Source organism: Onychomys torridus, chromosome 14 (genome assembly GCF_903995425.1).
Source record: "Onychomys torridus chromosome 14, mOncTor1.1, whole genome shotgun sequence".
NCBI lineage: Eukaryota > Metazoa > Chordata > Mammalia > Rodentia > Cricetidae > Onychomys > Onychomys torridus.
The window spans coordinates 15,639,846-15,928,203 of record NC_050456.1 but is presented as its reverse complement, the minus strand read 5'-3'; the positions used below and the strand labels follow the sequence as shown (position 1 = coordinate 15,928,203).

General features: G+C 37.3%; 1 protein-coding gene and 1 pseudogene across 9 annotated transcripts; both read left to right on the top strand.

Annotated features, from left to right (window-relative positions):
• The first annotated feature begins 21,820 nt into the window (after positions 1-21,820).
• Positions 21,821-21,920, top strand: LOC118595870 (annotated as a pseudogene).
• A 31,123-nt stretch (positions 21,921-53,043) lies between these two features.
• Nova1 (NOVA alternative splicing regulator 1) lies at positions 53,044-180,156 on the top strand. Of its 9 annotated transcripts, none has more exons than XM_036205375.1 (6): positions 53,044-53,785; positions 55,366-55,509; positions 110,885-110,985; positions 155,194-155,360; positions 162,544-162,615; positions 173,733-180,156. In XM_036205375.1, the coding sequence occupies exons 4-6, from the start codon at positions 155,280-155,282 to the stop codon at positions 174,735-174,737; spliced, it is 1,158 nt and encodes a 385-aa protein (XP_036061268.1). In that variant the 5' UTR covers positions 53,044-53,785; positions 55,366-55,509; positions 110,885-110,985; positions 155,194-155,279; the 3' UTR covers positions 174,738-180,156. The 9 variants fall into 9 exon arrangements, with proteins under 9 accessions (XP_036061268.1, XP_036061263.1, XP_036061271.1 ...); XM_036205376.1 differs by lacking the exon at positions 53,044-53,785 and adding an exon at positions 53,936-54,364; XM_036205370.1 differs by lacking the exon at positions 110,885-110,985.
• Positions 180,157-288,358: the final 108,202 nt, after the last annotated feature.

Here is a 288,358-nt window from a genome sequence, read left to right as displayed (position 1 = left end):
ACTTTATTGCTGCTATGCTAAAACACTCTGATAAAAGCAGCTTCAGGGACCACAGGCTTGTTTTGCCTTACAAACCTAGGGGGTTGTTTAGTCCATTATGATGGTAAAGACATAGCAGCAGGCAGAAGGCATGGTGACAGAAACCACGTCAAGGAAGCAGAGGTGAACAAAAGTTGAGTCAGTCTATAAACCCTCAGCACCTGCCTGCAGTGGTCCTCTGCCTCAATGGAATCTCCATATCCTAAGGGTCTACAACCTTCCAAAGAGTTAAAAAGCAAATGCTAAAAAAAGACATGAGTCTGGTGGAGGCATTTCACATTCAAAGAATAGCACTGTTGTTCATCTTGATTATCAAATCACCTTGAAAAGGGAGCATATGCTTTAAGTCATATTCTCCATAGCACTCATACACTCAAATATTTAATAATTGAGTTACTCTTAAAGATTGATATAATGGGTTAGGCAGTGGTGGCGTATGCCCTTAATCCCAGCCCTCATGAGGCAGAGGCAGGGGATTTCTGTGAGTGTGAGGCCAGCCTGGTCTGCAGAGTGAGTTCCAAGACAGGCTCCAAAGCTACAGAGAAGCCCTGTCTTGAAAAACAAAAACAAAAAATTGATATAATGGGTAAATAGTAAGGCAGAATGGTAGCACTTAGGATTTTTATTTGGCAATAGTAAATATTAATCTCAGACTACTCCAATAATTCATTCAATTAAAGCATTGTTGCTCCAGCATGGGGATTTTGTGGTGAGACCAATAGTAATTTTCTACACTCACAGTGATGAATTCTTCAAGGAACTAGATGACAAAGAAGTAAAATGAGCAAACAAAGGGAAAAATTATTGCATGGAGTGATAAGAGAAGTACAGAAGAAGGTAGAGTTTATTTTCATGTAGACGAGTCTCAGAAAACCTGAAGGACAAGCCATATTTACAGGAAAACCTGAAGGAATTAAGGAAGTACATTCTATAAACATAGGAGACAGAAGCTCTGGGCAATGGACAGCAAGTTTCTCAACAAGTGTTAAGAATTGGATTAGCTGGATTATTCTTGGACTACTTCTGAATTAGTCCTTCTCTAGCAGGTATCATTAGATAACAATTGTTTAGACTATTATAACTGTTGGAAAGGAGTAGGAAAGGTTAAGGTCAGGACAACTCAATGATTTTTCTTTTTTTATTTCATAATCAGGGAAATGTGGAAGAATGTAGCAAAGATAATGCACTCTTTAATATAAACATACAGAAGGGTGAGAGGATTAAAATGACACACTGAATGTAACTATTTTTATGATTTCTTTGGCAGTTCCTATGCTGTGGAAATCTCATTGGTTGAATTTTCTATAAAATTTCTCCAGCAAAGGAGCTGTGTGTGGCTTGCCATTCTCTGCCTTGATATCTTTCTAAAATTTCTTACTCATCCTTAGTCACAGGGTTCCTAATTCCCTATCTCCAGCATTTGCAGAGAATTAAAAATTCCTATAACTTTTCACTGTTTTGTAAGCAGAAGTTAGCTTTGAGTTAGTTTGCATATATATAAACTCATCATGGTAATTTGTTGAGGGAAGAAGTTTTCATCCTATTATAAACCCCTACCACAATATTAGCTGCAAAGCAAAGGACAACCAGGCTACAATCCACAGCCCCTAGAGGCTAGGTAACAAGGAGGGCCCAAAGAGGGACACATGGATTTCCCTGGGAAGGGGGAATTAGAAAAGATCTCCTGGGTAAACTGGGGTTAGGAAAAGGGGATACTGGGGATGAGAACATGAAGGATCCAGTTATGTGGCCTGGGGGCAGAATGGAGTGGAAGAGTCTTGATGTCTTGATGGGGGATAGGGTGGGCATTTGGAGGTTAGGGAGAAACCTAGTGCCAAGGAAAGTCCTAGGAATCCACAAGGATGACTCCAGCTAAGACTCCTAGCAATAGTGGCAAGTGTGCCTCAACTGGCCATCTTCTGTAATCAGATTGGTGACTACTCTAATTGTCATCAGAGAGCCTTCATCTAATAACTGATGGAAGCAGATGCAGAAATCCACAGCTAAGCCCTGGGCTGAGCTCCAGGAGCCCTGGTGAAGAGAGGGAGGAAAGATTGTGTGAACCAGGGGGATCAAGGTCATGACAGAAGAACCCACAGAGACAGCTGACCTAAGCTTGTGGGAGTTCACAACCCACAGCTAGAGAGCCTGCATGAGACAACCTAGGCCTCTGTACGTGTGTGACAATGTGTAGCTTGGTCTGTTTGTGGGGTCAAGACCTGCTCCTGGTGCTTGACCTAGCTTTTGGGAACCTATCCCCCATGCTGAATTACTTTGCCCAACCTTGATATAGGGGGAGGAGTTTGGTCCTGCTTCAACTTAATGTGCCATGCTTTGTTGACTCCCATGGGAGTCCTGCCCCTTTTGGAACAAACAGAAGAAGTGGATGGGGGCATGTAGATGGGGGGAGGGCAGGAAGAAGGGAGGGATGGAAAGCTCTGATCAGTATGTAAAATAAATGGAAAATTTTTAATTTAAAAAAACAACACAGGAGAAGAACTCACTGAGTTTGAAAATTTTGGATTTTTTCCACTTAATGGTGATACTTTTTATTGTTCTCCTTTATCATGCTGAATGAGAGGAAATATGAAGATTTTTTTATTAGAAATGTGCTGTAGACAACAGAAGTTGAACAACTAGAATTATGCACTTATCTGAGCATTTTTGTTTTAAATATTTTCCTTTCTACAATAGTATTAATTGAATCAAGAACTCCAAATAAATTTTGAATGAAGTGCTATATGTAGAATGGGTATTTATTTCTTCTTAGAATGGTAATGGGGTATTATATATCTGAAGAGAATGCTCTATACCATTACCACTACAACACTGAAGCAACCAGACATTTCAAAGGTACAATATTCTAATTTAATATTCTATTCTAAAATGCCCTGACAGAAGAAACTTACAATAAAAAAGGGGTTGGCTGGGTGGTGGTGGCTCATCCTTTAATCCCAGAACTTGGGTGGCAGAGGCAGGTAGATCTCTGTGAGTTCGAGGCCAGCCTGAGCTACCAAGTGAGTTCCAGGAAAGGCGCAAAGCAACACAGAGAAACCCTGTCTCGAGAAGAAAAAAAAAAAAAAAAAGGTTTATTTTGCTCACAGTTCCAGGTTATACTTCATCAAGACAATGAAGCCATGGGAGCAGGAGCTTGAAGCAGCTGGTCACCTCTTATACCTAGAGGGAAACAGAACAATGAATACCTGTGATCAGCTCATTGTCTCCTTTCTATAGAGCTCAGAATCCTAGCCTAAGCAAGGGTGGCACCCACAGTGTACAGGCCTTGCCACTTCACTTATCTTGATAAAGATAATCCCTGCATATACCTAGAGGCAAATTTCTTAGGTGATTTTGATCTCAAACTACCACTTTCGATGAACTTCCATCACAGGAAGTTACAGTAACAGTTTTGGAAGAGATCCTAGTATGATTCAGTTATAAAGTTGAGTCTTTATGATTCCTGAGTTTTTATATGAAATTCACTGTGGCAATATGAGGTATTCTCTTTGTGAGCTTGAAGACAGAGTATGCAGATTGTTATTCTTGTCACACTTCTTTGCATTTTGTTATGTTGACGTCTTGATATCTTATTCCTACCCCACCTCCTTCTAGTCCTCTTCTTGAATTAACAGTACCTGAATTTTGCTATCACCTAAATGATAAGTTTTCAAATCAAGCCAGTCTGATGCAGAGGCCATTAACAGTGATAGCTTCCCCAACAGGTCTTCTATTTAGATTAATAAGATAAATCTTTTTAGGAATTTGTGAGTATGTATGGAGAACAAATAAATAAAACTGCATGAGTTAGGACTCCCACCATCTTTCTCTCATCTCTCCCTCACACACACACCACACACTGTCGGAGGCCAGCTCCAACCTGTCATAGGGTTCTTAGAGGGAGGAGAGAGGAATGAGGAAGTATTAGATAGAAATATAGACATAGACAGAGATGACGAGAAAGACAGAGACACAGGATAGCTTCAGGACGACCCTGGATCAATACCCAGCCACCCCACGTTTATTTCTAATGGGCTTTTTATACACTTGCAAGGGGAGAGGCAAAAGACCTCCCCCTTTCAAGATCAAAGCACACATACAAACAAGTGTAGACCCTTCAAGACACAAAACACATGGTAACCAAGCCTTTGGCCAAATCATCTTATTGTGCAGCCCTTATTGGGTAAAGCAAGCTCAGACTTTCTGACCTTGAGTAAGGCCTTGCTAGGGAGCTTCTGTGGGCCCCCACAACACATACACACACACACACACACACACACACACACATACACTTCTCAGCAGCACCCAATGAGATATTTGTTTGTTTCTATCATGATTAGTAAATCTTTCCTCATTCTTATTGTTTTGATTTTATAGGTTTCCTTTCAATAAAATTACTTTACATCTTAAATTCTTCAAGAATTGCTGTCTGCAAGCCATGCCTGCTAGAAGTTATGTATGCTCCCTACAGACCTACCCCACTGCTATTCCAGAGCCAATTCTCAGGATGCCCCTACCTCTGCAATAGAACACAGGCTATAGATTACCCTGACCCCTTTGCACACTTCCTGTGAAAGTCTCACAGACTGCCACCCTCATGCCACTCTTCCCTACCTCCTTTATCCCTGTGTTCCCAATCACAGCTTGGGCAAACACACCCATTGCTCAACCACAGTAGGTTGCCCTCTGGCCTCCCCTACTCTCTGTTACCACAGACGCTATTCTCAGAGTTTCAGGGGCAGCTTCCTCTAAGCCCTATATACACTTCCTGTAGATCGCTCAGACTATCTCTCCTTGGCCTCCCTTTTCCCCAGCCTTCAACACCAGCAAGCATTCCCCATGAATACACCAGCCAAGCAGACAAGTAAACTAGGCAATACACAGCCAACACACTCTCTAAGAAATGCAGTGAGGAAACCGAAATCAAGGAACAAAACTCCCACCCAACCAAAACAAATCCAGAAATCAGCACCTAGACCTATAAACACCCCAAACCCAGATGCCTAGATTCCAAAGTAAGAACACAATCAATAGCAGCCAGGGCATTATGACTCTACCATAGCCAGCTATTTTACCACAGCAGGTCCTGAATATTCCACCATAGCTGAAGCAAGAGAAAAAGACCTTAAAACCACCTATGTAAAGATTATAGAGGTCCTTAAAGTGTAAATGAACAATCTCTTAATAAAATCAAAACAGGAAAACCAAACAATCAGAGAAAATTAATAAATCCTTCAAAGAAAACTAGGAAAAACAAACAATTGAAAAAAATGAATAAATCCCTTAAAGAAATCCAAGGGGAAAAAAAGAGATGAAGGAAACTGTTCAAGACCCAACAATGGAAATAGAAGCCATAAAGAAAACACAAATTGAAGGATTCTGGAAATGAAAAATTTAGGAACGCACACAGGAATTACAGGGGCAGGCTTCACCAAGTGAATACAATAGACGGAAGCAAGCAAGAAACTCAGGCATTGATGATATAATAGAAGAAATACTCTGTCAAATAAAATGTTAAAAAAAAATCATGACACAAAACATCCAGGAAATCTAGGACACTGTGAAATAACCAAAACTAAGAACAATAGGAATAGAAGGAGAAGAATCACAGCTCAAAGGCCCAGCAAATATTTTCAACAAAATTATAGAAGAAAAAGTTCCTGACCTAAAGGAGAATGGTTACAAAGGTACAAGAAGTACACAGAACACCAAATAGATTGAACTAGAAAAGAAAGTCCCCTCCACAAAATAATCAAAACACTAAATACATTGAACAAAGAGAGAACATAAAAAGCTGCAAAGAAAAAGACCAAGTAACATATAAAGGTAGACATTAGAATTACATCTAACTTCTCAATGCCAGAAGGGTTTGGACAGAAGCACTGCCAGCTCCAAGAAACCACAGATGCCAGTCCAGTTACTAAACCCAGCAAAACTTTCAATCACCTTAAATGGAGAAAATATCAAATTCTATGATAAAGTCAAATTTAAATAATATCTATCTACAAATCCAGTCCTACAGAAGGTGCTAGAGGAAAAATCCAAAACAAGGTTGACCACACACACGTAAAAAATAATCTCACATCAGCCAAACCGAAAAAAGGAAGCACACACACATACTCATACCACTACCACCACCATAACAATAATAACAACAACAAAATAAGAGGAATTACCAAGCAATGTTTGTTGATATCTTTCAATATCAATGGCCTAAGTTCTCCAATAAAAAGACAAGCTTAACAGAATGTATAAGGAAGCACAAACCATCCTTCTGCTGCATACAAGAAACATACCTCAAAATAAAGGATAGACATTATCTCGGGGGAAAGGGTTGGAAAAAGACATTCCAAGCAAATGTGCTTAGAAACAACTGGTGTAGCCATTTTAAGATATAACAAAATGGACTTTAAACCAAATTAATCAAAAGAGATGGGGAAGGGCATTACATATTCAAAAAGGGGGAAATCCACTAATAAAAACCTAACAGATATTTACAGAACATAACACCAAAACACAAAAGGATAAAAAAAATCTCTTCTCAGCACCTCATAGAACTTTCTCCAAAATTGCCCACCTAAATGGACACAAGGCAAACTCAATAGATACAAGAAAATTGGTATAACCCCTGAATCCTATCAGATAACCATGGATTAAAGCTGGATATCAACAACAACAGAAAGTTTACAAACTCCTAGAAAATGAACAACTCTCTACTGAATGAAAAATGTGTCCAAACAAAAATCAAGACTGAATTTAAAGGCTTTCTAGAAGTCAATGAAAGTAAATACACAACATACTCAAACTTATGAGACACAATGAAAGCTGTTCTAAAAGGGCAGTTTGTAGCATTATGTGACTATATTCAAAAACTGGAAAGATCTCACACTAGCAACTTAACAATACACCTGAAAGCTCTAGAGCAAAATGAAGTAAGCACGTCCAAGAGGAGTAGATGGCAAAAAATTTATGAAATTGAGAACTGAAATGAATAAAATAGAAACAAAGGAAACAGTATAATGAATCAGTGAAATAAAAAGGTGTCTCTTTGAGAAAATCAACAATATAGACAAACCCTTATCCAAACTGAAAAACACAGAGACAATATCTAAACTAATAAAATCAAAAATGAAAAGAGGGACATAACAACAGACACCAAGGAAATTCAGATCCTAAGGAAAAATTAAAAACCTACACTCCACCAATTTGTAAAATATAGAAAAAAAATGGAGTTTTTTCCCAATAGATAGCATGTACCAAAGTTAAATGAAGACCAGATAAACAATTCAAACAGACCTATAACACCTATTGAAATAGAAGAAGTCATTAAAAGTCTCCTAATCAAAGAAGCCCAGGGTCAGCTGGTTTTAGCACAGAATTCTATCAGACTTTCAAAGAAGAGTTAACGCCAGTACTCCTCAAATTCTTCTATAAAGTAGAACAGAAGAAACATATCACAATTAATTTCATGAGACCACAGTCATTCTGACACCCAAATCACATATAGACTCAAAAGAAAGATCCTGCATGGGGCTGCACCAGGTCCTCTGCGTATATGTTATAGCTGTTAGCTTGGTAATTTTGTGAGACTCCTAACAGTGAGCCTAGGTGTGTCTCTGGCCTTGTCCATCCTTGATATGGGGGATTTTGCCTTGCCTTATTGTGTCTAGTTTTGTCCTGCTTTGTTGTCCTCTTTTGAAGGTCTGCTGTTTTCTGAAGAGGAAACTGAGTGTTAGTGGTTCTGGGGAGGTGGGGAAGAACTAGGGGGAGTGGAGAGAGGGCAAATGGTGGTTGGGATGTATTGAATGAGGGAAGAATCTATTTTTAATTAAAAAAAAATAAATGTTAAGGTTAGCTACATCTGTTACAGTGAATTAAAACAGAGACCAGACCTGGAGAATGCTGAAGCAGAGAGATAGATGTAGAGGAAACTTAACTTTGATTTGCAAATGTGAGTGAGGCTTGATATGTTCATTTTTCTAAGTGTCTGTATTTAGGGAAATTCAAGCCTAAGGCAAACCTGTGAAAAGACTGAAAACAACTCAAAGAACTAGGGCTTCTCACAAGGATGAACAAATAAGATGGTTATGTGGCTATAATCAATAGCATGTACTCTTTGCTTTACTTCTGCATCCATACTGTAACAGACTCATTCCTGTATTCCAACAGTGGAACCACAAGCAATATTTGAGTTGAAACTGCCTGATTATCAGTTGCCATTTTCTCAAATAAACTATGTATATATATATATATATATATATATATATATAGAGAGAGAGAGAGAGAGAGAGAGACAGAGACAGAGACAGAGACAGAGACAGAGAGAGACAGAGACAGAGACAGAGACAGAGAGAATTGTATATTTAAAGGGGCCATTATTAATAATAAAATAATAATAATAAAAACAACCTAAGTAATCCAAATATATCAACAATAGGCAAGACATAAGTATGTGAACCCCAGTTTCTTAACAGTAAGCATAGTGGCTTTTCTATCATATTATGCTCCCTTGAAAAATACTGAGTACAGCAAATCTTTTTCAAGTGAAAGAGACAGCAACTCATAGAACTGTGTTCTTTGCTACCAGAATAAAATAAGGAAAGATATAGTAATCAGTTTAGAGCTCGTGAAACAACAGTCAACAAACTAAGTTTTATACCTGTTACAATTTTTTGTCAGTATGCCATGCTTTGGTACAGTATATTATATGAAAATATTGAGCAAATCTAATGAAGTCCCAGGGCCTGGCAGTAATGGACCACAGGCCATGTTCTTGAACCTCATTGTCAAAATAGTTTGGGAGTGTTTTGTGCCTGATATTGCTGAAAACTCAATTGTTTGTTTTAGGGGCAGGTTAAATAATCCTTAAGCATGACAAATTGAAGCTTTTGCAAATAATAAAAACCCTAGTTGATTAAAATTTAAAATCTTCTTCTGAATTCACTGAGTATGAACCAAATATAGTTTAATGGAACTGGGAAGTTTCTTTCTGCTCCATTTGTTTGCCCCAAGTTTAAGTGATCGGCCAACCCCCCACAAATCATACAGTGATCTTACTGGTTTTAGAGAGGGAAGAAACATTCCATTCTATTTCTCCTAAGTAGGGAATATGACTCCCTCCTCAATAAAAATCAAGCTGTAATTTCTAATACAAAAACTACTGCAGAGGGAGGAAGATGAACATAAAGACACACAAAGCAACAGTCTGAAGGGAGCTGACATGTAGCTGTACCAAAAACATTGGCCGATTGCCAGAAAGGATTTTGGCAAGAAGATATTCAAGTTGAGAAGAGCTAACTTTAGAATGAGGAAAGGAAAAGTTAACTGAAAAAGAGAAAGAGGGAGAACCCAAGAGTGAATTTAAAAGGGGGAGATAAACTGCTTCTCCTCACAATGCAGCATGGTAGGATAGGAGACCAATATGTCTAAATGTGCTCTTTAAGTGTGTGATGACTTATTTGAGAACTTTTTATTAGTTGAGTTACAGAATAAATAGTATTTGGTAGGCAATTTGGAATTAATTTGAAATCCACTTGACAGGCATTCATGTTTAAAAGTGGTGGAATATTCTCACGGTACATAAGACCTCTGTTCTACTGAAGAAGAACCTGCTTTATGGATATGGGGCAAACATTTGGATCTGCTATTTAAGCCTTTTAAAATTACATTCATGTATTTGTATAGGCTCCTATGTGCTTTTGACACATGTGCTCCAGTATGCTCTGCAGAGAAGACAACAGCTAGAAGGAGGGCCATTTCTCTCCTTTCATTCCACTGTGTGGCCTCAAGAATTGAAGTCAGGTGGCCAGGATTATCTGAAGGTAAACTCATCTGCTGATCCAACTTGTCAATCCTTCCTTTTGTAAAAACATAATCATTTTTACTCTCTATGAAAAGGTACTTTAATAAACAATGTAAGTATGACATGTATAATATATTCTATAAATTATAGGAACATTAAACATACAAATTAAAGTTTGAATAGCTAAAAGTATAAATTTTACACAATAGAAGATTTAAAATTTGTTAGCTGGAAAATCCTTAAAATGATACTTATCTTTTTAAAACAATTCTCTCATCCATAACATTCTCTAGTATTATTCTATTGTGTGTGTATACATATATATGTATATATATATATATACATATATATATATACATATATATATATATATATATATATATGTATATATATATATAAATTCAGCATTTAATAACTTTCCTCATTCAATTAAGCTGAAGAAGCTGCTTCTAATACTTCTGATGGTAGCAAATATGGAGGAAGGAACAACAATGGGGTAGATGTTCTTACTAGCCAAAAGCAAAGGCTGGCAAGTAAAAAGCACTGCTTTCTCCTTGGCTTTCTTTATCTCTTAGACACTTTTGGAAGGTGCTATTCACTCTTGGGGAGTGGCTTTTCTTCTCAGTTAATACTTCCTCAAGATACTCTCATTGTGCTACCCAGAATTATATCTGTTAGTGTATTCCAGATTCAGCCCATTGGTCTGTCATGGTTAAAAGGTATTGCTCAGCTAAAGATGGTCATGTATTTGTGGATCCTGCTCTGCTCTGACCCAAGTAAACCTACTGGCCACTCATCATTTTATTTATTAACCAATCAGAGTGACACATTCACAGCATATAGAGCAATATCCACAGAATCTCTCTCTCTCTCTCTCTCTCTCTCTCTCTCTCTCTCTCTCTCTCTCTCTCACACACACACACACACACACACACACACACACACACACACACACTTCTTTTTTAAAATGCAGCAGCACAGTTGATGATTTATTTCTGGGGGAAAGGCAAGCACAGGAAAAAATACGCATTTGTCACATTTTCACATTTTACTTAGACTTGAGAAAACTGCTGTTAAACTCAGTCATTTTGGGGCTCATTAGGAGAATTAAAGAAAAAACAGTATTTTTTTTCCTAATAGAGGTTTATATTTATAGAAGAGGTTTCCTTTACAAATTCAGTTGAGAATGACTAGAGATCAGGATTGCTTCCTAACATAAGACTGTCCTCTCCTGTAGAATCAGCCTTGAAATTGAAGTTCTCAATTCTCATATGTCAATAGATGAAGGCCTCTGTGCTTTTTGCTAGTAAAAATATCTACCTCTTTGTTGTTCCTTCCTGCATATTTGCTGACATCAGAAGTAGCAGAAGCAGCTTCTTCAGCTTTCCATAGTGAGCTGAAGAACACTGGCTCTCCAAGAATCTCCAGGCCTTCAAAGTCAGATTGGGATTGCTGAGGCACCCAGTCTCTTGAACTGATCAACTACTGGAGCTCATAATACTCAACTGGATGACATAAATTCAGTGGGGTTCATTGAATCCTGGAATATCCAGATTCAAATGGCAGTACTGAATCACCAAAGGCAAGGTAAGCATGTATAACAGTCTTGCAGTGTACCGAATAGGCAAAGCAATGTCTACAATGATCTGACATGGGTAGAGCAGACTTTTGGCATTGGCTAATTAATACTATTATTCCCAGGAGTGAGATAGAATGAAGCTTACCAAGTTCTTGTTCAATGTCAATGAGCAGAAAAATTCCAAAGTAAATGAATGAAAACCTATCTTGAATCATGAAAACAGAGAATGATGATCCCTCAAGCCAATAACCAATACATAATCCCTTGGATGAATGGAAGATTAGGTCCTCTTGAGAATGAGCCTTGCTACAATACTGAAAATGTTTACTGCTAACATTTATCACACCCCTCCACAAAAGGAGTTTTGGCTTTTTACAAGGAAACTGTATACTTAGGAAAAGGAAATAATCAGTCCTTTCAGAGCCTACTAGATACCATCTCTGAATTGATGTTTATTCCAAAGTATCTCCAAATGTACTTTGTAAAAAGTGGGGCATTCTAAAAGACAGGTGATAAATTGAGTTTTAGCCAAAGACAGACTCCTAGTGTGTCCAATGAATCCTTAAACTCACCCTGTGGCTACTTCCTCATTTCCACAAAGTGAATTGGAATAGATATACCTAGAAGATGGTACAATTCTCTCAGTGATTCACTAACATGTGGAATGAGGGCTAGTATGCTGAGGAGGAACAAATGGAAGACAGTAGAGCTACCTTTACTAGGAAAAATATTGAGCCAAAAAAGACATTGGGTTGATGGTTCTCACATCTCTCTTTTACTCTTTAATTTGGGCTACAAAAAGATGGATGGATCACTGAGAACATGTCATGATCATGGCAGTTGATTATTTTAAACTTAAGTAGTGGCTTTAGCTTCAGCTGCTGTACCAGACTTGGTTTCCTTATTTGACTAGAATAACGCATCTCTTGATACTGAATATGTAGCTATTGATCATAAAAAATATTTTTTATATCTATCCACAAGTAGCACTTTTATGGGATTATCTTTTTGTACACTGTAAAGATGTGTCTCTGCTTAAGGTGCCTTTTGATTGGTTTAATAAAGAGTTGAATGGCCAATAGCCAGACAGGAAAAAAATAGATGGGATTTCCAGTGAGAGAGAGTAATTCTGAGAAAAAGAGAGTCTGAGAGACATCATTGAGACATGTAACAAGTCAGATGTATAGAATGGGAGAAAGGTAAAAGCCACATGGCAAAACATAGATTAATAGAAACAGGTTAATTAAGTTATAAGAGCTAGTTGGGAACAAGCCTAACCCAAAGACCAAGCTTTCATAATTAATATTAAGTCTCTGTGTCTTTATGTGGGGGTTGTCAGTCCAAAGAAAGTTTGACAAGAAAGCTTGCTACATACCACCAGAAGTAATTTTCTTTCAGCTGTCAAAGCCAGCCTTGCAGTTTTATTATTCTACATCAAGAGTAATGATTCTCCAGCTCTATGCCATAGTGTAGTTTGCAGAAACTTTGATTGCTTACCTCTTCTATGAGGTATCATAATAGTCAATTATATATGATGTGGATTGGACAAATTGAATAGAATATTTTGTTGGTAAAGCATATGTGCATCAGAGGATGAGAAATAAGTACAACGGAGATTCAATGGAAATTTCCCAAATCCCTGTGCTAAAAGGTAAGTTGTTGTACCTCAACATTCCTACCACCCAATAAAGACATATATTGCTTAATAGGCCTATTTGGGTTTTAGAGACAGCACATCCTTTATGTGTATTACTCTGATGCATGCAGCAAGTGATTTGGAAAGCTACTAGTTTTGAGTGGAATCTGAAACAAGAGAAGACTCTTCCAGAAGTTCAGGTAGTTCTGCATGCTACTCTGATATTTGGGCCATGTGGTCCATTAGACCTGATGGTATTTGATGCATGAATGTTTAGCAAAGATGATATTTGGATCCTTTGGCAGAACCTTATAGATGACTCACAGCAGAGGCCCTTAAAACTATACACCAAGGCCATAATGACATCTGCAGACAACTATTCTAACATTGAGAGACAGCTGTTTGTCTGCTATTGAGCTTTAGTAGTAAACTAATGATTGATAACAGGCCATCAACCTGCAATTTAACCTGAGTTGCTTATCTTGATCTGGTGGTATTTGATCCACATGACCACAAAGTTGCACATGCACAACCATCAAATGGAACAGAGATCTACCATCAAATCATAAGGGATCAGGCCTCACTTGGTCCTGAAGCAAAGTGAGTTATATTAAGAAGTTGTCAACTGCCTATGAGTCATATGACTGATACAATGCCTTCTGTCCATTAAAATGTAACAATGGCCACATGAGGTTTGTCCTACAATGACTAAGGACTAAAAGACATAAAGAGGTCTGAGGAAAAAAAACTAATGCTGCTTTCTTGACTTCACTTTTTACTGTTGAGTGCATCTATTCCATTGTTTTTTCTACTATTCTTAGTGCTATCACAACCCAAAATTAACTGAAAAACAGGTATTCTTCTGGACTCTTCCAGGCTTTTTATGACAATCTGAGACAAATGACATATCCAGCCTTGTGAACTTAACTCTACTAGGTTTTTAGCCTCTCTAGCATACAGACAGCCACTGTGGGCTTCATCACCCAGTATCCAGTGCACCAAGGTAATAAATATCATTTTAAAATATATCCTCATTTTGTCAATTCTTTTTCCTTACCATGTCCTGACCAAGAACAGAAATACCTACATGTTATGGAACTACCTAATTTTTCTTAGCATGCCTTAGCTTTACATATTAATGTATTTCAACATGATAATTCCTCACATGCATATAGTATATACTAATAAAATGAAACCTCTCTTTGGTCACCTCATATACACTCTCTCTACATTGAATAATCTCTATTGTAGATTTGTAAACTTTTTTGTGTATTTGTGGTACTTTTCTTTCTACATGTCTTATTTCATTCAATATTGTGTCCACAATTTCCAAAAAATGGCTAAAATTTACATGTCACTCTAAAAAATATTCCATTGAATATATTTACCACATTTTCTTAAATCATTGACCAACTGATCAGCATCTAGTTGATGAAAACACGTACATTTCCAAAGCTCTCTGAAATCATACCAGCAAGCTGATGAACATCTTTGGATTCTTTTCCTCATTTATTCAGAAATCAACCAATATGTTCCTGTGGGTTATTTAGAGCCATGGTATTTACTGTGTTTAAAGAAATACAGTTTTTCAATGAATGATTTGTGTACCTTTTCCTAACTTGTAATGGCTGTAACTACTATATCCCAATATCTGTAAGAAATTTTCTAAGTAGAAGTCCACAGGACACTTTTAAACATACACCCAAACTGAGAAAAAATGGTTTCTATATACCTTGGATGGAGTTTCCATTATTATTAAAAATATATGAATATATTTCTGTTACAAATGATGAGCCAAACTAATTAGCAAAATTTCCTTCTCCAACTTATCTCTTTAATTATTTATAGCATTCTTTTTCTGTTCTAGAATTATATGAAGGATAGCATATTTTCTCATATCTCCAAAGGCTATTCTTAGATGTGACAGGTTTTAGGCCTTTCCCTATTTTCGATGAGCTTGACAGTGTGATGAGTTCTTGTCAGGTCATTTTGTTGAATGTACTGTTGCTGGGATTTGCTTTTCCAGTGAGAATTATTCCTTCCCAAAGTTCTTTCTATCAATATTCTTTTTCCTCCATCATACCTCCTTTAAAAAATATTTTGTAGAATTTCATGCATAGAATGCATTCTGATTCCTCTCACTTCCTGATTCTCTCTTATCTCCTTCCCACCCCTGTCAACTTCTCCTTACAAACCACTCCCTTACTCACCCCCACTTCCTCAAAAGTCCCCTTTCTGAATTTATGTTTCTTTGTTTCTTGCTTTTTCTTTTGCTTTGTTTTGTTTTTTTTAATGACCCACTGGGTTCAAAAAGGATTTCTGTGTGACCACGCAGTTGGACCCACCAACTAGAGCTCAGTGGGCATATCAGTAAGTACACAGCTGAAGACAATAATTGTGACTTCTTCAGAGTTCACCAGTAATCAATAGACTATCAGAGTGGAGTAGGACATCATGAATCTCTCTTCAATCTTTGATTGGCTCTTTATTGACTGTCTTAGTTACTTGTCTATATCTGTGAAGAAACACCATGAACAAGGCAACTTATAAAAGAAAGCATTTAATGGGAGCTTGCAGCTTCAGAGGGTGAGTCCATGATCATTTCAGGAAGAGGGCAGCAGGATGGCAGGCATGGCTCTAGGTAATAGGTGGAAGCTTGTATCTGATCTACAAGCAATAGGTACAGGGAGAGACAGCTAACATACCAGAACATGAGCTTTTGAAACCTCAAACTGACTCCCGATGCTATATCTTCTTCAATAAAGCTGCAGAGCAACACACCTCCTAATCCTTCCCAAACAGTTCCACCAAGTAGGGAGCCAAAATTTTCAAACATGATCCTAATGGGAGCCATTCTCATTCAGACTACCACAAAGGCCCAGTCGTTTTCAGTCTCATTGATGGTGTCCATAGCTTCTGTGAGATCATGACTGTAGTGATATGTCAAACCCAAAGGATAGCATTTCACAACCCTATTTCCTTGTCTTTAGGCTTTTACCCTCATCTACACCCTCTTCAATGATGTTTTTTGAATCTTGGAGGTGGTGGTATAAATGTCTGATTGAGTGCTGGATTGTCACTAATTCTCAGCACATTAGCCACCCATGATTGTCTGCTTTTATGAGCACTTATTGCAAATAGAAGCTTCTCTGATTAAGGCTGAGAGCAGCATTTGTCTAAGGGCGTAAACATAAATATTTAGAAGGCAGTTTGGCATCATGTCAATTTATCTAAACAACACTAGCACAGTCTTGACTACAGCCTAAATTGTTTAGTTAAATTGACATGATGCCAAACTGTCTTAAGCCTGGGGCTTTGAAGTGAATTTATAACTTATAACATGAAGCATGAATTCCCTCTGGTGGAGAACGACTCAAACCCAAGCAGAGGGTAGGTTACTCCAGTAACACTCATGCTACTATTGTAACAATGGGCATGTTGTATAGAGTTTTCCTCCCATGATGAAAACTGTCCATCTAAGAAGGATGCTTGTTAAGATACAGGATGTTAGAAAGGAGGTGAAAGAGAAAGATGTTCTAAGGGAACATCTAAGGTGAAATTTTTCATCCTAAAGAGACAAATCAAATTTAGAAAGTCAACTCACAGTCTTCGTCAATTCTCTGAAACTGATTCACCATGGTCATACCTCTCCAAGCAGCAAAGCCTGCTGAGAGATAGTCTCAAACAGTGTGAGATAACTGGCAGAGGTTCAGACCAGTCAAGGAGCCTTGAAGAAGCAGAGACTAGCTGAGCTACCTGGAAGAGACAGAAACAAGATAAGCTCCCAGAAGGGGCTCAGTCTACCTGAACTGACTGCAAGAGCCAGTTCTTAACAAATTGAGCTGCCTTAAACTTGTTTGATGTCCTCCAGATTTCCAGCTTTCACAACTGTCACCCACAATAAGGGTGGATGTTTACAGCTGTCCTTGAATCATTCCAACTCCTCTAAGTAACCTATAACCCATATTTCTGCAAGCAATTTCAACAAAATTCATTGGTTCACCAAATTGGACTTTGGTGGTATACTTGGTGGTCTGTCATGGTTCTCTATCTGGGATGAGTAGACATTGGTTGCCTAGATATAGTGTCATACTACAGGACATATCTGGCCCAGCAGGTGTGTAGGTAGTTGTATATAGGGTTCAAAACTGAGTAAGACCATTGATGCCTTTTATCCTCAGCAGCCTAGAAAGTACCTTTCAGTTTTAGGAAAACTAGCCTGCAAGGAAGAAGTTTCCAGTTCAATTCCATAATGATTTGTGTGTGGTGTATTATAGAATACTACTTTAACTAGGCAAAAATGATGCATTGCATTTGTTTATGCAGCATTTGTTCAGTGATGTAAAGATAGGCACCTGATTGGTCTAATAAAAAACTGAGTCTATCGAGCTAGACTGTAGAGGGACAGGCGGAGCTGGCAGACAGAGAGAATAAGTGGGGGGGAGGAATGTAGTCTCAAGAGGAAAGAACAAGAGAAAAAGAGAGGGAAATCCCAGAGACCTGCCAGCCAGGCAGCTGCCAGACAGACAGACACGGAGCAAACAGGAAAGCAGGACTTACAGAACGAAAGAAAGGTAAAAGGGCCCAAGACAAAATGTAGATGAAGCAAAATAGGTTAAAATAAGTTGTAAGAGCTAGTGGAACAAGCTTAAACTAAGGCTGAGCATTCATAATTAATAATAAGCCTCCATGTCTTAATTTGGGGGCTGGTGGTCTGAGAAAGCCTGCTACAAGTGTCTTCAGCTATAGCATCTGATCACATATATAATGAAGAGGAATGTGAAGAGCCTGCACCATTTGGGGGTCTTTGGGGTCACCTTGACCAAAAACTCTTGAGGTGGTATCTCACATCAGGCAATATAGTTTTATTTAATAATCCATGGCAATAAGAAGAACATATTTTTAATTGACTTACAAATTAGTCAGTTTCTACATGGCTTCATTATATATCCTACCATATGGGCTTACTTCCCTTTTTTGTCTGCCCCATGCCTTACTTAGGCCCAAATATTCTTCTCATCTTTCTTTTTTTTTTCTTTATTAAGAAATTTTTTATTCATTTTACATACCAACCACAGATCCTCCTCTCTTCCCTCTTCCCCTGCTCTGTCCAGCATTTTCCCCCAACCCATCCCCATTATCTCCTCTGAAGAGGTAAGGTCTCCTATGGGGAGTCAGCAAAGCCTGGTACGTTCAGTTGAGGCAGGTTCAAGCCCCTCCCCCTGCATCAAGGCTAGACAAGGTGTCCCACCATAGGTAATGGGTTCCAAAAATCCAGTTCATGCACCAGGGACAGATCCTGATCCTACTGTCAGGAGGCCCCTTAAGCTGATCAAATTACACAACAATCTTGCTTATGCAGAGGACCTAGTCTAGGCCCATGGAGGCTCCACAGCTGTTGGTCTAAAGTTGATGAATTCCCAGCTTGGTTTGGTTGTCTCTGTAGGTTTCCCCATCATGATCTTGACGCCCCTTGCTCAAGGAATCCCTCTTCCTTTTCTTTGAGTGGACTCCTGGAGCTTATCCAGGGGCTTGGCTGTGGATCTCTGCATTTACTTCTATCAGTTACTGGATGATGGCTCTATGGTGACAGATAGGGTATTCACCAATCTAATTACCAGGGTAAACCAGCTCAGGCACCTTCTTGACTATTTATTGCTAGTAGTCTAAGCTGGGGTCATCCTTGTGGATCCCTGGGAACTTCCCTCGCACCAGGTTTCTCTCTATCCCCAGGATGTCTCCCTCTATCAAGATAGTCCTTTCCTTGCTCTCCACTCTGTCCCTGTTCTAGTGCAACCATCCTGTCCCTTATGTTCTCATCCCTTATCCCCTACCCTACATTGCACCCTTCACCACCAGTTTACTCAGGAGATCTCATCTATTTCTCCTTCCTAGGGCAATCCATGTGTCCCTCTTATGGTCCTCCTTGTTAGCTAGCTTCTCTGAAGCTGTGGGTTGTAGTCTGATTATCCTTTGCTTTACCTCTAGTATCCACTTATGAGTGAGTACATACCGTGTTTGTCCTTCTGAGTCTGGGTTACCTCACTCAGGATGATATTTTCTAGTTCCATCCATTTGCCTGCAAATTTCATGACAATCATAACTCTTGAAAATAACTGAATGCAGAGCTGTGGTGATGGCTCAGTTGACAAAGTGCTGGCCTTGCAAGATTGAAGAACCGTGTTCAATCCCTAGAGCCCACATACAAAACTTCAGGTATAGTGGAACACTGGTGTAATTTCAGGGCTGAGAAAGCAGAGACAAGCAGACCCCTGGTGCTTGCTGATTGATCAGCCTAGCAAAATGTTAGGTCTCAAACCAAGGACAAATAGCTAACTAAGGTGTTTAGAAGCATATCAAAGCAGACACAGGAAGCCAGGTTTCCCAGCATCACTCAGTTTCTCCTAGCTAGCATACTCCAGCCTCTACCCTAAACCTCTCCATCCCAGGGACTGCACTGGATTGGCTCTTCCCTTGCTGTTCTTCCTATATAGCCCAGCTATTTTGCTACAACACCTCTTACACCATTTTTACCCTTTACTCTCCTAGCTTCTTAGTCTTCTGATCTCTTGGATTGATCTCCTCTTTCCCATCTCCCCTCTTCTCACATGGCCCAGCTCAGGACTCAGGGTCCTATTCACTCTGCACTTTCCCAGCTGTCTCTGCCACTGGCTATGCTGTCCCTCACATCTACAATAAATTTACAATATTGTAGATAAACTTTATTGTAGATGAAACAATAAGGTTTATCTACAAAAAAACAAAAACAAAAACAGACAAACAAACAAACAAAAAACTTTTCCACCATACCTAGGAGCAGTCATGGCCTTTCTTGTTTCTTTTCTTAGTCACATACTTAGTGAGTTTCAAGCTAGTGATAGACATGTAAGAAAGAAAGAAAGAAAGAAAGAAAGAAAGAAAGAAAGAAAGAAAGAAAGAAAGAAAGAAGAAAGAAAGGGAAAGAAAGAAAGAAGAAAGAAAGGGAAAGAAAGAAAGAAGAAAGAAAGGGAAAGAAAGAAAGAAAATGCTTAAAGTGCAGAGCTGCACCTGAGGAACTGAGGAAGGACACCCATGTTGTCCTGTGACTCCACATGCATGTTCACATGAGTATCCATATGAACAAGTACACATATAGACAGAACAGATACACACATAATGGAATGAGAAAATTAAAACAATTGCACACAATTGATATCTATGCTTAAATTCTATAGTTGTTGTTGTTGTCTTTTAATAACAAATACGTGTTATATATCCACCACAATAACATTCAGGATAATTTCTTTCTTTAACAGATCCTATTTTCATCTATTTGACCTCTGTCTTAACCCTAGGTTAACCACTAAACTTTTTTACTGTCTTTATAGATTTGCCCTTTTCCAGAATGTCATATACTTGGAATCATAAAGTATGTAACCTTTTCAGATTGTCTTTTTACACTTGGCAGTATGCATTTCAGAATGCTCCATGTCTTTTTATTGCTTGATAGTTCATTTGTTTTAACACTGAACAATATTCCATTGTGTGGTTATAATGTTCCCTAGTCTACCAGATGAAGGTTATCTCTGTTGCTTCCAATTCAGGGAAATTATGAATAAAGTTACTATAAACACACATATGAAGATTTTTTGTGTGGGCATAAATTTTCAAAACATTTGGGTGAATGCCCAAGAGTGTTGTATATGGTAAAACTGTATTTAGCCTTGTAAAATGCACAACACTACCAAATTATCTTTCAATCTTCTTGGTTTCTCATTAACAATGGATGCTACATCTTACTGCTCATCCTTGTCAGAACTTCCACTGCCGGCTTGAAGGCCTTTAGTTATTCCAGGAGGGAAACAGTGGCTCCACACTGCTGTTTTCATCTGAACTTTGTTGGTGGGAAATGGTACTGAAACCTCTTTCACACACTTATATTCCATTTGTAGTGATTAGTGAAATACCCAGATGGTTTGCACTGCACTTATTTTTTTTTTTTATATGCCCCTGGTCAGATGTACAAGGTAAGGGAATTACTAAAGGATGAAGCTCACAATGGGGAGGCTCAGGTGGAAAACACATCCAAGGCTTGAGCCAGAGAGCAGGTTAGAAAGCAGAGCTTGAAAGAAAGGCCAGTCAGCACAGCTTTATCTTTCCTGTCAGTAGATAAGATTTCCTTTGTTTTTAAATTTAAAAAGAATGAAGCTAAAGGGGAAAGTGATGAATGTTTAATTCTGAAAACTTCTTAAGCCCTAATTCTACTATTCTGCTATTTTTATCTGCACCTAAACTTATTTAGGGGCTGTCACAGGAGTGCCAAAATTTATGTGGCATATGTAAACTTTGGCATTGACATAATGTAAACATCATCCAAATCTAAAAACCTTATTTCAAAATCAATTTACATAATATGTAAACAAACAGGCTTTCAATCATAGTTTAATCAAGTTATTATTAAATATTAATATAAAACTGACATCGCCTCTAATTTATGTAACTACTGATCAAGCAAACCTTTAATTTAGTTATGGTTTTAAACCTCATTTATCTTCTTCAAGTAATTGGAAAATTCTTTGTAGACAAAAATAGTAAAAGTCCATTTATGGGATATAATTTATTTTAACTTGAGAAAGTGTATTTGAACCAATTAAGCCTAAAACTATGTAAATTCTTTTCAAAATTTATGTTAGCCTTTTTGGTTAAATATACCTACAGACTATAATTCAGTTTTTAAAATACCCTAGCCTTTAAAATATTTAAATAATGTGCTCACTTCGGCAACACATATACTAAAAAAAAAAAAAAAAATTGGAATGATACAGACAAGATTAGCATGGCCCCTGCGCAAGGATGACACACAAATTCGTGAAGTGTTCTATAAAGATAAATATATATATATATATATATATATATATATAATTTATTTTCAAATATAAGTATGTACAGTTTACAGTTTATGTTTCAGGTCTTACTGACACTTGAGGAAAGAGAATTATATAATCCAGAGTAGTTCTTCAATTTATGAAAGGACTATAATTATAAAAATAGTAATGATAAAATGAGCTAACTGGATCCTGAATGGCAGTTAAACCAAATTTGTTTCTAAAAATCCAAATTAAGCATTGCCAGGAATTACCGAACACTTGTAAAACACTTAGCACTCCCCGCTGCTAGTGTCATCCTTCTAACATTTGAGTCAATGCTAGGGAACTTATCTCCAAGCTACCAGTATTTACTCAGTTTAAAGTCACAAAAAAGACACTTTATCTTAGCTTGTTTTCATAGTGCAGAATTGTGATTTTGATCGTAAATGCCTGTCAAAGGCTGTGTACTAGAGGCTGGCTTGATACCCTGTGACACTATCTGGAAGTGGGTCAACAATCAGGAAGTAGTAGCTGCTAGCAGGAAATGAGGTCACTGAGGGTATGCCATTGAATCGGATATTGGGACTGCCCTGCTTTCGCTTCCTAGCTGCCTTGCTGAAGGTTTAACCACAAGCTTAGACCAATGGGGGCCAGCAACCACGGACTGAAGTCATAAACAAAAATAATCTTTGCATTTATAAACTGACTATCTTGAATATGTTGCCATACTAGCTATCCTGAATAACAGAGGTGAGAATGAAGAGCAGGCAAATTTTAAACAATTTAAAAATATATTGAAAATATCTAAAAGATTATCCTGCTTTAAATGCACCCCTCTAACAAGTTTCCTTGAAAACTACTGTTAACACTTTTTTCTTCTGTTTCTGGACACATGTCTCAATCTATTTAAGGGGTATCAGATCACCTCCACTTCCCCACCCACATAAATCCACACCCTTTCTTGCTCTCTCATTAGAAAACAAAGAAGCATCTAAAAAAGTAATTAATAAAAGAAGATAAGAAAAAAACACATTTGAGGGAAAGCCCCATGCCCAGCAGTGGTTGGCTAACATAAACCAAGTTCAATATACTTTTGGAGGGTTCTGTGGTCGCAGTAGGTCTTGTCTGAGCTTTGCTTTGTTTTGTATCAGATTATTAAGTAAACTAGTGTCATCAGAAGCTGGAGAAATATCTCATTTCAGGGATATGTACTTCTCATACAGGAGTCACTTTTTTAGTTCATGCAATTAAATAAGACTTTTATGCCTGAACTTTTTTTGTTGTTGTTTTAAAGAAGATAAGCCAGAGCTCTTCTTTTCAGACAGATATATCTTCCAGAATATAAAAAGGTATATTTCTAAAAGTTTTTTCTTGAACCTGTTTTGTATAGCCATGATATCCACCTATTTTTATATGAATGCACAATACACAGGAGTTACATGCTCCAGCAGATGGCCACACACCTATGTTATTATGAGCAACCTTATTTAAACTCAGAGGGATACTAACAGCAATAACAAAAGTAAACAGAGGACATAAGGAGGCCAGGAGGGAGATGGAGAGGGGATACAAGGAGGGGTTGGAGGGGAATAGTGGCAGATATGTAAGACTGATACACATTGTATAAATGTTTGAAACTTTCAAATTAAAAAGAAGAAGGAGGAGGAGGAGGAGAAGAAGAAGAAGAAGAAGAAGAAGAAGGAGGAGGAGGAGGAGGAGGAGGAGGAGGAGGAGGAGGAGGAGGAGGAGAAGAAGAAGAAGAAGAAGAAGAAGAAGAAGAAGAAGAAGAAGAAGAAGAAGAAGAAGAAGAAGAAGAAGAAGAAACAATTAAATTATCTGGAGCTAGCAGGAGTTAGTAATTACCAGCATTCAGAGGAAAAGGCTGCAGGGCATTGGTTTCCAGGAGTATATGACCCTTGACAGGGAAGCACAGCTTTCACTTAACATGAAGACTGTTAGGGAAATATTTCAGTTATTTGTGGCTGCATAGCTTGGTGGTTTAAATCATTGTCAATGACTGTCCATATGCTCAACAATGTATTTCTTCTGATCCTTGTGAAGAGAGGAGGAACCACAGTCGTCTAGGGGTTTTAACTAGTTCAAAGATTTGAAAGGGCTCATCATCTGGTTTCCAGGTCATACTGTCTGTTTATGAGACACTTAGTTTGGTTGATCAGCCATGTGGCTTTGTCATACTGAATTGGATATTCATACCATGACTACAGGAGTTTTAAGGGTCAAGGCATGATAACTGTTTGATTGGGTTGGATTCACAAAGAGAAAACTTCAAGAAGTTTATAGTACAAGATGTTTGTTAGAGATAGAAATCTGAAAAAACAAAATGATGCAGGAATATAAGAAGGAAGGACAAACTAATGCCATTGGTCAATTTGTAGTTTTGTGTTGTTGGAGCAATATGTCTAGACTGCTCTTGAGACCTAATTGTTCTCAGAAGGTGTCTGATCTCAGGTGACCCAATACTTTTCATCTGCAGTGGATGCTGACAGCCTGACACTTGAATGTTGCCTGTTTACTGCATTGATCACTGTACAGGAAGTTCTTCCCCAGGGGTGACTCTAGACACCTCCTCTCATATCTGCCACATTAGTAATCCTCCTGATAGCTTGATTATTGGTCTCAAGACAGTAATTTTCTTCTGATTCAGAGAAGTTTGATTTATAGATCTCAAGAAGAGCCCACTTTTGTGGCAGTGGTGGAAACTGAACCTACCACTTGGTACAGAAGTAAACTGAGTACATGGGAAGAGGAAGGATTTGGTGATGAGTTCAGAGATTCCCCTCTGTTAATCCACCTACAAGCCAAACTCACAACCACACAGCACCCTACAACATCCTCTTTATGGCTTCAATCCCAACTCAAGGCTCTGGTCCTCTTCTATCAGAGTTGGATACAGAGGAAAGGGATTCTGTGTAGTTTCTCAAAACCAATCTTGACTGTGAAAAAGGAAGTAGACATGTGTGGGAGCCCACAGTGACTCCCGTTTGTGGATTGATTCCATCTTGATTCAAGGTCAGAGAGTTCGAGCTTGTCTTTGCCATGAAGGCTGGATAACAGGATGATTGGCCAAAGGCTGACTACTAGACATTTTGCTCTTCAAGGCCAAATAACAGGATGTTTGGCCAAAGGTGTGCTTACCAGGTTCCTTGAGAATTAAAGAGGTGTTTATAATTGTTTGTACCTTGAACCATGGTTTTCTAGAGATGGGGAGGTCTTTTGCCCCCTTTGCTTTGTGTATAAAAAGGCTATGAAAAATAAACCGGGACTGCTACAGTATTTACTGAGAGCCCTCCCAACTATTTTTCTGTTTCTGTCTATTCTTCTGTAGCTGTAATTTCTCAGTCCTCACTTTCCTACTCATGACTGTTCAACAAGTCAGGCAGGACTAGTAGATACAAAGACAACCACATCTCCTTTTTACATACTCAGCATACAGCCATGGAAAAGGACATGTCAGCCACTGCAAATCCTTCTACCCAAAGACTGAAGGAAGTCACACAGCAGTGACTAGCCCAAGGCAACACAGAGATCTGTGAAGATACATCAGCACTTCCTCTATCTCAAGTGCAAAGGGTTTTCTCAGGCTTCCTTTTATGCCCTGAGAGTGGTTCTGTGTAGTCTTTCACATCATTTTTTTTTCAATAAAGGACAATATAAGTTTACAGCAGGCTTTCCCAGCTTATGTCCTCCTCATAGGTTAATCAATCGGGTATCCTAGTTATTTTGAACTACTTTCCTTTACACTAAACTATCAAAATTTCTTTTTCAAATGTTGGATTTACTGTCTACTAACTTATAATCTATGGCATTATTTTAAGACATACTCATTAAGTCACTCTCTTGAAGGCCACACACATTCATTAAGTCCCATCTGTCTAACTAAATAAGAGGGCATTCCCGTAGAATCATAGAAAGTCTATTATCTAACTGAAATGATCAGTAACACAAGACCTTACATTCTTAAAAAATTCTCTGCCGCCTAGCTAAAAGGATCCCAGTAATGGACCCATAGATTTTCTCCACACTGAGAAGCTTCAACATCAGTTACAAATTGCTCCTTAACTTTCACACCCAGGCTGTCTTTCTGGCAGTATCTTGCATTTGATTTTTGCTTCAGGGTATTAATTCACTTTAAAAGATTTTTGTGGGCAAAGAGGCTGTATATAGTAATATTTTATGTAATTACTCAGTAAATCATGATTTCAAAATGTTCCTTGCAGGCTCTCAAGTAAAATGCAGACTCTCACGAGCATTTGTCAATAAAGTTCTACTATATCATACTAGTGCTCTTCTTCATTTATATACCATCTATGTCAACTTTTATATTTCAAATATAGAGTTGTAGAGTTGCTGGAGATGACACATGCTTGGAAAAATCTAAAATACTGATTGCCTGGTTCATTACTGAGAACATTTGCTGACCTTTCCTCTAGAGGATGGTTTTCAACCCTCCTAATGTTATGAATCTTTAGTACAGTTCCTCATGTTGTGGTGACCCCAACCACAAAATTATTTTTGTTGCTATTTGATAACTATAATTTTGCTACTGTTATGAATAGTATTGTAAATATCTGATATTCAGGATATCTGATATTCGCCCCCTGTGAATGGGTCATTCGACCGCCCCCCCACACCCCCACACCCCCCACAAAGGGGCTATGACCCACAGGTTGAGAACAACTGCTTTAGGTACTACTCTCATTGAGTCTGCTCAACTTGATATTTAATATTTCACACTATCAGTTATTATACATACCTAAGAGAAATGGCCAACAAGTTCAGACTTCTGTCTAGAGACCTCCTTACTCTAACACATGAGTTTATTAGCTATTATTTCCCAGCTTTTATATTGCTACAACATATATAATTAACAAGCACAAGGTCACTTTTTCTGAAGGTTCTAATAACAATTCCTTGATTGTCCAGGCTGCCTCGAAGGCTTTTCTAGTTCACACCTACTGCATTGTTATAGTCAGTATCGTATATGTTCTATTCTTGTTACAGTATCATCCCATCTCTCCACATCAATTCTGTTATATCTATTGCTGCAAAACAAACTATGCTTAAACTAGTGACTTTATATGCCATTAAAATATCTCAAATGATTCTGTAGGTTTACTTAGTTCAGATGGCTTCTCCTAAGCATTTCAGACAGCTCTAGTCATGAGAGTGGGCTCAGTAGAAGATAATTTCCCCCAATGGTTGCATTTATTGTTAAGTGTTTGAGAATATATTACTCCAAAATATAGGAGCTTAGGAGCTCCAATGGCACAATCAGTTAACAACAACATATAATTATAAAAATGATTAGTTCAAAGCAGCACAAAAGTTATTCTCTCTCAGATTTCAAATGTCAGGAACTCAAAATCAGCTTAACTGGGTAAGTTTCACTCAGGATCTCTCCCAAGGTTGCTTGATGATGGTGTCTGAATCTGATGACAAGGTTGGTAGATCTACTTAACGAATTTGTTTTTGGTTGTTTTTTTTTTAATTTTTTTAAAAGATTTATTTATTTATTATGTATACAGCATGTATGACCAGAAGAGGGCACCAGACCTTATTACAGATGGTTGTAAGCCACTATGTGGTTGCTGAGAATTGAACTCAGGACCTCTGGAAGAGCAGTCAGTGCTGTTAACCACTAAGCCAATTTGTAAAGAAGATTCCATTCTCACTAAAGAAGATTCCATAGGTTCCTGGGTGACCTCATGACACATCAGCTGGTTACGCCTAGCCAGAGTGTTCTGAAAAAATAGCACTAAGACAAGTCGTGAGGGCACTATACATCAAACTCTTGAAACTGATAGTCACCACATCACTGATAATCATCTGCTCATACAAATGACACTGAAGCAGATGCCCCTTGCCTAATGAGACCTGAAGGTGCCCTTGGAGTCCAGACTCTAGTAAGGACAAACTTCTTCAGCTTCATTAAAGATCAGCAACACAGTGAAATATGTTCATCTTTGACATTACATGACTTACTAGGATCTAAATCTCAATACATATCCCAGAGCTGAGAACTAACATATGAAAAGTCAGTGTTCAGAAAAGAAGAAGGGATATATACTATTATAGCGAATTTTGGAAAACATTAAGAAGTGGTCCCATTTTAAACGAATGTTTTTAAACAACAGGGAAAGAGATTACAACCTTCCCCACGACACCTCATTCTCCACCCCCCACCCCAGTGCTCTCAAATAGTTTCCAAGCCAAGTAAGATTTCAGTGCCATCACAGAGCAAGATAGCACAAGGAAAGAAAAGCTCATGCTAGCCTAGCCCTGAAAAAATGCCCTGAACAAAACCTAGAAAACTGAATACTGGTTGAAAAAATAAAAAAAGAATTGTGATCAGATGGTATGTATTCTAAGAATACAATGTAAAAAGAACATGAAAAATAAAATGTAACTCAAAAAAAAAAAAGAAAAAAGACAATGTTCAGAATGGGTTTTCTCTTGACCTCGTAGTGCCTTTGCACCATCACAGGTTGAAACTTTAAGTTATGCCATTGTATATTTGGGACTATTTGCAGAATAAATCGAGAGTTTTGCAAAGAAATAAACACCAGAAAACAGCCCCTCTTCAGAGCATTTGCACCCTGGATACCACAATGACAGTTCATAGTTGTGAGTTAGTGTTACATACTGCTGGAGTGCCATGGTCCCAGCCTTTATGGTTGCTTTCTCTGCCTTGCACATCTCACCATATAGACCGAGTTGCAGAAAGCTGAATATAATGTTTTGAATATCTTTAAAAGTGATTTACTTAACACAATAGTTTTTTAAAACTTCTTTTAAAATTATAACCAAAGCCTTTCTTTTTAGTCTGGTGAGTTTTATACAGACTATATACATATAACTCTGTTCAGTACAAAAGTTGGAGATCACATGCCTAGCTAGAAGAACATTTGATCCGTAACACCTAGATATGTCAGTTAACACACCAGGATAAAGAGTACAATAATGAGCATTTTACTAATGAATAGTAGCTTATGTTGGGTTTAGATATATATTCCAGCTTTCTACTCAACCTGAAATTCAGCCTATTCCTAATCTACAGGTCCTTGTGCACAGACATAAGCCTATATCAGAATGTGTGGCTTTATCTGAACATAAATGGATTTCCTTGATATTAACTGTGATCATTTTCTAGATACTGCTCTTAGCGTTCTTCCATCCATCAGATCACACCCCATGGATATCACTGTAACTTAGTTCCCACCTGCTATTGTCCTGTTGCCTCAGATACTGCGCCCTCTTTCATTCAAGCCAAAGGTTAGCTGCTCTCTTTCATGACCTGACTTTGAAGAAAGCACTGTACTGTGCCGTGCTCACTTTAAAAAATGGAAACCTGATAATTTAGGTGTGCTGCTGGCAGTGACAATAGCCCTTTGAAGCACTAATGCTGTGTGGCAGGTCACCTGTCATCTTCGGAAGTTAACACTGAAAGCCAACAGCCTGGTACTGTGACTACTGCTAACATTGTAAGTAAGAGAGATGAATTTTTGGACTCTGTTCAAAACACATTTCCTATGGGTCTGTAAGCTCTGGAAAGACTTTGTTATCTTATACAAAGACTTGAGTAAATATTTTCATGGTTTGCTATGTGTTTCAACTTTCAAAAACCTAACAGCTATTCATTCTTATCTCTTTCATTAAGCTAAATGAACTGTATGTCATCATACAAAATCAGTTCAGTGATACTCTAGATTGCTAATAGTCCATTAAATATTCAATAACCTGATTGGTCAAGAGCTAAGGTACACTTTTAGTATAGAATTTTCGATGTAAATATCCTATTTTAATGAACAAGACAGTGTTATTCCAGATGCAATGTGATTTATAAACACCAGTGTCCAGTAGTATAAACCAATAGTATCATAGCTACTTCATAAATCTAAACCTGGAACTGTGGTTAATACAGGATTACTCAACTTCCCATAGAAGTTATTCAAAGCACAAACTCATCATCTGTTTTTGTGGTCAAGAAAAATAAGACTTCTCTTATGGAGTTGTGGAATATACTTATCAAAATATAGTTCAAATTACTAATTGGATTACAGTGTGTCAGGATTACTATGGATTAGTTTAAATCAGTGCTTTCTATGAAATATGTAATATTTGGAAAAGAGTTCATATATACGTATGAACCTTTGAGTATAATAGAATAATAATGAGCAACATGTAGAGCCCTCAGACATAACTGAAATGGAGCATCTCCTATCAAAACCTTCCATTGCTCCTAGTGAGAACATTTCCCAGTGTTTGACCAAAAATTCTATATTATTAATGATTTCCTAGTACTTTTACAAACAATGATCAGATGGTTATACATTGTATAAACTCCGTAGTCTTCACTTTGGATTTGACACAAATTTTATATATCCTTACTTGACCCTCATATTCATCATATATTTCATCTTTGTTTGTGTTGCATTAATTTTCTGTTTTCCTGGCTCCTGCTGTAGAGATATAACAATATCGTTTTTAAATCTTAAAGGTTTTATTTTTTTCTTTGAGAATTTCATATACAACTAGGGTATTACTGCATCCTGCATGACTTGGTCCTGGAAATCTGATGAAGATGATGATGGAATGAAGACAGACAGACAAACAGACAGACAGATACACAGACAAAGAAGCTAGGGTCAAGTTGTTCATTCCTTCTCTGATAGAGCAACACCTACGGTAAGAGCAATAGTCCTGAAATTCAGAAAGATTATTTCATACATCTCAATCCAGGAGGGCGGTGATTATATACAGGTGAATAAAAAGATGGGTTTATGGCATACAGCTGAACAGGGAGGCAGGTTTAGCCAGGGAGGCCTCTGCAGGGGAGCAGTCTTCAATTGCAGTCATCCTAGAGGAGAAAGTTGTAGTTGATACTTTTGCAAACACTGGTCAATTGTTCATAAACACTGGAGTTTCAACAGGGGAGGGCATTTCATTTCCCGAGTCTGACTTGGAAAAGGCTTTGCCATTACTGTGGCTCTGAAACATTGAGGTCTTCAATCTGGTTGTGCCCAGGTCAACAACACAAATTCACTCAGAATTTCTTCTGTTCCCTACAGTGCAATTACATCATTTCCACGATACCTTCTCCTCAAACTTCTCCCACTCCCTTCCCCCAATTCCCTGTCAAATTCATGACCTTTTCTTCTTTAATTACTATTGTTACATATAACACACACACACACACACACACACACACACACACACACACACACACTTTAGTGAATCTCTCATGTTTGTCTTTAAGGATGATACTTGGGTTTATCAGGGAGCCTACCCATGAAAACAGCTCTTCCTCTCAACATCCATCATGTACCTACACCTCTTTATGTCCGCATGGGACACAGTGAAATTTCCCCCATCCAATTTTACATATTAACAGGTGTTGTCAATGACCAGATCTTGTTTATTCAACCATATTGTTGAGATGTCATGGGTGCAGCATCCTTGTTATGTCTAGAAGGCATTATTTGGCAGCAGGTGATCTCCCCACACTGTGGTTCTGTCTTGGTCCCTGGTACTCAGGTGTAGAGTTTGTGTTCTAGATGTATCAGTTGGGGCTGGATATCTGCATTGCAATGTCCTTTGTCTTTTGACCAGTTATGGATTTCTGTAATCATCTCTGCTGCAAAAAGAAGCTCCTTTGGTGAGAGATGAGAGATACACTTACTCCTTTATAATTCATGGATATTCTCTTTTACATTTGGGCAATTACCACAATATCTTGTAAACATTATCCTAAAATATCTTTTTATTCATACAGCAAACAAAATGGTATCACCTAATGGGATTTCTAGGCAAGACATATGCCCTTGTGCAACCTTACTTATTAATGCTAAAGTAATAGAAACAAGCCAGAACTGTCTCTGCAATCTTAGTGTTAACACCACAAAGGTTTATTTCTAGCTCATGGCTATGGTCTGTATATGGTATGAGCCTGTTCTCAAAGGGTTTGTGTGTCAAAATTTAGTCTTCATTGTGAAATACTAAGATGGTAGAAACATGATTTGACTATGGTGGAGCCATAGAAATGACTAGAATTGGATAAGTCATCTGATTAAAGTCCCAGTGGCTAAACACTTGTGCTGTTATAAGAAGTGAGATAAAAAATAAACAGCAAGCCAGGTGGTGGTGGTGCACGCCTTTAATCCTAGCACTTGGGGGGCAGAGTCAAGTGGATCTCTGTGAGTTCGAGGCCAGCCTGGGCTACAGAGTGAATTCCAGGAAAGGCGCTAAGCTACACAGAGAAACCCTGTCTCAAAAAACCAAAATAAAATAAAATAAAATAAAATAAAATAAAATAAAATAAAATTTAAAAAAAGATAGCTATGTTCTGCCTTCACTTTAGATGGAGGGCTGGCTGAGAAGACTGTCCCCTTCACATCCTTCTTCTACTGGGCATGCTGATGCTTATCACTGAAAACTATAAAACCTGATCAGTCATTTCTCCCAATGGGAAGCAGCACAAGTTGCTTAGCTTGAAATGGGGGCATGCCCAGAAAAGAAGAAAGAGAAATATCCTTTGAAGACATTTCCAAAATGATATCTCAATTTACACATTCAGCAGACCAGATAAGAGCTACACAGTGGGTTTGGGGTGTGCTTGGCTCATAGTCATGAGGCCCTGCGTGCAATACCCAGAAACACACACTCACAGGGGTGTGGAGGGTTTAGGATTCTGTCAAATCTTTTACTGTCAGAGATTTAGAAATTTTTTTACACTGAAGGATATGAACTCTACTATTATTGTTTTCTTCTTTTTCTTACAGTTAAAAATTGTTCAGTATATCAGAGTAATGTGTTTCATTCTGGAAATTTACAAGCATGTCATTTTTCTTTCCTCTTATGTGTCCTCCTGTCAAGCTTGCTAGGTCCACACTTCCTCATTCTGTATTTGTGTCATATTTATTCCATTTCTCTCTCTTATTTTCTTCCATACATCTTCCCTTAATATCTCTTCTGGTCAGCCCCCTCTCTGATTGTAGAACTTTCATGTACAAAGTAATCATACAGAATCAGTATCTAAGAAACATGTAGTATCGCAAAAAACATGCAGTATTTGTCTTCCTGAGTCTGGCTTATCTCTCTTAGCCTGATGGTCTCCAGTTATATTGTCTTTCCTGCAGATCTGTTTTCTTTATAGATCACTAATTTTTCATATCATATGTACACCATTAATTTTGTTACTCCAATGTTATTTTAATTTAATCTTTCTGTTAAACAAGTTTTAGCATCATTAAAACTATTTCAATTCTCTATAATGTTTTATTAACAGAGTGGTAGCATATATTTGAATACAGATACTCATTCTTTAGAGACATCAGAACAAGGTGGTAAGTAACTCTCTATAAATTCAGCAAATGTGGGAGTTTGGGGGCAATTTGACTTCAATATATTGGTTCAAGGTAGTGATAGAAAGCTTTAGTATTTTAGTAGCTAACTTAAGGATCAGATAAACCTTGTGTATTTCCCTCCGGAATACTTCATAACTGTATCCTAAGTACTTCATCTCTATCTTTATCACACTGACTTTATGCACAACAATTTCTGGACTCCCACATATTAGAGTTTGGAAATCAAAAGGTCATAAAGTAGTATAATGATTCATTTCACAAATTTGTATCAGATTATTTGATTCTTAGACAATGCTAAGAATCAAAAATGGAAATTATGATCCAGGCATATACATGTGTTAGTACTTTGAATTTTATAATTTAATTGTGAAATCAAATTTGTGAATAACCAACATGTGGAAGCACTCTGAAACAACCTGACTAAATCCATTCATCAGAGCAGAGTCAATTTTGAATGGAATTGTTATCTGAAGTAAGCTGAAAACTAGAAGCAGCCTTAAAAGATAACATTGAACTATTTGCACATCTGGCTAAGAACATCTTAAGAATGTTCATTATCTCCAGCATCTCCATCAAATTCTTACAGTGAAATAGCACAAATAATGAGACCCGGAAAACTAAACATGTGTGCCTACTGGCCTGCCACAAAAGCTTGATAAAATGTGCTACTATTTTAAATAAAACATTTTGCAAACTCTAGAAACCTTTGGATAACTACCATAAGGCCCCATCTTTATTTTCCCTACATTAATTAACATAGGCAAAACATGACTTTTCCTATCCCACCATTCATCTGGACTTCCTACTAAGGAGAGCAAATGTGTGGCTGAGGCATCAAGATCCTGCTTCAACTGACTCCTCACATGCCTTTCAGAATTCACTGTATGTTAAGATGGGAAGGGAAGAGGATGGCAAATTCTTTAGTTTTGTTTGGTTGGTGTTTTTTGTTTGGTTTGCTTGTTTTTTGTTGGGGGGGATTGGGGTTTTTTTTTTGTTTTGTTTTGTTTTCTGGACAAGGTTTCTCTGTGTAACAATTCTGGCTGTTCTGGAACTCACTTTGTAGACCAGGCTGGCCTGTAACTTATAGAGATCCTCCAGCCTCTCTGCCTCTGACTCCCTGAGTATTGGGATTAAATGCCTATGCCACCATTGCCCTGTTGATAATCCTTAGTTATAAAATAAAATGTTTACTAATCCTCTAAGTATTTTTTTCTTGCACTAATTGCTTAATGAAGAATGTTATGCATATAATTATATGGCCTCCTGCTATTTCATGGAAGAGCTTGAGATCTTGTGTATAGGATTTGAATTTCCAATCTTTAAATATACTTCTATCATTTCAAAGCCAATGTAAGAAAATGTGTCATATACACAATCTTACTGCATTAGAGAAAGGAATATTTAAGGATATTTTTCAAGTTACATTTGCTGCTGTTGGTGGTGGTACTCGCGCCCACGTGTGTGTGTGTGTGTGTGTGTGTGTGTGTGTGTGTGTGTGTGTGTGTGTGTTTAAGTCAGAGGACAATTGAGGATTTTCTCATTCCACCATCTGAATCCTGGAAATTGAACTGAGTTCCTCAGGCTTGGCAGCTCAGGTGACTTATTATCCTACTGAGCCATCTCACTAGCATCAATACTTAGCATTTTAGTTTCTGAAGTAGCTCGTGTGTGTGTGTGTGTGTGTGTGTGTGTGTGTGTGTGTGTGTGTGTGTGTTTTCTTTAGTTTCTTTAGTGTTTACTTTAACTATTCCTGGTATTCTGACTTATAAGTTCTTTTAGAAATATAATGAATTACACATTTATGAACAGATCTACAAAGTTGGCAGAAAATGTGTTCTTTAAAAAACGTCTACTATAGCGGAGCAGTGGAGCATACCTTTAATCCCAGCACTCAGGCAGGACAATCTCTGTGAGTTTGAGGCCGGTCTGGTCTACAAAGGGAGTTCTAGGACAGCTAAGGCTGTTACACAGAGAAACTCTGTCTCAAAAAACAAAATAAGTGGGGGATATCTACTGCTGAGCACAAGCTACAGTGAGTATCTGGAAGAGCTTATGGGAGGCTGGGCAAGTCCTTGAGGAGTGTACAACTTAAAGGAGCAGCTGTTGTAGAGCTTGGGCCAAGTCCTACCTCACGTGAATGTGGCACTGTGAATCCAGAGTATGTGACTCATTTTTTTTACAAGAATACTGAAAACTAAAATATTAATTGATTAATGTATAAAATATTAATGTTAGTTTCTTTCCGAAATGTAAAGTCAGTGCTTTCATTTTTCAAGGTAGTTGCTTTTTAACCTCTAAAAGTTCCTAGTCAAGCTTCTATCAGTCCATTCTTCTCTCAAAATGGCATCTGCAGTAGAGTGGCGGTGACTGAACCATACATTTGGATTCTGTGATTATCAGTTCTGTCTTTAGTTATCTAAATTATTTTATATTATATGAATCACACAGATATAAAAGTGTCTTCAATACAGAAAATATATATGCTATTAAATTTACATAAATCTCTATATAAGTTCATATTCACACATAATGTATAAAGATACTTAGGCATAGATATATATGAAATACCTAATTCAGTACATTGTGCTATTATTCCATTGAGCAATATTTACTTATTTACTTGAGTCTTTTATTTTTGTTTTTCTAGACAGGATTTATCTGTATAATAGACCTGGCTTTCCTGGAACTTGCTTTGTAGACCAGGCTGGCCTTGAACTCACAGAGATTCACCTACCTCTGCCTCCTGAGAGCTGGGATTAAATGTGTGCACCACCACTGCCTGACTTACTTGAGTTTTTTAAGATAGTTTTACCATATAGAATTGGCTGGCCTGGCACTTGTTATATAGACTAGGCTGCCCTCAAATTTGTAGCAATCTCCTGCCTCTGCCTCCAGACTTTTAGGTTTAGCAGTGCATGCTACCACATCTCTCTTATATGTTATTAAAAATATGAAAGTGAATATTATTTTAAAAAACAACAAATTTCAACTTAATTTAATTATTCATCCCCTCAGAAAAGAATTTCCTTCACTTCTTATGTATATTTCATAATATTTTCGAACTATTTTGTAGCAGGTCAGAATTAAAAAAAATCCTGAAAAAGTTTAATAATTCCATAATTTTTAGATTTATAAGGTCAAGGAAGCTAAAGCAATTGTGCAGTGTCATGGAGATAAACAAGAGGACTGTGACTCGACAAAGCACATGGGCAAGAAGCAGTATTGAATATTTCTAGCTGAGATTGTATATTGAGAAAGCAAGTTAATACATAAATATATGGCTGCTACCTCCAGACAGCCTTGAGTGAGTCTTATGGGATGCCTAGTTAAATAACTTCACTCTTATTCTCAGTAGACGTTTGTTACTATTTAGCTATAATTAAAGAACTGGAAAAAGTACCTCTAAAATTTCTAACTGAACAGGGAAATGTTTTGGATGAGCACCATTTGTGAGCATTTGAGGAATATCACCGAGTCTCATGGTGGTGGACAGAGCTGTAGTCTCAAGACTCAGTAACAATTAAACCTGGAAATCTGTCATTCATCTCTACTTTGCAAATACGTTGAGAATTCAAAGTTTTCTCCTTGACAGAAAAAGAGAGACTTAGTGGGCAGTTCAATGTAAGACACTGTGAAGATGAATACTGTGCTTCTGGCTGCAGTAGAGCTGACAGGATTCTGACAGGCTGCATCAGGGAACCTGGGCGCTTTCTATCCGATCATGCAGCTGCGTTAGTGCCAGGACTGGATGGTAATGTTGCCTGTGCAGATTACTCCACATGCCAAGTTCCATGCTTTCCGTTGACAAACAAATCAAGTTACATTTTGCATCCACTCAAGAATTTTAAAAATGTCAAGGTTGGGGTTGTTTTCTTTCTCAAAGACAATCAAGGAATTAGAGCACATGTCATAGTGCTCATCCAAAATTGAGGATGAAGTGGGGATGGGATGAAGTGTCTACTCCCTCTTACTTAGTGGCACTTGTCCCTTCCTCATTTCCCAGGCTTCCTGTGAGTCACAATGATGCTGCTGGGGCTAGTCTTTCATTGTATATTGAGCACTAATCCTCCAGCAGGTGCACAAAGCCCTTCACAATGACATCACTCATTACTCACTAAGGATCAGCTCAGTTACAAACATACAGGCACCATTCCCTAGTTCCCATTTTAGAGATTGGTTTTAATCACTCACTCATCCCTAGGAGAGAAGCTTCATCAAATGGTGTTCTATTACTCTCCCGCTCCCTCAGGCAGGATCATTTCTCTATTTCAGTTCTGGCTACCCACACCTTTGTCCCCTGGAGTAGTCTTCCTCTTCAAAAATTTTGAGGGAATTTTATCTATAGGTTCTTAGCAATGTTTCTACCAAAACATGAAAATCATTGGTGTGTCCTTAAGCCATTCAGATTCTGAGTATGAAGGCTGGGCCTGTCTTATAGGGAAGTTCTTTAATCTTTACATGTACTAAACAGATACAATGCAGAAAATGTCTTCATGAACTCCTAAAACCTAAGTTAAAAAAAAAAAGTCAGTTTCACTCAAGGTAGGGCTAAGTTCACAACATCATAGGAAACTAATTCAGACAAACGATGAACCAAATAGAAATAGTTGGGTCACACACATTTAGCCCCAGCTCTGAGGAGGCAAAGGCAGACAGATCTCTGTGAGTTTGAGGCAAACTTGGGCTACACAGCTAGTTCCAGGACAGTCAGGGCTACACAAAGAAGCTCTGTCTCGAAAAATAAAACAAACAAACAACAAAAAAGAAAATTGTTACTAAAGCATGTATTCTTTATATTAGTTAAGATTCTATATTCTGTGTTTCTGAATGACAAAATTTAAATAAGGCATAAATGTGTTTGTATGTGTATGTATGTATGTGTGCATATGTATGTCTGTATGTGTGAGAGGGTGTATATGCATGTGAACACACATGTGTGTGATGTGTGTATGTATGTGTATGTGAAGAGGAATCTACTAGGAACTGAAAATAAACTTAGGAAGGAATCTGAGAGTTTACCAAATGTTGACAGCTGAATTTCCAGATAACAACACATGAATAGCAGTTGTCACCATGGTATTTTTGAAATAAGAAAGGATGCAAGGAATTAACCAATTTTGGATACAGGGAACAGACTAAATTATAGTGTGTGTGTGTGTGTGTGTGTGTGTGTGTGTGTGTGTGTGTGTGTGTGTGTGTGTGTGTGTGTGTGTGTGTGTGTGTGTGTGTGTTGTCTTAGCTTCCAAATAAGTTCTAAATGAAAATTTTCAGATATATTTCCTATTTAAGATATAAAGCAAGGAAGGACTGGAAGTGTGTGCAATTGGTTCAGGATTTGGCTAGCATGCAAGAGACCTTGGGTTTGGCCTGAATAAACTAGGCTTGTTCACTCACAAGGTGGAATCAGAAGATCAGTTCAAGGTAATTCTTAGCTCCAGAGAGTTTGAGGCCAGCCTGGGCTATAGGAGACCCTATCTCAAAACAAAGAAAGAAACAAACAAAAACACAAAGTGTTTTCAGACTGAAATCAAGAAGACAAGATGTAAGAAAAACTTGAACATAACAAGGCCTAGCATCATGTTCCTTCTGGCTTGCTATTGCAGGAGGAACTAACAGCCCAGGGGAAAAATAGGGACCCTTGGGCATCCCTCAGCACATTGGGCATCCCTCAGGCAAGGCAGGAGAGCTTCTAGGACATGTGAGATTCTAAGAGAGCAGAAAAGTATATCACACTCCTGGTATGTGAGGACACAGGCGTTTTTTAAGGTTTTTGAAGAATCTTCATTGCCGTGGATATATGCAACTTAGTTCAAGGTCAAAGTTAATGTTATCTTTTCTTGTCTTTATCTTCCTTTGCTGTTTTTGACATGCTCTAGTATCAATAAGAAAACTTCTAATCCTTTATTTATTTAATTATTTGAGATAAAGCTTTACTGAGTAGCACTGGCTATCTTGGCACTCAGTAGGTTAAATTGACTGTCCTGGAATTCACAGAGATTTACATGCCTCTGCTTCCCAGCCTTGTATAACCTCACTTGACAAATTAAAGTTTAATTTAGAAAGTGTATCTACTACACCAGGCATTAAGAAAGTTACAGACATTATACTCTAGCATCATTTATATCATGTGATAAGAACAGTTAACATTGTAGTAGAACTGAATTTCTACATGAAGCTGTGTAATGCATACAGTATACAAAAATTATCCGCAAAGAGTTAGTTATCTAATTGTAAGATCTAAAACATTCAAAGTATAAGTAGAATGCATGTGAGTAAATAAATGATTTACAAATAAGAGGAACTAAATGTAAATTCTAATCTAGTATGGGACTCAATTCTAGAATATACAAAGAAAACCTACAACTCAATAATAAAAGGACAAAACTCAATTTAAAAGGGGCAAGGAATTTTAATCAAACATTTTTTCAAAGAAAATATAAATTGCCAATATATCCATTAAAAGATACTTTATTTCGGTATGTGAGGGCCATCTGAGTGCCTTCTGTTACTGATGGCTAGGGTTGATCAAGGTTGTATGGCTAGACAATTGGGCATCCTCTTCCTCACTCACTGTTCCAGCTACATCCCTCACAAAGCTTTCCACAGAAGTCTACCTTCCCAAGCACAGGAAGACTTGCCTTTGCTAAGGGTACAGGAGTACCTGTGCTCTCCTGCTAGGATCTCCAAATGAGCTCTCAAGATACTTGATTTTATTTCAGACTAAAGAAGGGCAAATCAAAACCACAATGGGGTATAATTCTTTCCTCTACTAAAATAGCTTAAAAAACAAAACAAAACAAAACAAAATTTGAAAGTGAATGTGGATGTGTAGAGCACTGAAAAATCTTTAATACAAATTTGGGGAATGCAGAACAATGCTGTTTCTATGGGAATTTGTTGGATCTTCCAAAGTTAAACACAAAGCTGTCTCATTACCCAGCAGTCCCGTCCCTAAACATATATCCAAAAAGAATTTAAAAAGATGCTTATATCACTTGGTTTCTTGTAACATTCATAATGGCCCCCCAAAAGATTCAATCCACATATATAAAGATATGAGCAAAAATGTGATAATACATACAATGGAATTTTATTCAGTTGTAGAGAAAATAAAGTTGTAATGCACACTAAACCCTAGATGGTCCTTTCCAACACTATTCTAACAGAAGTAGATAAGACACAAGATTGTGAGTATCATATCATTCAATTCTAAGTACTATCTAGAAGAAGCAAATTGATTTCAACAAGAATAAGTTGCCCAGGGGCTGATGGAGGAAGAATAAATGCCCTTTATTAATGGATATAATGCTTTTGTTTAAAACTCTAAGGCTTTGGAAGTAGAAAGTGCAAGTTTCTTCAAGATGTGTGCATACATTGTTGCCACTGAGCTGTATACTTACAGCAGCTATAACAGCAAATTGTATGCTACATGTACTATTACTGTGACAAAATCAACTCAAGGAAGAAAAGGTTTAGTTGGCTCATAGTTGTAAGTTAGAGTCCCTCAGGGCAAAGAAGTCACAGCTGCAGGAGCTTGAGGGAGCAGGTCACATTACATATACATAGTCTAGAGCAGAGAGCAGAGACTCGGGGAATAGCTCTGGCATTTGAAGCACTTTCCACTCTTTGAGAAGACCTGGATTCAGTTCCTAGTACTCAAGCCAGGATGGTGCCAACTGCTTGCAAGTCTAGTTCCAGGAACTAGAACACCACTATCTTGCTTTAAAAGGAATCCTCACAAACGCACTGCACACACATACAAATAATAAAAAGTAAAGAGAGCAGAGCTCAGTGTACTTCAAGCATGCTAGTGTTGTACTCACTTTCTCCATCTTACAAAGTACAGCATCTCTTGCCCAGAGAACAGTCCTGCCTAAAATTAAAATGGGACATCCAGTATCAACTATTGTAAATCAAGATAATCCCATACAGGCATGCTCAGAGGCTCATCTCCTAGGTAGCTCTAGATTCTCTCCAGTGAACAATGAAAACAAACACATTTGTTTTGTTGATTATATTAAAAAGTATGCTCAATTATATGTAAAATTAATTGATAAAAATGTATTAGACAGTCTAAATTGACCAAATTCACATGCATCTACCCATGTATATTGGTTACTTTTCTTTTGAGTAAAAAAAAAAAAAAAAAAAAAAAAAATCATGACCTAAAGGAACTTAGGAGGAGTCTGGCTTATCATTTCACAGATAAAATCCATAATGATGGGAAAGGTATAGCAGCAGGTGGCCAGAGCAGGAAGCCCAGAGATCACATCTCCAGCCTCATACAGAATAGCAGAGAGAGTGAGCAAGGAGTGGGGTGAGGTTAATGCTCAATGTTCACTGCCAATGACTTATTTCTTCTGGTAAGGCTCCACCTCCTAAAGCATCTGTAACCTTCCCACAGTACCACTGTTAAGTGTTGCAGCTTGGATGGAAATTTATTCTGGCAATCTGGAGCCAAGAGGAATACCACCAGGTCACTGCTCTAGGGAAAGATTTCCCAATGTAATACTCTGCCCTGGCAGGGGAGGGTTTCCTCAGCTAAGTTGTAACAGTTCTTTTCAGGTCCCCTGGAGTGTAACAACTCTGCTCTAGCTGAAGATTTTCTCAAGACTCCTCACCCAAAACTCATTCATGAGATTTACTAGATTCCTCCCAGGAGAGTAGCTACCTCTGCCACGGTGAAAAATGGCAAGAGTTTTTCCAGGGTGAAGATTTTCAGGGTGGGAACTGGTTGGATTTCAATCCCTAGCCTTGGACAAACTCAAGATTGGCTGGAGTTCATGGTCAGGGAGTGGTTGGTTTTTTTGCTCAGGGACTAGTTGGTTTCTGTGCTGAGTTGGTTAGGGGCAGAGTATGTTTCTTTGGCTCTGGTTTCAGGACCAAAGTGTGTTTCTTTCACTGGCCTTTTTTAACCTTTTGACTCTGATTTCAGGACCAGGGTATGTTTCTTTCACTGGCTCTGGTTTCAGGGCCAGGGTGTATTTCTTTGACTGGCCCTTTTTCCACATAGCCACTACTTGGGTTCAGAGTGTTCAAATACCTGAGCCTATGGGGAGAAGTGAGAGTGATTTTGTAAGCATTACAGCTCAGATGAAAAGGTATCCTGGCAGTCAGGAGCTTGGGAATACCACAAAGTCAACTCACACAACAAACCTGACTCAAGAGATCAAATGGGAGGGAAAAAACCAGGTGAGTGGCAGCCTCTGCTTGGGTGAAAAACAGTAGAGAATTGACCAGAAGACAGGGTTTATACAGCTTTTAGGTGGGGTGGGGCAGATCTTTCCAGGGATTGGTGGGATTTCCAGCCCAGAGCTTGGATTTTTATTCCATAGGGTGGGGGCAGGGTCCTGCCCTTAGGGCAGTTAGTGTTCTGTGAGTGGAAATAGGCAGTTGGAGGTCCACAGGGGACGGGCCTGGCCACTCATTGCCTGGAGGGGCTTACAGATTTTATATTCAAACCATCACACCATGTGATCCTTATAATCCTGTCATATAATATTATGATACTGCTTATTTTTATGAAAAGTAACCCCCATCATCTCAGCAGCTTAACACAGTAACAACTCTCCTGCCCACTTCATTCCTGACTCCTAATATTTTAGTGACATTATTTCTGGCCACAGATAACTTTCTTCCATTATGTAAGTTCAGATACTTGTTGACCTGTTACTTACCACTTCCAGCTGGTTAATGAAAGAAGAAAATATACATTAATGGTACAATACATGTTTGAAAAAAATATCATATTTGTGTGTGTACGTGCAATTCTGAGTGTGTATGTGTGTGTGTGTGTATGTGTGTGCATGCCATGTGTGCAGATGTGTACAGACACCTGAAGAGGGTGTTAGAACCCTAAAAAATGGTAGCTAAGGTTGGTTGTGAGCCACCTGATGTGGGTGCTGGGAACTCTGGAGGAACACCAAGCACTCTTATCCACTGAACCATCTTTCCAACCCCTAATTACTTGAAAACCTTGAACCGAACCTTGAACATGACATATGCATTGAACTTTTGTTCATTTAGTAAGAAAGAGTCATGTTGTACCTGAATACCAGAGAGGCCAGGTAGCCATCTCTCAGTAATAATGCTACTGTGTGTTCTCTAAAACCCAGAAAATGGCCTATGATTGTCATGCTTCCTGTATTGAGTAGTGGGTTTATTAATCATGTAGCAAGAAAAATGAAAGAATAAATAGAAATCAGCAGAAAAACAGAGGTGACAGAGATAGCAAAATATCATTAAGTTGGGTGTGGCAACATCTAGCAGAGATGGCTGCATCCTGACTGAGAAAGCAAACAAAGACAGTAGCATGAAACTGGGGACTTAGAAATACCCAGTGGAAAGTACCTGGCAAGTTGAGGCAGTCAGAACTGGAGTTTCAGACTGAGCTCTCTATCTATCTACAAGCTCCCACAGCTGAACTTCCAGCTTTTTGCTCCCATTGCAAACATTCTACATCATGGGAGAAACAGTACTAAGCTCTGTTGGAAACAGTCTTCCTGCTATTCTGAAGGACACAGTGTTTTTACTTTTGTTCTCTTCCCAGTCACATCCTTGGACAAGGGGTCTTGGAGGACACTTTAAGACAAACTTGTTTAGATCTCAAACTGGGGGACAGTCTCCCACACCTTCCCAAAAGCCAAGTTCTCAAAGACCCAAAGCAGCACACAACAACTTACCAATACATGTTACACTGTGGAAAGAGAACATTCATTTTGGTAGATAGTATTTCACCTGTAGTTCAGTTAGTATTTCTCAAGTGAGAAAATGGAGGCACAGGGCTGGTGAGATGTTTCAGCAGAAAAAGGGTGCTCATTGTGTAAGTTTGATTACTTGAGCTCCACCTCTGGAGCCCATGTTAAAGTAGGAGAGAAACCACTCCATAAAGTTGTCCGCTCACTTCCACACCTGCCATGGTAGATATGAACACACACACTTACACGTGCATCATGCACATAAACAAATACACATGTATATACACTTATTTACTTGCTATATACACACATATACACATGTGAGGTGGGAATTTTCTAGGTCACAAGGATAATAGGAGAATAAATAATATTCAAAGCCAGAAAATCTATAAAAATTCTTGTGAAATACTAACAAATACTAAGTGTATGTTATTGGTATATTATACTCTTTCTAATCTTTATTTTAATTAATCAATTAATTAATTTTGAGAATTAATTTCATCATGCATACCAGAATGGCCTCAAATTTGCAGGCAGTCCAAACTAGCCTTTAACTGGCAATCATGTCTGCATCCTGTGAGCACCAGAATTATAAGCATGCCACTACACTGGCTTCTCATTTCAGAATTCTCTGCTCCCTCACTTATTCTCCATCTTCAGATGTTATAGAATGAGCATGGAAATAAAATCCTCCTTAAATAATTTCAGCAGAGCCATTGCTAAATGAAGGGCAGGATGTGCCTTTCATGCTAATGACAGCATATTTGCTGAGTCTATCTGGTCAATCTTTAGTAACAGAAGAGAATAATATTCATTAGAATATTTTTCATTAATATCAAAGTCACCAAGGATATACAGACACTCACACATAATGTAGGTACTTTTACTAAACTTTTAATTTCTGTCCAAGTATTATTCAAGAAGTGGTTTTCACAAATTTGTTTCACTTCAACATTGGCCATAGATTTTATGAACAATTTTTCCTGAGTTAAATACTTGTATCACAACATAATCTTTTTAAAGAAAAATAGACAAGAGGATTATCCAAAGGCATTTTGGTTTTATTAGAATAAAACTTCACTGAGCCATTAACTATGTTAAAGCATAATTCATTAACACTGAGTGCATTCACAGCACGGTGTAGCCATCACTGTTAGCTAAGTCAAAGATATTTCATCCATCCATAAAGGCATTTCACCACTAAATATCCATTCCCTGTTTGACACTTCCCTAGCTTTGGTTAAGCACAATTTGCTTTCTGTTCTTCTTCTTATATGTATCCTTCCTGTTTCCCATCAATGACCTATTTATACCTGACACATTTCATTTGGCATAATGTTTTTGAGATTCATGCAAGTTAAAGCCACTCCAAACACTTCATTGCTTTGCATGGTTGAGTACTTTTCCATTGTTTGACTCAATTACATGCTATTTATTCTTTCATCAGTGGATGGAAACTTCAATTATTCCCACTTTTTGAAGACTGTGTAGAATACTGTTATAAGGACTTATGTACAAGTATTTTAAAGGTGACTTTTGGGCCGGGGAGATGGCTCAGTGGGTAAGGCACTTGATGTGCAAACTTGAGAACCTGAGTTTGAATGTTCTGTGCCTAAGTAAAATCAAGCAAAGTAGTATGTGTGTGTAATTTCAGTGCTTTTATAGCAAGAAAGGAGAGCCAGGAGAATCCCCAGATCACAGGTCAGCTAGCTTGGTGTGCACAGTGGCGAACACAAGAAAAGCTGCCACAAAACAGTTGGAAGTTGCAGATCAATACTCAAGGTTGTTCTTTGGGCCATGACATGTGAGCATCGACAGTCACACATCTAATGAACACACATTACACACACACACACACACACACACACACACACACAGAGAGAGAGAGAGAGAGAGAGAGAGAGAGAGAGAGAGAGAGAGAGAGAGAGAGAGAGAGACAGAGACAGAGAGACAGAGACAGAGACAGAGAGAAGACTGAGAGATGAGAGAGACAGAGTGAGTTCTAGCTTCAATTTGTTGTGGTGATATCTAAGTTAGGGCTTATTATTCCTGTGAAAAGATACCATGACCATAGCAATTTTTATAAGGAAAACATTCAATTGGGCTGCCTTGTTTACAGTTTCAGAGGTTCAGTCCATTATCATCATGATGGGAAGGGAAGCATAGTGGTGTGTATCCTTCGCATTGCAGAGTGTGTGTGGACATGCATTGTACCAGTGTTCATTATATGTTCAGAATCAAGATGTCTGTAAAATTGACTGATGCAGTCTAGCCTAGCACTTCTAGAAACACCTTGCATTCATTATCTGTTTGATTTTGAACTATTTTTTGATTGCTGTTCGTTCAGAAACACATTACTGTTGCCAGATTTTTACAACTTCTAACTTCAGTTAAGTGACACCCTACTTAGGGTCAAAACCCACAGTGTAAGCAGCTGCATACAAGCTAATGCTCACTGAATTATGGAATTTTCAATTCTGGGTAGTAGGAATAGGAAGAACTTGCAGAATCTTGAGAATCTTGTGAGCACCAATCGGATGCTTCCTTAAGCCCCTCAGATCAGATTTGAGGTTACTGTAGGCTATAAATTGTCTCTATATTCACTTGCAAGTAATCATCTGTATAACATGTACCTTTTATAAAGCTTATTTACACTAAATAATATGAAATTATATGAATGAAATACTGACAGCATCATATGAATGCTTACACAAAACTAATACTTTACTATCAAAATAAAATCTAAGAATGATTACTTTAACGTATTTTTAATATATTAATGTTCTAGTTACTTAGACTTACAAGCACAGTGGAATTATTAGAAACAAATCAAACTTTATCATTTGACTTACATGGAAGACTGGAAATCTCATGCCACTTGGAAAGAAATCTTGGGCGAAGACAGTAAAAGCTTGTCTAGAAGTCAAACACTGTCACTTAACTCAGTAGCAGGATATAGAAAACTATTAGGAGATTGAATAATACATAACATGCTTTATCTTCTGGTGTTAGATGTGAGGCTACTATTCATCATTTACAGCTACATTCATTATAGTAGCTCATTCATTATTTCTCCAATTTGTATCTTGCTATACTCCATACTTGCTGAACCAATCATTCTATAAAAAAGGTTGTTTTCATTTAAAATTTGTAAATACTTAAAGTTCTCTGCTACTACTTTCTACTTCAATCTGATCTCTGGCTTTAGAACAAATTGAGAAACTATAATGAAAGAATATGTCATGCATGGTATCTGACTGCAATGCTGCTGTAAGCAGAGAACTTTTCACTATCAAGTAATCAAAAAGATCTCATTATTTATAATTGGCCAGAACAAGAGAACTTCATTTTATTTACTTAACCATAAATCTTACTGTCTAAATTGGGTCACTTTTGAGAACACTGACAACTCCTCTGGGACAGCTAGCATCCAGGGTTACCTTGTACAAATGGGGACTTACAGTCATCCTTGTCAGGATAGAGAATGTATGGCTAATGTTATTTTTCCATGCAATGTATGAGTATTTGTTGATTGTTGCTTTTGTTAGTCACAAGTTATTTGTGTGTGTGTGTGTGTGTGTGTGTGTGTGTGTGCTAAGAAGTCTTAGTTCAGATTTATTACCTTGAAAGTAAGTAAAGAAAGATGCATTGGATAACACTTAGAAAATATTTCAAAATTAACAATCTATTCTAGAACAAAGAAACAATGCAAAATAATTAGGATTTTTGGAATCAGCTAACATTGATTTACTGGTGGGTGAACAGAACGAATAAAGAAAAACTGATTTGCATGGAGAACAGAGGATAATTCTGCCACAAAACTAATGAAAGCCTTTCATTTGTTGGAATATAGATGGAATGGGAGGACAATGAGAAGCCAGGCCCATAAATTTAAATGGTGAGTGTTTATACCATATGTGGACTCAGAAAATGTTTCTTTCTTTTCTTTTTTTTCTTTTGAGCTGAGGATTGAACCCAGGGCCTTGCGCTTGCTAAGCAAGCACTCTACCATTGAGCTAAATCCCCAACATGTTTATTTCTTATAAGAAAAGAATATAATAGTGGTCAGTAGAAGCTAAGGTATGGAGGTAGGTGATGGTCAACAGAAACCAAAATATAGCTAGACAAGACTATGTATTTTAGATTTCTGTAGTTTAAGAGAGTGACTATAGTTTACCACTTATATATTTTATAAACAATTAGAAGGAAACAGTTCAAAATTTCCCAATAAAAAGGCATGAGAAATGTTAAATGAGATGCTAATTATTCTGAAATGATTACTATACATTATAAATATTATATGCAATATATATATATATATACAAAACCAGTAAATACATATAATTGAAATGATTAACATTAAATATATGTGTTAAAAGATTGTTTTAAATATTGTTACATAAGGATACCATTATTAGCAACTGGAATATTTAGATGTGGAGAATGTAGAATAATACTAAGAACATGTTTTTGTCTCCATATAAATTAGTGTGAACTTTCATGAAACAGTTAACAAATTACTAACAGTAAATTTATGTCATGAAACATGTAGATGAAAGAGATGCTTAAGTTTTTGAGAGCATAACATTCAGTAAGCCCTTTTAGTAGTGTGATCTTATGAAAGTATTTTTGAGAATTTCTTATTTGAATAAAATATATTTTTTCATATCTACTCTATCCACAACGTCTCCCATGACCCCCACATCTAGCTCTCAAATTCATGTCACTCTGTATCTATTTGTAGAACTTGTCATAAGAGATTTAGCATATGTGTTACACTCTTTGAGTATATATTTGCTCCTATTTTCTTTGGGAAATTTAATGAAAAAAAAGAACATATCCATCAATTATTTATGACTTGCATCTAAAAAACTAAAAATGTGCACAGGGAAAATCCCAAATGATTCATTATTTTTAATCACGTAATAATAATCCAAGTGTGGAAATTATAAAGCATCTGCTTCTTTGGAATTTAAGACTCTACATTCTTTCATAATCATTCTATTTGATGCCTAACAATGTCTTATAGTGAAAGACAGTTTTCTCATTTTTTTCTTTTCCAAAATTTATGCTGATACTGGTGAGAAACTGGTAGTTTCTTCCTGTCCTTTTTTAGTGTACAATGGCCTGGTTTTCCGCAACTAGCAGAGGCTGATATTCCTCTATGTATCCTTGCAGATTTCTACCATTCCCAGCCTATGCACATTAAGAGAACTCTTCAGTCACTTGAAAGCCTTCAAAGAATTGTAAAGCATTGACGGTTGGAAACCTGGCGGGGGTATGCTCAATGGCCTCCAGAGTGACTGCTACCCAGTGGCTTGGGGAGTGTGTGTTCATATACCCAGATTTCTCTTCTTTATAAGATAGTTGTAGTATTGTTCTTTATGTTTTAAAAGCTGGACCCTAGGAAAGCTCAGTGAGAGCAGAATAGCCTGCTTGGTAATGTATCCTTGAACTGCCTTGCTTCTCTTCCCTGTCTCACTTCCAAACTACATGACATGTAGTGTACTCAGAGCCTTAACTCAGGATCCATTTCTGGGAGGACACAGATTCAGAAAACTTTCCCCACAGCTTCATCTGAAGAGATATTCAGGTAGATAGTGATCTTTGATAAGGGCCCAGGCATGAATACAACAACTAAGTGGGTTTAGGGCTATCTGTGGGTGTTAATTATCTGTATTTTCTTTTGAAAATAAGCCATTGCTATTGTTACTAAACCCTGATGTCTTTGTCATTGAGTCTGAAAGAAATAAGCACAGAACTCTCAATAGATTTTTTTCTATTCCCAATATAAAGAAATAAATTTTGTTTTTCACATTAATACATTTTTCTGTCATAATCATTTATATTCACAACACAACTAATTAGCAATAAAAACATACTTCTTTTTACTGTTTCTTAACATGTTAGAAAACATTATTAAGTGAACAGGTCTCAATTGCTAGGTTAATTAAAAATAAAAATTTATTTCCTTTAAAAGAATTAAAAGGTCAAATGCCTCTATGACATTTTTGAAATGTTTTTGCAGTTTACTTGTAGCATAAAAGTCTATCATACTGAGTGTTAATAAACTGGAAATTTTTATTTGTTTTTCTCTTTTCATTTTATGAAGTGACACAAAATGTAGACAATGTGTATTTTATTTCTACTGTAACAGGACTTTAGAGGCATACATAATATGAAGGACGTAGAAGTATTATTTAAAAAAACAGTAATACATAATGTGTACTGAGGAATGAAAAGTGATTCAGGTGAACTTTGTGATGACCTTCACCAATGAGTCTGTAGTTAATAATCCTCATTCCGAACCAGACTTGGCTAGCCCACTGTCCACTTAGAAATCTCACCTTGTGGGACTGGTTTCTAATGAATGATAAGCAGCACTTAAGTAATAAATTCAAAGAAAGTAGTAAGGGTCAAATGACTATGATAAGAATACAGCATGGCTCTACCTCCCTAAGCACTGTACTGGCTAGTTTTATGGCAGCTTGACACAAGCTGGAGTCATCAGAGAGGTAGGAATCTCAGTGGAGAAAATGCCTCCCCCACATGATCTGGTTGTAAGACATTTTCTTAATTAGTCATCAGTGGGGGGAGGGTCCAACCCACTGCGGGTGATACCATCTCTTGGTTGGTGGCCCTGGGTTTTATAAGAAAGCAGGATGAGCAAGCCATGAGGAGCATGCTAGTTAGTGCCAACCCTCCATGGACTCTGCATCAGCTCCTGCCTCCAGGTTCCAGCCCTGTTTGAGTTCCTGTCCTGACTTCCTTCCTGATGAGAATGATGTGTAAGTGTAAGCAAAGAAAATTTTCCTTCCCAAGTTGCTTTGGTTATGGTGCTTCATCACAGCAAAAGAAACCCTAGCTAAGACAAGAACTTATAAATGTAGGTGGCTCATTTTCACATAGCAATGACAAACACTTTTTAAACCACTTCAGAAGTCTTTTAGTTTTAGAATTCTGTTCATTTCTAGGCTTTCCCAAGTTGAAGGCTCCACTCTCCCAAATGTTCCTCAATGATTTAAGATATCTAGAGCTAGCCATTCTTATCCATTGTTTGCCCTTTTCACTGCTTCAAAACAACCTAATGCCAAATACCAGATGATCTCTTCTAAGTTCTCGTTTAAAGAGGTCCTCACACATTTCTGCAAACATCATGGGACACTCTGATTGCACAATAGCTGGCATCTGACTTTTGTTATCTTGACTACCACATACTTATTCCAAACACTGCTTTTCTTCACCCTTGCTCCGTAGTTTTATCCAGTTTTCTACATAAACACTCTATTTCGGTCATAAAAGCATATTTTTTTAAACCAAATTATCAGAATTCTGGGGTTCTGGTCATAGACCATTATCAATACACAAACTTATGTGCTTTCCTTTTCTTTCAGCCCTCGGCCCGTCTTCACTATCATTTTCAATTGAGACAAATGTGTTTTGCACACTCGTGATGAAGCAGGAGCCTCACAGTAATCACCGTTCGTTTCCTCCTTTATCACTTGCATCACTGCAAAAGCACCTGAAATCCCCAGGCCTCCCACTCCGTACTTCCAACAGTGAGTCAGGAGGAGGTTCAGGACGCTTTCCCACTCCTTCCACTGTGATTGATTTCTTTCCTCCCTGCGCCAGATGCAACATTCTTTGTTAGGGTTCCACATAATCACACTGGAGTCCCTTTTGAGTGTTACTTGCCATCTTTTAGGTGATGTTCTCTGGTAGAAGAGTATAAAGAATACCTCCATTCTAGAAATCTGGTGAACAAGTACCTGATGTTGTACACCTAAGAACATACACCACATAGATGACGTCTCAGAATGATGGGAGTCCAGAGTTTCAGTCCTTGTTTGAAGCAGGAAATAACCTGAGGCCCTGAGGTACAGTCGTCAGTGTTCAAGATGACAACGTGCCCAGTTTGAAGGACTTGAGGTTGAATAAGTAGTATACTGGTTATTAATTACAGGTGACTTTGGATAAATTACTCACATATTCAAAATTGCCCCACTAAACGGGACAAGTACTACTATAGACTGTACTGAATTCAATGAATAGCATGTGAAGTGGGAAACATTTAATAAGTGACAACATGTTAAGGACCCCCCCCCCCCCGTGGCACACTGTCAGAACAGCTTGGGTGGGTTTGAAATCAGTTTTTCAGAGACTTCAGCTTTTCCCCTAACCCGGTTTCCTAGCATCAGGACTTAAACTACTAACTTGATGCATGACCTTGAACAAAATATTCACTGAGTCGCTTTCCTTACCTATAGAAGAAAGAACTTGATTAGATAACCTCTAAGGTCTCTGCAGATGCTAGTATAGCTACATCCCGCCCCCGCCCCCGCCCCGACTGTGGATGAGCTGAGGCTTAGGGTTCCTGAAACCGCCCGAAGCTATGCACATCGTGGGTGCCCAGATGCCTGCATTCGTGCAGTGGGAGGCTGCGCACACCCTCAGCTGTTGCCTCTTTGGTTTGCCTCCCGGGTCTGTGTGGGGACCACATCTCGCTTTATTTATTTATATCCTGGCTTGCTCCCGAAAGCACATAAGGGCGCCAAGACACACACACAGTAAGTCCCCGACAGTGTCACACGCTGGGAGAGAGAAATCCTCTGATGACATCTCCCTTAGAAAACCGCCTCCCGGAGATGCTAATGAACGCCTTTTGCCGAACTCTCCGGGTCCCCGCTGGGCTTCAGGTCTCCTGCCCCGGCCGTCTACCCCTCCCAGCGGTCACTCAGACGCCCTTCCCGGACTAGCCCAAACTGTCACCCGGGAGTCCCAGCTGGACCAGGATCCCGCCCGCCTCCCTCTCTCGCCTCTCATTGGCTGGTGCCGCCGTCACTCCCGGCACGGCCCCGCCTCCCCGCCTAGCGCGTTTTGTGGACCCCTCGGTTTCCGCGGCAAGCCGCTGACGTTTGCCTGAGCCGTGTTGCCTGGGCCCCGCGACCTTTCACCCCCCGCCTCCCCGCGGGAGCGCCCCGGCCGGCTCCGCGCCCCCGCCCGCCCCCCCGCGCGCGCCCCCGCCGCCCCCCGCGCGCGCGCCCGCCAGCCCGCCCGCCCGCCCGCGGCCCCGCAGGCGGAGACTCCGGCGCGGAGGCCGGCCCCGCGCGGCGCGTGTGGGAGTCGCGGCCCCTCGCGGCCCCCGCCCGCCCGCCCGATCCGCCGCCCCCCACGCGCGGGAGCCACGATGAGCGCGGGCGGGCGGCAGCGGCGCGGAGCAGCGCAGGCGGCACACGCGCCCAAGCAGCGGCGGCGGCGGCAGCAGCGGGAGCGAGCGCCGCGTTAGCCGGGTCCGCCGCTCCGGCCGCCCGCCGCCGCTCCTCCTCCCGCTCATTCACTCGCCCTCCTCCCGGCCGCCCGCGCCTCCTCCGCTCATTCACTCCCGCTCTGCCCGCCGCTTTCTTCTCCTTCTTCACCCTCCGGCTCCCACACCCCCTCCATTCCCGCTCCTAGCCGACACTGCACTGCAGCTGCTCCGCGCCCTGCCCCCTCCCCAGTGAGCACATCAGCCACACTGCTCGCCGCCTCTGACTGCTATTGATCCGATTAAAGAAAAAAAAAACCTTAGCAACCCAAAACGCAAAAGAAAAAAAAAAAGAGAGAGAGAGAAAAAAAAAGCCAAAACAAAAGGGAGCCGCTTCTCCCGGTGCAGCGGCAGGAACTGCAAGCATGATGGCGGCAGCTCCCATCCAGCAGAACGGGACCCATACGGGGGTTCCCATAGATCTGGACCCGCCGGACTCGCGGAAAAGGCCGCTAGAAGCGCCCCCTGAAGCCGGCAGCACCAAGAGGACCAACACGGGCGGTGGGTATCGCTTCCGCCTCCCGCCCCGTCCCCGCCGCCCTCCCGCGCCGTGGCCGCCGCCGCCGCCGGCCGTCCCGCGCCCCCTCCCCTGCACCTGCCCCGGCCCCGTCTCATCAAGATGGCGACCCGGGGTTCCGAGCCGACCCGCTCGCCCCAGCCGGTGCTGGCCCCGGCGACAGGGTCCGCTCCCGAGGCCGCCCCCCGCGAGAGGTGATGGCCGCCTGAAGATGCGCGCTGCATTTAACAGTCTGAGCAAATAAATAAATAAATGGCACTTGGGTAGAGGCTTGCAGATGCTGGGGGCACCGGAGACTTTTGCCTCTGTCCATCCCCTTTCTCTGGGCCACAAGTAGTATGCAAAATCTTGATGAGTGCATGCCCTGAGCGCACTTACATGGTCGGTACAAATATCGCATTGATTTGTCTTCAAGGGTATGCATACGAGGGGGGTGTCTGGTACGGTGACTTGTTAGTTAACATCCTGCGCTTCCTCGGAAGATGAGTTATAACGGGACCGCTATCGCTTCTTCATTTGCACTGGAGTCATCTTAACAATGCATCCAATGCATCGAAGCAGAGGTGAATTTATCTCCAGCATATACATTAGAGATGGATGGGGGTCTTGTGAGTGGCACCTCGCAAAATTCGGAATGCTCGTTCACTGTAAAGAGCTGGATTTACCGGGAAGTTTCCTATTTAAGACGTGATCAGGTTGACGGAAACTAAAAGTTTATGGAGTTGGCTTTATTTTCTGAAACATTTCATTTTTCTTTTTCATGGCTCATCGACCCCTCTCTCCGTTTTATGGTTCTTTTGGAGAGGGAGCATTATCTGTTAGGATTTGGTCACTTTGGAGTGTATTTAGGATAAATAACTCCTAAGCTTTTTAGTATTGGCAAGATTCTTAAGGTCTTTTAATTAATGAGCTTAGACAAGATCATAGTAGGACTTAGAAGTGCTACGGAAATACATCAGGATTACTTACGTTCTTAGTCCACCACCATTGAGGCTCCCCCACCCTCCCCCGCAGTTTCTCAAAGCTTAGAATAAACCCTACAGTTTGGGTGGACTGTTTTGCAGGAAGACGGTTGTTTTGTATACTTAAAGTCGGATATAGTCAATGATTAATTGTAGTCTTCTATGCTTGCTATGACAGAAGAATTTAGCGGATCACTATTTACAGTGTTGGAATTTTTTTTTCGTCTTCAGTATGTTAAGTGAAGGTTTGTCATCTTATAAATCTCTGAAGTTTTGTTAAAGGGTCAGTTTCTTTCATTTTGCCATAGTAACCACAGAATTGGAAGACTTTCAGGTTTGGAGTAACAACTGGAATTTACTCATCAGTTTTTACAGTGCTGCAAATTGTTAGAACATGTGAATCCTAAAAACTGGGAAGGCTTTTGTAAATGCTTGTTTTTCAGTGTAATTGGTGGTTTTCATCCCTTAAGCATTTTTAACTGCTGTTTTCTGCAGCTATGTGCCCACTGCTCCAGTTACTGTTTTTCTCTCTTGAGGGTGGATGGGGGATTCAAAGTTGAAAATGATCATGTTAATCAAATGTATTTCTTTACATTTTTCAGAAGACGGCCAGTACTTTCTAAAGGTTCTCATACCTAGTTATGCTGCTGGATCTATAATTGGGAAGGGAGGACAGACAATTGTTCAGTTACAAAAAGAAACCGGAGCCACTATCAAGCTGTCTAAGTCCAAAGATTTTTATCCAGGTAGGTGAAATGGTGAAGAAATTGTTTGATGAATTCCCCAAGGAAAAACATCGAATATCTACATGTGTTGTGTGTTGTCTTAAAGGAAAATTTAAATGGTGGAGATTTGAATGTTACTACATTAGCATACATTGTGGAAAAATTTCCAGCTTATTTCCATTGTTGTTCATGTTTTTTTTTTTTTTTTCATTAATTGATACACTGTGTATGTGGTTTATACTAATTGTGATACAATTCTCTGGGTGTTTTGGAATGCTAATTGTTAGCACACAAACTTAAAAATTAGAGATAGAAACCTGGACAGTTGGCATGAGGGAATGTGGTTCTTCTGAAGTTTACAGACATCATTGTAATGACAATTAGTTGAGAGTGAATTCAGAGGAGGGGGTAGGGAGGCTTCTTAAAGAATGGACCATTTACTTCTGATTCCATTATGCACCTCTTTCTGCTTCATTGCTTTGTTTGTTGGCCTTGGATGAAGTAAGGAGGACAAGTGTTGTCTCTTAGATGTTTCAAATACTTCAGTAATGTAATTGGGATATGAAATTCCCTATTCTGCCGTGCAAGAAGTAAAATAGTGTTTTAGAATTTGTGTTAAGAGCCGTATTTGATCGAAATACTTTACAGCGTGGTACAGTAACCTGCTAGATTATGGCAGGTTTCCTGGGTTGCTTGTGTGGATTTGCTTTTTGTCTTTTTGCTATGTTTTGTTTTACTTTGGGGCTCCCTCCCTTTGTGTTGTACAGTTCTTCATGTTCATCTTTCTCCTTAGTTCTGTTACTCGACGTATATATTTTCAGTAGTGAAATCACAGTGGAGTAGTACAACCCCAGGTGCAATATCGTTAGCTGGTTTGCTTCACTTAGATAAAGCTTTCTGTAATTTCTGGAGGTTGTTTTACTGTGATGACTACAAATAAATCAGTTCAGTGCTGAGGTGAGCTATGCTGCTTAGGTTTTTTTTTTTTTTTTTTTTCCTAATGGTAAAGAAAGCAGTGTTGTTTCAGAGATCCTAATTCACCAAGAGCTCTTTGGTACAGCAGACACTGGCATGGATGGAGGCTCAACCGTGGAAGGCTTCTTCTTCACAGCTAATCATTTGTGGTGTAAACCGACCATTTACTGGAGGGGGTTTTGGAGTGGTTGATGCTGTACTAGGTGAACATAGTACTTTTTGGCAAAATATTGTTTATTAAACTAACATGTAACCTGTTAGCTACTGCAATCCTCTAAAGTTAGCTACTCCCTGTCTCCGAAACTTTCCTGATGCAGTTGGGAAGTTTACCATATTCATGGTGGTGCACTGAACAGGTATATTACAATAAAAAATCAGTGTGGGATTGTGAAAATACTTAGTTTAAATAAAAGCACTCAAAAGAGCTTGATTGCAGAATTAATAACACGATAGTTCGAGGAAGAGCTGCAGTGGCAAATTAAATACCCTGTCAATAGATGAAAATGAAAACGCTTTTCTGCATTATACATGAGGTACTGTCAGATAGGTAGGGGTGTTACAGAAAATTGATGTTTAGCCAGGACATTCCAAATACCAAATTAAATGCCTTTTCATTTGAATGTAGTTTATTTTTAGTGTGTTGGAAAGGGTGCACTAAGAAATAGGTCTTTTGTTTCTAGTCCACTTATTTTTACATTATTTCCTTGTTACCTGAAAATTACTTATTGTATTTATAGTTTGAAGATGTTATACATAAGTACATGTATATATTTATGTATATATATATATGTATATATTTCAAGAATATTTGGGGGGGAAATGTGAAGCTGCAATGCTTTGAATAAAATCTTGTAAGTGTAGTGACGTAACCTGATCAACTATGAGTTAAAGCATCAGCAAGAAGATGGCTTATTCTTGGCCTCTAACAGGTGGGAGTCGATACAGACTATGACACAGTTTTAAGGATAAAACAAATCCCTGTAGTTTCTAAGAAGCTTTAAGAATTCTGAATAGTTTGTATTAAAATGTGATTTTTAATTCAATAATTAACTCTTTGGACAAACACATCTACAGTTTTCCTATGGGCTTTCTCTTCATAGTTAATGAGAACTGGTAAAATTATCTATGGTCTTAGTAATCGTCATTCTACGAGCCTTTGAGCCTTTTTTCTACCCTTCTTATACACGACAGATACTGTCTGTGCTCATCCCCAGATGAACTAAATTATAAACCATGATTCACATTGTGGGGTTACAAAGAAAGTCCTATAGGCTTTTGCAGTGATTTCGCAGCCCCTTTTTTGTGTCTCTCAGGTAGACAGAAGCCTACGCACACAAATGTGTACTTATGATTGCCTTGTTCTGCCAGAATGGACATTCCTGGGTTGATTTCAGTGAGACATTTTCCTGGTTTTTGTTTGGTTAGAGTATATTTGGGATAAAATTGCATCTCAGTTGTAGAAACTGCTGGATTTACTCAAATTACCTGACATTTGAAATCCAATATAAGTGTATTGCTAAACATTTAGTAAAAATACTACTGTATTTTTCAAAACTTTTTCTCAGAGGGTTAACACAGATTGTAGTTACCCTTTAGAACATTTTAATATACCTCAACTCAAATGATAGACACATGTAGCTAATACAGTTTCTATAAATGTGTTTGTCTTTTTGGTCAGATTGTATCTTTGCCATATCATAAAGCAACCTACATTTCTGATTGATGATTTTTAAACTTCAGTCAAAACGAAGAAGACAAAATAAATTATATGAATTTAAAGTTTATACAGCTGAATATTGTATGTATTTCAGTGTGTCGTGTATGAAGTGACTAGGGGAACTGTATAGTGCATAGTTGAACTGTGCATTTCAATCATTGGAATCAGAAGAAAATGATCTACAAGTAGATTTTACTTTGTGTTCTATATATTTCTTCTATATATTGATTTCCTAAGACTTAATCTTACAAGATGCAGACTTGTCATTGGTGGCTTAGGAATGTAGCTTTTTTTCTAACTTAAAGAAATCTAATTTGACTTTAAATTTATGTATTCTTTTATAAGTAGGTTACATAGAGCTGCTTGTGGTAAAAAGCAGCTTTCTTGCTGTAGGGGCTGAATTACTGTCTACATTCTCAGAAGGGTAGCTACTGTTATTTTTTAATTCTTTTGCCTGTCATCTGAAGATGTTTTATTTTCATTAATAGATTGATTTTATCTGTTAAAATTTAATACAAGGTTCAAGCTTGTTATTAGAGAAATGTATTGAATACATTCATTATTGGTTCAGAATAATAAAGAACATATAAATATTTTCATGAGTGCCTTGAATATTAGAACACCTCATACTTGATCTGTTTCTCTTCTGTGACACTGGAGACATCCCATATGCCAATCAAACAGGACTCTTCCTGTAATGTTGGAATCTATTCATGTGTATTCTGTATTGTTTTAGTATATATTCTTATAAAACTGAATCATTTTAAATATAAAATATTTCCTTTTATGTTGCTTAAGTTAAAATTTGAATATGTTGCTTCTAGATTCATCAAATTATGACTTTAGGGATATCTAATTTAGATGATACTTTACGAAAAATTTGAAGTCTTTTACCCATTTTTTTTTTTAATAGTGAAAAAGCCGACTGTAAGTTAAAATTCTTTCAGTGAAGGAACTGCATTGCACCATTTTTGTTTTGACACGGATAAAATTCAGTTGTTTATTTAACTTTTGGCGTTGAAATGTGTAAGATACACACACACACGCACACACACACACACACAGGAAATAAAATTTAAGTAGAGATTTTGTTTATATGGTTGAAGGTAAAGTATGGTGATACTGGTAATAAATACCTTGTGGATATCATTTTCCTCACAGCTTCTCAGAATTGTAAGCTATACGTTTTTCTTTGATCTCAGTTGCAAAATGTCTTAGAAATTTATTGATACACATTATAAGGCAAGATCAGTACATAGGTAGAATGGTAACATGTAAAGAAAATAAATTATTTTGATCTCAGAACTTGTTGGTTGGTGTAATTTGGTAGTGACCACTCTCTGCAGCTCTGATTTCACTGGTACCAGAGAGTTACTGTACATGAAGCATTTTTCTCTATGATCTTAAAGTTGTGATGTTTATGTTGATATAGTACCTACTGTTGTGGGTGACTTTATATTTCACTTTTCCAAATGCTTAGGTGAAGGAAACATACTGTTCACATAGACAATAGTATTGCTTGAAATTTTGCTTTATTCTCATTTTTAATACTTTATTTTCATATTTTAACAGTAGGAATTCTTTACACATGAAAGAGTGTTATTGGTATGCCATAATATTTATGAACATATAAAATTACTTTTGACACTAATCTCATGAATGCAAATACTTTGTGGCAAGGGGTTTCTAGAAATATGAATTAGCATAACATGCCTTAGGTGTCTTCTTTGTTTGTTCACTTTTATTTCATTTTTACATTGGATCTTCTACCACCAAATTAAAAAATTGTTAAAAGTCATTAGCTTATTGTATTGATGTTTTCATGAGTTTTTATGGCACAATGTCACTTTGAAATGTGTTGTTTGAAGCCTTCTGTGTTTTAGAAAAATAGCTCACTAGAAATATGTGATATTGTAAGGCATAATCTAACATTACCTTACAGACACCATGCCATATGATTTCAGGAATAGTGAATTGGGGAAGTAGTTGAATGTGTGTTTTGAGGATGCTTCATATTAATATACCAAGAAGAAAAAATGATCCATAGTATAGAAATGCTAAGTAATTTGTGGCATCGCTAGAAACCCCTGACAGCAAACCACCAGTCAACAACTTGTAGATCATTATAATTACTTATTTTGCTTTAGCCAATAAGATGTTTATTTTTAATTTAGTTTACGTCAGTGCCATTTATCAGACATGTTATACCACCTTTTATCTAAACTTCAGCACTTAATAAACATCTTTTATAAAATGATGGGGTTCGGTCGTAGTTGCTCTTAGTTTAATACAGCTTTACAGCGCAAACCTCAGGAGCAAGTGCAGTTTTCAGTCTGAAGCTGGAGGGAAGGTGATTGGAGATTTGTGCTTGATTGCCATCTCATTTCCATCTTTGGATACAGCGCTAGCATAAAGTTAAACAACATCTGCAGAGGTCTGACTGACAAACATCCCTCTGGGACTCATCCCTGCAGCTTGCAGCAGGTGCATTCAGCTTTGCAGTCTTTTTTCAGAAAGAGGTTGGTTGGTTCTAACGTTTATCAGTAAACCAGAGGGAGCAAGTGACTAGAGAGAGGTGGTTGGTTGTCACTTGTCCGGGGCTGGAGTTCTACAGGTAATTGGAATGGACTGGCAGGCGCCGCAGCAGTGCATGTCTCACCATTGCATCGCAGCTGCTGTGCAGCTTAATTAACCTGACCCTCAGAGACTGAAGTGTCATGGTAGAGATCGCAACATTCGAGAAATGAAGCAATACTTTTCAATAATTTTTTTTTTTTATGATTGAGTCATTGAAATTCCCATTTTCTCCATCTTTAAAGAAACAGCATGCTCACACTTTTAATGTGAAAATATTTGTAGGTGAAATGATTTTCCAGTGATCTAATGGAATTCAAATAATGGAAGGATCCGAGCTTTCTTCAGTGTCCAGACAAAAATAAAATGCACTGAACGTCCAATTCTGCAAATGCATTTTTTAAACCATGAGTGAGTGGAAATACCTTGTACTTTAAAAAAAGTAATCATTTGTCAATTATTATCTTAGGTAAATATTTGATTATTTGTTTATAAGTTAACACATGTAAACTTCAGTTATGTCTTTCATGTGCTTTCACACATATTAGTAAACAAAAGGATCTTATTACAATCCTGTGTATTAATAGGCCCTTGAATGTAAAATAGTTCTTAACATTGACAGAGAATCTGGGAAGATGCTACTACATTTGAAAGTAGTGGAAATACAAATACAGGAAAAACATCTTAAAGAGCATAGGGAGCAATTGGTCCCCAGACTTTCTGCTGGTTTTGCTAATATGAATTTTTTGAGGACACACTAACTGTAACTTGTTGATGCTAAGGTTTTGAATTTACACTGATTGTATATACCATTCATTTTTCCATGAAGATTCTCTTTTCAGTTTTGATTCCATGAACTCTTAGATTTTGACCGTATAAAATGACAGTCGACTATTTTACATACATACTTCATTATGATTTTAAAAGATTTGATGAACACAGAGGAAGAGTAAACAATTTGAGACTGCAAAGCAAAAAAGAATACTATCTTTTTTTGCTGATAACTTTTTAGATAATTTCAGTATTGAGAATTTTAAACCATGATATGGGCATCAGTCCCTGGCAGATCTTGACCGTGCACAAGCACTGTGTGCATTTTATCATTGATCCATTGCTGCATCCTGCAGGGTCTGCCAGCGTCATTGACAGAACCAGGTGAGAAATGAAAGCATCTTGAGTTTTGTAAGAGCAAGATGATTCAGCTACTGTTACTTAGTATGGAAAATACATTTTTTGCAATTCTTGAGCTAGTTTTATTTGGTAAATACTTAAAATTATTGTTATTTTTCTTGTTTGTGGACCTACTTTGTGTTTTACTGTTCAGTATTACCTATATTTTTTAGTAAATTTTACTGAATACTTGGCAGTTTTTATATTTTAGAGGATATTCTTTTTCTTGTGAAATTGTGCACATACTTTCTCTGAAGTTTGGAGAAATAAGTCCTCTTTCCGTTTCACAGGTTTTTTTTTTTTTTTTTTTTTTGCCTCATTTTACTTTGGAGGCCCCATAATGCAATTCATAGGAAGGATTTTCACTCAATTTCAAGAACTGAGATTTCAAACCCTGTGTTCCTTTTAGTTGTGATAAATTCAGTGTGATCTTAAGGAAAGTGGTCTTCATCTAAATGAATATTTCACTGCTCTAGGATAAGATTGGGGTTGATTGCATTTTAAGGTATGTTCTTTGTGGGTGGGAATGGAAGGGAAGAAAGGTGTAGCTATTTCTGTAGCACAGAACAATATAGTGGACCTGTTTTTACTTCCTCTTTATTTGTTAACAAATATTTTAGAAATATAGTTTTTCAGTTCTAGATCAATTTCATCTTTTAAATGCCTGTTTATTTCAAAAGATGCTGCAGATAAATGAACATTTATTAGAGAGTTTGTCACATGGCTTGTCTTGCATTATATATTTTAAATAAGACTTTTTTCCCCTAATATTGACAATCATGAAAACACCCTTAAAAGTAATTAAAAAACAAAAAACAACCGTCTTGGTTTCATTAAGTGTAGTCTTTCTGGAATCTTCTCTTGCCAATTGTTGAGTGTATCAAATGCTTCCCATTAGTGCTGGTGTAGACAGCTATTTTGTCCTGTTACTGGGGTCACTACAGAGTATCCTTTCTTCCTGAAAGGAATCTAGTCCCTTGTTGCTGCACTCTAAAAAACTATGCTTTGTTATTGCCTCCACATTTTGGATTTAATTGTTTATATTTTGTGGTGTCTTTACCAGAAATGTAATATGTCTAAAGCTCTCTATTTAAAGCGTTTTGGGCGACAGTGGAGTCATGGAACTATGTGAAAATGGGGAGCTTAGGCACGCCATCCTCCAGAGCGTAGGGTTAGAGCTGAGAAAGGCAGGGAGCATTGAAGTGCTGTGTACAGGCCTGCAGTAATCATGCTGTCCCCTTTCCTTGGAGTAAACATCCTGATTTCCTATTGAATTATAGTCAGAACTTCACTATTTTACGTTACTCTTTCTTCCTTCCTTTTTGGATATGACTGAGAGAATATGTTCTTTTTCTTTCCCTTTGTTTTAAAGTCTACATATAATTTTTACAAAAACCAAGATTAAAAACTCAGTGTGGTTGTCTTGTGAATAGTATTTTTGTAGTTGATTTATTCCTGAGAAGGTCCAGTGGCATCTCCTTCTGCCCTTGCACACATTCAGTAGAAGGTACATTATACATTATAACGACCGTCTGGACCAGTGGCTTTCTGTTTGCCTACAGTAGGTCTCTTTGACTATGGCAGTGTGTTAAGCGTAGTTAGACTTCTATAGTGAGAAGGTACTTCCTTCATTTATGAGCTTGTTTTTCCTTGCTTCCAGGTTTCCTTAGCTCAGGGAAAACTTTCTCCCATTAAAAATAGTGTTGACCTTGTTTAAAACGAAAACAAAACCATAATGTTGACTTTCTGTGTCAAGCTTTGCTTCCAAGGATTATGTGAGTTGTTCATGCTTTGCAACTTTTAGAAGAACAAAAACAAACAAAAAACTTTCCTAAGTTTGTCAAGTTTTACTCAGTAATCATAATGGTTTTAAAAGGATATATTATTAGGATTAAGAAAATGAATAAGATTAAGTACAAAATAACAAGTTAAAATTACCTCTATTAATTAGTACGTTTTAATTTGAAATATTATTCTTGTCTTTTTTGAAGACCTATTTCATTTAAAATTTCCACTTTTCTGTCAGTTAGCATTCTTATGCCACTTTCCTTGTGATGTGTGCTTAAGAAGTATTTTTTAACATTGCTATTTAAATACTTAATGTGATTTTGAAGATTCTCTTACACTGTTTTAAGTTTAAACAAAAGACCTTAGTGATTGCCTTCACTCAACAGATGTGTATTTAGATTAAGGTGCATTGGGTGTGGGATTTTTGTCAACCCTCTTGAAGGCCATGGTGGTCAATATGCAGGCCAGTGTTTTAATCACAGCTCATACTAGAAATGTAAGTGAATATGGATGGGTGGATGGTTCCTGTATGAAGTACTTCTATACTATCAGTAGGGTAGATATAGAAGGTAATCTATTCTTAGTATTTTTTTGGCATTTCTAGCTTACTTTGGTGGAGTGCAAGTGGTATGTGCGTTTATGTGTGTGTATAATGTATAAGCAAAATCTGCATTTCTGGAAAAGTTAAACCCTGTGCTTAGAAATTCCAGGAAGAAGAAGAAATTTGGATAGGCCAGGAATTGGTGAGAATTAAGCAAGAAGAATAAAGTGTGGGAGACCTATCTTACTTTCTTTTGAGCATTGTAGTCTTGTGTGAAGGAAACTTAACACCCATCATTCTGGAGAGCCCTTCAAAGCCATGTCTGAAATGGAGACTGCCTTTAATATAAACTGACTTAAGCAACATAAACTAATTAGATTTACTAAACAAAGAGATTGAAAGTATCTGTATGTGAGATTATGCAGTTCTTTCACTTTATAGTTGAGTCTACATGGCCCCTAATGATTTTTCTTATTATACTTTGGAAATCACCATTATTAACTAAATAATGTAACAAAGTAAAGTAACATAAAAATGGGAGTGTTAGATTTTGTATTTTTGATGTAGTTTTGTGTTCTTATCTGTCTGTAGTGATGAAGTTAATATTTGTAATTTTGTTGGAGGAATTTATAATATCACTATATTGGCTGACCAAATTAATTTTATTGTTAATTAAGAAGAATGTATACCAGCTATATCATAGAATATAACCTACTTACTTGGGGCTTTCACTTAATTGACTATTAAGATATTATAATACATTAATTTCTTTAAAATTTGAAGTCTAGGAAAGGTGAATTTGCAATATCAAATGCACCAAGTCTTGCAATATCAAATATCAAAAACAAGTCTTTCAATACTTGGTTAATATTTAAAATTTAAAGAACATGCAATATTATTCATTAAGTCCATTTTTGCCACAATAAACTAATGAAATGGCTAAGATTTAGTAGCTAGCCTGTTTTTAAACACGTTTTGTATATATTAAAATAACAAACATAAAACAAGAAACCAAAAGCTACTGTAGAATAGTGGGTCAAAACCCCATCATATGCCTTTACCTGGCTGGTCCCTTGCTCCTTTCAGCCTCAGCATATATATAGTCTAACAGTTTGATGGATGCCTATGTGCCCTCTTTGGGATGGAATTAAGTATACAATGGCTTGATGACTTTATTTTCAACAATGGGATATGAAACAAGGTTTTAAACGCATATCAGTAATGTCTGACTATAGGAATGTTTGGCAACTGTTTAATGGGAGAATTCTGTGGAGAAGTTGAATTCCCTCATTAGAGGGGTTTGGGAAGAGTCTTTAGATTTCACTGAGAAGCTCACAGGAGTTTGAGGGTTAAATTTTAACTTTCTTGATGGAAAACATTAGGAGGGTCATTTGAAGCAAAGAAACCAAAAATACATAAACATGAAAATATGAAAAAAAAAAACCCAGGGATATCTGGGCAGTTTTGCATTTCTTGGGTAAGAAATGGGTTTTGCCAGTGGGTAGCTTATTTAGAGCTCAGAAGCTCTATGACATTTCTTGTATTGGCTGTTTCTGTGTAGTGCTGGTGGTCATGGGGAAGTACTATAGATATTTGTGTGGGTAAGAAACAATGCAGTACATATAAGAAACAAATATAGGTAAGATTTTAAAAATCCACCTGTTTATCTGTCCAATGACTGACAGTGTCAGTACCATTTAAAGTCTGTCTGTGGAAATGTAAATATATCTGTCTATAAAACCAGTGCCATGGACTGTCGGAGTTGTCTGAACACAGAATTTATCTTGAGATTGGAGAGCTTAATTTTCTACATAAAAACTATAGGCAGAATCAGAGGTGAATTTATTTAGAAAGGAAAGGCAGTGGAAAAGGTGAGGGAACAGGGAACACAAAAGAGATGTCAAAAAATGCAAATTGTCTTTAATGAAGTAATTATATGCCAAACTTGGAAGAAAAAAAAAAAGAACAAGTGTCAATGAAAAATGTTTTACAAGCTTATGCAGCAAAGTTCTCAAAGTGTCTGTATTTGACACTCATGCATTTGTATCTCTTGTCTATTCACGTGCTTAAAATTACTGACCCATTAGTTTCTTTAACTTATTTGCTTGACACCCAACAGCTAAAATTGTGTGTGTGATAATATTTCCCCCAGTTCTTAAATTATTTGAGTATATAGTCCTGTCTAGCTTTTTTGGCATGTGAAAAGTTACGTGTTTAAGCTGATGAAATGTCATGATTTGCACAATGAGTACATTTATGTGTGTTTTCTGTTTTTTAAATGTGTGATGTAGATGCCACCAAGACACCAAAGCTGTAGTCCATTACAGAAATACTGCTGTGTTGGGACAATGAAAGTGAAAATCGAGTCATTCATTTGGTGTGGATTTTCTGTGATGTCCTTGTTCTGTTTACAATTTTATTTTATTACTAAAAATTGGCAATATTATTTTTATCCTCAGTAAGTAAAGTTTATAAAAGATTAATCTTAATGGATACAGTTATCAGTGTCAAATGATTTTCAAAAATGACTGTAAGAAACATGACACTTTTTCACTTGGAAATTTAGTTTAAAATTTACCATTTTATATAAAATTTGTGAAATTATTGGCTACTTGTATAGAACAACATTAAAAATTGAACATCTGAAGTGACATTAAGCACCAGATGGGGATTTAAAATAAAAATATTCAAAGTGTAATCTTTATTTAAGTGCTATTTTAGATTCAATAATACCAGTTGTTTAACTCAAGGTTTAATTCAATATTTAAAAAAATCTTTATAAAATTTTTCCTGTTCCTGTCTTTCACATTATTGGCATGCTTTCATAATATAGTATGATGTCATGCCTTGCTTTTGAAGTGGTGGATAATGTGGGTCAGGACTGTCACATTTTTGCAGCAAATACAATTGTTTTGACAACAAAATTTATTTTTTTGTTTTTATTATTTTACGATAACTTTAAACTTTGTATTTTTTTTTAAACAAGCCTGCATTTAGAATGACTATTTTGTGTTTAGATGTTACAGGACTGAACATTTTCAACCATATTTTCTTCATAGTAATATTTAAATAGTTCTTTAGAGTTACTTACCAAGTCTGCTAAAGAGAGAAGGTATCCTGTTCCTACAGCTCTACCCATTTCAGCTATGTTTGTACACTTGACATCTTGTTTAAGAAGCAGAACCGCACTGCATATGAAAACACAGACTGTGATAATGAGATGGATATGCCGTATGTGACAGCTTAGGTTGGCATCCATCTCAGATGGCATGCTGAAGGCACTGGAAGGCTAGCATTTACAGTGCTGAAGAAGAGGCTGCTACTTTACCATGGACTCGCTCTTGATAGGCTTAGAATGGGGATGGACTTTTTACTTTAGAAGTCCATACTCTCAACTTTTGTAAAATTATTTTTGATTTTCGAATTAACTATGTGGAATGTGTCCTAGTTACTAACTTAGTCTTTGAAGTTAATATATATAATTTAATTAAGTAATTAAGAAGTAATACTAGTATATTTTTCCAATGCGAATGCTACATGTTCAAATGGTTTCCTAATATAAATATTTAGGAACTGAAATAACATTTTTAATTTTAGAAAAAAATATATGTCTTAGTAGAAAAAGGTTTGAAGTTCTATGGAGTCATCACAGAAATCACTAATAATAAATTGTAGTAAATACTTTACTGGTAGTATATTCAACTTTGAATTCGTATTGCTTTCTTAGAAAAAATACTGGTTTTATAATTTTAAAAAGTCCTGTTTTCATCAAGTTTTTATTGAAGGGCCTCCAAATTATTCAGAATATGGCGTTAGTAGTTAGTAGAAATGCCACATAATGGGGACAAATAATTTAGGTGTCTAAACAGACCACTTAAACTGTATAGAATAATCATAATTCTGTTTGAGGAATATTTTGAAAAAATTCTGGGCTTGGAAATTTTTTCAGTTAGTACTTAAATTTTATTTATTGATTGGGGTGTTATAAATTCTCCTTTTTGAAGATACATACTCTGAATTACTCTGCTCATATTCATGTTGTCTCTGTGAAAGCTAGTGAGAAAAGTTATGATCTTGTATTTAGAATTCTGGACCACATAACCAAGCCTGCTATATGGTCATCAACCCAAGCTTTATGAGAGCTCAGCCTTCTATTACTGATAACATTTCCTAAAATGTCATGTCACTAGCAGTTTTCATCTCTGTTTTCAGATTTGTTCAGAAAATAATAAGACAAAATAAGACTGACAAGTTATACTCAACTTACTAATGAACCAGCCTGCTGACTTCTGTCCTATAACTCTGTTGAATTACTTACAAATTTTAGTTTGGAAATAAAGTATTTAGAATTTAGGTAAAGATTGTCAAACTGCCATATTTATCCATTATTTATAGATCATAATATCATATATTGTAGACAACGTGGCAAGATTTTTTAATTAATACTCTGAAAATTCTGCAAATTAAAAGATTGTCATTAAAAGAAAACATGTAATATTTAGGCAACAGAAACCTGAACAGGTGTCCTGTGTTCATATTGATACTAGAATCTCCAAATTGTTTTACGTTTTGAGATTATTTATATGAAATGATTTTAAACTTTTAGTTTAGCCCTGTCAAATTTTGCTTTTTATTTTTAAGTTATAGATGGTTGTAATCATGAGATTATATAAATTATAGACAAGGCCAGAGAGATCTAGATAAATTGCTGTGATACAGCCAGTTCACTTTAATAATTACTATAAGCAAAACTTGCGTGACGAAAACATGCCATGTGTATAATGCAGTATGGTTATGGAGTGAGCACACTGTTTCAGTGTGTCTCGATACCTTCTGTGGTAAGAGTCAGATGAGCTGTGGTACCAGTGTAAACCTAGCCCTGTGATTTACTAGTTAATGCCATTTTAGTCAATGTTCCAAAATCTTGGAACTCTACTTTGAAAAAAGTCTCCTTAATGGTTTTTTTTGTCTCATAGTTATTAAGAGTTTGGACCAGGTAACCAATAAAAGAAAGATACACAACCATATCATAAAAATGTATGTGCTATGAAAAGTGTTTTATAACCAGTATTACTTCTTTTGATGTAGTGGCAAGAATTTGAAGTCGTAAAACATCCTATGAAATATGAGTTTGCTTGCCTTATTGATTCTTGAAAGTTAGGAATCCATTAGTCCCTTTCATTTCTGTTGTGTATGCAAATACACAACACTGTGATCATGAATGAGGAGCCTTAGCAAAAGTGCTCAGGAGTAAGTTAACTGCATGAGGAATATTTAGTGCCAGTTTTGTGGGATCTCAAGACACTGAGCTTTTGAAAGTCTCCTCCTTATAGTGAAAAGAAAGTATAGTATATTAAGCAATAAACTAGGTTTGTAGCTATGTAATGATTATTTGTAAGTCTTTTTTTTTTAGATTTCCTTTAGCTGCGCAGATAAATGTAAGGCTTTTGGCAAGATTTTTTTGTTTGTTTGTTTTTGTTTTTTTGTTTTTGTTTTTTTGAGACAGGGTTTCTCTGTGTAGCTTTGCGCCTTTCCTGGAACTCACTTGGTAGACCAGGCTGGCCTCGAACTCACAGAGATCCACCTGCCTCTGCTTCCCGAGTGCTGGGATTAAAGGCGTGAGCCACTACCGCCCGGCAATATATCCTCCATAACTCTAAACTCTTTTCTTCTTTTTCTTTTTTTTTTTTTTTGGCCAGAGCTGAGGACCGAACCCAGGGCCTTGTGCTTGCTAGGCAATCGCTCTACCACTGAGCTAAATCCCCAACCCCTTGGCAAGATTTTTAACGTTTAATTCATATGCTTGCAGTTTCCAAAAAACCAGAATATTTCAGTGGTGTATTCTACTAAAAGTGTCTTTTAGGGTCGTGTTTTATTCATTTCATTTCTCAACAAGTGTACGTATTCTTGATTGCTATCATAATCATACTAATATTTTACATGTCACTCTGTAATATTCATTGTATAAAAGTCTGTTTTCACATGACTTATATGTTAAAGTAGACATTATTTCATTGAATATTTGATCTTGTACAATAACAAGACAAAGACAAAGTCTTTTATTTTGTTTGACTGTGACCTTGTGGGCATAAATTTCCTGAGACAAACTGATTCCTGAATTACTCTGAAAAAAATAAAATCATAGTGAATATTTCATTGTACAGGGTAAATTTAGTTAGGAATACTAGATGATATATGAAAGTTAAAGGAAACAGCAAGAATATTTTATAAATGTTTTTAATTGTCAAAACAACTAAATATTGTGGGCGTAAGTATTAGAGCAGTGCAGTTATTCCGAGTTAGGGCCTGTGGATGTGCGGGTGAGTGACAGTGCAGGTGAGTGACAGTGCGGGTGAGTGACAGTGCAGGGGATTTGACAGCAAGTGTTGAAGTTCATCCAGGACACACTTTCATTTCTTGGACTAGAGGCCACGGTGAGGAGTTTTTCCTGCTTCTGTTCCTATCAGGATATGGTTTTAGAAGCAGAAGCATGAGCGAGGCTGTAAGCAGGCAGTAACACAAACTTTATCCTTCCTTGCAATGTTTCTTCATTCATGAAATAATTAATTGCAAAACCCCCTCCAACCATCCTCATTGATGATTTTATTTCTCATTTCATAGGAAGATAAAATTGTTTGAGAAGCCTCTTAAACTAGTGAGACCAGACCACCCATGTGAGTGTATCAGTCAGTGCCTGCATGAGAATCTTGCCTTTTCTTTTTGAGACAAGACCTCAGTGAGCACCTGGTAGGCTAGTCTCTCTCCTGCCTCTACTTCCTGAGCTGTAGGATTACAGGTGTGTTCCACTCTGTTCAACTACACTTGCTGTTTTCTTGATTTGGCAAACATCTCTGCCTAGAATAAACTGGCTTCTATTTTTAGACTCCATCTCCTCTTACCTCCTCCCACAACTGCATCATTCTTTCCTCTTTTCTCACCCTGTTGAAAAGTAGTTTTTTAGGAACTTGCTGCAATTTCTCCATTGCTGTAAGAACAAAAGGCATATTCCCCTTTATTTTGTTTTCCATTCCATTTGCTATGCTATTAACAGAATCGTCGGTCCACGCCTGTGCAGTTTCATGTGGCTCTCCTCCCTTTTCTCTTGTGAACCTATTTCATGGAATTTTAACCCGATCCTTCCAGTACAGCCCCCAGCTTTCTGTGATAGCAATTTTCAATGCGCCTCTTATAAGCACTGTTTGTTTGTTTGTTTATTTTTCCTGCAGCAAACCTCTGCCTTGCTGACTGCAACCTCAAACTGTATTTGCTGGATTCTTGTAATTTCTAGGCTCAGGTCTTGAACTATTTTCCTTTCCTATTCAATCTCACTGTTTGTAACCCTACCCAGTACCTTGGCTTCACACAACCTTTTTCAATGTTTGCATTTTTCAACTGCTCACTTTATGTTGTTTGTAAGTCTAATTTGTACGTTAAAATGAAATATGACTTTTAACTACCCTGCTGATGCCTAGTCTCACAGTTCATCTTCTTCAGTCTTCTGCATCCTAGTAACAGCATCATCCACACAGTTCCAATGGTCCAACACCTCAGGATTACCTTTACCTTCTGTCAGATGCTATATCCAATATACAGAAATGATTCTGATTGCATTCAAGATTGTTAAAGAGAAAACAACCACTCAAGACCCAAACACTGTTAAGTACAGAAAAACATGCTGCAGACATCCATTCAACATTTGTGACTAAATAAAGAACTAAACTCATATTTTAATTGGCTGTGAAGTGTTAAAAATGATTTGTTATAAGTAGGTCAGTCATAATAATCCTCCAGGTTATGTCTAGAGGATAAAGAATTAGAAAGGCTAGGGTCATTTTTAGTTTTCTATTGTAGGAAAATCTGTAAAAACCATATTTTAAGAATGCCATTATAAATATGTCTTATCATATTATAAATATCTTATTATTTAGAGTATTTGGATCTTAAACAGTAGATAAATAGAAAGACAGTAGAATGATAGTCAACCTTTGGAAAAAGGAAAGCTGATATTTGTGACATTACCTGAAGTAATCCAGAGACAGAGCACTGTGTGATCTCACTTAATTGGTGGACCCTCAAAAGGGTTAAGTATATAGAAACAGAGAAAGGAAAACTAGTTACCATGATTTAAAAAAAAGAAGACATGGGGGAAGTAAGTCAGAGTAAATACGCAGATAAGCAGAATGAACAAATCTAGACATCTCCTATGCACAGTATGAGGACTATAGTTAATATTGCTTATTGAAAACTTGTCAAAAGTATAAATTTTAGGTGCTCTTGTCACAAAAAGTTATGGTGGAAAGTGATAAGACTGTTAATTTGCACGGGTGAAGTCATTTCACTGTGTGTGTCTAGTGTAATGATGGTGATAGTCCTCTGCACACCATAAGCATCTCAGGGTGTATCATGTACATTTAAGAAAGTACTAAGTGGTAAGATTGTAAAGTAAAATCTGGGCTGGATGTTTAGCTCAGTGGTAATGAATAGCATTTGCAAAGTCCAGCATCACATAAATAAGTAATAAATGCTTTGTTAAAGGACAAAATAATATTTAAAAAATTGCACGTTTATGATATATGTTTATCATATGTGTACATTGTAGATGGTAGATTTGAACTAACTTATACAGAGCATGTACTCAACAAACAGTTCATATATATGAGGGTTATATCTTAAGTAAACTGTATTTTAATAATTAATACTTGAATATTTAATAATGAATAATTATAAATATATTGTATAATTTTTTTATAATATAATAAACTAATAATGAATAATTGAATAAATAATCTCATTGGCTTCTGCATTCCCACAAAATATTTTGGGATACTTTTATGCCTACTAATATTAAACTTATTGGTTTCAAGCCATGGAAACTTACTTTAGTTGATAGACTAGATTTTTTTCTAAGGCAATTAGATTTAATTTACTGTTACAACATTATGTTTCTCCATGCTCCCAAAGTTAGCCAAAAGTTATGTAAACATCTGTGTGGTATGTTGAAATGGTACCCTTTGGGTAGATACTGTGGAGTGGTATAGTTGAGTCCTACTACAGGTTGGCTTTTCTCCCCATACTGATTTGCATAGAGGCTGGGCTAGTTTAGGTTCCCACTAATGCTGTAAATGGGTTCCTTTACCCATTTCAGTCCTCAGCAGTGTTTTTGTTTTTTGTTTCTTTGTTTCCTTAATGATTACCATTCTTAATGGGGTCAATTGAGTTTCAGTGTAGTTTTGATTGACATGTCTCTGTTTGCTAGAGATGTTTCACCATTTTGCATTTACCGGCCATTCTAATTTCATCTTCTGAGAAACATCTCATCAGAGTTATCCATAAATTACAGCAGTGTCTGAAAACAGATATATCTTATCTTATTTGTGGTTCCTAGATTTTATATAGACATATAATATCTTGTATCTATATGTCAGGTATGAAGGTAGAATTCAAAGTGTCTAGAGAACAAAAGGGGATTAACAGGAGGGGTGAGAAAAGAGAGTTGGGATGGGAAAGAATATTTTAACATATAATATATACATAGATGACATTTTTTTAAAAAGAAAAATAGAAAAGAGGAAAACTGTTATTTCCATGTATTAATGAAAAAATTGAGTTTTCATAGTTTTGATGTAATATCTTAATGACACAATTATGCCATGATACATTTGACCTCCTTTTCTAATCATGGTTTTTATTGCTATGTATCACACAGGCCAAAAATGATCAACCTGTAGAAAAATCTGCCAGAGTCAGACAAGTTTATCTCTAATAATGTGATATTGTAAAGGAGATTTATCCAATCATGCTGGTAAAGGAAGAGCTGGTGGTCCTAAATTCCTAGGTTACAGTGGACAAGAGCATGTGTTTATGTATTTTGACTTCATTGTGATGGATTTTATACAATTTAAATTTCCTGATTTACCCAAATAGGTTACAACTTATGACTTGAAACATGATAAAAAGAATTCCTCATAACATGTATTTTTCTTAAATCTTTTCATACTCACTCATCTGAACTTTGGGGTCTGCAAAATGTTGCTTTGGAAATATCTGTATTATCCTATTTTCATGTTGCTCAAGGATTATTGTATCTTTGTCCAACTACATAGTCTCATATTACAAAGTCCTACAATCTTGAGGGTCATTTCCTAATTAATTGACTTGCTTTGAGAATCTGCCCATAATTGATGTTCATATGTGCAGTTTTTATTATTTCTTTTCCTTGTGAAGCAATGCTAAGAATTGTCTACATATGCAGTGAAAGCATATGTTGCAGTCATCTTTAATTATGAGAATGTGAAATATGAATACAGCATTTTGATGTACTTTGAGATGAGTAATTTTCATAGTATTTCATTTATCTTTACCTTAAAAATTTTTGAAATAATGTAATTACGTTTTTCCGTTCCCCTTTCCCAGTCTAGAACCTCCTTTCTGTCTTTCAAATTCATGGTCCCCCTTTTTTCTATTAATTGTTATTGCAAGCATATATGTAATTACATATATATTCCTAAATATAACCTGCTGTTATTATTTCTCTAACTTGGTGTTAAATGACTGTTTCTAGTATTTACTATCTGTGTATTCAGCCTGTAGGTATTTATTACATACAGATTCTAAAAGTGGTTACTAAAACTGAACACAAGGGTTAGACTACAATAGGGCTTTTTAGTCTGTATTATGTAATTTAGACTGTTACTTACCTTCAGTTGAATCACACACAGCATGTTAAAAGAACCTGTGTGCATGTTTCCTCCATAGTAGTGCACAATACTTTTTAATCGTAGTGTTTGCAAATGCCAGAGAATTATTTACTTAGAATTCACCTAGACCTTACTAGACCCTATCAAAATAGTTCTGATTTTTGGAGTGAAAAGACATTAAGAATGAAACAGTTGGTTGACTAAAACAAACAACAAAACACAAAGTTATTAAAGTAGCTACTTTGATAACATTTTTCCACTTTAAGCAATCACCAATTTTATCTGTTTAAAGCTGCTTGGCATAATATGTTTTACCTTAAGCATTCATTAAAGACAAGGACACAGGGAAACCTGAATGAAATGATTTAAATAAAATATGTTTCAGAGTAGCAAGGAATGCTGTAGCTCCTACACTGATCATTTTGCTGGTGTTTTTACCTTTCTTTCTGGGACTATTGCTCTTTAAAATATGAATGCAAGAGAGCTTCCTACAGGTTGGAAGACAGACCCAGCACTTTGTCTTTTATAAGCCTTCAGCAACCCTTTTAATGATACAGCTGCCTTTGATTCTCCTTTACATCTACTGGTCTCACAAAGCCTAGACTGGCCTTGAACCCACTCTGTAGTCAAAGATGACCTTGAACTCCTAGTCTTCTTGACTTTACAACTCAAGGGTTAGGATTACAGATGTGCTAGATCCCTGTGGTGCTGCTGTTGAACTCTGGGCACACCTGTGTGCTGTCAGCCCTCTTTCAACTGAGCCGCTTCCTTGGCTCCTAATCTACATCATCTGAAGAGCAAACCAATGCTGTGATTTGTCCTAAAGTTTCATTTACAATTCAAACCGATCTCTAGGGAAACAAGACTCTTAGAAGAGACACTTCTCCTTACCCTGCTTGCTTTGCTCTGGTCACTCAGCACCAAGACAAAAGGCTGAATTTGGTCTGGTTTATTTTGCTTCTCATTATAACAAGTGTTTTCCCTTGGTCCTGCTTTGTTGTGTGACCCTTTGCTTATCACTGTACTTGTCAAGGTGTTCGTCTCTGTTACCCTAGAAACTCCCTCTAACACACTGATGTTCTGTAATTGGGCTTGCTTCAGTTTTTGTAGAATATTCTTAAGGATTTCCATCAGCTTCCTTTTATACTGGAAATTACTGTGTAATTTCACATTTATTGCTTGTTTACCACCCAGAAAGGGAATGTTGGGCCTCTTCTAAGGCTTCCATTTATTATGATATTTTCACGTTTCCAGAGTCATGTTTGACTACCTCAATCTTTGCATTTTTGAAAAAATTTCTCATTAGATCCATTTTCTGGCTTACTAATGTGTTCAGTTCCTACTTTTATTAAATTACAAAAATCCCTAATTTACTTCTTTGATTCAGATCTTTGAAAACAGATCATTGTGCTCCTACTTCATAACTCTCTGAACTAACTTTTTCAGTAATGCAGCAGCTGTCTGTCACCACATTTTAACTTTCCAAAGTGTCTGACAGTAATTGCCACTGTTAGTTTGATATTTTTTCTCCTTTGATTCTCTCGACAGTAGGATCCCTTTTTTGTTTACTATTTATGTAATTTCTTGAGAATTTTGCCCACTGTCTCTCATTTTAAAATTTTTGTGTCTGTGTGTATGTATGTCACACATGTGCCTAGGAAAGCCAGAAGATGGCTTCATGTCCCCTGAAGCTGGAGTAACAGATGGCAGTGAGCCACCCAGTGTGGATGCTGGGAACTGAACTTTGGGTCGTCTGTGCTATGGGATGTTCTGTATGTCAAATGTGTTGCTCTGATTGGTTAATAAATAAAACACTGGCCAGTAGCCAGGCAGGAAGTATAGGCGGGACAAGCAGAGAAGAGAGTTCTGGGAAGTGGAAGGCTGAGGTAGAAAGACACTGCCAGCCGCTGCCATGACTAGGGAGATGTAAGGTACTGGTAAGCCACAGGGCAAAGTATAAATTAATAGAAATAGGTTAATTTAAGATAGAAGAAGTAGATAACAAGACGCCTGCCACAGCCATACAGTTTATAAGTAATATAAGTGACTGAGTGATTATTTTATAAGTGGGGTGTGGGATTTTGGGGGCTTGGTGGGAGCTGGAGAGAAAAACTCCAGCAACACCTCTGGAAAAGCACAGGCACTCTTCATTGCTGAGCCTCTTTGTAGCCCTTCAGTGTCTCTCTTTGAATCATCTTGTAATAAAAGATACCTTGTGTGTAAGTATGTGTAGATATGCATATTATACACCTTATTATTGTACATTTCATATATTTCAAAGTAACTTTGATTGCTTTTGTTTTAATTTTTTTCAATAATTTGTTCTTAAAGTATATGTACCATAATATACCCATGTGATTTCACCTGTTCTATTTCCAAGAATATTTGGTGATTGAACTTGTGTTTGAATATCACACACACACACACACACACACACACACACACACACACACACACACACACACACACACACACACATGAATTCTTTATACTCTGCTATTCAGCTTGTATTTATTGACACAACATCTTTTCTCATCATCCATGTCTGGTCTGTGTGTCTCCTGCTGCGTTTCAAATATTTTGTGTTACAGATGATGTTTAGCTGTAAAACTGAAGACCATAGCTCTTTGTATTTACAGAACATTTGTTAATGTGTAATATGAATTGTAAGGCATGCATTTTTACGCCGAGGCACACTTATTTCTGATGTGTGTGTCCCTTCTCTTAGTATACCTATCTGCTGCTACATGGTTTGCTTGATTCACACCCAAATTCGGTAGTGTGAATGGCGTCATTGCCACATACTTTCTTTCCTAGAATCTCTCTTTAAGTTTTCATGCATCCTCAGAATGGAATGTCATGTGCTGCATATATAACTCAACGACTAGAGAACTCAAGAGTGTAGAAAACTATGTTCACTATATTTGCGAACCTTTACTTTTGTTTCCTATTATACCAGCCTCTTTCAAGTTACATAAACAACCCTTCCCCCACAAAAACCACTAAGTTGAATTTTGATCTTTTTGAAAAATTAAAAATTTCATTCATCTTGCTCATGAAATATACCTTCAGTCTTTAGTGTGCACAGTCTTTTCTTTGTGATTGGATGGCCCTCAGATAGTCCATTTTACCCTTTTGTAAAGGCTGTGGTAGACTACTGGGGTAGCAGATCATTCTAAGTATGTTTTCTAACATCCCAGTCACCTTGGTTTAAACATCCCCTAAGAGTGTGATATGTAAACTGAACTGAATTATATCTGCCTAAAGACCTCTATTATTTCAACACTTTTGGCCTTGTGCCCTGGGAACTTTACATTATCTTTTTAGATTTAAGTAACGGCATTTATTAATTTAGAAGTGCCTCCCCCACCCCCACCATTATGTTTCACTCTTTCAAATTGAGGAACTGGGTAGAAGGAAGTGAGCAAAGCTTTCCTTTTATGTATGTAGGTTTGTGTTAGGCTGGCTCCCTCTCTCCCTCTCTCCCCTCCCTCCCTCTCTTCCTTCCTTCCATGAGAATTTCTACATCTGTGATATACATAGACTAGTTACTAATGCCTTTGTTTCTTTCTTTTTTGTTTTGTGTTTTGTGCTTTTTGTTTTGTTTTGTTTTGTTTTTGTTTTTGTTTTTTGAGACAGGGTTTCTCTGTGTAGCTTTGTACCTTTCCTGGAACTCACTCTGTAGCCCAGGCTGACCTGCCTTTGTTTCCTTATGGAAACTGTACAGTAGTTCTCTCCTAGAAGGCTTGCTTAAATATGTGAAGACCTCTCTTGGTGTCTCTTATTATCCATGAAAATGATGCATTTTTATTTATATCTTCTAGGCTTTCTGTGTTCTAGCCCATTGGGCCTCACAGCCTCTAACTGATGCTGGAGATCCCTTGCCCTTTTATAAACTCGTGACAAGGGGCCCCAGGTTTACCTTTTTATTTGAGGTAAGGGCACACGACACACATCAGAAATAATTAGAGGTAACTAATTAGATAGCCTAGTCATTTCTTCTTTCTATGACTGCTGCAAGATATATATGCATGCAGTCTGACTTTTAAGATCTGATGGAAGCCAAGTGAAAAATGCTTCTTTCTACCAGTACTCTTGGAATGAAAGGATTGTTTCTTGATCTGAAATCTCATAGAGACTTTTTCTGAAAGATGTCATCTGGCCTTAGCTGTATCTGGTGTTTCCTTTGAATGTGAAGGCACTGATTTCATACTTATTTTCACCTTTTGGTTGGAGTTTCCAGGTCCTAGGCAAGAGAAATAGGATCATTAAGCTTCCTCTTACATGAACACCAGAGTGATTTAATCTCTAAACATAAGTAGCAACAGTCATTGCTCCTGTCTCTGCCACTCTGGAACTAGAAAGGCAATATTGTGATTATCTAGCTGTGAGTATATGTACAGCATAGACTGAGCAAGGAAAATTACTTGTCTTAGACTTATTTCTATAAAAAGTAACCATTGACAAAATTTGAGAAGATTCAAACAAATGGAAATCTAAAAGTCATATATGTGAAATGAAGTAAAGATTGTGTGGAGCAATATGATGGCAATCCAGTGCCAGCGTGTGTCTATATAATATAAAGTTGATGGAAGAGTCTGTTTCAGTGCACATCATAATATCCTGGCAATAGTTCACCAACTATTCAAAGAGGTAGTTTCTTACCAGAGCATATTGTTTGGGGAATAGAATGCTTCCTGGAATGTTTGTTTATTGATTTTATATCCATACATATAGTTTATGTACATATATGTACACACATATACACTCGTCCATATCTATTATGTAGGTAATTGATAGCTTTTTTGTATATTTTTATTCCATGAGATTTCTATGTATGCATACAATATATTTTGATCAAAATTATCCCCTCCATCTCTCCTAAGCCCAGCATATCCTTTTTTCTTCATCTAGTCTAAGAAGATTTTCATCTTCATAATTACATTTTTGTAATTTTGCCAATGAAGATATTTTTAGTATTATAACCTTCAGCAGTTGAGGAAGGATACTTTACTCATCTGACTTATAAAGCCCAATTAATATTTATTTAGATAAGTAGGTGATTTTCTCCTTTTATGTTATCTAGAATTAATTTATGTATCCTATAAGATAAATGCCCCAGGATGAAAAATTATAGAGTCAATATCTTGTAGCAAAGCTCAATTGCATACTGAAATGTAACTTCAAAATTCCTGGGCTTGCTTTACTTATAGCTATAAAAATGAAGGTAATACCATTATTATCATTATAAGAAATTATATACTGTTAAAGGAAAAATTTGAAACAGGGTGCTGAGTCTTTTCAATTCAAAAAGTACGCTAGGCTACGCTATTCCATATGCAGTTATCAAAATTGGCTGTGATAATTTGTCATTAATAATGAGGAAGCTTTGCATCTTAAGTATACCTTTTCAGAGCTTTTGATAAGTTGTATATATAGATCTGAGTCTAGATTTGATAAATAGAATTTGCTTTCTATGACAGAATTTTCTAGATAAAGAAAACACACTATCAGTAATGTGTAACTTTTAAAAATTACACAGGGAAGTTTAACAATCTGATAGATCTTCCACATCTACTCTGTGAACATTTTAATGGTTGAGTTTATTGTCAAGAAATATGATTTAGCAAACCACAAAAGAGCAGACCATAATTCAAGCTTTTAAATAATTCATATTTGCTGTCCCACTTAATCAAAATATTTATGTATTGAGGAGCAAATGGAAAAGAATTGCATTAAAGTCTACTGTATTGCAAACTCTTTTGCTTGCTTCTTTAATTCTCAATGACTCCTTAGATCTATGAGTGCTACCCATGGTATTATATGTTCTGACCCTGTATTCTGAACTCTAGGAAGCAGGCTGTTTTCAGATGACATGATTTTCTGTCCGTGGTTTCTTCTCATTCTCTCTCACCATCTTTCTTCCTTATGTGCTATGTGATTCTTTGGTTGTTGATCGTGCCTTTGCAGCGGATCTGAGGGAATCTGACTCCTGGGATACAGGTGGTGGCCTTCATAGTGACTTTGGAGTTAGTGGTCATTTCAAGTTTTATAATAACTAGAAACCCAATTCTTGACTTGAGGTTATTTGAACTAACCAATCAGGACTTTGGACTGAGAATGCAATTGAAAGCTGGTGTGTGCTATGAGTTTCTGGAGCCCCCTTCTACACACGTCACAATGTTTGTGCTAAGAATTCTTAGCAATGGGGCTGTTTTCCCTTGACTTTTACTGAGACTGTATTCTCTGAGTTTAGGATTCTTGGAGATGCTTACGAGGCTATAACCTTGAACAGGCTGTGTTTTAATTGATGGTGTTTTGTTTTATTTTTCCTTTTTTCTTTTCTTCTTATAATCTCAAAAATTAAAGAAAAACTCCATATTACATACTAAGGAAGAACAAAATACAAAAAGCTACACCTTGTTGGCTTGTAAATGCCCCTGAAAGTGCTCTGCTTGCTCCTGGGTTCCTGTGTTCATTTACAATTGGTACTTTATTTTCAACAAACAGAAGCCATTGACAGTATGGTCTAACTTTCTTGGGTGATGTTGTCAAAGGTGTAAATGTATGCAGCCTGCTTCTGTGGAGGTGAACCCTTCACCCAGAAATGCTGTGTTCCAAAGTGTCTATTTTGTTGCTTTATGGAGTCAAAATATAAAGAAATGGGATCTTACACCTAGGAGAAATTTTGAAAAGGAATATGTAACAGTATTTTCTATATCACAAAGAGTGATTAATCGATATATGTAAAATCCCTACACCGATGTGAACCCACTGTGCTCCCCATTCTCTCCTGCTCTCTGGGTGTCATCTGCCTGTTTTCTTTCATGCTTGTCGCAGTTTCCTTCATCACTGGGACTGTCATCATTGGCTTTTCCCACTCATCAGTCTTCTCACTATTTGTACTCAGGTGAGAATATCAGGCCACCCTGAGAACATTGCATACATATATAGAAATAAATATAGTATTTGCTGGGCTTTCCTCAGTAAAACTGCAGTAAACCAGAAAACACTTTTAATTGAGCTTAATATTAATTGTATGGAAAAATTGCTATTAAGTGAAAATGCCTACCTGGAGCAAGAAAAAACTGCTAGAGATGTTACCATAATAAAGTCTTTGCAGTTTAAGATAACAATTTAAACATAATAGATTTGAAAGTTTGAAAGTTAATAAAATAACAATTAAAATGAAATACGTACAGAATGAAATCCACAGATAAAATACAAATAATATTCCAGCCAGTCTTCAAGCTGTTAAGTGCTACAGAATTATTTAGATCAAGAAAAATATGCAAATGTACTTGTTTATAAACAAGAGTAACTGAATACATTTTATTAAAGTCATTGCTTATAAATTAAATTTTAAATTATGTGTGTATGTTATTTTTATTGACTTTTCAATTTTAAATAGAGTCACCTGTTTCCTATTTCGGGCTACAATCCTAGAAGCATGGTATTAGACAATTTTATTAACATGATAGAAAAGTGGCACAATTTCAGATCTACAGCACTCTGTACTTCCTGATACTTTCCCTGTGTGTGATTTATTGCCCAAGATGTCACTTTGTGGCAGACATTTGTTAGACCTTAATGTATTCTTCTTTTGTGAAATGTTTCTTTTGAAACACATGAATTAAAGACAAATGTTTTTATAGAAAGTAAAATTGATTTCCCCCATTTTCCAGATTGTTATTGAGCTCATTGTGTGAGAAGTATTTCTAGGTGGTTTTGAAGATAATAGTTCCAGATTCTCTTCAAAAAATGGAAAAAGGAAAATAACTGTTTATCTAAGCATTTGTCTATTAGAGAAGAATTTAAAAGGTAGAATTCAAAATGTGGCTAAGCAATTTATTTCTGCTCTGCTGGTTAGCGCAGTAAGTTATATATCTCATAATTTTTTTTATCTATTTTGATATCAGTTTCTATTGTCCATAAGAAATCTCAAGTAAGACAGACTGTGGTTGACTTTGTTCCCTTTGTCTTTTGCCATCATTGGTGATATTGTGAGATAGATCTCTTTATGTACAATGAAGCCTGAGAGTTGTGATGAGGCTTCCAAGTGAGCACCAGCATGATTTCTCAATGTCCTAAGAGTCAATTACTTGGTAACTTCAACAACATAGTGTTACCTCAAGTTCTGGAGAATAATCAAGGGCAAAACAATAGTGTGAATGTTGTGGGAAAGTCAATGGATCCCACTGAACAACAATTGAAAAAGAGGTAACCCATACCTAACTTCTCTACCCTGTCCTCCAAAGCATGGGATGACTTTCTGTCTTCTGGTGTATTTTTCTGTGTCTTTCATTGGACAAAATTTTAATTCCTTGGTTAGATTTATTTCAAGATATTTTATTTGGGCATGGAGGTGGGGAAGGTATTGTGTATAGGATTATTTCCCTCATTTCTTGGTATGTTTATTGTTGGCATATAGAAACACTGTTGGCTATTGCATGTTAATTTTCTATCATATTTTGCTAAATGTGTTTATCAGATATGAGTTTTCTGGTAAAGTTTTTAGAGTCTTTCATGTATAGAGTCATATTGTCTGTGTGTAAGGATAGTTTGACTTTTTCCTTTCTTATTTATATCACCCTTATCTTCTTCTCTTGTCTTATTGTTATAGCTAAGAGTTGAAACACTGTGTTGAACAAAGAGTTGAAAGAGTGCATCTTTGTCTTGTTTCTGATTTTAGTTGAAATTGCTTTGAATTTTTTTCTCCATTTAGGATGATACTGCCTGTGGGCTTACTTTATGGTGCCTTTATTATATTGAGATATGCCCTTATATCCCTAGATTCTCCATAACTTTTATCATGGCTGGATATTTGATTTTGACAAAGGCCTTTTCTGTGTCTAATGAGATGATTGAGTAGTTTATGTCCTGTGTCTATTTATGAGTTATAGTTTCTGATTTATATATGGCGAACCATCGCTGAATCTCTAGGATGAAGCTAACTTGATTGTACCGAATCTTTTGGATGTTTTTACAAATTCCATGTCTAAGTATTTTATTAAGAATTTTTGCTCTGTGTTCAGTAGAGAGCTTGGCCTATAATTTTCATTGTTGTAACTGGCTTTGTAAGGGAATGGGAGTGCTCTCTCCAGTTTCTGTTTTACAGAGTAATTCCAGGAGGGATTTCGTTAGTTTTTCATTGAAGGTCTGATAGAAATCTCTGCTAAAGCCATCTGGCCCTGGGAGATTTTTAATTACTACTTGTATCTCCTTGGGTTTTATGTATCTGTATACTGGATAGTTTTATGTCACCATGACACAATCTAAAGTCCTCTTAGAGGAGGGAGTTCAATTAGAAAATGCTTCTGTAAAATCAGGCTGTAGACAAGCCTCTAAGGCATTTTCTTAATCAGTGACTACTGGGGCAGGGCTCAGCCCATGATGGGTGGTGCCATCCCTGGGCTGGTGATCCTGGGTTCTGTAAGAAACAGACTGAGAAGGGAGGGCAGGGCAATCTGTGGCTGATAGTAAAACAAATAGAAAATCTCTTAATAAAAATAAATAAATAAAAATTTAAAAAAGAAAAAACTATTTAAAATATTTCCTTGGTGATGTGGAAGTGATGTCTCTTATATTTTAAATATCTTTAATTTAATTTCATTTAAAATTGTAGTCAAATAAAAAAAATAAGAATTTCGTTTTTCATGAAACAAAGTTTTGAACTGTCATTACAGATACAATGTCCTTAGAGGATATTTCATGTTATATTAATATTTTACTTTAGAAATGAAATGAGTATTAAATTGTTTTATAATAATACTTTTCAATGAAATAAAATTTATTTCAATTATTTTATGCTATCAAAATAATAAGTACTTTCATAGGGGTAAATTTTGAATTCCAAATGTTTTTATATATATATATATATAGTTTTCTTCAAATATATAATTTAGAATATTTTGTTGACATTTAATATTTTCCTTACACAATTTATTTTCTATTAATGACATAATATGAGTTACATAATCATAAGTTTAAATATTATTTTCCTATTTGTTTAAAATTAACTCTAATCTGTCAGAAATTAAACTTAAATTTAAAAAATCCCCAACACTTGTTTATTTTAAAATAAAATAAGGAACATTGAATAAAATGTGGAATTAGTTACAAAAAAGAAAAAAAAAAAAAAAAGCAGACTGAGCAAGCCATGAGATGAGGAGCAGCCAGTAAGCAGCACTCCTCCATGGGGGCTGCATCAGCTCCAGCCTCCAGGTGCCTGCATCATCAGCTCCAGCCTCCAGGTGCCTGCATCATCAGCTCCAGCCTCCAGGTGCCTGCATCATCAGCTCCAGCCTCCAGGTGCCTGCATCATCAGCTCCTGCCTCCAGGTGCCTGCATCATCAGCTCCAGCCTCCAGGTGCCTGCATCATCAGCTCCTGCCTCCAGGTGCCTGCATCATCAGCTCCTGCCTCCAGGTGCCTGCATCATCAGCTCCTGCCTCCAGGTGCCTGCCCTGCATGAGTTCCTGCCCTGACTTACTTCCCTCAGTGTTGAACCTCGAACTGCAGGCTTTATCTGTAGAACATTCTGACTGCCCTAACTCCTGGACCCTGCCTCCACCCTACTGAGTAAAAAGCCCAATCTCTGGATTTGAAACCTCAACAATATCCAGCCTTGAAAGCTTTACCCTGAAGAGTTCCAACCCCTTTCCCCAGAGAAACTCTTTATAAGCCTTGCCTTCTGCTCTGTTTCTTGCCCGAGCAGAGGCAGCCACCCTCCTAGTTTTTTCCCTCCCAATAAATCTCTTGTGTGCGTATTTTTTTTGTGCATTGTGACTTTGTGGCATTCCTTGGCTCCCGACTGCCAGGATACCTTTCCATTCAAGCTGTAATGCTTCCAAACAGTGATAGGGAGGTGTAAGCCAATTAAAACCCTTTCCTCCCCAACTTGCTTTTTGGTTATGGTACTTTATCACAGCAATAGAAACCCTAGCAAGGACAGCCTTCATCTTGGTTTAATTTTGTAGGCCATATGTATCCGAAAATTCATCCATTTCTTTTACATTTTACAGGTTAGTGGAGGTAAATTTTTTGAACCATTCTCAGAGAGTTTGCTTAGTGTTTCTTAAAATGTATTCCTTTTCATCTCTACTTTTCCTAATTTGGATCCTCTCTGTTTCTCTTGTTGAATTTGGCTAAAGGCTTCGCAATCTTTTTTAAAGAACCGAGTTTTAGTTTTACTCTTTGTACTGCTTTTTTTTCTCATTATTTTCAGCCCTGATTTTGATTATCTTTTCCAAAATACTAATTTAGGGAATTGTTTGTTCTTGTTTTTCTAAGCCCTTCAGGTACACCATTGAATTAAGAATATGTGATCTCTCCCGCTTTCTTCTTTTTTATGTAGACACATAAACTTTCCTATAGGATTGTTTCATCATTTCCCATAGATTTGATAGGGTTAGTTTCATTTTTCATTCAGTTCTAGGAATTTTTACAATTCCTCCTTGGATTCCTCTTTGGCTCAGTTATCATTCAGCACTGTGTTGCTTAGTTTCCTTGAGTCTATCTGTGTACTTTTTGTTGTTCCTAGTGTTATTGATATCCAACTTTATTCCCTTGTGGTCAGATAGAATGCGGGATGTTATTTCATTTTCTTATATTGGTTGAGATTTGCTTTGTTTCTGATATGAGATTAATTTTAGAGAAAGTTCCATTGGTTTCCAAGAAGAAACTGTATTCTTCAGTGTTTGGGTATAATGCTGTGTATTTCTGTTAGATCCATTGATTTATAATCTGTGCTTCAGATAGGCTGTCTATAGGTGAGAATGGAATGTTGAAGTCACAATTACTGTGCAGGGCTATACTTAGTCTTTCTTGTTTGATCTAGCAGTGTGCCCCTTTATTATGAAGCTGGGTGTGCTGTGTTTGTTGTGTTTTGAAATGTAATATCTTCTTGGCAGATTCTTCATTTAATGAATATGAAATGTACCTTTTCATTGAATTAGTTTTGGAATAAAGTTTATTTTACCAAATATAAGAATAGCTAGTCCTTCTTAATCTCTTGTTTTTCCTGTTTTGTTTCTGTTTATTTTCTTTTTTAAAAAATGCCAGCTAGCACTCTGTGCCCTTTATTGGGAGGAATTAGTCTATTAATATGAAGATATAATTTGAAGGATGTATTTTTGTGGAATTTTGTTAAATGTATTTTCATGTACTTCCCTGGCATTACTTATTATTTATTTGTTTGACTTCTTGGGTATTTTTTCCTTCTCTTCAGCCTGAAATATTCCTTCCTGTAGACTCTGTGGAGCTGGGTTAGTGGTCATAAGTTCCTTTAGTGTGCTTTTTCATGGAACTATTTATTTCTCCTTCAATTTTAATGGATAGTTTTGCTCAGTATGATAATATGAATTGACAGTTGTTGTCTTTCAGAACTTGGAATATGTCTTTTCAGACCTTCCTGGTTTTAATAATTAATGTTAAATAATCAGATGTTCTTTTGATGGGTTTTTATAAGCAATCTGACTTTTCTCTCTTGCAGCATTCAATAACCTTTTTAAAATAATGTGGGTTTAGTGTTTTAATTATAATACATCCTGGGAAGTTTCTTTTCTGGTTTTGTTTATTTCATGTTCTGTAGGCCTCTTGTAATGTATGTCTCTAGGTTACAGTCCTCTTATAGCTGAATGACGTCTCTATAGGTTTGGAGATAATATTATTTACAATATTCTCTATACCTTCACTGTGGTGTTCTCCTTCTTCTATGATTCTATTTCAAAGCTGAGTCCGTTTTATGGTGTCTTAAGGCTCTCCTATTGTCCATTCATATATATTTTGTAAACTTCTCATTGACTTTTACTGAGTGATCTACTTCCTCTACTTTGCCTTCCAGATTTGACTGTTTTTTATGTGGTTCATTCTGTTGGAGAGGCTGTCAACTGAGGTTTTTATTTGACTAATTGATTGTTTCATTTCCAGCATCATTTAAATGTGGCTTTTCTTCAGCAATTCTCCTGATTGAATTCTATTTTCATATCATGGATTGACTTCTACACTTCATTTAGTGCAACACAGAAACTTATTATTAATTATGAAAACTTAACTGTAACTTCAGCTTTTTTTTCCAACTAGCTCTTATCAGTTAAATTAATCCACTTCTGTTAATCTACAGTCTGTCACATGGCTCGGTTACCTCTCCTCTGTACCATATGTCCAGCATTTTCCACGTCTCACTGGCATCGCTGTTTCTTTTTTTCCCAGAGTCCTCTTTCTCCCCGGAAGTCCCACCCATTCACTCCTGCCTAGCTATTGGCCATTTACTCTTGATTAAATTAGTCAGAAGACACCTTTACAGTGTACACAACTATTCCGAAACAGCGCCATGTTCTCTTTTCTGTTTCTCATGTGAGTGTCTCAGCATGACTGTACGATTTCTAGATGAATGCTTGCCTACAATGTCCTTATGGCCTTAAGTTCTCATACTTTCCTTCTGTCATATTGTTGTACAGTTGAGGGTTAAAGTTTTAAAAAAATACAAAAACTATTAATAAATGAGAGAATTAATGGCCCTAACTTTGAGTTAATCTCATTTGTTAGTGATTTCCTTGAATATTGCACCAGTTAGATTTCATGTAGTATCCTTTATTCTGTACCATAATGGCATAATGCCTAATGCTAGATTTAAATAACTGCTATGTCCCATTGTCACCCTCTCCACTTGGGCTTTATCTCTCTTGGCCTCCCTATATGTTTGGACTTTGTATATGAAAGCCAAGAAATTACAGGCTGTATATCAAAATGAAAACATATCAAGAAAAGAAAAATGGCAACATGTGGAGGTAAGAATGTTCTAGGATAGCAGCAGATACAATAGACAAAATCAGCCAGGTAATGAAAGACAGAATGGGCCGCAGAGAATGGGGTACTGATACCAGGGGGAAGCACTATAAAATGTTCCAAGGCCAATACTCATAGATGGTCTATTTCGGTCATAGACAACTCGGCTATCAAGGTATCAAAGACTGACATTATTTTGATTATGGTGACTCCAGTAGCTATTGTGGTCTGTCTGTTTGTTTGTTTTGTCTTTTGAGACTGTGAAGTGGTGAGTATGAATTCTCCCAGGATGGCTGAGAGTTGCAGGATTCCTACTGACTCCACTAGCTCCTCAATTTTTCCTCCTTACTATGCACACCAGTCTCCTCTTCCATACAGTGTAATTCCTGACATTTAGTAAAACTCTAATGATTCTGTCATGAAGATACATTTAAACTTTGTGATGATATACTGACATCATAAGTCAGGTAGGTGTGTGATACATTTTAGAAGCATTTCTACAAGGATATATATAATTGTAAATGGAATTCTAGCAGCATGCTTTATAGTTTAACAGTCTTACTTCATAGCAATGCTAAAGTAGTTGTATCTAGTGTTTCATTCTTTTTGTATGTATGTGTCTGCGTGTATACATAGACATACACGCTTTGTGTGTAGGATCCCACAGAGGCCAGACGAGGGTTCCAGATATTGTGTCATTGGAGTTCAAGCGATTGTGAACTGCAAGGTATGGGTGCTGGGAAACAAGTTTCTATCTTCTGTAAGGGCAAGAAGCATTCTTCACTACTGAGACGTGTCTTCAGCCTGTTTTTTGTTTGTTTGTTTGTTTGTTTTTGTTTTGTTTTTTGAGTTAGAGTCTTGCTCATCTGTCTCGGCTAGGCTGAACTTGTCTATACCCCAGGCTTGTTACAAACTCTTAATCCTTTTTATTAAACCCTTTAAGTGTTGGGATTACAGATATGGCTTCTGTTGCACATACATTCACTTTTTCTAGAGAAAGTAGTAGTTGATGCTGCTGATTATATGTAGTAAAATAAGGTTAGTAGTAACGGTTTTGATGTACATTTTCCTTGTTTACATTACAGATTCATAGAAGAAAAGGCTTTGAAATAAAATAGGAATGGTCTGGACTCTTCTTCTGTTCCTTAATAAGCCTTTGATTTGGGGTAACATCCTTGATCTCATAAAGATAGAAATGTCGAACCTGTCACAGGAAACTGCATTTTGTGACGTTCTATAGAAACCATCAAACGTAGACCTGACCTGATATGCTGACCTGCTTCAACATAAAACAGCACATGCTTCTGAAATTATATGAGTGTTTGGTTGTTGGCCTTTACTTCATAGAGCAGTGTTTGAAGTTCTTTAATTTATTTCAAAGAAGAGAAATTTCAATTCATGAAAAAAATCATATGATAATTATAACCAAAATTTCTTAGCGCTCTTTTTTTTAATTATCAGCTCATCATTGCACATGTTTTCTTCATGTATGAATCTGAGGTTGTCCATAGACTAGAAAACTGAATATTGTTTTTTAAAGAAGAATCGTACATCTCAAGTGAATGTTCTGTACTTGCACATCTTCCTCTGGGATAACAGGGAAAAGGTGGGAAGCTACTAACCCAGGAACTGGAAAATGCTTGCTGTCCATTGGCCGCATTTGTCTTTCATTTTGGCTTAGAGCCAAAATACTGTACTTTTGATTTTAGTTATTCCTATAAAAGTGCCTTAAAAACAGGCACCTTTCAGAAAGTGCTCTAGCCAGGAGCGTTTACAGAGAATCAAAAGCCTGAGGAGTTGGCATGTTCCAGAGAAAGCAACTAATCATGCGTAGTAATGTGCTGAGACTGTCGGCACACATCCGAGGATCTGGAACAAGATTTGTGTTGAAATATGAACCCCGGTCCTGCCACTTAGCAGCTGTGTGAACCCCAGCCGTTTATTTAATCTGTGCTTTGGATTTTTTATGTGTCGTGTCTGTAACAGTGCCTACCCTGTAGAAGTGTTTTGAGAATGAACTGCAATGCATGGAGAGCAGGCGCAGCAGTGCAGCGGTCCACTGTGAGTGTTGTGTGACTGGTAGCTCTTATATTATCATAGTTTTTTAAAGTACCCTATACTGAGATACTTACTTTAGTTTTGTTAGTTGTAACTCAGTGTCACAGTCTGCAAAATTGCATAACAGCAAGAAGCATCTTAGCAGTTTTGGAAGTTGGAAACTCAAGTCAGGGAGCCCCATGTACAAAGAGCCTTCCTCTGGTGTGAAGTTTGCAGAATGCCAACATGGTACAGGACATGAAAAAGTGCAAACGTGAGAACGAAGCACAGAAGAAACGGAACCAAATGGGGTCTTTAGTGCAAACCCCCACTCAGGATCACCCACTAATCCATGAATGCATTAGTACATTCCTGAGAATGGAGTCCTGGATTAATCACCACTTAAGTCTTATGTGATTCTGTATCGTACACCTTACTATGCTGACTAAATTTCAGAATAACTTTTGGGAGGAACATTCAGACCAGAACACATTGCTGATAAGATACACTGTTGTTTTTAGACAGTGAGAATTGAAAAATATGAAGTGTGTGTGTGTGTGTGTGTGTGTGTGTGTGTGTGTGTGTGTATGGTGTGTGTGTGTGTGTATGTGTGTGGTGTGTGTGTGTGTGTCCTAGACTCAGTGGACTATCATATAGTGTTATCAGATAGATATATGCCCAGCTTTTGAAATTATAAAACTTCTCAATGGCAATGTTTATCCTGTTTCTTTACATTATACTGTTTACATTCAATTGATTTTATAAGTTAACTAGTTAAAATCGTAGCTCAGTGGTTTTCCCTTATAAATAGGAAATACTACTTGGTCTGTTATGCTGTGTATGGTATAACAAACCCTATATATAATATGCCTTTTCCTATACAAACAATCTGTTTAATTTATAATTTAAGCATAGTAAGAGATCACTGTTGTGACTGACAAAGTAGAATAGTTGTAATATATAACAATATGCATGAAGAGGGTCTTCCATGCATGTCATTCTGCTGTGTTCACACGTGATGTACTAAAGGTGGGATACGGTGTCCTGTGATGAGGTGAAGTGAACAAATGCATGCATTGTGATATGGTGCTAGTTTACAGTCAACCTTTTTCTGTGAATTAAAATACTGGACAGTTTGAAGAGTGGATACACAGAACAAAAGGGGCGATTTACATGCTTGGCAGGATTGAGCAGGATGGGGCGAGGTTTTGTCACTCTGCCTAGAATGGCATACATTTGAAAACTTGCCAGTTTATTTCTAGAACTTTCTCATTATTTTTGGATTATGATTGACTGTGTATAGTTTGGAACTCTTGAAAACAAAACTATGGATGCCAGGATAGCCAGTATATTAATTATTATGTTTTTAGGGGGGAAATGGAAACTTACAAAATAAAATATATGGAAATGTTAGTTTATATTTATATTTTCTCCTGTTTTTGAAAAAAATTATAGTTTCTTATAAAATTTGCAACAAAATGCTTTTTGGTATGTAGCATTCTGCTAATTATAAATAAATTTTCATATGCCTCTAACATGCTAATAACATTTTGTGGTTGCATTCTTTAGACTCTGTAAATCTTGAGATGTTTCCCAGTATCACGCCACGTTCAGCAGATTTATAAAGCTGACAGTAGGCTACAGCAGCAAGTCTCGGGCTCTCTAAAACTAACCTGGCAGGGCTCTCCTGCACTGCTTACTCATCATCTCTCTGCTTCTCTGTACCATTTCTCTTCTAGAAAATGTGAGGTAACAGAAGGGGGAAGTTCAGTTTTTAATATATTTGGGACAGAATTTATAGTAAGCACAATAAAGTTGCCATTTTATGTTAATTTTGTCATTCAGATGTTTCTAAGCTTCAAATTAGTTCTATTAACTGTTTATTAGCAAACCTGGCCATTCTACGTTTTGTTTTTACAAACTGTTTCTCTGACCTTTGTTTTGCTTATTTGTAAACTATTCCCAATTTACCCTGCTTTGTAGAATGTGTCAACTAAAATGAAGTGTGTGCATGAAGCAGCCAGAGCTTTCTTAGAGCAGTGGAAGGAAGCTGTTGCTAGAACAGAGCAGGACCAGAACTGAGTCCGCATCTGTATATTTGTCTGTGTAGCCAGCTTGTTCAGCTGCCCACTGCCCATGCAGGGAAAACAGAGAACAGCAGTAGGAATCCAAAAAGGCAGTGCTGATGTCTGTGGATACATGAGAGGTGACTTAACTTTCCATCCAAGTAGAAATGGTTACAGATGGAAATCTGTAGAACAGCAGGGGAGGGAAAATCAGGGAGGAGAAGAGCAGGGATAGGAAGGAAACAGAAGCAGTAGGCCCGGGGATGCTTACTAGAACTATCTAGTGTATCCAGTTCTGATCCATGATAATAACAGTACCATTAAGAATTGAAAAATAACTTTTGATCATTGCTTTAAAATGGTCTTATCTCTTGATGGTATAGGCTTCACCTTACCTTTCATATTTTCTTAAGTGGGTTTCTACTGGTGCTGGATAATTGAATTTTTTGAGTTAAAATTGTTACATCGACACTAATCTTGTATTTCTTCATACTGTAGGTAAGAAATTCATTTAATTTACTTTCTTAGATTAACTTTATGATTTAAATAATATATTCACAGAGTTCAATTATAAAATAACGTGGAAAGACTTGAAATCAAATGAGAGTCATCTTATATCATTATTTTAGTTTAAAGAATGTGTTGGGATTACTGCTTATAGATTTGTTTTGTTTGCTTGGAACTGTTTCTCCTCTAAGCACACTACACAACAACTTCCCATTAAAATGCTTTGTTTGTTAAGTCAAGCAATGCATGGTGTTTCCCATTCTCCTGTAGACTTTTCTCTTCCTCCTCTCCCTCCCCCTCTCTCTATAGGGTTTTTTATATGATCCAGGATGGTCTAGAACTTTCGGTCCACCAAGTGTAGTCTCCTGGTATTGGGATTACAGGCATGCTTACCAGATCCAACATCCTCTTCTGGTTTTGTTTCTGGATTGGAATTAGTTGCGTGCTCAAATGCTATTTGTGGAATGCTTTACTATATACTTACTTTATTACTTTACTCTGGCTGATTCTGAGGACTTTAGTTCAGATTCTGATTTAGCTCCACCTGTTATTCTCATTTTGCAGATAAGTAGCAGATCTAGGACTTACACATGCCCACTGGCTAGTGACTAGTAGACAGATCTAATCTAAGTCCAGATCGTGCTTTGAGAACTTAGGCTCTCTAGTTTTTCCTCTGTCTATATGAACAACAGGCTACAGCACTTCTCTTTAAACTAATATAGCATGTTAAAAAAATCTCTAAAAGTGGAGAAAGTGGCTACACTTTAAAATAAATTAGAAGGCTCAGCCATTAAAAGTATTGGCTGCTCTTCCAGAGAACCTGGGTTCAATTCCCAGCACCCATATGGCAGCTTTCGACTGTCTGTAACTCTAGTTCCCTGGGATCTAGCACTATCACCCAGACATACGTGTAAGCAAAATACCAATACACATAAAAAAAAAAAAATAGAAGAAAGCCTACCATTGTGTAGTTACTTGCTGCATGCACATATTTGAATAAATTAGGGAATTCTAACTTACTGAGTACAAAATAATTTTCCTGATAACCAAACTTCCATATTAATAATTACCACTTTAGACAGGAATTGGCATTTTCTACCTGAAGTAGGGGGTGGTCTTCGAACACAGGAAGGATAACTAAATAAAATTAGAGAACTAATAAGTTTTAGATAATGTTAGGATCCTTCTCTTTTAAAAAAAGATAGTAGATGTGCATTTATTCTAAAGTTTTAAATATTATGAGAAACCAAAACTTCTCTTTTGAATGAAATGTTTCAGCCAAGCACTTGAAATTTAAAAAAAAATTATTTTATTTGGCATGTCACTAGTTAGTTAAAAATAAATTCTGCTTAACACTGTATGATTTTTTCAGTAATAATCATAATAGCAATAGAGTGATATCTGTGTTGTGAAATTTTATGTTTCTTCACTGTTGCCATCCTGCTGTGGCTATAATTTCTGAGTCTAGGTGGTACACTGTCAGCGCAGTGAAGCAGGAAATCACTCTCCTGTGCAAGCCACAGCAGTTCAAGTGCAAAAAAGTCTGAAGATCTAATTCTCTTATCTCTACTCACAAGTCTCATATGACATGCAAATAGATTTTAAAATCAAGAGTGTTTTAAATTGTTAGTCACAAGTAGAAAAGTTTATCTTCTCTGAATTCTGCTGTACTTCCTCTAAATACTTTGAGTATATGATTTCTTAAAATTGCTTTTGCTTTTTGAGCTTAAACTATAATTACATCATTGTCCCCTTCCCTTTCCTACCTGCAAACCCTCCCATATAGCCTCTAGGCCCTCTTTCACATCCATGACCTTTTTCATCGTTGCTACACACATATTGACATATGTATATACATATATTCTTAAATACATAAGTGCAACCTGCTCAGTTTGGTTGGTGTTACCTGTACCTGTAGTGCAGTGCATGTTTCAGAGGTGACCACTTGGATAACTAGTTGGTGTGCTATTACCTGGGGAAGACCACTTCTCCCACTACTAGGATTCGTTAGTTACCTATAGTCCTTTGTGTAGGGTTGAGGAATCATAAGCTTTCCTCTATCTACTTTAGTATGTTTATTGTTGTTGTCATTGTTCAGATCATGTTTAGGTGTTGCGTCTTTTATGGATGTAGCTTCAGACATTACCAGGAGACACAATCTCATAACAAAGTCCCGGATCCTCTGGCTCTTACAGTCTTTCTGCCCCCTTTTCAGCAATGTTCCTTGAGACTTCAGTACAGGAGTTCTGTTAAAGGTGTGGTATATCCATTGTGACCGGGCACCACAACTTTGCACTTGATTGGTTGTGGTTTTCTATAATGGTGTGCATCTGTTGCAAAGAGAACTTCCATGATGAGGGATAACTATACATATTTGTGAATGTAAGGAAAAATATTTGAGGTGTAGTTATAGAAGCCTGGCATAGTGGTGCATGCCTTTGATCCCAGAACTCAGTAGGCAGAGGGAGGAAGTTTCTGTGAGTTCGAGGCCAGCCTAGTCCACAAATTGAGTGCCAGAACAGCCAGGGTTGTTACATAGAGAAACCCTGTTCCATTAAAAAAAAAGTACTATGCTATAGTTATGGGTTATGCTGGTTTAGTAAAGTATTGATTGTAGGTTCTCTGCCCCGATCCATGAGTTTGTCAGCCCTGGGTGATCAACTAAGTTTCCAGTACCAGCTATAATTTCCCTTTTGTTGAGAAAGTCTTAAGTTCAATTAGAGAGCTGTTGGTTACCACCGAAGTATGTGTGCCACTACTGTACCCCTGCGATTATTATGCCATGCTTGGTCATTGATGTAGTTTTTAGACATTGTAGCTAGGTAGGACTGTTGGTTGCCTCCAACTTTTGGAAGCCTCTGGTACTAAGAAAGCTAGTCCTGTGGGAGGAGACATTTAGGTTAGTTCCAGCTCAGGGCCCTTGGAGCCCTGTACCTGAAGTTCATGGTGTCTTCAGCAATAAGGATCTACCTTCCACCTCTGTCCTTCCAAGGACAAGAGCAACAACCTGCAGTGTTTGAGTACTCTCTTGGAAAACACTAATCAAAATTTCAAAAGAAGGCTTTTCAGGCCTAGTGTTGGCCTGTTTGTTTGAATGTTTTTGCCCCTTGGAGGGGACCTTGTTAGCCCAGAAGGGACATTTTGTTCAAACTGTATTTTTATATTTATTCACCAACTTATTGGTATTTGAGAATAGATAGTTAATAGTATGCTTTCATGTGACTTTTTTCAGACATCCTTATTATTTTACTCTTATTCTTCCTTCTGTATTCATTGCCCCACTAATTAAAGCTCCCACATTCCCATTCCCCACTTTAGGTCATTTATATCCTGTAATTCCCCTCTCCATTGCTCCCCCTCATGTCCTTCTTTCTGTAGTTACTGTAGTTTCTGTAGTTACTCAAGGCTGTGCTTTCACATCTGGAGATTTGGAGATAGGATGGTAACATGAGAGAGAGCATTTGACGTTTGTCTTTCTGTATCTGGGTTACTTCAATCAGTATGAGCTTTTCTTCTATACATTTAGCTGCAAAACTCATGATTTAATTTTTTCCTTTACTGCTGGATAATATTCCATAGTGTTTGTTTGCAACATTTTCATTATTCAGGACATTTGGATTACTTCTGTTTCCTAGCTCTTGTGAATAGAGCAGCAATGAATATGGCTGAGCAAATATCTGTAAAGTAGGATGGATATCAAGTCTTTTGGGCATGTGCTGAGTGGTGTACTTGAGTTATATGATTTATTTTTAGTTTTATGAGAATTCTCCATGTTTATTTCCCAGGTGGCTGGGCCAGGTTACATTGCCATCAACAGTGAATGAGGGTTCCCTTTCACTCACATCTCTTCCAGGTTTTGTAGTCAGCCCTTTTGTAGACCTTTGCCATTCTGATGGGGGTAAGATAAATCAACTTTGAGTGTATTCTCAAAATTTATGCTTGTTTTCTGTAGCAGTGAAAGTAGTCCCCAAATTTATTAGCTTTTTCATCTAATGGTAAGACATTTGCAGCATATATTTTCAAAGTACTGAGTATATTGGAATATTAAAATAACTGTTAGTACAAGCCTCAGTAGTAAATAATAATATAACTAATGGATAAGGTTCTGCATAACTCCTTGTCACTGCTGTTGTAACTGAAATAATTCACAAGTGAACAAATGGTGAAAAACAATATAAGAGATCACATCATTGCCCCAAAGTGTGTGTCTGTCCACATAGATATATACAGATTAATAAATGTATGATTTATTTATGTATATATGCTTATAAGTTTACACATATATTTAATTTTGTGAAACCAGGGGAATAGATGAATTTTTTGTATGGTCCTTTAAGTTTTTTCTACTACAGTGTTGTTCTAACATGATTTTATACAAAATATTACACTTCCCAGTCTACGCTACTCATCATGTTGAAATTAGATAAAACTTCAAAATTTGCACCTTTATTACCTAATCTAGATTTCCTGTGAATTAGAAAATACTGTTGCTACTAGGATTTTATCAACAAAAGCCTCAAACAGATACAAAATTCTGTTTTGCTTTTGTGTTGCAATACTGTCTTTGTGTGGCATTTAGGCAAAGAGCAGTCGTATTTCTTTACTCAATGTAGGCTTCACATCACTCAACTAGCACAATCAATGATGTCAGTGGTACATTGTCTGTTCAGTGCAGTTCAAACTTTCTCATTCATTTTCACTTAAGAAATTTATGAAGGGAAATTATCATTAACTGTATGATTGTTAACACATGCCTAAATAGAAGGTATGGTCCTACAGTTATGGCAGATATTTATTTTTTGGTTTATGATAAATGATCATTTATGTATACGGCATATCTTAAATACTAATGAATGCTTGGATTTGAGAATATCAAAAGCATTTGATAAAACTAGAGCATGTCTTATAGGTACCTGACTGTATTTTATAGAAGTGCCATTAAAATTTATAATATTCTCATCTATCTAAAGGAGGAATTTAATGGAACTCTCAGAGTTATAATAACTAGAGTATTCAATAAAGATGAGGGTAAGAATAAGTTGCACATTTGTTGTATTGCATATTAAACTTGACCTGTCTTGTTGTACTTTATTTAATTACATTACTTTGTGGTATTTTGTTTCTACTAATTTCTACTATGTGTGTGCCAGGGCCGTGAAGGCCAGAAGAGGGTCCTGGATACCTGGGAACTGAAGCTACAGAAGGTTATAAATAGCCATGTGGGTTCTGGGACTCAAATTGGAACCTCTTTAGGAACACCTCTCCTGTTCCCAGCATTCTTAACCACTGCACCCTTTCTCTTAGCCTCCAATTATGCTTTCTTTTCTTTTTCTTTTTTTTTTTAATTTTTGAGATTATAATTTAATTACAACATTTTCTCCTTCCCTTTCACTCCTCCAAGCTCCTTCCAAACACCCCTCCCAACTCTCTTTCAAATTTATGCCGTCTTTTTTTAAGACTAATTATTATTGCATACAAACTGTTCAATCCATTTAACGGTACCTATAAGTATGTTTTCGGGGTTGTCCATTTGGTGTTGGATAACCAGTTGGTGTACTCTTGCCAAGGGAAGCCACCTCTCCTGTTCCCAGCATTCTTCCATTGCAGGTAGTTCTTTGTGTAAAGCTGAAGCTTCGTGGGCTTTCCTCCTTCTAGTTTGGCATGTTCCTTGATGTCATCCTTGTTCAGCTCCCATTTGGGCAGTTATGTAGATAAATATGGTGTAGCCTCTGATATTACTAAGAGACATAGTCTCCCAGCCAACTCCCTGATCCTCCGGCCTTGCAATCTGTCTGCCTTCTTTTCTGAAACGTTCCCTGAGCCTTAGATGCAGCAGTGTGTTGTAGATTTATCCATGGGGACTGTGCTTCACAACTCTGCATTTGGTTGGTTGTAGTTTCCTGTAGAGGTTTAATTCTATCGCAAAGAGAAATTTTCTTGATGAAGGGATAAAGTGTAAGGGTATAAGGACAAATGTTTTTAGACTATTGCTGGGGATTATGTGAGTTGGCAAATCAGTGGCTGTGGAGTTTTCCAGTACTCACTACTTCCTTAGTTCTGGGTAGTTAGCTAGGTTTCCAGTAGGAGGCATGGGCTCCCTCTGGTTGTGCAGGTCTTAAGTCCAATTAGAGAGCTCAACTGTACTTTAAAGTATTTTTGATACCTATTATTTTGGTCATGTTCCCATTCTCACACAACTTCACTGTCTATTGCAAGAAACAAAACCTGAACAATAAAACAAACAAAAACTAAGAAGACAAAAATGCAGCAACAAAATGGCCCAAACCTGCAAACAACCCAGATGCTGCTCCACCGAAGAGTAGAAGAAGAGGTGGTGCATTTACACAACGGAGTGTTAATCAGCCGTTAGAGGCCATGACAGCAGGAAACTTGAAGGCAAATGGATAAAACTAGAAAAAAGTCATCTTGAGTGAGTGAGGCTACCCAGACCCAGAAAGACAAACATGGTACATACTCACTCATAAGTACATTTTAGCCGTAGAATAAAGATTCCTTGTACTGGGAATCTGCCCAGCCTAAATACAAGGGAGTTGCTTCGTCTTACTGCAGCTTGATATGCATTGCTTTGTTGGTACCCCTGGAGGCCTGCTCCTTTCTGAATGGAAACAGAGAAGGAATGGATTGGGGGGGGGGCAGGTTTTGAGGAGAGGAGGGAGAGGAAACTGCAGTTGGGATGTAAAATAAATAAGTTATATAAAAATAAGTGAAAGCAAAATGAGACAAAAAGCCCACCAAAATACATAGAGTCAGTTTTTCATTGGCCAACTACTCCTGGGTATGAGGTCTGCCTGGAGTGTGGTTGATATACCCCATGATACTTCATTGGAAAAAATTGATTTTCCCTTTGCTAGTGGATTGTACTTTTTAATGAAGCTTGCTGTTTACTTCACATTTTTTTTTAGCTTTAATAGCTGTTTTTTTTTAATGGAATGGTATGTTAAAATTGTAAAAGTAACTTAGAAATGTCAGGAATATTAAGTAAGAAGTTGATGCAGAAGATGTAAATATACTCATACACATTAAAAATGATTTTAAGACTTCCTTAAGGTAGAAAACTGTTTCAGATCATTTCATTGTAGTCTTCCTTAACATGTAAATTACTATAGATAAAATATGATTTAAAATGAAAATTAAAAATAAAATATTGCAGTGTCTTTCCCATGATTCCTTTGGGATTTACCACTGAAAACAAATATTGCCACCATTGACACTGTGATTTTTGTCTTATTATTTCTGTAAAATTTTTATCTCTTGATGTTCAGACTAGGACAATCATGTTTTATTGAGATTGTACTATAATTACATTTCTCTTTTTCCTTTCCTCCCTCCTAGCCCTCCTATATAGCCCTTTCCAATCTCCTTCATATCCATGCCATCTTTTTTTCATTAATTGTTATTGCAAGCAGACATGAATGTGTATACACATATATTTTTCTAAATACAACTTGCTCAGTCCATATAATATTACTTGTATTTATTATTTCATGGCTGACCATTTGGACCTTGATAACCAGATGATGTGCTCCTCCCTAGCAATCTGGATGTCTGAAATATTCACAAGCAATCTATTAACTGTTTGACTAAAAATAAATACCTATATTACATGTAATTCTTTGAATAAATATGAATATGCAGCTTTAATGAACTTTTCTATTCTAAACTGAGCCAAAGACAATCAACAAAAATCACGGTACCAGACATGAGAAGTCCTCTTTTGAGTTGTTGGTTAAGGTTGTTCATCCTAAAACATATAACCTTTTGTTTTTTGCCCTTGTTTGTTCCCAAAGTTAGGTAAGTCCCTAATGCTGAAGAAATCTTATACTTCAGACTCAGGGAACAGAGACCTCTGAGCTGGAACTAACCTGAATGCCTCTTCCCTGAAGATTGGCTTTCATGATAACAGAAGGTATCATGGAAGCTTCCAAAGGAGGGAAGCAGCCAACAGTCCTACCCAGTTCTGATGCCTATAAACCACATCAATAAATGTCATGGCACAACATCCCTAATGGCGCACTAGTGGCCCACATAATTTGGCGGTAACCAACAAGTCTTTTATTGGACTTGAAACCCACTAAACACGAGGGGAAACATGCCTGGAAACCTAGCGAACTATTCAGTGCTGTTGAAGTCATGGTTTTTGGAGGAGAATCTACCACCTCTAATTTACTCAACCAGCACATCCCTTACAATCTTTAAACCTTTTCCCTCATAGTCATAGATAAGTTGCAGTCTTCACTCTTCATCACAGAATATTCTTTTTTACAACAGAGACCACTTCTAAAAACCACAACCAATCAAAATGCAGAATTGTGTAGTGATCCCACTCCCAGTGGATACTTCTTCAAAACACTCCACTCTCAAAGTCTTAGGGAACACCATGGGAGTTGCATGGTGGAATGGTTGGTTGTAAAGGATGGAGCATCAGGGAGTTTGCTTTGAGACTGTCTCCTCATCAGAAGCTGCATGTATAAAGTCTCACCAGTATAAATGCCCAAATGTGAGCTGAGCAAGAATGGCAACAATGTACATGGTAAAGTGGACTGAGAAAAGCCCATGAGGCCTCCACCTCAAACAACTATAGGTAGTTGTGATAAGCTAGGAGTGGAGTACTGTTTTTTTAGTAGTGGTTTGAGATACATACCAACTTTGGCAAAAAGTCCAGAATAGCCCTCTTTCTCTTGCTTCTTCAGCTGTTCCCTCAGCCCCAAGTCTTGTACTCATGGTGCAGCTGTCATAGATGAGCCCGAGTTGTAATTAAATCAAATCCAGGTTTTAGGACTCCCTCTTTTTGTTGTATATTCTTTGTGTACAAGTGTAGAAGAGGACACATCCACAGCTACACCATGAGCTGCTGTTTCAAGTTGGCTTTTACTGCTACTATGAATTTAAGAGTCCCCTCTGGCTTTTAAAGGCATGCTGGTTAATTTTTTTTTAAGTCACTGGATTATATACCAATCATTAGTGGAACTATACTCTGTTAAGGAACAGATGTATTTCCAAGTTGAGACAATTGTGAGTAAAATTGATGTGAACTTGAGTGTAGGTTTTCATATACATTTTTAGCAGTGTTTGGTTTCTAACTGAGCATGTTGGCTGTATCAGAACAGTATATTTACTCAAAGCAGATATTGTCACTCAGGCCTGTAATCTCAGTTCTTGGGATACTGGAGCAGGACAACAGCAGTAAATTTGAGGTTAGTCCAGGCTATGTGATGAGTTTCTGGCCAACCTGAACTATAGAATAAGACTGTATTAAACATAAATAAACCTAGACTAGGTTTACTTTGTAATAAGTTACCCAACTGTTTCCTAAACTGGCTACATTATTTTGTATTCCCACTGTCAGTGAACAAGTTTTCCATATTGCTCTGTATCTTTGCCTGTGTCAGATATTATTGGTGTTATGGCTTGTAGCCATTAAAGTGGACATGTGGTGGCATCATTCTATTGTTTCAATTGCAATTCCCTAATGAGAAACTGATCCAGGTTGATTCTCTTCCCCCAACATTCATGGTTGGGAAGGCCTGACTGCCACTACCTTGTGATATAATTTAGGAAGAAGATTTTCACAGAAATATAATCAAGTAAACATGAGTTCTTAACAGTGGTTCTTATCCACTGTGACTGTTTTCCTTACTAAAGGGAAGATTGCATATAAAGATGTAGAGAAAATGCCATGAGGACATGAAGACTAGTCTTGGACCACAAAGAAAACTCCAAGAAGGAACCATCCTGCCAACACTTCCATTCCAGTGTTTATCTGGACCATGAAGAAGTATGGTATGAGCATTTCTGTTGAGTTAGCCATCAATGTCTTCTAGTTAGCCCTAGGAAGCTAATAGATAAGTGGTGTCAAGGTTCTTTTCCTATGCTGCTTTCCATCTTCTTTTCTTGTTGATGAGGCATCTGTTCAGATCTTTTCTCTATTATAAATTAGGTTGTTTTCTAATTGTTGATTTTTCAAGCGTTTTGCATATTTTGGATAATAGTTCTTGGTGAGATGCAGATTTTGCAGATATTCTCTCTCTATCTCTGATTAACCCTTTCATTCCTGTAGTGTTTTCCCCAGAGTAGAAGATTTCTCTTCATAAAGTTCTGCTGATCAATTTCCCTTAATAAGATTTGCCTTCTATCTAAAAGTCACCTAAATTTTCTTCTTTGCTTTCTTGTATGGTTTTGTAAGTAACAGTGAGGAGCTTAGTCTTTGCTTCATCTTGAGTTAATATTTTGTGAAAGGTTTATAGTCTATATCTGGATTGACTTATTAAAAGACTCATTCATTCATTGAAATACCTTTATTGTTTTGTGATAAATATTTGACTGTATTTACATTGGTTTATTTTTGGTTACTTTTTCTTTTTTCTTTCTTTTTTTTTTGTTATTATCAATTTACCTCTTTTTCAGCAGTACCACACTGGCTTGATTATTGTAACTTTATAGACATCTTCAAGTGAGAGAGCATCAGTCTTTCAATCTCATTCTCTCCCTCAGTTTTATGCTCATTTACTGTATCTTTTGCCTTTTAATTAATTGATATCTCTAATATAACTTTCTGGGATTTTGTTTGGGGTTCCCCTGAATCTGCAGAATAGTTTAGTGAGAGCTGGCATCTTACTAGATTTGTATTCCTATCCATGTAATTGGATTACACATCATTCATTCACTTAGATCTCTTAATTTCATTCATCAGAGTTTGTAATAGTCTTCATGTAGATCATGAGTACATATTGTTAGTTGTTTATTTCTCTAGTTGGTGGCAGGTGCCGGGAAGAGCAGGGCCCCAAAATGAGGCAGACTAACATCTCATGCAATAGCCAACTTTATTCAGACAATCTATACCCTGAGAGTTAACAAGAGTTACCAGAGTAAAGTTTACATTCACAAGGACAAATTGCATGTGGAAAAACATGTTTTTCCATCAAGGTATACGAATAACATCAGGCAAAGTAACTCACTTGTATCCACTACACCTAGGAGAAACACAGAAGCACATTCCAAGAATAATTCTGTGTTTTGAAGAAACAGAGGTCCCAAGACTTGAGTGTCATGTTTTCTTATATTACTCCATTCTTAAACTGTGTTCTGACAGTTAGTCTTATACTAGATTGTTTTAATTATTTAGTATCAGAATGAGTAGGGTTTTTTTTGTTTTTGTTTTTGTTTTTGCTTTGTTTTTTTTGAGACAGGGTTTCTCTGTGTAGCTTTGCGCCTTTCCTGGAACTCGCTTTGTAGACCAGGCTGGCCTCGAACTCACAGAGATCTGCCTGCCTCTTCCTCCCAAGTGCTGGGATTAAAAGTGTGCGCCACCACTGCCTGGCCCAGAATGACTAATTTTTATATAGTAATAGTAAATAGTAAAATAATTTTTCAACTTCGAAAAGTATATAATTATAGGCTGTAGTCATTTTTGTTTTGTACCTCTGAGTGATTGAGAAGACTTGTGTTGAATGTATGTGTCCTGACTTAGGATGACAGGTGATTGTAAAATGAGTGAGGTTATTCTAACAGTTAGAAACATCAATGGAATCTTCCATATCCTTGAAAATATGACATTTAAACAGGAATAAGGTTGTGTGTAATTTAGTTATGTAAAATGCTGATGCCTTTATTTAAAACCAGGTACCTGAGTTTTCAAGATTTCCCCTTCAAATATTGATTTAAATGTTAAATTCTTAGAAGATGAGGAAGATATTATGTTATTAAATTCTGTGTTAGACCAGAACATTCTCTAACATTGCTTTAGATTTCTTAAATGTAAATATCAAGTGTTCATTTGAAACAAGAAATCTACATTTTCCTTTTCTTATTTTAAGCATGTTTTATCTAATCTCCTGGTTGATGTCTTCAAGAATTGTACTTTTTAAGTTTCCTGTTTTGTTCACAGTGTTGAGGATGGAGCTCAGGGCAGTGACCATCCTAGGCAAATGCTCAACCACTGAGCTACATCTCCAGCCTTTACTTTTTTGTTTCTTTAAAAGCAAATATTCTCTATAAATCTGCAAAATATTTGTATTTATGTGATTTTTACAACTTAATATTCCTGATGAAATATCTTGCAGATTTTTATAATTTTAATAAAGTCTTTTTAATTCTTAAAGTTCCATTTATTTATTGTGTGTAGGTATGTGCTTGACATTGCACATGCCATGTGAATATCAGAGGACACATTGTTGGAGTTGGTTCTTCTTCACTTTGTGGGTCTAGGACCTCTAAATCGGTCAGTCCATCTCACCCTAAATGCTTTATGCTGCTGAGCCCTGTCACTGGCCCACAATTCTCTCATTTCTACATAAAGAAAAGCTTGAAGAATTTTCTTATATATAACCCACAGTTAGGCCAATTGCTGGATGTTAATAAGAATAAATAATAAGGTAATGCCGATATTTTGCCAGGTACCTTCGTGATATTCAAGAAAACAACGAGCGAGAGTCACTTGCTAGCTCCTTCTTGCTAACTATTTAATAAACAGGACTGGCAAGGGTGCAGCATAACAGTAGAGTACAAATGTGGCCTGGTTTTATTTGTCTTTGGTATGAGCTTTGGTTATGCTTAATCACACCAGAGTTTATTGGTTCTTTTACTCAGGACATTTTAGAAGAAGTGTGTAATTTCTATAACATCTCCTCCGAAGTCTGTAGCATCTTCTCCGATGTTGCTTACTGCTGTGGAGATGTGGCCTGTCCAGGAATGTGGCAGCAGAAGAGGTCAATATGAAGTCCTTCACTGTGCTCACATCTGCAAGTGGAGAATGAGATGTCATTACCATTTGTACCCCTGCACTGGCACGTGGGAGAAGTGAGGCAAAAGAGGAAAAGCTTACTTACTTAGATCTTCCTTGTTGCTTTTCTTGGGTCTCTGCTGCTCTGCCTTGCACTTCACTAGTTCCCCTGCATTCCTTACAGCCTGAGAAACAATCGCTAGCTCTCTGATATGCATGTTTGCCAAATATTTTGTGGGAGCAGTATGTTTGGAGTGTCATACCATTCAGTTTGGATTATTCATCCTATCCTTTCTGTTTGATTCTGCACTGTATATAACCTCTGGGTCATGCTGCTCCTTTTGAATGAAATCAAATTACTTTGATAGGCAAGACACTTTGAGAATAGTGACTCCAATCCATTCCAGCTTGTCTTCCAGTTGCAGGTATCTTTTTCATCTTTTCAGATGGATGCAGAAGAAAGAAAGAGGTTTGAGACAAGAAGCAACTCTACCAAGCAGGAGTCTAACTCCAGCAACCTTCCCTCGGCCTTTTAGATCTCTACTTGACTGTTTTCACTTACTGTCACTGTGCATCTCAGTTGGGTCTCATGACTAATGACAGGAACATAGAGTCATTCTGCAGTAAGAGGAGCTGAGGAACGGCCACTCGTGGAAGCTATGGAAGGCTGTCTCGTTGGCAGGAAAGTCCCACCTTATCCCATCACAACGTTGTGCTAATCTTGCTGGTAGTTCCGTTATTTCTGGGTCCCTTGGAGTCTATTCCACCACTTAATCATGCTTAACCTTCAATCTGCTTGCAGAGTTTTTATGTCAAGTAGTTGGTCACTGAATTGGAAAGACTGTTTCCTTGGTCTTCTTTGAGCACCTGTCTGTTAACAGGATGTGTGCCATTCTGTTTCCATAACTTGGCTATGTTTTGAGTTTATTCACTACTTCCAAGCACTGGCTACATGTTATATTTAATGCCCTGATATTTCTTCTACTAACATATAGTTTTTGAGGGAGTTGGCTCTTTGCTGGACTGCTTTACACAGTCTATAGCATGGTACCTGAAACAGAAGAAACAGTGTTTTGTTGTGGAGTGAATGAATGAATCATTTCTTTTAGACTTACACTTCCGAAAATATCTCTGACTTACTTTATAGTTTTTACTTGTCCAGGGATTTACATAGTATATAACTTATTGTTTGTTTGTTTTCCAGTGCTTTTCTGGATTCAAACCCAAGTCCTTAACACATGCTAGCCAAGCCTCTACCATTAAGCTAGCTTCTAAACCCTGTAAGTTTCATTTTGAAAGCCCTTTTAGTATTCAAAAACCTATGCTCCTATAATCATTTCCTCAGTTGAATTATCCGTATCTCTAATTAATTTCATTTTTCAAATGGTGTTTGAGTGCATTTCACAGACTGCTTACTTAAATGCCCTTCTTAGAGGAAAATATGCTGTAATTTCATAACATACTTGGACCTGTCATATCCTTGTCCTTACAGGTTCCTGCCTGTGTATTCTCCACTCACCCTTTCCAGTGCGGATTCTGGATTCTGCCCCTCTTAGCTGTACCTTCACATAAAACTGTCTTTCTCCTGCTGCATACATACTTTAACAGATCAGTACATAACATCTGACCCTTACCACAGAAGTCTATAGAAAAGTTTCCTTACACTGGAATGGTTGGGAAACATTGTGTGTTTTTGTCATCTCCATTAACACACCTGGTTGCTCATTGAGTATCCCTAATAAATGGTGAGTTATCTGTCACTTTCTTGATTTTAGAGCATAGCTCACTCTAAGAAATACCACACATGCACTTCTGTAATATTATGGAGTATTTTGAATTTATATTCAAAACAAAATGTACCTGCTTGTGGCAGCTCAAAGACTTTATTTAAAAACGTGTATACTTTTGAATTTCTGTCATCTTTTATCTTCAGAAAACTGCATTTCTAAAGATCTGGGAAAATAATTTTTAAAACCAGAGAATTAATAGCATTATCTTTGCAAAACTGTAATCTCTTTCTGCATTTTTACAAATTTAATGGCTTTTTTATACTCATGTATGATGAAAAGGAAAGAGTAATAAAGGAAGTGAAATAAATCATTTCATGTAAACAGTCGGAGCCAAATTGTCCATAGTTGTCATTGCTGAAAGTGAGTATAGTCTAATAGGCAGAGCACTGTAATGTAGCACTAAGGAATGCACACTAACAGAGTCAGAAGCCTCAACTTATCTTTGGTGGTTTTGTAATGTCAAACAATTGTTGAAGTGTTCGCCTTGTGATTTTAAACTTTAGAGTGGAGCAGTGAGTATGGGGCATTGTAAGAACCTCTGCTGACTTGAGCTAGCTCTTTGCAAGTTACTAGTCACTGCCCGTTATGGTACAGTGAGCCAAGTGTGAAAACACATGCCTCATGCAGGGTTTGTGTTGTTCTCAATAATCACTATAAATGGAAGTCTTCCTGTCATGTGAGAAACAGCAGCTTCTTAGAGGCACACATTTAATTTACCAAGGTTACCTGTGCTTATTCCATTGAGTTTCCTAAGTCACTCATTAGAAATCCCTAGAAATTCATGAGGGACATTGGAGAATATGTTGAGAACCCTTACAAAAGCTTTATGGTCCATTCGCATGGAAGAATTTAGAGACTTACATGTCTTTATTTCAGTTTGTAATTTCACAGAATTTCTGGCTTCCATATGCCTTATATGTGAAAACTGGGAATTCCTGGTCCTTGTTTTATAAATGAAGAGATCAAGAAACTCTCTTGTTTCTCCTTTACCACATGCTGCCCCTAAAATGAAATGCTATTTTTTTTTTCATACTGTGTTTTAGCTATAGAAAGACAAAACTGAATGGAGAATTGTAGTAGCTATTTCTGACTACCCTGAGTCAATGTACCAGTGTACATAAAGTCTTAACTAGCAGATTATGTTAAAAATATATGACTTAGAGGATACTGTAGGACGAAGTGCTAAACAGTCTACTTAATAAAAAACCTGGAGCCATATATTGGGGTGAAAGACTGAGGATATCAGAAAGGCAGAAAGAAGCCAGCTACGTTCTTACCCACTTGGAGATTCTCCACCAAAGATACCTACTTCCTGTATACCACACCTATATGCCTTTCTGTACTACAAAATAATTTCTTCTCTCAGCCCAGCTACATCACTTCCTCTTCCTGCTCAGCTCTGTCACTTCCTGTCTGTGTGTACAGACCTCCAGTTCTTTATGGTTAACTAGTGTTGGAATTCAAGACATATGCCACTACACCTGGCTCTGTTCCCAGTGTGGCCTTGAACTCATAGAGATCCAGACAGATCCCAGCTTCCAGAGTGATAGGATTAAAGGTGTGTGCTACAATTACCTGACTTCTATGTTTACTATAGTGGATAGCTTTATCCTCTGATCTTCAGATAAACTTTATTGGGGGACACAGATAAAATATCACCACAGAATACATTTCATGTCAGACTTGTTGAACTTTTCACACAGACCACCTGAATTTCAGAAGTATTAAGTTTTATTTATATAATGTGAGCTGAGTTTTGTCATGTTGATCAGTTCTTAGTTTAGTCTTGGTGTACATATCTTTTTTTTATTTAAGAAATTTTTTTTTATAATTTAATTTAATTTTACATATCAGCCACGAAGAACATACATTAACATAGCCTGAGGCATACACACCATAGCTGCTGTGTTCAATAGACAGTTTTAAGACATTTAAGCAAGTGGTTCTATCAGAGAAGAGAAAGAAATATAAAATATCATTACAAGTATAAAATATTATTTCAATCTCCCTCTACAAATTTATTTGGGCCTGCTGTTAATTACTATTAATTGCCACTTTTAGTCTTATTTTTGAAATAAATATTATCATTGATTACGTGATCCCAAATAAATATTTTTAAATATTAAACAGAAATATTTAAACAAAAATAATATGACCTGTAGAGAAAATTATAAACCTAGAAGGTGTGGTAGAGATGGGAAATGAGGGTGCCCCATCAGCCTTAAAAATGTGATAATAAATTTCAATATTAAGGAACCAAAGTTGTCTTACTCTTAATTAACTCAAGTGTTTACATGGTCCAAAGATAATAACTGTTTATAGATTGTAACCTGGCTTAACATTGGAGGAGGACAGTTATCCTGTGTATGAGATCATTTTAAAATTCCATTAATTTGAAATACAATTTGTCACTAGGTGTTGATAACTAGTCATTTCATTAAAAATTAAAATATAAAATAACTTAGAATTTTGGAATTAGTTTTTTTTTTATTTCTCTTTTGATTTATTTTGTGGCTTGGCTTCAAGTCTGGTAACTCAGCCTGTTTTAAAACCCCTGCCCCCTTGATTTGTTATCATAAAACAACAAAAACCAGTGAACTAGCTGAACAGTAAAGGATGATACTGTATATATTTACTTATTTCAGATGGATTTCTGTTGAAATAATATCATAAATGAATATGTGCTTCGGTTTATTTTTCAGCATGTTTTATAATTGGTCTATAACTGTGCTGTGGATTGAACAGCTGCATTCCGTTCCTTGCAGTCATTCCTAACGTCCAGCCTTCAAATGAGTGGCAGTCATCTGTGTAGGTCTCCTGTGACTGAGTGATGTACTCTGTTTTGCTGTGGCAGTTCCCACACAGTCGCTTTTGTTCCTAAATATGTTCATTTTCTATAGTACTTTCCACCCCTGTATGTATGTACAGGAATCACTTCACCCACCACCGAATTGCAGCCTCTGCTGAGGTGGAACGCGGCAACTGTTTAACAGCGCACTTTCCCCTAGGTGCTGACAGCGCAGAGGATCTTGTACATGGGCCTGTACAGAAGGTATTTCTCCACTGTGCCATCTGCAGAGTGACACTGACTAGGAGTACTACATAGACTGTAAGTTTCTTGTGTACCCACCGTAGACTGGAAAACCCAGTAAGAGAGAGTAACAGATAGCTGGGAAGCGTCCTTGAAAAATCTGTGGAGGGCAGGTAAACTTAGCACTCCTCTCCCTGGCTCTAAATGTGATTTGTGATCGGTATCAAGTTGAATACCACATAGATGGATGTACTACTCTTTGGGAATTAAATCATTATGAAAACCAAGAGAAACTAAAATACTTTTCAGTAAATTCTTCACGGATCAAAGTCTAAAGGAGTCAAGCTGTTTTCAAGTTTTTAAGAAGCCAGAGCATTCATAAGGCAATGGAGCCATGTTGTTAACATTGGCCATGAGCATTTCAGCAGAAGCTTCTTCCCCAGCCATGCTGGCAGAGGCTGCTAGTGCTGATGCTGCCTGCTGAGAGTTTTGAAACAACACCAGAATGTGATGAACTTAGTTGAGGTCTTTAATGTAGAAAGACCAAGTTTGAACTTAAAAAACAAAAATATTTTGAATCCAGGCATGGGGAGAAAGGTAGCAGTTAAATATTAAAACACAGTGTATTTGGTGACTGTCTCCCATTTATTTAATAATTTTGTTTATATAACCAAATAGTACTTTCTTTAGTATTTGTAGTTTGGGAAATTTATTATTATTTTAAAAAAATCCATTAAAACGTTTTATTTGAGAAGAGTCTTCAAAAAAAATGACCAAAGACTTAGGCTAGTGGTGGTGGCGCACGCCTTTAATCCCAGAACTCAGAGGCAGAGGCAGGTGGATCTCTGTAACTTCGAGGCCAGCCTGATCTACATAGTGAGTTCCAGGTCAGCCATACCTATACAGTGAAACTCTGTCTTTAAAAAAAAACAATTTTTGTTTGTATCGTTATACTATCTGTACGGATGTTTTCATTTTACTACTTTAGGATTTTTTTGTTGGTTTGTTATTTTGTTTTTTAATTCAATGCTGTGATTTGCTCTTTGTTTATTTTCATTTATTTATTTTTTAAGAGTCTTTTCTATGTAAAAAGAAATCAGGGCCCCTTTATCTTTCTAGAGTCTTAATCACAAATCACATATTGTCACTTGATTAAATAAGTATCCATTCTGAACTGTAAATTGAAGATATTTTTCATACATCTGTATCTATAGAGTCTTCCTTAAACATGATTAAGACTAATTCTAAAACAGCTTCATTATTTACTTGTATAATGGAATAAATAGAGGAGTTTTTTCTAGAGACCCCTTGAACACAGGTACATTTCCATGTATTCAAGTTGGTGCTTTATATTATGTTTGAGTGCTAATTTCTTCTAGTTAGAATATTTGTGATAGTTAACTACTAAGTGTTGTGGGTGTAGCGGTTCTCCTTCAATAGACTTTCTACTCTTTCTGATTTTGAAGTAGAAAAACAGTGTTTGGAAATGCAGGGTTTTTTTTAAAGTATGCTTAATACAACTTCCAATAACTTGTTTCATCAAATGAATTAGAAAAAAAAAACTTTATATTCAGAGCAAAATTTTGTTTAAATATTACCAAAATACATTTTAATTTTAGCTCATTATTTGTATAGACTTAAGACTTAATAAAGGGCTAACTAAACTTAATATTTTACAGTATAGTGTAGATATATTGTAGTTTGTCTCTCTAGCAAGAAGACAGTATCAGTTTATGAAATATTAAAATTGCTTTCACTCCTGTGTGTTCTATAAACACACAAATCATAACTGTTGCTCAATATTTCTTTTTATTAGCACTGTAATGAATAGCAATGTTTCATATATTATTTTGGATTTGTTTTGTTTTTTAAAGGTCACCATCTGTAATTGTTACCTGTGACTGAGTGTGTTCCGAATTATACAGGATGCCTAAGTTTCATACTTAGTATGTGGTAATGTAAGCTTGACATGTTTAAGCTTACTGTGTTCAGTTTTTGGCCTTGTGAATCGGGTATTAAAATGTAGCTCTAATTTGTGCAATTCCAGCGGGGCTTTAGGTGGAAATGCATTGAGTACATACATGTATTCCTTGAACTTAATGGAGATGCCCTGCTTGTGAAATCACAACAAACTGTGTTTTCAGAGGAGTTTGGAGCATTTGTCTAGTTATGCAGACATTATTGTCATACCATAGAGTAAATGGCAACTGTCTCTATGTGATTGTTCTGCAGGAGAACGAGCTCCTCTAATTGACTCTGAATGGCTAGAACTGCAGTTGGGATTATTATTAAATTAACATTCACTTCATCGTTTGAGACAGAAATAAATATTAGGATAAGAATAACTAAACCTTAATGAATATGCAGATTTATACTCTGCATTATAATTTTCTATTTGTAATAAGAAAAAAATGAAGCAGATGCCTAAATAATTGAAATTTTAACTGCTTAAAGGATTGGTACTTAGATACCTGTCAGTAATGCTCTGGCAACATCTTGCTATTGTGGAAAACTTGAAAAAATAATATTAAGTAATATTAGGACCAGAGTGGAACTGGTGAGAAAATAGAAGGCCCAAAGTAGAAAACTTTGCAAGGCAGATTTTATGTACATTAAATTATTTTGAAAACAATATATGTTTTAAATAATATAACTCATAATTTTGAATTTTTAAATATTATGCACCATTTCCATCTTTTGAGTTAGGAATATATTTTACATTTGTCCCAAACAGGTGTAAAATATATATATGATATGTTTTAAAACCAGATATTTTTAAAAAACAAACTATTGTATTTAATCAGGAGATGAAACGTTTTGGGCATTTTATTTACAGAGTCACAGAGAGATGACTTTGCTCTGTATTACTGTGTAGACAGTTATTTTCATAGTCTAATTACTTCACTTGGGGAAACTTTAGTATGTTATATCCAATTTTTGTCATTCAAAAGATAATTTATTTTCAATAGAATAATATATACAATCATAATTTAAATATCTTAGAAATAAATGTTAAGGGGTTTTGATGTTAATTGATTCCAAATAGTTTTAAGTGAATCAAAGGAGACAAAATTATATTTGACTGCCCCAGCCTTTGAAATTCTTATTTTATGTACCAATTAATTTCTGCTTATTTTTGTGAATGTAGCATTATTTTCAATATATATATATATATATATATATATATATATATATATATATATATAATTAATTAATTTAAAATTTTTGATGTGTTTTCATAAAAAGTCACTGGTGCCACAAACCTGATTATAATACTGAATTAGCAAACAATTATTGCTTTGTTAATTTAAAGATAAAAATTACCTGTGTCTTGTCAATAATTGTGTGTAGATGTATGTATTTCTGTGTGTGTGTATCAGCTTTCTAATGTATTTTTGTAGTTCAATCTGGAATCCCAACTGTCATATGTAGCGACTTAATCAAGTGTAAATTGCTTAACAAGTTTAAGGTTTTTGTTTTGTTTTGTTTTGACTGTTAATTGAGTATCATTACACCTACCTCACAGGGTTGTTGTGGGGAAAATAATAAACATACTTGAAAGAGTGCTTAGCATCTGCTGCATGTGCTGTCTGAAAACTGTGTGCTGCTAAAACCTCTAGTCGCCCTACCTCATTGTGTGTGAGATGAAATCCAAGTGCCTGTCACAGTGCATCAGCTGAGCCTCCTTAGTCTTCTGCCCCCTCGTCCTTTGCTTCCAGACTGTGTGTGATTGATGTTGAAGTCTTAGTAGTGCTTTGAAAAACACAAAAAACATTGTGTGCGTGCGTGCGTGCGTGCGTGCGTGCTTGTGTGTGTGTGTGTGTGTGTGTTGTTTTAGACCATTGTCCATCTCTGATCTTCAGAACCACTGGGCCCCTGTCCTCTGTGCAGCCAACACCTCCATCATCATTGTGGGTTCTTCTGCAGTAAGAGGTCTCCTAGCTCTTCTACCCCCCATCTCTGTTTGTATCGGTGATCCCATCTACATGAGCCTGTGCTTATTCCTAGATTATTATTTTCACGTGTAATAAATCATCCTTATATGATTAGTGTACATTTATTATAAAGCAATTTTGATGTTTCTGTGTTTGTAAAGTGGATTCCCAGCTCCATGTAACCACATCAAGTTTCTGGTTGTCTGTTATGTCAGTTCACTTTGCTTATCATTTTGCCCCATAATGACTCAGTTAAAGAAATGGACTACCCCAGGGTTTAAACCACAGTGGCCTTATTCATTCCTGTCGTTGTACCTGCAGTTCCATTCTGATGATTCATTTTTTCTGTCTTGGTAATAGACTGTTTGGGAATTTTATCTCCTTTCCGTTTTCCTCGTTTATTTGCTGGTGCCTCTGGCGTTCTCTATTGGAAGGAAGAAGGAACTTACATGTGGTATATATAGGTCGGCTGGAAGTCTACCTAAGTCCTGTGCTTGTGTCTTCAGCTTCACCCCCTGATTTGGTCAACTCTTTCCCTTCGTTGCTGGGTTTCTTGGTCTCTGTTGTCCTCTGACTTTTATTCTGGAATTGCCTCTTCTTTCATTGGCAACTCTCTGTGTAAGTTTTGACAGGAAAAAAGCCAGTACTAAGTGTCTGACAACTGTTGTTAAATGGTTCTTTTACAGTTTCCTAAGTGTGTGTAACGTGGTGTTATGGTCGCCTCCTGGCTCACTGATCTTCCTCCTACTCCTGTCCCTCCTTCCTCCTACATCCATGTCTTTGTTTTCTTTGGGATTTACTGAGCTTGATCAGAATAGAATTTATTTTCTTAGGATGAAATTTAGGTGTCTTCTTATGCTGCCCAGGCCAGTTTCTCGGGTTCAAGCCATCCCATTCTGCTGCTGGAAGCTTGGAACATGGCTTGTACACGTTTCTTTGCACCTCTAAATTTTAGGAATTATGTTCATTATTAAGGCAGTATCCCACATTCTTGCTTTTATATCTTCTTTATTTACTATCCCCCTCCCTCCCTCCCCCTTCCCTCCCTCCCTCCCTTTCTCCCCCACTCCCTCCCTCCGTCCCTCCCTCCTTCCCTTCCCCTTCCTTTCTCTCTCTTTTCCTCTTCTCCACCCTGTCTTTTTCTCTCTCCTTTCCCTACTAATGAATTATCACCCCACCCACTGTCCTACTTTAGGATGTAAAACAAAATGAGTTTCCTTTCTGTTTCTCAATGTATAAGCTCACGTCTCAGAATATGTACTTATGTTTGTGAATGCCTGGCAGTTTCCATATTGATGCCCTGCCACCCCACTTCTAACCATTGGAATGTAGTATTCTCATCTTTGAGCCAGAGCTGAAACTGAAAACTTCTACTGAGTAGGACACAGAGTGTCCAGTTACAGCCTCTCCCTAGACTGAAGTCGTAATGGGCAGCTCTGTATTCTCTGAATGTCCTTTCTTTTCTGTCATTGCATGCCTTTCCATATGCCCGTGTGTTGCCCTTTCCATATGCCCATGTGTCACCGGAATGCCTTTAACCCTTTACCCCTAAATGGGTCAGTTAGTCTTCACTTGGTTTTGGTTACTCTCTTAGAGCCACATTATTATATAATCAGTAGTTTGTTTGTTTGGTTTTTTTCTTCATGGCTAAATTGTATTTTTGAGACAGCCACTAAATCGCTTTTTAGTGAATCCCTCACTGCTTGAGACTTTTATTGGTTTGGTGTACTATTTGCTGAAATACTAATTGACAATAAAAAGCTAAGCTGAAATAGGTATTTTTTGCATAAATAATAAATCAGATCTTACTTGTTTTCTACCTTTAAAAACTGAGGGGCAAGAACTAGCTTTCTGCCTCCTGGTTTTTTAACCCTGGGGATTGTTCATGACTTTTGGCAAATTGATTTTAGATTTTAGTTCATGTTTGTGATGTTGTGTTTTTCCCTCTGTGTTTACATTGTTTAAAAAATATCCTAGCTCATGAGTATAACAGTGACATTAGCAGTAAGTGGATTTTCAAGGTGTTCCAAGTAACTTTAGTTACAAGTAAAAGTAAATTATCACATAGACATCACTGTTCGTTTTCTTTAATCGATGTTTTCTTCAGTTTCAAATCCTTGATGGCTTCAGATTTTATCACTAGATATGATCAAAACTGACTTATGTTTAGTAGGCTGCTGGTCAGCTAGACGGCTATTTATGAGTTGATAATCATAATAGGAATTAACTAGAGTTAGATTCTTTGAGTGCTATTTAATCAGGGCTTCATTTTTCTTACTATTTTGAGTAGCTGCTAAAATAAATTGTCTCAGTTTGTAATGGACCTCTAATCTTCCACCATCTGCAGTTGAACATCAATAGGTGTATTATTTAGGATACATGTTCAGACAAATATTAGATTATCAAATATTAGATAATCAAACAATGAAACCAGCCTGGTAGTAGAGATCATTGATAAAATTCTCCATGTACTTTAAGCTATTTGTTTGAAAGTTTCAAATGAATACAAAAAATACAATAAGCAGGGGAATGTCTTTATTATATTTTTAAAGTTTAAAAGAATATAAATCAATATTCAATAAAGTTTGTCGGTGTCCTCTTATTTCCATTTTGTTGAAAGTGTATTTTTAGATTATTTTCGCTCACTTACACCCCTATCACCACTGACACTATCAAGTTGCATTGTCTTATCCATGTGCACTTGCCAGTTGGGGCCTTGGGGAATGGATAGCAAACATTAGATCTGAGGCCCAGCTATATCTCACCTGGAGATGATGAGCTCTCTCTGAGTACTTCCCTATCATCACATTTCTTATGCCTGTGGACCTTTGTAATCTCACCTCCCACAGGGTCAAGCAAACTATAAAATATAGCAAAGTGATTCTCAGTTTTTAAGAAACACTTTATTTCTGTGTTCCCCTCCTCAAAGTTGAAAAAATTCAAGCATTCTATTTATTTTGCATTAGCAAAATGAATTATACTTTTTTCACTTTGCATGCAAATTCTGTTAGGAAGAAAGGGGTCCATTTTTTTCATGTTTTCTTGAGTATATTGAGGAAGCCCCAAATAGGAAAATTTAGGGGTGTGCATGTCATATGCACCCACTAAATTATCAAATACAAAAATGTTGCAAGTTGTAGCACATTGTATGCGCTTCAATGTCAAGCATTGGGATTTTATCTTTATAAATGACTTGCTCTCAATTGTGATGTTTTACAGGATTTCATTTTAATAGGTTTAATAAAATATTAAAATAATTAATAAATAATACCAAATACCCAGTTCTTCCTTTATTGTCAGTCCTAGAAACTTTCTTATCCAAAATCCCTTACTCTCATCACATAGGCAGAAATCGGCACTTGATATCTTTCTTTAGAGATACTCTCTTAAGCTTTAACCCCAGGTTTCTCACTGTTGCTCAGTATTCTGCCAGTGATGGCTCATGTAGGTTGTCTGCAGCCAAATGAGGATAGTGATTTTCCTCTCCTGACTTATCTCCCTCGTGTCAGTTACTCCTGCACCATGCTGCACTTTGTGCTCAACACAAGCACTGCCCCCAGTTCTGACTTGGACTTAGAGGGTTTTAAAGAAGAACACCCAAAGTTGAGGGGAAAAGTGTTAGGAGGGATATTGAGAAATCGGAGGGGAAGGAGTTGTGGGTGGATTTGATCAAAATACATGTCCATCTGTGAAATTAATAATTAAATGTACAATTAAAAAAAGAACAAATTATTTGAAGAAAGTGAAGGTTGTACCATATATAGCTTACAGTCAGCTTTCTACTTAATATTGCATTTACCATGTAAGTATGTAGCTATATATTTAAATATATGCAAAATATTTCATATTAGGCATTTTTACAGTAATTTATCAATCCCCTACATATTACAGTGTTAATCTAAGTAACACATGGTGTCATATCATTTAAATATTTGTGGTTTTTTGAAAATTTTTGATATTTTTTGATAATTCCATTATAATAAATTCTTAAGAACACGTTTACTTGGTCATAGAAATGTAACGTTAAATCAGCCCCATTCTGAGCAGTGTAGGAATTTCTCATCAGTTTTGCAATTTCTGCTGTCATCTGCTACTCAAGCACTCAGCTCCCTCCTCCCATGTTTCAATGGGAAAGTGATACATAGTTTAAAAATTTATGTCGCCAAGTCATTCTCCTTTTACCTCTGTGCTTGAAATAACTTTATATCCTAATGCAAGTTTTAATATTCTATGCATTAAATGTACTGTATACCTTAAAATATGTAGGGATAAAGATTCTTATTCTATGATTTCCCAAGTGTAGTCCATTTGTACTATCCTAACCATTTTCAAGTCGTCCCCTCTACCACAGTCAGATCAGAATTTATGTTGGCCAGACTCTTTTGGTCACAGGATTTCTATTTGGGCCTGTTGCTACAGTTTTTACTTTACTTATTATTGTTTCACCATCGTTATTGTCAGGTATTTTCTAGCTAATACTCCCCATTTTGTCATTATTTTAAATCTATTCTGTTGCATTATTATATTTCTAAAAACCATAGTTCTTCTCTAGTCTTCCTAAATAAGCCATTCCTGGTAGGATTATAGTGAAAACTTACTTTTTGAACTTACGTTGTCTGTCAAGGTACCCTTACCAGACCTTGGATCTGAGGCAAGAGCTGAGTTTGCCTCTCTGTCTCTCTGTAAAGCTGTCTTTTGTACAGGGCACAACCTTTCCAATGACGGAAATTACTTTATTATGTAATATTATTCATAGTTGCTCTTTAAACCATTTTTAAATTTACATATTTAGCAGTTCATTATACTCCTAATTTCTCTTAGTATAGTGTACTCACTGTAGCATTATCAATTTGATGTCTTTAAACAACACAGATTCATTTTGTTAACATTTTGGGTGGCCCAAAGTTCAGAATCAGTTTTACTTTAGTATTATCTAGGCCTGCTGCTCTTTGGGATTGCTTAAATTCTGCCTCTGCCCCCTTTCCCTAGCTTCTAGAGATTTATCACTTCTTGCTTGCCCACACCCGTTACCCCTTTTTTTGTGGGTTTGTGCTTATGTCTATGTGAACTTCTGTGTGTGTGTGTGTGTGTGTGTGTGTGTGTGTGTGTACATGTGTGTACCTGTGCACATGTACATGTATGTATCCGAAGTTTCTGGTCACTTTAATAACAAGGTCTTACCTAGAACATAACCTGGGAGGTAACCTGGGAGGTCAGTTTCTGGGAGGGAACCAAGAATAATTCAATGGCTTTTATTATGTTAGGAAGTCTCTTCAACTTCCTTGACAAACAGCTGGAAAGGTTTCCCATGCCTGGCACTTGGGTCTTTGCTAGATAATCTATGTCTCCTTAGGGATCATTATAATTCAAAGTATCGGAATTTAGTTGAAATTATTTGTATATATATACACATGCATATGTCATATGTGTTTTTAAGTAAACCTAAAACATTTTTCAGTTCCTCTCAGTTTTCTTCATCGCTCCTTTGCTAACTCCCACTGCAGATGATCCCTGAATTGCCGCCACTGTGGACCCAATGGGGCTTTCTGTAGTCTTGTTTGAAAGCAATTGTGTTTTATGGAGCCTTTTCTTCTGATTTGTTCTGGTCCACATGTTATTGAGAGTTAGTCCTAATTTTGTAAATGTAATTTATTCCTTTTTATTATTGGTAATTGTCATCATCTAGTTTTATAGTTTGTTTGTGCAATTGTACTAACAATGTGTTCCTGGTTGTTTGATTGCTATCATTAAAATCACTGCTAATACTTGGGTATTGCTGCAAAGTTGGGCTCTTATTCATAATATGTGGGCCACATGAAGTACCCCACTTTTATAAAACTCAATCAGTGTTTTCCATAACAGTTGACCAATTTTACTTTCCTCCTCCTGTCAATTCATGAGTATTTTAGTGGGTCCACATCACCTCTAGGCCTTATTGATATCAGCCTTTTAAAAATTGTAGTCCTAATCGGTATCTGATGTTGAGGTTTGAATTTCCACTTTTCTTAATAGTTTTTTTGTGTGTTTGCTGACTATGCCATGTTTACTTTCATCAACTGTTTCTTCAAATCTTGAACACATATACTCCATGGTTCATTTTCCTGTGTCTGAGCTGTTAGAATTGTTTGCCCACATCGACACTGTTTTCTAGGTAGATGAGTTGTGGATATATTCCCTTGATTTTCTACAAGCAGAATGCTTTAGTTATGTTTGTGAAGTCCAGCCTCACTGTTTTCTTTGTCTTTTTCCTTTTCATGTCTTAGGATACTTTTACAAATGAGAGTTTCTCTCATAGATGTTTTACCGCTTACTCTTTATGGTCATATCTATAATTCAAGTTAATTGTAGGCCATTCATTATAGGAAAACAAATTGTGTTAATACATCTGTTTAATTAAGAGGTGTTTGGTTTTTTTGTTTTTTTCTTTGATGCATTTGAAGCATTTCTAATACAGAGAAGAAAGGAGACTGATGGTTTTATGTTTGGTTTTGGCTGATTTGAGGTACATACAGCAGATGAAATTTTCCTTTGTAAAATTACAGACTTTCCATTAGCAGCAGCACATTAAAGTGTGTGTTATACACACAATCCATGGTCAGTCTCTGCATATCAATTCCCATCACAGTATTTGCCACATACAAAATAATGACAGTTGATGTTGGTTTAGCTTCAATGATAGTTCATTTCTGTTTTCTGGATACATGCTTTGATGAAGCCTAGAAAGATAGATAATACATGAAATAGAAGTTGTTTTGTCCAACTCTTACCCTCCCTTGACACACTCTTACATAGGCAACTAAATCATTAAAATAATGCTATCAAAGTATTTTTAAAGAATTTTACATACCTTTCTTAGTGGTATGGACAGCTTGTGAGTATCTTTTAAAATGCCAACAATCACCATAGAATAAACATTGGAACTACCGTAATCTGTGCTTCAGTCTTTGCCCCAGAGATCACCATTTATACTTGCCTTCGGGTAGTTTTTGTGTGATTAGCTAATGTCTACTCACAGTACTCTCACACATACTTATCCATTTGTAAGGGTTGAATAATTTGGCATATTCTGCTTATATCATAACAATATTTGATAAATACTAACAAGTTAATGCCTGCTTCCTTTGTTTTTACTCCTTTGTGTTTAGATTCAGGTAGTTTGTTGCGTGTCTAAACAGCAAAAGAGCTAAAGATGTCTGGTACATGAAAAGTACAACATGGAAACAAGGAAAGCAGAAGACAACATTGTGGTTTACAAGAAACCCCAGTCAGTCTAGACTGCAGAAAAATGTTTTATACTCTACAGCTTGAACATGGGAAGGTGTGGAAGTTAGGCAACATAGAACAGGAAGCTTCCTACATCTTTGAACCAAAACACCACAAGAAACTGTCTCATGAATGTCTTCTGTTCTGTCATGTTCTAGGAGGACCATGAAGCATTCAGTCAGTATGCAGACTAGCTGCATTTATGATAGACACTGCCCATGTTGTATGTACACTTAAATTCATAGTATATGGTATTGTGATGGTGCTGGTTCAAAAGATCCCCCATTCCTTGCCCTTTCAAATGTCTAACTAATGTGTACTGATGTCCGTCTACAGGCTTGCGTGTGTATGTGCATATAAGTTGTGTGTGTGTGTGTGTGTGTGTGTGTGTGTGTGTGTGTGTGTTTTAAAACAACATCTCATGCTGTTCCACAGATTAGCCCTGAATTTATAATCCTCCTGCCTCAGCTTCCCGAATAGTAAGGTTACAGGTATACACAACTATGCTTGGCACTATGAAGCAATTCTTAAGAGTATATAACTTCATAAAATGCTCTACCTAAATATCTGGAGACAAATATGTCTCCTAGTAGCAGACCAGGTGCATTTGGAAGATGAGTCCTAAACTCATAAGTCAGAGCAAAGTGAATAGTCCCAGCCCAGCAGGAGACTTCAGCATGTCAATAGGGAATTCAGAGCCACTTTTCACCATTTGAGCTGGAAATTTTGAATAATCAGAGAACAACAAATTACCAAACTGACTGGTATAAGGACTCTTCCAGTCAGTAAGCAGCAGGTTCTTTTGTATGTGTACTTAATTATCCTTCAAGTTAGCAGGTGGTGAAAGAATCCAGATGGAGTTCCCCAACCACAGTCTAAATCCCTGGACTTTCCTGAACTTGGGATATTCTGAAACCTGGTATTCTACAGCTACATATGCAAGGAAATAGTTTGAGGGAAAAATTATGTGCTTTGGATTTTTCTTTTTGATTTTGGGTTTTCAAGACAAAGTTTCTTTGTGTAGCTCTGGCTGTCCTAGAACTTGCTCTGTAGACCAGGCTCTCCTCAAACTCACAGAGGTTCACCTGCTTCTGCCTCCTCAGTGCTAGAATTGAAGACATGCACCAACACACTGGCCCTGCTTTTTTTTTTAGTTTCTTTTCAATTTATTATTTTTATTTTTTATGTGTATTAGTATTTTGCCTGCATGTATGTCTATGTGAGAGTGTTGCATCCCCTGGACCTGGAATTACAAAAGGTTCATTGTAAGCTGACATGTGGATGCTGGGAATTTAACCTTGGCCCTTTGGAAGAGCAGTCAGTGCTCTTATCTGCTGAACCATCTCTCCAGCCCCTGCTTGGGATCTTTTAAAGCAAGTCTTCCTTCCCATTTTCTCAGCCTCCCTACCTAAGTATCTGTTTAGGCTTGTGGGGAGGTGGGGGGTTGCCCATTTGAAGACTTGGCACATTGGAAACCCACACTGCTTATTTGAGTGTATTCCAGGAGATGCAGAGCCACAGTCACCTTTCCTGTTTTTATGTGTTGAGTCTGTCCCAGATTGTATTAGCACTTCTTGTCTGAGAATCTTGGGGGACATGAGCTGTCCAGTGAATGTCTCCAGTGTCTGGCACCGTTGGGTCATTATCTTATAGTATATATTGGAGAATCTACATATATGACAGAGCATCTGAAAGCCCTTGAAAAAGTGTGGTGTGAATGTACTTCATCAATGGGAATGCTGGTAGACATCTATTAGGCGTCTCAGAAAAAATGTAGGCGTTGTTGTTGTACATGAGTAAATGGATGCATGTATATTTTAATATTAGAGTGTAGTGCCGCTTGAATAACATTATTTTTTCCTCTTGAGAACTTTGCAAGACAAATCACCTAAATCTAAAGAGTTATTCCAAAAACAATCTTAACAAAGTCTAAAATTAAGTCTTGACTAGGTCAGTTTGACTCCTCAGAAATGAATTGTCTGGGAAAACAAATCCCTATGTATTTTATAGGTATCATAATTCAGACTTAAAGCAACATGGTATCTTTAATATACAAGTATACTATATATAAAATGGTATGTTCAGTATACAACATTGTATCTTCAGTATACAAAATTCAACAAATGTACAGATATGCAAAGAATTACATAAAATATGGCATATTACAAGTAAAGGAAATAAAACTCAGATATGGTATACAGGCCAGAATAAGCACATAGTGACTCCAAATACAATACAAATTGATTACAAAATTTTAACAAATGGAATATGTAAAATACGGGAGATTTTTAACCAAGAGATGTAAACTATGGAAATGAATAAATGTGGAAATTTGAAATCAAAACCAGTGTAATATAAACATTCTAATTTGCCCTTAATAAGTAGCCAATTAGACGTTAATAAGCTGAGTTACTAAATCTTGATCATAATGGCGCCAGATCATTCATTAAAGTATTGTGAGATGTGGCAAGTCATCTAATTTACATCTGGTAGGAGAGGCAGAGGATGAGCAAAAGTAATAATCTGAGCAGTGGAAATGGAGTGGAAAATCTGAGCCTCATCTCTGCATGGTGATTGACTGAGAAGGTCATGGTGAGACCACGAAAGAGTGAATATACTTGGATAGATCTCATCATTGTATGTACCGTAAATCTCCTTCAACTGCAAAACTCAAAGGTATGCTTATGCTCGAATTATCTCAATAACAGAGAGAAGCAAGACTAAACAGTGATGATGCTTTTACATAGGTAAAGACATATTTTGTTATTGTTGCTAATTTTTAACTTCTTTAAAAACATGAAGTATTAATGTTGGTGACTAACCAACACTAACTTTGGTATTGTAAGAGAAACTTAATGCTCAGGAAAGCAACTGATACAAATTTCTTATCCTTTTGGAATTCCACAAATGATGAAAGACAGAAATCTGTTAGTCATCCCCAAACTCCACCCAATTTGCAGAGCTAAAATAATGTATTTCATATTGAACTTGTGTCAAATATGAGTGTGCTTACTTAACATATTTGTTGCTATACTCAATTAAAATTGCCAGACAGTTTATGGCACTTTCACTAGCAATTTGAGTATTAACATTGAATGCATAGCAATTTAGAGAGCTAAGTAAATAGGGGTGGGAAAGGGCCACTAATGGAACCCAGGGCCAGGTACATGCCAGGTAAATTCACTGCCACTGAGCTGCATCCCAGCATGCTGTATTTTAACTTGAGATAGTCTTTCTCAGTTGCTGAGACTAGTTTTCAATTTCTGACCCTGTTGTCTTGGCCTCCTGTATAACTTTGGAATCTCAAGTAGAGTAGTTTGCACTATCATCCATTGTATAACACATTGAAAATAGAACCCTGGAGCCCCTCAAAACATCTAGAGTGAGAATTTTGTAAATACATTATTTTTTTTCCTGGGTTAAGCAGTAGAGAAGAAAAATATTAGAGAATCAATGATAGAAGCATTTGAGAACAAAAGGCCAAAAGTCCGCTAAAAAAAAAAAAAAAAAAAAAAAATGCAGTGACTTCTCTAAGGAGAGCTTTAGACTAGGTGAATATTAGAGATGGCCCAGTGAATACACACACATGCACACATACACACACATATAAACATACACACTTACACAAACACACACTCACATACACATATACCCCCTCACATGCATACATACATACGTTAGAAACTCATAACACTGAATTCTGGAAAGAAGAGAGACCACTTGTGTACTCACAAGTGGGAATGTGCTTTGATGGAAGAATATGACTATCTCTCTCTCATATGTTCTCTAGAACAACATATTTGACAGGTAACTCTTGTAAGAATTGTGCTGTATTTATTTTATAAGAAAAAACTTTATCAGACTGTCAGTTTCTTAATATTTTTTTCTTCATTGTAAATGTCAAATGTCACAGAGCATTTGAGTCTTAAAAGGTAGTAAATGACATAAAAAAACTTGATTTCTATATAGGAAATATAGAAACATTAAGAAACTTATTGACTATGTAAATGTACCTTCACAGGAGCTGCCTGTGTCTGGCTCACTGTTTCCAGCCAAGGCTTCAACATAAAACCAATTGGCTGGAAATAAAAGTATAGTAACTGTTTGTGTAGAACAGACAGATGTTTTTTATTATTACATAGCATCAGTCATGTACTTGAACAAGAGTTAAAGTTTTTCAACAAAATTAAACTCATCTTTGTTCTAAAAGTTTGAGTGTTACTTGGAAATATTGCTTATATTATCCTTTGTAAAATGTTTCTCAAAATATATATGAGAAAAGATTTTTAAAATAATCATTGCACCACAAATTCAACATACATTAGTCTTATAGTCAATTGCACTTTCAGTGGTAATGTTTCTGATAGCAAAGTCATATATACATATATAATATAGGACCCACATTGTATTCCTTCTGATCTGTAATTATTGATTCATTTCCTTATTTCATGTTTTTAAAGTAAGGCCTCTATATCTAGGCCTTTACCTTTAATGCATTGCTTATTTACAGTGTCACTGTGGTGTAGAACACTTTTTTCCCCATAGAGGGAAAATAAAATGTCTAAATACTTGGAAAAACTTACTGTACATTCTGTGACATTCCTTGCTCTGGTCCTAACAATGTTGGCCTGTAGGCTACTATGTACTCGTGGCTGTGTTTTTAAGTTGATTGAACATTTTCTGCATTTTTTTGTGATTTGATAGATATAAAATGTCTGATAGGACTTTATGATTGAGTCAAATTAAGTAGCATTCCTATTACTTATAAATGTCACCTTTCAAGCATTTGGAATGCAAGCCTTTTAAATTCTTTCTCTGGTGGATTTTTATGTGACCACCTGAGTACATAAGAAAACTCTTGTGGACCACCCACCAACCAATACTTATAAAGATATGGCTTATAGGCCTTTCATGAGTCATGAGTCAGATTGTCCAAGAACATTTGATCCTATAGGTACCAGATCCATAAATAGATTTACCTCTTTCATGCTCTAGCTAATTAAAATATGATAGCCTAACATAGAGGGTTTCTTTGGTAACTCTTTGGTTTTGGGTTTGTTTATTTGTTTGTTTTTTGTTCATTTGTTTGTTTGTTTTTGAGACTTAGTTTCTCTGTGTAGCCTTGCCTCTCCTGGAATTGTCTAGAGCAGGCTGGCCTCATACTCATGAAATCCTCCAGAGTGCTGTGATTAAAGGCTAGTAATGCCTGGTTGTTTCTTTGGTAATTTTTTGAAGACTCTTGTTTTTAACTGTAAACTAGAGCTCACCTCCTGCCATTTGCCCAGCATACAAGTTAAGCTGGCTTGGCAAGAAGTGTGAGTGTGTGTGTGTGAGTGTGTGTGTGTGTTTGTGTATGTGTGTGTGTGTTGGGGAGGGAGGATGGGGAATGAGACAGTAAGATTTCTCAGTGGGTAGAGGAACTTTCTGCCAAGCCTAACAACCAGAATTTGATCTCTGGAACCCATAAGGTGAAAAGGAGAAAACCAACTCCCACAATTCATCCTCCAACCCCCACATGCATTGCGGCACACAGGCACGCGCGCGCACACACACACACACACACACACACACACACTCACACACAAATAAATAAATTTAATTTTAAAAATTTACCAATATGTGGCACATAAATAAGAATATACCACAAGCAATGTGAAGATTGGCCTGAAATTCAGTTTCAATACCAAGAAGTAAGAGTTGCTAGAAGGCGCACATGCTGCACTTCTGACTGATGCTGCTCCAGGACTGTAGCAGAGCTGTTGCAGCAGAAATTGGATATGGTGCAGTCATCACTACATGTCACCTCCTGACCCACTGCGAGTCTCAGCAACACTGTAATGATCTGGCAGTGTTCGCTGTACCATGGCATTTCACTTGTTTGGTATTACCAGTACGTATGAATCCTATCAAAACCAGAAAAGACCAAAAATGTGAATGAGCACCCTTTTGGTTGATTCTAAGGTGGCATGAAATACAGATGATTTTCTTCTAGGACAATGACACAGTATTGTCTCACTCTGTGGTAGCAGGTTGGCTTTACAAAAAGTGTGAGCATCATCAGATTATGTACATCTGCAGTGCTCCAAACAAATAAGAAAATAATGGTCAGAAAGATGTTGGTAGAATGCCTTGCATCATGATCTAAGGAGTTACTCAACAAGGAAACCTGTCCCTCAAAGCAAGTAAATTAAACCTGTATAGAGAAAGTAGTATGCTCAAGGTTGTAATGTCAAGTTGTTTATTCAAAGAATTAATGTGACAGACAAATTAAATCACCTATGAATGATCTTCATGGAAAACTATGGATGAAAAAAATTAAAAAAAAAAAAAAACTTTGAAAACTCTGAAGAAAAATTTGAAAAATATTAATTTCAAACTAAGTGTATATTCTCTTGAGTTAGCTTATGCTTTATGATCATGAGGTTCTAAGTTTAAATCCTGAGCTCCTATTTAAAAAGTCAGACATGGCTGCATGTGTAAACCCCAGAATTTTGTGATGGAGACAGGCAGATTCTGAGAGCATGGGGAACTGGGGGATCTTCTGGTTCAGTTAACATGTCATCCAAGGAGTACAGAAAAGAGGGGAGATGCTGAACTTTGTGCTGTGGCCTCTGCATGTGGATGCATGGGTACCCTCACACACTGTAGAAGACACACAAACAGGCATACACACACAGAGGCACACGCAAATTGTTTGGAGCAAACTAATTTGTAATATTAGTGGCTGAAATTTACAAATCTTGTTAAGATTTAAATATTTAAAATCAGTGATTATTTATTGTAATACTCATCAGCAGGTACTTTGTTTGCATTCCAGTCCATCATAGTCACAAACAAATGACATCACTAGGAAATGTCATTGACTTTAATAAACTTGACCACACAAAATTTTGCAGGAAAAATGATCAGGGTGATTTTCTATACCATACAACATGACCCAACTCAGTCTTGATTGTTTTCTTTATTGGTTGTTGTTGTTTGCCTCTAATAAAGTTGGAAATTATTCTGAATTTTAGTAGTGAGGGTAACTCAGCCATGTGGCTCATGCTAAATATCTAGTTACATACATTTTCCTCTAGAGCTGATACAGTGACTTCTGTTCCAGGTAACCAGACAAATAGCATGTAATTCAGACCACTAAAACTTGAGTAAAGTCATTTCAGCCACTAAAGCTTTGAGTCAGGACCATATATTCCCAGTGCTGTCCGGGTTTGAACTCAGTACCCCATCTGAGTGGCACAACAGGCACATTTTGCAGTCCGAGGCACAGTTGGAGCAGAATGTCCCAGCCCTCAGTCAGCTTTGAAGAGATTTTCACTTTTCAAAGCCCTGTTGTATACTGAAGTGGGTTCTACATAGCCTGCAGTTGTCAGTGTTCAGTCTGGAGTGGTCCTTCATTTGGGGTTCAGTTACTGTACCTTTTCCTGACAATATAGTAACTGACTGACTTTTTTCAGACAGCCTCATGCCACATCACTCACCTATGACATCAAGTCCAGACTCCTTGTGCCCACTCTCCACCTACTCTGGGTGTATGCTGTTACTCTCTAATGCCATCTTTTCAACTCCTGGTACCTTCAGTGGACATCTCACGTGCTATGGATATACATCTCCTGTCGGTCAGATGTCTCTCAATAGCCCAAGAACCACAGTTGAGTGCTCAATGATGTGATAACCTCATTGTCAGTATTGCTCAATAGCTGTACTTTTTATTTCTAAGATTTAACATACAATCATGTTCGGTGAAAAAGGGACCTAAATACATTTTAAGACAATAACTTTAGGTGGAAATGAGTAATCATTTGATATGAAATAGTGCAATCTTAAATGTGAAGTTTTGTCATACATTTACCCTTTTTAATTGTTGATAGGAATTATTTCAGACTGAAATCTAAATATTTCTCTACAGAGCAGCTGTGTATAACTATGTAACGTGAAAGAGCATAGTTTACTAGTCTCATTTTGCGCATGGAAAGTAACAATGGCTAATATCTTCATATAAATTTTTAAATGAGATTTATAGTTCTTGAACCAATGTTTTCAGAAGGAAGAAATGTAGTAAATTTGTCATAGCATAGCAGTTATTAAGGACAAGACTGTTAATAAGAGAAACAGATGGAAAATAAGCTGACAACCATGACCTAACATACAGAAGAACAGTGGCAATATCTTTCTTTTAAAATGTTTTTGTCGGGGCTGAAGAGACCACTCACTGGGAAGAACACACATCTGTACATGCGTACATGCACCACACATAGAGGGTACCCAGTTAACATTTAACAAACTCTGTCCAGTATTTTAACATTGTAATGACAACCGTAGTTATTTTAAGTACATTAATAGAAAAATTATTCAACAGAAAATTGTAGGAAGGAAAATAAAAATCAATTATTATGCTTACACAAAGGCTTGTAAAGTTTTACCTGCGTATTTCTTCCTAGTGAGAGACTGTCTGCATTTATTTTTCTCTAGAATTAGTGATTCCCACAGAAAATTACTGTTTTTCTTTTCCTTTGCTTCAGTTTCTATCTTAACCTGCATGATTCCTATCAACCAAAATTGTCATCTGTTGCTGATAGATAATTAAACATGTCTGGAGGATTTTTGTCTTAATTGTGTTTTGACCACTTTATCCACCAGTATCTGTGTCTCTGTTTCTGTTTATAGAACCATAAGGGCCAATTGATGACCCAGATAATTTAATACTTTATACCTTAGCTTGTACTGCCGTTCTCTGGTATGCCTAACACATGTGTTATATTCTGTACTATAAACTACAAATGCTCTGCCTTTCTTTTGTAAGCTAGTATATCTAATTTATTTGTATACAAATAATGAGCTCCTGTTTGATGCTTTGTACTGTACATCACTGTTAAATCTTATCTTTGGCAGTTTGTATTGTAGTCGGCTGTGGTGGTAGTGAGTAATGAAGAAATTGGTAATTCTAGGGACTGAGGGCATTGCTCAGTTGAAAAGAGTGTTTGCTGTATGAGTGTGAGGACCTGGGCTTGAATGCCCTTCACCTGTGTATGCCAGATGTGGCATATGCTTGTTGCCTCAGCACTGTGAGGGGGTGGAAAACAAAATCCCGGAGCTTGATGGCTGCCAGCTGACTCTACATTAGTAAGAGACTGCCTTAGAGAATGAGGGAGAGTGTTTCTTCGAACACATGAGAAGCTCCTGATCCCACACCTTTTCATGAGCAGGCACTGCTCACTGCTCATACAAGTACACCACACACATTCACATGCAAACACATTAAAATATGTTATGATTCTGTTTGCATAATAGCAGTTGTAATATTCTGTGGGATATTTAATACCTAATGACATGTATTCTCATCTTGTTCATTTTGAAATTCTAAAAGTATATGCAATTTCCACATGAATTTTAAAATCACCACTTAATTTGAAAAGCCAATCTCAATTTTAGAAGTTTCTGGGCTTAATATGTTGAAATTTAATTTATTCCTCAGACTTTTTAATCAGTGCTAACAGTGAAACTGTACACTTCTCTTACAAAAAGCTTTATCTCCAGAACATACTTTAGAAGAGAACCCCAAAAATTGACCTGGGACCTCCACATATGTGACATCTGTGCTCCTACACTGATGCCTTACTCTCTCTCCCTCTCACTTCTCTCTCTCCCTTTTCTCTCCCTCCCCCCCATACACAACACACACACACACACACACACACACACACACACACACACACACAAATAAAATGTTTAAAGGATACAGCAGTGAATTTAATACAGACGCAAAGTGACTGAGGCCCTGCAGAAAAACATGGACACTATGGTCCCATCTGTGAACTCAAAAGGAATTTCTGAAGTTTAAGGTCAAAGTGGGGTGTATCCTATGAAAGCAGAAGGTGGCTGGGATATTCCAAGTCAGGGACTTCCAGCATACTTCTAACATGCTATTTCTTACTTGAAGTGTTCTTGAAAATTTAGAATAAATGTTTAGTGGAGAGATATATAAAATATATTTTTATATATACATACATACACACACACGTATATATACACTTGCATATGTAATTTAAAATAACCAGTACTAAATTTGTAACTATTTATTAATACTAGAAAGAAAATTTCCTGGTAAGATTTTTCAATATGCATACATGATCCTTTCCTTAATAATGAATTAATGTTATTGAAAAGTCAGAAAACAATTACACATAGTGGCATAGATGCCTGTAATCTCCACATTGGGGAGGATTTTTTTTTTCTTCAAGGCAATTTTTGTGGTACATAATTGGGACCCTATTTGAAGACAGCCAGAGGCTGGAATATGGCTCAGTAATAGACCATTTGACGTGAAAGTATAACACAAGTTCCCATTGATAATTAGGATAAAGAATATAAAATTTTAAGAGTTACAGATGCAAATTTGTTTTTGAAGCTAAAAGGGATGTGTAATTTAAGATTGATAATTGAATGGTCATATTTATAATATGGCCCCTACTCATGTTTACTTTTAATTAAAATAATGCAATTCTTTAGCAAATTTTGCTCGAAGCAGCTAAACCTATAAAGAAATTAAAATAATCTAAGCTGTATTTATGTAGCAAGGTTGTTCTGGTTTATAATATGATTTTTTCTGAGGCAGCCTGGAGTTGATTCCAAGTTCTCTGTTGAGAGAAAAGCAAAAGCTATCTTCACCTGTTGCCCGCACAGTGTCCCATGATCTGTTGAACAGAAGGAAAGGATCTGAGCCGTGTTCTAATTATAAATGCCTGATAGTTGACTCTGGGATTTGCACTCATTGTGCATGGAAATGTCAATGCCTGATGATGAAATTGTTGTGCTTATTCTTGGGTTTACCTTAACAGCAAACATTTAGGTTGGTATTTTTGCATGAATATTAGTTATCTATTATGAAGTGTACTTGAAGCTTTTGTTCATATTGATGAAATATGGGGTACTATGAAGGTCACCTATATGTGTTGTTACCTGTATTTAAACTGATTAAATTTTATGAATGCAAATTCAGTGTAATTTTATTAGTTATATTTTTAATGTCTATCTTGATCCTGATTCTATGAGGTGGCAAATTTTTAAGTTTTTCTTTTCTTAGGATTACATGATTGACACTGTTGCCTGGAAATAATCTTTTAAATTTTCTTTTTTATTATCTCATTAACAATAAGAAAAAATTTACTAACATCAAAAATTTTTATATTCTTTACAAATAATGTTTCCTTATGTATGCTTCCAATTTGTTTATAAAAACCACACTTGTTTTTAGTTGTACTTTAGTAATTTTTAAAAGTAAGACCTGTTGTTTTCTCAGCCCTCTGTGTAGCTGGAAAGTTTCTCACCAGGTACACTCATCCCCTGCAGTCCCACAGCCCACTTATAAAATATTCACTCAGAAGCTTATATTAATTAAAATTGCTCAGCCATTAGCTCGGGCGAGCTGTTGACTAGTTCTTACATCTTAAATTAACCCATTTCTATTAATCTATAAGTTGCCACATGGCTTGTGCCTTACCTGTACTTTCACTTCTTCCTTCCTCTGTGCCTGGCTGGCCACTCCTGACTCAGCCTTCCTGTTCCCAGAATTCTCCTCTCTCTTTGTCCCGCCTATACGTCCTGCCTGGGTACTAGTCAATCAGCACTTTATTTATTAACCAATCAGAGCAGCACATTCACAGCATACAGAGCTATATCCACAGCACCTCTGCCTGCTACTTCCAGCTCTATGCTCTGTACATTTAAGCAGTAAAACACAAACTTGTAATGCGCTTACATCTAGAAGTCATTTATATGGGTTGTCCTAAGAAATTTTGTGAGTAAAAACTTTAAATAAAAAAATAATTTATGAAAATAAACAACTAAACTTGACATAAACAATTGGAACCTATTACATTTTAAATCTGCAATAAATGCCCTTACTAATAAACACTAAATCATTTTCTAAGAAGGTATTATAGAGTCCCTTTGTGTGATTTGTTAACATATGGAAGGTGAAGTGTAGCTAAGCATCGTGTCAAGTTCTTACTATCCCTTAAGGAAGAAAGTTCAGTCCTCCCTGTTCACGTCTCATCAAGTGTGTGTATACTCTGCACCCAATAGGCATTTCATGTTAAGATATTTGAAACATGTCTGTTATGCACTTAACAGTGAACTATATACCCCAAATAATCCTGGCAAATATTCCACAACCTGGAAAATGTTGAAGACAACCATTCCTCTTGTGGTGGTGTATTTTTCATTAAATCTTGTACACACAAATAAGAAAGAAAGTAAATCAGATGGCAAAAGTAATCTGTGTGACAGTTCATTAAGGAAGAGTGATGCTGGTGTTGAACAGAAGCAAAACACATTTTCTTGGTAAAATTGTCAAAACTTAATGTTGACTTCTAGCAGTGAGCACCTAGATTGTTTCTGTAGGGCCTGACCAGCCATCTCGCTGCTGTTCCTGCACCGTGGACTTACAGCTGCATTTACTCAGTTTTCTTTTTCTGGGTGTTTGCTCTTTTCAGTGTTTATTGCTATTCTCTTTGATGCATTTGATTCTATCTGCCTACACGTCTAGTAAAAATGTATCTTAGTATCCAAGACTCAGTGATCTTTTAAACCCCAGGCTAACTGAATGCTTTGTCTATAAGTCCTGTCTTGAGAAATTTGACCCTTTGTCAGATTCAGAGGAGACAGACAGCACTGAGGTGGTTTTGCTCTCATGCTCAATTCCTTGAACATGTTCAATTCCATTCTCCATTGTTTTCCATCCTTTTTATTTAATACTTCATTTCGTTTGTCTTGTTCCGAGAGGTTTGAACTGCTATTCCCATATATAGTTTATATTATATTGTATTTTGTTATACATTAATATTTATATTCCATATAATATATTTACATATTACATAAATATATTTACATGTTATATAAGTATATGGTACATATCCTATAATCTTTGCTTTTTAATTCAAAATTTATTTTAAAGATAAAGGTATTTTTAAAAACCATATTATCAGTTTATTTATTAAATTCGTTCTTTAAATTTTTTGTGTGAAATATGGATAGATGATTTTAAGCAACAGTCTTTTGTTGCATATAATGTTTATAATCCCTGACATGTTCTCTGCTTATATAGGTCTTGTATATGTGTTTATGCAGGTTTTATGTTTGATAGGTCCAGTGGTGTGAGGTATATGTAAATATGCCATGATATCTTTGGTGTGTGAGTGTATGTGTTTAGAAACTGTGTGTTAGTATTGTTCTGGATGGATACAGGTACTTTTCAAGCATGAACAGGATACAGCATTGTTCTGTGACTGGTGCAGATATGTGGATAATTCTGATTTTACCCAAAGTTGTTTTTTTTTTTTCTTCATAATGCTACAAAAGTTGAGGGCATATTCTGAATTTTCAAGAAGAAACAAACTCATTTTTTATAATATTAGGAGTATTATATATACTATGTACATAAGAATATTTGATTTTATAGTTTATAAACTTTAATATTAACTAACTTTAGAAAATGTTAATATAAGAGTGAAAGGCTGGTGGCATAAGAAGTGAAGGTAGTAGGGTAATGAACTTAATGAGAACAATGATGACAATGATGATTATACATCTTTATATCTATATACAGATGATAATAACATAATGAAGCCCATCACTTTCCTAGCTTTAAAAGCTAGTAAGCACAAAACAACAACAACAAAAACAAAAGCAAAAGCTTCAGCCACTTTGTGAGAGCACCTAAACAATGACCTTGGCTCCTGTATTTGTTAGTGTCATATCCCAGGTGCCCTATGCCTTACCATGATACTGTGTCCCAGGATGTCCATCTTGAGTTGCAGCCAGCCTCCCAGTTCACTGGAGAGTGTCAGTGGATGTGTGACATGGAGCTCTTTGCTACTTCCAGGAGTCATGAAGCAATATTATACAATATATATCCCTAGCCTGAGAAGAGATCAACATATGTGGCATGGTTTTGCATCACTGTGAACTTGAAAAAAAAAAAAAACCCACCCTAATTTAGGCCCTTCTAAGTTGTCGATCATCTATACACAGTCACAAGGAATAGAAAATTTGAGAATACTTTTATTATGAAAGCATTTTTTCTCCTCTATTTGATGAAGCCACTATTGTGTTAAAACCAAGCTTTATTTATGAAAGCATTGGTTTGTTCCAGCAGCTGGGGTTTGGTTTTGTGTCTTCCAAGATGTACTGTGTGGTTTAAGTATGAGATTGAATCACTCTAAGATAGGAAACATTCATGTTGGGATCTTCTAGTGTGGAGACTAACAAGATAAATGGTGGCTGTCACTGCAATGAAAAGCCCCAGGAAACATACTCTTGCTCATTCTATTGCCCAGTTCTTTATTTAGAATAATAGTCTGATTGCAAGATACAGTGACTTCAGTATGAAATGAATGTGAATTCTTAGAATTCAGTGAAATTGATAGACATTGATTAACCAGTCTTTTGTGGCATCTCCTAATTTCCTACTTCAAATTTTTATTTTGGACAACTTTAGAAATTAACATTTTATAAAAGTTTGGAAAAGTCTAAGATGGATTTATTTTGCTGTAGCAATATGAAAAGCACCCTCACGTAAACAAAAGCTGCATAGCAGGGAAAATGATTTTTCCATCATCTTACTATGATAAAATTTATAGACACCACCATGCATAGCTTTTGGAACTTAACTTTGACAGGAATCAAAGTTTTAGAATTACTTGAATGTATTGTGTTGAAGGATTCTTTTCAGTCATGCCAACTACATGAGTGTGTTATCTGTATATTAATTAAGTAGATTGCTTAAAGTTTGGGAACTGTATAGTTTGTTAATTATAGCAAAAAAAAATTCTATTTATGACAAATAAATGTGGAATTTTACATTTCTTGTGCTATTCATTTTAGGACACCAGCAATCAAGACACTGTTCATTTTAGATATTGAATAATCTAGCTTTTTAAAATATGATTGCAAAAACTATTTCAAGATAACAATTGATTAAAATTATTCCAATTTTTTGATTTGCTTTCAAATATCTGAATTCATATAAGGTGTGGAGAACAATTCTTAAAAGGCAAGTGTATTCTTTTTTCTAGCTTATCTTTTTATTTTACCACATCATCATTAATATTTTCAAGAAAACCTCTTCTTTCTTTGAAATTTACTTCCTGTTTTATCTTTTATTTCCTGTCTTTTTCCCCCTCTAGTTTAACACTTTACTGATTCTTTGTGGATGTCACACTATGCATCTTGATCCCACTCATTTCCTTGCCCCTTTGCATCCACTTTCTGCCCTTTCAACCTCCTCCTCCCAAAATAAAACAAAAGAAAATGTAAAAGAAAAGAAAAATCTCATTATGGAAGCCGTGGTGTGACATGGTGAGTCACTCAGTATATGTATAACCCTTAGTCCATTTTCTTGCAAATGTTTGTTGCAATGAGTCATTGGTCTGGTTCAAGGCCTCTGGCTTCTGTTACACCCTGGATACTCGGCCCTTACTGGGATCTTTCTTGAATATCCTGTTGTCCTGCGTAATGGAGCTCCAGCAGTTTTGGGTCTGCAGGACCAGCTCATCTTCATGCTCCTGTAGATAATAGATTGGGTGGATACCGGGGTGGGACAACTCATAACCCTAGTTCTGGGCCTGGGTAGTTGCAGGGTTGCTCAGCCCACCAGCTCTCCAGCATTTCCCTGGCTAGTTCACCACTTGCAGCAATGAGCAAGGGGCGGGGCCAGTTCTCCTGCTTTCCTGTCCTCAGGGTGGGTTCACCACACTTAAAGCACCTGGGCCCTCTCCACTGTGTTGCCCAGGGGAGGTGCAGGGAGCACTCTCTTGAGTGCTGCACCTGGTAAGAGGCAAGGCCAGCTAGTTCTCTTGCTCTCCTGACTTCAGAGCCAGCTCTCCCACCTGGCACAAGCAGCAAGGGGCTGGGGTCAGAATTCCAGGTCAAAATCCCTTTTCTGCTGCTTAGCACAGCAGAAGGGAGCCACAGGCAATTCCTTCCTATTATGCATGTATTTCAGAAAGTACATCTTTCTTTCTCTTCACCTTAGGCTTCTGTCTTAGAGGTGGAGCACAACGGTGTTTTCTTTGGCTTTGGGGTGGTTGTTGTTTCATTCATTGTTATTTGTTGCTTCTTGGCCATATACTGTGTATGGGACATGCTTCAAAATACTAAAAATACAGTAGTAAAAAGTTATGCAAGGTCACTACCTTCAAGAGACAGAAAGGATTTTGGATACTTGGTCGTATAAGTAATGTGTTAGGAAAGTATAACAATATACTGGAGTAGAAGGAATGCTTTTGTGGCAGGACACATCTGTTTTCACAGAGTGACCATCTTCCCTCAGATGATTTTTAACAGATTCTGCCCTGATAGGATTACTTCTCCTATTTAGAAACATAAAGAAATTTTGAAGTCTCTTCCTCTGTGTCTATCTTTCTTCACTATCAAATCCTTGAATATATGAATAAAGAAAATGTGGTACATACACATATGTGTATACACACACACACACACACACACACACACACACACACATGGATGCGTATGAAACAATAATGACCAAAGAAAAAGAGGATCTCACCTTTGCGTGGGTCATGGGGGGAGTTGGAGAGAAGAAAAAGAGAGGGGGATGTTATGAAATTCTATTTTGATTAAAAATATATTTAAAAAAGAAAATGGTATGTGTATACCTTAACTCAGGTTTTCATATGTGTATAAATTTGGTGTATATAAAAATGTAAAATAGTCAACAATAGGGTCTCATGTATCACAAACTGTCAGGGAGCTTGTTGTGTAGTTGAAGATGACCTTGAACTTCTGATCCTTCTGCCTCCACCACTCCAGGGATTCTATATGATAGGCATCACTCATCGAACTGTATCTCCAACCTTAATAGAAAAATCTAATTGAATATTTTAAATTTAAATTAAATGTATTAATTATTATTATTAACAATAATAAATTAATAATTTGAGTCATGAGATATTCTGATATATGTGCACAAAAATGTTTAAATGACTTGTTCTTGAGTTGATAAGCCTGGATTTTTTTCTTTGTCATGATTTATATTGTAAGACTGTGTGGCATTGATCTTTCTCACATAAGGTAACTTCCAGGTTCATCTACATTACTGCAAATGGCAAAAGTTCACTATTTTATTATGTTTGAGTTGGAGTCTCCAGTGTTCATTCACCATGTTTTCTCTGTCTGTTCATCACTGGTGGAATATCGATTGGTTTCTTTTCATATGTGAACAGTGTTGTGGTAGACATGGCACTCCAGATGTCTCCTCAACATTTATTCCTTGCATCTGTGCCCAGTGTGACTGCTCTGTCCCTTAGACCTACTAATTTCAATTCACTGAAGAATTCCCATTCTGTTTTCCTTCCTACTAAAAGCATGTAATATTCCCTTTTCTTCACCCTTCACCACTACTTTTGTCTTTTTGATAATATTCATTCTAAATTGATTTGAAGGATTTCTTATTCTGGTTTTAATTTTGATTTTCCTATTAATTAATTAATGATATTTTTCATTCACTTATTAGCCAGTTTTATTTGTTTTTATTCTTTTTCATTTTCATTTTATGTATATGGGTGTTTTGCCTATTATATGCATATGTGCATATATATGTGTGTGTGTGTGTGTGTGTATACACCACATGAATACAGTACCTGCCAAGGCCAAAAGAGAGCATCAAATCCCCTGGACCTTGAGTTACAAATTGTTGTGAGCCACTGTGTGTGTGCTGAAAATCAATCCCAGGTCTTCTGGAAGAGCAGCCGGTGCTCTCAGGCACTGAACCAAAGCTCAGCCCTCGTTTCTGTGTTATTACAGAATGATTGTGCAGTTGGACTGCCCTGTTTTTGATCATGTTGGTGTTCCTTACTTTGCTCACTGTCAGTGCCCATTCTGTAGGCTGTCTTTTCATCCTGGTGGCCACTTGCTTTGTTGAGCAGAAACTTCTGCATTTAACGTGATCAGTTCTCTGTGTTTCCTTTTTTATTATTGTTTATTTTTTATATATGTGTAATGAATTTTCTCCATACTATGTGTTCTGATCATGGTTTCTCCTTCCTAACTCCTCTGATCTTTCCCACATCCCCATCTTTTTGTAGACTTCTGTGTCTCATATTGCTTTGTTTGGTCAATTCTTTTTTGTCTTACTATGTTTTCTTTAACTCTTCTTGTATTTTTGCCATCTTTTCCCAAAACTCCTCCCTATCCCATTGCCCTGAAACATTTCTGCAGTTTTCTGGTGCTTTTGCAGTTTCAGCTCCCACTTTGATTCATCTGTGTAGATGGTAGAATAAAGATCTGGCTTCCTTCTTGTGTGGAGGCATCCAGTTTTCCTAGCAGCATATACAATACATAATTCCTGGGATGATTGTAAAGAACCCCCCTGGATGTTTTGTGTCGCCCATCTTGCCATGTCACAAATCAAAGGCTACGTTGTACGCTGTGAAGTTAGTTAGTTGACATTCACTATATGTTGTAGTCAAAAGTGTGAACTTGAATTTTTAAGTGGAACCCACAGCACAGATCTATTCCTAATTAATATAACCACTTACTGTACAGTGTATACAGCCTCCCTGGAAGTCCTTTACTTCATACCGTCCAACACTGATTCATCTCTTAAGGGAGATTTACAATTTTGTATTCTAGGAGAATCATCTTCTTACGCCCTCAGGGAACAGTGAACAATGCATGGGGCACTTTCTGCTTTTGTCTCCAGCAACCTGTTGCTGGGTTTTATATATTTGTTTGTTTATTTTAGCTTGATTCATCAAGTACCTCTCAGGACTAATAGGAAAGGCATCATTAATTTAATTTTTTTGTTTACTATAATGAATGCAAGTTTATTTAACCACTTGCTGTTTTTGATCCTGATTTTAGTTTAACTGGGGAGGGTAGTGTTAAGAAAATATGGTGACATATATGTGTAGTTCTCCAGTAGAACCCTTAATAATTATAACTTCTAGATGGAATTGTTAAATCCAGATACATTTATATGTTCTGCTAAATTGTCTCCAAGAAGGAATGGGACAGCCTGTAGTCCCAGCCATATGGCATTTTTGAACAACCCTTCTATATAAGTCTAAAAAATAAGTCTGCAAATCAGTTATGCACAAAAAAAGCATAATTGTTCTTGAAAAATACTGGAAAAATGTATAGTTTTACCATGTATAAAGACAAGAGCATTTCTTATACTAAGACATATTTGTCTTTATATGAAGAACTAACATTTGTGAGGCCGAGGCAGGAAGATTGCCATGAAACCAGTCCAGTCTGGGCTACCCTGTGAGACCCTGTCTCAAATAAATGAATAAATAAGTAAATCATACTGGAACATTTGCTATTGCAGAACATAGAGTATCAATGGTTTTCAAAATTGATCAGTATTTTTTATAGAATTCTCACTATGAAACATGTCACTTCACATAAATACATGGTACAAAATTGCAGAAGTATAGTTAGAACCATTTCAGAAATGGCTTGAAATTTGGTTCTACTTCCAAGCAAAACTTACGTATTTTTAAAAGAAATTCAGCCACTGAAACTTCAATTTTAAAAAATCCAGCATTGGAGTATAGGACTTGTTTGGTATTTAACAGTTGCTGTTAAGAAAAATTATTCTACTTTCCACAATTAAAGGATTCTGTTTTAACAAGGGCAGAAATTTAGAATGTACAGTGAAAATATGGCAGTTCATAACATAATAGTCTCAGATATGAGTGGAGGTGTTTGAGACAGTGTTCATTGGCTTTGCATGCCATGAAGGATTGTGTAGTGCAGTTGTATATTATGTGTTCAAAACCCAAACTGCTGTGGACTCATACAGTGCAGGAAAAGTGAGCACTTTCAAAAAACCCCAAATACATCACAAGCTTGACTTTGAATTAAATTTTATGAATTCAGAAGCCTCTTATTGTCAAATTTTCAGTCTCCACATTTAGTAAGAGACAGTAATATAGGATAGTGTCTTAGAGCCTCCATTTCTATGTCTATAAAGACCTTTTAATTATTTATTCATCAGAGCTATCTGGTGCATTTAATTGCTTGCAAATTTTTTTTTTGAGCTGAGGATCGAACCCAGGGCCTTATGCTTGCTAGGCAAGTGCTCTACCACTGAGCTAAATCCCCATCCCGTGAATTCTTAGTAGGTGATATTAATGTATTTACGTTGCATTGTTACACCACTCTTTTGTCAGTTCGTTCTCTTTGCCCTATGTATTTTCCTTGTTGTGATGTACCAGCTGTGTACTCTGTGTTGACTAATACAATGGCACTCTAATCATCTTGTTCTCCTGATGTTTATCCATCTTCTGACTTTGATTTTTTATATGTTAAGAAATTAATTGTATTAGAGGTCATTCTAGAATGCAGCAATTGTGGTACAAGCTTACCTAGTCAAATGGTAGCCCAGTTCCTTGGTTTTGCACTCAGAAGTATAATTTGTTAGATAAGTGCGGCTGGAGAGCCTGTGTGGAAGACAGGCTTTGACATTGCTAATGGGAACTAACAGCGACTGAGCAGATAGAGAGATAATTCACGACCCTTCATTGATCCTTAGTTGAGGAGGTAAATGATAAACACCTATGAAGACTATTAACAGCACTTTCTAGAAAACTAATACATAGTAATTATTTCTAATCAAGTAAGGTGAGATAACAGTGACATATTTTGGTCTTTAGGGTTACTTGGCATGGTATATTTGTGAAATTATTTAAGATCCAAAATGCAGTTATTTATTTGAATTTAGCAGCTGTCCATTTTAAACGAGGTATCATATCTTAACTCTCTACTTTATGTAAGGTAATTTTCTGTATTTATTTTTAGAAACATGATCTTTAGCTCCAGTATACACAACATGTAATAAAATTCACATGGGAGTTGTGCTGTAAAAATTCCACTTATTAAGTTTTGGCTTTTTTAATATTTGGAAAGTCTTAAGCAAATATAAGCATGTTCACAAAAATGATTAGTAAATTTTCAAATCTATTGCTTGCACAGTTTCTTGAATCAGAATGAAAAACTTTCAGAAAAACAGGACCTTCATTTCTTACCAGTTCTTCCTGTATCTTTTAAAATAAAACTTAAATTTAAAAATTGATATTACATCTGCATTGGAAGCTAGAGTACTAGAACTTTCTTTTCTTATACCTAAAACATACTACCTACATTTAAAACAAACATTAAATGCATCATTTTAGCATACTTACAATGACTTTTAGCTATTTAAAAATCCATAAACTACACATAGGGTAGGATATGCTTATATTCCTACTCTTGGGAGACTGAGGCATGAGAATCTCAAATTCATGCCCCACCTACCCTACATAGCAAAGCCCAACCTGCTCCCTAGCCTGACCCCCCAATGAGGAGAGTTGGACTCTTAGTACTGTGTGTGCATCTACTCCTGATACTGCTCATTGCACACATGCATGCATTTGTTTGCAGATTGGGTTTACAATCTCTTTTTTTTTCCTTTTTATTTAAAGGTTTTTTTTTTTTTTCATTTTATATACCAACTACAGTTCCCTCCCCTCTTTTTGCTCATTTCCCACCTTCCCTCTACCCTGCACCCCCATCAACTCCTCAGAGAAGGTATGACCTCCCATGGAGAGTCAACAAAGTCTAGCATAAAAAGTTGAGGCAGAACCAAGCCCCTCCCCACTGCATCAATGCTGAGCAAGGTATCTCCCGAGAGAAATGGGCTCCAAAAAGCCAGTTGATGTACTAGGGATAAATCCTGCTCCCACTGCCAGTGGCCCCACACAACTCTCACCCACATTCAAAGGGCTTAGTTTGGTCCCATCCAGGTTCCCCAGCTGTCACTCCAGAGTCAGTGAACCCCCACTAGCTTGGGTCAACTGTCTCTGTGGGTTTTCCCATCATGATCTTGATCCTTTGCTCATATAATCCCTCCTCCCTCTCTTCGACTGGACTCCTGGAGCTCCCCCCAGTGCTTAGCTGTGGGTCTCTGCATCTGTTTCCATCAGTTACTGGATGAAGGTTCTATGATGACAATTAGAGTAGTCTTCAACATGATTACAGGGGAAGGCCAGTTCAGGTACCCTCTCCACTATTGCCTGGAGTCTTAGCTGGGGTCATCCTTATGGATTCCTGGGAATTTCTCTAGCACCAGGTTTTTCTCTAACCCCATAATGGCTCCCTCTAAAAAGATATCTCTTTCCTTGCTCTCCCTCTCTGTCCCTTCTTCAACTCGACCATCTTGTTCCCTCATGTTCTCTTCCCACCTCCTCTTACCTAACCCCAAACCATGCTCCCAAGTTACTCAGGAGATCATATCTATTTCCACTTTCTAGGAGGATCCAAGCATGTCTCTCTTAGGGTCCTCCTTATTACCTAGCTTCTCTGGACTTGTGGATTGTAGCCTGATTATCCTTTGCTTTATGTCTAATATGATCTTTTTATGTGTGGTGGGTTCTCATGTGGCCCCTGTATCATAGTAGCTTTCTAACTCTAATTCTCTTTGTGGTTCTTCCATCTTCTCTGGCTCTTCATGATACTAGCCAACTGAGAATAGTGATGTCTTGGCCACTCCAAAACTAGCAATGAATGTTTTGCCTATACTTGGGGTAATATTATACCATCCATCATTAATGTTTTGGTTTTATTTTCTACAAATACCACTGAATTCATATTTTTTTAAAACTTTTGAGGTGAATATGCCAATTGATTTTAATGTGTAACACTTTAAAATTTTGCAGAAGATGTTTGATAAAACACTACATGGCCATGCTGATACTATTTACATGCCATATGTAAATCCTTTCTCTGTCGTAGGATTTCTTGTGACTCACTCCATAGGGAGGATATTGTCTGTCGGTCTTACCTTCAACACTGTTTAGCCAGTGGTTCTGTTTTATGGTGCTTGTTGTAGGACAACTGGTAGGCAGCACCCACATGGAAGTGACAAACATGTTGGAGCCACTTCTTAAAGTCCTTAAAAATCAGCTTGAGTTTTAAAAGATTGTTCAACTACCCAATCATGTTTTCTCTTTAAACACAACACAGCACTAGCCACTATACCATCACAGTGTATTTTTTCTCCCGAAGAGTTTCTTCCACAGTTCCTAATTATTCTTGGTCCAGCTTCAAAGATTTTTGTCAATATGGTCAGATTTCTCAGCTAATAACCATACCCGTCTCCCTTTTACATGCTTTGTATGTTCTGGAGCATTTATGTTCCCGTCTTAGTGTTTTTTCTAGTTTCCTCTGAATATTGTTTTTCTCAACTTTGTAGATTCACTGCATGAGACATCGGGGTTCTGACAATCAATGCTTTTTCTAAACTCCATGACCTTTACACCTAAAACTGTTTTGCTAGAGTGTCCCATTTTTACTTCATTTTTAGGTCCTAAATTTTAGCTTCTTATGATTTAGAACCTGCTTATACTCCACTCAGTTGCTCTTCCTACCTTTTGTTTATGCAAAAGAAACAGTTACTCAGACACATGAAAGTGTATGTGCCATTCATGCACAAGTGTTCAATGGTACTGTGAGTGTTAGCTACTGTGGGATAGGACCATGTCATATCCCACATTCCTGTGAACTTAGGCTGCTGAGCAAGCAATATATAGTAATTTCTATCTGGGAGCATTCAGTATGCTTGGACGCACAAAAGTTCTTAGCCTGTACTAACACAAATCAGGCCAGAACTTCCTGTGAAACTAGTAGCTGACCAAGAACTTTAAGATAAATAATGGTAAAACAAATAGGTGACTATCTAAGGAAAGGGTTAAAATCAAATGCAGAGCTATACAAAAGAGATGGAGTTACTAAGAAACAAGTCAAGGATGTGTTGGTAATTGTGTGTTTGGAGGCAGTGTGTGATATGAGCACACATTATGACTTTGGAGCCTCAGGTCTAGAAATCAAGACCGTGTTAGGACTGTCTGCGAGTAAAGCGCCTTTCTGCCTAGCATGAAGTACTTTATAAGTTACCCACTGAGTTTATCCCTCCTACTACAGCCATGTGTTCAAGACACTGGAAAGGAAGCCCTGACAAACTTTCCAACAAGCTTAGAATGGGTTCATTTTAATGGAAGTCTTTTGCTGTGTCTGTGGAAAGCAGGGGTGCTTACTTAAAATATTTATGTCTCAAAGCTTAGAGCAGCCAAGGTTCTTGTACCCTCTTACAGACCACTCACAACATTACCCATGGGGCTTTTCTATCACTGTTATCCTGTTCTGAGTAATACATAGTATGGTAGCACATTGCTGAATTTCCTATGACAAGGGGCTTTTTCCAACATATTATGAGGTCTTAGACACAGATCAAAAATTACTTTTCTATTTCCTGTACAGTTATGTTCATGTGTGTATTTTTAAATTGATTTCCACTTCAGTGTCAATTTAAAAATGTGTATGTGATGTATGCATGTGTGCACATGTGTATGGATGCATGTGTGCACATGTGTATGGATGGGGCACCTGCTTGTGAAGGTTGTGTTCATCCATGCAGGTATGTGTGTGTAGAGGCCAAAAGTTGAAATGTCTTCCTTAGTTCTTCCTCTACCTTATATTTTAAGACAGATATTTCACTAAGTTTGGAAATCACTGTTTCCACTAAACTGAGTGGCCATCAATTCTCAGGGAGTCCTGAGGTCTCTGAGCACTAGAATTACAGATGTTCATTATCCTGACATCACAATTCCATGGTACTTGGATTGCTTTAACTTTAAGGCCTGGGCTACATCTTGTTCCAGGCCAGCCTGAACTACAGAATGATACTGTTTCAAAAGAACAAAAGTAAATAAGACATCCCTGTCTCCTTAGAAAACCCCCATAATAACACTTTATTTTTCACCTATTAAAAAGAAGATAATATTTATAAAAATTCTTGTATCTTAGAGTTTTCCCATAAAAATGATCATGATAAATGTATTCATACTTTGCCTTAGCTCTAAACTAACAGGATTTGTCAAAATATTTTATTATGCAGTGATTAATTTAATTAGGAAGCATATCTGTTCTTGGTATGGTTAGGAAATTACTGCAGTTTAGTCTTCTCCCCCAGATAAACCATTTGCAGAATCACTTTCTGTATTGGATGTACCCTAAAACAAATAGGAGATAGCTAGATTAGTAGTCCAATAGCCGATCTTCCATCCTAGATCAATAAAAATGTATAGGATGGACTGTAGTAGGTAAAAATCTTTAGTCATAACAGTTCATATATTATTCTCTTCTTTTGACAGTTCCTTATCTGGATTAACAAAATTTTGCATGTGGCTCACCCAAGGCTATTATTTAATTTATTAAAAGTTATTTTCAGCCATCTTAACAGAACTGTAGGTTATACTCATGAATAAAACAGTCAAAATTTCTTTCTATTAAAGAGAGGCAAACAACAACTAAAGACCAGTACACCAATACACCAGAAAGTTTTGGAAGACAGTTGGGGATTACAATAAAGAAACGTGAGTTTATAGTTAGCACCAATAAACTGTCTTATGGTTGTGGAAGAGTTCTCTGATGGGGTATTACTGAGCTAAAGCTTTTGAGATAAATGATGTCTGTATGTGTAGCTGGGGGTGATGCCATAGGGAATGACGGAGAAGCAGGGCTACTAAGACAGACATCAGCAGGAAACAAGACCTGAGTGAGAGCAAGCTTGGCATGTTCCAGTAACTAAAAAAGACCTGACTCCCTGGAGTATAGCGAAAGGTGGAGAAAGTAATGTGAGATGAGGACAGAGCTGAGTTTAGCCAAATCCTGGTGAATCTAAAAGCCTCAGTAGAGTCGGAATTAAACTCTAACTGGCAATGAGACACTGTTGGTCTTTAAAACATAGATTACATATGATCTGCATGGTTGAAACACCAGGAATAGGAGGTAAGCGACAGAAGGGTGAAAGACATAATGAATCTTCCTCAATGGAGATAGTGATGGCTTAGAGTATAGGGAAGTATTCTTAGACAGTGAATTAATTCATAATACATTTTTATATTTACAGCCATCGGGGATACAGAAAGATTATCCTGGGAAGACATTAGCTTCAAGAGTACTAAAAAAGAAAGTGTTTCTTTAAGGAACACATTACTAATTGAGTCTACCATGTGAGAAGGAAATGCAAATGCCTACATTTTGTTCACTTGCTGTTTTCCTGATTGTTCTAAATTACAATATGCCTTCCATCCTGTCTTGGTGACTGAAAACTTTACTATTGGACTTACTCTCTGCCTCTACACATTTAAAAAAAAAATACTGCTTTAGAATAGAAAATGCTCTGGGGAGAGTTTAGAAGTTTAGAAATGCAAGCCTTGGGTAAGACAAGGCTCAGAGAGTATTGTGAAGTAGGAAATCTCATGGTGGTAGCTGAAGACCTTGCAACTTGCATTATGTGGAGGTTTGGAAAGATGGGTACATAGAATTCCAGTCCAGATCATTGTTTTAATGGCATGTGGAACTACAAGATATTTTGCTCCTTGAAATTTGGGGGGGTCTTTAATGGGGAGGACAGTCAGGAGATACTAGAGTGCTCTGCTGGGTAATGGTCAATGGAAGACTTGACTAAGATGACCCAACTGAAGAACACTCAGGACTTGAGGAGAGTAGGTTAGTAAGTAAAGCGGGAAGCCAGAAACTGCATAGAGAGCAAACAAGAAACCAAAGACTAAAGATCCCTTCTAAAGGAAAGGGATGACAGAGCCAGCTCTCTATCCTCACATAGATGCAAGTCCAGGAAGTGACCCTGAATCCAGGGATCTGTCTTCAACTGGATTAGAAGTTGAGAGGACGGCCCAGGGAGTCAGGAGGGTTCAGCCTTTGGAGAACTGTGTGATCAGGTAACAGCAGTTGAAAGCACAATGTGTTATGTTCAAGTAATACCTAGCTGGGGTTTGTTCAGTTAAGAAGACACTTCAATAATTCTGAATAAAAGAGACAAAAACTTTTACGTAAAAAGAAAAAATGAAATTACAAAAGTACAAGAACACAATTTGTTAATTGTTGGGGAGAAAGTCTTAAAATTAAGACTTTAATGTATATAAGGCAGTCAGTTTTAGTCCATGGTCCCTAAGATATCCAGCTAACTATTTTGAGCTACAGACAAGTATCTAAAGATGTATATAATCTATTTACTTATCACATATTTAGCCCTTATCTCTTAAGGTAATCATATATCCCTTAATTTATAATTTCTTAATATTCAGTATTAAAGTAAAATAAGTTATCAGTGTCAAAAAAGTAACTTAAGAATTAAAGAACTTTCAAAATCTTCCAAACCTCATATTGATAAACATCTAAAACTTTTATCTAATTATAATAAAGTATGCTAAAGATATCATAACAATTCAAAACAGTTAAGAATATAAGGAATAAAACCATAGAACCCTAAAATTCTGGAGGAAAATAAAGGAAGTCTTTTACCATCTTGGGTGTGGTAGTAAAATCCCCAATCTATCCCTAGGAGCAAGAACGATAAGAGAAAAAATAGATGAGTTGATTTCATCAGAAATTAAGTACTTGGGCTGGCTGGGAAGAGGCTCTGTCATAGCCAGATGTGGTAACACATATCTAATCCCAGAGCTCCACCAGGGAAAGCCAAGACAGATGTTTCCCGAATGACCACAGACTGATATGTGATGGCAAGCAGCAGGAGATTCTGTCTCAAACAAGATGGAAGTTGAGGACAGACACTTAGGATTACTACCTTCTGACTGCAAGTGTGCCATGGCATGTGCACCTCCAAAGTCATAAGAACACACACACACACACACACACACACACACACACATACACACACACACACACAAAGATGGAAAAAATAAAACTTGTGTGCATAAAGGAAATTATCATCATATAAAAAGACAGTTGTTAGGATGGGGAAAATATAATTTTGGAAGAACTACAAAATCTCCATAATATGAGATAACTCACAAATCATGCAAAGAAATGAAAGTTTATAAATGGATAATAAAAACTTGAAAGATGCCCAACAGCACTGGAAAAATGCCAGTTGAACTACAGTGAGCTCTGCCCATCCATTTATGAAGATTTTAATTACAAAAATGAAGACTAAATGTTGTCTAAGAGGGGGAAAATTAGAGCCCTCTTACACTGATAGTTGTATGGTTTTAGAAAACCACTTGGCAATTCTTCAAAAGGACTAAATATGTAATTACATATTATCCAGAAATTCTATTCCTTTGTATAGACACAGAAGTATCAGAAATAGACATCTAAGAAGATACATACTCACTAATGTTCACTGCAGCATCTTTGCAGTATTCAAAAGATGGAAACAAGGGGTTCAGGTGATCTTATGAAATAAAAGTGTATGCTCTGTGTACGTAATGAAGTATTATGCAGCCACAAAAAGGAATAAAATTTGATATATGTAACATCATGAATAAACATTGAAAAAAAGCACACTTTTCCCTAACCTTGCTCTTCTAGCGCTATGGAAATCATGAATAGAGTTTTAGTATCATTAATATTATTGATTGTTATTGTTGTTATTATTATTATTATTATTATTATTATTATTATTATTATTATTATTATACTGTATAGGTGAGGTAGTTGCGTGCCACAGAGCAGCTTTGCAAGTCAGATGATACTTTTGTTCTCCATACACCTTCTGTGGATTATAGGGATCTAGCTCAAGCTCACCAGGCTTGTGGGAGAGGGCCTATACCATTGAGCCATTTGCTATCTCTGACCTTTTGTATTTTTAACTTTGGACATAAAATTTTGAAATTCATTTTATGTCCTCATGCCTTTGCCTAAGTTTTTTTTTTCTTTTTACTAAGAGCCTTTTTATGGATGTACAGATAACTTATAACTTACTGTAGTTTATTTTTTTAATCATTCCCCAAAATTTATTTTCACATATATTGGCTGAGCTTACAAATCCAAAAATGTTTATTGACTTTATAATGTATATTTTAAAACTACCTTATAAGTCAAGTATATGTGTTTTGCACTTTAGAGGTGTCATTCATTCTAGACACTAGAGTCATTTCTTAGAACACTGTTTGGGACATCTGTAGTTGGTCAGGCACTGTTCTAAGTAACACAAGTGTGATGATAAACATGACAAGTATGCTTCTTATAACTTTTTAGCCTATTTCTACCCCCAAATAGTCTCCACAGCACTTCCCTCATTTTGGTCTTCATGCTGTGTGCTTTGCTTGTTTTGTGTATAGTACCTGTGATAAACACTATGAACATGATGAGGCAATGAGAGATACGACCATCATGGTGTCTACAGCCTCCAGTGTAGTGTTTGAGTGGTAAGGGGTCAGTGAATGTTTATCAAATGAGTGAACAAATCAGAAACTAGAACCCAGAAAAGTTGAAGTTAATTTTTTTAACAATGAAATAGTCAACTGTTTCAAATGCCATTGACAGGACAGACAGTGGTGACGTGAAGAGGGGGTTTGTCCAAATGCAGCTGATGGGTGCTTTGAGCAGAGTTGGAGGAGAAGTAGTAAGTGAGTAGATCGGGGAGAGATGTTGAGCTTTAAAGTTGGGTGTTAAGGAGCTGGAGAATATACAGAAGTCCTTCAAGGATGCTGAATTAGGAAGGTGCTTTTTAATCTATCCTAGTGCTGTAACCACGACTGTTCAAATTAAAAGTGGTCCTTTGATGCTACATAAATGCATACTTCTTATCATCGCTTCAGTTATCCTGCTCATAAAGTTATTTAAATTTGGAAACAATCAAATTCTATTTTGTATTTGAACATAATATCTTTAAATCGTCTTTTTTTATAGAAACTAGTATTTTGTTTGCAAATGAAACTAAATGAATTGTCCATAAATATACTTTACATCCCTGATGGAATTTTTCTTCCTTTTGGTATAGTCTGTTTCTCAGTTTTCAGGGCTCTGTAACTATAATATAAGACTGTTTTGTTATGTTTATTTCCAACTGTTTGGGGGTATGCATTTCTCGAGGGGGCTGTGTTTTGTCCTGCATCACAGCAGTGTATGGTTCTAGATTTCTCATCATGCTAATATTGACACCTGAAACCAAGTGGAGATGCTGATGTTTCCATGTACATTTTCCCATTAACCTTTCATTCAATTTTTCCTAATTTGTCATTTTTGCCTAAGTTATAAATCATTAAATTTACAGAAATGTCTTGTTCCAATTATGTTAATGTCTTTAACCACTGAAATGATCCAAAAGGAAAAGCCTAGTGTATATAGAGGAAGTCCATCTTAAACAGGAGTGTGTGCTGGGTAAAAAGGAGTGCTACCCAGTGCACATGGGACGGAATCCTTGAGAGCGGTTGTAAGTGCCTTGCCGAAAATTACAGGAGCACAGAGAATATAATTTACTTCATTTCCGTGAAGAATTTGTGTGGATCTGCTTGAGAATTGTACCTTCTTTTAGAAATGCATTTTTCTATTATTTTATATTGCCTTTGAAATAAAAACATTAAGCCATTTCCAACATCACTTTTGCTCTTTGCCAAGGGGCCTTCTTGTTATCAAGATATATCTATATCTATATCTATATCTATCTCTCTATATATGAATTTCTCTCTTAACAAATGTGACATGAAAATAATGGGAAAAGCTGTTTGGAAAGGGAAGAGGAAGTGGGAAGTTGTAAGGAAGGACTCGAAAGGCGGTCAGTTCAGTGGCCATTATGAATTCAGTTGACATGCAGTGACTACATTCCCATCTCATGCAGTGTGGGTTGGAAGTGATGGTGTCCTGCACACCTGTGTTTTGCATTATTGGGGATGGGTGTGTGCGTTTTCCTGTAGCTGATTCTTAGCTTTGTTGTACTCTGTTGCAGATAATAGTAAATGCTGCCATTAAGCAAATAAAATGATAAATATCTGGCAGTTCAGCTTAGACACTAATGGAGTCTAAAAGCCTTTAAAATGACAAAACGCGGCAACTTTTATGATTTATAGGCTCATTTGTGTTACAGAGTTTGGTCATATGCTTGACAGTATCCCCCCACCACCACCTTTTTTAACTCTCTCCCAAAAAATTATGGTTTTGTGTTACCTGAGTGAAAAGCCATTAGAATTCAGGAGTGGAATATAACAGAGTCTCAGCTAAGTGTCCCAGTGTTGTGCACAGTTTCCTTTTGGCCTCACCCTGTTTGCATGGTCGTGAGGGAAAGGGAGTAATTCAATCAGTCCCCAGTGTATATACTGTGACAGTGGCCCTATGAACTGCCTTCAGAACGCCTCATACCTGCTGTTGTGTAGCATTATTTTCAGACAGTCACATTTCTTTACAGATCAGGTTTCCATTTATTTTCTGTGAGTCTACACAGTCTGAATAACACTGGTTGCTGTGGTCAAACATGTTAAATCAAAATTCTAAGAATAACGTGGACTACACAGTGTTTAGTTACGTGGTGCCAGGCTTCTTTCTTGGGAAGTCGTCATTTAAGCTAGCCTGTTTTGGCATCCCCAGAGCGCTCTGTGGTGTCTCTGAAAGCAGTGATGTAATCTGATCTGTGTTCTGTGTGGTCTGAGAACCAGAAGAACATTTTACATTAGCTGCATTGATCGGGAATCCTTTCTAGTCATTTACTCGACAATTAATACAGTCTTGTAAAGTGTCCCCTGGGTGTCCATATAAACTTGATCGTTTACCCAGGACCAAAAGATGCATCAAGATAGACAAGAGTAACTTAAGCTGATTAATAGAAACAGGAAAATGTAAATCCACAGATATACATTATATTCCTTCCGTCCTAAAAAATAAACTATGCCTGCTCTCCTGAAATTTCTCTGACACTGAAGAAACGTATTTTCACAAATTCAAATTTCCATTGATAAAGATAATGAAAATACAATTTAGATATACTTCTATAATTATAGTCTTATTTCAGTGTCCTGTGATCCATGTCTGTCTCTAAAGAATGACGAACATCTTTTGCATCACTCTTTAAAGCGGCATTAACTCTTTGTGATTTTTTTTTTATTTAGCTTTAGCAGTTTTACAATTTTGCTCGTACACAGTGGCATGAGTTTTGAAATACTGGCACCAGTGGGAACTCTAGTGCATAGAAGAAAAAGCTCCTCGGAAAGCAGATGCAGAGATCCACAGCCAAGCACTGGGCAGAGCTTCAAGAATCCCACTGAAGAGAGGGAGGAGGGATTATATGAGCAAGGGGGTCAAGATCATGACAGGGAAACCCACAGAGACAGCTGACCCAGCTCAGGGGAGCTCACAGACTCTAGACTGACAACTAGGGAGCCTGCATGGGAACGACCTAGGCTCTCTGAATGTGGGTGACAGCTTGGTCTGTTGGGCCTCTAGCAGTGGGACCAGGACCTGTCCCTGACACATAAGCTGGCTTTCTGGAACCTATTCCCTATGGTGGGATGCCAAGCTCAGGCTTGATGCAAGGGGGAGGGGCCTTATGCTCTCTGAGGAATAGATTGGGGGGAAGGGAGGGGGGATAGGAAACTGGTTGGTATGTAAAATAAATACATTTAAAAAAAGAAAAAGAAGAAGCTCAGAAAGTACTTAATTCCAATTTGTAAGCCATGTGCTTGTTTGGATCACTGAAGAAATGGCTAGTTAATTGGTTTTTAAATCAAGCCTTCTGTGGTCAGTCTCAGAATAGTATGAAAAACTAATCATGTGTTGTCATTACCTTAAGGCATGTCCATAAAATTCCTAAACTGTATCATGGACCATCTAAATCCTGTTTATATATCCCTGATATTTTGTATTTTATTTAAAATACCTCCTCAATAAAATTGATATCCATTCTTGTATTCAAAAAAAGTTTAATGATTTACTCATAAAAAAAAAAAAAATGAACTCCTTAAAAGATATTTTCTAGCCCTAAGGCCTTTTATGAGTACCGCATGAGTATCTCCATGAATGAGTGATGTGCTCTGATCTCTGGATCATTGGTTCTTTTGGAACCCAAATGCTTGTTTTGAGAATACAAGAAAAGAATGAATTCTAAAACAAATTTTAATGAGGCAGATGTGTTGATTATTCTGATTTCAGTTGAATATTAGAACTTCAGAGCCATCTATGTTACGGTATTTTATTAACGTTATCTTTCTCTTTTGCAACTTGTCACTGAAATGAGAGGAGTGTGTCCTGAAAACGAGTCTTGTGTCTGCAGGCACTACGGAGAGGGTGTGCCTGATCCAGGGGACAGTGGAAGCGCTGAACGCAGTTCATGGATTCATTGCAGAAAAAATCCGAGAAATGCCCCAGAATGTGGCCAAGACGGAACCAGTCAGCATCCTCCAACCTCAGACCACCGTCAATCCTGATCGCATCAAACAAGTGAGTGTTCAGTTGGGAAATCAGAGAGGAATACCCACAGTGCAGTATGAATTCCTTTCAGAGGAAGCAGTTTAGTTGTAGCAGAAAAAGGCTTAAACTTATCTAAAGTTGTCATTTAGTTTTTGAAGATTTTTCGGATTCTTTGATTGGCAGATCAAACTATTGATTAATTGAATTATAAATTTATTAGTGATAGAGAAGAGGCACTGATGTGACTCTTTATGATTGCTTTTTACATATACGGAGGCAGGGATTTTATTAACTTATGGAACTCTCTTCTGTTTAAGATATAACACGTCTTAAATAAATAATAAGAAATCAAAATGAAATTTATATCTTCAACATTCCCAATGCCCAACTTTAGTGACAGTTGTAGTTCTCAGCATAGGAATTGCATATAGACTCCTGTTTTGTTAATTTGTCTTGTTTAACATTTGATCAACAAATATGTATAAGTCAATTCGTATAGCTACTGTTCAGTCCTTTGTTATCACTTAGCTATTACATTTTGTATCACATGTGTAGTGCTTATATATCTGTTAAACAGACCCAATGTCACATTTTAATGTATGGATTTTCTGTAAAGAAAATTTTTCATGACAAAAGATAATGTGAATTTTTAAGATTGGGTAATGCTTGAGATGATGTAGGGAAATGACATTGCTTGATGTTAAATAAGTTGGATACCCTTACCGTAAATATTTTATGTTCATAATTATTGTCTACTTTGGCCTTTTATTTAGCCACTCAATTTGTGACTTATTTTATTATCAGCAGATTGTGATTTTAGAATAAATGTATTATTTATAAATTAATAGAAAATTTATTTTCATTGTAATAGATTTGAAATGTAGTTCAAAGTTCTATTAATTTCATGTTTCTGAATTGAAAGTATATTAACCAGTGCTATGGCTCTATCATAATCTTATTAATGTATAACTATAATACTAATCATATATCAACTTTAAATTTATAATTAGATAATATATGCTCAAATTATAGACTAATATTCAATTATCTATTAATAATCTATTTCTAAAAAACACTTCCTTGTTTAATGAGAAAGTAGCTCTTACTCCATATAAAGATCACTTACAAGATTTTTCATCAGTGTTGAATAGTTGTTATTCCAGAACTGTAAGGGAGTGTATCTCTATAGACATGTAATAACATCTACATACCTTAAAACTATACATACTAGAATTTTTTTATTAACAGTCATTTAGTAGTATGAAGTGCTTATTTCATCCATGCTAGGTAAATATAAAATAGTCCAAATTCTGTTAACTTGACAGTGATATAGGGACTTCATCAGATTGGAAAACAAGATGTCTAGATGGCAGACATCGAGGTTAAAATTTTGTGGGGCTAGAAATGTCCTGAATGAGCACTGAAGTATCTGGTCTCTTTACATTTTGCCTTAATCCAGCCCATACTTCTCCCTTTTCTCCTGTAACTTCTATGAAAACATTCAAGCATTTAGGTAGCCACTTTGATATTTCTTTTTAAATAGACAAAAAAAATTATACCTTGAATAGTATAAAACTCTGTCTAGAACAGTAATGTGAGATTTATTTTAACATTTATGTAGCAACAAATACTGAGTACCATCAAATAGTAGTCTGAATCATTATTAAGTTTCCAGTTTTAGCTATGGCTGTATGAGATTGACAGGCTGTCATGTATGCAGGACCAGTGTAGACTGATGACTGCCACCAGAATTTTAAAGCACAAACCAAAGTTGAGTTTTGTTTGCCTTGTTCAGATGTTAATTATATTTAAGATAAGTTTTAAGTGTTAATATCAATTTATCTATTTTTATTATTACATTCATTTATATGTCTTGATATTCATAGAATTAAAAAATTATGGTTAAACTCTACATTTTCATGTAATCAGCAATGTAGATAACAGTAAATCATTACAAGGGTACAGGAGACGAGCACTCAGTATGCTGAAGCAGCATATCTAACACACATTATCTGTACAGTGTAGAAACTATGCCAAGTTTCTTAATATTTGTAGGAGAAACGTGTTTTTGACCTACAGAGATGCATCTTCTTATGCTTAACACTGTAATATTGCAGTTCTTTAACTTTTTACGTATCTAATTTGCCAGTTTAATGTTTCTTACCAAACGATGACCAAAGTGGTTGTCAAGTATATAAATTTCAGTGGCTATGATTTTATTTAGCAAGAAATGATGCCACTTTACATAGTGTAAAATAAGTATTTATAAAATAAATTATTTGTCATAGAATAGATAAACATGGCTTTCATGATGTTGGAAAGTTTACATTTTAATCCACAGAATCTGAAGATGTCTTGCTGAGACTCTGCTCAGAAAAGTAATCCAACATTTGCTTTTGCTGTAGAATTCAGTCTCCAAAATAATTTCTTTTCAAGTATTAAATATAAATATTTCTCTAAAGAAGGTTACTTACAGAATAAAATTAGAGTTAAGAAAATGCTGGAGCTAAATATCTACCTTTTCCTAGAAATAGATTCAAGGGAAAAATGAAATTATGAATTTTGCTTAGTGTTTCCATTATTATTCTGGTTTGGGGTTGACAATTTTAAACTTTTATTTTCAATTTTTTTTTTTTTTTTTTGAGCTGGGGATCGAACCCAGGGCCTTGCGCTTGCTAGGCAAGCGCTCTACCACTGAGCTAAATCCCCAACCCTATTTTCAAATTTTAAGGCATAATTTATTCTTAAAATCAGAAGTCAAATGTAGTTCTCAGAAAGTCACATTTTAAAAGTGCTGATTTCTTATCATCTGTTGTGTTTTCTAATAAATTACGTCCTGCATTGTGTTCTAAGATACAGTTTACCAACTAAGTACATTTTATGAACTATAGTACTCTATCCACATGTCCCTATCTTTCTTGGCTGGTGGCATCAGACAAGTGTAGTTTCTCATGTCCTGCATACTCATTTCAAAAGGCCCCCTGCAGGACAGTGATGAACTCTACTTCAGTGCCTAAGATCCAACTTCAGCTAATAGATGTAGGTAATTCAGTTCTTAATTCTGGACCCCTTTTAAAGCCAAGCTGTGCAAGGTAAAAGGAAGGTAGGGGAACTTAAAGAATTTTCTTATATTTAAGAATACCAAGAAGTTTTTTAAGTCTGCCCAGAATTTTACTTTTTTGATAAGTTTGCAAAAATAATGTTCATCAATTTTTTAATATCGTTTACTCAAACATAAGTTTATTAAAATACTTTAATTGTTAAATATAGGAAATTATAGCCCTTACACTTCATATAAGTTTGTTTTGTGATATTTCTTAACCTGTGACAGCATATTTATATTCCAGAAGTGCAGTATTAACAGTGTACCATAGACCTCAGAAGATTCTAGTTAGTCAAGGAAGATGGCGAAAAGCTCATTTTAGAAGGGTGAGCTAGGATGCAATTGCAGAATGCTGTCACAGTCCTTGAATAGTAACAGGACTGGCTCATTTGGAATATCTGTGCTAATGTTTAGAGAAAATAAATATTAGTTAAGTAGGGTGGAGACAGATAAGCAAGACCTTGCGTGTTTGGCAAAAAGATATTATAGATGACAAAATCATTCCTCATTTTCTGAAATAGCTCCTTTAATTCATCTTAAAGATTATTAAAAAGTAAAGGCATCTTTTCATTTTGATGTTCTTTGTGCATAAAACAAACCAGATTTTGAAGGTTTATCCAGGCATTGTTACTGGTGGGAAAATAAATATGAATGGACCAATAGACTAATGTTAATGTTGTAAGACAGAGAGAGTGTTCATCAAAAATGACAAGCTAATGGGACAGTTGCTATTTAAACATTTTGTTCTTAAGGACTAGTATGCAGGGATTATTTAATAGAACACTGCAAAGCTTGGGGGGTGGTTATGGAATAATGTTATTGGCTGCTTGGCAGATGAGCATGAAAAGAATAGCTGAGACCTGCTCTTCCTGCTTTACTTGTAAATATTAGATGTTCTTAACAACTGATTGTTACAGATTTGTTTGAAGAAAAGCTACTCTTATTCTAGAGTTTCTTTGTGGTAATAGTCTCTGGACCAGCAAAACTCACATTTTAACATGAGTTCATCATATAATTTGTTAAAACTTTTTAACTCTTAATTTCTCAAAACTTAGTTATATCAGTAGTTTATTAAGTGTGTAGTATTAAAAATCTTGATATTTTTAAATAATGTATATTTCAAAAAGTATGCTCTTTTAGACAGAAGCACACAAATCTCTTTGAGTTCAAGGCCAGCATGGTATACATACTAAGTTCTAGGCCAGCCAAGGCAGTATAATGAGACCCTGTCTCAAAAAGGAATCATGTTTCCATAACATAATTCACCCTCTAGTATCTACAGAGAAAGGCGAAAAGGAGAAGTGGGGCTCAAGTTACTGGGCCCTTCCTGATCACTGCTTGAAATGGATTCGAAATAGATTAGAAAAATGTGTGCTTTATAGACGCTGTCCATTAAACATTGATCCACAAATTACATATTCATGATGGAATGCATTTCATAATCACTATATTAATAACTATATAGAAATTTGATATAAATATTTTACTTATAAAATAGTAAAGAAAAATGTTTGAACATTTATATTTTATTTTAAAATACTTTACATAGATTTATTATCCATATCTGTGGACTTTAGAACAATTTTCTCAACTATTCCATTGACCTGATTAATAGGAAGCTTTAAATTAAAGGCATTGTTTTAAACATCCATATTTATCTATTTATTTGGGGCAATTTTCCTTCTAGAATTTGAAAAAGCAACTGAAATGCAAACTGCTTATAATATAATTACTGTTGCTAAGTCTAAAGTGAGGATTTGCTTATGCATCAAAGGACCTGTATGAGTGGCACTGGGAAAACTGTTCCAACTTTCTGCCATTTTACCATGAAGACATCTAATCCTAGAAAAGACACGAACTCTTTGCTGTGACGTTCAGTCTGTTCACCCCCCAAAGTGCACTTGAGAAATCGCACCTGTGTGGAATATTAAAATGTAGCTTCTTATCTAATCATCAAGCTTCATGATAAAACCTTAAGTTATTTAAAGCACATTAATGTAATTCACAAGTTTAAATTACGTATTTTATTCATAGGAGAAAAGGAGAGCAACCAAATCAGTAAGGAGAATTTTGATGAATGTGAGTTGTATCAGTTATTAATAGATATTCAGAATATATGAAAATCATAAAGAATAGCAATAAAATTTTGACAGATCATCTGAATCTAAGTTATGACAAGGTCTGAGCCACATCATGTTACTACTTTTTACATTTTGCACTATTTAAGAACCTCCCTGAGGATTTGTATCTGGAACAAGACGATATTATCCAGTACTTCAGGTTGATTTTCTTCTGATGAGAGTGGACATGTAGGATCTGGGTTTGGTAGGACATGAACTTCCATTGGAAGAAAGGAAGCCTAGATTTGACATCTGTCTAGTCATAAACTTGTACTCAGTGTTGGACTTAGTTAGCGCAGACACATGTTTAGATATGTGTGACTCCTCCAATAATTCCATGTCATTAACTAGATTGAGAAAATGAAGCCTGTAATGTTGAATTCATACAGTCTGAGGTAGTGTGACATTATTAACAGTGCCTCAGTATATCATTGTACAGAAAAAAATACATGTTTTTTTTACTGATAGAAAATAATGTTTCTCTAAAAATTGACAAGAATTAATTACAGAGTGCCTAAATAGAAAGTAAAAGATTAGAAATTTTGAAAGCGTTTAGAATGCTCTACTCCTGACTTAGTACTGTTTCCTATTCTTTGTGTGATTCAAAAAAAAAAAAAAAAAATCCTTGGCATGACACCACACTAGGTCAACTACTTCTCCAATTGCTTTAGGTTTTAAGAAAAAATATTCTAAGGAAAAGACTTCATGAAACATAGCCTAATGGTGCAAGTAGTCTCATTGTGTATTGAAAGTCAGTGAGTTGACACAGAGCCTTCAAATTTATCATCACTTTTACTCTTAACTGCTTTATCTAAATTGGAAGTACTGATACCTTAAATACAGATATATGACCACAAACACTTTTATTTACTTTTCCTCAAACTTTCAAACCTCCAAGGCTAGGCCTTTGTTCATATCTCAGTAGTTTTGATGGACATGTAACAAAGTAATAATACATAATACACACTATATAGGCTTGTCTAAGATATAGAAGACTATCCCATTTGCCTTTTAAGAAATAATCCCTTTAAAGGCCTCTGCCTAACCATGATATATGGTTAAGTGCAATATGACACTTAAACAAAGCTCTGAAGCCCTTAAACTTTAAGGCTGCCTTGTCAGTTGTTAAAGGCTTCTGAAAACTCTAGGTGAATGACTCTGGGAATATGTATGGTTTGCTATGACACATCTCTGTAGCACATGTGTGTGCTTATAAATAGACAGAAAATTTAGTTCATAGTGTCTTGTGATTTTTGAACATAGGATGACAATGCTACAATATATTATACTTTTTTTCCTTTTTAAATGTACCATTTAGCATAAATGATAAAAATGATAATTTTTAGAATGCTGCTAGTTACATGTTTATTAATATGAGGTTAATGTTTACATTTTCAGATGGCTCTAAGTTTATTAAAATTAATATTTTAGAAGATAATGTGATATTAAGAACTCAGAACTGCAAATTAAATTGCTTTTATGTATGGATCCCTAAATTCATGTGGAATCAGCTTGTTGGTGATGTTCAACATATTAAGTAGGTGGATACTTTTATGCCAAAGTAAACTTCATTTCACCGCTTCTTCAAATCTCCAACTGTATTCATTGATAGGAAAATGACTTTTCCAATTTTGTTCATCTAACTTCTTGAGTTTTCCTTGACATCTCTTTCCCCCAAGCAAATTAGAGGGAAAGAAAAGGGACTGCTGTCATGCATAGGGGCAGGATGCCTTTAGCACTCATGTGAGTTTCTATCCGCCACCATCATGAGTTCAAGTCATGAATTTATTTTTACATGCTTATGCATGCATACTTACATGTATTAGTTACTCAGTTGATCTTAAATTCCATTAAATTTGATTGACTAGGAGAAAACTTTGTTCATAGGATTTTGTTCTCGTTATATTACATTTTATTTCGTTTTGTTTTGTTTAATGATCAGCTTAAGGCTCATAAAGGTTGATTTGCTCCTGAACTGCTTTGTTCCCAGACATTGCCATCTTCCCCAACTACCACCAAGTCCTCTCCATCTGACCCCATGACCACCTCCAGAGCTAATCAGGTACAGTATCATCCTCTCATCTACACCATACTTTCACAGCGATTGCCTGCCAACCGGAGAAAAAGAGAATGGTGGGTTAAGGATTTGTTCGTTCATTCACATGTATGCGCCATGATCAGATTCCAAATAATCTAACCAATAAATATCAATCATTTTTTAATTTTACATGCATTTTAACTTCATTAACAAATATATTCAGCAGTAGGCTTAATTAGAATTTTGGACTTATTCCTTTAAGATGTCTTCACTTTACAAAGCCCTGAGGATTAATTATTGAGTTGGTCTTTTCTTGCCTTTCAATGTATCTTCCTAGGAGTTTTCATAAATAATTTAAGCACGTTCACATAGGTTATAAAATATATTACAATTTAGAAAAGATATGTCTTTAAAGGTTAATATCCTTTTACTTTCTGAGACCAGCTTCTCTGTGTAAACAGTATCAATAATAAGCATTTCTAGTTTGAAAATTGGTGTAATTTTAGCATTGTTTAATAATTGCAGACACAGTACATTTTCTCAGTCAAGAACTCTTAATCACTTTCATTGAAAGAGTGTCAAACTTTGCAGTGAGAATTATATCTTACTAGTTCGATTTGACAGCGTTTGAAACTAAATATTTTCAGGCCAGCCTTCATACTTGTATTTTTTGACTAAAATAGTTATTCAAATGTTTAAACACATTTTCATTTTATGTGAGTTGAGTTTTATTTAAATGAGAAGGACTTTCTTTATTATTTCTACTTTTTACTTTTAGTAAAATAAGGCTTCATGAGATTACTTAAATATTATTCATTAAATATTATTAATATTACTTAAACAGCTTATATTTTAAAGTATTTTTCATTAGTTGGCCAACAAAATATTGCTACATGTGTGTTTTGTGGCATTTTTCATATTATTTAATCAAAAGCCATCAGCATAATTTTGCTCATTGACTGATTCTAGTGATTTTGCAACCTCAGGGAAAATAAAATGACTTAAGGAAATCTAGGCAGTCTTAGGATGCTGGTCTATAGTAGGAGCTTGGTTTTCTTTTTATGAAATGAAACTTCCCTCAAACACAAGAATTTAATAATGCCGCCATCTTGGCCCTAAACCAGTTAGGGCACATCCAGAATGACGCAGCCACCACTTTTCTCTGAAGAACGTGGTAGTGTGGAAGTAAGAAGAATGCATTTTGAGGGCTCACTTCCTGCTTCTGTTCCCCCATGCTTTAATTCTGTGGCATAGGAGCTCACCAAGGATATGACTGCCCTTGGTTTTAAATGTCTCCTATGCTCCATTAGTGTCTCAGCTGGACAGACGAGTACGTCATAAACAGGACTAATGTTTTTCTCAAAGTAAGATGCTAACTAGAAAGCCAGTCTGCTAGTTCTGTCTTTGAAATTAGATTGGTAGTTCACTTATATGAATGTGGATTTTTATAAAATGATTTCTTAAAAGGCCAACTATATCTACTTCCTCATTAATGCTATATTTTACCCTCTAGATATATTATCACACTTTCTTCTGCCAAATCTCCTATTGTAATGATTTGAAATATAGGCACTGTGATTTAATATTCTGTCTACTGTGCTAGTACATTTTGTTATTCATACTGCTTTCTTTGTTTTTTTTTTTGGGGGGGGGTTGTTTTGTTTGTGTACAAAGAAGCATATAACTCCTGGATCACATAAAGCAAATGTTAAAAGAAGAACAGCAAAATCCTTATTTATTGAACGAACTGTAGCTTTTCAATCACATTTGATTCTTAGTGATCTGTAACTCTCCTTTGTATTCCTTCATGGTAGGGTCTCTCCAGATGGCTCTAGCAAAGAAATGTCATTTTTGTTCACTCACATTTGAAATGTACAGCACCTAGTCCTTTCTTAGGAATTGTCCTTAATTAATTTACTGATTTATGTCTATAAATATAGTCTGGTTAGGAAAATATGATTCTGTGTAATAATCTTAAACTTTACAGAAGTAAAATATTATAGAGACAGATATGTATGTATGTATGTATGTATATATATATGCATATATATATAATTTAAATGTAGTTTATATTTACCCAGCTATTACCAAATGTTTTTAATCTTATAACTGATAGAAATGGAGAAAATCAATGACTTCTGTTTTAGATCAGAGATTACACCCATGTGTTATAGCTTGTATGATAACCCTGCTGTCAAAGTAGAGGTGAGGAAATCTTTTCCGAAGAAAATTGCTAGAGCAAAACAGATGACAGTCAAATAATTAACATTTGTGTTGTTTTCTAATCAATATTGGCCAAATGAATGTTGGTCAAGTTCTTATTTGAGATGTACAGGAAAGAACTAACGAATTATAAATATGCAGGAAATCTAGGAATAGAAAACCGTGGCAGTCATTTAGAGAACATGCTTGCTCTGCAGAGCCATTGTTCCAAAACTTTTCATTCTGAAGATTAGTGTGTTTAGCACTTTGAATTTTATCTGTTTTCCTCTTCAGCCTCCTTACCATGTTTCCTTGAGTCACATCATGAGCACACTATTGTTCAATAGTAACTCCACTTGACAACTGAAGACCCACTGTGCGAGAATCCTTATAAAGTGATAGTGAGAAGTGAACACTAGAGCAGTGGGGAGGACCTTGTCTTGCCGTTCACTTGCTGAGTAATCACGTGTGAAACTCAAAGACTAGAGTTTCCTAGGGCAGACTATGAAAATCCGCAGCTCTTCTCACAGTGATGCAGTGCCTGGCTGTGTTCCTCTAAAGGAAATGTGAAAAATATTAGTCCTTAAAAGTAAATTACTTGGTAAATAGTTATTTTAAATGCTTCAGTTAACAACTGTCTAATACTAGTATTGTCTGTTTCTAAGGTATTTCTGTGATCAAATTCACTGCCCTTAACTTAGTTCCATAATCAGCATCTAGAGAGCATGCAGTTGCTCTTGTTTAGTAGTGAAAGGCCACAGTTAAACTCTCAGAAGTGTCAACAGGATCAGTAGCATTTATCAATCTCAAGATGATGCTTATTTTACTCGTCACCACATCATAATTGTATAAGTAATCAGCGATGCCCAGTTATCAGGAAGGGGCATAGAGAACAGGTGCAGGCCTTCTCTGCCATCCTTCTTGCTACTTTTCCTTTCCCAACCCATAACCTTTCACGTACTTCACTGAAATTGAGGCCATCCAAAGAGATCTTCTATACTGATGCCGACAATACTTACTAGACCAACACTCCACACCCACGCCTTTTTCCTATTCAGTTATTTCCACAGGAATATCTCTCTGCTCCTACCAAAGTCAGTTATTTCAATTGTATAATAAGTATACCCTTTCCCTGTTACTGAATGGTATCCTTCCTTTAACTATACTTCGTCAAGTTTTAACTATAGAAGTATTCCAATCTGCATGCAGTGTTTTCTCCTGGTTTTTTTTTTTGATCCTATCATACATGTATGCATCATATTGTGAAAACCTTGGGCTTTCCCCTCTCTTCTCCCCTCCCACTCCTGTCTCCCATTTTAAAACGCTGACCCACCTCGTTGTCACCTCTTTCGCCCACAAACTAATGCCTCTTCTAGTCCTTCACAGCAAAATTCACAGAAGTATTATCTCCAGTCTCTGTCCCATGTTCTTTCTATTCCTAAGTCTACTCCAGTCAGGCTCTGACCTCCACCATTCCACCAAATCTGCAGTGAGCATCAGTGGTGGCCACACTGCTGACTGAGTTTGTTCTCAGTCCCTATGTTCACTGGCCTGTCAGCAGTGTGTGCCCCATTCTGTTATAGCACCTTCTGTGCTGTGCTTCCTGTAGTTAGTGTCCAGGATTCTACACCACTGTGTGAGCCTGCTCCTGGTCTCTTCCTGGTTCCCCCTCTTGTCCTCTGCTCACTGATGGAATGTCCTAGTCTTAGGAGCACCATATGTCTTGCCTTTTCCATTCTGTTATATGCAGAATGCATGCCTCGGGATTTTTGTGCTGCTTTCAATCCTTAAATGTTACCATAGAAAGACCATTTCTCACAGATGCAGAGGCTGGAAAAATCCACACTCAAGATGCCAGCATCTAATGAGAGCTTTCCTGCAGCATATTCACAAGGTGGAGGGGCAGAGAAAGGGACTGGGGCAATGTCTTCCCATGACAGAAGAGAGAAGCCATTCCTGAAACCATGTAGCAAGTTGCATTGGAATCACATTACAGCACATGAATTGTGGAGAAGATAGAAGCTCTCTCTCAAACCACAGTAACCATGAACTAGCAGAATCTTTATGAAGGCTCTTACAATCTCCTTACTGTATTTTAATGTTCATGGCTTAAATTTATAATTTCCCGAAATATTTCCTAAAATTTAAGTTTCAGGTCCCAAGTACCTTGAACTCACCTCTCAAAGTGCAGCCCCAGACTGCCTGCAGCTGCTTGCTTAATGTTGCCGCTTACACATCTACCTGCTACCATAAGTACAACAGTTCCAAGGACCACCCTAGCCCTTCTCCCTTCAAAGCTTGTATTCTCTTGCCTGCATCTGAATAATTTAAACCAGTTTACATGGTAAAAGCCAATATACCTAAACGTACATCGGCACTTTTAGGATCTGCCTCTGCGCACGCCGCTTCTTTCATCTGATCAGTTTACTGCCTCTCACTCACTCTGGGCTTTTACACCACATACCACGTTTCAGACGCTGGGGATTCTTCCTCAGTGCTCTGCTCTTGCTTTTTCTGCACATGAAATTTTAATCTCAGAGATCCGTTTGGTCAAAGCCTTTGTAATCCTTCAAGACTATTCCAGATCTGCCTCCTCCTGAAGGCCACTTGACTGCCTTGTTTAGTATCCCTGCCGGGCCTCTCGCTCACACCAGTACTCCTCCTTGCTTTTTTCATGCTGTACTTCCTTCTGCTGTCTTGGGAGTACTGTGCACTTTCTTACTAATACATCTGTTGCATGCTGTGTGCCCCATCACTCCTTTAGAATGTTACATTTTATGGCAATACACATTTTCTCCATGTTACAAACTCTCTGGTGTATGAAATAGAACCTGGAGCACAGTAGGTTGTGAAAAAGCACATGTCAAGTGACTAGCATTAGAGCAGTTTTATAGAATCCTTCAAATGAAACCTGGCCCAGGAATTGTTTATAGTAGTGTAAACCAAATAGAAGAAAGTGATCTATGGAATAAAGAAGTTAACTTTAAAGAATATAGTCTTTGCTACCTTTCCTTCTTTTCATCCATGGCATTACCCCTCACATATGAAGTGTTTCTCAATTCCTATGGGAAAGATAAAAAATAATCCAATAGAAAAATGAGTGAAGTTCAGGAAAGGTAATTTACAGATAAAGGAATAGAAATGGCTGATAAAAACATGTTCAGTTTCACCAGCATCTGGATGGATAGCAGTGCCTGTCACAAGGTTAAGCTTTTCCCCAGATAGATAGAATTTTGTGTAAGTATATGTGATACATATGTATCTGATTGAGAAACAATGTGTGTATTTGGAAGTCACATGTTGGCAAATGTACAGAACTGAGCATTTGCCCCAGTGTTGATAAAGGAAGCACTGTGACACAGCTCTTACGAACCTCAAGAACCTAAGAATTGTTCTGAGGCATCGATAGATAGATGCATGAGTATGTAATGCAGCATTGTTTACATTTAGCAAAAGTAGGAAAACAACTTGATCCTTATAGTTCAGTTCTTGAAGGATTTCTGGTATTGCAGAGTGATATTTGGGGAATCTATGAAAGAAATGGAAAAGATCCATGTAAACTGCTCTAAAATATCTTTTGTCTATGAACTAGAGAAAAGTACATTCCTAAAATATATGCCCATCTTCTTAATGGTCACAAAATACCTGCCATGTTTTGTGTTTGAATGCATTAAGGTGATGACAGAAATATGAAAATTACTGGCTTTTATTACAATGTCTTGCCTCCTAAAAGTTAGCTAAAAATGACAACGGGATGACAATTCAGATATCAGTTGTGATACATATGATGTGTTAAATAGAGATAAGTAGTCTCTCAAGGGAAAGATTTGATGTCATATGTGCCTCTGAGCTGCAAAATGCCCTGAATTATACGTCTTGGAATGTGCTAGTGAATGTCAGATAGGATCCCTGGGGAGAGACCTCTGTCCCAGAGGGGTGCTCTTTTACTGCAAGGGATTGACCATTTTTTCATGTTTTAAAATTATACCAAATTAATTATTATATAGTAAATGTAATTTTATCTTTCATAGTTATCACATCAAAAGTTCTTGATCCAGCTTCCTATCAAAGCTACTTGTGAAGTTTCTAATGTAATAGCTCTTGGGGGGCGGGCAAGGTAAAACATTTCTATTTGAACAGTTTGACATCTACAAAAGTTTTAGTATAGATATTAGTTTAGGATTGAGAAGAAGGTACAAAGTTATGTGATTCAAAAGGTGTTTTTCTGTCTGAGGTTGCTTTAGTAGACTTTCCTATTGTCAGATATGGTTAGATATCTTTCCTGGGAGGTCTTTAAATGCAAATTATAATGATTCTTTTAAAGATTGTTTTGTTCTGTTATTGCCAAAAATTGTGGACTAGATTAAGTGGATGATTTCTCCTCATGCCTCCTTCATTTCCAGTACCTCCACTGTGATTGTAGGTATGGGGTGTATGCACCCTCCCACACCCACAAACACACACATGCATGTTCGTAATTGGCCTCACAGTGGTTAATTTACTGCTACAATACCGTTGATGATTTTAAGTCACATGTTTTCCCCTTGATACTTTATTGATCATTATTTAATCAATCTTTGCATTTATCCTATCTGGATGACACTGTGTGCGTTTCTACGATGCAAAGTACTCTTTCTCTTTAATTCTTAAAGTTTTTCTACTCTCCAGAGCAATCACAATTCATCTGCTTGACATTTTCACTTCAGTGTCTTAATAGCTATTTCAAGCGAAAATGTCCAGAATAGCTTCCTTTCTGGCCGCATGCCTCATCCTTTCTCCCCATCATCTGCATCATTAAACACACTCTCCGACTTTGTGCATAGATCTTTTCATGTTTCACTTTTTTTGTTTGTTTGGTTGGTTGATTTGGTTTGGTTTTTCGAGACAGGTTTTCGCTGTGTAACCCTGGCTATCCTGGAATTCTCTCTATAGACCAGGCTGGCCTTGAACTCACAGAGCTCTGCCTGCCTTGGTCTTCAGAGTGCTGAGATTAAAGGCATGAGCCACTACCACCCAACTTCCATTTTTTTACTGTTTCAGTTGAATATTGAATTAAGTGAGAGCCCTAATTTGCATATCAAAAAATCTGAAATTTTCAGATATACCTTTTTACTAACCAGGATTAAAATTTTTTTAGTACATTTGTACCAAAATGGATGTAATGAAACTTTAATAATAACAGTAGGCTTTTTTTATTTAACCTGTGAATAATTGTAAGTAGCCCTTCTTCTATAAACAGAACTTCAGTAAAATCAGATTTTTTTTTAAAGCCACAAAATTACCCTAAGTTATTCTTATTTTAAAAATAGATTTCTTTGCCATATTGTATCATTTTACAACTTCTCTGGTTCCCTGCAGTTGACTCTAACAACTTTCCTTTTTCTGTAACTGTCTGCAGTGCTTGTCATCTCCAAGGAACGGTAGTAGTTTGAAGTGTTTCTCTGTTCGAAAGCATGGACTGTTTCCCTTTCCTCCTTCCACCTGACCTCGCAAGCGGTGATGCAATGTGACCTTAAAATATACATCATTCACAAAACAGAAGAATGCTTCAGAAGCAAAGCAAAAAATAGTGTTAAGTCAAATAATAAGCATATTAGCTTCTTTTCCTTGCTTTTAGAAATTTTGTGGAAACTATTGTTCATTTTCTGTCTCCTTCCAGAGACACACAAAAGGAGGTCCACTGTCTCCCTCTCACTATCTTAGCTTATAGAAAGAAGGGAGAATATAGTGTGGAAAAGAAACAGAAGGAGGTACAACCTCTTTATTACTTCTAGAGATACCTACTCACATGTGTCAGATATAGTTTGAGTTTGAAATGCAAAGCTTGGAGCAAAAGGGAAAGGCATTCTTAGTACAAGCACTCCTTGAGTGAGTTGGCAGATGCCCACATTGAACCATTACTAACTGCCCCCTCTTACCACTTAATCAAATAACACTTAGTCCTGGACCTCCGAAATTAACCTGACTACATTTCATGGCTGAACTGTGCTAACCACTAGCTTCAGAACCTACGATAGTATAAAACGTGGTGGAAAAGAATACTTTAATAAATGAACATGTAGGAATAAGGCAGATGTTATATATTTAATTGTCAGTGTGACAGTATTGGATTTGTAAGTGACTAAGAACCTGTTAGTGTTGGTTTCAAAATTTTTCTGATAAGATTAAAATGTCACTGTCCTTAACTTTTTGATTACTTTAGTATATGCATGATGTAAATTAAAATTTTTAGAATTTGAGAATGATAAACCTTACTCTTGATTTAAGAAACCAAAGTCAAGTACTAGAGATACACGCTTAAGAGTGTTTACTGCTTTTGCAAAGGACCTGAGTTCAGTTCCCAGCACCCTAAAGAAGCCTTAAAATTGCAACTCCACCTCTAGGATATATGATGCCCTTTTCTGACCGCATGAGGCACCTCATGTACATGGTACAATTACAGACATGCAAGCAAAATACACATATAAAATAAACTAATCTTTTTTTAATTAAAAAACAATGAACCCAATATTGGGTGTTTTTTACATATATATATATACAATGTCTGTGTCTGTGGTAAATCATCTTTTAAATTATTGTATTCCTGTACAAATATATCTTGTTTTATTTCTTTAATGATTACCCATGTGTAACTTAAACCAGGTACAAATAGAAATGGTAAAGTAAGATAAGATGGTGGCCTACAGGAAAATGCCTTTTTGCACTCACATCTGCTTAGGAGAAATAACATAATAATAAATGTAGGAACAATGACACTATGAGGTTTGAGGTTTGATTATTTTTTAGGTACAGCTAAACTGCTTGTACAATACACCCAGACTTCAGCAGGTGAAAATGAAAATGCACACATTGGCAGAAAAGTCAGTGTAAAGAGAGAGAAAAGCAGTCCATCAGCAGGAAGACATGGAAGATCAAAGGCAAAGACAGAGAAACCATAAGTTCAGACTGTACTTAGGAACTCACAGCTAAAATGTGGACTGAGTGAGGGATTCACAGATGATGATACCAAGACAGGAGACACTAGAGATAATGAACCTGGCAAGAAAGTTGAGGGATAGTCGAGAGAAATTCACAGACTACATGGGAACCCAGGTAGTGCAGGGCAGGTTCTTAGTAGGAAGAGTTATACAGGAGGAATCCAATAAATGTTTCTCAGGATTTTCATGTGTGATAAAACTTAAGGTTTGTTCTAATTCATCTTTATAATTGAATCAGGTAGAATTAAGGTTAGCATTATAATTCTTTAAAGACAAATAATTTTCAGGAAAAAAGTTTACTAAGATTAATAACTGTTAAAAAGTTCTTCTAATATCATCCATAAAATAAAATCAACTAGTAGGCAACTTTATTTGCCATCCTTAAGAAGTGGTTTTATGCTGGGCGGTAGTGGCGCATGCCTTTAATCCCAGCACTCGGGAGGCAGAGCCAGGCGGATCTCTGTGAGTTTGAGGCCAGCCTGGTCTACAAAGCGAGTTCCAGGAAAGGCACAAAACTACACAGAGAAACCCTGTCTCGGAAAAAGAAAAAAAGTGGTTTTATATTGAGGTTATTTAGATTTCAATAATCAAATTATTTTTATTAAATGATTAAATAAATTAAAATAAGACAATATTTCTTAAGTGCAAAGGAAATCAAAACTATGTAAGATGTATAAACACACTCATATATGTCCACTCTGGATGTGGATTTATGTGTTCACTGCCTGCTGTCTTCAAGAGCAGAATGACCTGACCTCTCAGACACTTTTTGAAATATCTCTAGCAGATCTATGTTCTAAAGGTAGCATTGGTGACACTTGTTAAAATTAGCTAATGAAGCTCAGAAAATCTCAGCTACAGAAACTAAACTTCCACTCCAATTTTTGAGGTGATTTAGCTCATTCTAACCTCAGCCCCACACAGAGAACAACAAAGTTACTTCAGTGCCCTGTCAGTGACTGCAGTCTAGTTTGAGGTGCCCAGGGAGGGGGATAGGTAGAGATGTCAACAAATCCAAGCTCAAGGTCAATATCTCGCTTTTGAATTTTAAAGTTTATGTACATGTCACACTTGTATACTTGTACAGCACCATTTTATTGTGATGAAGAACGTCCACAGAATAAATTAACCAAATGGCCACATTGGATGGTTGGAAACACCCAGTGACTGCAGTAATTTCTCCTCAGCACTTGGTGATAGGGTTACCACTCCTAAATAGGTCTGTGTCTTCAGAACACAACACTCACCACCAGAATGTCCAGATGACGTAACTTAAAATAATAGGAACACTTTATAAAAGATTATTACTGATTTGGTAGTCAGTTTTTATAAAGTTCAATAACTATGTGTCCAATTGAAAAAATAAAATATTATTAGGAATTTTATTGATCTTCATCTCTAAATATATCCATAAAAGAAATAATGTATTTGTGAGTAACTCCAAAACTACTAGGTATTGAGGAACATGAAATTAATGTTTTGAAAAGTTCAAGTGGGTATTTTCTACTGCTGTCTTGGTAACGTTGCTTTCATAATTCTATGCTACCTGTTCCTATTTCTCAGAGCAGAGAGTTCCTTTAAGCTACACTGGATGAAGAACTAGTAGCCGCATTATATTTCTGGGCTCTATGAAAATATTACCATTGATGTATAGTTATTAGTCCCTCTGTTTTGACATCCTGATTTCTCATAGACTGTATTGCAAAATATAGAGATTCAAGGAACTTTTTGTTTAACAATTTTGACTTGAAGATTGCTTTTTCCTTTGAAAACTCTCATTGTACAAGGTAGTTTTATTAAAATATGATAAAAGTCACTTTAAAGTTGTGGTATTTCCATCTTAATAAATTATGTTTAAACTAATTATCAATTTATTATTGTACTTTTTCTAGGATAGCAAAGTAATATAATGTATGTGCACAAAACAGAAGTATTATTTATACGTATTTTTTTTAATTACAGGTAAAGATTATAGTTCCCAACAGCACAGCAGGTCTGATAATAGGGAAGGGAGGTGCTACTGTGAAGGCTATAATGGAGCAGTCAGGGGCTTGGGTGCAGCTTTCCCAGAAACCCGATGGGATCAACTTGCAAGAGAGGGTTGTCACTGTGAGTGGAGAACCTGAACAAAACCGAAAAGCTGTTGAACTTATCATCCAGAAGATACAAGAGGATCCACAGAGTGGCAGCTGTCTCAATATCAGTTATGCCAATGTGACAGGTCCAGTGGCCAATTCCAATCCGACCGGATCTCCTTATGCAAACACTGCTGAAGTGTTACCAACTGCCGCAGCAGCCGCAGGGCTATTAGGACATGCTAACCTTGCCGGCGTTGCGGCCTTCCCAGCAGTTTTATCTGGCTTCACAGGCAATGACCTGGTGGCCATCACCTCTGCACTTAATACATTAGCCAGCTATGGATATAATCTCAACACATTAGGTTTAGGGCTCAGCCAAGCAGCAGCGACGGGGGCTTTGGCTGCAGCAGCTGCCAGTGCCAACCCAGCAGCAGCAGCAGCCAATTTGTTGGCCACCTATGCCAGTGAAGCCTCAGCCAGCGGCAGCACAGCTGGTGGAGCGGCGGGGACATTTGCATTAGGTAGCCTGGCTGCTGCTACTGCTGCAACCAATGGATACTTTGGAGCTGCCTCGCCCCTAGCTGCCAGTGCCATTCTAGGGACAGAGAAGTCCACAGATGGATCAAAGGATGTAGTTGAAATAGCAGTTCCAGAAAACTTAGTCGGTGCAATACTTGGCAAAGGAGGGAAAACCTTAGTGGAATACCAGGAGTTGACTGGTGCAAGGATACAGATTTCCAAAAAGGGAGAGTTCGTACCTGGCACAAGGAATCGGAAGGTAACCATTACTGGAACACCAGCTGCGACACAGGCCGCTCAGTATTTAATTACACAGAGGATCACATATGAGCAAGGAGTTCGGGCTGCCAATCCTCAGAAAGTGGGTTGAGTGTCCCAATTATATGTCAGATTGTTTTAACCCCTCCTTTACCCCATTTTCAAGAAGGATGTACTGTACTTTGCAGAAGTGAATTTTTTCTGTTATTAATATATAATTATGCAAATGAATGCGACTATGTTGACAATGTGTATATGTAAATAATATGTGTTTTACCAGATGTTTCATAGAGTTTTTTCTTGACCTGTTTTGTTCTCTATACTTTGCTTGTGTATATTTGTCAGAGGTGTTTCTAGTGTAAGATTTAAGCCTGCCATTTTACCAGCATTATTGTAGTTTAATGATTGAATGTAGACAGGGATATGCGTATAGTTTTCAGTATTAGTTCTAGATAACACTAAATTAACTACTGTTAGGTTGAGTATGGTGGGGTCAGTGACCTAAACTGGAGTGAGGCCAAAGCACTGTCATGGATGTCTTACTTCCTGCTTAGGGAACAGAGAAGTAGGAAACAATATTTTGAAAATAAGTTTTAAATTTAAAATGATCAAAAAGCAATATAGTTGCATACAAGCACTGTAAAATATTTCAAAGGTTAAAACTGTGGAAAATTACATTGGTAAGTTTACAGATCAATAAAAGCACCTGTTCTCCATCTGAACTAGACAATGGAAATAATGCTGCATGCTGGCCATGGCCCATTGTTCATCATGTGTAAGTTCAACAAAAGTTCTCACATGGAGTCCCACCTCTTCAGAGGTTTGTACATTTGTTTTCAAGCACTGAATTCACTACTGATCCCATCGCCTGGCCAGTAGAACAGTCATTACTCCATGAACATCCTCACTGTTTAGACACATAACTGTGGTACAGTGTATTGGAAATTTTATAAACAAAAGTGAAAGTGCCAACACATTATTGATAGCTGATAATGTTTCATTACCTGCAACTGCTGGATAAGTACGTTGCATTTTAAGAGCTTATAATTGTGTATAATTTGTTAACACTAGAAACCTATTAGTATTGTGAATGTAGATTTTACTGTGAAGCTATCTGTGATTTAGCTGTTTGCTCCATGATGGAGTCCTTGCAGCATGGCGCTAGCAGCCAGTGCAGTTTCTAATACTCGGTAATTTGCATGTTTTGTGGAGCATTTTTATGTCACCAACCAGACAGTATTTCCTGCATGCTTATTTAGAAGAGGCAGTTTATCTTGAGAGGTAGTGTGATCTACCTTTGTCAGGCTTTTTGACAGGTCATTTCAGAGTAAGCCTTTGTTCCCAAGACCCAACAACTGTCACCCTCTTCTGTACCTCTCCTGGGTGCCCACTGTCCAGGCCATTTGACACACCATCTGTTAACCTCTGAGTTTGCCCGCTCAAGGCCACTCATGGGGGCATCCATCCCCAAGCACCTCCTCATGCTGTGCATGCAGTCTTAAATTCAATGGACAAAAATAAAATGCTGGCTACCTCTGGATCATCTGGCTGAGCAACTGAATTACAAAAGAGAATTACTTCCATCTCAACTTCAGCCCATTGGTTACGTCCACCCTAGCAAGCTAAATGGCATCCCAGCTGCTCCTTTCTGTGCAACCAATTAAAGAACAATGAGTGTGATGCTCCATGTCTGAATTTCGTCCAGCCTCTCTCTGAACTGTGATCTTTGTCCTCATGAACTTTCCCTTTTGTTCATTGAACTATATGGACTCTTCATTTCATATTGATTTACTGTGCAATTTACTTTTGGACATTGAGAACTTGAAATTATTTCCTGATCCCTTCCCCTCCACTATTAATAATTCATTTCTGTCAAACTGTAAGAGTAGGACTCATTTTTTTTTTTTTTTAGTTTTTAACATTGGACTGTTATTTCATTTAGAGTTCTCTATCTCTAAATATTTATTTAGAGAATGATTTTCAAAGGGAATGATATGCTTGTTTAAATGAAAGAGAAAAGCTGTAGCAAACTGTGTTAATTGGTAATGACTATTTATCGTCGATACTCTGTAGCTGTGTAAGTTCTGACGAATAGTGTATCTCGTGGAATCAGTGGTTAGCATTGCCGCTATTATATTTACTCATTTTATCATTATAAATGTGCTTAGCTCATCATGTAGCATCACTTGTCTCCCGTCTCATTTTTTCCTTGCATGTCACAAGTCTCAGATCATTTATAATACATTAACAGTAAATAATATCTATGTAAATTCCTTTCACCATGCTGTCTCAGAGTCAGCAGTGAACAAAGGCAAAGATTGGGGCCCCACTCATTGGAAGAAGAGAAAGGAAGCGATCTAGGATGTGTATTAGAAGCATTTCAAATGTCGGGTCTTTAAAATGTTTTATTCAGTATTAGCAAATCTTTAATCTTTTTTTCCCCCAAAATTCAAGTAGTCCACTGTGGAGCCCATGCATTTCATCTGGAATTTAATGTTTCTCTGAAGCCAGACCATTTAAACAGTTATATGTATTTTATTAGCTAGTGTGTGGCTGACAGTGCACTCAGTTCAATTTTAATTGTAAATGGGAATTCCAAACTTTTCCTACTTGGCATGGTTATATGTTAGCTAAAACTGAAAGCTAAACTGGAGATATTTACATTTTAATTTATGGTAACAAATAAGGGTTTGTATGCATTATGTGTAAATCAGCTTCATGCTGTTTAAAACGTACTGAAATTTATAGACCATGTAGAATTGATTTGTGATGTGATGCTTTAATTTATTGCAAGAAAATTAGACTGCCACAGGTAGGCGTGTAACGATGGCTGTTCAGCTATACTGATCCAAAGTGGAGAAAACTGGTGATACAAGGCAAACATCTTATGAAATGCAACTATTTGTAGTCTTGTTTCGCTGTAAGGAGGCTGGTGAGCACGCTGAATACGAATTACCTCAGTTCCGCAGCTTTCTGTGTCTTTTTAATGCATTCTGTTTCAGGGTCACTTTCAATCAATATTTCATTTACTTACTGAGATTGAATGGGCGCTCTGAGACACAGTGTGCTGTTTATCATACAGATTGGACACCTCATTCTAGATCCAAGATCTTTTCCTCAACACTGGGAGCTGTCCTTTCAGCACCACAAAGTTACTGCTTGAAGCTGCATTGCAGTTTTGTTTTTGTTTTTGTTTGGTTTAGTTTTGTTGTTTTGTTCTTTTGTTTTTTCCGTTTTCACTGGGAGCTTTCCTTTCAGCACCACATTGCACCTAGACTTTGTAACGGCTGCCTTCCTCTTTGCACTGAAGACCAATTTCGTCTGCACTTCCAGTTACTGCTAGTTACCTGTAGGACTTCCCCTCCTACTTCCCCTCACCCAGCCCACTCCCCAAACAGTAAATGTATCTATTTCTGTGGAGGTCATTTCTCATTCAATGATCAGAAACAATGATAAGTTCTAACCTGTTAACGGCTCATTTCGACTCATTGCTTACAGTAGATCTAAGCTGTTTTCTGCTTATTTGATTCCTTCCAGCTTCCCATCACATCTGTAACAAACTTTTAAAATGATATTGCCACACCACCATGCACAAGCCTACCTGCACAGTAGAGATAGATTATTCCATCGCATTCAGATGGTTAACAGAGGTTAGCAAGTCCTGTATTATATATTTATATCGCTTTCTAAGAAAGTGCATATTAATGTTTACTTTAAGAATGTGTAAATGGTGCTATCAAGAATCTGATAAATTTTATCCCAGTTTTTTGTGTACCACTTCTAATGTATGAGATTTATTTTTTTATTGGAAAAATAAACAGTATGAAAGCATTAAATTGGTAGATTTTAGTAATTTGACAATGAATGGAATCCCCATGTTACAGGCCCTATCTTTTCTTAGAAATTCTAATGGTGGTAATAGACTTCAACAGAGGTACTGGTAATGACATTCCTTTTAATCTATTCTTATGGTACATCTTGATTCATATAATGATTCCTCACTGAGTCCTTAAGTACATTTTGTTTACTGTAATTCTTCTCCAAGAAGTGAATTCTTGCTTTCCAAGGCAGCAATTGAAAGGAGATGAAAATATAATTTAACACTCTACATCACATACACACTTTGAGACCAGTTACTCTGTTAGTAGCAGAAATTCATTGATCATCAATACAGGGCAAGCATGGCTATACATAATAATTTTCAGTGCAATGCAATCTTAGAAATTTAGTAGATACACTTTATTTCAATGATGCAAACAGCCATATGAAATTGCTTATGATTAGAAAACAGGATGAACTCATTTTGCCTCCTGCTTGGTTTCTCATAAACATGAGTACATAATATTGTTGTGCACTTTTGTCCATAGATGTCTTTTTACATAAAGGGTAAGTATCATTACTTTAAAATTGTTTTTGGAATTATGCATGTTATTTTTTGTTTCATCAGATATGTGCCCCAATTAAAGAACATTTTTACACACAAAAAAAGAAAGTATCAGAAACGTGTTAATTTTGAAAAAAAAAATGAAGTGTAGAACATATTACTAGATAGGATGTCATTCCACTGGTCAATAAAAACAAAAAGCAACTGTTCTTGAAAAAATTGAAGCATTACCTTGTATAACTAATAAAGTACATCAAATCAGATTTGTAAATAAAATATTGTTTAAATCTAAAGTATTCAATATTTTGATTAGATTATTTTTTTAAAGAAAATATTTAACGTGTATGTGCTGGATTTTTTTTTAAATAGTTTTTTATAATTGCGATGGAAGGGCAATTGTCTCATTAAAAGTGGTGCAGAGGCCAATGCGTGGGTTGCCATTAGATATATAAACAAGTGAAAACTGTGGAACAAGTTTTAAGCTCATTTTGGAAAAAAAAAAAACAGTTCTGTAGAAATGCATATTTGTATTTGTTTCTCTAATAAATCTGCAAATAGCTTTAAACACAAATTAGTTTTAATTATTTAAACATGAGTTCTGTTAAGTAATTTAATACCTGTTTTGCCTTACATTGTGTGAAAACATTGTCCTGTGGAAATACAGGCTTATGAAAATCAAGGTAGGTCTGCATTTATTTGAAAAGGCCAGACATTTAGCACTTCGGTATGTTTACCTCTATGAACTCATTGAAGAATTTGCATAGAAGACAGTACTGCCCCATATTACACCAGCTTATCTGCTGCTGAAATCAATAAAGGACCAGTTTGAATCTGCGTTAACTCAGTATCAAGTAAAAGACCAACAAGTAAGTGAAATCACATCTGAACGTTTGATAACAAAACCCTGATGCTGGCAGTGCTCTCCCTCACATAGAGCAAGGAAGTAATGTGGCTTCTCAACTGTAGAGGCCTGGTCTTCTTGAGTGTGATTTACACGTGATTAAAAGTATTGCCCACAGTGTCATGTATCCCCTGGAAATAATGAATATTGAAGATGCTTTAAGATAACATTCCGTCATCTTTCTGTTGTTAATATAGCATCTCTACTTTGAAAATGCTTGAAGAAGATAAATATACATGAAAACCACTGATGTGTCCAGTTTTCTGTTTTTTCTTTTTGTTTCTTACGTCTTTCTGGTGGAACAAAAATACTGTTGGAGGAAGACTCCATTGAATGTCCTAGTCCTGTAGAACTACAAAGAGGATTCAAATTACAATGAATTCTTTGAATGGGATGATTTGTTTTCAATTTTTAAACTACTTGGGAACATCTGGATAACGAAGTGTTAAGCATTTCCATTGATCCATCCAGCTTTGAGTTTTTGATTATAACAAAAGTACTGCATTTTAACTAATAGGTAGTTTTATTAGTTTTCTTTTTAAGATGGTCTAAACCATATTCAAAATGATGACATCCCAAAACTTTCAACTTTTATCATAATTTTTTCCTAAATATTAAGATGAATCAGGTCCATAGTAGAAAATATATTTCATTGAAATAATTCAATATACTAGAAACATCTTGGATAGACTTGGTAACTGTGGCATTTTATATTTTCCCTTTCATAAGTAAACTTTGGAAAAGATTCTAACTAAAGAAAGACCACAGGCTTAGAGATCAATGCAGGTTAACACTGTAAAAGAAAGCCTGACTCTGAGAGTTTGAAACTTACTTAAGAATTGAATTGTAATTTGAAAAACATGTTGGCATAACACAAATCTGATGGTTAAGAAAATTCTACACATTATATTTTATGATATATAATTACTCTTGATACTTGGAATCATTTGCTGTTCACCACCTCATTGACACAACTCTTAGAGATCTTTAGCATTTAAGAATTTAATAGTATAAAGATACATGGGAGTTTCTTTTTTGGTTGGTTGGTTGGTTTAGTTTGGTTTGGGATTTGGGTTTTCTTGCTTCTTTTTGAGGGGGTTCCTTTTGGCTTTCTCTTTGTGGGGGATGTTTACACATAGTTAGATTAAAAATAAAGGCAATTTCCATAACTATTTGCCCCCAGACTGGTGGTATAAAAAGTGGGTTTTTTTTTTTTAATGAAAATGCTGTATATTCCCAATGCTTTAAAGACTAGAGAGAAAAATTTAAATGTTAAACTTCCTATATTTGATTTTCACTTTCAGAAAATATCACTTGTGTATGTATAACATACTTAATTGATACAGGAAAACTCATAAAACTGATTTTCTCTCTTCAGGAAGATAGGTGACCACATAGAAATAGCACCAATAGCTGAGGAGTTTGCTTCTCATTCAAAGCCTTAAGTAAGTTCTTGCACAGGTGCTGCTGAGCATTTGAAATTTTCTATTTGGATTTTCAAAATGCAGTCTGTCTCATTTAGTACCTACTTTAAGACCAATAGTATTACTTTAAAAGATTATACTTATTATTTCTTAGTTGGCTTAAGTTTGTTTTATTTTGTTTATCAGCTTTTAATTTTTAAATAGCTTTTCTTTATATGATTAAGATATTTGTTGAGTTTATGGACCGATGATGAATTTTCTCTATAATTTTTTAGAGCAATGTTTATATGTTGATGTATCCAGTCATCATAAATTTGCAAAAATAAAATTTGTGAAAATTTAAATCTGCTTACAATTTGATTTTATATGAATTTCTTCATTTTGAAAAACATGTTATATTTTCAAATATCTGTCTTAGACCAAAAAAAAAAAAAGGAAAGTGATACAAAAGACAAAACACAGGAAAATCGGTCTTCCAAAGAGTGAAATCCGGAAATCGTAACCCTGCCAGGGGCCAAGGACACCTCCACTCAACCCACTCTGAGCTTGTGGCATTACTTAAACATTGATGTTAATACACCATTGTTTCTTGCACATCTTCACGTGTGAATCTGTCATTTTGTTAGAATTATTTTCAATGCTGTCATTGAAGCGTTTCCTGCAGTGACGTCTAAGGATGTCCACTGAGTAGTGTAGGAGCAGAGTGTCACCTCGGATGTTTTTGTGCTGGTGCCTTCACTGTACCGAGTACAGATTAGCAATCAGCTTTGTTGTTTTCTTTATTCTGTGTTCATACCCATGCCACTTTATCCTGATGTGAAGAAATCAGGGAGACTTTTTTTCTCTAATTTTTAGTTTTAAGCAGAGTACATTGAGGGCACAGAATGGATACTAAAATTAGAAATGCAGATATAAAGCCCTTGTTTCTCAGAACAGTCAGTCTTAATGCGCAATTGAGATTATGTCATTTGTCTATTTGGATTCAAATTTTGAACAAAGTAAATGTTTTATGGGATTGTTGGATTTTTTTTTGCCAGCAATGACAATGTCATCACTTGTCTGGAGTAAAACAGTTAGAACCAATATAATTAAGCTCATCACACCTCTTTTTATATCACTTCAAATGTTTGGGAAAGCAAAGTTACAGTTACAATGCTATAATTATCATATTCATTATGACATTTCTTTCCCATTAGCATAAGCTTTATTGCCATTAGCTCTGAGCATTTTTAAGATGAACTTCTAAAATTAAATTTTTGCAAGAATGTTTCTTAATACATAAGTAGATAAGAAATTTTCTCTGAAGTATTATTAGGACATATTTTCATAAATGATTCTCCAACATGTAAGGAGATTAAAATAACTATTATATTCTGCTATATGCTGAAAACACTTTCATATTAATTCACACAATAGTGTAAGGTGCCAGCATTGATTGTATCCCTATTTTACAGAAAATGAGATGCTATACAACTGCTGAGTCTGAAGCCACTAAGATAAAATTAATAAATTGAAAAATCTTCCTCTACTGACAGTATAAAGATTTTTGGTTCACAAACCGAAGTGATAAAAACAGCATTGGAATATTTCTGAGTCAGTAAGCAACTTTAGTTCAAGATAAGTGGTCTTGTTTTCCAAAAGGTTGAAGTAGCCTGAAGTTGTCAGAGTTACAACTACCATGTGCATCAGAGTGCAGTAGCAAACGCGGTGCATTTGTCACACCAGGTTTTATAGTGCAGGCTGGCTTTGGAGTTGTATCTTACAAAGTAAAGAAGGGATATTCTTTTTAGACCTGAGGAATTTTATGGGAGTAAACATGTCCAGGCAATTGAAACAGCATGGTAGATACATGGAACTGTCAGCAGTAAATGTGCCTCCTGATCTCTTCAGGGTATTAGCTGTGCAACACTAGAGAAGGCCATTATATTTCACTGCAGGGCACACAGATGTGGTATCTATCAGATTTCAAGGCAGTTCTTAACGTGTTTTTCTTTTTCTCATAAAAGTTTTGAAACATTTTCAGATTTATAAAATAAGCATATTCTCAACTCCTCAAAGAATGGACATTGCTGTAGAGGAATTAAATGTTAAAATCTGTTTATGGGTAGTTTATCTTTCAAAACAATAAAAAGGAAATAGATTAAAGATATGTGTTCACAAAGTGTTTAGAGTTTCTTTAAGTATATGTTTTCAAGCCAGAAGTTTAATCCATATCAATTTTAAATTTACTGAACATAATAAACTAAATGCCCCCAGTGTGGGAATTTTACAATGTAAGCTACTAATAGACACATTGCTTCTTGACTGTTCCATAATGTGTCTAAATTTTACAGATTCTAGAGAACCATCCAGGTATTTATTTAACTTGTTAAATTCCTAAGTGTAATATGTTGTGAAGATTTTATTAATTCATTATTTTAAAAATATATTAGTAAAGATTGAGTCCAGGGCCTCACACGCTGTAGACTCTTACACTGAGAGATAACCAGACATTTGTTTTTTACTTTGGCACAGTATCATGTTAAGTTACCCAGACTGGCCTTCAGCTTAGTAGCATGTCCCTGTCTAACTTATTGCTGGGGTCACATTGCTGTACTGTTACACCTTTTGCAAATGTGATATTTTATGAGAGACCAATTTAAAATCAGTAAAATCTAACAATTTTTTTAATTTGTGTTTTTGTTTTGTATTATACTGTCTACTTTCAAAGAGGCAGAAAAATAAAAAAACAAGAATTATCACTGTGTCTGAGCCTGTAGTTTATATGGTGTACCTTCTTCATGCTCAAGTGATCAAGTTCCCCATCTCACATGTTATTCTTGAAGTAATAGCTGTTATATTAAATTTATTCTTTTGACAATTCCACCCATATTGTCGTACATTCTGGTCACACTGATACTCTGCATGCTTGTCAACTACAAGTAAGTACTCGTCACACTTTCCTGTATAAAAGGAATGCTATCTAAACAAATGTGATGGGAGTGTAAGAGGTACAAATATGACTTCTATGACCTCAGAGTAATGAGTGTCAAGTAGTAGTTTTCATATGTAAAAAAAAAAAGGAAAATGTACAACTTCTGTGAAGTTTATTATCAGAATTTCACCAAAGACCACCAGCCAGAAGATCCTTACCCCATCAAGCCAGCACAAAGTCTTTCTTACTGACAGACTATTACGTCACAGGATGGGATGAAAGCAGGCCATTGCAAGGTCTTTCTTACTGACAGACTTAGCATTAATACAACATTGTGTAAATACTGAGTTAGAGTCTGACTTTTGGTAAACCTAGATTTCAGTAACTATATTCAGCCTAAAGAAAAGCTTAAATAAATATTAATTACCTCTAAAAAGGAAAATACATTTATAAACTGTTTAACAGAGTCTAATAAGTTCGTGAACAAACTCTACAAATATATGAGCATACCAGATCCTTTTCGTTAGATAATGGAAACACAAAGTTGGAACTTAATAGTAAGCCCATAAAGTAATTATAGTAAAGCTTTATTAAATTTCTTAAACTCATTTCAATTAAAATACAAATGGCAACAGTCAAAGGAGAAGAGAGTAGACATAAAGAAGTCCTAGATATTCACTGATAATTGTACTACATTGAATTTAGTAAAACCTGTCTCAGCATTTTAAAATATTTAATATTGATGATGCAAGTACATAATTAGAAGCATGCCAGTAAAGTTATTGCATAATGAAATTTCACAATCTTATTTAGAATTTCTGTGATATAAAGCTTATTGAAAGTAAGACATTTTAATGTTTTAGTAGCATCTACATTGAAAATTCTTGATAGTTTTGATAGTGTTTTGAGCTGTAGCAACTTATTAGGACAGAATATAAAATTTCAGGCCATTAGAGGGCTGCAAATTGTCCAACGTAAGTTCACACAATAAGAGAAATCAGGACATTATGTTTGAGTATTGAGTACATTTTCTGAAATATTTTAGCATGACTACATGGCAGAAAGCATATTTCTGCTCACATAACTGGAGTTCAAAACGTCAGCAGATGCCAGCACTTTAAGGATAACTGCACCTTGAAGTTTTCCAATTCTTTTCACATAGCATTGTTTTCCCATCACAACAAATCCCTGAAAATGGAAGGATAAAGTTCAATTTTAATACTCTCTTCTTAAACCATAATGGGTGCTTGTCCAAAATCTAAATTAGAGAAAGAGCAAGGCAAAGAAGACTGTCCATTAATTGTGGGAATTTTAACATAGCACATTATATTGGAAATGTATTCAAAGATAGCTTTGGGATATTCTTAGGAAAAAATGTAAAAGCTAACATGAGAGTTTCTACAGGAAAAGAACAAAAATCCCATAAGAAAAGTTGACCCTTTATATTAAGTGAACACTTTGAATCTTCCAGATACTGGGCATTATAGTGATGAATCTTAAAAATAAACATCACCCTGCCTAATTCATGCAACCAATATCTCTGCTAACACTGGATATCAATGTTAGTTAGCTCCTATGCATGCTTGACTAAGAAGCAGTCATCAGGCATATGATTTGACAGAGAAAAAAAATTAAACCGTGGTTAAGAACTTTCCCCTGCTTAAATAGGTTTAACCTAATTTTGAACCTAAGGTATTACAAGTTTCATAAAATCTATTTAGAAAAGTGTACATAATGAATTTTTTGAAAGGCATACAAAATTTAAACTGAAGGGCACAACTGCTTTTTCTCTCTGGACCTGACTGACTCATTTAAGCACATTGAAGTTAAAGTAAGGTTACATGTACATAGAGTATTGCTCTGAAATCGAAGTATATCAAAAATTTTATATGACCAACTTGAAAGGAAATGTAGCAAGTATTAGAAAAATGAGTGTAGGACAGATGAATATCTATTACAATCTAAGATATTAACTATGGATACTTAAAAACAGCAGAATTTTAATAACATTTTTCATTCTCATTAAATTGAAATATTAGCAACAGTAAACTCAGAAAAGTTCCTTCTATTGCCTTGCAAGCATTAAATTGAATATAGTGATTAATGTTCAAAACTAACAATTTTTCATGTAGTTAGAAGGACTATGAATAAATAAAGAGTAAATGAAAATGCAGTTAATAGAAAAAGTGAAAGAAATTAATCATCCTCAGACAGAACTGTGAAACCCATCTTGGTGGTGCTTATTGTTCCTAGTGTGTAGTAAGCAGTGACCATCATTTAAATCAATTTTGAAAGACAATCATTTAATAAAGGTAGAGGATGAGAAAATGAACACTTTTCAACATAAGTATTTAAATCAGCACTTTGAAATTATTTTAACAATACTGATTTTGCTGTGGGGACTAAGAATTGCTATTACCAAAAACACTATTCTAAAATGTATTAACATTTCAAATATAAATTGAGTAAATGAACACGGAGGACTAAGGCGTCTACAGGAAAGCTAGAACAGAAGGAAGAGGAAGGGTTGTTTCAGCCGAACGGACCGATAGTCCTAGACCTCAGTGAGTGACGTGCAAGTATTCGCTGGATATTTTTAAGCCCTAACTCCAGACATTGGGTGTCTGTGTGTGCATGTGTGTGGGATTGTGTTCTGTATTTACACGTTTTCTACAAACACTGCAAGTTCAACAGGGAGGAAGTGATGGGATGTTCTTGAAGGAATTTCTTGTGACTTAGAACTCAGCAGAACATTTAGAAGTAGTTTTGTTAATTCATCAGAAATATATTTTTAAATATTTAAGGTTTAAGTTATTTTCTTATTACAAAGATCTCTATTTTCTAGTCCTATTAAGAGATTTTTCATTTTACTTGTAAAATATCTTTAAAGATACCTATCAAACGTATTGCTATGTAACTCAGGGAAGCACTTTTTATCATCTCCATAGAAGAGAAAAGCCATAGCATACTAATGTATGTGGAAATTTCCTCGTTTTTATTTTTCTTGTTGTCACTTTTCTTTAACTCCACTGTCTGAAAAATGGTGTAAACACTCATTAGAGAAAATTATATGCATGTGTAGAATATGAAACTTGAGCCAGGCCTACTGAAAGAAGCAGCAGCTGAAAATGTGTTTGCAGAAACCCAGAAAAGATGAAGATGGCAATATCCACTTTCATCTGCATTCTACTATACAATATTCAGAACACATCCAACTAGAAACCTCACTTGATTTTCTTCATAAGACAAGATGCAAACACTTATCTTAATATAATGAAACTTTAAAATACATGTGACATTGCTATGCATTAACAATAAAAACAAATATACTTTCACAATTTAGTTAAAATAAAAACAAATATACTTTCACAATTTAGCTATTAATTAGATGGTCTAAAATGTCATAGATGTTCATTGCAACTGATATTGAAAGGTCTGTACCAAAGAGCAAAACAAAATTGAACTGGGAAAATTTTCTTTTTTAGTATGTCTTGACTTACAGTTTTTTAAACATCAAAGAAATAATGTTAGCAGATACTAATGTTTTATGGACCCAGTTACTTTTCTTACTAAAGAAATACAAAGTGTCAAAATAAATAAAAAGCTCCATAACTGTTTAACTTAAGCCTTCTGTAACCTATGCATCTCTCCCATTACCCATGGCCCCTGAACCTCACCTTTCTCCCATTATTTCTAAACTTTTTCCTGCCCCCATGGCCTTTGCATATTATCTTTCCATCATGACCTTGAACCTCGCCCTTCTGCATGACTCCTGAACTTTGCCTTCCCCATGTCTCCTGAACCTCATTTTCATTTACCCAATGACTGCTGACACTCAGTACCCCTCATGCCCCTCAAACTTTACCCTCCTGAAGCGTTCAGTCTGAAGCAATGAAATGGAAGGGGCAATTGTTACCTTTTTTTTTATTTTTATCACCTCAAAATTTAGAACAAAGAATAACTCTCTTCATTCATCAATTTCATTTCTAAGGCGATAAATTCATCTGAGCTTCTATGGCAACTATTGCTACGAGGATAAGGAAGATAATAATAAAAGCTATGAGCTCATTTCTTTTGGATACTTTTTAGTAAAATAATTTTGTTGTGGTTGACCTTGAAAAATTAAAATAAAAAATTGTATATATGTATAATGAATCAACAAATTTAAAATATACTGCCCCTTTATAAACTCCAGAATATTATATCATTTTGTAACAATTTGCCTTCTATTTTTAAAAGGCAAAAGAACTAATTTTAATTCATTTTAAGTGAGTCTTTACATTTTACCTGTATCCCTGACAATGTTTGTGCTGAATACCTGACAATTAAGGCCAAATCTATGAATGTCACTTGGTTTTAATGTATGAATGTTTCACAGAATTCATCAACAATCATGGTGATATCTGAATTATAATGTGTCAAATTTTTGACCTGTTTGATACCGATCCAGATCATCAACTCTCAGAAATAAGCCCAAATATGAGAAGGTAAGTTAATATGTGCTGTTTATGTTATAAAACATAGTGGATTATACAGAACTACTTTCAAGTAATTAATAAGTATCTACCATAATCATAATAAAAATTTAAATGGCTATGTGATGTTGTATATCCCCTTGTGGGTTAGAGAAATAAACAAAGACACAGTATAATGTACCAGCTGTAAAATCCTAAGTATCTGCTTTGTTCCTTCCTTGTTTGTTCTCATTGATGGCCTTTCAGCTGACCCCAAGAAGTCTGACTGAAGCCTGTCCCCACCCACTGCTCCAATATTTGGACTTAAGTTATTTATTTCCATGGAATAGATGGTGATTTACATACAGCAGGGATAAAATGTCATGACTAGTCTTAAATGACTGGTTCGTGGTCAACCCCACAGTTCAAAGTATCTGATGTCTTTTCACTGACAGGAAATACCAGAAATTAGTTCTTAATAGTTCATGGAGTCAATAGATTAGAAAAAAAAAACACACACACACACACTCAATACAGAACTGTCTCCAGATGCTGTGTGTCAAATTCATTATGCAAAAGCTGACATGGTGATTCCATTACTTAGTAAGAATATGCTAAATGCCATATGTACTTTTGTACATGGTGAATTTTGTATAGACAATTGTGATTTCGTGGACACATATTTCTCAATAATGTCCTCACTGATCATAAGTGGAAATAAATTTGAAGACTGACTGGGTTATGGTGTCCTCAAATGAGCAGACATCTAGATGGTATGTTTTACTGCTAAGTGTCCTTAAAACACAGCCCAGAAAGCCCAATAGAAAATTCTCCTTTTAGACACATACTGTGAAGCTTCCTCATTTAGATCCACAGTCATCCAACCACCTTCTAGTCATCAAACCACCAAACGCTTCAGTTCCCACGTCAAGATGCTCCTACTGAACAGAAGTGGGTGTGGAGCTTCACTCATGCTACGCCAGTCTGATAAATTCAATATCTAATTTCATAAAATCGGAATAATTCTTACTTCCTTTAGAAAGAATCAGATCTCTAAAACAAATTGGAAGTTGCATATTGGAGGCCTCACATATCCCCAACCTTTCTAAAGAAAAGATAGTAACAAAAGGAGGAAAAGAATAATCAGCAAGTGAGGTATATTCTCATTATGAAGTGTATATGTCTCAGTAAAATTTAGTAATGACAGAGTACCTTGAATTCCATATCATGCTGAGTTCTTGATTGGGCTAGTTTCTTTCCAGTGCCATTCTTCACTCACATATTCATTAATACCTGCCTGCATATGTGTGGGTAGCTAAAAGTCATTTTGCATAGAAAAGAGTCTCTACAGATAGAGCAACATTCAGTCATGAAGAGGTTAGACTGTGAAGAAAACAAACTGTAAAAGGATATAAAGTGTCATAGGACAGAGGTGGACAGAGATGATTAAGACAGAGATGTCAGGGAAGACCACTTAATTCCCACTATCACGTGAGTTTGGAAGAGACAGAGGTGCTTGGCCAGTGCTTATATGTAGGTCAGATTAAAAGTACACAATAGAGTCCCACCAGTCTGTCTGTGATTTCACTCCTTCTGTGTACCTGTCAGTAGGACACAATTTCAGTTTTATGATGCTGAGTATATTAAATTGAAAATGAAATTGCCAGCTTTGGAGAAAACATGAGAAAGTTTACCATGGCTTTATTTCATGAGAGACATTATCTAGAAGATGTTTCTTATAAGAAAAATGCATGGCAACAGCAGAGTGCTGATATGTGGGGGATGTTCCGGTAAAGAATCCATGTGATTTGGGGTGAAGGGTGGCAGGTCAAGAAAGACATGGCAGAGTAGTGACTGGAATTCATACTTCCTGATCTTCAGCCAAGTCTGCCTTCCAGTAATCCATGTGGATTCATAAATCTGCTTGATGAGGACTTCATTTTGATGTACTGCTTCCAGAAACAGAAGCCTATTTTAATACATTAAAGTTCACTGTGATCCTGAAAAGAAACTACTTAAGACTTTGAAAAAAAAAAAACTTCATTTAGGGTTCTTACATTCTGACTGCAGAATTTTAAAATAGGCAAACTTCTCAAAATATAAAACCTATACACTGAGAATGTCTGACACCTGAACACACTCTTTTCCAACACTTGTGATGGCCAGATGCATGTGGAGCAGCTAAGCTGAATCTTTTTAAAGCTGCCTAGCCTTCACAGAATGCACTCTTGGGTAAGGCAAAAGCATAATGAAGGCCTGTCTTCTGATGAAAAGCCATGCACAACCATTCTCACATTTATGCAAATTAATTTATTGCTGGACCTAGTAAAGACAGATTTGAATAAATGGAATCTAAAGACATTAAACTCATAGAAATAATGAACATTTAATGGAGACACTAGTTCTACCAAGTTTTATAGTGAGACAGGTGAGAGATGTGTGTGAGCATGTGTGAGAAGGACTGTCAATGAAAAACAGTGAATGAGATGCTGGAAAAGAACAGCAATATTCACTGTCTCAAGGGGCCCAGTCCTATATTTCTTTTTTTTTTTCCCATTCTTGCTTATCTCCATTTTTCCAAGTCTTTCTGTTGTCTTCCTCTTCCATATTTTCTACTTAACAAAATTTGATTCTTTTTCTGTCCCTTTTTACTCTCTTTATTCAATAATTTTTCCAGTGAAGAAATAGAATCACAAATGTGTATCTTGTATCAGAATACACCTTAGCTCAATGACTGGAAAAGAGAATACTGGTTGCCAGACAGAACCTATAAGCAAACCTCTTACACTGCATCTTTGCTTCAGGCCTTAGAAGTGAATTTGTCTTCATATAGGAGAAGATGGATAAAGAGAGAGGTGCTGTGTTCAACAGTGTTTTAGTGACTAATTTGTCCAAACCAAGCCTGAAGATAGGGTCGGTGAGGTACTAATTCTTAGCTGTCAACAATCAGCTTTGAATTGAGCACTCTAGGGCAATACAGGCAACCACTCTGCTCACCAAAGTGAAAGGAGGGACCAGATAATATAGCTAAGTACTACTAACTAGTACTCACTTGGTGACTTGCATTATCCTTTCTAGAAAACTGTCTTGTTGCAATGAAGATGTGAAGCAAGAAGTCTTTAAAACACTGCCAAATACAACTGATAAGAACATACCCAATTTTAAACATTGTTGAGTTCTGTGTTTTAAAATTTATGGATTTGAAATGTCAGAGATTACAGAACTCCCCCCTCCCATCCATTAGTGTAATGAATTCATTTTACTGCATTCCTGTGGTCACTGAAACAACTGATGAGGAAACTAGAAATCTCTCTCTCCAGCTCTGTCCAGTTTCCATCGTAATCCTGAAGAGGATGCATCCTGAGGAATTGACACCCAGTAATGATGATGAGCTGGCAGCCAGCCTCTTCCTTAACATTTAGGCCAGATTTCCAGTCTTTTGGCCACAGTGGTTTCAGGGGACCTTCTCAAAAAGAAAAAAGAAAAGAAAAGAAACCTACTGTGTTCTATCACTTAACTTCAGAGAATCTTGTAAGATCCATTGGACTGGCTTTCTTCTGTTTTACTTCTTGCTCTCACCTTGATTAGTTTCCTTACTTTTCTTGTTTTAAGTTACATAGTTAAAAAAAAAAAAAAAGAATTTCATCACTTAAAGTGTAATATAGGAAACTTCAAAGAGGGCTTTCATCCGACTCCCTCTGGTAATTCAAAACTCAAGCACTGCATTATTGGAAGAGAAAAGGAAGTTTGTTTGGTGAAGAAGTAGCTGGCAACAGCACTGTGGTAAACAACTCTAATTTTAGAGGCCATGACAGGTGAGTTATTAAGCATATGCATTCAGTTTCTATCAGAATGGGAGAAGTTGGGATGATTTGCAATTTTAAAACAAGTTGCCTGGCAGAGCAAGCTGAGCACAGACTCTCTACTACTTGACTGTGAGCAGCATTGCTGAGAATATTTATAGAACAGAGCAGGCATGTCTTCTATTCCATGAAGAGACATGCTGTGGCAGTACAATGCAGTGGATTTCTAAATTTTATTCCCATAAATTTTATTCTGGCAATTTGATAACTTTTCAAAGTCTCCCCTGTTATGCTTATTATAAATTAAGAATTTAAAGTATGTCCATGAGGTCACAGTCAATTTGCATTTGCTTTTACAAAGTTGTTTCCAATCACTACTCTGTCAAGAAAGTCTAGTAAGCATGGGACATAACAGTAAATATCTCTCCTTCAAGACAACAGCCATGTCAGGAAGCCTTCAACCTAAGTACTCAATAAATAATTGGTGCATAAACTTAGGAGCAAGGTAAGGAAATAGTTAGGAAAGAGGAAGCACATTGCTTGTCATAAGAAGAAGAGAATCCATTCAGTGTCTTATAATCTGTTGCCTTGTGTGGACTACTGCAGCTGAAAGTTTTCATTGTCCCACCCAGCTCCCTCGGTCCTGTGGTCCTGCAGCCACTCAGATCCAAATGAACACAGAGAGGCTTATATTAGTTATAAACTGTATGGCCTACTGGCTCAGGCTTCCCACTAGCTAGATCTTACATCTTAAATTAACCCATTTCTATAAAACTATTCTTTACCACTTGACTTGTGGCTTACTGGTATCTTTGCATCTTGCTTCTCATGGTGGCGGCTGGCAGCGTCTCCCCTGCTATGTCTTCTTCCTTCCAATCTCTCTCTTTAGAATGTTCTGCCTAACCTTATTCTGCCTCACCATTGGCCAAACAGCTTTATTTATCAAACAATCAGAGCAACACATTTTCATAGCATACAGAATGACATCACCCATCAAACTGGCATGGCTGTGGGAATCGTAAGACATGACTTGATGGCCTGTACCTCTTATTGTGATAATCTAGCTGGGGCCACAGCAAATCCTCCACTTCTAGCACAAATTGGCCTGGAATCAAGTAAGTCCATGATTTCTGTAGAAGTCAGAGAAGTTTTGTGTGGTTGGTGTTCTTTTTTAGTGTTATAATTATTTAATTGTAAGAATCTTCGCAAGCATTGAGATTAATTTCAGGCTCTCTATTCAGATATTTTAAAATGTTACTTTCATTCTGTCCCATAAATAACAAATTGCCACTTCCTTTTATCTTTTTTTTTCAATGCCAGGAATTAAAATGGCACAGGACCTAGCATGTCCTAAGTCCACAGTGTCCCACTCGGCTAAACTCCCAGCTGTAGCACATTTGTATTAAAAGAGCTTTTTTACTAGAAAAAAACTATATGAGGACATATATCTATAGGTCTTTAGAATTAAAAAGGAGCCATTTAGTAATGGAGAGATATTCATTCAGTAATATGTTTGCCATATAAATATAAGGACCTAAGATTGATGTCAAGCACACACTTGAAAAGGCAGGTATGGTGCCATGCAGTGCTTGGAATCCCCAGACTGAAGAAGCAGAGACAAGCAGATTCCTGGGACCTGCTGGTCAACAGACCTGGCCTAATCAGTGAACCCCAGGTCTCAGTGACAGATCAAATATCAAAAAACAAGGTGGGTACTTCATGAGAAGTAATACCCGAAGTTGGTCCCTGGTTTCCATTTTCTCATGCACACACATAGGAATATGCCCACACAACATACATGTATCCATACACATTCAAATACAAGGACACTGTAGAACATGCTTTTAGAAAGATACGCCTTGGAGGAAACTGATAGCAGACTGGGATTTTACAGTTTGTGCAAGGTGGCCATGTTCTGATATAGGGTACTCCAGTCTTCCCATCACACTACTTTGTCCAAACTTAAGATACAACTTCTCATATGTTATTGGCCTGAAAAACTAAATATCTGACATACCTTTTCTCATATGTAATTGGGAGAAGTCTCCTAAAACTTTTATAATCTTTAAAATGGGAGATAATATTCAATCTAGCTGCTTCTCAGAGATGTGATTAAATTAAAGGAGTCTAAATTAGAAATATGAAATTTATAACGATGATAAGGTAATGATCAATACAGTAAGGGGTAGCCTTGTGTCCTACAATACCTTGCTGGCCTTCTGGGACATTGTGTATTCATCTTCATGTTGTGTTTAGACAAACTGTTTTTTGTAACTGGTGGCACCAGAGGCCAGGAATCCAGGCTACGTGAGAGAAACTGGTGCTTCAAACAGTTCAAGGGTGGCCAAGAGGAGTAGATTTTTAGAACAGCCAGTAAGTAGTCTATTTCTAGATGTGGTTTTCAATAAACTGGATTACACTGAAATCAGAAACAGTAATTACAAGCTCCTGTGTGGCATTTGCATAAAGTTGAACCAAAGTTAGGTATTCAGGGAACACTAACATTGAAATCAGATTTAGTGGTCCATCACAGGTGGTTAATTTCCTGTCATCCTAATGAAGTATAAGCTTCCATTCTCTGTATTCATCAGCTTATGTAGACTCCTGCCAGAGACCACTTAGAGGCTTAACTTCAATAACACAGGAAGCAAAGAGGTCTCCTGATACATTTAAGCCTCCCAAGAGACAGGTTGCTCCCTGGTAATACAGTTCACACAGCCCATTCTCTCTTATCACCCTGTCTTCTCTATGATGCCCAGTGCATAGCACAGGAGCCAAATTTTGTTAAGGAGGAAATGAATTGTTTGTTGAGCAATAGTATATTAAAATTACACTTTTAAACCACACATTAGTTGTTGAATTTAATACTCAAATTTACAAACTCTCTAAGAAATACAATTCTCCCTTTGTTCTCTTTTATTTTTTTCTTCATAACAACTTCTTTTTCTTCACAAATTTGCACAAACCCCACTCTTGCTTAAAGCATAGATTATTAATTATGTTATACTAGAGTCCCATTGTTTTCTACAATTTTTCTCCTTCAGATTTTGAATTCAATTAACAAATCCCTCCACTACAAATACATATTTCCTTTTCAGTTATTTCTCTGATGTATAAGCAGTGTCTACTGTGCCATGATAGCACCTCACTGACCAGGCTGAATGTCTGTTTGGAAATTTTGGAAACATTGTAGTAGTATCCATGGTGCCTGACCAGGTGTGTGCTTGGGAAGGAGAATTTGATAGCTACAATTCTGAAGTGCTTCACCCTGTCCTTGGTCCTGACATGGCTGACCGGTAACATAAAGTAGCACTTAAAATACAACTTTTAAATCACTTTTGTCAGCAAAATGACTCTTATCCAGTATATACCATGAATACACTCAACAAAGGAGCAAAAGGAATCTGAGGAATACATTGCCCAGCGAGACTTTCATATTGCAATCAAACTAGTATCAGGTACATCTTTCCTGTGACTTACAAAACTGAGATCAATGTTCTCTAGACCTAAGAAGTCTATCCTAAAGAAAAAAAGACGTGCAATTCTTTTAGGTCTGAATATATTAAGGTGGTAATAAACTCTCAGTAGAGGGTCTGTATTAAAGAATTACAGCTAGAAATGAAGATAGGTTAAATCAGTAGACAGTAATGACTCCTAAATCCTAGTGCTGGAATAGCAGTGCATACAGTATGTCAGACATTAGGAAGTAAATTATACAGAGAACACTGTGTTCTTCTGTGGTCCATGGCCCTGGACTATAGCTCAGGAAAACGCTCACAGCTCGTTCCTAAAAGTCAATCTTGAATTACAAATTAAGAGAGACAGATGGAGAGAGGAAAGATGGAGAGGGAGAAAAAAAGATGGAGGAAGAAACAGGAAGAGAGTGAGTGAGCAGAAGGTCTAGAAGGAAAGGAAGGATAGAAAGCGGGAAGAAGGGGAGAGAAAGCAAGAGAGGAGAAACAGAATAAAGTGGTAGGTAGAGAGGAAATGGAGATGAAGAAGAGAAGGAAGGAGGGAATGAAAATCCATTGAGGTTAAAAAAAACACAAGTAAAATAACTTTATAGACTCTGAGTAATTGATATAGTGAAAATGGCCAAGAATATGGTAATAAAAGGAAAAGCTATTGCACCTGTGTTGTAAAATGATAAACTAAAAAATGGAGTATATAGGCATTTAAATTAATATGCCATCTTAAAATAAAATGAATGTTAATATTTATAGTGCCTCTTAGAGAATCTCTTTGTGGGCAGAAACAGAGGCTGGGTAGAGTGCTCACACTAAAATCCTACCTTGCATGGTGACAGTGGAGAGAGAGGCTCTACACCCTTTGTCCTGTGTGACAATGGCTGAAAGCAAATACCCAAAAGAGTAACTTGCCATGAAAATCAAGTTGAACTGTAGTTTTTCTTTCTTTTTTTTTTAACTGCAGTTAGAGGTTTTACTTGATTATATAACCTTTCAGAAAAATAAATGGTTTTGTTTACAAAACGTTTGGTTTTCTTCAAGCAGTACAATAAACAGTGAGTAAAACATTTGATGTCAACAAGAAAATGTGAAACTCTAGCACATGTTATGTCCCAGTAATTGTACACATTGATGGGAGCTGTAATAAACACAGGCCATCTGTCACACGCTGTTTAATCTGCTCAGAGCTGAAACCTCGTTGAAACTCACTTTCCTCTCAGATCTGTCATGGGAAGTCATGATGTCTGATGTCCTGCCTCAGTCCAGCCCAAGACCAGTCCTGTTACAGTCATTCAATCATTAACTTCTCTATACTTTAAAGCCTGGGCTCTAAAAAAGGAAGGCTTGCATGATCTCTGTCTTAGTTTGATCTCTATTACAGTGATAAAACACCATGACCAAAGGTTATTTGGGGAGGAAAGGGTATATTTCATCTTACAGCTTACAGCCCACTATCCAGGGAATTGAGATCAGAAACTCAAGGCAGAAACTCAGAGGTAGGACAGACAGTGAGGTCATGGAAGAACACTGGTTTGCTTCCCATGGCTTGCTCAATTTGCTTTCTTTTGTACCCCAGGACCACCTGACTAGGGCTTTCACCACGCACAGTGGGCTGGTCTCTCATATCAATTGTTAATCAAGAAAAAGCTCTACAGACTTGTCTGCAAGCCCATCAGAGAGGTATCTTCTTAACTGAAGCCCCCTCTTCCTAGATGACGCTGGCTTGCTTCAAGTTGACCAAAAACAAAACAAAACAAAACAAAACAAAACAAAACAAAACAAAACAAAACTTACTAGCACAGACTCTAAGAGAACTTCCAACCCTGGATAAAATTTTATGTTCTAGTTACAGAAGTAAAATTAAAGGCTACACTGCCCACCCACAGAATTCTAGTTTTCAAAGATGACAAGTCCTTTGTCTTTATTTTGGATTTTATAACTGGCTTATCAATAATTCAAATTTACAATTCTCTTCTCTCTTCCTGACTTTCCAGTTTTTGATGAAGTATCTTGTGACTTATTTAAGTTATTCACAAACGTCCCCTCCTTCCTGATTCCAAGGCTCTTTTCTCAAGAGCTATTGCTATTTGGAGAGTTCTTATTAGAGATGCTTTAACCACACCCTATTATTTTCCAGGTCTTCTCCCCATAGGACATTGCTACTTTAGGCAACATTTCCCAGAGACATAAAGAAATATGGGTTCCTATAAGAGAAACTCTCAATGTAATAATTCTGTTTGACACATGCTGATTTTACATAGCAGGCTTTGGTATTTTCACAGTCATCATCCCTGTCCTTGAGGCTGGCATTATCTCCCTGCAAATATTACTTCATGTTCTGAGTTTAGGAAGATGTCATCCAGATGAGATAAAGTCCATGCAGGACTCCATCTTCTGATGACATGATTCTCCTCATGAAGTTCAAATGTCCACTGGGGAGTGAAGAGGAAATCAAGTGATCATTTGCTTTCTGACCTGTAACCACCTCTTTTAGGGTATGATTATTCCCTAATATTTCACTAAGGATTAATTAGATGATTTAAAACCTTGTCCCGTAAAGTCACTCTTAAACTGCTATGGTGCTCATGTGGACAAGTGACCTTATCATATCAAGTCATATCAGCCACCTTAAGATTAATAAAAGCGTCATAGGCATCTGAACAAGATAAAGTGCAACTGTTCTTTTTCCAGTAGAGAAAGAGCAATGAAGAAATAAAACTGCTCTATATTAGACCACACACACACACACACACACACACACACTCATTTATAGGAGACAAGCAAGAAATAATTTTTAAAATAGATGAAAAGGAGGGTTGGGAAGATGAGTCAGAAATTGAGACTATTTTCTGCAGAGCACATCTGGGTCTCAAAACCACCTACCTGTAACTCTAGCTCCAGGGAATCAAATACTTTCTTCTGGCCTCTGTAGTCACTTGCATTCACATGTGCATACCCAACTACCCCCATACACACAGAATGTTTTTAAAAAGTAAAACTTATTTTAAAGAATGAATGGGAAGTTATGATTATCTCCCACCCTGCCCCACCCACTTTAGATTAATTTAATTACTTTAAACCAGTGTTTTAATTTTGATTCATAATTTTATTAAGGCCAGTGTTCACTAAATTTTATACAAGCTATACTGTGATCATGTCCAAGCTAATATTTGACTTTCTCAGACACATAGAAACCCCAGTAATATATGAAAGGGGCTTGAATTACTGTGAGATGGATGAAAAGAGAAGACAGGCAGACCAATATCATGAGAAATGCAGTTTATGATGGAATTACCAACTGAAGTGTGGTCTCAGACAAGACAATATTGTGTAGGAAGGAGAAAAAGAGGGTATTTGTAGTCACCAATGTTATGAACCTGGTGCGATCCAGAAGGGACTTGATTTGCTTCAAGTTCATATCAAAGATTCTGGCACATTTGTGTGGCAAAGTCCCAAGCATCATGCATCTCTTTGATGGTCTGTTCCCTTATAGTATGCCAAGAAACTGCACACAGAAAACTGACCAGGGTTGTGAAGGGCCAGTTATGATAATTACAAGAAGACTATAGTCAAGCCAAGCTGACTCCTGGCAGGCGTAATTTTAGAGGTTCCATGGAAACCCATTTTTCCAACTCTATCTTTACCTCAGGTGACCACATGGCTGACTAACACTGTGATGAAACATGTCTATTTCATGTTTTTATCCTTTTCAATGTTGGTTTCTATCTAGTACCACATGACAATGAGAAAGAGAGCAAAGGCACAAAGGATGGACAAAGAAATACAATGCCCCACCCCTTCTTTCTTTCATTCTTCCTTGGAGACTTCCAAATATCTTGGTTTCTTCATCCTCAGTGCCTACATGCTCCTATAACTAGACAGCAAGAGCAGTAGTGACATGATGAGAATATGTGTTTTTACTATACCAACACTGGCCTTTTTTGTGTACAGTTTCTTGCTAGGTCCCTTCTACCCCCACAGATCAAGAAACATACATAACATGGGTTGCAGGTGGTTTACAGATATCAAATTCAAACACATTAGCTGTAGTTCAGCTCTGATTGTTGTGTACTCCTTCAGTAATGAAGAATGAATGGTCTAAAACTTGCTCTACTTGCTTTTGAGAATCCTTGTGATGGAGAAAATCTCTTATAGTAGCTATCTCTAAAATTCTGCCATGTAACTCTTGGGAAATTTCTTCTTTAAATTATTCAGTATTCCCCAAGTCATGATCTACTCTGCCATTTCCAGAGTACATCTCAGTTCATGGGGTTTTCATGGCAGCCAATGTGAGGGCTTAACTGATTGAGGAACATCAAGCTGAGCATCTTCTGAGAGCACCCACAGGTTCCTTGTCCAAACAGCCAGATGAGCCTAAAGCAACATGACATGTGCCTGGCCTGTCTACTGTGAATGAGCAGTAAGTAGAGACCTGGGCATTATTCTTACAAAGAAAAAGAAACACTAGAAAAATATAAATTAAAAGGATTTTATTATTAAAAATTTTATTATTAAAAATAAAACTAAATATGGCATTATTTTTTCCACCCCTTTAATAAAAAGAGAAGCATAGTATTTTCAAACTAATATTATTAGAATTTGAAAAAAATTAAAATAGGAGAACCATGCCTTTGACTCCCTGGTCATGCCTTCTCATGTCCTTTATTTTGAACATCTATCTCCATAATTCCCTTTTAATACAGATCAGTGATACCTGACCTTTTTTTCATACAATAAAGGACACTTAAATGATGGACCAGACTCATGCAGTTAGAGTGGAGCTCTCACTGCTGGGCACCATCTAGACGCATAACAATCTGCTCTGGGAAAACTTAATTGGTGATTAAAAATAATCCAGATCATCACCCCAAAGACTATTTAAAAATACATGAAAGCAAAGTATAACTGCTTAAATTGAGAGAGAGAGAGAGAGAGAGAGAGAGAGAGAGAGAGAGAGAGAGAGAAGAGATTTAAATATACAATTAGGTAGAAAGACAGTCTTTATTGTAGAAATCAAAGCTTACAGTGACTGATATAAGTGAAATCTATCAAATGAAAAACACTTCTGAGACTAAATTAGCTTTTATACAGTAACTCTAGTCACCCTCCCATGAGGAACAATATTACATGTGATTATTATTGTTCATTCAAACTTAACAATTCCAAAACCAGAGACTAGTCTATTGGCCAAAGGCATGTTAAAATCTTGCTTTTAAAAAGTAAACATACATTACATAACCAGATACCAGGAAACAAATAAATGACCACTTCATTTGTATTATTTGAAATAATACTCTAGATATAAAATTATGTGCATGTATATGTGTGTGTTTATTTTCTTAAAATAGAGGTCATAATGTTTACCAGACTTTCTAAGGTGCTGTAGAACTATAGAACAAGCAATACTGTCCTCTACATGCATAAGTACCAGGCCTAGGCCTAGGAAGGCTTAAAGATGACATAATATAGACAGTGCTCTTTGTCAATAACCCACCTAGCACCTTCTCTTCTAAGCTTTTGCCTGTCGAATTTTGCAAAACAGTCACTTTTTACAAATAAATAGTGAATGAGACATAAGAATCTGCAGTTCTAGCGAGCTCTCAGAAACATTCGTGATCTTGTAATGAACACCCTGAAATGCTGAGTGTCACAGCAGCCCCTATGCAGTTATAGGTTGTTCAAAAGCAAATAGTTTAGGTTATCTATTTCTTCACCATTGTGCTTGGCATTGTGGGAATAAAGAAAACACATTTTTTACACAAAAGCTTTCACTGAATGTAAATTTCAGTGAAATGAACATAAATCAGCAAGTTATAACAAACGATATAATAAAATGTAGGACTTTATATTTTTAAGGGTTTAAATGAAAAGAAAGGTGTAAGATCTAGTCACAAAATAACAAGAGTGGATGAGACTGAAGCTTGAACTTGAAGGCATCTAGGACTTAGGATTGAGTAAATGGAGGATAGTTTAAACCACAAACCACACAATGAAACCCTTGTGCAAGAAACCACACACTGAGACCCTAGTGCAAGCAATGAACATGGAACCCTGAGTGGTTAGAGGCAGGTTGGGTATAGGGTAGAATGTAAAATATCTGATAGGAACATCTGTGCCTTTGAGGACTAACTGATGACGTATGTTATTTCTTTTATAAAGTGGAGTGGCATGCTATAATTTCTATTTGTCTTTTAGTGTGCAGTTCATATTGAAAAGATTAAGGCAGTTTCTCACTTTTATTCATGAGCTATGATACACCCAGAAGACTAAACCTAAACCTACTTTTGCTGCCAGTGACCAAGGGACTCTGCTATTTTATTTTACTTACACAATTTTTCTATGTATTTTTACCAATGCTGAATTACACTAAACATTCTTATCACATTAAAGTTAATTGGGGGAGGGGGTGAATACTCCATTGAGAGCTGGATGCAGTCATAAGTTCCCAAAAGCCTCAGATCTTGCCCTAACAGGGCTTCAGCGCTGTCAGCTGTGCCTGAGACACCTTATAAGTCTAACGCCAATAGTTACATGCCCTAAAGATGTTTTTCTGTGTTTTGAAGCATCTTTGGTGGGTAGTTGTGCATACCAGGAAATAGACACCAGAGGGTTTACTCAGTAAACAGGTTAAACTTCTATTTTGGGGTCAAGCTGTCTCAACAGTATAGTGCAGGGAAAGGTTTGTAATGGGAAGAGTCTTACAGGGCTTCCAGAGAAAACAGACTCCCTGCTTCTTGAAATGTGCAAAAACATCAAGGCCATGGCTGGCCACCAGTAAATATCAGAATGCTCGATTGGAGGAAAACCAAAATACAAGGGCCTATATCCCCATATTTGCTGTTTGTGTTTGTATATTCCCTAGTTATTTCCAGCCTAAATGTGACATTCCTGTTTAAATGTGTTTGAGGATATCTACATTCTGACCAGAAATATGTCTGGTGTGCCCACTGCCTCATGTTCCTGAGCAGGCATCCTTAAACCCAAACTGATCCCTAGCTGACATGCCATTGTGGATAAGGACTGGTGGGGCTGAGAGGCAGCATGTAGGAAAATGTGATTAGAGCAGAGGATTTTTTATTTCTCACTGGTGAGCCTGTGAAATCTAAAATAGCATAACCCAGTGGACTTTCAAACACAAGGAAAAAGACCCGAATTATTAAAAAAATGTATCAAATGTGGGAAAATTATAAACATAAAAATTAAGGTCATCACATTCACAGTTTTGTTCTTAAACTCTTGCCTCTGCATGGACAGTGTGGAAAAATAAAAAAGATCTACATAGATTAAAATAAACATGTGGCTAGGACACAGGACCAGCAAGTGCTTGACTGCATCCTGTTGGGGAAAACAGGTTTTTGTAAGGTTCAATGTCGTGCTATTAATTAATCTTTGCTGGGTTTGGCATTGTATCCATTTGGGTTTAGGGCGGGAAATGTAGGCAGAAGTGGTTTGTATTTTGTAAACTGTTTGCTGTTTATATTGCTATTGGAAAGAACATGAGGCAAAGTGGAAGTATAAAAATCCAGGTACGAGGGAGATAGATATATTTCCTGAGATTTTGCCCCGCACAGTTCAGCAGCTGTCCACAAACCGACTGACAGCAGCTGCAGTATTTGACTTCACTAGGAGCCAGACGCGGCCACAGAATTCACTTAGAACTCGGCCAGGGAGGTGACTTTGGCAATGAGCTATTTCTCCTCTTTCTCTGTATCCCACAGAGATGATCTGAAACTTGAGCCTGCTTTGATGTCAGTAAGAACTTGGCAACCTGATCGGTTTCATGGGGAGCAGAATAAGACAAGCAAGAAGCACAGAGAGAAGCCCTGCCAACTCCAAAAATGTCTAAAGCATAACCACAGCACACACAGATGCAGTCCATGGCACTCCCATACACAGTGCACAAGTGGGAAACAAGATCAATACAATATCAATAGATATGCCTCTCTCGATGCACAGATTTCATCATGAGATAACAGAGTGTGTGGTGGAAATGAATTTGTTCTGCCTACTTGGAAAAGAAAATGACTTTGGCTTCTGAAAGCCAAACGTGAAAAAGTGAGGATAAGAGATGTCAACACATTAGAAATGTGATCTCTACCTCCATTACCATTTAATATTTTTTAAAGTATAAAAATGTGACATACAGGCATTATAAGGGCAGAAAATATGATTAGCTCTAGCCATGCAGAAAGCATTCCCTGAAGCCGCTGACTGATGATCATGTGGCATTTAGCTTACCCCTTAATGTGTGAATTAGAAGCTATGTTCATTGTCACAGAAGCATCAACAGGCATCCTGGATTCCACAGGAGTGGTCCAAGCTCAGACATGGTCATAGATAGGCTTGCCAAGGACAACCTTGGAGACCTTAATTAATTATATAGGCTCCTTCCTTTTAGCATGTTCACTCTTGCCTTCCCTGCTACTTCCTTGAAAAAATCCAGCCACTTCTTACAGTGTGATGAGAGGAAGGAATAGCTGCAAGTATATGTTGATAACAGAAGAAATTCTAAAAGATAGTAAATGTGTAGCAAAGAAAAGCAAACTTTACCCTGAACAAATCACTCTAACTGAAATCAACAGAAAATTTGAAATTCAGAAGGGTTAACAGAGAATGTACATGGAGCATGGTGTCCAGAGGAGAGGCCAGTTTGGAGGCTATTCTTCTAAACTGGTTGATGAGGTGTTGAGGACATACAGGATCCCAAAGGACTGAGAACACAAATGAGGCCATCATTCAGAGTCCTGCCAGGAGCAGCTAACATATATGTAGTGCTTACTATACTTCTAAATATTGTATGGTCTTTCTCATGCCTAGTTCCTATCAGGTAAGTTCTATTAGGAAGAAACAGGAGCACAAATTTCCAAGATATACAGTGAGAACTAAAATAGGAACCTGTTCATCTGTATACACTACCTCCTCCACCTATCATACCTGCTGATCATGCTGAAGAGATGCTGACTTCATGGTGAATAGTTATCAAATATACTCACATTTGTCTGGTGACATAACACAAAGCATTGTCAACTCTTTCTACAAAGGCCAGTGTGGAGACAATGGCACACCATCCTTATGGCTGTAAGGAACATAGACCTTGGTACTTTCAGGGAATATACAGCCTAGGTTCTGGCTGTACAAGAATGACCAGCAGAGAAGCCAGTCTTGACTTTCAAGAATCCCTAACACCTTTCCATTGATGGACATAGGGCTGGGAGATTGCTCACTGAAGGAATTAGTTACTTCCCTCATTGAGTCCAAAAAATACCTGACCAAGGCAACTTCAAGAAGGAAGGGTTTTTATTTAGGTTCAGAGTTTGAAAGGATGTTTGTCATGGCAGCAAGAGTGGGCTACCTCATTACATTGCATCAGTAGAAGACATAGAATGGAAGGAACACTTAGGCTCAGCTAGCTTTCTCCTTTTGATTCAGTCTAAGATCCAAGCCCATTGAATGGTGCCTCCTATTTTTGAATTAGCCATTGCCGTCTCAGTGAATTTACTTTATCAAGATAGTCCCTTGCAGGCATGGCCAGAGTCAAGAGAATCTGTCACAGGTGTGCCTGAGGACTTGTACCCTTGGTGATTCAAGATCCTGTCAGAGATGGCAATCAGTTTTAACTATCATAGCTAATAAACTTCCGGCCATGCAATCTTGAGATCTTAAATTTTATTCCCAGAATTTATGAACAAATCAGAATACAGTGGTACATGCTTGTAGTCCCAGCTTTGATGAGACAGAGACAGGAGGATCCTTGTTCTGATCACTGGCCAGCTAATCTAAACACTTTAGCTAGTATCAGGCCAATGAGAGGTCCTATCTCAGAAAAAGTGAATGAAGACTGAGCAACAATTCCTGAGGTTTTCCTCTGACCTCCACATCCACCTGTACCCAAGTACACATTTGTATATAAAAGGGCACACATGAACACTGACTGGCATGCATGTGCACACACACAGAAGAAACATGAGCCTCCTACTTCAAATATTTTTTGATGAAGTGCCCCATTGGGATGACATAAAGAAAATACCCATCAAATGTTCCATATATCTGTGATTTGGCAGATTCTAAACCATCAGAAAAAGGATGATATTTATCCCTAAATAATTTACCATAATTCTTCTAAATATCTAAATCTAGTCATTTTACTGGTGACTGAATTCATTGTTTTAGTCATTATACAAGAAGAAAAAAATCCCTTCATCCTCACTTAATGAATGGACTATATCATTTTTGTAGAGTACCAGGTAAGTTTATAAGAAATTCAAAAGTATGGTACTATAAGATTTCGAGCATTCCATGTCTAATATTTTTGAGTTCTATGATTCTTGTGAAATTAATTTTTTTCTAATTTCATATCAATGTCATGGGAATTTGCCTTCTACTCAAAAGAACTAAATAAGGCTAATTAAGTTGCATTGCTCATTTGATCTAGACCATATTTTCAAACACAGAATCCTAACACATCAATTCTCTAGCAGGTTAACAAGAACCATGGTCTGTGCCCCAGGGTTTTCCTGGGTCAAAAGTCCTGTTTCTGCTGCAAACATTCAGAACCTGAAAACAGGTAGCCATTGCAGCATTTACTGACCAGTGGCTGCGATCTAGGGACAGAGCTGTTCTTTAGAAGGGAAATGAAGTCATTCCTTGCTAATGAGGAGCACACCAGCAACATCAAAACTGTCCAGCTCTACGACTTATGAAAAGCCTAGGGACACTAACAACCCAGATGAGAACAGTTCAGGCCTATTACTGCTCAAGTCTCATTTGTACTGCCTCAGTCCACAAGGAGTTTTTAACCCAGTTGAATTGGGGCCAGAGAGGAACTTTTAAGAGTCTCTAACCCTTTCCCTGGTCTGCAAGAAGAACATAACAGAATATATTCTGTTATGTATAGAAACACCCTGAACCTTATCATGAAAGACCATTTCAACATGGAAAAACTTGAAGACGGCAGATGTGTGTGTATATAAATGCAGGTGTATAGAAAAGCTTCTAAATTCAAATGTTTCCCAGTTATTCCTGGATGAATTTTAGGTGGTTCAACAAGAATGAGTGGCAGACTAGCAGGTGATGTCAACTTTATACTCATGGAATCTAATTTTAAACTACCTGGGTTCTTATGCCAGCTTTATACTGACTATAAATCCTTTAGTGTGATTTAATTTCCTTTTACATCAATTTTAGTATAAATAGCAAATGTATTGATACAGTTTTAGTGTGGGGTAGTACTAGACTCAGCTCTCTACATGCATGCTACCATAGTAAGTTCATTTTTAAGAAAAATTTGTTCTCTCTTATATACAAGAGGATAATAATATTGCTATTGTTTTGTAAGAAACCAATTAAATGCTATGTATTGAGCTTTTGATATCTATTCTGTCAGACAGTAAGCATACAATTAATAGAATTTTCTGTTATTGAATATATTATTATACCAAAATGACACAATTTAGAAGCAAGGTAAAATGAAGAGCGATGCATATGGAGATAATAAAAATTTGGTAAACTTGCATAAACATATTGATAAAAATGTATATAAAAGCACACCACAAAATTTGATCTAAACTTCATAGAAGTCAGCATGAAAGAGAAACCTTGAAGATAATGACCATGTCTACACTATCAGTGTCAGTAACTAGAAAGGTAGAACTATACTGCTCAGCAGATTAAGACCCAGGAGCCATTTTTTCTCAGTAATTCCTAAAGTCCTAAAGAGTAGCCTGTCTAGAGCAGACAGCAGTCTAACAGTATCCTTGCAGCAGAGGATGCTGAGACCCATTTCTTACACAGTGCAGCAGCACAGCCCCAAAGTACACATTAGCAAAGCAAATCCAGAGCACAAAGAAAAGTGTCATTTGCCCATGTCCCACATGTTTGTCTCCTTCCAGATGTGACTGGATCCCAAGGAATTAGGATTTTCTTTGTAGCAAACTTCACATTCCACAAGCAAGCATTTCTAAGTAGTATCTAGTCCAACTTCACTTTCCACAAGCAAGCATTTCTAAGTAGTATCTAGTCCAACTTCACTTTCCACAAGCAAGCATTTCTAAGTAGTATCTAGTCCAACTTCACTTTTGATAGATGTTAAGAAATGAGACATCACATATAGAAAGATAGGTAGATGACAGAGATAATTGAGAATTGGACATATAAATGATGATAGATAGATATATAGATAGATGGTAGATAGATACATATAGAGACAATAGATAGCTGGTAGATAGATAAATAGGTAGATGGACACATGATAGACAAGCAGACAAATGACAGAAAAAAAAAAAAACAGATACTTAGCTGTGTAGAGGAGAGATCTGCATTTTATACCCTGTTGTAAAAAAGATCATATAACTAGTTTCTGTCCTTTACTTACTCTAATATGCAACAACTGACTGTTTAATGAAAGTTAAATATGAATTTGATTTCTAGTACAGAAGCCCATTGGAGTCTAAAGTGAAAACTGAGGAGACCTTGCCAATATTGTTTCAAAATGGACAATAAAATATGTACTTGAAGAGACCTGACATTTCCTTCTGGTAATTTTAATAAAAAGTTATTGATGTTTGGATACACCCGGTAAAATGAGCTTAATCTGAAAGTAGAAGTAATCTAATTAAATATGATTCACACCAAAATATTTGGCTAGCAATCATGATAGTAAAGACAAAATTACCAACTTGTCCATCTAGACAGAGTAATGAAGACTTTGTACAAAGCAAAGGAATTTCAGTGTGGAAGCCAAGCTGTAATGAGTTGTACCAAATACATATCTGCAAGATCTAGAAATAGCTCTCCTTAAGCAAATATTATAACAAGGTGTTAAAGTTAGCTAAGCTTAATTCAAGTTTGCTTAACATTATTTACCTTGGATCCAGAGTATTAAATTCTGAGATGCAGATTCAAGTCAACAATTTGAATTCTAAAATATCGTATTTGAAATAGGTATTCTCTTTTTTTATGCTGTAACTTTAAAATCATGTTAACTATCCTGTGTGTTTTTAATAACTTCTACCTGAAGATAGGTTGAACACTGAGTTTTTACATTACAGAAAAGACAAAACCTGATCTTAATAGGCCTATTAATTTGCCATGCAATGAGGCAAAATTAGGAAGATCTTTGCAATTTTAGGAAAATGACTCTAATTTTCATGAAATAATTGGGGACACTGGTTAATATGCTTTTGTCTGCCAATCAAAAGTACAGGGGGAAATCCTACATCTATATATCAACATATCTGTTTTTTGTCTATCATCCATCCATCCATCTGTCTGTCTGTCTGTCTGTCTGTCTTGGATTTCCCCCATGCAAATGACAAGAAAGAACACACTAATATGTTCTTCACAAACTCATGAAGCTTAGGTGAACCTAGATGCCCCATCCCCTTCCAAAGCAGAGGAAGGCAACAAAGAAGTGATAATCCCACCAAATAAATAATTTTTATTGAAAATAGATTCTTTTCTTATAATGTATATCCTGATTGTAGTTTCCCCTTCTTCTGCTCCTCCTAGTCCCTCCCCCCAATTTCTCCACCCCAGATCCACTCTCTTTCTTTCTCTCACTATAAAATAATGGGCTTCTAAGAGATAATAACCAAATATGACAAAATAAAATATAATAAGATGAAGTAAAACTTTCATATCAAAGTTGGACACTAACTCAACAGGAGGAAGAGTCTCAAGAACAGGCAAAATAGTCAGAGACCCTCTCATTCTCATAGTAAGTAGTCCCATAAAAATATTAACCTAATAGCTCTAATACATAAACACTGGACCTTGTGTAGACCCATGTGGGACCTGTGCTTGCTGCTTCAGTCTCTGTGAGCTCATATGCACCTTGCATAATTGATTCATGGGGCCTTGTTCTCCTGGTATCTTCCATCCCTCTGACTCTTACAATCTTTTCACCTCCCCTTCCATGGGATTCCTTTACCTCAGAGGAGAAGAATTTGAAGGAGACCTCCAATTTAGACACTCTTTCCCCATAATGTCTGGCTCTGGGTCTCTGCATCTGTTCCCATCTGCTGCTGGAGGAAGTCTCTAAAGATAACTAGATAAGGCACTGATAAGAGTATAGCAGAGTATCATTAGGAGTCATTTTATTGAGTTTTTGACAAGTCCTGTTTAGTCTGACACTAGATCTCTGGGCTGTCTAGTCTCTGGTTCTTGGTTTCCCAAGCAGTGTTGGGTAAGGTTTCCATCTCATAGAGTGGGACTTATGTGAAATCAGACATTGGTTGGCTACTCCCACAAGTCTTGTGCCACCATTGCCCCAGTATATCTTGCAAGCAGGACAGATTGTAGCTTAAAGGTTTTGTGGTGGTTTGGTGTTTACATTTCTGTTTTGGTAGCCTGCAAAATACCTTCTTCCACCAAAGAGACTAGAATATAGGGATGAAGGCTTCATGTAGGCACCAGTTTGACTTCTCCATGTTCAATGAGTTGTCTGGATGTTGTCTTGTTCCACTGTCATGCAAGAAGCAAGTTGTTATTTTGGCATCAGTCTGGGTTGTTTGACGATTTCCACAGGACCCCCATGGCCACCAACTTAACTGAATGAATCCCTCCATTGGAAGCCTTACATTTCTATAAGAGATGGCCAGTTGAGATTGTGAATCTCCCATTATTAGGATTCCACATTAGGATCACCTTCATAGGTTCCAGAAAGTTTCCATACACACCCAAAGTGACCTCCCAATTCCAATAATCTCTCCCCATATTCTCTCCCTCTATCCAATCCCTCCCACTCACCCCACCACCCCCACAGGTCCTTCCTGCTCCCATCCCTAACTGGCCTCAGTCCATCCATAATATCTATTCTGTTTCCCCATCACAGGGAAATCACCATCACTCTAGAGATCTCCTTCTATTTTAGGCTTTCTGAGTCTGTGGATTGTAGCATGACTATCATTTACTTGACAGCTAATGTCTACTTATAACTGAATGCATGCCATATTTGTCTTTGTGGGTCGGGGTTACATAACTCAGGATGATTTTTTTCCTGGTTCTGTTCATTTGTCCACAAATACAGTAGAATTATTTTTTATGACTGTTGAGTAATGCTCCATTGTGTAAATGTACCACATTTTGTTTATCCATTCTTCTATTGAGGGACATCTAGGATGGTCCAGTTTCTGTCTATAAAGCTGCTGTGGATATTGCTCTGTGTAAATAAAGTTCTGATTGGCCAGTGGCCAGGCAGGGAAGTATAGGCGGGACAAGAGAGAAGAGAATTCTGGGAAGTAGAAGGCTGGGGAGGACACCGCCAGCCGCTGCCGCCATGAGAAGCAACATGTAAAGATACTGGTAAGCCGCAAGCCATGTGGCAAAGTATAGACTAATAGAAATGGGTTAATTTAAGATAGAAAAGGTAGATAACAAGCAGCCTGCCACGGCCATACAGTTTGTAAGCAATATAAGTCTCTGTGTGCTTTCTTGGTTGGGTCTGAGCGACTGTGGGACTGGCGGGTAAGAGAGATTTGTCCTGACTGGGCCAGGCAGGAAAACACTAACTACATAAAGCCACAAAGAACATGGTTGAGCAAGTGTCCTTGTGGATGGACGGAGCTTCCTTTGGGTATATGTCCAAGAGTGGTATAGCTGGATCTTGAAGTAGGTCAATTTCCAATTTTCTAAGGAACTACCATATTAATTTCCAAAGTGGCTGTACAAGTTTGCACTCCCACCAACAATGGGGAGTGTTCCCCTAGCTCCACATTCTCAGGAGCATGAACTGTCACTTGTGTTCTTGATTTAAGCCACTCTGACAGGTATAAGAATCTCACAGTAGTTTTGATTTTATTTTCTTGATGGCTAAAGATGTTGAGCATTTCTTTAAGTCTTCCTCAGTCATTTGAGATTCCTCTATTGAGAATTCTTTGTTTATATCTGCATCCCATTTAAAATTAAATTTTTAAAAAATATTTAGTTTCTTGAATTCTTTATATATTTTGGATATTAGCCCTCTATCAGATGTGGGGTTGGTTAAAAACTTTTCCCATTCTATAGGCTGCCATTTTGTCCTATTGACAGTGTCCTTTGCCTTACAGAAGCTTTTCTGTTTCATGAGGTTCTATCTATTGATTATTGTCCTTAGAGCCTGTGTTATTGGTGTTCTACTTGGGAAGTTGTCTCCTCTGCCAATGTCCTCAATGTTATTCCTCAATTTCTTTTCTATTATGATCAGTGTATCTTGTTTTTTTTTGTTGAAGTCTTTGATTCACTTGGACTTGAGCTCTGCATTTACATGCATTCTTATACATGTAGACCTCTAGTTAGACCAAAACCATTTGTTGAAGATGCTTTCTATTTTTTTCCATTGTGTATTTCAGGGTCTTTTTGCAGGATGAATGTTTCTCCAGGTCCTGCCAAACCCCCACAGTCCCATAGCCTGCTTATAAAATAATCACACAGAGGCTTAATGTTATTTATAACTACTCAGTTATTAGCTCAGGCCTACCACTGACTAGCTCTTACACTTCAGCTCAGCCCATTATTGTTAATCTATATGTTGCCACGTGTTCTGTGGCTTTACCTGTGTGCCATTACATGCTGCTCCCTGGATGATGGGCTGGTGTCTCCTGACTCAGCCTTTCTCTTCCCAGAATTCTCCTTGTCTACTTATCCCACCTATTCGTCCAGCCTGGCTACTGGCCAATCAGCATTTTATTAAACCAGTGTACAAAAGCATTATCTCACAGCATTCTTTATCAAAAATCAGATATCCATAGGTGTATAGATTTATGTCTGGGTCTTCAATTCAATTCCATTGATCAACCAGTCTGTTTTTATGCCACTACCATGCAGGTTTTATCATTATAGCTCTGTAATAGAGCTTTAAATCAAGGACGGTGATTCCTCCAGAAGTCCTTTAATTGTACAAAATTGTTTTAGGTATTCTGGATTTTGTTTTTCCATATGAAGTTGAGAACTGTCCTTCAAGGTCTGTCAAGAATTGTGTTCAGGGCTGGAGAGATGGCTCAGCCATTAAAGGCTAGGCTCACAACCAAAAATATAAGAATTGTGTTCAGATTTTTGTTTAATCCTACAAATCCATGAACACGGCAGATCTTTCTATTTTCTGACATCTTCTTCAACTCATTTCTTAAAAGATTTGATGTTTTTGTTTACAAGTATTTTACTTGCTTGGTTACACACTCCTATTTTAAATTATTTTAGGCTATTGTAAAAGTTATTGTTGCCCTGATTCCTTATTCAGTCTGTTTGTCATTTGTATATGGAAGGGCTGATTTTTTTTTTTTTTTTAGTTACTTTTTTTATACAGCCACTTTGCTGAAAGTGTTTTTCAGCTGTAGGAGTTCACTAATAGAACTTTTAGGGTCACTTAAGTATTCTATTGTATCATCTGCAAATAATGATACTTTGACTTACTTATTCCTTCCCAATTTGTAACCCCTTGCTCTCCTTCAGTTGTCTTATGCTCTAGCTAAAACTCCAAGCACTATATTGAATAGATGTGGAGAGAGTGGACAGCCTTGTCTTGTTCTTGATTTTAGGGAAATTACTTTGAGTTTCTCTCATTTAATTAGATGTTGGCTTGCTGTAAATTACCCTTATTATGTTTAGGTATGTTCCTTCTATCCATAATCTCTATGGGACTTGATCATAAAGGGGCGTTGGGTTTTGTCAAAGGCTTTTTGGCATCAAATAAGATGACTATGTTTTCTTTTTCTTTCAGTTTATTTGTATAGTGGTTTATATTCATTTTCAGATATTGCACCATCCATGCATCTCTGGGATGAAGCCTACCTGAACATGGTGGATGATCTTTTTGATGTGTTTTTGGATTCATTTTGCAAGCATTTGACTAAATATTTTTGCATCTATGTTCCTAACGGAAATGGGTCTGTAACTTTCTTTTTTATTTTTATTTTTTTGAGTCTTTGTGTAGCTAGAGTACCAGGGTAAATGTGGCCTCATAAAACAAAATTGGGTAATGTTCTGTCATTTTCTATTTTATTGTATAATTTGAGGAATACTGTAATTAACTCTTCTTTGAAAGTGTGGTGGAATTCTGCACTACAATCATTGGGCCCTAGGCTATTTTGGGTGGGAGATTTTAAATGACTACTCTATTTCACTAAGAGTTATATGTCAATTTAAATTGTTTATTTGATCTTGATTTATGTATGGTAAGTGGTACTTATTAGAAAATTAGTCATTTGTTTTAGATTTTTCCAATTTGGTAGAGGACAGGTTTTTAATTATATCTTTATAATTCTGTGGATTTCCTCAGTGTCTGTTGTTATGTCCCCTTTTAGTTTCTGGTTTCTTTAATTTGGAAATTCTCTCTGTATCTTTCAGTTAGTTTGGAGAAGGGTGTGTCTATCTTGTTGATTTTCTCAAAGAACCAACTCTTTGTTTCATTGATTATTTATATTGTTCTCTATATTTCTATATTATTGATCTCAGCCCTCAGTTTGATTATTTCTGCTGTCTACTCCTCTCGGGTATGATTAATTCTTTTTGTTCTGGAGCTTTCAGGTATGCTGTTAAGTTGCTAGTATGGGATCACTTCAAATTTTTTATGTAGGCACTTAATACTATGAGTTATTCTCTTAGCACTCCTTTCATTGTGTCCCATAGGTTTGGGTATGCTGTCTGTTCATTTACAATGAACTCTAGGAAGTCTTTAATGTATTTCTTTAGTTCTGTCTTGACCAGTTTTCATTCAGTAGAGTTGTTCAGTTTCTATGTGCTGGCAAGCTTTCTGTTGTTTCTGTTGTTTTTGATATCCAGTTTTACTCCCTGGTGGTCTGATATGATGCAGGGAATTGTTTCAATTTTCTTGTATCTGTTGAGATTTGCTTTGTGCCCAAGTATATGGATAATTTGGACAAAATTCCATGAGGTGCAGACAATAAGTTATATTCCTTTGTGTTTGGGTGAAATTTTCTGTATATCTGTTAGGTATTTTTTTTTGTCTGTAATTTCTGTTAGCTCTAGTATTTCTTTGCTTAGTTTTTGTCTGGATCACCCATCCACTGGGTATTGAAGTCTCCCACTATCAGTTTATGAGGGTCAATGTATAATTTAAGGTGTAGCAGTGTTTCTTTTATAAACTGTGGTGCCCTTGTGTTTGAGGCTTAGATGTTAAGAGCTGAAATGTCATCTTGATAGATTTCCTTTGATGAATATGTAGTGTCATTCCCTATTTCATTTGATCAGTTTTAGTTTGAATTGGTTTGTATTTGTTTGGATATTTAAATGGCTACACCAGGTTGCTTCTTACATCAAATTGCTTGGTATTATCTTTTTCTAGCTCTTTACCCTGAGGTAATGTCTACCCTTAATGTTGAGATGAGTTTCTTGGATGCAGAAAGATGGATCCTGTTTTCACAACCATTCTGTTAGTCTGTGTCTTTTTATTGTGGAATTGAGACCATTGATATTGAGAGATAACAAAGACCAATTGATGTTGGTTCCTGTTATTTTGTTTTTAGTGGTGGTGGTGGTGGTGGTGGTGATGGTGGTGGTGGTGGTGGTGGTGGTGGTGGTGGTGGTGGTGTGTGTGTGTGTGTTTCACTTCTTTTCTTTTTGCTGGTGTGAGATTATATTTCCTGTGTTTTCAAGGGTATAGTTAACTTCTTTAGGTTGGAGTTTTTCTTGTAGCGCCTTCTGTATGGCAGGATTTGTAGACAGATAGTATTTAAATTTGGCTTTATCATGGAATATCTTATTTTCTATGGTGATTGAAAGTTTTTCTGGGTAGAGTAATCTGGGCCAACATTTGTTGTTTCTTATCATCTGCAGCACATCTGTCCTGGCCCTTCTGCTTTTAGAGTCTCCATTGAGAAGTTAAGAAGTTAGGTGTAATTCTAATAGATCTATCTTTGTGTGTTAATTGGTCTTTTTTCCTTTCAGCTTTTAACATTCTTTCTTTGTTTTGTATATTTAGTGTTTTGAATATGTGGTGGGGGGACTTTCATTTCTGGTCCAATTTATTTGCTGTTCTATATGCATTTTTTGTTATTTTTTTTCTCCTTTTTTATTTATTATATTTCTGTTTTAATTTCACACATCAGCCATGGGTTCCCCTGTCCTCTCCCCTCTCGCCCCCTCCCCAGCCCCTCCTCTCCATTCCCATCGCCTCCAGGGCCAAGACTCCACTGAGGATTCAATTCAACCTGGTGGATTCAGTACAGGCAGGTCCAGTCTCCTCCTTCCAGGCTGAGCAAAGTGTCCCTCTGTAAGCCCAAGGTTCCAAACAGCCAGCTCATGCACTAAGGACAGGTCCAGGTCCCACTGCCTGGATGCCTCTCAAACAGTTCAAGCTATTCATTCAATTGTCTCACTTATCTAGAGGGCCTGATCCAGCTGGGGGCTCCACAGCCTTTGGTTCATAATTCATGTGCTTCCATTTTTTTTGGCTATTTGTCCCTGTGCTTTTTCCAATCTTGGTCTCAACAATTCACACTCTTACAGTCCCTCCTCTTTCTCAACTATTGGACTCCTGGAGCTCCACCTGGGGCCTGGCTGAAGATCTCATTTCCATCAGTTATTGGATGAGAGTTCCAGCATGACCAATAGCACAGACACTGAGAGAAACAATCAATCAATGGGACCTGTTGAAACTGAGAAGCTTTTGTAGAGCAAAGGACACAGTCAATAAGACAAAGTGGCAGCCTACAGAATGGGAGAAGGTCTTCAGCAACTCCACATCTGACAGAGGGCTGATATCCAGAATATATAAAGAACTCAAGAAATTAGACATCAAAATGCCCAACAGTCCAACTAAGAAATGGGCTGTATGTTTTTTGTATGCATCAGATCTTATCTTCTTGACGTTAGAACATTTTTCATCTATGATTTTGTTGAAAATATTTTCTTAGCTTCCTCTATTCCTGTTTTCCTTAGGTTTGCTTTTTCATTGTGTCCCAGATTTACTAGATGTTTTGTGTCAGGAAGTTTGTAGATTTAACATTTTATTTGAAGACTTCATCTTTACTGTCTTCAATACCTGAGATTCTCTTTTATCTCTTATAGCCTGTTGGTGAAGCTTGACTCTGTAATACCTGTTTGAATTCCCAAATTCTTCATTCTTCATTTTCACAATTACCTCAGTTTGCGTTTTCTTTATGGCTTCTATTTCCATTTTGAGGTCTTCAACAGTTTCATTCATTTCCTTCAACTGCTTGTTTGTATATATATATATGTATATATATATATACACACATACATATACACACACACACACACACACACACACACACATACACGTGTGTGTGTGTGTATGAATATTCAGGACCTGCTGTAGTAGGATAGCTGGGCTCTATTGAAGATATGTTTTTCTGCTTGTTATTGACTGTGTTCTTCCTCTGGCATCTGGGTTTAGGGTGATTATAGGTTGAAGTGTGATTTCTGAGTTTGTCTTTTTCGGGAAGGTGTTTTGTTCCTTGGTATCTATTTTATTTCTGGATTTCCAGAGAGTGTGATAGCTGTGTGATACCTAGCCGGCTCAGCCTGTGTTTTCAGAGCGAATGCCTGCTGTTATTGGAGGCTGGTATACAGTGACAAGTGGGTGAGGCAGTCTAGGAGAGGGTAGTCTGTGGGACTCATGGGGCAGGAGAAAGAAGGATGCACCTGGTGATCTATTGTAGATTTAGGCTTGAGACTATGGGATTGGGTCTAGGGGAACAAAATGAGGAAGAGACCTGCAGGCAGCCTACCTGGTTTCCTGGCAGGCTTTCTTTTGTTTCTTTTTCTAAGACAGGGTTTCTTTGTGAAACCACCCTGATTGTCTTGGAACTTGCTGTGTAGACCAGGGTGGCTTTGAACTAACAGACATCCTCTACCTCCTGAGTGCTGAGGTTAAAGGTTTGCACCACCATGCCTGGCTATCTGGCTGTATATATATATTTTTAAGGACTTTATCTAGCATCATAGAAGGTAGAAAGAAAGCTACTGTTTTGCTAACAATGTGGGTGCAAAATATCTTTTCTTCTAGAATACAAATGGATATTTCTGCTGCTCCCCTTTGCTCATCTCTACTCTACCCAGTGTTCTAGGGCCCATGGACTCACTACAGAAACAAATTCGAATGGCAAAAGGTTGGACATGCTTCCTCATAAACACAGGCTGAAGATACAGAAACAGTTACTGGAATTTCCTGTGTGTATTCACTGTTCATTTATATTCAAGAAGTATACATAGAATGGTTTTCATTTCTTCTTAAGAGTTATCAGGTTGTGCTTTTAATGAAAATTATTTAGCAATGCACAAAATCTCTTCATTGTTAAAGCTTTCTGGTTTTTATTAAATCTGAGTCCTTCTTGAATGTAAGTGATTTGTGTTGTATGAAGTATACATACGAAATGCATGAGCAGCTTCAGGGTGAAATAGGGCTGGCAGAGATTCTCATAGATTTCTTTCTAGGTCCCATTTGAAGTTACAGACATGCCATCCAAAGGTTTTGCCATATGCATTCTGCCTATGTCCCTTATTCCTATTATGATCTCAGATAACTAAGGGAAAAAAGAATATTAGTGTCTCTTAGTCTCCAAAGTTGTAACCAGTCATAGAAAAACAGGCTAGTTTCCATGTTATGAGGACAGATGCACAAGAAGAGAACAGAAGTGTTTCTAGCATAATCCCTTGGTGAAATACTTAATTCCATCAGTAAGAGAAGCTACCCAATTTGAGAAAATGGCCAACTACAGATGAATATGAAGTTGAACCTAGGAACTGAAGAGATGGTTTAGTTGTTAAGAGCACTTGCTGTTCTCACAGAGAACCTGGGTTCAGTTCCTTGCACCCACATGGCAACTCACAATTGCCTGTAACTCAAGTTGCAAGGGATCTGATACCCTCTTGAGTATCAAACCTCCACAGGCTCCTGGACATATGAGGTACATGTACATATCCTCAGGCATACATACATTCACATAAAGTAAAATAAATATGTAGAAAAAGAGAAAGAAATTGGACCTGTTTTGAAGAGTTGACTTCAAGAATGATAAATTTTCTGGTAATATAAATTTAGTAATACTTTCTTATCCAGTTTTTTTTAATCATTACTTAACAACTCATCCTTATACTTGGTAACTTAAGGACTGGTATTTTTCACAGTTCTGAGGTTTGAGTGGCCAGTGGCCACATATGCTGCTGTAGGTCTAGATGTTTGGGTGTTTCCCTCTAGTCTAGTGCCTTGTGCTGACGTTTTCTGCGACACCTCAGTTGTGTTCTGTGAGGCCTCATTTTCCTGGGAGCTAACCTGGGCTTTCTCATGTCTCATCTCATGATGAGGTGATATCATCTCAGGATTCTAAGAAAATAAAATAGGAATAGTAGGACTGTTGAGTCCTAGGTTCAAGAATCCCTGACACTACTTCTGTCACTTCCATGCCAATGAAAAACCCATTTGTCTCAAACGTGGTGGGAAAATAGATCCCATGTTTGAGGAGAAGATAGCAAGCACTGGAAAGTTTTGACTCATCCTGAGTCCTTGCTCTAACTGTCCACTACATTTCTGAACTGATTATTTAGATGGATTAGTCTATAAAATAAGGTTTTATTTTAGTCTCTTATTATAGTCTTTTAACAGGAGATACATCCAGTGGCCAATGCCTCTAATCCCAGTACTCAGAGGCTGAGGCAGGAGGATCACCATGAGATACACAGAGAAGCAGAGTTTCAGACTAGCCAGAGCTACGATGTTAAACACTGCCTCAATAAAACAGATAGGTAGATAGACAGATAGATCGATTGGTAGATAGGTATGTAGACAGGTAGACAGACAGACAGTCAGACAGAAAAACAGATAGGAAGGAAAAAGTTGGAGGATGGGAAGAGAGATGCAAAAAGAGGATTAAAATCTGGGCATGTAAGACTATTAAAGTTTTATGAGTGTTTGTGTAGGAGACATTATTTCTACTTTCATTGCTCAAGGTTCCTCATGCACACTCCTTAACACTTCATTGAGTTGAACTCTTCACACTAACTTTAAAGGGACTCACATAGGAAGGCTGAAAGAATATCTAAAATTCTGATTTTGCAATTTTCCTCTCAGGAATGAGGTGTGTGGAGTGAATTTCCCCTGAATTGGACATTTTCCCAGAGGACTTCTTTTGATAAGAATTGGCCTTGCTATAATAAAGGACTCTTGCGTCCATGTAGACTTTGAAGGATTTGCTAGAACTAAGCACTCCCACACTGTCCTCAATGGCTGATTTCCAGTGGGAAGAATAAAAAGAAACCAGATGATAATGAGTGCCCACTTTATTACTCAAAGTGGAATGCCCAGTTATTAAATATCTGTATATTATATGGAAAATACAGTGTAGCCAAGCACTGCTGGCAAAAGCCAGTGTCTGAAGCACAGCTGTGAGTGAGGGTTCTCACTTGGCTGAATCACTTGTCTGGAGTTCACTTTGGTCCTCTAAAACTCCCTGAAGGTTAAATTAAGTATTTGCAAAGATAACCTTCTCAGCATATTACATGTTCCTGCTAAATTAAGAGTATACAAAATAAATCTTGTGGCACTGAATAGTCTTTTGTGTAGTTGTATCTAAGCTTAAAGCGTGTTATATAAATAGCAATAAAATCTCCTTACCTCATAAGTCAGGCATTAAAGTAGAATGAAGTCCTGGCTTAGGTACTATGAAGTAAGCTTCCCTTGTATCCATTTATTCATTCAGTCAAGCGTCACAGAGTGAGGTCTCCCTGTGGACCTAGCACTGTCCTGCATGCTGTACATGACATGAAAGTCAAAGACAGACACCGAGTTCAGTGAAATTTCAGTTAGCATCAATTACATTATCCTGAAATAGTTTAGATGATAAAAATTTCATATATGAGAATACATTCCCTTATTTTAAAGCAAGAAGGCTTATTGTTTGATTATTTGTCTGTTTTGCATTGTTTTACCACAGAGGCGTGCAAAATGATTTTTTTTTTGCATTTTAAGCCATATGGCATCTCTCTGCAGCAAATATTCTGTTCTAAAGTATTAGTACAAAGTAGCCCTTGACAACGTACAAATGACAAAATCCATCCATGTACCAGTTCTTGGGTTAAAGGCTCAGGCCTTCCATCTTTATAAGGGATATACCCGTGAGTCCTCAGAGAAAGAAGATCACCTTACACTCTTTGTTTTAAGCTCTTGTCGTACACATTTCACACACCATTGTCCACACAACAACTGAAAATTGTGAGAACAGAGGAAGATGAACAGGAAACCTGCATTTGCCCTTCAGAGCATGGCCAATACCTGTCAACAGGGAAGTTCTCCAGTTCTGAGCTGCACCTTCCAGTGCTCTGCTAATCATGACTAATTCCTTTATTACCCACTGTAGGAATATAAGTCATGATTAATTAATTTTCTGTGAATGAGGATATAACATTTAATTTCCCCCAAATTTCAGAGGAGTCAATTTCAATGAATAATTGAGCTAAAAGGAATTGTAGTTTTCTGCCTCCTGCTTGTGGATAGAGACATGAGCTCTCAGTGGCTACTCCAGCCACCTGCTGCTGTGACTTCTCTCTGCTGTCACAGATCCTAGCCTTTTGGAACCAATATTTTGCTCAAGAATAGTCATGAAGATAAAGAGTCTAGACTTAAGGCAGCTTGCCCAAGACTTAACAGGTCCTTGCCCAAAGCCATTAACATTCATTTTGGATCCTTAGAATTGTTTGAGAATTCTTTGATGTGCAACCTCATTTTTCCTGAATACAAACAAAGCAGAGTTGCTTATTACCATCCTGTGATGTCACTTTACAGAGTTGAGCATAGTCAGCAGAACAGTAGGGAAGTCATTGAGGCTCACACTAACTTGATTCAGAAGGTGATTGTGAGTGGGTAGGAAGGTCTCTCAGCCTTGCAGCTTGACAATTTCTGTGCAAAAAAAAAAAAATCTTCAAGATGGATAGACTGGCCCTTGAAAAGAATTTGGCTCCCTTAATATTAGCAAATAGCAACGCCAGTTTCTGCTGAGAGACCTACAGGAACTTTGGGTCTCTTATTGAATCTGGAACTCATCATTTCGAGTAAACCAACTGATCAGCAAATCTCCTGGAACTACCTGTCCCTGAGGTTGAGGAATAAAAACTCCCTGTAGACAGAAAGTGTTCCTTTCTTCATCAATCCTTTATTCCAACTACGCCAAGTATGGTGCCTGAGTCAAAAGAGATACTCAACAGATATTTACTGTTGAGTCACTCTGCAGATGTGTCTGAAGACATGTTGGTCAGCCAAAAAGAGCAAAATGAAGAAAAGTGTGTCCTTTTGTGTCTCCCTGGAAGACATGCCCCCTCTGTTTATATCCCATTGACCAGTACTTAGTGACATGGCCATACCTGAATACAAGTGGGTCTGGATATAACTTGCATAGCTTACATGAGAATGTATTTCCAGGTTACCATTAGATCAACCAGGTATTAACCGTGGTACTCTAATGATGAATAGATCTCAGAATCCCTTAGATACTTTGAGGAGCTTGGGGAAAGGAATGAATCACAGCTGTGGAATCACAAGGTGTGTGGAGATAACTAGGCTAAGAGTATCAATTTCTCCAAACATGGACATTGCACAGAGCACCTCACAGTGACTTTGCTTAATCCACTCAAGAGAAAGCCGTCACAATTACAAACCAGGTAGGAGAGGGGCCTCTGAAACCTCACCCTTTATGAGTTGATGACTGCCAAGAAAGGAAGAGTCACTCTCTGTTGTGTTATTCTGTCCCAGTGAATGGCTCCACACCTACGCGAATATGAGCAGCACTAATAACTAGGGATATTCATATCAACAATGATAGAGGATGATTTGAAATTAGATGGGAAGCAGGATGAGGAACACTAGGAGGAGTTGGCGAGAGGTTATGATGGATGGATATGGTCAAAGTTCATTTATAGAAACATGTAGAAGTATGAAACTTTCACAGAATAATATATTTCCTGAAAACTTTTTATAGAAATAAATAAAAATATAAATATTTTTAAAGAGAAGAAAGATGCATAAGGACAGGAAAGGTAGATTAACATAGCCAGCCATAAAGTACAAGTGTGACTGGCTATTCTTGAACACTGCTTTAGGAAGGGGCGTGTTTAATGATACAAAGGCAGTATACATGGCTCTTAGTATTACCTTACAACCCAGAAACAGGAAGCACCAGAGCAAGGAGTAACACATCACAGGCCCAGGCAAAATTGTAGCTGCTTCTCTGCTCCCCACCTTAGAACCAGTCCCCATAATGTCTGACAGGGTGACATTTCTCAGTCACAGCTGGGGAAACTCTCAGCTGCAACCACTGGTATCTGAAATTGCTTCTTTATAATAATGTTCTATTTTACAAGGTCAAAACAACAGTTTGTCATCTCATGTTGCCCTTCTAAAATGCATATGGTAATGTCTTGGCCGAGTCCCAACTGATAATCTCGTTATCAAATGGCCACTACCTTCTTTTTACATAGTGCCAAGTCAGTGTTAAGTTCTGAAAATCTGTCATTTCTCTAGGCAATACCTCAAATTATATCAGAAATTGCTATGGACCATAGATAAGAACAGAAAGATAAAAAAATGTACAAAATCTAAATTCCATTATGTAACCCCTAACCCTCCACATTCTCTTTCTAATTTTAATCATAAGCATTTAGTCTATTTCTCCATACATTCTGTTTTCTTTGCTGCCTGCTTTTGTATGTGTGTTTCTGTGTTCACATGAGTATGGAGGCCACACAGTGTAGAGGAAGATTGAACATCTTCCTCAACTGTTCTCTACTTTGTATATATGTATAACTTCCTAAATTTTGAGAATTTCATATATGAGCACTGTATTTACATCATTTCTATTCCTCCCTCTCTACTATCCAACTTCTCACCTGATCCCCCCCCATTTCTTCTCAAATTTATAGCTTCTTCTTAATTAATATCTAATAACTTAATTAATATTGTTACACACTCACTGCTGAGTCATTTAATGTTTCTCATATGTATATGTGTTTAGGGCTGATTACTTGGAATTAGAAACCCATCAAGGTGGTTTCTCTTTAGAGAAGATTGTTAGTCTCCCAGCAATCATTAATTGCTTCTTTTCTACTCCATTCTCCTACTTTCTCCTCTTCTGAGAAAAGGACAGCATTGCCAAACAGGAAGCCAGGGAATGATTCAGAGAGCAAGCTCAGTATTAAAATAACTTGATCTCATGAGAGCTCAGATTCCCATGAGAGCTACCTTGATTGCCACAGAAGGTAACTTCAACAAGGAATGAATGACTTCCTAGTAGTTCTGCCCCATCTCTTAAAGTTTTCATCACCACCCACATCAAAACTCAAGGACCGTATTTCTAACATATGTATAGTGTTGAGGAACATTAAGCCATCTATTAGTCAAGGCAGGTATTTGCTTAGTATGTGCTTTTGCAAAGGAAGATCTCATACTCTGGAAAACTTACCCTTTAGCTCAAGTAATACAAAATAAAATAGGTAGTCTTGCTCAGGTAGTATGTCAACATGATCATTCTCAGCTCATGGTTTTGCAGTACAATCATAATCATCTTAGAAAGACCTGGACCCTCTTCAGCATCCTTATAACTACTTTTTCCAGCTGTAGCTACCCAAAGAACATGTGTGCACTCCTTCTTCCCCCAGATAAGTGACTGCTCCATTTTTGCTTCCTAGCTTTTCTCTTACAACTCTTGGCTATTTTGTGCTAAAACAAAGCAATATAAACATAGCAATGAAACATGCTTAAACTCCCTGTTTTAAACTCAGCTCTTGTCTTAGGGTTACTATTACTATGATGAAGCATCATGGCCAAAAGCAAGTTGGGGAGGCACAGGTTTATTTGGCTTACATGGCCACATTGCTGTTTATCACAGAAGGAAGTCAGGATAGGAATTCAAACAGGGTAGGAATTGGAGGCAGGAGCCAATGCAGAGGCCCTAGAGGGATGCTGTTTACTGGCTTCCTCCCTGCGGCTTGCTTAGCTTGTTTTCTTATAGAACTCAAGACCACCAGCCCAGGGATGGAACCACTCACAATAGAACTAGCCCTCCTCCATCCATCACTGATTTTAAAAAATGCTTTGCAGCCAGATCTTATGGAGGCATTTTCTCAATTGAGAAAACTCTCTCCTCTCCAATAACTCTAGTTTGTGTCAAGTTGACATAAAACTAGCCCTTTTTATTTCTTAGCTAGCATAATTCCTTAAATTGTTTTTTTCCACTCTAGTTATGATCTGTGTTTGAATATTGCTTTCTGTATGTTCTGCAGATCATTGCATAGACTTATTTTCTGTGATTACCTATACTATGTTTCTTTATAAATGTATAAGCAGGAAATCCTTGTCTTTAGTATCCCCCTTCTGTTCTTACCATGAGGTAATAGACTCACCAAAGTCTCTGACTCAGACATTTCCCTTGACTAACGAGTTGATTTAAGAATGAGGATGTGGGCTGGCAAGGTGGCTCCAGCAAATAAAGGTGGTTGCTGCCAAGCTTGACTGCTTGAGATCCCTGAGACCCACCGATGGAAGCAAGAGAAAATTGACATCTCAAAGTCATCTTCTGACCTCCAAGTGCTTTCTGTGGCACGTACGTGCATATTAGCTTGCACAGTCACACATATACACACACTAAATAAATATAATAATGTAATTTAAAAAATTTAAAACAGTGGGGATAAAATTTTGCCAGACTCCATTCTAACCCAAAACATTACGGAAGAATCGAGGAAAGATGTGTTTTCAATTTTTCCTGAGAATTAAAAGAAAATTAGTCCTTCTTTTCCAATCAGTGTGTAAAATATGTACCTTGTACTACTCCTAGAGAAGAAGGGACTCACCTTAGGATGAGTTCCCTTTATAAAACGTAAGACTGGAAGAACTGGAAAAATACTGAGAATATCATTCAAACAACAGAGCAAGCTTCTAGGGGTGCCACTTTTGACTTTTGTACTTTGTAAAGCAATTGATTTACCGCTGCTGGAACTTACAGGGCACCCTATTGAAGTGTAGCTCATGCTCTGAACTGAATACTTTTGTTAATCCTGACTACATTACATTACAACCAATCAGTCATTTACTCTGCCTTCATTTTCTCATCTGGGCATGAAGGTAGCTTCTGTTTGCCCGAGTTGGTCTAACAATGAAGCATAGCTGCAATGCTCCTGACTCATTAGGGGCTCAGTAAATGTTAGCTGCTATTATTAGTTGTTATCAATTTTTATCAACTTACAAGGCCTAATGCTTTACATATTCATGTATATAATTATCTTAGTATAATTAAAGTATTCCACAATTATCAGAAATGACTATTTAAAAGAACACAAATGTGCATATATGATATGTGCATACACACACACACATATATATGAAACCTGTCTAGAAGTCATGATTCATGAAAGATATGGTACAAGCAGATATTTATAAATCTGGATTATTAATGTTGGATTCAATGATCCTTTCTAGATCTGTAGAATTCTGTTGCCATTTGTCAAAGGTATATAACTCTCTTTCCAATTTGTAACAGTCATTTTCCCTCACAATGTCTCTAGGCTGCACCTTGTAAATCAGGAAAATTATCACACAAATTCTTCTGGAGGAATTGGCCATGTCAGCTGATCTCTGCCTCTATAATACCCAGTTGCCCATTTCATGGAAATTATATTGGCTCCTCCTTCGGGTAAGAGCTAGCAGCTAAAAGGAAAGAGAGATGATGTCAATAGAAAGCAATCCTAGTCATAATGTGTTTCCTTGGCTTTCATAGCTGCAGTGGGAAGAGCAGAAGTATAGCACCATAAAGTTCAGAAACATTTGAATTGTAGACACTTAGGTAAAACTTTTATGTGAAACTGAGAGACCCAACCTTGATTTCCAGATCTTACTGGTAATGCAACAACACAAGCTCAATCTATCTATTTCCAAAGAAGGGGAACTCTTACTGCTTTGTTGGTGACAGATGAGCAGCAGGAAGTGGAAAGAAGTACTTTAAGTGCCAAGGGGCAGGAGGTGGAGCTCACAGTAAAGAACCAGGACCTGCTAAGTATTTGCTATTCTGGGCTGAAAATGAGAACAAGATGCTGGGACCTGAACTCTAGATTCATCTGATAGCTTGTCAGCCAATGATGTAGCATTTTTATCACACAAGCTGACAAATTTTGCAAGACCAGGAAATAGCTTGTTTTGAGGTGGACAGATGTCTCTGCATGTCTTGTAAACAATCAAGGGTTGGGGGATCGAACAACAAAGGGCAACTTTGCAGATCACAGCCCAAGATGATTGCCTGACAGGTCTGTGCCAACTCTACTGGCAAACAAATAAAAACGAGCCATTCCCTTTCTCTAAGGACTCCGTGTTTTTAAAGGGGGATAATAAATGCAAAGCTGTGCAAAGCCTGGCTTGGGGAAATGTGAAATCCATCTCCCATCATTTGCATAACATAATCAGCAGTGCTCTGTTAATCAGGCTGGAGAAGGCAGTTGGAACATGTGTTCCATGAAGAGGTCCTGGAGCAGGCCCCAAAGTGCATGCTGCACCTTCTCAGGCTTTACCCTTTGGTGACCACTACTGCCCTTGACATTCTTCCTCTCTGGATTACAGACCATTCTCACTGGCTGTTTCTCAGGAAGGGAGGACTACTCCAAACTAATGTCTGTCTGTATAACCTGCTTTCCTGCCTTTTCAAAGACACTGGAATTTATCCAACTCATAGCCGTGTGCATAGTGACATGACCGAATAGGAACATGCCTCCCTGTTTCTCGTTTTGTACGTGAATGACTCGCTCGTTTTACAGGGATGCAGCGCCAGCCATTTTAGAAGGTGTCCTGAGACCACAGTAATTCGCATCATCGTAATTCTGCAGCAGCAAGTGAGAGTGGTCCCACTTTGTAATGTTTCCATGGCAATCAGACACTTGACATTTTATTTAAACTACCAATCTAGAATGACTTTGCAGCCTATAAGAAGAAGGTTGGACCCCAAGATTTCACTTCACGAACCAATGCTAACTCAATAGGTAAGGAGCATAATTAACTTTCACTATTTTAGATTCCCAGTCCCAGCAGGTGCTAATACATCACAAAATATGAGCTCACTCCAATTGCTCCCTTTGGGGCTTCCCTCTGTTGCTTACATTCAAAAGAGTTTTCAAGGGTTGGGCTTCTGAAGGTCTGTCCCCCTCCCCCTTGTCAGTACCCCCCATACCAGCCAGGCCAAGCATTTCAAAATCACAGAGTCAATTCAAACTGCATATGATTAAAAGATTGAAATATTCCCCATGGACACTGGGCAATTTATTTGTGAAAAAGATTTAATGAAAAAATTTCAAAGCAGACAGTGCTCTACAAAGAAAGCTCATTTGTGAGTCTCTGTGTTCTCTCTGCTGTCCAGAGTGTATCCGAGGGGAGGAGGAAGAACCGGTGCCTGCAGCTATTGCCAAGTGGATCACATGTGAACTGCTCAAGATAGAAACAATCTCAGGCAGACAAAGGCAGGAAGGAGACAGGTTGTTTATGGATGGTCAGTCTGTAGACAGTGCTGGGCTTCACCCAACTGGGAAAGAGGACGTTTGCCTTCAGCCTCCACGTGGTCTCAGTCATTCCCGGTTCCCATCTAGCAGTCATGTTCTTTGAATAGTCCCTCAAGACGAAGCCATCTCTTTGTGAAGATCTTTGATCTTTTTCAGCATTACACAATGACCTTGTTTCATTTTCCTGTCCTTCAGCTTTTAGAAACCAGCTCATCCAAAACCCAACATTAATAGGATAATGGGCAATAAGGGATAATAAAATTCAGTTTCCTGGGACATTTGAATGACCAAATAAGAGGCTTCTGAATCTGAATTTCCCCTTTCCAGTTGCCCGACCTTGAAGGAATGATTTAACTCCTTGGGTTTCAGGTATCTCCTGTATAAATTGTAAAAATCAATAAATAAATAATTTCTCATGTGGTGGGTTTGGTTTTTGTCTGTGCAATAAATAAGATTATAAATATAAAAGTATTGAGTGTATTTAAAAACATGGGTTGTCATTTGTAACTAAGGAAGCACACTGCCCAACAACTTAATTTAAATAACCCCCCCACAGAGAACTGAAAGGACCCCCCAAAGTAGAAGAAATTGCTGGTTAGGGATGCCCTTTAGAGAGCATACAATTACATTAAAAAGTAAAAGTGCTATCTCTAATTCATTGTATGCCAACAAATCCTGTAGGAGTTTTATAGAAATGAGGAGCTGTTTTTAAAGATGATATGGAAATGCAAACAATCTAACTTAGAATGACCATAGAAATTTGTTGCAGAACTAAGTTTGGAGAACTTTAAAAATATTTATTACATATTTATTTATTTGTTTGTATACACACACACACACACACACACACACAAACACACACACGTATGTATGTATGTATGTATGTATGTATGTATGTATGTATGTACGTATGTATGCACTTGCATGTGTGTGTACATGCACACCACAGAGGACAAATGTAGGATTGGTTCTTCCCTCCTACCTTGTTGGTCTGGCAGATAGAACTCAGATCGTCAGGCAGCAAACACCTTTACCAGTGAGTGATTTTTCTGGGCATGCTTTAGCTATTCTGATTTTTTTTTTTCAGCTAAGGATCAAACTCAGGGCCTTGTGCTTGCTAGGCAAGCGCTCTACCACTGAGCTAAATCCCCAACCCAGATATTCTGATTTTTAAGATTTACCATAATGTTTCAGTAATAACTAAGAACAGTACTGGCATTAGAATCAACGTAAAAATCAATGATGCAGATACAAGAGAAATCAACTAACAATTGGACAGTATTTGTTTTATTTGGTTTGACAAAGGAAAAGATAAAGCATTTGGTAAAGGAAATATTTTCAGCTAAACAGAACTATAACCATCTCCCAGACTTTAGCACAATTCATGGCAGGACAGAAGTGCTGTGCAGACCCTGAAACTCAGCACACACCTGCCAGCATAAGAACAAAGACCTAATCTATCAAATACACAGTTTTGGGAAAGTCCCTAAAAATACTAACCTTGCTTTTTGGCTTCTGTAGCTATGCTTCTGGCTAACTGTTCTTGCTAACTGAGGGTATGGCAACACAGGATGTGGTGTTTGTTCATAAAAGACAATACTGAGAAAGGCTTGGGAGTGCTCTGGGTCCTGAACACCACATGTGGTCACTGGCCAATTAATAAAGATTATGTATTGGCTTGAATCCATGACCAAGTAGTTTCTCTGGTGGGTACCTCACAGTAAAACATACCAACAAAAAAGAAACTCCATGATCTCTCTACACCATACACAAAAATTGCCTTAAAGTGGATCGTGTCCAAAGATACTATCTTTCAAACAAGACTGTGGAAAACTGTCTTTATGAACTGGGGTTAGAAAAAGATTTCTGTGATCACAAAAATAGTACCAATGGAAGGATAAATTTGGTTATGATAACATTTTAAAATATTGCTTATATTTTTATTGTTTGTAAATAATTTTAACATTGTTTACAAAAATTCTCTGAAGAATATGAAAGTGGGATGGACATGTAGCTCAGCTGATAGAGTGCTTGCCTAGTATACACGAAACCCTAGGTTAGACCTTCAACATGACAGAAACTGGGTATGGTAATACACGCCTCAGAAGTTGGAGGTAGAAGTTCAAGGTCCTCAACTATGTTTTAATTTGAAGATAGAAGCAACAACCACAGGGGAATGTTGTTTGTTAACTTGCTTTCAGGCTTGTATTCAGCTACTTTCTTATATATCCCAGACCCACTTATCCGGAGGTGGAGGTGGCACTACCCATAATTAACTGGACCCTCTCATATTAATCAATAATCAAGAAATTGCTACACAGATTAATCTGACAGACAATTTCTCAATTGAGATTCCCTCTTCCTAGGTATCTCTAGGTTTATGTCAAGTTGACAGCTGACCATTGTATTTCATCCTTATCATCTTTGACATGTATCACTTTCAACCATAATCTTCCTTTTCTTATTTGTCCCCAAGATCTCATGTTAAAATAATATTATAAAATATAGTTCAACTTTAAATCATCCACTGTCTTTAAAAACTCTTACACTATAACAAGTCAATGTCTCTTTAAAACTTCAGAGTTTCTTAACTTTTAGTGTTTGCAAAATCAAAAGCAAGTTATATACATTTTTATCTTAAGAGAGAGGAATGAGAGCAGAGTTATAAACAGATCACAGCAAAAATCTAAATCCTGCTGTATAGAAAGCCCGATGTCCACACTCTGGCACTCATGATCTTCTGGGCTTCAAGGGGCCCTGTCAGTATGACATGTTTGCTTCTGCCTGGACGGCTTTAGTCTACATCTGTTGTCCTTGATGACTGCCCGACCACTGTGGCATGTCCACTGAAACAGAGGCTATGTCTTCACCAATGGCTTCTCCTGGCCTCATCTTAGGGACTTCAACCCTATTACACAGTGCCAGGCCTTCACTGCTCTCTAGGACCCCCTCAGTCTTGCATCTATTTTGCCATTAAATCAGTACAATATGGGAGACTCTTATATATTGGCAATGCCAGGTTCATCGGCCAGCTTAAGATACATTTCCTCCCTGCTGTCCCTTGTCCCAAACTACCATATGTATGTGCTGCCTCTGAAGAAATACTTCCTAGATTTTTACCTCCATGATGCTGATCTCTTATTAGTCATAGGTTATATTTTAGCTCCAGCAAATCAGCATCTATTGTCCCAGTAAAGGAAGGGTTTCACTTCCATAGACTCTTAATAAAATATCACATAAACAGTGCTGTAGAATCTTTGTTTCCCTCTGAAACTTCACAAGCCAGGCCTTCATTGTCCTCATTTCTCTCAGTGTTATCTTACAAGCTGCCATGCTAAATCATTAAATTTTGAGTACTCTATGATTTTTCTAGCCCCAGACTCCAAACTCCTTTCATAACACTGCCCCCTCCCCAAATAACAGGTATGTGGTCAGGTATACTACAGCAATACCCCACTTCCTTGGTTCCAATTTATGTTCTAGTTAGCTTTCCTGTTGCTGTGATGAACAGCTCTGATCAAAAATAATTTAATGGGAAAGGGTTTATTTGATCTCAAAGGTTATAAGTTCATCATCAAGGGAACCCAAAGAAAGAACTTAAGATGGGAGCTTGAAGGCAAAACCACAAAGTAATGTTTCTTATTGGTGTGCTACCACGTTCAGGTTCGGCTATCTTTTTTATCCAGCCCAGGCCTACCTGCCAAAGGTGGCACCATCCAAGGTGAGTTGGGCCCTCCAACGTCTCTCCATGATGGAGAAAATGCCTCAAAGACATGCCCTTTGGCCAACCTGATGAAAGCAAATCTTCAATTGGGATTCCTTCTTCCCAGGTTTTGCTAGCTTTGTACCAAGTTCACAGCTTGCTATGACAAAGATCATTGAGGATAGACCTCCTCAATGAAATCTTCCTTTGGCTATGACTGAGGACATTACATTATGCTCTGCTCCAAAGATGAAAACATTGCATACTTTTGTCTTCTCCCTTGAGAATTAATCTGGCTGGATCTGTCAATCATTTGTCCAAGAGATCACTGCTCATGGAGGTGGTTCACCTAAAGCTATGCTTAAGAGATGGGTGGAATAATTATTCCTTTAATGAGATATACTTCTCTCATAAAGATATGCTTTAAGGTACTTATCTTTCCCAGAAACCCTGTCTTTGGTGCAGTTGCTAAGGAAATATAAAGCCACATTTTACTTTCCTTTCCAAAACTTTACTCAGAACAATATAGCTTTTCCTTTTCCTTTGTTTCTATCTCTTTAAGATACTGACCTAAGCATGCTTTCTCAGCACTTTTGTGTTTTTTTTCCACTCTTTTTGTGAAGCAACTGTCCTTTCACTATATAGCTGCTTGCTTCCATTTGATTGCTTGCTGACCTGCCCTGCTGAACATGCCAGCCTAGTTAAAAAAGCACAACTCATCTACATTTCCTCCCTCTAGACAAAAGCAGATATTTATAGGTTATTTGCCCCTGGTTGGTTTGTTTATTTTTTTCTCTTAAGCTCTAATAAAATTGTCTTCTTGCTTTCTTCAGAGTTTGTTATCAAATTCTGTTGTTAACTAGACTACGATCACAGAAAGGGGTAAAGGAATGATAAATGGTGCTTGTGGCAGTGCTGGTTACTGCATGGAAAGGTCACGGTCATGACAAAACCCAGTGTTAGTTTTTAGAGCTTTATTAGGAGGGAAAAGGGGGGAAAGGAAAGAAGAGAGCCAGGCCTGGAGAAGGAGAAAGGGGGGGGGGAGCAGCAGAGCAGAGCAGGCAACAGAGAGAGAGGGTGGGGTCTGCATTGGCTTTTTAAGGCACAGATTGCATGACCATGCAATGAGTACATAGTTGCCAATGCCCCCTGATGACATAAGATGCAAGACCCAAAGCCTTGCATGTACCGGAGTGAGGGCAGGATCCTAACAAGGGGACCCCATCTAACCTGGTCACTATGGCAATAATATAGGGACTCCTTAAAATTTCTAGTAACAGAGACTATAAAAAGAAATTGTACAACTCAATAACAAAACACATAGCAAACAGAAAATGAAAACAATGTTTGAAAAAAAAACACTTGGCAAGGGTAGTAGTCTTGGTGATGGTGATGATGATAGCGGTGAGGGGCCACTTTTTGAAGGGATGTATAATGGCCAATATGCACATTAAAATATTCAGAATAACTAGCTAACAAAGAATTCAAATTAAAGCCCCAATGAGAGATCTCTGTGCAAAATACCACTTACTGGCTAAAATGAGAAAGACTGATGAGAGATGTTTACTGGTTATTAGGAAATTCAAGCATTTGTGGTAGGAAAATGAAACTGCGCCCTCAGTTTTGAAGAAACTTAGGAAGTTTCTGATAATAAACAAATGCCCTATAACTCAATGTTATCTATAGTACACAATTCTATTCCTACATATTTACACAAGAAAATGAAAGCTGTGTCTACAAATATGTATCTAAATAGATGAAACTCATAGAAACTTGACTCTTAGCCACAAACTAAAAATATTTCTTGTACTCATCAATAGGAAATATATTTAAAAATGAAACAATTATAATACACTCACACAATGTAGTACTTATAAGTAAAAGATATTAATAAGTCAGATATACAACAGTGTCTATTCACATGACATTCTAGAATAGGTACAAAGTGATTTAAGGAAGAAAAGAAATTTCATTGGAGTCACACCTTATTGGCTATTAAGGGACATAGATACTGTTCTTGTGCATGATTCATAAACATTAGTAAAGAATATATTTATACATTTTACCATATGTAAAATTCATAGTGAAAGAACTTTTAACCAAATTTTAAACTCATTAATAACATGCATGGTAAAACATTATAGGTTTATTGCTCTCTACAGTCTGCTTTGAAAGACACCTCAAGTCAGATACTACAGTAAAAACAAAGATATTGTATAGATAAACATGTAAAAACAAAACAAAACAAAAACAACAACAAAAAAAAGTAAGCCTGAAGAAATAGTAACTGCCCAGTTTGGAGAGTGTATGTTTGAAATTTTTCCAAGGTAAAATATAAGAGAACAGTGTTATTCACTGCTTTTATTTGCTTGCAATTACACCCCCCCCACATACATTAATTAATTAATTAAATTTAAAAAAAAACCCACAAACCTCACAAAAGGCAATTTACACACTTGGGGTTTTGATCCTCAGAATTACTAAATTATAATAACTTATTTGATAAATAATTTGAAGGATCCCATTGAAATCGTGGGTCTGCCTGTGCATGAGATAACCATGGGCTACTCCACCAGCGTTCTCATGATTACCAACACACTCGTTACAAATGGTTACGTGTCTTAGTCACTGTTCATATCTGTGAAGGAGGACCATGACCAAGCCCACAAAAAGAAAGCATTTAATTGCAGCCTTGCTTACGGTTTCAGAGATTTAGTACATTTCCATGGCGGGGAGCATGGCAGCATGCAAGACACTGGAGCAGTAGCTGAGATCTATATCCTGATCCACAGTGCAAGAGAGAGAAAGACAAACATTGGGCTAGGTGTGGGATTTTGAAAACATCAAAGCCCACCTCCAATGACACACTTTCTGCAACAAGGCTACACCTCCTAATCTTGCTAATCCTGTGAAGAGTTCCACTCCCTGGTGACTAAACTTCAAACATATGTGCCTGGGATGGGGGGGTTCTTATTCAAACAACCACATTATTTGTGCCACAAAAGAACCAGATGACTGAGACAGAAAAGGTTGAAAACCTCCCCAACACACCTTGTTCAGGGTGGTCACAAAGGACCTGTCCTGTAAGCTGAGGCTACTGGCAGAGCCAGGTGAAGAACATTCCAACTCAAAGGCACACATTTGCATGACTGGACATACACAAACAGCTCACAGCCATTGACACTGGCCAGAGAACACAATATAAAATCATGCTCAGTGAAAATTCAGGCTTCAATGGGATCAGACGGGACTCCGGATGTCATAAAAAGAGTATTCTAAATGCAATGGGAATGTTCTGGAAACTTTGAAATCAGAATATGTGGTGGTCAGCCTTATGTTTTAAACCACTGTCACTGCTACCCTGGATGAATGTACAACAGAGAAGGTTAACAGTTAGAGAAACCCAGTAAGATGGCAGTGAGCTGGGCTACAGTGAGAGTGGCAGGAAACAAAATAATTAGTGATCCCTTACACTGAGGCTGGGGATGATGGGTTACCTTTAGCTTCTCAGTCAGACAGATTAGACATGGATGCAGTTTCTTGACTAAATGTATTTGTTCCCAGAAGTCAGTAGAGAAATGCATTTTTAATGTTTTTCTGTCCTTTTGGGAAACAGACTGGGACAGTGTATGTGAGTCATCTTTGCCCCGATCTTCTGAGTCACAAATGCGGGTGGACTTGCTGATAATTTTGTTAGGGGACTGTATAATGCAATTTTTTGAAACTGAGTTTGAAAAATGACAATGAGAGATCTGTAGACTAAATTAAGTGAAACTTCAAAAATCAAAGCATTATGTTATACACCTTAAACACATATGATTCTCTCTGCTGACTTAAAACAGAGGAAAAGGACTCAAAGATGGGGGGTGCTGAAGGAACCATGAACCTTTGTTTTGGTTTGTTTTAAAACCAATCCTCCTGATCACTCATCAGTCTGTATTAGTGAAAATTACTGGGCTGCTTGGTCTTTTCCACTTACCACAGAAGCTATTGTAGGGTTTCATCTTTTAAAAATAATGAAATAGAAACATCATTGCAATCTGGCCATTGCATCTGTCGCCACATGGTTTTCCAGGGTTAATTTGGCTCATTTGGTTATGTCAGTTGGCCAGGCCAGATCCTGATATGGCTCACACATCACCTCCCCTTGGCAGCACAATGTTCTGAGGATACTCGAGGCCTAATATAGGTTTGTACAGCCATTTCTTCTTTTTAGACCTCAAAATACTACTTTAAATACCAATTTTGTTTTGCTTAGAACAAAAGTCTGGATAGTGTTTACATGTAAGGAGCTGAATTGTAGTTCTGTTTTCCATTCTCCTAGATAAAGTACCCATATTTGATTGAAGCAAAAACCTGATGTCTTAATTAGATATGTCAGGAGAAGACATTAATTCAAGCTTAATATACAAACTTGTTTTCACTAGATGATTGTTGATGGAGATCTTAACAAAGGTAGAATAGCCTCTCTTCAACTAAGCAAATGACAGTCTTAATATAGCATACGAAGTTAAGAGCACTTGCTGATCTTGCAGAGGACTAAGGTCCAGTTCCCAGCACTCACATGGCAGATGTCACAACCATGTGTAACGCATGCTCCCAAGGATCCAACATCCTCTTCTGGCCTCTGTGGACAACAGATAGGCACCTGATACACATATATACATACAAGCAAACTCGCAATAAAATAAAAATAAATAGATCTTATTTTAAAAGTAAACACAGTCATCTCTGTACGTCCTGTGGCATCATCATGTGCCTCATTGCTTTCTGTGGGCTCAGAATATTTGAATGCAAAGCACTACACCAAATCTCAATCAGGCAGTGCAGGAGAAGGAAGATAGTGATTCAGTCATTCTGTTTTGTTTTTAAGTAGCTGGCCTTGCATTGGTGATCTTCTCTGGGAAGGACCTGTGCTGCCATGTTGTTTCTTTAGCTCAAACGTCTGCTTTCATCTGCTCTTCTTGCAACCAGAGTCTCATCCCGGGTGGTTTATCTGAGTTTTCAGGGAGAAGCTTGCATGGGTACCAAGCAAAAGTCTTTAGTCTCTTTTCTCCTAGAAGATTAGGTGAGGCAGCAAAGGTCACTCCCCATTATGCTAGTCTTCAAGGAAACTGCAGAATTAAGAGTGATCGGGTACCTTCAAGCAGGACTTTGGGGACTGTCATTTTTAACCTGAGTTGAAAACACAGGGGTTTGGAGACCTTTTGGGTAACCTTTTAAACTGAAGTCAAAAGGTTCAAAAAGAAAGGAAAGTATATGAAATATATACTAAAGGCAGAAACCACAGCGAGAGAAGCAAGTAATATGTGATTTGGGATAGATGCTTTTGACATGTTCATTGATCTCCATGACTTGCAGAGTGCTGATAGCTCTCTGGCCTCAGGGTGAGGCGGCTTGCCAGCTTCCAGATCAAAGGCACGCCTAGGTGCTGAATCCCTGGCGTGCTCCCAAGCAAAAGTGCCTGGGGCCACATTTGCTAATTACAGGTTGTGTTCTGCTGTTTCCAAACAGGGTGAAAGCGACAGAAGTTGAACTGTGAATAATTACACACTTGAATAAGTATGTGATTAGCATTATTTGTTGTGGTTGGGTCTGGAGTGATGGGACAAGAATGGAGTGATTGCATTATTTACAGCTTAATTGTAGACAAGTAATTACTTATGTACACGCATGGTGTAGGGTCAGAGAGGACCCTAGGAAGAATGCAGATGATCTGAAACCCAACTTTTCAAGCCTGTCACTTGTCCTCGTTCCCTCAGAGCATGATAAAGAGAATCCACTGTGCATTTCTTGAATGAAATGCTTTGGAATGTTAAATGTCTTGTTCAGTCTAAGCAAAGAATCAGCAGAGATTTATTTTTCTTTTTTTTTTCCCCTTAAGTCTATGCTTGGAAAGCAATAAATCACAAATGCCACCTAGTGGTCCTTAGCATCCACTGGTTGCAATATCCTATCACATAGTCATAATGCAGTTCAGGTGAAGGTTTGTCTAGTGGGGGAGGGGAGGGATTCCAGTCACAGGACTTGAGTTGAAAGGTGCCACATCAAATATTCATCTCCTGTCTTCAGGCCTTCCCCTTCTGCCTACTTCTCCCTTAATGCATTTTTACCAGAAAACCATAATCCTAAATTAGCCCACCCTGTGAGATGGTGAGAATGTGACTCAAATCACTTAGTTCTTTTTATTGCCCCCTAAGACATGGAAATACTTGATGAGAAGGCCTCCTGTTTGAGGATGGACTCATTCAGCAAGTGGTTCAAAGCCGCTTTCCTAATTACAGTTCTCCTCCTCTCAAGAGGTCCTGTCTAGATTTGAATCTGGAGGAATCCTGTTGCCACAAATGGTCCCAAAGAGAGAGCTTGTTTGATAAATGCTTTGGGGAGAGAGAGGTAGAGAAAATGAATTGCTTGTTCAACTGTCTTTAGTCTCACACTGCCCCTCCCCATGAGCATGTTTTATGATTTTGTTAAATAATATATAAACAATTCCATTTTCCTCCAGCAGCTGAACATTGTACAAGAAAAATTCTGTGAACAGGGCCCAGAAAATATCGCTAGAAAGTAAACCATACAAGCTGAGATGTAAGCAGGCTTGTTGTGCGGCTCTGGGCAAGTAACACCTTCTCCAATAACTACCAGGAAGAACACCAGGAAGAACAATAATTGTGACGGTTCTGGTAGCCTAGGCTTACATAGTGGGCAGCTGCTTTCCAGCTGAGAGATTTCTGATTCCATTCACAATTGTCTTTTCTTGTTTTAGGCCCCTTTCCCTCTGCACTGAGAATTTTCAGGAGAATATCTATGCTGCTTCTTAATGGGGCTTTCTCCTGCACATGACAGATCCTACTCCACCCAAGGCAAGCTCCTTTACACCCTGGTTTGTCCTCCCACTCGTAAGTATGACCATCTTTCAAAATACCTTCACTGAGGTCAACCACTTCTTTTTCCTGATTCTACCATTTATTGATATGACATGAGAAGTCCTTCCCTCAGTCACAGACATCCCTCCTGGAGCTTTGTTTCTTTTTGTAAACACACTTTCCCCATATTTCTGCAGCCTTCTGAGAGACACTGATGCTTCCAATGTGACCCTGTGTGACATAAAGAGCCTGTTTCTCAGGAACACTGTTTGGGAAAAACAAAACAAAACAAAACAAAAAACAAAAAACAAAAACAAACAAACAAAAAACACCTGGTTTCAAAGTCAGAAGCATCCAGACCTTTTGGGAACAGACAGCCCTTGTCTAGACCGTGTTTCTCCAAGGTTCTCATTCCTACTTAGGATACTTTCTCCTTCTTTAGAGCTTTTCTCTTAAATTCCCCCAGGATGACAACCTAGCCATCTGATGCCAAGGAAAGCAGAGGAGTGGTGTGGCAGCCTGAGGAATCCCAGCTGTTCACTGACCCCATCTCACTCTGAAAGATGGGAAATTCCCTAGCTTAGCCTTTCAGTCTACTGAGGACTGTCTTTTTCCCAGAGCTGCCTGACCCTCCAGCCTCCTAATAACGTAGAAGAGACGCTTGTAACTAACTACTCTTTATCTCTTTCCATTCAAAACCATGTTGTTTTTTTTTTTTTTTTTTCCTGGTGATGTTTGCTGTGAAATACCTAACACGGGCTGAATATTTCCAAAACCAGAGCTTGGCCCAAATCACCAATAAACTGTAATGGAAGTTTCAGTATGAAACAGGAGGTTTTGAGAACTGGAAGGTCGAAGAAGCAGGAGATAAAAGGATGAACGATGCCCGTGGGTCTGCGGAAGAGAGGGGGAGGCAGGCCTGGTGGAGGGAACAGAGCAGGGACAGAGAGAGGAAACACAGGAAGAGAAGGCAAAGAGAGCACGTGGGAGTCCATGTGCTTTTTAAGGCGGAGATTGCAGGAGCATGCAGTGGTATGCAGCGGCCCCTGCCCCGCCCCCTGATGATGTAAGACATTAGACCCGGAAGAGTGAGAGCAAGTGCCTAACAGGAGGAATGTGAATGTAAGGCCATCCGGAGCTAAATGATGAGATTCTGTCTTTAAAAAAAAAAAAAAAAAAAAATTGAGGACAGAGCCTGGAGCTCTGTGGTTGTCGCTCACCTAGGATACATAGGGCCTTGGGCTTGCTAGGAAAACAAGAAAGGCAGAGAAGAAAAGGAAGAGGATAAAGGAGGGAAAAGAGATGGTAGAGGGAATGAAAAAGAGTGACAAAGATAATTAAAGTGATGAAAAAAAGAGCGAAAAATAAAACAGACAGGGATAAAAGTCTAGTCACAGGGAGGTTAATGAGCAAGTCAACTTGGACCATATGAGAACTAACCTAAACTTGGTTCTCTCAAAGCAAGCTAAGAAGTTGAGACACGGAAAAGCACAAGAATCATCTCTAGAAGGAACACAGCAACCATGAGGAAGTACCCCTTCCTATAGAACCTGCATTAAGACCATCCTGGTAAATGTTTATCGACTTGAACAAGTTAGAGTCATCTGGGAAGAGGACATTCTAATGAGAAAATGCCTCTGTAAGACTGTCTGGTAGGCAAGTCTATAGAGCATTTTCCTGATTAAAGATAGGTGTGGAAAAAGGCCTGCCCATTGTAAGGGTGCCATCCCTGGACCTCTGGTCCTGGATGGTAAAAGCAAACAAATTAAGCAAGCAATAGAAAAGGCAGTAAGCAGTAGTCCTCCATGGTGCCTGCATCAGTGTGTTCATCCAGGACCCTGCCCAGATTTCCCTAAAAGATGGACTACAAACTGGAAGATGAAATAAACCTTTTTGTCCCCAAGTTGCTTTTGGTCATGGTGTTTTATCACAGCAATAGAAACCCTAACCAACACAGAGACAGCCCTGAAAGAGTCGAAGATGCATCCACAAGCAGAGTTTCTCTTTAGTGTGTTCTTTGCCCCCTGCAGTAACAAGTTCTTACTTCCAACCTTTACAGCCATATGCAATTTACTCTTTGTCTACAACACATCCAGGGAAATCTGTTGTTGCCCATGTCCTAGGAGTGACCAGGGTATAGAAAGCGTAAACCCAGCTAGATGGGCAGCTGGCTTCTGAGGATCTACTTTGGGCAAGCAGTCTGCATGCTATTACAGGAAGCTGGTTCTAGATCTCATCTTTCCTTGCATAGGTGAGAGTGATGTTCATGTATGTACCGATTTAGGTCATTCTTTCCACAGAAGCAGGTTTCAGCACCCCTGGTCCTCTCTACTCCCAGATCTTCCCCATTCAACACTTTTCTAGGATTGTCTCCCAGATACTGCTAGGAGAAATCTCTTCTTACCACACTGCTTTCCTGGGGCTGTGCTTTCTAAAACAGTGGGGAAGAAGGCTTTGAGAGCAACCTGTTGAAAGGTGCTGGATGCCTATGTGTGATGTTTTTATCCTCTTCTTCTTGCTTCTTTGGGTCTACCAATAGTGGACTGTCTTACCTTTCAGAAACTAAACTATTTCATTTTAAGTTTCAATGTGCTACTGATATTAATGGAAAGGAAGTTATGTGAGAGGCTTGGGGGTGTCTGTGGATTTTATTTCATAGTGATCACTGTAAGATGTTGTATCCCTCATACTTGACCAGTTGGCCATTAAATATACCAATCAGTAGAAGGCTAAATTTCTGGTGATTGCAGAGCGTAGGCTATGCTTAATCATTTCATTTCCACCTCCTTAAGATCCCTTTTCTATAAGAGAATGAGTATATTGCATTAAAAGAGAATTTGTTTTCATGCCATGAATATAATACGATATTTAATATAATATAATAATTATATATGATAACAATTAACATAATAGATGATATGGCATGGTATGCTATTTAAAAGCTCACTGAAAGGCAGGGATTATCAGAAGAACAACTCAGCTTTGGGTAGAAACAGATAATGTCTGCTGTGATTTCCACCTTCCTATCTTTAAAGAAGCAATTTCTGTCTTTCTGAAAGACATTGTGAAAATATTCTATTCTATCAAAAAATGTAAACTGTATGAAGTCCTTGAGCTTAAATGCTTTCAGAATACTTTTTTGAAAGCCACATAATAAACTCAGTAGGTGAGCCAGTGCATTCACAATCTTTGGTTTAGCCAAGTGAAAGCTCAACATGTCAAGCCAAAGCAACAAGTGAGCTTCCCCGCGTACTTGTCAAGGGGAATTATCAGTCATTCCCTCACTCATTGTATGCCTCCAGTAAAGCAGCAGCAGCGGTTCAGGACAGGCTCATGAGAACAGGGAGATAGTGGAGGCCAGGCCAGCTCATCTCCAGAGAGCATTTACATCCTGAGGATAATGGCTCAGCACCAAGCAAACTGGGGAGGCCACTGAACCCACTGAGGGAGTCTCCAAGGCTCACATCTCCAAGACTCTCGAGGCGTTCCAGTGGTACTGCCAGGAATTTCAGTTTAGTAAAAAGAGGACTGAGCTAGGATTTGGACTTGGCCACTAATTTGCTGACTTTAAGGCTTCAGATCTTTTTAAAATGTACACAAAGCCATTTTCGGTCCCACAAGGACTGCCTGGGGGTTAGTGAATCAATGACTCAGAGGTCCTTTGAGCACCTTGGCAAGATCCTCACATCCCAAGGTGTTGTTCTATGTGACAGATTTCCTGACGCCACTTGGTTCAACAGCAGTTACATCTCATGCCAATCTCCTTGAGCTGGGACAGGTAGAAAACTGGGATTTCCTTTGTTCAGCCACCCCATGACCTAAAGCAGTCTGGCGCAAAATGATTTTGTGGATGGGTGAACATCTGTTCTTATTTACAAGGATGCCACAGAGCACTGCCACGCTCATTTCCTACCTCCTGGGAGTTTAGGGAGGTTTATCATGATTATCCCAGCAGTGTACCAGAGAAGACGAGAGGTTTGCAAGTATAAAACATATTTAACATTTGATGGTGACTAACAAGTGACTTCAACTTGCCATTTACTTTGAGTTTGGGATTTTCTTCAATATGGAATTTAGACTAAGAATGTATGGTGGTCAAAATAGTTAAGGTATTTCTACATTGTCTTGTGATTTTTTTTTCTTCTTTTAAAGATTATAGTACTCAAGTCAGTGGTAGACAAAAGCCTTCAGACTCTTGGTACCCACAAACCTTTGTAGGTGTTCTTCTCGGATGGGAGGCTACTATGCCTCTAAACTATTTCCTCATCTTTGTTACCTTTCCCCTATGGTCTGCACGCTACACAGATTTAGGTGAGCTCACAACCAGAATAGAACTATGATGTTCCCCGCTGTTGTTCAAGATGAAACTCTGTTTCCAAACCCAAATTCTATTTCCTTTTGGAGCACTGAAGTCTTGGGATTGTGTGAGTCTTCCCTTTTTCCTTTGTTTAGTGTCCAATTAGCTTAATGTCAAATTCTGATAGTATATATTTTTGAACAACTCCTATATCCATTGTCTCCTGTATGTCAAGACTTATCTGGTATTCTGAGATGCTGTGAAAGTCTCCCCATTGTTTTACTAACTCAGTCTCCCTTCTAATCCTTTAGTGTGAAGTAAAGTATCACTTTCATAACACTGAAATCTTAACCATGCTTGAATCTATTCAATAGTTGCTCAGTGTTTTATTGCAGGATGAATTCTTTCAGGATTTGACTTCTTCACCCATTTCCAACTCTGGACCTCTTGACAGCCTGCAAATTCCCCTTATGATCATAAGTTGTACCACAATGCTAGACTTTAGAACCAGCATCATGTTCTTTCATGCCTTGCCTCTTGGACTAGTTGCTTTCCATTTATAAAATGACTCCAATCTCCTTAACTCTTTTAATTAAAACTTTTAACTGGGTTTCTTGTTCCTTTGCAAATCAGTTCAAGTATTTCCTGGAAACTCAGAATGTCTTCTCAGAAGACTTTAGTGAGGTCACTTGTTCCAGGCTTGTGAACAAGCCTTTCACAGAGGAAGCTTAGCAGCTCATACACATTGTTGGCTTATTGGTGTGCCTCTCTGCCCATTGTACTACGGGCTAACCAGGTTCTGGCTTTCATCTTGATTTTTCAAAATTATATCATTTCTATAACTTACCCTAATACTAGCAAAAATCTAAGGTTCAAAATAAGAGAAAACTTAAATTTTGAGGGGCAATTTTATCTCCCAGTTCATGAAATGGGAAGTAGATTTTCAGTGTCGTAAAGAATGTCAATCATAATGTTATGAAGGCACAAGCATGAGGCTCTGATTTCATGGTCCAGAGGGCTGAACTGATCAATCATCTGAAAGATTCTTGTAGAACTGATACAAAGCAGAACCAGTAATCTACTCTAAGAAGTGTGCTAGATTCTTTAACACAGAAAGTAGGAAAACAATAGGATATTCAAATAAATTGTGGGTGAGAGACGAATGTTCACTCAAGTATTCTATTTATTTCAGCACCACTGCTGGTAGAAGAGACCATATAACCAGTACTGGCTGGTAGAACATGCCATTTCTAGCCCATGTATGAGTGTTTCTCCCTGCTACTCCTAAAGTACTGCACATGGTGTATTGACCATGGCTTTTTATCAGTCTGGGTAACAATATGGAATAAAGCTTCTGTATGTTTAGGGGATGGGGTGGGTGGGTGCACATGTATATGAATGTGTATATAAGTGCATGTAGAGGTTAGAGCTCAACCTTGGGTGGGATTCTTAAGGAAATATTCACAGTGCTTTTTGAGATTGGGTTGACATTGGCCTAGTGTTTACCAAGTAGGCTAGGCTGTCTATCTAGTGAACCTCATGCAACTACCTGTTTCTGCCTTTCCAGTGCTAGGATCACAAGTGAATGGCACCATGTCTGGCTGTTTTCCACGTGTTCTGAGGCTTAAACTAAGGACTTTGTAGGGTAAAAGTTCCAAGAACACTTCCAGGTTTAAAAAAAAAAAAAAAAGAAGCTAAAAAACCCCACCAATCCCTGAGTTTAAGATCAGGCTATAGAATTTCACCAATCCCTGATTTTATTCCAAGATCTGATCATATAATCCCTATAATCTCTGGAAATCTCTGCCCCCAAGAAACCCTAAATAAGCCTGTCTCCTGTTCAATTCCCTGTTGCTTCTTGCCCCCACCAGAGGCAGCCACCCTCTTACGTCTTTCCTAATAAATCTCTTGTGTGAGATTTGTTGTGCAGTGTGACTTTGTGGTATTCCTTGATTCTGACTACTAGGACATCTTTCCCTTGAGAGCTGTAGCACTTACTTAGGGGAAACCTCTCCCCTCAGAGCTGTAACACTTCCATTGGGGATTTCCCCTCAGATCTGCAACACATGCACTGGGAAAGCTTTCCCCTCAGAGCTGCAATGCTTAACAGTCTTCATTATTGCATAATGTGTACTTACTGACTGAGTCATCTCCCTAGCCCAGAATAGAGGTTGTATGTTCTAATTCAAGTGAAAAATAATGTGTTTTGTATTAAACTTCTGGGATTTAAAGGTTTATTATTGCAGCATAATCTTGATTACCCTTATGGGAAGTACTTAGGAAAAAAGAATAAAATCCAAATGATCTGGGACAGAGGAAACTTTATATAATACTGATGGAAATACAAATTAGTGCAGTCGTTATAGAAGTCAGTACAGAGTACCTAAATAAACTCTAACTGAACTACAATATGATGCAGTTATCTCCCTTCTAGGCATGCATCTAGAGAGATCAAAGTGAGCAATCCAGTAGAGATATCTACATAGCTACATTCACCATGGTATTGCTTGCTATCATGAAATTAAGGAAGGAATCTGGGTGCTATCCAAGGATGAAAGAGTAAATAAATTCTTGTTTATATACTCAGTAGATAGTTATTCATTCATAAAGAAGAACAAAATTAACTTAAAAGTGGGATAAAGAATGGAACTGAAGAACATTGTGTTATACAAAAGCCCAACTTAGTAAGACAAGTATTTCATGTTTTCACTAATGCCTGATATCTAGTTGGGGAAAAAAACCTGGAAGATAGAAGAGGTACAATTAAGGAATAGGCAGGAAAACAAAGGGGCAGGGAGTTGACAATCAGGGGAAAACCATGGCAGTGAATGAGTGATGATACCAGAGAAAAGGTCACAATGAAACTTATTATTTTGTGCAATTAATGCATGCTAATAAGTAGTATAAATTTGGAAAATAGTAATTTGAGACTGACAGGTTAATGCTGTCTTTCTGCAAGTCTATTTATTTATTTATTTATTTATTTATTTATTTATTTATTTATTTATTGTTTTTTTTTGAGACAGGGTTTTTCTGTGTAGCCCTGGAATTCCTGTAACTCTTTCTGTAGACCAGGATGGCCTCAAACCAAGAGATTTGCCTGCCACTGCCTCCCAAGTACTTGGATTAAAGGCATGTGCTACCACATCTGGCTGTCTAACACACATGCATTTCTTCTATAAATTGTTGAGAGAGAATTTGCATAAGCCTTTCTATGCATATCTTGCAATGAAGTTTATTTCTTTACCTTACTCCAAAGATGTTTGTATTGTGAATATAATGGGAAAATAGATAGTTGAGACTGCTTTCAGCTTCCCAAAGCAGTTAGTATATCCCTTGGAACAATGCACCACACTTACTCTTTATCCAATTTAAGAGCTATGAGTTCCCCACTCTTAAAGCTCATCTCTATGAGTGCTAGTTATGATGTGTGTAGGCACCACCTAGATTTCTCTGTATTTCCATGCTGAGAACTGGAGCTTTGGAACATGTGCTAAAAAATGTTGATGCTCTGGATACTGCCATGGCTATGGGTAGTTCAGAGATTCTGTGTCTGATCCAGGATTCTCAGGTCTTCCACTATCATTTATAAAACAATGTCAGAGAACCTTGTTAGCTTACAAATCAAGTAAAACACAACCCCCCAGTTCTTTCTGTCTTTTTAAATTTTATATTTTCATTGAAAATAAAGTCATTTCCATACAATGTATTCTGATCATTGTTTCTCCTCCTTCATTGCCTCCAAAACCTCCCTGACTTCCCCACACATAAATTCTATGCCTTCTTTCTCTCTTAAGAAAGCAAACAGGCAAATAAAAAAAAAGACAAACAAGGATAAAACAAAATGAACAAACTAACAAACAAAAGAAAGAAAAAGAAACTGAAAAACAGCATAAGAAACTTACATACACACACACACACACACACACACACACACACACACACACAAACTCAAAATCAGAAACCATAATGTACAAGCAAAAGACTTGCAGATAGAGACCCACAGCCAAACATTAGTCAGAGTTCAGGGAACCCTACAGAAGAGGGGAAAGATGGAATGTAGGAGCCAGAGGGGTCAAGGACACCAGGACAGCACAGCCCACAGAATCAACTAAGCAAGGCTCATAGAGTCTCACAGAGACTGAATTTTCATTCACAGAGCCTGTATAGGTCTGAACTAGGTTGTCTGCATGTGTGTTATAGTTGTGTATCATGATGTTCTGTGGGATTCCTAACAGTGGGAATAGCTGTCTCTAACTCTTTTGTCTGCTCTCAGGAATCTTATCCTTCTATTGGGTTGCCTCATCCAGCCTCGATATGAGGGTTTGTGCCTAGTTTTATTGTAACTTGTTATACTGTGTTTAGTTAATATCCGTGGAGGCCTGCTCTTTTATGAAGGGAAAAAGAGGAGGAATGGATCTGGATGAGAGGGGAGGTGGAGATGGGAGTCTTGGAGGAGCAGAGGGAGGTGGAACTGCAGTTCGGATGGTTACAAGAGAAGAGAAAAATAAAAGAATAATCAGCAACGTTTGAAGAAATGGGAGAAAAAAATGACCAAACAAAACAATATGAGACAGAACATTTCCAAAATACCTTTGAGTTTGCTTGTGTTGGACATGACTGTTAGACATGAGACCAGCCCTTAAACGTGGTTTGCATACCCATGAGACTAACTTGGAGAAACTCAATTTTTTCTTTTGTGAGCAGTTGTTAACTGAAGACAGTTTCTTGATTGGGTGTGGGAGCTTGTTTCTACTTCTCCATCTCAATGATGGAGCTCCATCTGGTTTGGATTCCTACAGGTCCTATGCATGCTGCCACAGTCTCTGTGAGTTCACATGGGTGTCAGTCCTGTTGTTGTGAAAGACACTGTTTCCTTGGAGTCATCCATTTTCTCTGGCTCTTAAAATGTTTCTCTCTCTTCTTCCTCATTGTTCCCTGAGTTTTGAGGGAAGGGGTTTGATAAAGGCATTCCATTTAGGATTATCTGTTCCAGGGTCTCCCAATCTTGATCAGTTGTGATTCTCTGTAAAAGTTTCCATCTACTGTAGGAAGAAGCTTCTTTGATGATGGATGCGTGAGACACTGATCTTGGGTCAGCAGAATATCATTAGGAGTCATTGTATTTCTATGTTTCCTTAGCAGAACAATGAATATTTGTTCTTCTCAGTCAATTGCCTATCTATCCTCAGATTCTTGGCTACCCAAGTAGTGTCAGGTATGGACTCTATCTCATGGAATGAGCCTTAAATTCCACCAGATAGTGGTTAGTGACTCCCACAATGGTTATACCACTATTTCACCAGTATATTGTATAGGCTGATCACCACTGTAGATTGAAGGACTTGTAGAAGGGTTGGTGTTCATATTTCTCCTCTGGTAAGCATGCAAAGTACCTTCCAATCCCATGAACACATTAGTCAATAAGGGTGAATGAAGGCTCTGGTTAGGCACTACTTCAACTTCTTCAAGTTCAATGAGATATAAAGATAGGTATTGTCTTCAGTGATAGGGCTTTACTATCAATGTGTCTTTAACAGTTCTTAATGAGGGAAATGACATTGAAGTTAAGAACAGAATTTAACTGCAATTATTTGTATAAAATCTTTTCCAATCAGCAAGTAAATCGTGGATAAGAAAAAGGTTTCTCCAGGCTGTGTGGTTGATGTACTGTGCACCCCAATAAACTTATCTGGGGGTCAGAGAACAGAACAGCCACTATATTAAACATAGAAGTTAGGCAGTGATAGAACACGCCTTTAATCCTAGCATTCCAAAGTCATAGATCCATGTGGATCTCTGTGAGTTCAATGCCACACTGGAAATAGCCAGGCATGGTTGTTTCCAACACACCTTTAATCCAAGGAAGTGATGGCAGGAAGCAAAACGGTATATAAATCATGAGGACCAGGAACTATAGGCTTTTAAGCTTTTAAGCTTTTAGGCTTTTAGCAGCAGTTCAGCTGAGATCCATTTGGATGAGGACTCAGAGGCTTCCAGTTTGAGGAAATAGGATTAGCTGAGAAGTTGGTGAGATGAAGTTGTCTGTGGCTTGTTCCGCTTCTCCGATCTTTTAGCATTCACCCAATACCTGGCTCCAGGTTTGTTTTTATTAAATAAGGCCTTTTAAGATAATTATTACAAGGCTGAGAACTACTCAGGCCTCTATTTAAACTCGAAGGATTTGTTTTCAGAGTGGTATGAAAATGCCTTTCATGTACAGGCAGGTCAGTTCAGTACTATTTGAGAGTATGAGTAGGCTACCATAAATTGATTTGAATATGATCTTATATTCTGCACAGATACTTCTAAGAATGAGAAAGAAACTAGATGGTATGCAAGAGATAGAAGAAAAATGATTTTTCAAAATGTTTTGGTTTTATCATATGTACCTTCATATATGAATATTTTAGGTATGATCTCTTACACAAATATATGAGGAGACAAGAAGAATACTCACAACAGTATTTTTGTTGTAATAAAAAATTAGAAACAACCTCAATGACAGTTTGATAGGGAAATATAAAACAATTATATTATCATCCTGCAGCAGAACATCATTCACCAGTGAAAATAAATCAACATAAATTACTCTTTGATTGTAAAGAAAAAGACAATAAAGAATATCTACAAAATTATTCATTTTAATAGAACCAAAACCAAACAGAATTACTAATATATTGCTGTGACAGAGGTTTTGAAACCTATTGACAAGTGACTACAGAAACGTATTTTACATGGTAGCCACAGACCATAGTAAGAAATAATTTTACATATACATTAAAGCATTTTTTTTCTCAGTGTTGCCCTTATTACATGCTATGTCCTCTGATTTTTTTTTCCAATTCCATTCTATTCTATGTTAAAACCAAATGCTGGGGTAGACTGCTAATTTAATTTTATAGCTAGAACCTATAGAACAAAACCACTGGTATAAGGATACTATTATATGTGATAAATCTATAAAGACAATAAATAATAAACACAAAAACTGGGATATTGTAGAAGTAAGAAAAGTGGAACAATTCATAACAAAGTCATAGAAGTAACAATAAAGTTGATAATCTAGATATAATTCTAGATTAAATTATATTGGCTTTATGAATATGCATTTTTGCCTACTTGCATATTTTACATTGCATATGTTAAGTCCATGTCTTAATTATAACAAAATAGTTTCACAGAGAAGAACAGACCAAGAGTCTTCCATTCCTTGAGTATCATAATGACTTAGAATTATCTACAGCTGGAAATCCATCTCAAGCATACAACCATCCCTGTGATCCTGGCACTGGGGAGGCTGATGCATGAAGACAGAGATGAGTTTGAAGTCAGACTTGCATACATAGTAAGCTTGAAGATTCAAGTACATAGACATACCCTGTCTCAAAAATGCCAAAGAAAAAAGAGGAAAAGGGGAAGAAAGGAAAAGAGATATCACCATGTATGTGTAGGTTATTCCAACATGGGAACTCTGGTTTCTGCTGTGGGATAATGTTTTTGTACACTGGTTTGATAAAATGCTGATTGGCCGATAGCCAGGCAGGAAGTATAGGCAGAATAGCCAACAAGGAGAATTCTGGGAAGAGGAAGGCTGAGTCAGGAGATGCCAGCCCACCATCCAGGGAGCAGTATGTAATGGTACACAGGTAAAGCCACAGAACATGTGGCGAAATGTAGAGAAACAGAAATGGGCTGAGTTTAAGTGCAAGAGCTAGGCAATAGTTAGTTTGAGCTAATGGCCAAGCAGTTTTAATTAATATAAGCTTCTATGTATTTACTTGGGTCTGAGCGGCTGTGGATCAGGTGGGACACAGAAAAACTTCTGGCTACAGGTTTCTAACTCCAATTGCTACATGTTGGACTGAAAAATGGCAAGAGAGTGTTAATACCTAATAATAGTTAGTAGAAACTCCCTCTGTTGTTAGTTGGAATTCCAAGTGACCACCATAAATCAAGGAATGGAGATTTCCCGTAAGGGAGCAGGAAGAAAATACACATAAGAATGCCTACAGGGAAAGCACTAAAGCCTGACCTATATGTACCTTCATTTTACCTCAACCATGTCCTGGCAGAGAATAGAATTTGTATTTTGACTTCATGATGATCATACAAAAAAGAAGAAAAAAGGGAGAATATGGGCAGTTGGTCAGCAGTTGTATCAATGCAGAAATTAGTTGACATAAACTGAGAAAACTATATGTATTTAAATTTTTTTGAAAAGGCTGGTATAAATGTCCATATTGGTCATTGGTCATTTGACTTAGTCTCCTGTATTAATTACTTGTCCTGTTGCTAGGAGAAACTCCCTGACAGAAGCACATTAAAGGAATGAGGGACTTACTTTGGCTCATACTGCCAGAGTATAGTCTATCATTGTAAGAAGTCATAGGGGTAAGAGCTTGAGGAAGCTGGTCACATTATACCTGTAGTCAAGAAGCAGGGAGACAATGAATGCTTAGTCTCAGCCTGCTTTATCCTCTTTATGCAGTCTGAGATTCTAGCCCATGGAATGATGTCACCCAAACTGAAGAGTTTTTCCTGCCTTAATGATCATAATCAAGGTAATCCCTCACAAGCATGCCCTTAGATCTATCTCCTAGATGGTTCTAGGTCCTATTCAACTGATAATCAAATTAACCAACATAAATGCACACTTTGTCAACCTGACACCACAAATTCATTACTTTTAAGTCAAAATCTTCCATTCCTTGTCCCTATGGACCTTCTCATAATACAAATTCAGTTAGTCCAACTTCAGAAGTACTCATAATTTTTAATGATTCCAATACTACTTAAAATTCCAAGTCTCATCTGGCTATCATGGCAATTTCTGAACCATGAATACCTCTAACACACACACACACACACACACACACACACACACACACACACACACACATACACACAAACCACAAACAAAACAAACCAATCAAACAAACAAAAAAGTTACTCACTTTTAATTGGTTATGGCACAGAATAAGCATCTCCATTCTCAAAGGGAAGAATGGAGGCAATGTGAGGAATGGCAAGACCAAAGCAAGACTGAAACCCAGGAGTAAAATCATTAAATCCTGCAGTTCCATGTTTGGTGTCTGGAGCTGATAATTCACTCTTCTAGACACCAAAGGGTGTCATAGGCCTCTCTCTCTCTCTCTCTCTCTCTCTCTCTCTCTCTCTCTCTCTCTCTCTTTCTCTCTCTCTCAGACCAGCTCCTTTCCATATCTGTAACTTTCCTCAGTAGCTGTCTTAGTTAGGTGTCTATTGTGGTGAAGAGACACCATGAAGATGACATTGCTTATAAAGAAAAACATTTAATTGGCTGTCTTACAGTTCAGAGGTTCAGCCCATTATCATCATGGTGGGACATGGCAGTATGCAGACAGACATGGTGCTGGAGAAGGAGTTGAGAGTTTTACATCTTGCTATGCAGGCAACAGGAAGTGAACTGAGACACTGAGCAGTATCTTGAGCATATATGAGACCTCAAAGCCTGCCCCTATAGTGACATCCTTCTTCCAACCATGCCACACCTACTTCAACAAGGCCACACCTCCTAATAGTGCCACTCCCCTTGAGAGTCATTTTCTTTCAAACCACCATATTCCACTTCCTGGCCCTAAAGTCTTGAAACCATATCATAATGTAAAAATGCTTTCAGTACAGCTCCAAGAGTCCCCATAGCACAGTCTCAAACTTACTTATAACTCTGAAATTCAAAGTCTCTTTTGAGATTCATGCAATCTCTTAACTGCAATCCCCTATAAAATCAAAATAAAAAAGCAGATCACATACTTCTGACTTATAATGGCACAGGATATACATTATCATTCAAAAATGTGTGAAAGGGAACATAGTGAGGAAATACTGAACCAAAGCAAGACTGAAAATCAGCTGAGTAAACTCAAACTCTGCATTTTCATGCCCAATGTCAAAGCACTCTGCTCTTCAGAACTTCAAAACCTTTTAGCTTTGTTGACTGCAACATACTACTTTCTTTTGGGCTGGTTTTGATATGAATTCACAACATACCCCCACAGTTGGGCATGCTCTGTAGACCTAGACACTTCTGCCTAGCCATTTCTGGGTAAAAACATCTTGTGTGACCAGGACCCCATGGCTTTGCATGGTTGCGTAAAGCGCACAGCACAAACATGTGATCTATGTGCATGCGTGGAGTAGCCACATGAGCCTGTGTGCACAGATATGGCCCAGCCTTTATAAGCCAGCACCATATTTCCCAGCTTCTCTGTCTTTATTCACGTGTCTTTCCACAGGCCTCTTCACATCTCTTTCCTATCTTAATAAAACTCTTGTTAGTGGATTTTGTCATGTTTTGTGACATTTCCTTGCAGGGTAAGAGTGCTGCCAAATAACTAACAGGTTCCACTTCCTCTTAACAGCTATCCTTAGCAAGTATCTCACAGCTCTAGCATCTCCAACATCTTGGGTTGTCTAAGGTAGTGCAGGCTTCAATTCACAGCTTCACACAATGGCCTTTCTAGGCCTTCCATGGATATCCCTGACATATGCCTGGCCTCAGTGATTTTTCTTAATTTCAGAGATATATTCCATACCCCCCCCCTTTTTTTTTTCTGTCCTTAACTCTGAAGACAGAAATACATGGCTGAAGTTGCTTGCTGGGACTGGGATATGGGCCCCTTTTTAATTACATCTTCACCAGCTTTCTGTTTTTGATGGTTTCCTTCAGTGCCTAAGCTTGGCAGTCCTCAAACTGAGTCTGTAGATCAGGCTGGCCTCAAGCTCAGAGATCCATCTGCCTCTGCCTCCTGTAGACCCCCACACCCAGCTCTAAGCTTTTCTTTAATTCTTTTCACAAGTTGGAAAGTTAGCTGGGTGGGATCTTACCCTGAGGTCACCACTCCCTTTATTCTCCCTCTTAATCTGTTTATCTTCTTGAACAGAGGATTTAGCTCCATTCCACTTTCTAGTGTCCCTTTTCTCCTTAAATATTTTTCCTTGCTCAGCTTGTTCCTTCTAATCATAAATCTGTATAAGAGTGACCAGAAATAACCACACAACAGAGTCAATACTAGGCTGTTTTGAGATTTCAAACTTCTGCCAATGGAATTAACCCAAATTTCTTCACTTTAGCCTCAGCCAAACTTTTCAGACAAGGTGAAAAAGCAGCCACATTCATACCAAAATATCACAAATATGATCTCTAGGCCACATATTAATATTCTTCTCCTCTGAAAACTCTTGAGACAGGCCCCCACAGTTTATCAGATTACACTCAGCACCACTGTCTTCCTTGCACCTACTAGTATGACCCATTAAGCAGCACTTAAAGAGTTCACCTGCTTTGCTAATCCTTTTAATCTGCAGTCCTAAACTCCATATTCCTTCAAACAAAAACACAGTATACTATCACAGCAATACCCCAGTCCCTGGTACAAACTTCTGTCTTAGTTAGCTTTCTATAGCTATGAAGAGACACAATGACCATGGCAACTCGTACAAAGGAAAACAGTTAATTGGGTGGCTTACAGTTCAGAGGTTCAACCCATTATCATCATGGTGGGACATGGCAGCATGCAGGCACACATGTTACTGGAGAAGTAGTTTTACATCTTGATATGCAGGTAACAGGAAGTAACTGAGACACTGGGCAGTATCTTGAGCACAGGGAGCCCTAAAAGCCCATTCCCATAGTGACATACTTCCTCCAACAGGACCACACCTACTTCAACAAGGCCACACCTCCAAACAGTGTCACTCTCTTTGGGGGCCATTTTCTTTCAAACCATGACAGCAGCCTCTTATAGTCATGGCATCTCAAGAATTCTAGGTTGTCTACTGCAAGTTACTTTATATTCACAGTTTCAGGTATGGGATTTTCAAGGCCTCTTTGAAAGAATTCTGACCTTGCCATATCTTGTACAGAGAGAAGTGTGTAAGCAGAGAAGGTTTCTTGGTTGCTAACAGGTAGCTAGGTGCACTATTTCAAGAGGAATGTATGAGTATATTACATCTGAGTAAGGATGTTAGGCTACCAAGTACACTATGAGAAGGATGTGTGCATAGCCCAAGCTAAGTAGAATTCAAGGTTGCATACTTCTTCATTATGCTTGCCTGCCCACCCAGGAACTCTTTTGAGAATATCAGTACTGACAGTAACCCAATGTTTTAGGTATTTATAGGACTGTATTATCTACATGTTATCACCAAGGTAACATTTTCATGTACTAATTGATTGGTGTTATTCTTTCCTTATTTTTACTTGTCTTTCTCCTACATGGAGTAGATTTTACTCTTTAATCTTGTGGATCCAGGGACCATGTGATCACCTGAAGACAAAGTATTTAAGGGGAAATGATATGTGCCACATTGAGTAATCATACAACTGACAGGTCAAGACCTTCAGGTCTTTTTGCACTGTGGAAAATGATTCAGTAATCTTTGAAATGAGAGCTACCCTCTTCTTTTTGTTGCCTAAATGATGATATGAAGAGCATCCTCACTGATTTGTAATAGATTTGATGTTCAAGCAAAGAATCATAGTTTATAGTGAACTCCAGGGTTATTTCCAATATCCCTAAGTCACAAAGGTATCTACAGAGTTGCAATGCCACAAATCCTCTTTCATGTAATAATGAACAACATTTCAGACTGATTTTGCCTCATTTTCCTGTCAATTCAAATTTCAAACCCCTATCTTTTTTTCATGGAAATTCATGTATTCTATTAATGAGAATTCTTTTTATTTGCATAGAAACAACATTTTTATTTTCAAGGAATCCTTAAAATATCTCAGAAGGAAAATGTAGACAGAGAAATCCGTAATGGAAAAACAGATATTGTGCCATCTCTGGGACATCTATTCTTCCCTCCTCACACTAACTTAAAAGGATCTATTTACAATGATATTTGGAAAAACACATGCTAATCCATTTCAGGATTTACCTAGGAAGAATAGATCCAGATTTATAGTTCATTGATTATAGTGAACAAATTCATCCTCATTTTCTTTTATGTATGTTCACCATAAAAGAAATGTAAATCTTTGAAGAAACAAAAAAGTTAAAATGTTATGAAAGTAGATAAGCCCAAGAATGTTCCTTAAAAAAAAAAAAAAAAAAAAAAAAAAAAAGCCAATAGCCTTGCAGTGGAAGAGAATGTAAAGGAGAAAATCGATCACAAAATTCAACTTAGAAAGAATGTAAGACACCATCCAGGTCACTTTCCTGGTTTCATAGGGCAGGAAATTAAATATCCAAAGGTTAACTGACTTGCTTGGAGTCTACACAGTTTTTGACAGGACAATTTGATTTAAATCCACCACAATTTTTCCTATACCATACACTTTCAAATTCTTCATAAAGGTAAGATCACTGTCTTCTGATATTTCACCTAGACTAAAAGCTATCCAGGTAAAAGCTCTATTATATGTGTTTCAGAAAGATTCAAGTGTTGGTCCTTGTGCGGATATATAGCATAGATACTACACATTAAGCATGAACTTCAAAAATGAAACCAACTCTAACTAATTTATAATTTTCTAACTTTTTAATATTTGATAATTTTATATATTGGAATATATATATATATACACACATATACATACATATATATATATATATATATATATATATATATATTATCCCCAGAGACTAGAAACTACTAGTCAAGAGCATTACTCCAGTCAAGCATTAACTAAATACTTCTTCAATTATAAATCTCTCTCTCTCTCTTTTTCTCACTCTCTCTCTTTCTCACTCTCTCTCGCTCTCTCTCCCACTCTCTCTCCATCTCTCCTTCCCCTCTCTCCTACACCTCATTATCTACTATCTATCTATATTATCTATCTATCTATCTATCTATCTATCATTTATCTATCTATCTATCTATCTATCTATCTATCTATCTATCTATCTATCTATCTATCTATATTTACTATCTATCTACTATCTATATATCATCTATCAAGATTACAATTATGGGACGCTCAGCATGACTGTTTCTTAGGTATAAAGCAAAGGCAGTGTGATTTCTCACTCTTACATTCACTATATATAATTAGCTCCAGTATTTTCTTAGTGTTTATTCTAAAGGCTGCTGCTGAAATAGTTTTGTCACCTAATTGTTTGTTAAAGTTCAGACCCTCAGCTTCATGTTTATGCTTCTTCAAATTTTTGTTCCCTTTATATGAAGTTAAAATGAATTATATTTCCTAACATAATTATTAATTTTACTTAAAATTCCTTCCCTCATAATTTTTTGTCAAGAACCTTTTAATAATTTTATAAAATTATGTATTTCCAATCTTTGACCCGAGTCACAGTAATCCTCTCACTTTTAATATAATTTCCTATCTTTTGAAATTATCAAGTCTGGAACTAATTCACTGTGATGGAATCTTGGTTGTTAATTTGATGGGATCTAGCACCAACTAAGAGACACATTGCAGACTGGGTCTGTGAAGGCACTTAATGGAAGGATTAAATGAAGGAGAAAGACCCTTCAGTAGAGTAATTTTGGCTGTGGCCAAGTTCTAAATTCTCCTGTGAGAGTACTTCTTCCTTTAGCTTCCTGCCTTCACTCCTTGGTGGTGTATGCATCTTTTTTTTTTTCTGCCACTGGTTTTGTCATCCTTCACTGATCCTGAAACCCAGATTTTTCAGTCTTCCAATGTAAACTGAAATTCTCCCAGGAATCCCTTAGGCCTTCTGCCAGATCGGAACTACCAAGATACCCAGCCTATTGGACTCAGTTGATACCAGAACCTCAACGTGTGGACAACCATTGTTAGACTACCCAGGTAACATTATTTAAACCAATATGATGTATCCCACTTTTGCAATATATATATAGTCTTCAGTTCTGAACAGGAAAAGAAACCAAACTAATACAGATTGCAGTACCAGGAGTAGTTTTAAAGAAACATAAACATAAGAATAAATTTCTCTAATGAGTTTAGTGAGATATATATATATATATATATATATATATATATATATATATCATATATATGCTATTCTCTAATATATATGCATATTCTCTAATGAGTTTAATGATATATATATATATCATGTATATATATATACATATATATGGTATATGCTAGACTTACAATCACTAAAGTCTATACTGGTAGCACAGAGGGTACTGAAAATACATAGGTGAATTATTTAAAGAATGATGTAAGATATGTGTTTAGTACTCAGAGTTCCTTTATCTTGTGAGATACAAGAAATTAATGCCTCTATAGAAAAAATTTTAATATCTGTTGAAGAGTAAAGAAAATAATAATAATGATTTGATGTATATAGAATCCCTGGATAAAGTATCAAAACAAAGTAATAAAGTCAGAGATTAAATTTCCCAGTTCTAGGTGTGAATTTAAACAATCTCAAGTTTGCTAAACGTGTCCTGAGAAATAATCTTCTCTCTATCAAAGACTCAAGTTACTAAAGAATTACGTATATGTCTACTTCATAAGATTACCCAGGCCTGATTCCCAACCTCTAAGATGGCTGCAGTTAAAATGGAGGCTCCAATTGGAAAGCAATGGGACTCCAAAATTTGGGATGGAATTTGGAGGACCTGAAAAAACTGAAGGCAAAGGACTCGCAGATTTGGATGTGTTTATTTTACCAAAAGAAGTAGTTTCTCTGTCCTTTAGCAAAATATACACATCCCCTCCATATTCTGTAGTATTTTACTCTTCATCTTCCTGAGGGAATTTACCCTGCACTGTTAGTGGAACCAGAATGGCCTTCTTTGAAGGAGAGACCAAGCCAGGCAAGAACCGTTTCCCCATGTGCTGATTCATCATAGCCTCTAGACTCAAGTCTCAATAGTCCTCCAGAGGTGATGTAGGGAGTATGAGTCATGAGGATATGTACTTCACCCTAATGAACTTAGTGACTTTTCAAATTCATCAAGCATAAGTCTGAAGCATATGTGTGGGAATAAATTTTAAGGGTACCTGCTAATGATGGAAGGAAATTAGATCTAGATCAGGATTAGTTGATCTGTAAGCATCCACTAAGCAGAGATTCTGAGTTTAATGCACAGTTAAAAGTGGTGTTATTAGATCATTTGGTTGAATGGAAGAGTTGAGAAAATGTACCTCTCACTAATATTATGAGAAACAGATTTGTTAGAGTTGGATTAGCATGCTTGAAGAGCTCTGCCATTGCTGTTCCCTACATTCTACATATTGCAATGGAAACTATAGTTGCTTAATTGATAAATTAAATGCAGTCATTTAATTGGATCCTGGCATAGGAGTAAGGGCCAGGTGATAACTGAAAGGATGAATGGTGCTGGTTGGTTGGCGGAAGAGTCACGGGCCATGGCTACCAGAGTTAGAAGGAGCTTTATTAGAAAGAAGAGGGGATAGAAAGGAGAAGCCAGGCCTGATGGAGAGAACAGAGAGGAAACACAGGAAGTAAAGTGCAGAGAGAGAGCATGGGAGTTCGTGTTGGCATTTTAAGGTAGTACACATTGCCTGCTGATGACGTAAGGCACCAGCCAAGACCCCAAGCTGTGCAAGTACAGAATCCTGACAATAACAAAATCAGAAGTTGCTGAAAGTTAGATGACTGTACTTATCATAATGGACAGCATAGACAAAGCACAGGTAACAACAGTCTGACTTGTGTAAACCTCGTGCTGGTCGATTAATCATGGTGTTCCTGGGAATTAAAGAAATGGGAAGTCCACTGAATTCTATATAAGCATAAAAATTAAAGAACAAATAAGAAAGCTTTGTAGAATCAAATGAACAGAGAATCATGGCCCCTCCACAAATTTCCAGGGTTGAGCCACTTGACCCATTCAGAACTCTTCAAAAGAAGGAGCTTGGGTTTCCCTGGGGAAGGACTGTGTCATATTAATGAAAAGTTTTACTATTAATTTTTCCTTCCCTTCTTTGCAAAAGGTAACTATAGCCTCTTGCTACTGTAACTAGTATATTGGGAGATGAGCAAAATATCAGATTTTTTTCAGGCTCTACTAGATAGTAGCTTTGAAATAATATTGATTTTGTCAGACCCCTAAAAGCACTGTGGCTTTCAGGTTGAAGTAGGGACTACAGAGGACAGATTATCAATGGAGTTTTGGCCAAAGACAGAATCATGGTGTGTCTGGTGGGTCTCTGAACTCATCTTGTGATTATTTCCCCAGCTCCAGAACACAAAATTAGGAGACCTATACTTAAAAGTGGTAGAATCCCAACTGGTTCTCTGAAATATTGAGTGAGGGTTATTATGGATGGGAAGACCAAATGCAAGCCATTAGAACTGCCTTTACTTGGGAAAGTAGTGGACCCAAACCAGTGTTGCAGGGATTGAGGAGGTTAAGATCACCATCAAGGTACTGAAAAAATATGAAGTGATGGTTCTCAACAAATCTTCACTTAACTCTCTTAGTTGATCTTTGAAGAAGATGGATGGATCATGGAGAATGACCCTTGATTCTTGAAAACAAAATCAAATAGTGACTTCAATTGCAGCTACCATAGCAGATACAGCTTCCTTTCTTGAGCTGATGAACATATCTTTTAGTATCTGATGTGCAGTTATTGAAAGTATTTTTGTTCTTTGTACTTGACCAAAGGGACCACCCACCAGAAGCAAGTTGCTTTCAGCTATGAAAGCAGGCAGTTCAGTTTGCATTTTTACCTCAAGGGTATGATAATTCTCCAGGTCTGTGAGATGAGTTAGTTCACAGGTACCTTGATCACTCTCTTCTACAAGGTATTATAGTGGTTGATGATATTGTGCTGATTGGACCAAATGAGCATGAGACAGCAACCACTCTGGATTTGGTCATAAAATATATGTGCAACAGAGGATGAGAAATAAATTTGATCAAAATTCAAGGATCTTCTAGTTTCAATAAAGTTCTTGTAATTCAGTGGGGCATACAGAGTTATTTTCTTTGAAGGTCAAGTATAAAGTATTGCACTTGGGTTTTACTACCCTCAAGTAAGAAGTACAGCACTTAATGACCCTAAGCAGAGCTTTCCTCACTTGTGAGTGTTCCTCTTGCCGATATATCAAGTGATTCAGAAAGGTGCTGCTTTGGGGTAGCATCTAACTGAATAAGGCATAGGTCTAGGCTGCTGTGTAGGCTCTGACACTTGGGTCATGCTAGAGCAGATCTGATGATATTTCAATTATGACTGGAAGAAAGGGATATTGTTTGACACCTTGGCAAGTCTTCATAGGTGAACCACAGTGGAAGCCATTGAGATTTTGGAGCAAGGCTCTGCCATGATCTGCACAAAACTGTTCTTCCTTTGAACTGCTATTGTGTTTTTGTCAAAACTGAATGCTTCATTATGGGTTATCATGTGACCTGAGCTACCTGTCGTGTGTTGAATGTTATATGTCCAAACAAGTTATAAAGTTTAACATGCATAACAGCAATCCATTATCAAATGGAAGTGGTATTTATGTGATTAGGCTTAAGTAGGTCCTCGTGGCATAAGTAACTTAGATGAAGAAATTGCCTAGTCGCTTATGAGTCTTACTCCTAATATGAATGCTTTCTATCCTCATGCATTACCTATGGCTTTACAGTGTGCCCTAAGATCAATTGACTGGAGAATAGAATACCAAGGTCTAGTTTAGAATAGTGGAATGGTCTTTAAGAGATAAATTTACAGAGCCAGCATCAGCCTACAGTAAAAAGCAACTTCCCTCCTAATTGAACTGACAATTGGAGTAATCAAAGGGTAGAAATAGAAATAGAAATAGTACTAGACCATTCACTACCTTGAGTGACCTACTAGCAAAAATTTTACTTCCTGATCCCATGACATTATGCTTTGTATGCTGAAAGTTTTTGGTTCCAAAGGAGAAAGTGCCTGAGCCAGGAAGCCTAACAAACATTCCTTTGAATTGGGGTCCAAGGCTTCTCTACTGGCTGGTTTGGGCTCTTGGTGTCCTTTAGTAAATTGTCTAACAAAGGAATTACAGTGTTAGCTGGGGTGATTGTTCCAGACTTCCAAGGGAAAATTGGACTACTTCTCTATAATGGAGGTAAGGAAGAGTATGTTTTGAGTACATGAGATCGTTTGGGGGTGTCTCTTGGTGTTAGCATGTCCTGATAAGCGATGTTTGATTAGAGAAAGGCAGGAAATACACCCCTATTGACAAGGAAGCATGAAGGATCAAGCACCTTTATGTATATATTGTATTGCAGACAAACAACAAAAACCAAAATCAAGATGCTATACAGAAGAATTTTATTTAGTAGAGAAATTCTGAGAGACAAATAGCACATTTCCTCTCATATGAGGATCCTAGGTTGTCTTTTTTATGTGAGTGTTTATATGTGTGTGTGTGTGTGTGTGTGTGTGTGTGTGTGTGTGTGTGTGTGTGTGTGTGGATATGGATACATGTTGTGAAACTAGAAAGATCTTAAGGAGTGGGCAGGGGAAAGATGGGTATTGGAATACATGCAGAGAGAGTGCAGGGGCAAGCTGGGAGTGGGCAAGAGGACAGGGAAAAGGAGCAGAGGAAAAACACCACAAACAAAATATGTACGAAGATGTAAGTGACAGTGATACTTAATACCTTGCTTGTTACTTATAACAAAGAAAAACATCACTAAAGAAGAAAGATTAGAAATGTTCGTTTCTATCGATACCTCCTGGGTTTATGAACAAGCATGATAAACAACACTACATCTGCCTGGTCTCTGACTGGTGTCCACAGGAGTGTTTTCCAGCATGACTTCACAGCCAAGTCAGTCAAACCCTCAGCTGCTCTCATAGGAGGCCTTGTTTGATTGACCTGTGATGCATAATCCATCCAGTTTGCCGGAAACAGGGCCCCCCTTTTCTCAGGTGCTGATTATGACCCACCTAGTTTCTCTACTCTAAAGGATTAGGTAGGAAGCATAGCAGATGGGTAGAACAGTGGGGATAGTGGCTGAGGCTGGGAACTGCAAGCCTGGCATTCTCTACATGGACTGCCTTATCTGCATTCAGTCAGCCTCTCCTTGTCACCCCAGATAAGGGAAAACTAACCAGGAAAATATGGAACCAGAAATTCAATTACTAAAGACATTTATTCTTATCTTTTATTTTTAAAAAGAAAAACAAAGGCAGATAAAATCAGGGCTTCACGTGAAACCAAATTCACAGCTTGTCTATGGGCATTTTTTTTTTCTTCCAGAGCCACTAATGTGTTGATGGCCTACATTTCGATTCCCTCCAAGCCCAGGAGGGAAATTCAGAATTTGAATAGACCTTGGAGATCAGTAGTCTTACTTTCCCTCCTCCCCTCCCTCTCTCCTAATAAGGAAACTGAGGCCCCCAGAGGTTAAAAGACTTGCACAAGGTCAGATGAGCTCAATTGTCTTCTAAACTCCACACGGAACTTTTTCATTTCCAGCTTTAAATTATTTATTCAGTTTTTACCATTTTCACTTCATTGAAATGAACTCTCTCTTCTTGCTATTATGTCCCGGAAGCTATTTATCCAACCTGATTTAATTGCATTTTTACCGAATTGTATTACATTTTTCCAATTGCTATTACATTTTATATTCTCTGTGTTTTTATGCCCTGATGCCAACTGTTAGCAGTGGTCCTGTCCTACTTTATTATTAAATCACCCCAGGTGTTTCTTAGGCTAGGTTTACTTATATTTTCACCTGGAATTAAAAATAGCAACATAAGTAGATTGTTGTAAATCCTTACTTGGGTTCTGGTAGATGGGGAAGTTGAAAAGTCAGGACTATTATAGTGTATTTGAATGCTTGCCATATAGCACTGATGTATATTACCCTCCTTGATCTCTGTTTCAAAATTCTCTTCACTAACTCCCTCTTGAGGTTTCCTTTATAGGAGAAATTCTCATTTAGGAAGTCACTTCAGAGTGCACACATTAAGTCAGTCAACTCAAATTAAAAAAAAATTACACAAATTATATAGAAAGACTCACTTGTCAAAAAAGTTCAAAAATTTTCAAGAGTATTCCTTGGTGGGTAGATTGTAAATATAAACTGAGGCAATACTTCATTACGCCTAAGAGCATATATGTGAAGATTTTGAGACATAAAACATGAAAAACACTGTCAAGAGTACAGAAAAAATTCATGACAGGAAAAATTGATAAAATATGTAGCCAACAAAATGTCTTTTTAAAGAAAATAGCACAGGAGCAAAACAGTGGCTGCCAATTATGGATGGGTGGGTGGGTCTTCCCATGCCTGTTCAGGCTTGGGCTTGATTTAGATGGACTCTACTGTAATCCTTTGTCAGCTGAATTACATGCACCATGTACTTCAAAGGCCTTGTGCTCAATGGGAGTGCCCAGGACTGAGCACTGTGAGAAATAAATGATTGCACTGCCATGCAGGCTGCCAAGCGGCTCCCATCACTTTTCAGTCACTAGAAAAAATCATGGTGTGCAAATGGACACACACTGTGATAAGGGGAAGTCCAGAAATATAGTTACAACATGGTGAGCAAATGTCAACGAGGCCAATCTTGCACTTTTCTTGGACAGCTCCACTCTGCAGGCATTGGCTTTGCTGACAGACAAAGTTGTGCATGTGTTATGTGAATACGCATGTCTCAAATACACCTTTCTTCCACAGGTAGGTCAGAGTCAAGGCATCAGCAGAAGTTTAAAAAGCTTTATGGAAAGAAAATTTGCTTCAGATATCTGCTTTAGTGATTTTTCCATGCATAATGGGTGGTAGCACAAGGTTACCCAAGGGAAGTGTAACACCTGAGTATATTCTTGGAGATCAGTATTTCTCCTCTGCTCCCTTTTCAAAGACATGCTGCCATGCTGGGCTGCCTCAGTGTCCCTTCACACTGCCTATTTCTCAAATTGTCGTCTTGTGGGTGAATTTAAAAAAAAAAGAAATAAAAAGGAAAGGAAAGGACATGACTGCTTCCAGGTATGGTAGAAGAGAAAATGTATTATAGATATGTGTTAGAGCATAGTCAGAGGCAAGGATATTTGGGAGAATCTAGAGTGAACATGGTCAGACTGAGCTGGGCCATGTGGGAGAGGGGGAGGGGGGAAGAGGAGGAGAGAGAGGGGATCCAGGTACAGCAGCCAGGAGGCCAAAGGTACAAAAAGGGGTGGGGAACCAAAATGGTTGGATTATATAGGGAAGAGCCTGGGGGTGGGGGCTGCAGAATTCAAGGTAGGGGGCCAGGTATGTGAGCCAAACCCTAAAACAGGTAGGGTCTGAGGTATGCTGGAAGAACCTAGCCAGATCCAGTTATGATATGTTAGATAAGTACCTTGACTGTTTGCTCTAGGCTTGAAACTTGACAGTAGGTGTCTGGAAGTCTCCTGTAAGTAAAATGCTGAGACTCACAACCTATTCCTGGGTGATCCATTCCACAGGACTAGAGTACATTCAGGGCTATAACTTCAGGTACTACACAGCTGCCATGACAGGCTTAGAGGCCCAGGCACACCAAGTACCTAACATCCCAAACATATCAACCATTAGATAAGGTGGCCAGATGTCCCTGAGTCCAGCACATGCCTATTTTTGTTTTATGGATATCCCTAGACAAATTTCAGCCAATCAGGGTGCTGAACCTTGGAAATCCCTTCACCTCAACTTCTGCTATGATAAAAATCCTACTCAGCCTGGGCGCAAGGCTCTCCGCTCTCATTGCTGCATTAGACAGACAGAGAGACCAAGCTCGGAGCTTGAAGAGAATAAAGGTTCTTTGCTTTTACATATGATATTTGGTCTTCAAAGTGGTCTTTTGGGGGGGGGGTTCCCGAGATCTGAGCATAAGTTAGGTCTCAAAGAAAGGACAAATAGCTGACTGAGTTACCTATTTAATACATCAAAGTTGACTCTGGTCCTAATCTCCCTTAGTCCTTCCCTGTTACAGTGTCTTCCCACCTGGCATGCCCCACTTTCTACCCTAAACTCCCCAGCCCAGGGGATTGACTGGGCCCTTTTCTGCAACTTCTCTTCCTTGTATAACCCAGCCATTTTGGCTATACCAGTTTCTTGGTCTTCTGGCTTGCTCCTGGCATCTTGGCTCCTGGTTCCTCTCTCTTCCTCTCCCACCCCCCCTCTCCTACCTCCTCACATAGCCCAGTTTAGTCTGCCAGTTATGTTCAGTCTGGACACTTCCAGATGCCTTTGCCTGTGCTCTCTATTATATCTATAATAAAATCCTCAATCCCTTAGGAGCAGTCATGTCCTCCTTTGATTTCATTTCTTTCATTCATCTGGTGTCAAAATCTGGGATTGGAATAAATGAGTTCCTTTCCAAGGGACTCAGCCTCTCCAAATCAAGCTGTTGATCTGACTCTCCTAATGTATAGAGGGATCATTTATTTCTACTGGTTTCTGTCCCCCACCAAATTTGACTACAAATTCTAGAGTCTGCTCTTCCTCCTGCTCTAACCACACCTCTTGTCTACTGTCTCAGTAACTCTAGCCTGCTCCCCACCTTGGGGCATCTACACCAATGTGGACATGTCTCTCTGCTGGATAAGTGTCACTCTGGAAATGCCTCATTTGTCTACTATTACTACAAAGCCATACTGTGTGCCAGGAAGCTCCTGTTGCCCTACTGGGTCCCCAGTCATCATGGGAAGTGATGACTTTCTGTGATTTGGCATATTTTCTCAGACAAGTCTTTCATTCTACTTAGGGATGCCCAGGACTGAAATTCTTGTCAACACTCCCCCATGCTCTCAGTTCCTTCTTAGAGCTTCTTCATCTTCCAGTAAGAGCTGCAGTCCAGCAACTTCCTTAAGTCCTCTGAGCCTCTGTGACCCTGTTCTCTGTTTCAACTGCCTCCCCGTGTTTCCTTTCCTACCTACCCCTCAAAGCTGCCTCCTCTGTCTCTTCTCTAAGCCTGCCTGGGTCAGTGTATTATAACTCAGATCCCTCTTGGGGCTCATAGGATTCCTCCCTCCTGCAGAATTAAGTTTTCTGAACTGTATCTTCTCCTTGAACTACAAACAGCTTGGCCTCAGTACAGATCAATGGCCAAAGATTGTCATGCTCAATTTTTTTAATTCTCTCATATGGTAACAGCTTCTGCCACTGTACAAATAAATGATCCCTAAATCTCTAAAATCTAAACTTTCTCTGTTCTACACTTCCAAAAGTCTCTTTTCTCTAAGGTTTCTCTACTTCACATTCTTAAAAGTCTTTTATCTCTATGATTTATCTGCACTCTGTCTTCAAAGGATCCCTTAAGACCATGCTGTAAATTCTACCTCAGAATTTTTTCTTTGGATATGGTTTAAAAAATATATAATCCATCACAAAAATTTGGCTTAAAACTTATAACAAAAAGCTATTAGTTAAAAATCTATATATAGGTAATCTTGATTTGCTGCAACATACTGTATTTGTTGTGTGGTATTTTGATTGTGTTCTGGCAAATAAAGCTTGCTGGGAGTTGGAGGGCAGAATTAGCCACTAGCCAACCAAAATTAAGCACAGAGGTTTTGGAAGACTGGGGACAGGTAAGAGAGTAAGTAGTAAGGTAGGGCAGAAAGGGATCAGGCTCTCTGTTTGGAGGAAGGAATGGAGCAGGTAGGAAGGACTGATGGCTTCTCTGCTTCTCTGATCTTTCAGCCTCTTCCCCCAGTATCTGACTCCTGAATTTTTATTGATAAAGAATAATTAGAGTAATGCTTCAATTTGTGATTCAACTCTTGTTTAAAATATACTATATATGAAACTTGGATTCAATTCTTGTTTAGGAAAATAGAGGTATTTTAAATAGCAAACATATGACTGCAGTCATCTTTACTAAGGTTAAAGGGTGTATGCCATGAATTCACCACCATCTTAAAATAACCAGAAAGTATAAACCAACTAAAGCAATACCTATAAATCTTCTTAGTCCTACTAAGCCCTTGGATTACCATTGTATATAACTTTAGACTAAAGAGATAACATCAGATCTCCAAATTAGTCATATTGCTATGGATTTTTGTATGATGATCAATTTTTAATGTTAAAATGGTGTACTCAGATGAACAAAAACGGTGTTCAACACTGGGCTTTCAGAAAATTTAAATAAGTAATTAACATATGTTTGATAAAAAAGATATATTTAATAAATAAGCTTTATAAATTCTTAAGGTCTATGCAGTAACAATAACTATGTAAGATAGATGTCTAGCCTCTTTGTCATTGTTAACTTTGCTAAGCTTTAGTTATTTGGACAACCTGAGTCATACAAGAAACTGTGATATAAGTAGAACCTTCCCAGTTTAAAGTTTTATTTTGATGCTAAAAGATTTTCAACAAAATACAATTCCTTTTGTTGTAATTATTCTAAAGCACTGGATGAAAGAAATTCAAACTTGAGATTGCAGTTGAATTGGCAGGGACTTTAATTTCCAAATTTCCTAATTTCAGGGTACTCTTGGAAGGAGAGTGAAGAATGATGGTTGTTGGAAGGGATTTGTGAAGACCCTTCCATGTATGTGTCACTATAATAAGACTCAGCAAAAGCTAAACAAGGTTTCCCTTTCCTCACTTGATTTCCCATAACCCACCTTTAGTGAATACAAATAGTCTTTAATTCAATACATTACTGGTGGCATTGCTTTGGATAATTCTTTTAGGGAAGGGAAAGGGTCTTTAGAATTCAAGACAACAATTTAGCAACTTTCCAATAAAAGAATGAGTTTCTGGACAGCAACAAAGTCCAATGAACCCACAGTCTACACTGGGAAAGGACAACACAGTTTCCTATTAAACATGACAAAGTTATTCAAAAAGACAGACAAAGGCATGATAAAAGCATCCTTCCTCACTATAACTGAAGAAACTCAACTTGAGGCTGACTGCAAGTTGCCTCCTTCTGTGCGCCAGAGTGCCACAAACAGATCTACTTAATTAACTCTTGGCCATACTGTGCTGACTGTAGTGAATTTACAGCTACTTGGGAGTAAGCATCGGGCCAACTGGGGAAGCCATACTGCAAACAGTTATCAAACAGAAATGCACAGACCCAGCCTGCCCTGAAATGATGTGACCACAAATTTACTTTATATATATCATCATGAGATATGATAAGGATGTCTACTGGTGCACAATTTATAGTCATAGTTAAGGTTTAAATTTTTAATTGGCAAAACTATCATGTATCAACTTAACAGAAAATGGCATCTTCTTTTAGATGATTCTCTATCTCTTTTCTCCCAGCCCACTCCTTTATTTCTCAATTATCTGATTCATTAACTATTTGGAGGCTGAGTGGCCTTAGTAATCAGGCAACATTTACTACAGAAAGGAAAATCGTGGAAACTCATTTTTGAAGGTTCTCCTCACTGTGATATAGACACATCCTGGACTCCTCCATACAGAAAGTTACCACACAGTCTATTTTATACTAATTTACTAATTTATTTTTAGCATACATATAAATCATATATTCTTTTGAATGATATATGCAAATTATTCATGATTATGGTGTACCATGTGATGTTTGGTTTACATATACACAGCATATTGTTCAGTCAGGATAGACATGCATATCTCCTTAAACAATAATCATTGTTTTCTTTTTAAGAAAGAATTTTTATGAGTATTTGTGCTTGGCCTGCACATATGTCTGTGCATCACATGCATGCAGTGCCCATAGATGTCAGACTAGGACATCTGATACCTGGGACTGGTGTTACAATTTTGAGCCAACATGTGAGTTGGGGAATCAAACACACTGGCTCTCTGGAAGAAGGACCACTGCTATTTACCACAGAGCCATCTCTTCAGCCCCCAGTCATCATTTGTTTATATTGAAAACACTCAAAATATTTTTCTGTCTTTCATACAACGCAGTATGCTTTCATTATCCAAAGTCATTCCACTGTGGAACACAGTACTGGAATTTCTGATTGCTCTCTGACAATAATGTAGTGCCTATTCACCATTCCTTTTCCATTTCTCTCATTTCCATATCACTTCAGTTTTTAAAAACCAGCATTATATACTCAGCTTCTATGAGGTCAATATCTTATAGATGTCAAATTTGAATGAAGAAATGTGGAACTTGTGGCTTATTTCACTTAACACAATGACTTTCCTCTCTGTGCAAGCTCTTGAAAGATGTTCTCCTTTTATTGATGAATAATCTTCCACTCTGGTCCATCTACTATTTAATGTACACTTCAATTGTTTGTATTTCTTGACTACTATGGATATTATTGCAATGAATGTAGGAGTGTCAGTGTCCCTTTGATATACTGATGGAATTTCTTTAAGTTATTCAATTGTAGTAGGATTGCTAGTTCACATGATAGTTCTATTTAGCTTTTGGAGGAACTTCTATAACAATTTTGCTAATTTACATACATAGCAACTATGTTCAAGGAGGCTTCCCTTTTCTCCCCATTCTCAACAGCATGTTTTTTTGTTTGTTTGTTTGTTTGGGTTTTTTGTTGTTTTTTTTTTTTTGAGACAGGGTTTCTCTATGTAGTTTTGCGCCTTTCCTAGAACTCACTCTGTAGCCCAGGCTGGCCTCAAACTCATGGAGATCTGCCTGGCTCTACCTCCTGAGTGCTAGGATTAAAGGCAAGCACCACCTCCACTGGTGCATGTTCTCTTTTGTCCTGCTGATAAAGCTATTCTTTCTGAGGTGAGCTGATGTCTCATTGTGGCTATTTGCATTCCCCCTATGATTAGTTACAATAAGTACTTTTCATGTACTTATTCATAGTTTGTATGTTTTTCTTTGATGAATATCTGCTAACTGCACATGCACATGCTGGGGATGTTGTGAATGTGTTGCTCTAATTGACTGATAAATAAAATGCTCATTGGCCAGTAGCTAGGCAGGAAATATAATGTAGATGGGATAAGGAGAGAGGAGAGTAGCCAGGCAGGAAATATAATGTAGATGGGATAAGGAGAGAGGAGAATTCTGGGAAGTAGAAGGCTGAGTCAAGAGACACTGTCAGCTGCCGCCATGAGGAGCAGGATGTAAAGTACCGTTAAGCCACAAGCCACATGGCAAGGTATAGATTTATAGAAATGAGTTAATTTAAGATATAAGAACTAGATAGCAAGAAGCTCGAGCCACACAGCAATACATTTTATAAATAGTATAAACATCTGTGTATTTATTTGGGTCTGAGCAGCTGTGGGATTGGTGGGAGAGAGAGATTTGTCCTGACCATGGACCAGGGAGGTCCTCACATGATCTTCCCCACAATCATCACATGAAAATAAAAGGTCTACAAAGGTTGGTTGTTCAATTTGAAACTAAATAATTTGATGTTTTGCTGTCTGTGGTAGTTGTTCCATTTGTATGTGCTGGGTCTCCTGTCTTGGTGGATCTGCAGGTTACAAATATTTTCTTCCTCATTGTCATCTGTCTCTTCTCTGTCACAGATGCAGTTTGAAAGTCTGTGGTGTGCAGAGGCAGGACCTTTACAAAGTCCACACTGTGCAAGGGAGAGATGATTTGGGTGGCCACCAATTCTTCCTGCAGGGGCAGAGAGATAACATTCTGGCAGCATTACCCAGGGTCAGAGACACGTCATGTGAGGAAGGAACATTGGCTATGCCTACAGGCAGGGCCTTTGGGACAGCAATGTGGCACTGAGGCTCTGAAGTAGTTCTTGGTTGTAAATTCTTCTAACTTTGCTCTCAGGGCATCTTTTTCAGAAACCTACTCATTTAGTTTTCATAAATGTCCTCTTCTCACTCTGATTTCAACTGATCATGTGTGCAATCACTCATAGAGTTTTAAGGGTGCAGTTGTTGAAAGGGAAGATGTGGAGTGAGGAGAATAGAAGGCTCTTATAGGGGGGCAAAGATGATGTGTTTTTTATATTTTATAAATGTCAAGGCAGAATACACAGACACTCTTGATAATGTGTGAGAGCCAAAGATATAGATTAAGTTTTAATGGCTGTCCTAAGTGATCCTGAAATCAAAAAATACCTCTAACATGTCAGCCCCTTCCCCAAGGACAGATGCTTCCTGAAATGCTAGAGTCTATTGTTTATGTAAGATAACAAGCCACATCTTTTCACTCCCCTAAACAAGTTTGTTTGACCCAGCTGCACCAGATGTGCTTACAAACACTTATTCTTGCTCCTGATAGGATGTAGTGGGAGGTAGACAGGCAGCAAGTATGTCTGGATATATGCTGATTGGACGTGGTGGGAAATACATATCCTTATAGGTTTGCCTTTATAAGCCCCTGCAAAATGTGACCTTCTGCCATTTTCAGGGAATCCTGGAATGGACCTGGGTCAGTCAGTCATCCTGACCAGTATTTAATTATTAAAGCTTGCTTCAAATTTGGCTCAAAATTGTGGTAGTGGTCTTATTCTCACCAAGTGGGATTAACAAATGCTCTTTATTTTTCATGTGGAACAAAATTTCTACATTTGTGTGTATTTTTAATTGTCATTCAGCAATTTCCAGGTAGTGAAACAAAGCTTTAAATGAAACAACGTATGATAGTACCTGGTGTTCTTGCCAAAGAAGTCTGCAGATATTTAGCTCTCAGGGGCTCTTACTCCTTGTGCATGAATTTAATTTTCCTTGTCAGTGTTGGTGGGAGTTAACTGGAGTCCAGAGAATGGTGCCTAGCATGAGTGTGCTGAACAGCCTTGCTCTCAGCATGGCTGTGTTTTGGTACTAGTGGAGAAAGTCTCTCTGTAGATTAACTTTTGATTCTCAAGCACTACCAGCATTTTGAACAGTACTATGAGGCCAACTGTCTTCTCTGAAAGGTAGGGTCCCCTCTCCACAGTCAGACTCAGGCATACTAACTTCAACCCAGCTACAAAACATGACCTGAAAACATAGAAAATCACATGCCCCCGTTTGGCTTCCTTATAACTACCACAAAGGCAACCTCAAGGTACACAATGTGTAACTGTATGGATAACTCCAGGATAAAAAAATGCATTCCAAACCCAGAGAAAGAAATTACACACATAGAGGAAGTCAACAGTTTTGAACATATATTTCATGCCAGGTATGGGGAGAGTTTCCCTTGTGTGAGGCTCTACTGTGAAGCAGTTCACAGGATGGAAACAAAGTGGGTTTTGCAATCAGACACACCTGGGTTTGATCCTGTCCATTCTGTGTAGCCTGGTTTCAAGATTTAATTGGTAAAAACTAAAACCATTGATGTGGCTATTGTTCTGTATAAATAAAATACTTATTGGCCAGTAGCCAGGCAGGAAGTATAGGTGGGACAAGCAGAGAATTCTGGGAACAGGAAGGCTGAGTCAGGAGATGCTGCCAGCCACCACCGTGAATACCAACATGTAAGATACTGGTAAGCCATGAGCCATGTGGCAAGGTATAGATTAATAGAAAGTGGTTAATTTAAGACAGAAGAACTAGATATCAAGAAGCCTGCCATGGCCATACAATTTGTAAGTAATATAAGTTTCTATGTGTTTACTTGGTTGGTTCTGAGCATCTGCTCGACTGGCAGGTGAGAGAGATTTGTCCTGAACGTGGGCCAGGCAGAAAACTAGAGAAAACTTCAGCTACAAACAATACCTAGTTCACATTGAGTTACACTGAAACATAGATCATGTATGTGCAGTTCCCTGCACAGAGCCTAGAAGCAGTGACATCTCACCAAAGGACAACCTTGACTGAAAATCTAGCTCCAAAAACACCTCTGGAGCTTTCAGGAGCTTAACAGGGAAAGGTCTCCCAATGGCAAAATTCTGTCCAGAACAAAGAAACTTTGTAATGCAGACATGGTAGATAATTTTTAGTGTCTTGGAATAAAATTCTATCTGGAACAAAGAAACTTTGTAATGCAGACATGGTAGATAATTTTTAGTGTCTTGGAATAAACAATATGTTTGAATTTTCTGCATTGTAACACTTAAAACTCCTGCTTTGTTTTTCCAAATATATTTGATGATTTTTAAATGAAATACTTAAATTTACAATACACATTATTTTTCCTTCCAATCATGATTCAAAAATTCTCCGTGCCTGTCCTAGTATGAAATGATACTTGAGATGATGAATTGTCTATCTCTGAAACATATTTCATTTATCAAGCCTATTAATAAAGCATGGCTGTAGACAGTATGAATCCCATTCTTGGAAGTGTCATAATTTTGCAGACAGGCTTGGGATGGATGAGAAGTCCATCTCAGAGCTGTAAATGATGTACCCACCTTGGCAACAGCCGTTTTGTTAAGCAACCATCTTCATGAGTGAAGATTAATTCAGGTCATGGTACAACTATCTAAATCTGCCGTCTTTAGGATTTGTGAATTAGACTCAGGGGTTGTAAAGTCACACAATTAAATGCAGGCAAGCCTCAATTCCAGAGAAACATGTTAGCTTGGATTCTGAATGGAGGCTCTGTTGATATGACTGTGAGTACTGTGAGTGGTGGGAGAATCCTGTTAGAAGGGTGTTAAGTAGTTTTCACAGCTTTGTAAGGGGTGTTACTGCTGTGGCGTTCTAGCATACAACTGAGTTGAGTAATTGATGTCTTCTTAGGACTTACAAGAGCTTTTCCAATCCAAAAATTGCCTTATTGAGAATATGTGTTACAAGTTCCAGAGCGGCCAGAACCCAGAAAACTTGCATTTGTTTACCAAGATATTGAATCTTTTATTTAAAAAATTCATATATAATATTCTCACTAAGATAACAACCAAAAATGTGCATAAAAATATAGTTAAAAACACTCTCATCTGCTAGGGATCTTCCATCTGCCTTCCATTTTCTGCTGTAATTCCCATTCTGTCTGCATATGAAGCAACATGCATTTGTATTTTGATTGTCTTTTTATTTTAACACAAAATTTAGCATATTTTACCTACTCTATTTAACCTAATTTTTTCCCCTTCACTTAATGTATTTTGGAGATTTTTCTCATACTGTTACATACATTATGTATTTCTTGGGTTAGTTTGGGTTTTCTGAGTAGCAGATGCCAAGACGGTATTCAACAGGGAGTACCTGAGAAAGATTATGAGAAGTAGCTGGCAGAGACTGAGGAACTCTTGAGTGAGAAAGAAAGTGAGTTGGTGAAGGCATCCTTGACTACAATCCACATTGACAAAGCTGTACAAACCCTCGACTCTGCCTCTTACAGAAGAACCTTGGGTCTCCCAGTAATGAACATACTTCAGGGTTTCTGCCACATTGTCATTGACAGGGAGCAAGCAGCCCCCAGGAATTAACCCAGCTATGACTTTAGTCATTTGTTATAGTGATATTTTATTTGTACTGAAATGTTATTTTATTTGTATGTTAATAAATAAAGTTGTCTGGGGGTCAGAGTTAATAGCAAGTCATAGCAGAAGCTTGGCTGTGATGGTGCACACCTTTAATCCTAGCACTTGGGAAGCAGAGCTAGGTGGATCTCTGTGTGTTCAAGGATACAGCCAGTATGGCAGACACACACCTTTAATCTCAATACCAACCATAGAAGACCTGGAGGTCTGTATAGACAGGCAGTGACGAGGAGGTCATGTGCCTGGGTTTACAACCAATGAGAAGGCAGAACAGAAAGTCAATAAAAAGGAGAGACACACAGGAAGTAGGCCTCTTGCTGAGGGGAAGGACGACAGTGACAGCTAAGGGTAAGAAAGGCGGTTTTAAGTCTTAGCTCTCAGCTCCTGCTCTGACCTCTTGTGCTTTTAACTCTGCAATTGGCACTGTGTTTTTTATTTGATAAGACTGTTCATCTACAAATGGCACCCTTAAACCTGAGAATATCTAATAAACAATTCAAAAAAGAACTAAAATCAGCTTCCTAGTTGTCTCTATCAAGTTGGCGGCAGCCTGTGGATTTTAGCTACTGTGGCGGGTTCGTGTCCTGTGTGTTTGACCAGCAGTATGGCGGGAATGAGGCATCTGCAAGTGGCACATTACTCTCCATGGTGGATTTAGCCTTTGCTAGTAAAAAAAAAAAAAAAAGGTTAAGAGAGACACTAACAAGCAAGATGTAAGGTGGTATAGGTAAGCCATGAGCCACATGGCAAAGTATAGATTGATAGAAATGGGTTAATTTAAGATGTAAGAACCAGATAGCTAAAAGCTTCAGCCATTAGGCCAAACGGTTTAAATAATATAAGAGTCTGTGTGTTTATTTCGTAAGTGGGCTGCAGGACTGTCAGGGTTTGGTGGGAGCTGGAAAGAAAAACTCCAGCTATAATTTGTAACCCTCAAAGATTCTTTGAGGCATTTTAATGGCTAAAATTTTTCCATGTTCTCAGTTAATTACCTTTGTAATTATCTTGTTGCCCAGAGTGGTGTGATATGGTTGTCCTAGGAGAAAACAAGAGAAGCTGGAAGATCAGGTAATTCACTCGATAAGAAACAGGGAACTTGTAGAACTCCTTAGATGGTTCGGGTTAACCATGTGATGTCATGTGGGGGGAAAATTTAGGTATCGTTAACAAAGAATACAAGGGCAGCAGGTTTCAAGACCTTCAGAGCACTTAAGAAAAGCTTGTTCATGAATTAATGAGTGCCTTTTTGGGGCGGGGCACCACCACAGCTCCACAAAATCATTCGGATTCTTACGTGGGATAAGATACCCTCTACCAACCTACGTCAATTATGCATTTCCTCAAAGGAAACAAAGAGCAGAGGAAGCAAAACTGCAAGTAACAACCAGCTTCCTCACCACCCCAGCTCCCTTGTCCTCGGCCTTTTCTCAAACCAAAGAGTAATGAGTCTCCCCAGTGCAGTTTCACAAAGAGCTTCACTCACTTTCCTCGGTGCTAGAGTCCAGAGAGTTTCACTAGGGTTTCCATTCTCACTCCATTTAGGAAATATATATATTTTTTTTCATAAATAGATATTACAGACATTTACTTAAACTCCAAAGACTAGCTAGGAGCCTTCCAGTTTTCTGCTGTTCATTTTTCCTATTTCATGACTGTACCAGCCATATGCTCCTCCTACTCTTGGGCTTCTGAACATGGTGTCTTTTCTCTTAGGAAAGGACTTCACATATGAGGGACACTGCTACTTGCAGGTCTTAAAAGTCAAGAGAGGCCTTACTGATGATTCTTCTAAACGTGTGCTCACGTTCACAAGTGACTTATTGTATTATTTTTTCATTTCTATACCCAGGGGCAATTTTATTTGCTTATTCCCTTCAATAATAGTGATGATGATAATAATAATAATAATAACAATAATAATAATAATAATAATAATGACAACAACAATCATCATTATCACCATCTTTCTGTCTTTTCTCTTCTTTCATTGGTTCCATATGTATCCTGGGGAGTAGCCTAAAAGTTCGCATAGACTTTGCAAAATTTCTTTGAAATTCTGAGATAAAACAGTGTTTCAGGACAGTTGAACTCATGAATTCACAGTGGCTCTGGTTGTCTCCATAAGATCTGCACAAGATCAAACCAGTATACAGTTTAGCACATAGGGTGTGGGGGTACAAGCTCCCACCACTACTTGAGGAGTTATTGAGAGTTCATGGCTTCTTGGGGAAGAAGAGTCAGTTTTCTTTAAGGGTATGGTTCCTTGTAGTTAGACTAAAGTCTAGTGTATGGCCCCATATCCATACATATACGGGCAGTACTAGTTAGAGTCAGTGACATATATGACATATATACAAAAAAGAAGATATAAGATTGGGAGAGAGGTAAGGAGGTGGAAGAGGAACCTGGGAGGAGTTGGGAGAGTGCTGTGAGTGAATGTTATCAAAGTACATTGTATGCCTGTATGAAGCTTTCCAAGAATTAATAAAAACATTACTTTAACATGTTTTTATTTTTTAATAAAGAAGATAATGACCAAATTTTAAAAAGCACGAAAGTAGAAAAGTTTTTACCTTCCCCGAGTTTCCCTACCTAGAATTTGGTGAAGTCTTGCTAAAGTGAGACAGTAGAACATGGTTCTATAATAATACTAAAAAAATATCCAGGTAATTCTCCCAAGGTTGGCTTGTCACCTTTGCCACTTAAGTCACTGCATATCCTTGACTAGGTTATTTCTCTAAGTCCCAGTTCCCTTATATTCATGGAAGTAATAATAACATTCCTGCATTTGGATGTTATGATGGTCTAGGTTCACTCTACAGTGAAGGCTCTCCAGGCCACTCATCTTAAGGATGCCTGTCTTTCTTGGATGGGAGATTGGTGGCATCACAGAAATAAAGGTAGGAGTAGACTAGAAGAATACAAAAGATCCAGAGCCAGGGAAGAACTAATATGTAAGTTCCACAACTGCTGGGCCCTCCCCAGGCAGTTATATGTTATCTTTACCTAGCTAGTATCTTTACCTAGCTAAGTGCAGAATGTGTAACGTTGAGCCAGGTTTGGGGCGGTTTATACTTTGTCAGTGCAGTTCAGGCTTGTACCACCTCCTAGGTTACAACATATGTTTCAAAGCTCCAGAAAAGGCAATTCCATCACAGTTTTAAAAGAACTAAAAACATTGCCTAACGAACATCTTTTGATTCCCTGTCAACTACCTGGATATTGTTGGCTGGGCTACCTGGCTGAAGATTTTTTTATCACTATAAGCCTTGGAATTCAAGTCTGAAATACTCATTTCTGATATGACTGCTAGCATTCCTGAGGGAAACAGTGTTTTCAACTAATCTCTAGTGTGGCAGAGATTTTGAGAGTCATCTGGGGGTTGGTGACATTGATAATGATTTTTGTTGGAATCGATCTATCACCAGTGGCCACCTCATTCTGGGATGTGACTTCATCTTCACACTTTTCTTCAGCCCCTCCACCCTGTGAGGAAGAAACAGGTTTCCTAGGAGATAGGATATTTAAAAACTATATGCTACCAAGAATTCTGAGTCAGCTGACAGAAGTACCACATGAGTCTCTGTGCTGAATTGGAGAGTGACTGGAGAGGGTGAGAATGGATTTCAAAATGGAGGATTGCTTTTGCAAAGTGGAAATAATTATGTACAAAGATATCTACAAAACATTTTTTTTACATTTTTTAAATGAAAGCATAAATATTGCTGGGTTGTTCTGAAGTACTATATTTTTGTGCGTAAAATTTAAATGTTCCTTTTATTCAAAGAGCTCAGCGAAGTTAGTTCCATCCTGGGATGGGACCTGCACTATTTATAAATAGCATGCATAAATGTTTGCTTCTTTTATGTATGGAAATGGTAAGTGGTTTTAATACTTCAAGCATTTAACCTCTTTCTCATCTCTACACATTGCTTTCCTTAACATGTGTAGCTGGAGTTTTCTCCAGTCCTGCTTGGACCCCTGCAGTTGCACAGCCCACTTATAAAACAATCATTCAGAAGCTCATATTAATTAAAATTGCTCTGCCATTAGCTCAGGCTAGCTATTGATTAGTTCTTATATCTTAAATTAACCCATTTCTATTAATCTATAAGTTGCCACATGGCTTGTGGCTTACCAGTACTTTTACATCTTCTCATGGCAGCAACTGACAGCATCTCCTGACTCAGCTTTCCTGTTCCCAGAATCCTCCTCTCTTTGTTCCACCTATACTTTCTGCCTGGCTACTAGCCAATCAGCAGCACTTTATTTATTAACCAATCAGAGCAACACATTCACAGCATAGAGAACATCCCACACAGCACATCCCCTTTTCTTTTTTTTCAAAAAGAAAGGTTTTAACTTTCACATAGTAAAATTACATATAACAAAACAATTATCAAGCAAGAATTACAATTATAATACCTAGTCTATTTGTATTTGGCAAAATTAAAGAAGATATCCTATCGATCCTGTATTTGTGAGTCTAAGGTTTCATGTCTAACTTATCTTTTATCATAACTAAGGAAATTATAACTATCTAGTCTTCAATTACATCAAAGACCCCAGGAGGATATACTGTTACCTGAGAAACAGGAGAAGGATGCAAGCAACTTTCGTATATTTGCTCCATAGCTAGACAACATGCTTGGATCTGCTATTTTCATTATGGTTCCATGCTTGGACACGTAATTCTCATGATCATTCCCATTGTCCTCTCCTCATGAGTGACTTTCATCCTCACATTCATGTATTAGCAACTGACCGCTGGTCATTTTCAAGTTTTAGAATGAAATGCATAAAGAACTGTAAATGCCACATCCTGACGGCATTCTAAGTATGTTCTGGCATGATAAAAGGAGGGTAGTGCTACCTTCCATACAACATTGTTTATGCAGCTTGGGGAATGCTTCCGTGTGCTTTTGCAAGGGGATTGGCACTTGAGGCTGCATGTTATTAAGTGTGGTGTCCCTTGAACCACAAGGAACAGCACAGATCTCATTAAATAGCTCTGAACGTTAATTCTTGTCATTGAGTCTGCAATTGACCCTACTGAGTGTCCCATTTGGCTTTTTAGTGGAAGGTTATTAATGACAAAGGGTGATCTCCAGTGACTCAGTCCCCTAAATAAGTGACTAGCTTCAATGCACAGCCACAGGAACTTTCTCACCTACCTCTTAATGGATATTTTGGTGGAAACTGTATCCCCACAATTTTCTCTATAGTCTGCCTCTTTCTTCCTGCCAAAGGTTTTTAATCTCTTTTCAAATTCAATGTTTCTGAGAGGGGAAAAAATAAGGTGAGTCAGAAAGAGGAATTTGGTTCTGCCCAGTGAGTTAGCACAGTACATCAGCACCAACTTGTCCCTGTTGCTTAAAGGAAGAAAAACATGAGCCTAGCATCCATGCCACTCTCATTGATACCCAGAAGCAGGGAAGGAACACTTCACTCATTCACTTCCTTTCTGCATCCACTCTTCACTTTATGCTTTCAAGCTAATTTTTAATCTATCTATGGAACATATGGGTAAGCAGAGTGACCAAATAGTTAACTTATGCAAATCAAGGTGTCTAGGATGGACATGTTTACCTGACTTCCTTCTCCTGACCCATACTTCTTGCTAAGGTAAGCATGCATGCTGCTTGCCTCCCAGTTTCCTTAATTCCAGAACAATCCACTAGAAAGTTCATTATTTTCCCCTTTTCATCTACATAAAGAGGGCTTCACAAGTCCAGCAGCACAATTCTGCTATTTCAGGTGGACTGCACAATCCAGGAGGCCACAGAGTAGAACAGTGAATCCTCTGGAACTGTGCCATGTGGTAGATTTGAATAAACCTTTAATTCGGGTGTTTGTTTTTATTTTAGTTTCCTAGAGCTTCCCAACACAAATGACCACAAGCTACATGATTTAAAACAGAATTGTATTATCTTACTGTTTAGGGGGAGAGCAGTCTTTCGTCAGGTTGCCTGTTGGGCCATGCTCTCTCTCTGAAGGCTCCAAGGGAAGAGACTTCCTTTCTTGTCTCTTCTTCATCTCTAGTGGTGGCTGGCTGCCTTGGCATTCTTAGTGTGAGGATGCAGTGCTGTGATCCACGCCTCCATCATCATGTAACATTCTCTCCAGGTCTTCATATGTCCTCTTTCTAGGAACTATTTTTGTATTTGGGACCATCTTAATCTACTGTATCCTTACATTAAATATTTATATACCCTTATTTTCCAGTAACGTAGCATTGTGAGATTATAGATAGGCATGAAACTGAGAAATGCTATTCAACCAATGTGCTTTGTGTGGGGACAGTGTATTTCTGTCCATTGTCCCATTTGTTTACAGCTAAGGCAATAACACCTTGTTCTTAACCACTGTGGAATAACTCCTAAATTGTCTCTAAGCTTAGGGTTATTTTTCAAATTTCCTTGGTTTCTCTGTGACCTTCAGAAGCTTCGGAATTGTCTTTAGAAAATTGTAGTTGCTTTATTTTAAATTTAGAAATTAACTTGAAAAAATAACTGCATCTTTATGATAGTGTATGACAATTTCATTTATATCTATATTTTACATATTGTGTATTCATTGCATATGATCCTGGGCTATGTAAAAATATTTTATTCAAGTATGTAATATACTTGGAGCGTTTTCACCCCATATCATAGCATCCTATCTTTTCTTACCCCTTTCTTCTCCTGTTAGATCCTTTTGTTTCCCTGGAGAGTTTATGTAATAATCTCTATTTTTCAACCTTAGGGTTTAGACACATAACAACAAATTTCTGTCCATATCCATGAGAGGTTATCTAGGTTTGGTTATTTGAGGCAGAAATATCCACTCTAGGTATAGCTGATACCCTACCCATTTTCTGGGATTCTAGACAAAATAAAAAGAGAAAGCAAACTGAGCATAAATGTTCATCAGTCTTTGTTTCTTGAGTGTGGACACTATGTAAGCAACCACCTCTTACTGTGGTTGCCATATTGTGATGCCAAAATAGACCACATCTTCTGGTACTGCAAGCCAAACAAAACCGTTTCTTCCTTAAATTACTGTTGCCAGGAATTTTATCACAGCATAGTAAGTAACTAATACAGCCTGTTTTTACTTTCATGTCATAAGGGATGACAGCTAGATGGCTATATAAAACCTAGGAATCATATGGTGATATACTGTGCACTCTAATAAAATATACCTGAAGGTCAGAGAACAGAACAAGCCACTATATTAAACATAAGGGCTAGGCAGTGGTGGCACACACCTTTAATCCCAGCACTTGAGATCTCATGCCTTTGCTTGGAAAATACACACGCCTTTAATCCCTGCACTAAAGAGGTTGAGATAGGAAGTGAAATGGTGGGCAGAGAAAAGTATATAAGGTGTGAGGGGACAGGAAGTAAATGCTCTCTTAGGCTGAGGCTTTTCAGGTGAGGACTCAGAGTCTTTTGGAATCAGTTGAGGAGTTGGCAAGGCGAGGTTGGCTGTGGCTTGCTCTGCTTCTCTGATCTTTCAGCTTTTACCCCAATATCTGGCTTAGGGTTTCTATTAATAAGACCATAGAAGAATCGAACAACAGAATCACAAACAAGAGAAAAATAGTATTGGTTTTTCTGAGACTTACTAATTTGTTCAACTTGTTTCTTTACAGTTGTGTCCATTTTCATGCAAATGTATATGCTTGTTCTTCTGTATGCTAGAAAGCATTCTGTTGTGTTTATATGCCTTTTCTTTGTCCATTTTTCTTCTTGATGGCCAACTAGGCTGTTCCCATAACTTACCTACTATGCTACATTGAACACTGATGTGGAAGTGTCTCTGTGATATGCTGTCTTGTAGCCCTGTGGTTAAATACCAGAGTGGGATGGCTCAGTCATGTGGTAGATCTATTTTATCTTTTATTCTTTTTCTTTATTACTGTGACATGTATATACACACACATTCACACATATATACATGTACATACACACATACATATACACACACACATACATACATATACATACACACATACACACATACATATACACACACACACACACACATGTATATAAGACAAACTGCTAAACAGTCTTATTAATTAAAAAAACAAAAGACAAAAAAAAAACAACCCAGAGCCATATATTGGGGTAAAAAAACTGAGAGATCAGGGAAGCAAAAAGAAGCCAGCTACATTCTTACCACTAGAAATCCTCAGCCAAAGAGAGGGCTGCTTCTTGTATACTCATGCCTATATGCTTTCTGTGCCCTGCCATCTCACTTCCTCTCTCCACCCAGCTACGTTACTTCCTCTTTCTGCACAGCTCTGTCACTTCCTATCTGTCTGTGCAGACCTCCAGACCTCCATAATTCACTGGTGTTAGAATTTAAAGGTGTGTGCCACCATGTCTGGCTTTGTTCCCAGTGTGGCCTTGAACTCAGAGATCTGGATGAATCTCTGCTTCCCAAATGCTAGGATTAAAGGCGTGTGCTAACATTGCCTGACCTCTATGTTTAATATGGTGGCTGGTCTTCTGATCCTCAGATAAGCTTTATTGGGGTTCACAAAGAAAATATACACACACACACACACACACACACACACACACACACACACACACACAAAACCACTGAGTCCATTTAGTATTGTTTGTATGTATATGGTATTTCCATAGTGAATGGACTGATTTACACTTTTAGTTACAATTTGTGTGGATACCCTTTTTGTCTAAATCCTCACCAGCACTTATTTTCTTAATTTGCTCCTCTGATTGGGATGAAATATAGTTTCAAAAGAGTTTCAATTTGCTTTCGTTGATGCCTGGTGAGGCTGAACATTTTTCATGCTTAGTGACCATTGAAATTTCAGCTTTAGAAAATTAACTATTTGTTTCATTAGACCATATATTCATTGGGTAATTTGATTCTTATTTATTTTTTGAAGTTTTGTATATTCTGGATATTAGTCCTCTGTTGAATGTATAGCTATCAAAGATTTTTCTCTCATTATATAAACTTCACTTGAAAGGCTGTTTCCTTTGCTGGAGACAGGCCTTTAAATTTCATGAAGTTCCACATGGGAATGGTTGGCGCTATTTCCTAAGCAACTGGAATGCAGCCTATTCAGGGAGTTCTTGTTTTGCCTGTGTCTTCAAATGTCGCTCCTACATTTTCCTGGGACTGTTTCAAAAGCTTGGGGTCTTACAGTAAGGGTATACATTTTGAGTCATTGTTTGAAATAGTTGTCTTTCTCTTATGTGTATTTTTTTGGCATCTGTCTCAAAATCAGGTCACTGTAGTTACATGGATGTATAATTGGCTCCCTTAATTTATTTCATTGATCTGCATGTCTGTTTTATTCCAGGACCATGCTGCTTTTGCTACTATAGCTCTATTGTGTAGCTTGAACTAGCACACTGCTATTTATTGGAGATCTCTCTGATTTTTAAATGGAAGGTCCCAACCCTATCATTTAGGAAAGCCTTCATTATTTCCCATAGGTTTAGTTATGTTGTACTTTTATTCATTTGGTTTTAGGAGTTTTTAAATTTGCTTTTGATTTTTTTCGATGACCTAATAATTAAATAATATAGCATAGTTTTAATTACCATAAATCTAGGCATAGTGTGTGTTTTCTCTTGATTATTTCAAGTTTCTTCCATTCTTGGCAGAAATAACACAACAAATTATTTCAGTTTTCCCATATTCATCAAGACTTGCTTTGTGCCCATTACATTATCTATTTTTGAGAAAGTTCCTTAGGCTGCTGAGGAATTATACAGTGTTTATATGGAATGCTCTGTAGATGTTGGTTAGGTCTACTTGATTTATGATGTCCTTGAAGACAGATGTTTCTCTGTTCTTGTTGGAATTACTTTGCTGTTCACAGTTATGGGATATTGAAGCTAACCATTACTGCTGTACTGGAACTAGTCTGCATCTTTACATGCAGTTGTTTTTTAAATAAAACTGAGTTCACTGACTCATGTAAGTTCATGTGTAAGTGCATTATCATAAGTGCATTGTAAGTTCAGAATTTTAGTATCCTCTCAATAGATTGTTCCTCTAATTGATCAATATGGCATACATTTATCTGATTGGATATGGCTTGATGATTTGTTAGCTATTAGAACAGTAGCACTTGTTTCCTAGGTTGTGCTTAGAATCTTTTCCATCCTCTTACTCAAAGAAGCATCCATCTTTGGTGTAGAGATATACTTCTGGAAGGCAACAAATAAAATGGGTCCTCTTTTCTTTTCTTTAAAAAAAAAAAATCAGTTTTCTAGTATGTGTCTTGTAACTAGGGAATAAAGACCTTGATAGTCAGAATTATTTCTGAAAGAAATATATTTTAATCTGGTAATTTTTTTGATTTTGTAGTGTTTGGTGTTTTCTTGTCATTGTCCTAGCATTGCTTTTCTAAATAATTAATTTTTATTATTTCAAAAAGTATTTTTATTTTTGAGAACTTCATACATGAGTGCTATATCTATATCATTCCTGCACTCCTTCCAACTCCTTCTGTGCCTCCCTCCAAAGCATGACCTCTTCTTCTTTAGTTGTCTTACACACACACACACACACACACACACACACACACACACACACACCTGAGTCAATTTATATTTTTCAGATGTATCTATCTCTAGGGCTGACCAATTGGGATCAGACATCCTATCCTATTCCCCGAGGAAACTGATTCTTCCCCTCTCATCAGCCACAGAGTACAGCATCTCTTCATCTAGGCATGGGATCTTGTAGAATTTCCCCTGTCCATTCTGGTCTATCAAAAACTATTGTTACTATGCTTGTCTTGTTCAGGCAACCATATTGCTAAGGTTTTTGAGAAATTGTTCATTCTCCCTGTTATGCCTGGGGACACTATCCAGCAGTAGATGTTCTGGGTTTCTGGATCTCATAATCCTTCTGTCTCTCTTTTTGGTGATTTTCTTCTGAGCCTTAGGTGTATGGATTTCATTTTGCAGGCATCTGTTAGGACTAGTCACCCCAGAGCTACTTCCTCTGAATTTTGACTAGTTGTGGGTCTTTTAATTGTCTCAATCTATTGCAAAAGGGAGTTTCATTGATGAGAGAGGTTAAAGCTGCTTAATCTGTGGGCATAAGGATAAGTATACAGAACACAAGGGTTCTATCTACAGCATGCAATTGTCTAATGAGACCCACACAATAAGAGGAAATTAATGACTAGTACTATAAACCTAGCTGACTACCCATAACCAGAGAGGAGATTTCAAAGACCTGAGAGGAGAACCCCCTTCCACATTATTTACACATAATGTGGAATATCTTATATCACAGATATGATTATATTTTTCTTCAATTCATGCTATCATCTGTAGATATGGTTTAGAGATCATAAGTTATGTTAGTCTACTTTATTGTGGAAAGGTTTTATTTCCCCTGTAATTATGACAGATATAGTAATAAATCTGGATATGACTTGATATAGTAATCTGAGTTGGCAATTATTTTCTTTCACAGCTTGAACTATGTAATTTTTTTCTCTTGGTTTTCAAAGCTTCTTTAGAGAAAAATGACATAATTCTAATTAGTCTGCTTTATTGTGTGTCTTGGTTTTTTTCTCTTCTAGCTTTTGATATACTTCCTTTATTCTGAACATTTAATATTTTGACTATGACATGACATTGTTTGTTTCTTTTTATTGAAAAATATTTTTTCTTATTATATAAACCGATAATGCTTTTATCATCCCTCAGCTGCTCTTAGATTCTCCCCATCTCCCCCTAACCTTAAGTACATATCCTTTTTTCTTTATTTAAATAAACAAGAACAATAAACACATATTTTAAAAAGATAAAAATGGAAACAAAAATATACAGTGAAAAGACCATTATGTCAGAAAAAAAAAAAAGCTTAAATAAAGCAACAAGAGACAAAAAGTCTACAAAAGTATTGTTGAGTTCATTTTGTGTTGGCAAACTTCTCCTGGGCAGGTAACCTACCCTGAAGTGTATGTAATATAGTCAGTGAGATTCCATTGGAAAAACTATTTTTTTCTTTCCCAACCAATGATCAGTTGCAGATAACTTTTTGGTCTGGGGTGAAAGCTCATGTTCACTTCTAGCTGTCAACACTGGGATTCCTGGCTTGAACCTGTGTGCTGCCACAGTCACTGTGAGTTTATATGTATATCAGTTCTTTTGAATCTGTAAGACACTGCTTTCTTGGAGTCATCTATCCCCTCTGGCTCTAAAAATCTTTCTACTTCCTTTTCCACATAGAATCATGGCCATAGGGTGAAGGGTTTAATGAAGATATCCCAGTTAGGACTGAGTACTCTAAAGCCTCTCACTCTCTGCACTCTATCCATTTTTGGGTTTGTGTGAACACCCATCTACTATAAGAATAAGCCTCTCTGATGATGGCTGCCAAGGCTATTGGTTGCTCTCTACAAACTGATATAGTAAGGCCTTATTGCTGAAGAGAATATTTACATATCTTATCAAACACTGGGAAGTTGAGTTGATGTCTAACTAGAGCATTTACACTTACTGATTAGTCTTCATATTACTAGAAGTCTCTCCTCTCCTCTCCTCTCCTCTCCTCTCCTCTTCTCTCCTCTCCTCTCCTCTCCTCTCCTCTCCTCTCCTCTCCTCTCCTCTCCTCTTCTCTCTCTCTCTCTCTCTCTCTCTCTCTCTCTCTCTCTCTCCCAAATGGCATGGTACTTTTGTACTTTTCTGGTTTTTGTGGTTACTACTTGTTATACACTCACATCTGAAGATTTGTAGCTAAGACCCACATATAAGAGAAAACATGAACTATTTGCCTTTCTGGGTCTGAGTTACCTCAGTATAAACTTTTCTAGGTCCATCCACATGCAAATTTCCAGATTTCACCTTTCTTTATA

Excerpts from the sequence above, each read along its gene's own strand:
- Nova1 (XM_036205370.1), top strand. The coding sequence starts at position 53,650 with ATGATGGCGGCAGCTCCCATCCAGCAGAACGGGACCCATACGGGGGTT. Across the intron at positions 155,361-162,543 it reads ATCCTGATCGCATCAAACAA|ACATTGCCATCTTCCCCAAC; the intron begins GTGAGTGTTCAG and ends CTTTGTTCCCAG. Across the intron at positions 162,616-173,732 it reads CCACCTCCAGAGCTAATCAG|GTAAAGATTATAGTTCCCAA; the intron begins GTACAGTATCAT and ends TTTTAATTACAG.